The 267165-nt window shown below is 38.3% G+C and overlaps 26 protein-coding genes, 4 long non-coding RNA genes and 1 other non-coding gene across 48 annotated transcripts; 15 read left to right on the top strand and 16 right to left on the bottom strand.

Moving 5' to 3' along the window:
• Positions 1-10031: 10031 nt before the first annotated feature.
• On the bottom strand, positions 10032-11414 carry LOC110757407 (uncharacterized). Its single transcript, XM_021959000.2, has 3 exons — positions 11172-11414; positions 10679-10947; positions 10032-10470 (listed from the first exon to the last, which is right to left on the bottom strand). Exons 2-3 carry the CDS (start codon positions 10895-10897, stop codon positions 10357-10359), a joined length of 333 nt encoding a protein of 110 aa, XP_021814692.1. The 5' UTR covers positions 10898-10947; positions 11172-11414; the 3' UTR covers positions 10032-10356.
• Positions 11415-15576: 4162 nt separating this feature from the next.
• LOC148291069 (U1 spliceosomal RNA) lies at positions 15577-15738 on the top strand. The gene has a single exon (XR_015827181.1). It is a non-coding gene; the product is annotated as a U1 spliceosomal RNA (small nuclear RNA).
• A 2663-nt stretch (positions 15739-18401) lies between these two features.
• On the bottom strand, positions 18402-22581 carry LOC148291068 (uncharacterized). The gene is made up of 3 exons (XR_015826584.1): positions 22350-22581; positions 21385-21448; positions 18402-18596 (listed from the first exon to the last, which is right to left on the bottom strand). It is a non-coding gene; the product is annotated as an uncharacterized LOC148291068 (long non-coding RNA).
• Positions 22582-27372: 4791 nt separating this feature from the next.
• On the bottom strand, positions 27373-29915 carry LOC110754199 (uncharacterized). The gene is made up of 3 exons (XR_015826579.1): positions 29644-29915; positions 28679-28742; positions 27373-27567 (listed from the first exon to the last, which is right to left on the bottom strand). It is a non-coding gene; the product is annotated as an uncharacterized LOC110754199 (long non-coding RNA).
• Positions 29916-47750: 17835 nt separating this feature from the next.
• Positions 47751-60509, top strand: LOC110757373 (SCY1-like protein 2 A). Its single transcript, XM_021958965.2, has 14 exons — positions 47751-48529; positions 49302-49406; positions 49734-49844; positions 50346-50528; positions 50778-50904; positions 51943-52004; positions 52142-52228; positions 52648-52734; positions 54543-54656; positions 55524-55652; positions 56367-56429; positions 58630-58791; positions 58903-59021; positions 59193-60509. Exons 1-14 carry the CDS (start codon positions 48035-48037, stop codon positions 60136-60138), a joined length of 2790 nt encoding a protein of 929 aa, XP_021814657.2. The 5' UTR covers positions 47751-48034; the 3' UTR covers positions 60139-60509.
• A 1733-nt stretch (positions 60510-62242) lies between these two features.
• On the bottom strand, positions 62243-65930 carry LOC110757348 (APO protein 4, mitochondrial-like). Of its 2 annotated transcripts, none has more exons than XM_088245030.1 (4): positions 65766-65930; positions 64995-65116; positions 63906-64206; positions 62243-63412 (listed from the first exon to the last, which is right to left on the bottom strand). In XM_088245030.1, the coding sequence occupies exons 3-4, from the start codon at positions 64160-64162 to the stop codon at positions 62665-62667; spliced, it is 1005 nt and encodes a 334-aa protein (XP_088101156.1). In that variant the 5' UTR covers positions 64163-64206; positions 64995-65116; positions 65766-65930; the 3' UTR covers positions 62243-62664. The 2 variants fall into 2 exon arrangements, with proteins under 2 accessions (XP_088101156.1, XP_088101157.1); XM_088245031.1 differs by having other exon boundaries at positions 64995-65080.
• A 7137-nt stretch (positions 65931-73067) lies between these two features.
• On the top strand, positions 73068-75912 carry LOC110757359 (endoglucanase 9-like). The gene is made up of 5 exons (XM_021958947.2): positions 73068-73365; positions 74131-74634; positions 74745-74894; positions 74990-75265; positions 75383-75912. Exons 1-5 carry the CDS (start codon positions 73144-73146, stop codon positions 75713-75715), a joined length of 1485 nt encoding a protein of 494 aa, XP_021814639.2. The 5' UTR covers positions 73068-73143; the 3' UTR covers positions 75716-75912.
• A 3560-nt stretch (positions 75913-79472) lies between these two features.
• On the bottom strand, positions 79473-81475 carry LOC110757406 (RNA-binding (RRM/RBD/RNP motifs) family protein). Of its 2 annotated transcripts, none has more exons than XM_088245458.1 (4): positions 81287-81475; positions 80572-80657; positions 80083-80257; positions 79473-79953 (listed from the first exon to the last, which is right to left on the bottom strand). In XM_088245458.1, the coding sequence occupies exons 1-4, from the start codon at positions 81318-81320 to the stop codon at positions 79784-79786; spliced, it is 465 nt and encodes a 154-aa protein (XP_088101584.1). In that variant the 5' UTR covers positions 81321-81475; the 3' UTR covers positions 79473-79783. The 2 variants fall into 2 exon arrangements, with proteins under 2 accessions (XP_088101584.1, XP_021814691.1); XM_021958999.2 differs by having other exon boundaries at positions 80572-80783; positions 81287-81474.
• A 363-nt stretch (positions 81476-81838) lies between these two features.
• LOC110757355 (Tetratricopeptide repeat (TPR)-like superfamily protein) lies at positions 81839-86076 on the bottom strand. Its single transcript, XM_021958941.2, has 2 exons — positions 85854-86076; positions 81839-85712 (listed from the first exon to the last, which is right to left on the bottom strand). Exon 2 carries the CDS (start codon positions 84804-84806, stop codon positions 82539-82541), a length of 2268 nt encoding a protein of 755 aa, XP_021814633.2. The 5' UTR covers positions 84807-85712; positions 85854-86076; the 3' UTR covers positions 81839-82538.
• Positions 86077-90356: 4280 nt separating this feature from the next.
• LOC148291067 (uncharacterized) lies at positions 90357-91737 on the top strand. The gene is made up of 2 exons (XM_088245327.1): positions 90357-91155; positions 91446-91737. The coding sequence occupies exons 1-2, from the start codon at positions 90357-90359 to the stop codon at positions 91478-91480; spliced, it is 834 nt and encodes a 277-aa protein (XP_088101453.1). The 3' UTR covers positions 91481-91737.
• Positions 91738-110430: 18693 nt separating this feature from the next.
• On the top strand, positions 110431-116666 carry LOC110746016 (Galactose-binding protein). 4 transcript variants are annotated; one of them, XM_021946213.2, is made up of 5 exons: positions 110431-110573; positions 112160-112367; positions 114298-115628; positions 115765-115850; positions 116408-116666. In XM_021946213.2, exons 2-5 carry the CDS (start codon positions 112214-112216, stop codon positions 116652-116654), a joined length of 1818 nt encoding a protein of 605 aa, XP_021801905.2. In that variant the 5' UTR covers positions 110431-110573; positions 112160-112213; the 3' UTR covers positions 116655-116666. The 4 variants fall into 4 exon arrangements, with proteins under 4 accessions (XP_021801905.2, XP_021801904.2, XP_088101755.1 ...); XM_021946212.2 differs by lacking the exon at positions 110431-110573 and adding an exon at positions 111079-111360; XM_088245629.1 differs by lacking the exon at positions 110431-110573 and adding an exon at positions 111459-111936.
• Positions 116667-118828: 2162 nt separating this feature from the next.
• Positions 118829-121385, top strand: LOC110746019 (putative glycosyltransferase At3g07620). Its single transcript, XM_088245223.1, has 4 exons — positions 118829-119341; positions 119461-119702; positions 119784-120135; positions 120304-121385. The coding sequence occupies exons 1-4, from the start codon at positions 118982-118984 to the stop codon at positions 120973-120975; spliced, it is 1626 nt and encodes a 541-aa protein (XP_088101349.1). The 5' UTR covers positions 118829-118981; the 3' UTR covers positions 120976-121385.
• A 95-nt stretch (positions 121386-121480) lies between these two features.
• Positions 121481-133425, bottom strand: LOC110746015 (dynamin-2A). The gene is made up of 22 exons (XM_088245222.1): positions 132916-133425; positions 132085-132135; positions 131880-132000; positions 131493-131582; positions 131330-131391; positions 131065-131182; positions 130519-130855; positions 129610-129757; positions 128766-128867; positions 128557-128676; positions 127517-127600; positions 127254-127381; positions 126863-126947; positions 126556-126700; positions 125582-125658; positions 124410-124466; positions 123592-123736; positions 123336-123493; positions 122972-123085; positions 122816-122883; positions 122512-122690; positions 121481-122173 (listed from the first exon to the last, which is right to left on the bottom strand). The coding sequence occupies exons 1-22, from the start codon at positions 133057-133059 to the stop codon at positions 121929-121931; spliced, it is 2778 nt and encodes a 925-aa protein (XP_088101348.1). The 5' UTR covers positions 133060-133425; the 3' UTR covers positions 121481-121928.
• A 2638-nt stretch (positions 133426-136063) lies between these two features.
• Positions 136064-148711, bottom strand: LOC110746018 (uncharacterized). Of its 2 annotated transcripts, none has more exons than XM_021946216.2 (17): positions 148507-148711; positions 148228-148407; positions 147235-147333; positions 146993-147084; positions 146216-146316; positions 144925-145015; positions 144785-144843; positions 144487-144607; positions 143425-143493; positions 142003-142055; positions 141762-141870; positions 141468-141638; positions 141209-141367; positions 140607-140702; positions 139503-139685; positions 137782-137996; positions 136064-136992 (listed from the first exon to the last, which is right to left on the bottom strand). In XM_021946216.2, the coding sequence occupies exons 2-17, from the start codon at positions 148358-148360 to the stop codon at positions 136596-136598; spliced, it is 2148 nt and encodes a 715-aa protein (XP_021801908.2). In that variant the 5' UTR covers positions 148361-148407; positions 148507-148711; the 3' UTR covers positions 136064-136595. The 2 variants fall into 2 exon arrangements, with proteins under 2 accessions (XP_021801908.2, XP_021801909.2); XM_021946217.2 differs by having other exon boundaries at positions 148519-148711.
• A 4585-nt stretch (positions 148712-153296) lies between these two features.
• LOC110746020 (eukaryotic translation initiation factor SUI1 family protein) lies at positions 153297-159849 on the top strand. Of its 3 annotated transcripts, none has more exons than XM_088245586.1 (9): positions 153297-153518; positions 154290-154401; positions 155306-155496; positions 155620-155714; positions 155802-156230; positions 156345-156453; positions 157433-158078; positions 158570-158704; positions 159514-159849. In XM_088245586.1, exons 1-8 carry the CDS (start codon positions 153384-153386, stop codon positions 158689-158691), a joined length of 1839 nt encoding a protein of 612 aa, XP_088101712.1. In that variant the 5' UTR covers positions 153297-153383; the 3' UTR covers positions 158692-158704; positions 159514-159849. The 3 variants fall into 3 exon arrangements, with proteins under 3 accessions (XP_088101712.1, XP_088101714.1, XP_088101713.1); XM_088245588.1 differs by having other exon boundaries at positions 159503-159849; XM_088245587.1 differs by having other exon boundaries at positions 159424-159849.
• Positions 159850-160075: 226 nt separating this feature from the next.
• On the bottom strand, positions 160076-161174 carry LOC110755950 (putative carboxylesterase 18). Its single transcript, XM_021957277.2, has one exon. It carries the CDS (start codon positions 161148-161150, stop codon positions 160137-160139), a length of 1014 nt encoding a protein of 337 aa, XP_021812969.2. The 5' UTR covers positions 161151-161174; the 3' UTR covers positions 160076-160136.
• Positions 161175-164071: 2897 nt separating this feature from the next.
• Positions 164072-166075, top strand: LOC110755930 (plant intracellular Ras-group-related LRR protein 1-like). The gene is made up of 3 exons (XM_021957257.2): positions 164072-164866; positions 164950-165116; positions 165268-166075. Exons 1-3 carry the CDS (start codon positions 164072-164074, stop codon positions 165899-165901), a joined length of 1596 nt encoding a protein of 531 aa, XP_021812949.2. The 3' UTR covers positions 165902-166075.
• Positions 165622-167350, bottom strand: LOC148291066 (uncharacterized). The gene is made up of 2 exons (XR_015826330.1): positions 167209-167350; positions 165622-167006 (listed from the first exon to the last, which is right to left on the bottom strand). It is a non-coding gene; the product is annotated as an uncharacterized LOC148291066 (long non-coding RNA).
• A 4134-nt stretch (positions 167351-171484) lies between these two features.
• On the top strand, positions 171485-177378 carry ATSPS4F (Sucrose-phosphate synthase family protein). The gene is made up of 14 exons (XM_021957268.2): positions 171485-172088; positions 172450-172539; positions 172763-172992; positions 173083-173146; positions 173255-173454; positions 173570-174050; positions 174207-174335; positions 174588-174719; positions 174857-175033; positions 175185-175238; positions 175394-175456; positions 175762-176604; positions 176721-176848; positions 176936-177378. The coding sequence occupies exons 1-14, from the start codon at positions 171882-171884 to the stop codon at positions 177207-177209; spliced, it is 3072 nt and encodes a 1023-aa protein (XP_021812960.1). The 5' UTR covers positions 171485-171881; the 3' UTR covers positions 177210-177378.
• On the bottom strand, positions 177094-182636 carry LOC110755916 (tropomyosin). Of its 5 annotated transcripts, XM_021957239.2 has the most exons (12): positions 182478-182636; positions 182311-182397; positions 180952-181085; positions 180784-180842; positions 180646-180700; positions 180509-180559; positions 180129-180156; positions 179504-179544; positions 179318-179422; positions 178620-178667; positions 178303-178422; positions 177094-178001 (listed from the first exon to the last, which is right to left on the bottom strand). In XM_021957239.2, exons 1-12 carry the CDS (start codon positions 182524-182526, stop codon positions 177933-177935), a joined length of 846 nt encoding a protein of 281 aa, XP_021812931.2. In that variant the 5' UTR covers positions 182527-182636; the 3' UTR covers positions 177094-177932. The 5 variants fall into 5 exon arrangements, with proteins under 5 accessions (XP_021812931.2, XP_088101423.1, XP_088101424.1 ...); XM_088245297.1 differs by lacking the exons at positions 182311-182397; positions 182478-182636 and adding an exon at positions 181612-181882; XM_088245298.1 differs by lacking the exons at positions 182311-182397; positions 182478-182636 and adding an exon at positions 181643-181880.
• A 2963-nt stretch (positions 182637-185599) lies between these two features.
• GDPD4 (PLC-like phosphodiesterases superfamily protein) lies at positions 185600-190445 on the top strand. The gene is made up of 9 exons (XM_021957217.2): positions 185600-185808; positions 186427-186513; positions 186739-186836; positions 187400-187460; positions 187620-187700; positions 187834-187926; positions 188175-188264; positions 189786-189913; positions 190007-190445. Exons 1-9 carry the CDS (start codon positions 185623-185625, stop codon positions 190173-190175), a joined length of 993 nt encoding a protein of 330 aa, XP_021812909.2. The 5' UTR covers positions 185600-185622; the 3' UTR covers positions 190176-190445.
• An 805-nt stretch (positions 190446-191250) lies between these two features.
• Positions 191251-193806, top strand: LOC110755945 (E3 ubiquitin-protein ligase). 2 transcript variants are annotated; one of them, XM_021957271.2, is made up of 6 exons: positions 191251-191669; positions 191941-192011; positions 192313-192418; positions 192675-192807; positions 192907-193053; positions 193656-193806. In XM_021957271.2, exons 1-6 carry the CDS (start codon positions 191599-191601, stop codon positions 193677-193679), a joined length of 552 nt encoding a protein of 183 aa, XP_021812963.1. In that variant the 5' UTR covers positions 191251-191598; the 3' UTR covers positions 193680-193806. The 2 variants fall into 2 exon arrangements, with proteins under 2 accessions (XP_021812963.1, XP_021812964.1); XM_021957272.2 differs by lacking the exon at positions 193656-193806 and adding an exon at positions 193318-193647 and having other exon boundaries at positions 191255-191669.
• A 136-nt stretch (positions 193807-193942) lies between these two features.
• Positions 193943-195902, bottom strand: LOC148291065 (uncharacterized). Its single transcript, XR_015826618.1, has 3 exons — positions 195733-195902; positions 195159-195226; positions 193943-194469 (listed from the first exon to the last, which is right to left on the bottom strand). It is a non-coding gene; the product is annotated as an uncharacterized LOC148291065 (long non-coding RNA).
• An 8520-nt stretch (positions 195903-204422) lies between these two features.
• On the bottom strand, positions 204423-213545 carry LOC110755921 (DNA topoisomerase 1 beta). The gene is made up of 17 exons (XM_021957244.2): positions 213381-213545; positions 213167-213245; positions 209780-210674; positions 209470-209664; positions 208633-208713; positions 208399-208458; positions 208138-208232; positions 207834-207990; positions 207591-207716; positions 207222-207302; positions 207031-207121; positions 206805-206938; positions 205960-206028; positions 205776-205865; positions 205330-205433; positions 205087-205255; positions 204423-204881 (listed from the first exon to the last, which is right to left on the bottom strand). The coding sequence occupies exons 3-17, from the start codon at positions 210629-210631 to the stop codon at positions 204813-204815; spliced, it is 2373 nt and encodes a 790-aa protein (XP_021812936.1). The 5' UTR covers positions 210632-210674; positions 213167-213245; positions 213381-213545; the 3' UTR covers positions 204423-204812.
• Positions 213546-219531: 5986 nt separating this feature from the next.
• On the top strand, positions 219532-222839 carry LOC110755932 (alkaline ceramidase). Its single transcript, XM_021957259.2, has 3 exons — positions 219532-219942; positions 220252-220559; positions 222089-222839. The coding sequence occupies exons 2-3, from the start codon at positions 220309-220311 to the stop codon at positions 222600-222602; spliced, it is 765 nt and encodes a 254-aa protein (XP_021812951.1). The 5' UTR covers positions 219532-219942; positions 220252-220308; the 3' UTR covers positions 222603-222839.
• A 1397-nt stretch (positions 222840-224236) lies between these two features.
• Positions 224237-227215, top strand: LOC110755905 (RING-H2 finger protein ATL7). Its single transcript, XM_021957215.2, has 4 exons — positions 224237-224910; positions 225017-225099; positions 225632-226053; positions 226612-227215. The coding sequence occupies exons 1-4, from the start codon at positions 224671-224673 to the stop codon at positions 226614-226616; spliced, it is 750 nt and encodes a 249-aa protein (XP_021812907.1). The 5' UTR covers positions 224237-224670; the 3' UTR covers positions 226617-227215.
• A 2284-nt stretch (positions 227216-229499) lies between these two features.
• Positions 229500-231804, top strand: LOC110755929 (phytolongin Phyl1.1). The gene is made up of 2 exons (XM_021957256.2): positions 229500-229777; positions 230331-231804. Exon 2 carries the CDS (start codon positions 230533-230535, stop codon positions 231367-231369), a length of 837 nt encoding a protein of 278 aa, XP_021812948.2. The 5' UTR covers positions 229500-229777; positions 230331-230532; the 3' UTR covers positions 231370-231804.
• Positions 231805-233690: 1886 nt separating this feature from the next.
• On the bottom strand, positions 233691-239111 carry EMB2820 (Cytidine/deoxycytidylate deaminase family protein). Of its 4 annotated transcripts, none has more exons than XM_088246352.1 (8): positions 238767-239111; positions 238490-238563; positions 238058-238191; positions 237412-237494; positions 236792-236891; positions 235574-236032; positions 235164-235276; positions 233691-234369 (listed from the first exon to the last, which is right to left on the bottom strand). In XM_088246352.1, the coding sequence occupies exons 2-8, from the start codon at positions 238548-238550 to the stop codon at positions 234195-234197; spliced, it is 1125 nt and encodes a 374-aa protein (XP_088102478.1). In that variant the 5' UTR covers positions 238551-238563; positions 238767-239111; the 3' UTR covers positions 233691-234194. The 4 variants fall into 4 exon arrangements, with proteins under 4 accessions (XP_088102478.1, XP_088102477.1, XP_088102479.1 ...); XM_088246351.1 differs by having other exon boundaries at positions 238762-239110; XM_088246353.1 differs by having other exon boundaries at positions 238058-238179; positions 238767-239110.
• A 578-nt stretch (positions 239112-239689) lies between these two features.
• Positions 239690-242475, bottom strand: ATWHY2 (WHIRLY 2). Its single transcript, XM_088245118.1, has 8 exons — positions 242323-242475; positions 241448-241539; positions 241243-241340; positions 241050-241142; positions 240864-240958; positions 240567-240640; positions 240170-240258; positions 239690-240051 (listed from the first exon to the last, which is right to left on the bottom strand). Exons 1-8 carry the CDS (start codon positions 242355-242357, stop codon positions 239932-239934), a joined length of 696 nt encoding a protein of 231 aa, XP_088101244.1. The 5' UTR covers positions 242358-242475; the 3' UTR covers positions 239690-239931.
• Positions 242476-243344: 869 nt separating this feature from the next.
• On the bottom strand, positions 243345-245340 carry NAC070 (NAC domain containing protein 70). The gene is made up of 3 exons (XM_021957270.2): positions 245175-245340; positions 244126-244406; positions 243345-244046 (listed from the first exon to the last, which is right to left on the bottom strand). The coding sequence occupies exons 1-3, from the start codon at positions 245338-245340 to the stop codon at positions 243345-243347; spliced, it is 1149 nt and encodes a 382-aa protein (XP_021812962.1).
• A 15206-nt stretch (positions 245341-260546) lies between these two features.
• On the top strand, positions 260547-262455 carry LOC110755947 (B2 protein-like). 2 transcript variants are annotated; one of them, XM_021957273.2, is made up of 5 exons: positions 260553-261132; positions 261350-261450; positions 261533-261616; positions 261701-261811; positions 261987-262455. In XM_021957273.2, exons 1-5 carry the CDS (start codon positions 260628-260630, stop codon positions 262026-262028), a joined length of 843 nt encoding a protein of 280 aa, XP_021812965.1. In that variant the 5' UTR covers positions 260553-260627; the 3' UTR covers positions 262029-262455. The 2 variants fall into 2 exon arrangements, with proteins under 2 accessions (XP_088101364.1, XP_021812965.1); XM_088245238.1 differs by lacking the exon at positions 261987-262455 and having other exon boundaries at positions 260547-261132; positions 261701-261962.
• Positions 262456-267165: the final 4710 nt, after the last annotated feature.

Here is a 267165-nt window from a genome sequence, read left to right as displayed (position 1 = left end):
TGGCCGTTATGGCTTGTGGTAAGCTCAAACGGGCTTAGTAGTGTCCATTTTCTCTTTTAGCAGGAGAGACTTTGGTCCCACGTTGGTGAGATGGAGGAGTTTGATACTTTTTCCAAGGAAGAGGTCGAAGATGGTTTGTCCATATGTTTCGAGGACAGACTGGATGAGAAGCTTGAAAACAGTATTGCTTTGGTTGGTTTGCTAATTGCAAACCATGAACCACCCCAAGCGACAATCAAAGAGGTTCTTCGTGTTGCTTGGAACAATATGGGGGCTGTAAAGGTTGTTAAAGCAAAGGCAAATGTCTATTCCATAACAGTAGGAGACGAGAAGGTTGCCCGGCATCTGGTGGATGGGAACCCATGGTCTGTGAAGGGCCATACCTTCACCACCATGCTATGGCCACTTTATCATTCCTTGTATGATATTGCAGCGGATAAGGCAGTGTATTGGGTTCAGGCGCATGGTTTACCAAGGAATCTCTGTACTTCAAAGAATGCCAGGGTGCTAGGTGCGAGAGTCGGACCGGTTATGGAAGTTGAAGACATTGATACGGCTGGATTTAGAGGGTTCATGAGAATAAGAGTGGACCTTGATGCATCTAAACCTCTATCTCCTGGATTTACTATGCCGTGCCCAGTTAAAGGGAAGCGTCTCATTAGATATGAGGGTCTAAGGGACTTATGTTACTCATGTGGTAAGCTGGGCCATTCAAGGGGATGCCAAATAGCTCTTGACCCAAGACTTATAGCAGAAAACTTGCAACACGAAGATTGGTTGAGAGCGGCTCCGGTCTCTAGAGCGTCGGCGTCCCTTTTTCCAAGCAAATCAGAGGAAAAAAGAATGGAATCTAGAGCCCAACTCGCCTGGAATGGACAGCAGCAATTCTCCTCCAGCGAGAAAGACGGCATCTCCGGCAACAATTGGGTTGAGCATAGTGGGACAAAGTTGAAAGTCAATGGAACAGCTGTGGTTGCAGGGGGCTCAACGACAATACAAACAGCTGAAATGGATGCAGGGGGTTCAGCAACAATACGGACATTTGCAACGTTTCAGTCTGTGGCTTTGCAACGTTGTACTGACAACACTAATATGCCAAAACACAGAGCCACGCTTGATGACTACCGTGGGATGCGAGACCTTGAGAGTTTTAGCACTCAGGATTATAACGGGACTCTTACTGTGGCTATGAATGGGCTTGCGAAGGATCAAGATTTGTGTGACCCAATGAGGGTTCCACCTTGGGCCCTAACTTCAGCAACTTGGGCCAATATTACTGCAAACATGGAGATTGGTGAGGGGTTCAACTCAGTGATAAAGCATGGCTACTGGGCTAAACCCAATGTGCCATTTCAGCAAAATTCTGGAAATGGGCCTATAATTGAAGAAGTTGAATCTGGTGTGCTTGACCAGGATGTGCAAGAAACTCAAAAACAGAGAAAGGGCAAGAAGATTTGTACTGAAGACGAGGAGGGTTCAATCATACATAATCCTCCTAAGAAAGCTCACCTTTCTGCTAGTCCAGGCCATGGATGCTCTCTTCGATTGTTGTTGCTTCGATTCAGCTGCACCAAAATAGATTCAGCTGCATCCTCAACTTGTGATACTCGCAAGTGCACGAGCCGTTTGGTAGTATAGCATATGTAAGTGCGAGGTCGATCCCACGAGGATTGGTGATTGAATGATCCAATTCATTTCCCCTACACAAAACAGAAATGAAAAAGAAAATAAATAAAACAAGAACAAAGGAAATAACTCAAGCAAATAAGTTCCCAAGTTCAATTAGATTAACGGATTGATTCTAGCTAAAGTATGATTAAGCCATGGTGTTTGGTCATAACCTTGTGTTCCTAATTCCCTAATTTGATCATTTGTTGTCTAACCTAAAACTAAGCATTAGGAACCCATTAAGCATAGAAGAACAATTTAAACAACCAAGCATGTATCTAATCCCTGTTGTCGAATGTCCATACATACTCTTCTTATTCATAGTTCAATTCGAATTAAAGCATGGTGTCTACTCTTAATTCAAACCAAGATAGCTAACATGCAAGCCTAAATGGTGATCAATCATTCAAACTAGCCTATTAACTTATAAGCATAATGAATAAGAACAAAAACCATAATTGAAACTTGGAAACTAATTAAACTTGAATACTTAAGAAAGAATGTACATTACAAATAAAAGTAAAGTAGAACTAAGAAAACTTGAAGGAAAATTTAGTAAACTCATTTTGTTACAACAATTGACAACTTGAAAGGAAACTAAGAGAATTTGAGGGAGAGAAGGGAAGGGAGCTCTAGAGAAGTGTTTGAGAGCTCCCCCCCTTGGGGTGTGTTTTGAAGCTTGAAGGCTTCTCTATTTATAGGGCTAAGAGGGAGGAACAACATGATGAATTCCCACACCATCCTTCATCTTTTAATACAACCCATAACTCACACTTCATCTTGTCTATGTTAGTGTGGTTGGAATCAATCTCATCCCATACTTCTTTTGCTGCACCTCAAGCTTTCTTCACATGGGATCAAAGGTGATCAATTGTGGCTGCCTTTTGCTGCCAACCCATGTGGTCTTCCTTTTGGTTGCTGAAAAACGAGTTTTCTGAACCAGTCTTGGTGTAGGAAGGCCAGAGGTTTCAAAACGTATCCAATGGGGCTCAAATTTGGATATGTTATACTAGACACCCATTGGAACAACTTCTATGAAGAAAGTATTCCCATCGGAGCAGTAGAATTGTGCGTTTTAGGCCTTGTAATTTGGCTGCCGAACAGAGACTGGAATTGACTTCATTTCATTTATGCTTTACATGCATGCACATGCTTTCTCTTTAATAGCTCCATTATGTACCAACTTGCTCCTTTAGAATTTCATTGCTGGAATGCCTCCCCACTTCACTCATTATGTTGGATCCATAGTCAGTTGCAGCATGGGTGAGGCACATGGCTTAAAGGAGGAGACAAGGCTCAAAGCTGGCAGCTGCCAATCCTGCTGAGCAAGGTTGGGTGTTGGACGGGCTGAGCACTCCACAAATGTCCAATTGGGCTGAAATTTGGATATGTTGTAGTAGACACCCATTGGAACAAGTTTCATGAAGATCTTCACCTCATTCGAGCCCCATAGCATGCTGATACAAGGCCAAGAAGTTGACCTACGAAATTGGGCTGGAAAGGGGTTGTAGCCAAAATGTGTTTGTCTTTAAGCTCATATTCCTCATATGCCAATCAGCCCTTAACATGCATGGATTGCATCAAATGTTATCTCTTGCTATCTTAACCTACAAAACACACAAACATAGGTAAGTGACTCAAAATAAAGAGAAACTAAGCAAAATCACTAAGTAAAGAAGGCATGCAAGTGTATGAAATTATGGACTTATCAAAATAGAAAATGAATTAAAAGCACAAGTTTAACTAAAAAACATAACCAAATCATAAGCTAGAAGGGTACAAAATGATATACAATTATGAACCGATCAATTGTCCAACAGAAGGGGAAGAGGGCGTAGAGGTAGGCAAAGAGGTGGTCGAATCAATAGGAGTGCTGCTGTACAAAGAGGGGAATCAGAATTTTGGAGCAAGACAAATAACAACCTTTGTGAAGTGGTTGTCAGTCCTTCTAAAGAGTTGGAAGAGATGGAAAGAAAGCGTAAGGCTAAGGGTGTGGAGGATATTGTCCCCCTCCAGGGTTGTGGTGGCTGGCCCAAATCAGCCACAAGGGAATCATGATACAACTTGCTTGGAACTGTCAAGGGTTGGGGAACCCCTTGACAGTTATGTATTTGAAGGAACTGTTACGTTCCAAAAATCCCACGGTGGTGTTTTTGATGGAAACTAAGCAAAACCATCACCGGAATGTTTAGCTTCGTAGATAGTGTGGTTACCATAACGGAGTGACTGTGGATCCAATTGGTCTTGCTGGAGGTTTGAGTGTTTGGTGGAAGACAGGTGTGGATGTTCAAATTAATGACACTTACCGTTCTTGGATTGATGCTACGGTGAAAATAGAAAATGAGAAAATTCATTGCAGGTGCACGTGGTTTTATGGAACGCCTTGCAGTGAAGAGAAATACCAATTTTGGGATGCTATGCTTCAATGGGACCAAGTGGAGAATATGCCATGGAGTATTGTGGGGGATTTCAATGAAATTTGTTGGCAATGAGAGAAAGAAGGTGGATCGGGTTGGAATCCGAGACGAAAACGTTACCTTGTGGATTTTGTGAACAAGTTGAATTTAGTAGATTTGGGGTTTATTGGTCAGCCCTTTACTTGGGAGAGACATATTGGTGGGGAGATTTCAGTTCGTGAAAGATTGGACAGAGGGCTTTGCAATATTTGTTGGGTAGAGGCTTGGCCTGGTTCGAATGTTTCCCATTGCCCAAGGATAGCCTTTGACCATTGCCCTATTTTGTTTGATAACAATCCCACTATGCCTAAAGGAAGAAAGCTTTTCCGTTTCGAATCTCAATGGGCTGAAGATGCTGATTGCCAGAGGGTAGTTGACGAAGGGTGGAAGGCTATGATGGGAACTTCTAGTACCAGACAATGGCTAATTAATCTTAAGGAGTGCAGGAATGCTTTAGTTAAATGGAGTCGAAATCGACACCCCAATAACAAAGTGAAAATTGCAGAGGTGTTAAATGAGCTTAATTTGAGGCAAGCTAATCAGGATATTGGGACCTTCTTGAATGAGCAAAACCGACTGATGTCGGAGTTGGAGCAATTATGGAAGAATGAAGAGCTTTACTGGAAACAAAGATCAAGGGTGAGTTGGCTCAAAGCTAGAGATGTTAATACTCGTTTTTTCCATTTAACTACTATCCAGAGAAGGCAAAGGAACCGTATTTGGAAGATTAAGAATGAGGCTGGAGTATGGATAGCAGGTGACAAAATGATACAAAATGAGTTTCAAAATTATTTTGTGAACTTGTTAAGTCCAGTGGCCCTCAAAATTGGAATGGTATCATGGACCATATCCCTCAGTTGGTTAATAACGATATGAATGGTGAGCTTATGCGTCCCTTTAGCCTGGAGGAAGTGAAAGATGCAATTTTCCAACTTGGGTCCCTTAAGGCACCTGGCCCAGATGGCTTTCCTGCTATGTTCTACCAGAAGTATTGGCTTTCTGAGCAAGATATTATTTCTAGATTAGCTGAGGAGTTTTATACAGGGCAATCCCATATTCGTGACATGAACAAAACTTTCATTGCGTTGATTCCTAAGGTGCTTGCTCCTGAGTCCACCTCACAGTTTAGACCAATCAGTCTATGCAACACTTCGTACAAGATTTTGTCCAAGCTATTTGCCAACCGGTTAAAGTTTCTCATGCCTCATCTTGTTTCTGATTCCCAAAATGCCTTCTGACCGTCAGATTCATGATAATGTGATTGTAGCTCATGAAGCCTTTCATTATCTTAAGCTCAAGAGAGCGGGTCACAAGTATGAAGTGGGAATTAAAATTGACATGAACAAGGCTTATGATAGGGTGGAGTGGGATTTTCTTGAAGCTTTGTTACAAAAGCTTGGTTTCCAGACAGGATGGATCAGATTGGTTATGTTGTGTATTAGAATCGTCTCTTTCTCTGTCTTAGTGAATGGCCAACCTGGTTCATCCTTCTTGCCATCAAGAAGGTTAAGACAAGGTGATCCCCTGTCGCCCTACCTCTTCCTTTTGGTGTGCGAAGCGCTTTCATGTAATTTGACCAAGTTGGTGCAAGATGGTGTCATTAAAGGTATCCGAGTATCTAGGCAAGCTCCAATTATGTCTCATCTCTTCTTTGCAGATGATTCACTATTTTTTGTTAAAGCTGAGGAAGAAAACTGCTCTAGATTAAAGGGTTTACTGCTAAAATATGAATATGGGTTTTGAATGTATTAGGTTAACTTTATTCTTCTCCATAAGGAGGTATATATATGAGTTTACAGAGTACTTTACAAGGAATAAGATACAGTAAAGAATTAGGAAAGTATCTCCTAATTATACAAAGATTCATCAACTAAAAAGAATGGGAAAGTAAATCCCTTAATTAATCAAGGAAATAAATCTCCTTGATTAATTAGGAGACTCACGTCAACACTCTTTCTCAAGTTGGTGCATATACGTCACAAATGCCCAACTTGGTAAGTGAGTCATGAAATACTCTGCCATAAACAGCTTTGGTTAAGATATTTGTCAGTTGATCTTCTGATTTTATGAATGGTAGGCGGATGATCTTCTTCTCAATTTTTTCTTTGATAAAATGTCTATCCACCTCAACATGTTTGGTTCGATCATGTTGAACTGGATTATGGGCAATATCAATGGCTGACTTGTTATCACAATGTAACTATATTGGCTTTTCTGGCTTGAAACCCAATTCCGTCAAGAGTCTTCTGATTCACAATAATTCACAACCTCTTTGAGTCATTCCTCTATACTCTGCTTCTGCACTAGACCGAGAAACCAAATTTTATTTTTTACTCCGCCAAGTGACTAGGTTACCTCCCACGAATGTAAAGTAACCAGAAGTAGAGCATCTATCTGTAATGGACCCAGCCCAATCAGAATATGTATATCTGAAAACTTCAAGATCTTCATGTTTTGAGAACATTAAAACCTTTCCAAGGGTTGACTTTAAGTATCTTATGATTCGATCAATAGCATTCATATGAGAAACACTGGGTGAATGCATAAACTGACTAACCACACTCACAGCATATGCACTATCTGGTCTTGTGTGTGCCAGGTATATCAACCTTCCAACAAGGCGTTTGATACTGTTCCTTATTGGTTGGTTCTTGGTCCATGTCTTCACACAACTTGTGATTCATCTCAATGGGTGTGTCAGCCGGCACACTAAATGACTTCCTCCGCAGGTGATTGGTGTGGTACTGGAGCTGAAGCGGGCAAAATCTCATAAGACGGTTCAATTTCCTCCTCCTGATTTTGATAGCGTGGAGAAAACTGATTGTTTTCCTCTGGTGACCGGTCTCTGGATTTTGGCGACCGGTTGGTTTGAAACAGCTTCTCTGACTACCAGTCGCTTTCCACTGGCGACTGGTAGTTTTGAAGTAGATCCTCCATGTTCGAAGAACTAAGGGGGGGGGGTCAGTCGCTTTCCACTGGCGACCGACCGTTTGATTTAGGAATTTGATTTGAGGAATTTGATGTAGGAATTGGATTTGAGAGGTTTGTGTATAAGATTTGAGGAATTTGATGTAGGAATTGGATTTGAGAGATATATGTATAAGATTTGAGGGTATGAGAATTTGATTTGAGGGATTTGATGTATGAATTTGATGTAGGAATTGGATTTGAGAGGTCTGTGTATAAGATTTGAGGAATTTGATTTGAATATGAGAAATTTGAGATAAGGCATTTGAGGACTTTAGATTTGAGGGATTTGGATTTGGGGAAAAATATGAGGAATTTGATTTTGGGTTTTGGATTTGAATATGAGAAATTTGAGATAAGGCATTTGAGGACTTTAGATTTGAGAGATTTGGATTTGGGAGAAATATGAGAAATTTGATATGAGGAGTTTGAAGAACACAAAAACCCTGTGAACACGGCTAAGAACACAGAAACCCTGTGAACACGGCTAAGGACACAGAAACTTCTCTTCAATCCTCTTCTCCCCCTGAAGAGAAGGGTATGTCGGAGTCAAGAAAGAGGCAAAATCTCTATGAGAAAGAGAAACATATCATTTTTCACTCCCCCTCCCCCTCTTGAAGAGGAGGGGAGGAGAAACTTTGATATGAGACTTTAGAGACAACCGAGGATCGATTGCTCTGATACCATACTAAAATATGAATATGGGTTTTGAATGTATTAGGTTAACTTTATTCTTCTCCATAAGGAGGTATATATATGAGTTTACAGAGTACTTTACAAGGAATAAGATACAGTAAAGAATTAGGAAAGTATCTCCTAATTATACAAAGATTCGTCAACTAAAAAGAATGGGAAAGTAAATCCCTTAATTAATCAAGGAAATAAATCTCCTTGATTAATTAGGAGACTCACGTCAACATCTACTAGATGATTACTATCTCGCATCTGGTCAGTTAATTAATTATGAGAAATCTAGTCTAATGTTCAGTGCTAACACTCCTGAGGATGTCAAGGCGAATATAAGCTCGATTATGGGTATTAGAGGGATTGATAACTCTGGTATTTATTTGGGCATTCCAATGACTTGGGGACAGTCCAAGAAAGTTGCTTTAGCCCTATATCTGCGAGCGTGCGGCGAAGAAGATAATGGGGTGGAAACAAGGCACATTATCAATGGCGGGAAAGGAAGTTTTGATCAAGGCCATTGCCATTGCTGTCCCAACTTATCCTATGATGTGTTTTAAATTCCCCAAGGTGGTGTGCAATGAGATCAGTAGCGATATTGTGAAATTCTGGTGGGGAAAATCAGAAGGCGGCAACGGCATACATTGGAAATCTTGGAAGGCTTTGTGTTTGGCGAAAGGAGATGGGGGTCTTGGCTTTAGAGACCTTGCGGAATTTAATCTGGCTCTACTTGCCAAACAGAGTGGGAGAATCATCTCTACTCCTAATGCCTTATGGGTTCGAATTCTAAAAGCGAGGTACTATCCTGATTGCGAGTTTAAGGATGCTGGTTTGGGTCACTGACCATCTTGGATCTGGACGAGTATTCTAGAGGGAAGAGATGCTTTAATGGGCAAGGCCAGAGTTCAGATCATGAATGGTGCAGATAGAAATATTTGGGGTGACAATTAGATTCCTGATAATGGCATTATTACACCAATCACTCACGTCCCTCCTAATGCTCCACAAATGGTTTCAGATATTATCAATCTGCAGAATCGAACTTGGAGTTTGGATAGGGTGGGTAGTTATCTGAGTTGGGAAACTCAAGAGCAGATTCTTGCCATCCCCATCGGTCCATCGGGTCAGCGGGATAAGCTTGTTTGGCCCTGGACATCGAACGGTCTATATTTAGTAAAATCTGGATATCACTGTTTGCAGTCGGCTCACCGTTACTTAGCACCTGGGAGTTCGCATTCTTCTCATTTCATCTCAAATCGAATATGGAAAGCTGTTTGGAGTGTTCGCACCCTGCCTAAGATACGCATGTTCTTATGGAGATGTATGTCCAACGCTATTCCAACGCGGCTTAATTTATTCAAGAGGAAAATTACTGCCTCTCCTATGTGCGACCTCTGCGATCAATACGAAGAATCCATTGAACACACTCTATTTCTCTGCCCCTGGGCTCAAGCTGTGTGGTTCGGATCTCCAATGACGTTAAGAATTGATACTCAAAGCTTTAGCACTCTGGATGTTTGGCTGAATAATATTCTGGACTTGAGAACTGAATCAAAAATGGAAAAGCATGATCTGCTCGCTATGTTAAGCTTCTTTCTTTGGGAAATATGGAAGACCAGATGTAAAGCTATTATGGAAGGTCGTAGGATTGATCCATGCAAAGTGGTTGAAACAGCAGGTAAGGCAAAGGTGGAATTTCAGAAAGTGTGGCAAAGTAATGCAAATAGTGTGACGAGCCGTTCCCCTTCAATTGGCGAGGTCTGCTCGTGGGAGCCGCCGCCAATGGGTTTTGTTAAAGTTAATATTGATGGGAGTTGGCAAAGCAATGGTAGAAAAGCTGGGGTTGGAGTGGTAATTCGAAATTCAGTTGGGGAGTTTCTAGGAGGCTTGGCTGCATCACGAGTGGGTCACTCTGCTCTTGAGGTAGAGGCTGAAGCAGCTGTCATGGGGCTGAAGCTTGCGGCCAATCTTGGCTATAGTGATGTCTAAGTGGAATCTGACTCAAAGACCCTTGTGCATATCAATATGTTTGGTAGTTCCGTGCATATCAATATGTTTTATTTTTCAGTTTGTTTCTCAGGAAAAAAGAACAATTGATCAATTCAGCCGCTATAGCAGAACTTGTTTTTTTGTTGGTCAAAATAGATAACCAGTCAGACAAATTATTCTTTGTCATTGTTGGCAGCAAACAAATACAACTGAATATTTATGAATAAAATCCAAAATTCCACAGGCTACATTGTTCCATGGAGGCATATTATCTCTGCCAGAATAGGATGTAGCTTTAAAGAACTAGAACTTTGAAAGCTAAAGAGTGCAAAAGTCTGAGAGAATGTGATTATTCATTGACTCCAAAGACTGGCATAAATAGCCGTACAAGGAACAAGTAATCAGAAAAATAAGCAACAAAATATCCCACGTCTAACAACCCTAGACTATTGGGATTCTCCTAAAGATTAGGTCAAACACTAACCAAGTTTCCTGACAAATAGGGATTATTAGCAGAAGCAAATTAACTAAATAAAACAAATAACAATAATGTATAAATATCCAACAGTAGCAGATTATACCCAACCAAATATCAAGGCTGATAAACCTCAGGAAGTTGAAGACCAACACTTGCAGCAGATTTTCCAAGTACTTTTTTCATCTCATCTGATCTATCCACAGCAATGTTGTAAGAGAACAATAGGTCCTGCACATCCATTATACAAAGTAAGATGCTTGATGGAGATTTTATTTTTAAAACAAAAAAATTTCTGATGGTAAACAGAGCAAGCAAGACATTGAACTGGAAATGACACCTAAGAAAGAAAACCAACATAATGGAACATGACAAGGACTTTACAATTTGCAAAAATAAAAAAACTTTGATCAGTCAGAGCAATGAATTACATCAGTACCTGGTGATGGTGCACACTGTTAAGAAGAAAAGTGTAGTTATGGGCAAGCTTAATCTTCTGCTGAATGGAAGATGGATCTGACAGTTTGCAGTTGTTCCTGAATTCTTCAGTTACGTATTCTTTGAAATGCCTCGCCCTGTCTTCTTTGGCAACGTGTTTCTTTACAGCTCTGAGAAGGTGGCGGTACACCTTAGCAACTTGCAAAGCTTCAGCACTCATTTTCAGCCTTTATCTCAGAGCTTATTCTAAATTTTTTCTATTTCTCCACCCTGCCTCAGGAATTGAATGTTTGATGCATGATCAGAAGCAAATCTCGCAAACTCATGACAAAAACATATATTGAAGAAACTTATTCATAAGGGAAAGACAGTAAAAATTGAACAAAGCTAATAAAAAAGTATAAATTCAACAAGAAAATTTCTTATAGATCTACATAAGGTACAAAAAAGAACAAAATACAAAACTAGTAGAAACATTGAGCTGTTGTCAATACCAGTGTTTTCAAAGGCATGCCTTCGCGAGCGTCGGCGACCGCGTCGGAGCGAGCAGGCATGAAATCGCCCGAGGCTGTCGGCTGTTTCGCGAGTTGCACGTTTAGCGCGGGGAAGGCGTGAGGAGGCGTGGTCAGGCGGAGCGAAGAGGAGCAAGGCGCGCCAGATCTGGACGCTTCTGAACCGGAAGAAATTTTGCGAGTCTGCAAATTGGCTGCGACTCTGCGAGGAAGACGACTCGCGTGTTTTTTTTTTTTTTTTGGGTTTATTGTAATGAAACGACGTCGTTTCAATTGCAGTGTTTTAGAAAAATTTAAATGAAACGACATCGTTTCACCTGGTACAACCTTTTGTTTTGTTATATTTTCTTCTTACACTCTAATCTCTTCATGTAATGCTAATTTGTGTTTAATGCACAAACAATCTTCCTTGGTTCAGAAGAGTTGGCATGAAGAAAATAAAAATATTAACAGTATCTAGTTTGCAGATGGTTACAAAAATGAAAGTTCTTAGTATTATTTACAAAAAGTTATTTAATTCTCATTCTGTCTATTGTGAAAAACAAAACAAAAATCTTTTCTTTCACATAACTGAGTGCTGTTCAATGTTTTGCAGTAATGATCGGTAAGGGACTTATTTCGCTAATATTTTCTATGCTGCTTAAGCAACTAGAATAAATGCAGTAGTGCTGCTGATCAAAGATAGAGTCAAGTTTAATAGTTTTTGAATGTCGCAGGTGCCTTTACTAAAAGAATATAGTTCAAGTGAAATGAAGAGATGGTTCTTTATCCATGCCATTAAATTTGAGGTTGAGTGGGATTCAAGCAAGAATGGAAACTGATGACAAATGGCATGAGAAAGTGGGGCTTGTTTTCCAGAAAGGCTTCTCGTATGGCTTTAATGTGAGGAGAAATTGATTCATGAGGTTAGCAATAATCTGCACAATGTAAGAATCAAATTGAGTTTTCTTTCAGATAAGTTCCATATTTGAAAATGCTAGAGGGACGACTCAGACGAGTAAAGGTGGTGAGGTATCAGCCTACAGTTTAGTACAAAAGAAAGTTTTCCCTGAGAACAGATCGTAATGAATAAGAAGTGCTGTATGTCATATTGTATTCTTCTTAGCCTTTCGGATATGAGATTTAGTTTTATGCATTGTTCTTGACAATTGGGATAGTCTTAAGGTTGGTGGAACAAGGGACATGTAGTCCTGGGTTTAAAGCATGTGTCAAGTAGACTCCCAGCGTCAAAGAGTGATTCTCCTAACTGCCGGACTTCCAACCCCATTCCCCTTCAGAAAGAAGGACAAACCATTGAGAGGCAGAAAGATACATTATTCATCTTATATGCATGTCAGAAATGGCTTAGACAGCACTGGTTTCATTGGTTCAGATGCTTTGCATTAGTGCTGAGCTCCAGAAAAGTGTGACCTCCTCGTTTTCACGACGCTCCCTGCATTTCCTGGTTCGATTGTACTTTTATTGTAAAGTTACATGTCAATTATCAAAGGAAGAGAGCTTACCGATTAAGCAGAAATGGTTGTATGTTCACTTTCTATGTAGCATTTTGTAAATCGATAGAAACTTCATCTTTTCCTAACCTTGATGTACAACACACAGAAAAAATAAATGTTGGAAAGAAAACTATAGCAACTTTGTTCAACTCTAATTTGTATTCCTTGCTAACTCGCTTGTTGAAAGCTTTAATTTTGTATTCTCACATCAACAGGTAAAAAGTAGGGTTGCTTTTAAAAGAGATGGGGGTGTCAATCTGAAATTTTCTTTTACAATTCAAAAGTAAGAAATGGGATGTCAATCGGATTCTAATCTTTAGGCCTTATAGTTGACTCTTGCATGGAAAAGCAAAAGCTCGTTCACCTTTTAGAACGACAAAGCAAAAGCTCATTTACCTTTTAGAACGACAAAGCAAAACCTCAGTTTATTAGTAGCTTTTGAGTTGATCCATCATCATCCTTTGGCGTACATTTCTGTCGATATGAAAGTATTGAATTGCAACAAATAACTGCGGTTAGTTTTTCATGCCACTATATATGCACCAATCTCCAACCATATATTCGAAATATAAAGCCACTTTTGGTGACTGGTAATTTTTGGTCAGAATGGATCTTGACATCACCTTGTCACTTAAGTTATTGTAAAATATATAGGTAATGATTTTTTAGGTGAAAAAGGTCAATCATTGTCAATTCATACAACCCATTATCTCCTTTCTCTCTATCTATAAAGGGTCTTCTGTTGCAAGGGGTTTGTAACTCAAATGGTTAAGAGCATTTACCCATACACCCGAGATCTTAGGTTCAATTCCCTATTCCCTAATATCGCTTGTATCGAAAAATAAATGTTCTGTTTTTTATACTTACAAGAAAAATTGGGGGATCATTTGGGTATTTACAATGCCAATAATTAGTACTGTAGGCAGACCAATCTTTATTCTTTTTCATTTTTTTAGGCTTTTTTTTAATAACCTGTATATATCCTGTTGCAGGTACTATATTGTCCCATTGAGAAATTAAGGGGACCTGCATGAATTATTACTTGGCTCTCGAAGTTTCAGAAGCCACATCTTAAAAGCTAGAACGCAGCCAGAAGAACCCTCTAGTATGAAACCACCATAAGATAAAAAGATTAAGTTATTCCTACTAGCTAAGCTCAAAATATCCACAAGTTTGCTCAGTTGGGGTAGGAGAAGTGGCATCCAACGTTTTCCTCCTGGGATTGACGTGTGATTCTGATCCAGTACCAAAGCATTCACATGGGTTTTTTCTTCTGGTGACTATAGAAACAAATAAAGCTGCTGGTGTTCCACAATTCAACCACATTTTCTGAGCAATGTGCTAGCAGGCACCATGAAAGGATTCAGTGCATGCATGATGCATGACATTGTATATGACTGGGAAATTAATATATATGCAGAAGTGATCTTAATTAGCACAAAATTTTCTAACTAGATTCGACTACATTCATGCACATTACTCTAAATTAAGCAGTATTTGAGTATGAGAGTAGGGTTTGTGTTCTAACAAAGTAGAATGATAGAGACAGTCGCACATCTCCGATGTCGTAGGCAATTATCAATCGTTCATGATTGTGGTGCTAGGTGGGTGTTAAGGGCAGTAGCTAATGCATGTAGGATGAATTCTAGTCATTAATGCATTGCATACAATGGATGTTAGAGACAATCTCACATTCGTGCTAAGAATGCGACTAATCGTTAATGCATGTGAATCTCACAAATAAGAGATTCAATAGGCTATAGACTACAGAAAAAGTAATGAAAATTAATAAAGGATCAGATCATATCATATGTATCCCATCAGTGGTTGCTCACGTGTTACATCCATCTCCTTTCCAAAAGAAAGGTCGATGATGATCTGAATTTGTAATTGCATGATCAGAATTAATAAATTAGGAATTAAGAAAGCGTGTGAGAATATTGGGGAAACCCCACACATCTATAAACAGACGACACAACAAAGTCCAACTAAGCAGAGAAATATGGACGACAGTTTGCAAAGTCCCCCATACATCTAATCGAATCTAGCTGCTTTGCATGAAAAATAAATAAATAATAGGAGCACAGAATATTCTTGTCTCTGGGATGGGGGCCCAAATCACTCAGCTGGCTTTGATTAAGTTGTGCTAATTTTTCGGGAACATAATGATTAATGAAGATTATTGAAGCAAAGCATATCTAACCAAAAAAAAGAAGAATAAAAAATTAATAAAGCATATACGCGTAATTTTTTTTTTTGGGGGTTCTTAAGAGGAAGGCCATGCAACTTATTATTCTAGACATAAATCTAACTATTTTTTTTTTTTATACATTACAATTTATGCCACATACACGGTTTTGTGAATGAATGTTACATTTTTAACTTCGTCATAATAACAATTTCTAAGAGCATCTACAATCAAGGACCTAAGTGTTGTCGGGGGGGTCTCCTCATGGACCATAGAAGATATTGGCAAAACATACACTTTGAAGAGAAGTATGATCCAATTTAAACCAAACTAACCTAAAATATTTTAAAATATTTTTAGTTAGGAGAATACGGAATGGAAAAAGTATAAATAAAAAGATATTGAAAAACACAAATAAAAAATTCGGTCACTATATAATTTGTAATAAATACCCTTCAAGCTGTAGATCTTATATATTTAAAACAAGAAAATACGTTGTTTGAATCAGAAGATAAGCGAATCGACTACTCTGTTAGACAATCAAATGCAGCTTTCAAACGACCATTAGTGAAACCAGGGAACTTGCTTTGCAATACAAACACAATTAGCAAAACCAATATGCGTGTACTTGTCCCGCACCACCCAAGTAAAGACTGGAGGGTTGAGGTGGGCACGTATAAATATAAAAGGATGTGCATCCGGAAACGTATTTACCTGGACAGGGTCTATGGGCGATCAAGAAGGCCCATGGCCTATGTTGGTGACCTCTATTGCACCTACGAGGGGTGCCTCCCTATGGTCTCCTCAAGCAAGAGACCCAATGTCATAATTTGTTGCCGTGGGGGCTTTTGCGTTTGCGCAGCCCGTCCAAATTTTAGTGCAATATTTAAAAAAACAGTAATTCTCGTGCCAAATCTTATAGCCAAATGTAATTTTTATTCTCAAGGGCAACGGTTGTTCCAATCCAATTGTAATTTGTGAAGTTTGTTGCTATAAAGACTTGTAAGACTTTGGCTCTGTTGTTGGGTTCTTCCTAGCCAATACTAATTGTCAAGTTTGTTGCTATAAATATATTTTAGGGAAATTGGCAGCTTTACACCTGGCTCACCTAATTTATTCACTAATATTATTATTTTGAAACCTAATCACAAATGCCCCTTATAAAAACTCTCCATTGACAGCCTATTGCCCATCCTTCACTTCGTTTTTTATTCTTCTGAGTCATTGCTCTTTGAAATACTCTCATCTCTCTAGTCTCTTCCTCTTCCTCTTCCTCCTTCTGCCCCTCTTTCACTTTTGTTTAGTCATTCTGAGCTCTCCCAAATTCTCTTTCACAATTTCTTAGTCTCACTCTCTTAGCCATTCTCTCTTTCACTCGGACCCACATCGGCGACGACGACCTCACCATTTCCACCTCCATCTCTCACTCTCTGTCACCTCTTTCGACCTCCATGAATGGTGTCTCAGGTAGCCAGCTCGGCTTTTCTCCTTCTCATTTGGGTTTTCTTCTCCTTGTTTCAATTTCATATATGGGTTTGGATTTTTGGTGCTTGATGTGAGTTCAAGTACCTCCAAGTCAAGTTTGAGTGAGATTGTATAGAAATTTGTTGAAACAAGAACTTTTTGAGGAATATTATGCTTGAATCTTGTTTATAAAATTTTGGGGATTGTGCAACAAATTTTTCTCAGTTTGTCTTGGGATTGTGCAACAAATTTTGGGTTTTTCGGTGAGGTCTGACTAGCAGCTCCTCTCCTCTTAGTTTTCTTTTCCAACTTGCAGCTAATTCTTTTTGGGTTCTTTGGTGAGGTCTGCAATAAACATGCGATATACACACAATAAACAGGCAATACACATGCAATAAACAAGCAATACACATACAATAAACACGCAATAAACATGTAATATACATTTAATAAACATGCAATATACACGCAATAAACAAGCAATACACATGCAATAAACAATCAATATACATGAAGGGAGAGGGCTTGTATTAGAGTTATCTTGCTGAGCATGTTTATTGCAATAAACAAGCAATATACACGCAATAAATATGAAATTTCTAAGTTTTTTTTTTTATTGTCTTACTATTGTCATCGTATTGGCCTTGTATTGCTATTTTATCATTGTCGTATCAATTGTTTTTTAAAGTCTATCTTGGAAAGTTTTTGTTGGGTTTCAGACAAATAGATGCTTCTGTTTCAAACAAAAATTTAAAGTCAATGCCAATCCACCTATTTCAAGAACGAATATTACAAATTAGGTTTGCAAACTCGTTGGTGGTGCTTGTGGCTAATGATGATGTGGATGAGGAAGATGGGTCTTTGGACCTAGGAAAAGAAGAACATGGATAATTGGGAATTAGGGCTGGGAATCAATGTGTGTGTGTGTGTGTGTGTGTGTGAGAGAGAGAGAGAGAGAGAGAGAGAGAGAGAGAGAGAGAGGATATGCAAAATTGGGATTTCATCTCAGATAGAGCATATTAGAGAAGAGAAGAAGAAGAAGCAAAGAAGAAAGCAATTGGGGGTGTCATCTCAAAGATAGCATATCATATAAGAAGAAGAAGAAGAAGAACCCACAATTATGTTTCAACAAATTTCTGTACAATCTCACTCAAATTTGACTTGAAAGGACTTGAACTCACATCAAGCACCAAAAATCCAAACCCATATATGAAATTGAAACAAGGAGAAGAAAACCCAAATGTGAAGCAGAGGAAGAGACTAGAGAGATGAGAGTATTTCAGAGAGCAACGACTCAGAAGAAAAAAAACTAAGTGAAGGATGGGTAATAGGCTGTCAATAGGGAGTTTTTATAAGGGGCATTTGTGATTAGATTTCAAAATAAGGATATTAGTGAATAAATTAGGTGAGCCAGGGTTAAAGCCGCCAATTTCCCTATATTTTATTTTAATTTAATAATATATTAAAAATACGTGTATAATATATGAATTTTCTATGTATTATTGAAATTTTGTAAATATGTGTATAATATATGAATTTTCTATGTATTATTGAAAATTTCTATGTAAGTGTATAATACGTGTGTTGTACATTTGATTTTTTTTTTTTTTAAATGTATATTTTACCGAGTCTTTTAAACGTGTATGAAACATAGAAGTATTTTTTGGAAAATACGTACATACGGATATACCAACCACTAGCCTATACCTCATCCAACTCTAACTGCAAATACAAACTCTTAGAGCAAGTTCAGCGATTGGAATTGCCAGGACAAAAGGCCCCTCAGGCCTGCAAAACCCACTCCAACAATTGAATCCAACTTGGGCAGATGGTGAGTTCCACCAAGTCTAGGCAAGCCCAAAGTGACAGGACCCGACCCAAATTCCACTTTGGAATCCGAGCCGGACCCTGTTTGTGTCCGACACTTGGCAAGTGCCGAGCACCACAGACCTAATTGCCCTTCTAGTCAACTTTCAACTAAAACTGGGGTTTGACTTTTGCTGAAAAATTCAGCAAGGTCCCCCCTGCAGTTAAACCAATCCCAAGATTACACCTATCAAACATGCATATAAAAATATACACCAACTGCCAGCATACCAAAAATTTACATACTAACAGTTAGACAAGTGTTCTAGGGCAATATCAGAGCTCTACACAGATTAGGTTACAAGTATAAAATAATTAAACAAAATCCTACTTTGTCAAGGAAGGTGGCAGAAGATGGACTCGGCCCGGTGGTGGCTCACTGTGCACGCTTACTGCCTGGGGGCGCAAAACATTAAAAAGGGTGAGTGGACCAAAAACAAAGTTTTAGAAAAAAATAGTATAAGAACATACTAACCCCTCTGTAAAAACAGTTAAGAAACTATAACATTTCTTTATTCGTAATTGTACTGAAATCAATGTACTTGATCAATTATTAAGTCTTTGAAAACATTGAAAACACTTTAAATCTACCACCTAGGTATACCCATTTAGTAATCCGTCAATTCCTTTATTTTCCGTCAATTCCATATAATCCGTCAATTCCATACTTGTGCCACCGAAGTGACACATCCTAGCAGACCTCGGGAAACACAAGTCACCCGAGCCGCAATCCTAGCAGATTCAGGGAACACTTGGTCGGCCTGATCCGCAATCCTAGCAGAATTCAGGGGACACTTGGTCGGCCTGATCCGCAATCCTAGCAGAATTCAGGAGACACTTGGTCGGCCTGATCCGCAATCCTAGCAGAATTCAGGGGACACTTGGTCGGCCTGATCCGCAATCCTAGCAGAATTCAGGGGACACTTGGTCGGCCTGATCCGCAATCCTAGCAGAATTCAGGAGACACTTGGTCGGCCTGATCCGCAATCCTAGCAGAATTCAGGGGACACTTGGTCGGCCTGATCCGCAATCCTAGCACCATGATCGGTTCATAATTGTATATCATTTTGTACCCTTCTAGCTTATGATTTGGTTATGTTTTTGAGTTAAACTTGTGCTTTTAATCCTTTTTGTGTTTATCTTTCAGTTCATTGAGCTTTAGGTAATAATGAGGGCTTTGGATAGTAAATGATGCAATCCATGCATGTTAGGGCCTAATTTGGATGAATGGATGAAGAGCTTAAAGACAAACTCAATTTTGGCTACAGCCCCCTGCCAGTCCAGTTTCGTAGGTCATATTGCAAGCTTTGTTTCAGCAACCTACATAGCTCGGATGATGCAACATTCTTCATGAAAGTTGTTCCAATGGGTGTGTACTATAACATATCCAAACTTCAGCCCCATTGGATAAATATGGAGTCTGTTACCTAGCAAACACAGTGCCATGCTCAGGATGGATTTTATCAGCGCGCAAAATGAGTTAGCAATTTGTTTTGGCCTTAACTTCCTCCTCCGACCTTGGATTGGCCCAAATGATATATGGCTGGAAAGAAGACATTCTGAACTTCAATTTCGAGTGCTTAAAGTCCTAATTTGATTAAGAGAAGCCCAAGTTGTAAGCCCTTGAAGTTGCTGGTCATGCTGACCTCAGCATGTGCTGGTTGGATGCTTGGTCATGGTGAGCTAGGTATGAGCTATCATTTCTGGTTGGAAGCTTGGTCATGGTGACATGAAGATGAGCTAGGGCTGCTGGTGGGATTTATTAGTGAAGTGCATCAACCATTTCAGATTTTATAATGGAAGTGTTGTATGCATTAGTGAAGTGCATCAACCATTTCAGATTTTATAAAACAAGTGTTGTATGCATTAGCCATACTTAATTCAGATTTTCAGCTTCCTTAGGCCTATATATAGTGAGGTTTCCCAAGCTTGTAAACACACCCCAAGGGGGGGAGCTCTCAAACACTTCTCTAGAGCTCCCTTCCCTTCTCTCCCTCAAATTCTCTTAATTTTGCTTTCTAGTTCTCAATTCTAGCTTTCCTTTTGCTTCTTAGTTGTAATTTATTTTTCTTTGTAATGTAAATTCTTTTCTTAAGTTTTCAAGTTGAATTAGTTTCCAAGTTTCAATTATGGTTTTTGTTCTTATTCATTATGCTTATAAGTTAATATGCTAGTTTGAATGATTGATCACCATTTAGGCTTGCATGTTAGCTATCTTGGTTTGAATTAAGAGTATACACCATGCTTTAATTCGAATTGAACTATGAATAGGAAGAGTATGTATGGACATTCGACAACAGGGATTAGATACATACTTGGTTGTTTAAATTGTTCTTCTATGCTTAATGGGTTCCTAATGCTTAATTTTAGGTTAGACAACAAATGATCAAATTAGGGAATTAGGAACACAAGGTTATGACCACACACCATGGCTTAATCATACTTTAGCTAGAATCAATCCATTAATCTAATTGAACTTGGGAACTTATCTACTTGAGTTAGTTATTTTCTTTCTTCCTTGTTTTATTTATTTCCTTTCTTTTTCATTTCTGTTTTGTGTAGGGAAAATGAATTGGATCATTCAATCACCAATCCTCGTGGAATCGACCTCGCACTTACATATGCTATACTACCAAACGGCTCGTGCACTTGCGAGTATCACAAGTTGAGGATGCAACTGAATCCATTTTGGTGCAGCTGTATCTACGCAACACACCACACGGCTCGAGCGTCCCCGAGACTCGTGGGGCTGTGTCAAGCATGCTGACATACCCGAAGGCAACTGGATGTCCGTCGACATCATTATAACCGAAGGCAACATAATATTATTCCGAAGGCAACTTTATTTCCGAGGCAACATTTATTATACTGAAGGCAACCTTGGGTACCTATGGTGGCTTAAAATAAATGTATATATATATATATAATTCTTGAAAAAGATTAAAGTTTATAAAACTACTTATAAAACTATTCCTTAAATCCTGCTGCCATTTAATCTGATAATACCTCAGTTCTAACTTTCCAAATCCCCTTTTTAAATGTTCCACTAGGCAGCACATAAATAAACATAAGTATTTAAATCTATCAAGTCATGCTAGGAAAGCTGTATTCAGTAAAACTTATTCAAGATCAAATAATGAAATTAAAATGCATAAAACGTTTATAAAACAAACAGTCCACTCACAGATACTCTGAGCTAGCTGGACCCTTTGAAGGTCCCTCCTGCGGGTCACCTAGTGCCCGGGTGCCTGTATAACCATCATGAATATTTTATTAATAAATCTGCTCAGGAAAATAATATTAAATTAAAAACCCTGACCCCCGGCTCCTAAAAGTGCGTGCATCACTTTAAAAGTCATTCCTATGCCCACATTAGCTTTTCCTCTCAGTGGACACGATTTAGAAGTATCTCGGGACTCAAAAGCGATAAAGTCCCTAAAGTCAACTCGGGACCCCGTGGGGTCCACGACCTCAGAATTCCAATCCGATCATTCCTAGAGGTTCCAATAGGCCTAGGACACATGTCCCGAAAGTTTGGTCTTGATCGGATGGTCGGATTGCTCACAATTGTACGATCGGACTAATGAATGGTTTTCCGTAAACCTAGTCCTAGGGTTGGCTTTTTCGGAGTATCCGGGACTCTGGTTGACGATCCGTCGAATCCTACACGATCATTAAAATACCTAGAACGACATACTCCAGTTTGACTACGATCCAACGGTCCGAACGTATTGAACCCGGAAAACGCACACTATGCGAGATCCGTTCGGGGTTCAAACGTTATCCGAATTGAGATCCGCGAAATCCTACGCGCTCGTGAGGACACGAGGATCGTTCTGGGACCAAGAGTGGTCCCTGCTACCTGGCCCACGCGCCGCCCACGCGCCGGCCGCGCGTGGGTGTTCCTAACAATTTCCGGCGACCGGAAAATCTCTAAACCGCCGGCCCAAACTCCTAGTCTAGGTAAAACACCAAATTTGGAACCACTTTTGTTCTTGGACTAAGGCCAAAAAGTGGTCGGAAGTGGCTGAAATCGGTGACGCAAACCGGCAGAACTTCAATTCGTAATTTAACCTATCAAACCTCAAAATCTCTCCAATCCTACCCAACCATCAGTTAGTTCGTGAAAAAATAGTTAGAAATACATACCTTACTCGCTTGATTTGGTGGTCGGAGGAGAGAGAACGAGAGGCTTGAAATTCGGGGAAAAACCAGCCAAATCCGAGCTGTTTCCAGTGGCTGGAGCTGTCGACGGAGGCGGCGCAGGTCGGGGGTGCGACGGTGAGGTTGGGCTGGTCCGATCTTGGCCGGTTTCGTGTCAGGCGGTGAGGTGGGGTGGTGGCTATGGAGGTTTGGAGGAGCTGCTGGAAAGTTTTCTAAAGGGGGGGAGGGGTTTGCGCGAGGAAGAAGGGAGTGAGGAGAGAGAGAGAAGCAGATTTTTAAAAATCTGATTTTCAGAAAATACCATTTTGCCCTTTTTCCGTAATTTGCTCGTATTTTCTTCAATACGACTCGGAATTGAGCCCATTACGTGTCTACGGACTCGTTTTGTCGTGCTCTACGCAATGGTACAAGTGGATTTTCCAAATTCTTTCTCGGTCAAAAAGTCAACTTAAAACCTAATAAATTATTCCGAGGGTAGTTTAGTCTTTTCCTTCATTAAATTAATAGTTAAATAATAATTAAGGTTTGGGTTGTTACAATCTACCCCCCTTGTGAAAATTTTGTCCTCGAAATTTTCGTACCTGTCACTCGAAGAGGTAAGTATACTGGGCCAGCACCTGTTCTTCAGGTCCCCAAGTGGCCTCTTCCACATCGTGACTCCTCCACAAGACCTTCACTAGTGGAATCTCTCTGGATCGAAGCAGTTGCATCTCCCGATCCATAATCTGAACAGGCTGCTCCACATAACTTAAATCATCCCTCAACTTTATGGGTTGTTCTTCCAAGACATGGGATGGGTCTGAAATATACTTTCGGAGCATGGATACGTGAAATACATCATGTAGACGGGAAAGATCTGCTGGAAGTCCAGTCTGTAAGCTACTGGGCCCACACGCTAAACAATCTCATATAGCCCAACATAATGATGGCTTAGTTTTCCTCGTTTCCCAAATCTCACTATGCCTTTCCAAGGCGACAATTTCAAAAAAATATCCAGTCACCAACCTCAAACTGAAGATCTTTCCTCCTGTTATTTGCATAACTCTTTTGTCTTTCTTGGGCCACCTTGAGCATTTCTCTAATTGTTTCTACATGTTTCATTGTCCTTTCAACATCCCCAGATACCCGTAACTTGTGCTCGCCCACTTCATCCCAATACAAAGGCGTTCTACAATGTTTCCCGTACAAGGCATCAAATGGTGACATTCCTATACTCTCCTGAAAACTGTTAATATAGACAAACTCCATGAGTGGCAATTTCTCATCCCAGTTACCCCGAAACTGCAATGCACATGCTCTCAACATATTTTCTAAAGTCTGAATCATCCTTTCAGACTGACCATCTGTCTGGGGGTGGAACGTAGTTCCGAACTGCAACTGGGTCTCAAATGCCTCCTGTAACTTCATCCAAAAATGGGACGTGAACCGAGGACCTCTATCGGAAATAATGGATACTGATGCTCCATGGAGTCTCACTATCTCATCAATAAAAATCTTGGCCAACTTATTCAAGGTATAGTTTGCTCTCATCGGCAGAAAGTGAGCTGACTTAGTGAGTCGATCCACAATTACTCATATTCCATCATCCTTGTCCTTTGTCCGAGGAAGTTTGAACACAAAATTCATAGTAATGTGCTCCCATTTCCACTCGGGAATCGAAAGTGGTTGCAACAATCCGAATGGTTTCTGCCACTCTGCCTTGACTGGCCGACAAATTAAACACCTACTGACGTACTCTGCAATCTGTTTCTTCCAGAAAGGCCACCAATAATGCTCTCATAGTACGATACATCTTGGTGTGGCCAAGGTACATGGCAAAGGTCGAGCAATGGGCCTCCTCAAGAATTTCCCTTTTTAAGGTCTCATCCTCAGGAACATACAATCTTGTTCCTACCATCAAAGTCCTATCATTCCTTACTGAGTAATATGTCCTGGTGCCATTCTCAACCTCTAATCTCAGTATACGAACTAGTGGATCTTGAGACTGAGCTTTACTTAATCGCTCCACTAGCACTGGTTTCACATTGAGAGTAGCTAACAGTGCTCCTTGATCATCCATACCTAGCCCAACTCTCAATTTCCTCCTTTCCACCAACTATGGCAGACACCTCCCTCGAAAATGAGGTACCGATCCCGAGAACTTCCTGCTGAGGATATCAGCTACCATATTTACTATCCCTGGGTGATGCTCGATAATTCCCTCATAGTCTTTCATAACTCTAGCCATCTCCTTTGCCTCAAGTTCAGTTCCCTCTGGGTGAACAGATACTTCAACTCTTAAGATCCTTAAATCTCTAGCACGTTTCCCCATAAAGATAGTGTCGTCAAAACTTCAGAGCAAACACTACCGCGGCAAGTTCCAAATCAGGAGTAGGATAGTTCAACTCATGCTTCTTAAATTGCCTAGAAGCATAAGCGATTACCCTACCATGCTGTATCAGCACACAACCTAATCCTTGTCGGGATACGTTACTGTATTTTACGAAGTTTCCTGTCTCGTCCAGAAGTGTTAATACCAGAGCGGTGGTCAACCTGTTCTTGAGTTCGTTAAAACTCTCTTCACACTCATCTGACCATTCCAATTGACGCATTTTCTTGTCAAACGAGTGAGAGTTGTCGCTATAGTAGAGAAACCCTCCACAAAGCGACGATAGTAACCTGTTAACCCCAGGAAACTCCGTATCTCAGTAACATTGGTTGGTCGTGGCCAATACACTACTGCCTCAACTTTCTAGAGATCCACAAAAATACATTCTGCAGAAAACACGTGCCCCAAGAAGCTCACTCTGTCCAACCAAAACTGACACTTGCTGAACTTGGCACACAACTATTTCTGCCTCAAAGTCTTCAGCACACCTTCCAAGTGCTTCATGTGCGCTTTTTGACTTGTGGAGTATACCAAGATATCGTCTATGAACACAATCACAAAGTGATCCAAGCAACGTCGGAACACTCTGTTCATGAGATCCATAAACGCAGCTAGCGCTTTGGTAAATCCAAATAGCATCACCAGGAGCTCATAGTGCCCAAACCTTGTCCGAAAAGCTATCTTAGGCACAACTTCCTCTCTAATCGGTAACTGATGATATTTAGATCTCAGATCAATCTTAGCAATTACCTTGGCACCCTTCAGCTGATCAAACAGATCATCTATTCGTGGTAACGGATACCAATTCTTTACTGTGACCTTATTTAACTGCCTGTAGTCACTACACAATCTCATGGTGCCATCCTTCTACCCAACACTAAAACTGGAGCACCCCATGGAGAAAAATTGGGTTGGATGAAACCCTTATCCACCAGCTCCTGTAACTAAGTCTTTAACTCCCTTTCCTCTGCTGGTGTCATTCTGTACGGCGCCTGAGAAATGGGATTCGTACCCGGAACGAGCTCAATAGTGAACTCAATCTCCCTGTGAGGTGGTAAACCTTGAGATCCTTTGAAAGCACATCTGGCAATTCATGTACCACTGGAATATCCTCCAACCTCAATCCATTATCCCGGGTATCGATAATGTGCACCAAGTATCCTGAACATCCTTTCCTGAGCAACTGTCTTGCCATCATAGCTAAAATGAGGCAAGATGAAAGGACTCAGTGCTCACCAAAACGTCCCTTCAGGTCGTCCGGGACTACGGAACATGATCTCTTTCCGAAACAACCTACGAAGGCACTATGCTTGGCTAACCAATCCATCCCCAAAATGACATCTAAAACCATCATTTCTAAGGAAATTAGATCTGCCTCCAGAAATACGTCTCTCAGCACCTCTAGCTGCACCACCTCCAGAGCGGTTCCAAGAACTACCACTCTGGTTTGATACTCCACTAGAACAAACTCCAGGTCTAAAACCTTCATAACTGCGGCCGCTAGATGATCCAGAACTAAAACTACCCCTCTTGGATGACCCCTGACTGGGACCACCCATCTCAACTATCGCTTACGGGAATCACCTTCGTGCTCGGACCATCATCTGGCTGCTTCCTATCAGTGAGGCAGACAAGACCAAATCTCCAAAATTGGACAGTCACTGGTTAATCTTAATGTCTCAAATGGAAGCCTTCAACCTTCTTGTAAACAGTTGACACTTCCTCATTTCATTCTCCACCAATGGAGTACAATACTTAGATAACTCGTTGAACTTTTGTTCGTACTCCATTACCGTCATCCCACTCTGTTTTAGCTGCAGAAACTTTTCCATCTTCATACTCTAATATGCGAGTGGATAGAACTACACAACAAACTCTGCTCTGAAATCCAACCATTTAATGGTTGTTGGGTTCAGATATCTCCTCCTGATTGATTCCCACCAATTTCTAACATTCCTAGCCAAAAGGAAAATGGCTAAGGCCACTCAATGATCTTGTGGAATGGCCATCACCTCTATAATCCACTCCACCCTCTCTATCCACTCCTCGGCTACAACTGGGTCACCATCGCCATCAAAATCAAAGGCCCTATCCTCTTAGCCTGATCTGCGTAGTTCAGAGAAGGATCTCCGGATTGCCCAGTTCTGGGTAGGGCCTAAGTCCACACTCCAAAGTCTGCTAGAAATTAGGGTCTAGATGTGGGAGAACCCTCGCCGGTATGGCCCCTGTCTGACCTCCCACCTAAGACTGTTCTACCTGCTCTGGTTCAGGATAGGGATCCTATCCCCGAAATCGAGACAACTGTCTAGTCTCTCTCCTAGTGCCACCACGTTATGGGCCCCTGCTTCTGTCAAAAGAAACAGAAATTCCTTGAAACCGAGATGCACACACGGTGCGGAGTCTACAGGAAGTTAACCTAATGCTCTGATACCAAGTTGACAGGACCCGACCCAAATTCCACTTTGGAATCCGAGCCGGACCCTGTTTGTGTCCGACACTTGGCAAGTGCCGAGCACCACAGACCTAATTGCCCTTCTAGTCAACTTTCAACTAAAACTGGGGTTTGACTTTTGCTGAAAAATTCAGCAAGGTCCCCCCTGCAGTTAAACCAATCCCAAGATTACACCTATCAAACATGCATATAAAAATATACACCAACTGCCAGCATACCAAAAATTTACATACTAACAGTTAGACAAGTGTTCTAGGGCAATATCAGAGCTCTACACAGATTAGGTTACAAGTATAAAATAATTAAACAAAATCCTACTTTGTCAAGGAAGGTGGCAGAAGATGGACTCGGCCCGGTGGTGGCTCACTGTGCACGCTTACTGCCTGGGGGCGCAAAACATTAAAAAGGGTGAGTGGACCAAAAACAAAGTTTTAGAAAAAAATAGTATAAGAACATACTAACCCCTCTGTAAAAACAGTTAAGAAACTATAACATTTCTTTATTCGTAATTGTACTGAAATCAATGTACTTGATCAATTATTAAGTCTTTGAAAACATTGAAAACACTTTAAATCTACCACCTAGGTATACCCATTTAGTAATCCGTCAATTCCTTTATTTTCCGTCAATTCCATATAATCCGTCAATTCCATACTTGTGCCACCGAAGTGACACATCCTAGCAGACCTCGGGAAACACAAGTCACCCGAGCCGCAATCCTAGCAGATTCAGGGAACACTTGGTCGGCCTGATCCGCAATCCTAGCAGAATTCAGGGGACACTTGGTCGGCCTGATCCGCAATCCTAGCAGAATTCAGGAGACACTTGGTCGGCCTGATCCGCAATCCTAGCAGAATTCAGGGGACACTTGGTCGGCCTGATCCGCAATCCTAGCAGAATTCAGGGGACACTTGGTCGGCCTGATCCGCAATCCTAGCAGAATTCAGGAGACACTTGGTCGGCCTGATCCGCAATCCTAGCAGAATTCAGGGGACACTTGGTCGGCCTGATCCGCAATCCTAGCACCACACGGCTCGAGCGTCCCCGAGACTCGTGGGGCTGTGTCAAGCATGCTGACATACCCGAAGGCAACTGGATGTCCGTCGACATCATTATAACCGAAGGCAACATAATATTATTCCGAAGGCAACTTTATTTCCGAGGCAACATTTATTATACTGAAGGCAACCTTGGGTACCTATGGTGGCTTAAAATAAATGTATATATATATATATAATTCTTGAAAAAGATTAAAGTTTATAAAACTACTTATAAAACTATTCCTTAAATCCTGCTGCCATTTAATCTGATAATACCTCAGTTCTAACTTTCCAAATCCCCTTTTTAAATGTTCCACTAGGCAGCACATAAATAAACATAAGTATTTAAATCTATCAAGTCATGCTAGGAAAGCTGTATTCAGTAAAACTTATTCAAGATCAAATAATGAAATTAAAATGCATAAAACGTTTATAAAACAAACAGTCCACTCACAGATACTCTGAGCTAGCTGGACCCTTTGAAGGTCCCTCCTGCGGGTCACCTAGTGCCCGGGTGCCTGTATAACCATCATGAATATTTTATTAATAAATCTGCTCAGGAAAATAATATTAAATTAAAAACCCTGACCCCCGGCTCCTAAAAGTGCGTGCATCACTTTAAAAGTCATTCCTATGCCCACATTAGCTTTTCCTCTCAGTGGACACGCTTTAGAAGTATCTCGGGACTCAAAAGCGATAAAGTCCCTAAAGTCAACTCGGGACCCCGTGGGGTCCACGACCTCAGAATTCCAATCCGATCATTCCTAGAGGTTCCAATAGGCCTAGGACACATGTCCCGAAAGTTTGGTCTTGATCGGATGGTCGGATTGCTCACAATTGTACGATCGGACTAATGAATGGTTTTCCGTAAACCTAGTCCTAGGGTTGGCTTTTTCGGAGTATCCGGGACTCTGGTTGACGATCCGTCGAATCCTACACGATCATTAAAATACCTAGAACGACATACTCCAGTTTGACTACGATCCAACGGTCCGAACGTATTGAACCCGGAAAACGCACACTATGCGAGATCCGTTCGGGGTTCAAACGTTATCCGAATTGAGATCCGCGAAATCCTACGCGCTCGTGAGGACACGAGGATCGTTCTGGGACCAAGAGTGGTCCCTGCTACCTGGCCCACGCGCCGCCCACGCGCCGGCCGCGCGTGGGTGTTCCTAACAATTTCCGACGACCGGAAAATCTCTAAACCGCCGGCCCAAACTCCTAGTCTAGGTAAAACACCAAATTTGGAACCACTTTTGTTCTTGGACTAAGGCCAAAAAGTGGTCGGAAGTGGCTGAAATCGGTGACGCAAACCGACAGAACTTCAATTCGTAATTTAACCTATCAAACCTCAAAATCTCTCCAATCCTACCCAACCATCAGTTAGTTCGTGAAAAAATAGTTAGAAATACATACCTTACTCGCTTGATTTGGTGGTCGGAGGAGAGAGAACGAGAGGCTTGAAATTCGGGGAAAAACCAGCCAAATCCGAGCTGTTTCCAGTGGCTGGAGCTGTCGACGGAGGCGGCGCAGGTCGGGGGTGCGACGGTGAGGTTGGGCTGGTCCGATCTTGGCCGGTTTCGTGTCAGGCGGTGAGGTGGGGTGGTGGCTATGGAGGTTTGGAGGAGCTGCTGGAAAGTTTTCTAAAGGGGGGAGGGGTTTGCGCGAGGAAGAAGGGAGTGAGGAGAGAGAGAGAAGCAGATTTTTAAAAATCTGATTTTCAGAAAATACCATTTTGCCCTTTTTCCGTAATTTGCTCGTATTTTCTTCAATACGACTCGGAATTGAGCCCATTACGTGTCTACGGACTCGTTTTGTCGTGCTCTACGCAATGGTACAAGTGGATTTTCCAAATTCTTTCTCGGTCAAAAAGTCAACTTAAAACCTAATAAATTATTCCGAGGGTAGTTTAGTCTTTTCCTTCATTAAATTAATAGTTAAATAATAATTAAGGTTTGGGTTGTTACACAAAGGCAAGAACATTTTGAGGGCGTTGACGTCAGTGACAAATTTTTTATATAAAAAATTCGAAAAACTTCAAAAAAAATTTTATACATGCCTAGCAATTATTATTATTATTAATCTTATACATATAAATAAAATTTATCTCATGCGAATAGTAATTTTCCTTGGTTTGCCATGGCAATGGGTGGAAAAATAACAAAAATATTGCTAGGGCAAATACTATTCACTAGGGGTGGGCATCGAGACTGCAAAACTGGAAAATCGAGCCAAACCAAATGGGAAAAAATTGTCAAAAACCAAGTTGACTAAAAAGTCAACAAATCGCAACCAAACAGAACTAGACCAGTTTAACAACTCATATCACCGGACTAGACCGAACCAGACCAGTTACTGTATTTAATTTCTCTCTCTGTCTTTTCTCTTCGTCTTCCTCTTTGATACGAAACGCAATGCACATATAGAGACAGGATAGCGACGCCGACGACACAGCTCCTCACTCTCTTGCTGCTCCTTTACCGACGACGACGACGACATAGCTCGGATAAGAACTTCTTCCTCTCATTCTTCTCCTTTTTTGGAACTATAATATTTCTCTAATCCCGATTTCTGCTATCAACTGCCGAATCGCGATTTCTCCTTTGAAACTCCTCCGTCTCCTATCTTTGTCTTCACTGGTTTCTCTTTGGTAATCATCGTCTTCGTCTATAATTTCTCCTTCGAAACTCCCTCAAATTTCCAATATGAAGGTTCCTATAGGTCTAATAATGTATACTTATCTAGTTTCGAAGATTTGGTCTCGATCGAGCGGTTGGATTTAAGCCAATCGCACAATGAACGACGATCGTTTCGCCTACTTAGAATCGTTGATTCGGAGTATCCAGGACTCCGATTATTGATCAACCAGTTTCTACACAATCCTAAAAACACGGGGAACAACATGTTTGGAATTGGAGCCGATCCAACGGTCGAAACATATTGAACTCGAATACGCAAATTTTCGGCGACACAAATTTCTCAAAGCACCCAACAATACCTATACCTATGTGATCAGGACAACTAGGGGAGAAACTTATACAACTAGGCCAACATCCAATTTGGCCGAGGCCGGAAAACACTGCCAAAGTCGGACAAAATCTGGGTTTCTGATCGAACATTCACAGCTTCAAATCGATCCAAACCAACTATCAAAACATCAAGAACACACTGAGATAATGAAAAAACATACCTCACTCGACTGTTTTGGTTGCCAAAAACACCGTGGCCGGCGTTGGAAAAATCCCAAAACTTCTCCTCGTTACAGTCACTAAACCATGCAAAAAAAAAAAACCTAGAAATTGGGTGGGTTGTGTAGAGGAGAAGGAGAGGAAAATTTTGGAAGTGATTTCGTCGAATTTGGTGGCCGCCGTCAGAAAATCTGGCTGTGAGAGGTAGAGAGAGAGACCGTTGGGTGGAGGAGAGAGAAAGAAGAAAAATTGCGTGAGGGAGAGAGAACAAATCGGTATTTAAAAATGTCCAACTTCGAAAAATTTACGGTTGTGCCACTACTCTTCCGTTGACCACAATTTCTTCGTTAAAACTTCGATTTGGGCTCACTATGTCTCCAAGAACTCATATCGACGTGCTCTACACAACGGTACTACTCAAATCCCAAAAATCCTTACAGATCGAAAAGTGACTAAAGTACCCCTACTCCCGAGGGCAAAAATATAATTTCACAATTAATTAAGTAATTAACTAATTATTTGGGACTGAGTGTTACAAAAAAACAATCCACAACCCAAGTGTGAGAGACATAAACAAATGTGTGATCTTAAAAAAGACTCGCGCATTATGTACATTGGGGGTAATTTGTACGGGTTTTAAGAGTTTGTGTATGAGTCTGTAAATGTCCAACAAATAGCTAATATTTTAGAGGGTTTTTTTTTTTGGTGGAATTTTGTGTAGTTAACCGTAAAATATTTTTGTCATTACCAAAACGACGACAAATAGGAGACGAAACTAATCCATAAGAGGAATTGAATTGGAGAGGAGTTGGATTGAGGAGAATTAGATTTTGAATTCCTATTGAAGTTGTTTGCTAAACCTTACGGATGTGCCTACATAAGTCATTACCAGAAGAGTCACCCTACTTTTGATATATGCTCAAAAAGCAGTCAAAAAAGAAGAAGTAAAAGACCAAGAATATGAGATCCAAGACTATAAGAATTTCACTGAAGACTCATCCAACTGTGACTATGCTACTGCCTACAAAAGTCATTACCAAATAGTCACCCTACTATTGATATATGCTCAGAAATCAGTCCCAAAAAAAAAAAGCATCAAGCTTGTGATATGTGCTCAAATATCCGTCAAAAAGAAGAAGCAAAAGACCAAGAATATGACATCCAAAACTATAAGAATTTCACTGAAGAGTCATCTAACTGTGACTATGCTACTGCCTACAGAAGTCATTACCAGAAGAGTCACCCTACTTTTGATATATGTTAAAAAATCAATTCCAAAAAAAATACATCAGGCTTGTGATATGTGCCTAGAAATCTGTCAAAAAGAAGAAGCAAAAGACCAAGAATATGAGATCCAGGACTATAAGGATTTCACTAAAGAGTCTTCCAACTGTGACTATGCTACTGCCTACAGAAGTCATTACTAGAAGAGTCACCCTACTTTTGATATATGCTCAGAAATCAGTCCCCAAAAAAAAAAGCATCAGGCTTGTGATATGTGCTCAGAAATCCGTCAAAAAGAAGCAACAAAAGACCAAGGTATGAGTGTACAAGGCCCATTGGTTTGATTGACTTCTGAAATATGAGATCCAAGATTATATGCATCATGTGAGTCCTCATTCTCTTCAATTCCAGCTTGTTGATCCTCAATTCTTCCCTCATCCTCTTCAACTCCAGCTGGTTGATCCTCAATTCCTCCCTCATCCTCTTCAACTCCAGCTGGCTGATCCTCAACTCCAGCTTGCTGATCCTCAACTTCTCCCCCATCTTCTTCGACTCCAACTTGCTGATCCTCAACTTCTCCCCATCCTCTTCGACTCCAACTTACTGATCCTCAACTCCTCCCTCATTCTCTTCAATTCCAGCTTGCTGATTCTCAATTCCTCCCTCATCCTCTTCAACTCCAGCTAGTTGATCCTCAATTCCTCCCTCATCCTCTTCAACTCCAGCTGGCTGATCCTCATATTCAGCTGGTTGATTCTCATCTCCTCCCACATCCTCTTCAACTCCAACTTGCTGATCCTCAACTTCTCCCCCATCCTCTTCGACTCCAACTTACTGATCCTCAACTCCTCCCTCATCCTCTTCAACTCCAACTTCCTAATCCTCAATTCCTCCCTCATCCTCTTCAACTCCAGCTGACTGATTCTCATCTCCTCCCACATCCTCTTCAACTCCAGCTTGTTAATCCTCATCTCCAGCTGGCTGATCCTCATCTCCAGTTAGCTGATCCTTATCTTCAACTAGCTGATCTTCATCTCCAGCTGGATGATCCTCATTTCCCAGAGCTCCTCCATCATCCTCTTCAACTCAAGCTGACTGATCCTCAACTTCAGCTGGCTGATTCTCATCTCATTCCACATCATCTTCAACTCCAGCTTGCTGATCCTCAACTTCTCCCCCATCCTCTTCGACTCCAACTTACTGATCCTCAACTCCTCCCTCATCCTCTTCAACTCCGACTTGCTAATCCTCAATTCCTCCCTCATCCTCTTCAACTCCAGCTGGCTGATTCTCATCTCCTCCCACATCCTCTTCAACTCCAGCTTGCTGATCCTCAACTTCTCCCCCATTCTCTTCAATAGCAGCTTGCTGATCCACAATTCCTCCCCCATCGTCTTCAACTCCAACTTGCTGATCCTCATCTCCAACTAGCTGATCTTCATCTCCAGTTGGCTGATCCTCATTTCCCACTAGCTGATCCTCATTTCCCAGAGCATCTACCCTAGTGATTTTCATCTCCACCACTTGGTTTCAAGGCATTCCACTCGATTCATGACTACTTGGGTAAAGACAACACTCTTAAAATATGTATGAATAGGTGTATGCTTCTGTCGCACCATATCCATGTAATGAGTTCTCTATTAGCAGAAGTAAAGTGACATTTTCTAACTCTTGTAAAATATGATAGGCCAACCCATCCAACTCTCCTATATGGTGTTGACCCATCATTAGTCAGTCTAAATACCTCAAACTCATTCACTTCCTCTTTTTCTTCCTTCAGTGCCTTCCCTTTCCCCTGCTCAGGAGGTGCAGTTGCCTACAGAAGTCATTACTAGAAGAGTCACCCTACTTTTGATATATGCTTAGAAATCAGTCCCAAAAAAAAAAAGCATCAGGCTTGTGATATGTGCTCAGAAATCCGTCAAAAAGAAGCAACAAAAGACCAAGGTATGAGTGTACAAGACCCGTTGGTTTGATTGACTTCTGGAATATGAGATCAAAGACTATATGCATCATGTGAGTCGGTCACTCAACTGTGATGGTGATTTCATCGCTCAACTGATCCTCATCTTCTCCCTCATCCTCTACAACTCCTCCCTCATTCTCTTCAATTCCAGCTTGCTGATCCTCAATTCCCCCCTCATCCTCTTCAACTCCAGCTGGTTGATCCTCAATTCCTCCCTCATTCTCTTCAATTCCAGCTGGCTGATCCTCATATTTAGCTGGTTGATTCTCATTTCCTCCCACATCCTCTTCAACTCCAGCTTGCTGATCCTCAACTTCTCCCCCATCCTCTTCGACTCCAACTTGCTGATCCTCAACCTCTCCCCCATCCTCTTCGACTCCAACTTGCTGATCCTCAACTCCTCCCTCATCCTCTTCAACTCCAACTTCCTAATCCTCAATTCCTTCCTCATCCTCTTCAACTCCAGCTGACTGATTCTCCTCTCCTCCCACATCCTTTTCAACTCCAGCTTGTTAATCCTCATCTCCAGCTGGCTGATCCTCATCTTCAACTAGTTGATCTTCATCTCCAGCTGGATGATCCTCATTTCCCATTAGCTAATCCCCATTTCCCAGAGCATCTACCCTAGTGATTTTCATCTCCACCATTTGGTTTCAAGGCATTCCACTCGATTCATGACTACTTGGGTAAAGACAACACTTTTAAAATATGTATGAATAGGTGTATGCTTCTGCCGCACCATATCCATGTAATGGGTTCTCTATTAGCAGAAGTAAAATGACATTTTCTAAGTCTTGTAAAATATGATAGGCCAACCCATCCAACTCTCTTGTATGGTGTTGACCCATCATTAGTCAGTCTAAATACCTCAAACTCATTCACTTCCTCTTTGTCTTCCTTCAGTGCCTTCCCTTTCCGCTGCTCAGGAGGTGCAGTTGCCTACAGAAGTCATTACTAGAAGAGTCACCCTACTTTTGATATATGCTTAGAAATCAGTCCCAAAAAAAAAAAACATCAGGCTTGTGATATGTGGTCAGAAATCCGTCAAAAAGAAGCAACAAAAGACCAAGGTATGAGTCACAAGGCCTATTGGTTTGATTGACTTCTGGAATATGAGATCAAAGACTATATGCATCATGTTAGTCGATCACTCAACTGTGATGGTGATCTCATCGCTCAACTGATCCTCATCTTCTCCCTCATCCTCTACAACTCCTCCCTCATCCTCAACTCCTCCCTCATTTTCTTCAATTCCAGCTTGCTGATCCTCAATTCTTCACTCATCCTCTTCAACTCCAACTTGCTGATCCTCAACTTCTCCCCCATCCTCTTCGACTCCAACTTGCTGATCCTCAACTCCTCCCTCATCCTTTTCAACTCCAACTTCCTAATCCTCAATTCCTCCCTCATCCTCTTCAACTCCAGCTAACTGATTCTCATCTCCTCCCACATCCTCTTCAACTCCAGCTAACTGATTCTCATCTCCTCCCACATCTTCTTCAACTCCAACTTGTTAATCCTCATCTCCAGCTGGCTGATCCTCATCTCCAGTTAGCTGATCCTCATCTTCAACTAGCTGATCTTCATTTCCAGCTGGATGATCCTCATTTCCCATTAGCTAATCCTTATTTCCCAGAGCTCCTCCCTCATCCTCTTCAACTCCAGCTGACTGAACCTCAACTTCAGCTGACTGAACCTCAACTTCAGCTGGCTGATTCTCATCTCATCCCACATCCTCTTCAACTCCAGCTTTCTGATCCTCAACTTCTCCCCCATCCTCTTCGACTCCAACTTACTGATCCTCAACTCCTCCCTCATTCTCTTCAACTCCGACTTGCTAATCCTCAATTCCTCCCTCATCCTCTTCAACTCCAGCTAGCTGATTCTCATCTCCTCCCACATCCTCTTCAACTCCAGCTTGCTGATCCTCAACTTCTCCCTCATTCTCTTCGACTCCAACTTGCTGATCCTTAACTCTTCCCTCATCCTCTTCAACAGCAGCTTGCTGATCCACAATTCATCCCTCATCATCTTCAACTCCAACTTGCTGATCCTCATCTCCAACTAGCTGATCTTCATCTCCAGCTGGCTGATCCTCATTTCCCACTAGCTGATCCTCATTTCCCAGAGCATCTACCCTAGAGATTTTCATCTCCACCACTTGGTTTCAAGGCATTCCACTCGATTCATGACTACTTGGGTAAAGACAACACTCTGAAAATATGTATGAATAGGTGTATGCTTCTGTCGCACCATATCCATGTAATAAGTTCTCTATTAGCAGAAGTAAAATGACATTTTCTAACTCTTGTAAAATATGATAGGCCAACCCATCCAACTCTCCTATATGGTGTTGACCCATTATTAGTCAGCAAAAATTCAGCCATAATTTTTTATTATTAGGAATAAACTGTCATCTATTAAAAACTCCAAAAACTAACCCTGAGGGTATTCATTCTTGAAAGAGCTTTCTGCCATTCAAAAATAGTTTGTTCCCTATGAATTCATACAACGATACATCGCAATCGCATACTAAATTCTATTTCTGCCCACAACTCCACTAAAGTAAGTCAGTTAGAGATTAGACAAGCTGCTAATTCAGACTTCAGTAAACTGTTTGGGCCTAATTTGGCGCACCCAGTCCAAGAAATCAAAAAGCCCATATCAAATGTGGACAGCCACCAACGTTCCTTAAAAATGGGCCAGGACCACACACTCAACCCAACGTTGGAGGCCCAGAAACTATCAAACAATGAGGATGACTTGGGCTTCGAAGAAATCCAAAACTGGGCTTGGCTTGCTCAAAGTAAAGAAAGATGAGCCCAAAAGGAAACAGACCCACGTGACCTCCTGGCTTGGAAAAGTCAATAATTTCAACTAGATGTTACAGGGAATTAATGAAAATACTCTTACAGGCAGGAAGGTGTCTCCAGTTTTTACAGACAGAGATCAAAATCCTTTTTTCTATATGTATATATATATAGAAAGATGGGGCAGGCATCATTGCCGAGGGATAGCCAGACTACATTTTCTAAAAAAGATAAGTAGGATGCAGAGAGTTGTTCATCTGGAAAATCAAACTAACCATCACAAGCAGTCCTGAACTCTTAAAACGAAGAAAAGCAGGGAAGTGATGGTTTTAGAAAGCTGACTGTTGACGGTTTACTTACTAAAAAAGGATAACTTCCCTTTTTTGACACTTAAAAAAATAAAAAGATCTTGATTTAGAAAATCTGCCGCCCATTTTTAAAAGATTAAAAATCCTACTCTAGCATTTTTTCTATAAATATGAGAGGAGGTAAACAGATCAAGGGACAATCAATTAAACAACCAAAAATCAGTCAAAAAACAAAAGTTCAAAATGATCACTTGATCTCAGAAAACCTTCAACCAAATTGAAGCAACCAAAAGCTAACTAAGTCACAAGAAAGAAGCCAGCTGCAAATCGGAACTTCCAGTTTTCAGACTTAGAAAGAGTCATTCAAAACGAGATTTTTCTCGTTACAAATTTGGTTCAGCAAAAGCCAAAGCAAGCAGAGTCTAGGTTTTTACAAATACGAAAACCTCAACAAATTTATGAAGAGCCCTAACTAAGTGGAACAGGTACGATAGTGTAGTCCCAGCTCAGTAATCCTCAAGTCCAGCCACTTCTGCCCCTTTCAGACTGAAGAGGCCGCAGTTCTGCCCGTTCAAAAAGCCTTCCAGGGCTTGAAATAGATTAAAGCTCTGCCAAACTCAAGCTTTGGTATCGATTCACAGCTGAAGCTTAGTAGTTGAAGTTGTTGACGATCCAGTCCAGCACAAGCATATCCAATCCAGCCCGGATCAGAAGCATCTACCTAGACAGAAATGGAGATCCAGCCTTCTTTTTGTCTTTCTAGAGTCAGTTTTCCCTTTTTAAGCTTTGTAAAGGAGAGCTTTGCCTGAAAACAGATCGCTTTCTTGTCATTTATTCTGGCCAGAACTTTCAGTTTTATACTGTGAAAAATTGTGAAGTCCTCACCAGACTGAGGCAAGAAAAGAACTTACTTGGGAGATATTCCTCACCCAAATTCACAATCACTTGTTTAGAAGTCAGTAACTTGGGGCGCAGGTTACCTATTTTTAGGAAGTCTGCTAGGATTTTTATTGCTAGCAGTGGCACGCTCGCACATTAAAGAAAGTTGACTTGTTGACCAGTCGATGGTTCTCAAGGCAATGAGGAATTTTACCATACCATCACAGGAACAAAAGTAAAACGGGTGAACATAAACAATTCATAAATAATAAAGTTGTATGCAAATCAAAACAAATAAAGAAGAGCATTACATTGAAAATTAATGTTCCATTTTCCAAAGTACATTTAATATTACTTACACAAGTTTTAGTGATTCCTTTTCAAGAAAGACCAACGCAAACTCTTTCTCTGTACCTTGCAGCCATGATACAAGTTTCATTTGATGTTTGCACAGAAATGCGATTCAATGCATTAGATACATATACATACAATGAAGGCAAGGAACATACACAAGTATTTCAAGAAAATAGCATGCTAAACAGGAAAGTGCTTATATATTCAGAATGCATGATTAGATAAGCTGCTATTTCAGACTTCAGTAAACTATTCCCAAATATTAAAGCTGTATGCAAATCAAAACAGAAAAAGAAGATGATGACATTGAAAATTGGTGTTGCATTTTTCAAAATACATTTAATATACTTGCACAAGTTTTAGTGGTTACTTTTCAAGAAAGACTAACTCAAAACACCCTTTCTCTGTATGTTGTTATCATAATACAAGTTTCATTTGACGTTTGCACAGAAATGCGATTTCAGTTCATAAGATACAAGTATGTCAAGAAAATAGCATACCAAACAAGAAAGAGGTCTTCGTGGTTTGGAAATTGAAATTGATTGGTTGAGATATGAGAAAAGAGAGGAAGTTCAAAATCAACAAGCAAAGATAAATTAAATAACAAGTATTTAAAGAAAAAGAAAATAGCATACAATCTTGCAAGTACATATGATACCTAGGGTTTAAAATTTGGGAATTGTGAACGGACCTGGTAGCTGGTACTAGTAGGCTTCTTTTCCTTTTTGAGTTTTGAAATTGGAGCACCCTCTACGTCAATCTCCTTGGATGCGGCCTATTTTATACAAATCTCTGGTCCGCATCGCTTCCCAACGCTGTTTAGTATTAGTATATACTACTTTTGTATTTGTTGTTGAAAGGATAATAAAACGGATGAGTAGTTTTCAGAACGAGGTGAAAAAAAACTGAAAGTCTCTTTTTAGTAGATATTGTGAGCATTCATTTAAACCTTGTTCTTTTTTTCTTTTCTTTTTTATTAAAGGGAAGAATTTCATTGAACTTGCACCAATACTTGCAATAAAATCAATTGGCGAAACGGAAGGCTAAAAGTGGCCTCATTAAAACCTTGCCATATAAAACCCCCAAAGGAGGAAAATCCGATCAAGGAAAAAGAGTACCCCAGCACCTCTAAATAAACAACAGAGAAAGGGGAGCAATATCTTTCCAAAAAGACCGCAGACCTTTCTTCAAACTAAACTGGGCTAGTGCATGTGCAGCCCTATGTCCATCGCGAGGTTGAAACACCACATCAACCACCCCATGATCCGCCATTAATCATCTAATATCCTCCACCACATTACCCAAATTACTTCGCCATTCCAAATCTCCCTTGAGCATCGCCACTGCTTCTTTTGAGTCAGTTGCAAGCACAAACTGAGTATAGCCTTTAAACCCTATCATCAATAATCCTTCCTTCAATGCCACCAATTCAGTGCCTAATACATTCAACCCAGGTGGACCGAAAGTAGCAAACCCACATATGAATCTCCAGCATTATCCCTACAACAGCCCCCTAAACCTCTCATTTCTCCTTCACGGTCCAAAGCACCATCACAATTAAGAATAATGGTATGCAGAGGCAGTTGATCCTGATTGATTGGTCGAGACACCCCAGACAACTGGGGTCGCACCAGACAGGATTTGTAACTTCCATATAGCTTTATAGTTCTCTCCACTAAATCTTCTACACGAGCAACCGATTTCCCATGCAACATATCATTACGTGTCTGCCATAGCTTCCATACACAACAAACAAACCTCTCCAAGTCGACTTGTGAGCAAGCTCTAATAACCGTATCAAATAAATTTGCAAAAGAGCCTCCACTAATTTTTTAAAAAACCCAGCAAAACTAGTACACCTCCAGACCTGCTTGTTGAACTTACAACTCCACAAAGCATCACAGGCATCCTCATAATATTTGCCACATCCGAAGCAAACTTGGGACAGAATCACTTTCCTCTTATACAAATTAATGGGCAAGATGTCTGAACACGCCCTCCACACCAGATTCTTAATCTTACTTGGCACCTCAAGCTTCTAAAGTTGCTTCTAAAAAGATTGTCTTGCCGAGGAATCTGAGCCACCAATATCAAAGTTCTTGTCACATTGGGATAAAGACACCCGATATCCAGTTTTAACTGAGTACTTACCAGTTTTTTCTAAGTACCAGTATTGGTTGTCACCCAATTGTGCGACTAACCCTAGAGCTATGCTAGCTATTGCCTCTTCATCCTCCCCACAGAAGTGGTTTGTTAGCAAAGCCAAATCCCATGCTCCAGAATCAGTGATTAAATCAGCCACCATAGCATTCCAATCCTATCCTACATTCCACAACGGTTTAAAAGTACACGGTTTAGGAATCCACTTGTCATGAAAAATCCTAATTGAATTCTCGTTCCCAACTCGCCAAACCAGCCCTTCCTCAATAACCTCCCGTCCCCACAAAATAGATCGCCATATCAAAGACGGAGAATGACCTAGAGGGGCCCCCATGAAGTCTCCATGTGGAAAATATCGAGCCTTCAGAATCTTTGCCACCAGAAAGTTGGGTTTCTCTGAAATACGTCACGCCTATTTCGCTACCAAAGCTTTATTGAAAGCTTCAAAATTCTTAAAGCCAAGACCCCCCATACATTTAGGTTGACATAGCTTTTGCCACCCCATCCAATGTATGCCTCGTTGATTAGATTTCCCCCACCAAAACCGAGCTATCATAGCCAATAATCTTTGCACAAGGTCTGCAGCAATTGAAAAACTCTCATTGTATATGTAGGAAGAGCCTGCCCAACTGCCTTGATTAATACTTCATTTCCTATCGCCGACAGGAGCTTTATGTTCCAATTATTTAGCTTGCACCACAAGAGCTCCTGAACATAATTAAACATTTGGGATCTATTTCGAGTAGTTAACGTGGGCAAACTGAGGTAGCATTCATGGCAAGCCACAATCCGCACTCCAAGCATCTCTGAAATCAATTGCTTCATTATAGGATCTGTCTTGGGACTGAAACATGCTGCAAACTTGTCAAAATTAATTTTTTGGCCTAAGGCCATTTTGTACAATCTGAGAATATGAAGAAAATTTGCACAATCAGATAAATGGGCATCACGAAAAAGCAAACTATCATTAGCAAAAAAGAGATGGGAAATAGTGGGGGCTCTACTAGCCATTGAAATTCCATTGATTTGTTTCGTTATGAGAACACATGATAACAAGGTAGACAACCCTTCCGCGCATATTAAGAACAGATAAGGCAAGAGGGGGTCGCCTTGCCTAAGCCTTCTTGTAGGCACAATCATGCCTGTCACCACCCCCCGAACCTAGATAGAATAGGTAACAGTGGACACGCAATCCATGATAAGCTCTACCCATCGATCACTAAAGCCCAACCTCCGAAGCATAGCTTCAAGGAAACCCCACTCCACTCTATCATAAGCTTTAGACATGTCCAATTTTAGGATCATCTTCTTCAGACCACTACCTCCCTAACGTTTAATAGCATGAACACTTTCGAAAGCCACAATAATGTTGCCTGTAATGAGTCTTGCTGGAACAATGCACTCTGAAACTCCGAAATAATAAAAGGCATAATTTCCTTCACCCTATTAACCAATGTTTTAGATATGAACTTGTAGAGCCCTATACACAAGCTGATTGGTCTAAACTTGATGACCTTTGTCGGCCCATTAACCTTCGGTATTAAAGTGAGGAGAGTATGGTTTATAGCCTTGACACTAGCCCCTTCATTCAAAATATTCAAGCAAAAATTCACTACATCATCCCCAACTGTCCCCCAATATTTTTGATAAAACAAAGCCAGCATATCGTCCACCCCCAGCGACTTGGTCTGAAGCATATGCCCCAACGCAATTCCAATTTCAGCTCTTGAGAACGCTAAGCTGAGCCTATTGTTATGTTATGCAGTAACCACATGCCTAATCTCCTTCGTAACTGTCTCAGTCTCATTCAAACCATTTGTCTAGAACAAGTCTTGAAAATAGTCACAAAAGATGGTGGAGATTTGCTCGTTGGACGTACACCAAACTCCATGATCATCAAAAATACCTTTAATCAGATTCTTTCGGCCCCGCATCTTGGCATGTTCATGAAAGAATTTAGTATTTTGGTCCCCAAATTTCAGCCAAGAAACCCTTGACCTCTGTCGCCACAAAGTCTCCTCTCTATCCAACACCACATCCATTTCCCGAGTTAGACTTCCTTGTTGATAGGCCACTGCTGCTGTAAATGGTTGCCTTTGCAACACATCTAATTTTCGCTACAAATTTTTAATCTTACTAGGTATTCGACCCACTTTCTCAGTATTCCACCTATGTAAAAATCCTTGACATACTCTCAATCTGTCAACAGTCATCCATGTACCAAACCTCCATGCTTGAGTAATAACATCTTTGCACCCTTCAGCAGTAGTCCACATTTCCTCGAACAAAAACAACTTATCCTTTCCTCCCTCAATGGGGACTACAGGTAGGTAAGGATAGGTAAGTGGTCTGACACCACAGAATTTAGATGATAAGTAATTGCTTCGGGGAAAGCCAACCTCAACTCTCCATTTTCCATTATCCGATCCAGACGAAGCTAAACATTACCTGCTCCATGCCACCTATTAGACCAAGTGAATTTGTAGCCTTGAAAGCCAAGAGATGACAAACCACAGTCGTCAAGTGCTTCCCTAAACTCCCTCATTTGCGAAAATGGTTGGAAACGGCTACCAAAGTACTCATGTGCTACTGTAATCTCATTAAAATCACCTCCTACCAACCATGGCCCAGTTACTATCCCTGTAATCCAACGCAACAGATCCCAAGAGTGACGTCAAAGTCTTGTTTCTGGATTACCATAGAACCTCGTAAACCTGATTGACTCCGTAGCCAAACCATTCACCATTGCATCAATATACCCCGAGGAAAAAAGAAATGATATTTACATCCATCCCCTGCTGCCAAAAGAGAGCTAACCCTCCTAACCTTCCATCTCTACTCACGCTAAAACACCCCACCACTCCTAATTTCCGTTGAATAACTTCCATTTGGCACAATGTCTGTTTAGTTTCCGCTAAAAAAACAATACATGGCTTTTTATCTCTAAGAAGAAAACTTAGAGCATGGAATGTTCGTGGATTGCCCAACCCACGAACATTCCAGCATAGTATCGTCATTTCTCGTGATGGGCCCTATTTCCGGGACCCATCATGGTTTTATCAGCTTTGGTAATTCGACCCTCAGAAGATCTCGTTCCATCAAGGCTTGACTCGACACTTCTCCTTGAGATATTACCCTTTGGGGAGTTAGCTCTAGGTCTTGTACCCCCCACTCGAAAAACATGGCGTTGACCTACTACACCTTGCCCCACCCGTTATGGAGCCTTAGCCACGCTCAAACCTTCATTGGTATCGCCCAGTAGCACCTTGAGTCTCTCCTGCTAAAACACCATCAGATGGCACCGGTTCCACACTGTTATTTTCCATGCCCCCAATTTCCTTCAAAGGAGTTAAATCACTAAGCCACTTTCATGTATTCATTCTTCTCCTTTTAAATAAGCTCACCAAGGGCCTACCTAATCCATTGTCCACATCCATCACCACCCCACCCAAGCCATGCTCACCAAAAGCCTCCTCAAAAGATCTGATTGTCCCTAAAATCTTTGGAGTAGTAGCCCCAACAAGGTCACCATGCTCTGGAGCATCATCCATCAACCCATATCTCTTATCTATTAGACCGTTCTCTGCCTTAATACAGTATACCTCCTTCATAACTTTTTTCCTTCTTCCATACTATTCATACACGATGGCCCCTAATTGTTTTAGACTACAGGAGTATCCCACATGATCAATTTTGCCACAAAAGAGACAGAAAAAAGGAATCCTCTCGTACTCTATCTCATATTGTTTGGCCGGTTCATCCAGCGCAAGTCTGAGTGTAACACACCGCTTTAAGGGCTCAGTAACATTAAGTCCCACTCTGATGCATAGAAAACTCACTAAGATACTTCCTTATCTGTTCCCCCGTCGCCGGTGTTAAGACAATAGGGGGAATGCATCGGACTCACACCCAGAAATTCTGAGTGTCCAAAGGGACCGACACAGGGTCCACGCTTCCATCAGTCTCTGCCAACAATACCAGCGCCCTATCGAAAGTCCATGGTGACCCCTTCATCACTTTCTTCCTGTCAAAGTCAGATTTGAAAAAGAACAATAATCTCGTAGGATCTTCCAACGGCACAACAGAAAACTCATGCCAAGTATGCCATATTTTCTTCATCGTTCCAATCAGTGCCTCTTTATGAAAAACCCTTGTTGTCAACAGCCTCCTCACCATCAAAAACCTCTCCGCCTTCAACTTTGCTAATTCTTCTACCCCAACGACCTCAAAAGCCTCAGATTCCAAGATTGCCAGATTAGAAGTTTGCCCAGTCACGAGATTGTCGACGGACGCCATCAGCCACTCAATAGCCTTTCCCACGAAGCCTAACCCCTAGTAAAGCCAGTAGGGAGAAAAACCCCGTCGAGAAACACACTAGACAGGTACTGAGCGAGTCACCTGCACGAAAACGTACCCCCCAAGCTTCAAAAAGACAAACCCTAGCTGCCAACTCGTAAGACGGAGGTGCTAGAAAAACCCTAACCTAGAAGAGGCGCTAGGAAACCCTAACCTAATAGGAAGGGACTTACTCGCAAAAAAAAAAAAAAAAGAATTACCTTGTTCTCTTTTTTAAGCTTTTTGTCTGTTGGTTTTTTTGTGTGTGTGTGTGCGTGTGTGTGAAACTTTTGTTCTTTTCTCCTTGTCGTTTTTTAACTATTGTTTTTCTTGTTCCATTAAATTTTTTTTTTTTAAGTTTTCAAAATTCATTTTTATCTTTTCCATTTGTTTAATAGATAATATTTATACCTTTTATTTACTAATTGGCTAACTTTTTTTTTTTTATATGTAAAATGTATGTAGTACATAACTTTGAGGAAGATTCAGTTACGTCTAACTTTGTTGTAATGACAATTAAGATAGTGTTTGCAATGCCGTGTGTCCACAAAACTATAATGGTTCTTAGTAGCAACTAAAATGGGGATGACAATGGGCCGGTTAGTAGTCGAGTATGACAATATCATCTATGTTCCCGCTCCTATCCCCAATAAGAATTTTTGGGGATTCTATGTCCCTGTCTAGGGGTTGTCTCCAATATCCGCTTCGAATCCCAGATTTTTTTATTTTAATTTTTTTAATCTTACATTATAACATTTAAATTTCACTTTAGGTTATCATTTAACTTGATTACATTAGAAACAATATTGGACATTGTAGCAAAAACTTAACTACACTGTAACAAACCAACAAAAAAATATATGAAAAAACACGGCAATTTTGCAAACAAATGAAAATACCCACACAAAAAACTTAACAATACTGTAGCACTATAGCATCATCAAATAATTGGGGCGGGAAGAATTATAATGACTAATAAGATATGGAAAATACATAAATGATTACATCAAATACAGGGATTCCCGAATTTTAAAAATCCCAAATTGAGGACGAGGTCGGGGATGATATTGTCATCCCCAACCCCGGCTCAATAAGTGATATATTTATTTTTATTTAATAAATATATAATATAATATAACCCAAAGAACACTGAACCTCCATTTGGTAAGCTGCAACTCCTTTTTGTTTTAGCCATAATAATTTGTCCCCAAATTAGTTGTGATTGTAATAATCTTTCAATGTTATAGATGCCCAGATGTCTACAATCGATGAGGAAAATAAGGATGAAGATGGATTTCTTCACATCACCTTCAGAGTATGTCCAGCAGCTTGTTTTGGACTCGGGCTGGGGGGTTTTGGGAGAAAAACGGACTTCAGCAGTTGAGGCTAGCCCGAGTTGCATGTGGGGGCCACGAAGACGAGCTGGCCCAAGGGCACGTCCAGCCCCATATCCAAAACTCGGGGGGGCTGATGTCAGCAACAAAAAATTTAAAAAAATATCTACAAAAAATACAAAAAAATTCAGAATTTTTTTACATAAATACTTAGTCATATTTTTCACTTCCCACATCAAAAATCTTATCCGAAAATATTGTCCAAATTAATTGTTTAGATAAAAAAATTAGTGAAAAAAACAAAAAAATGAATAGTATTTTCCCTAGCACCCCCCTTGCCATGGCAAAGGTCTCACTGCTGGAAGTGCTCTCAGTGGTGAAGGAAGAGTCTGGATCCAATGAAGAGCAAGAATGCTCTGTATCAGTGATCTGACCTGCTTAGTCATTGTAGTTTAGGCCTTTGCTCAAATGTGACGGGTTGTCAGACTGAGGTCAGACTTTTCATGCTCAGTCTAGTGGGCTACTCCTCCCTCCCTAGATCATGCAATGGCAATGCAAACCACCTGCCTATAAATAGAAGACCAAAAGAAGGGAGAAGGAGACTGACTCTTTCTTTTCACTTAGCATAGCTCTATTCTTGTATAATTGGCAAACCAGTTGTAACAAGGATTCAAATCAATACAAGTACCGTGTTCTTCCACATCTCCATCCCAACTCACGCACTTTGATCCTAGTTATCTTGTATCCCCTCTAGGGTCAAGGAAAGCGAAGCCCGGCCCACCGACCGACTAAGTAACTTGTAAAGGTTGCCGCCACGTGGGACTCAGTCATCTCACCTAAACGAATGAATGAAACCCAAGGGAAAAGCCCAAGAACAATTAATTAAGACAGCACCAAACTGCGCACTGCGCACAGATAACTTGTCCAAAACATAAATAAAATAAATAAAAAGTAAAATAATCGACAAAAAATTTAAAAGAAGAAAGAAAGAAACTACGCACAGAGAGAGAGAGAGAGAGAGAGAGAGAGAGAAAGAAAGACCAAAGCAGAGCGATGATCTGAGTCTGAGGAAAGCTCCAATTCCCTCCACTTTCTCCTCTTTCTCCTCCCTTCGTCTTCAACCCAGAAACCCTACAATTCCCAATTCCATAGATTACATACACCTATACATTCACAAACACGAACCCTGTTTTTTGTTTAATTTCATTCGATTTGTATCAAACACATTGCAATTTCCCCTTCATCCAACATGTCTATCAACATGAAAACCCTAACCCAAGCCCTGGCCAAGACCGCTGCGGTCATCGAGAAGACCGTACAGACCACGGTCCAGGAAGTCGCGGGACCCAAACCTCTCCAGGACTACGAGCTCTTCGATCAGATCGGGTCGGCCGGACCGGGTCTGGTCTGGAAGCTGTACTCGGCCAAGGCGGCTCGTGAGTCCAACCGGGCGCACCAGTACCCCACAGTCTGCGTCTGGGTTTTGGATAAGAAGGCTTTGTCGGAGGCCCGCGTGCGTGCCGGGTTATCCAAGGCGGCGGAAGATGCGTTTTTGGAGATCATTCGGGCCGATGCATCGAGGCTGGTGAGGCTGAGGCACCCCGGGGTTGTGCACGTGGTTCAGGCGTTGGATGAGAACAAGAATGCCATGGCAATGGTCACGGAGCCGTTGTTTGCCTCGGTGGCCAATACGCTTGGGAATGTGGAGAATGTGGCTAAGGTGCCTAAGGAGCTTAAAGGAATGGTAGGTAGCTCTAGTGGGCTTCAATTGTTTTTTGTGAATGACGGATTTGAGTTTGGATAATGTAATGTATAAATGCATGTTTGGTTCATTCCGGGCCTTCTGATTATTGCAAGGTAGTTTAAATCTGTGAAATGCTCGCTAGGATTTAATTTCTTTAATGTGGATCAGTAAATTACCCACTTGAATTGTAATGTAGCTGTGTGGTTTTGAGAATGATACATCTGATTAGTGTTAATAAGATGCCCGTTTCAATTTGAATGGTCCTATACAAAAGAAATTGTAGAACAAGAGTTGTCTGTATGCTGTGAAAACTGCAGCTTCCGTAGAACTGATAACTCACCAATAATAGATAAATTTGTTTAATATACATATTTTAATAGAACTGATTCTCCAACTTGATAAATTTGTTTGCGTAGCTTCACATTGATGTTTAATATGCATATACTCTTTTTTGACTGAGAGATCCAAGACCTTATGAGCAACTTCAATACTATTGGGCTTATTATATTGAAATTAGTAAAAGTAAAATTACAAGATGAGGACATGACAAGTTTTTACCCAGAACAGAATCTTTGTTTGGAAAATATATGTTTGTAAATGGGTTTGTAAATTTTGTGGGGGATGGGTATTTTCCATCTGTCCAAAGGAAGTATGCTGTCGAAAATATTCTTCTATGGAAACTGGACTTTTTTTAGTCAATTTCCTATCTGTCGGGCACTATGGGTTGATCCTGTGGTATCATAGCTTGCTCAAAAGGATTTTTGCTTGCCAGGAAATGGGTTTGTTGGAGGTGAAGCATGGTTTGCTCCAGATAGCAGAATCCTTGGACTTTCTCCATAACAATGCGCATCTTATTCATCGGGCTATATCACCTGAGGTAACAATTGTTTGTTTTCACAATATTTAAAATATGTAGAAGTGAAATTTGTCAACATTTGACCTCACTTAGAGATATTTTCTCTTTTGTTAATCTGGAGGGTAGAATATTTACAAGACTATATGCCCTTGTTGTCCGCGCTAGTTTGAAGATATATTTACTAAGGAAAAGACCATATTTTCATTTTATTGCTTGATATTTATTGATCAATTCCCTTAATGAATACAATAAATTTTTTTCTGGTCAATTACTTATCGTGCTTGTCCTTCAAGTTTGAGTTCCAAGGCATATTGAATGTCAATTTAATGCGAAATCATATTTCTGCAGAATGTCTTTATTACATCAAGTGGAGCTTGGAAGCTTGGTGGATTTGGTTTTGCAATCTCAACAGATCAAGCCTCGGGCAATATGGCTAATGTTCAGGCATTCCATTATGCTGTGAGTGAAGTCGTTGATAGGATTTGTAAATAAGCTTATTATACATAGAATTCTATTCCCCCTCCGCATTTGGTAATCTTGTGAATTCTTGATTTCTGTTCTCCAGCACATTATTAATATACATTTGGCTTGTAGATCTTGGTCTCTTATTCATTGTATCATTTACGTTTTGCATGTACCCACATTTGTGAATCTATGAATGTCTTCATTTTCTTCCTTGTTTCACTTCTATGTAGTTGCTTTTGCAACAACTTTGAATGATCTTTCTTGCACACCAGACTTCTTTCCAAATAGTTAAGAGTTTGGCCTTTTCTTTTATGAGCCATATGCTGTTTCCTTGTGAAAATGTTGACTTTCACTTTTTAGGTTTATTTATTTAAGCTTATTATATCAATGGAGAAGATCAATTTATGTGTTATTCAGCAAAAAAGAAGATGAATACATATTTTTCCCATGAGCCATGTGTACCTATCATTATTTGATTTGGTATGGGTTGCACAGGAGTATGATGGTGAGGACTCAGTACTTCCCCTTCAACCATCATTGAATTACACTGCTCCTGAACTTGCTAGGAGCAAAGAATCTTCAACTGGATGTTCTTCTGATATTTTCAGCTTTGGATGTCTTGCCTACCACTTGATTTCTCACAAGCCTTTGCTTGACTGCCACAACAATGTCAAGATGGTAATTTTGTTTTGAAGTCTTCACTCTTTCATACAAATGTGGGTGTTTTAATTGGTAGCTTTTTTCATATCCGGAAAACACAAAAATAGCTTGTATGATATGCTTATCTCCTTTAACAAGGATCATCACCAACTTCTGGCTGCTACTTCGCCTTCATTTAATGTGCACTAAAAATTGGTCATGCAAGTGATTCTCATGCTCGATCTATGATTCTGTATATGTTGTTAATTCTACATTTGTCTTCTGCAGTATATGAATACCTTAAGTTACTTATCTAGTGAAGCCTTTTCCTCTATTCCTCCGGAGTTAGTTCCTGACTTACAAAGGATGCTCTCTACAAATGAGGCTTTCAGGCCAACAGCAATGGATTTTACAGGTAAATACATGAACCTTATTGTAATGGAGCTTTTCCATATAGGGAAAACATTCCTCTGCTTCCAAACCAATCGATGTAAAATAGAGAGAAAAATAGAATACACAAGAGATGTTTGAAGAGACAGAGAAGGATAAGTTGAGGCAAAGTATGGCAAAATCAAGTCTGTATTACTATTCATCAATATGCCAGAAGTCTCAAAAACTATTACTAGAAATGTTATGTATATAGGCTTTGCAAAATGATTAAGGACTTAATAATAAACCTAGTAACTAAATTCCCAAATTCGACTGATTAAAAGTAAATAATAATTAAATCTCTTTTTTTAGTTTTAACAGATAGAAGCTAAACAATACTAATCTCATTTATTTATTTATGTCTAAATAAATAAAGATCTCCTTGCGTCACGAACCCCTCTCTCTCTCTCTCTCTCTCTCTCTCTCGATAATTTTCAGGGTAGTTTATATGCATTGCAACAAGAAATAATATAACGTAAGAGAAGATAAGAAAGAAGATTACTGGAAGATTGTGGAGTTCCTCCTCATTAGCAGTGTGGAACATCATTTATTGAGTTGTAGGGAGTTCATCAAGGCCTTAACAATTTTATGCTCTTATTAAACACTTCACCTACAAGTGTAAGTTGCAAATTTATTTGAATTGCCTGCAATGTCTCTTTCCTCTTAGCTAAACAGCAGAAAATGATAAATCCTTAGTGTGCAATGGCATGACCGTTTGTAAAAGCCCTAAGGCATTACTGAATCCTCCATCATTATTAAAGGTGAGAGTGCATGAGGAATTCACGTTGTTCTTTTCCTGATACATGACGATCACTCCCAAATCTTCTTGAATGCTCTTCGTGGAAAGCCAAAATTAATGTAGAATCATGTATAGAATTTGTTTGGTCATGCTTGATTATATTTTGTTGCTATAATCTCTGCAGTACATTTGGCTGGAATATTAGTGTTTCGTTACATACTAAGTGAACATGGATTGCCATTTAACTCAGGATCGTGTTTGTTTATAATATTATATTTTTCGCAGGTTCTCCATTTTTCCGGGATGACACTAGGTTGCGTGCTCTTCGCTTTCTCGACCACATGCTTGTATGCATTTGCATTTCAGCGTAACCAGTGCATGCTTCTATGATAAAGTTACCCCTGGAGTAATATATTAAAAGAAAAAAAAAATGTTCACAGCAATAAAAAAATTACTTGCTCCTAAATTTTTTATTTACTTGCAGGAAAGGGATAACATGCAGAAGTCTGAATTCCTGAAGGCATTATATGATATGTGGAAAGATTTTGACTCTCGTGTATTGCGCTATAAGGTTTGAGTTCATTCTTGTCTGATCAAGTGATGTGTCATTTATTTATCTCATCTATTTTTACAGTATATATGTTTTGTGTAATTAAACATGAATGTTTGAAGTATGTTGAATTGTTGATTTTGGAAACGAAAATTCAACAAACAAAGATTAATGAAATAAAGACCACATGATGATTTTTGTGTTTGGTTAAAGAAAGAAAGAACTCTTCAGTTACATGTGTCCTATATTATTTAGCTGTACTGGTGGAAAACTAAATTAATTGAAATCGGGGAATCTGGGTATCTGGTTATACCTGTTAGTAATTTGCTTTTCATGATTATTGCATTCTCTAGTTTGGCTGACCCCAGTGCTGCAGATATTAATTTTTTCAGTGGGACCGCTTGAATGATTGAACATGCTCTGTATTATCTTATTTCTAGGTACTGCCGCCGCTTTGTGCAGAACTCAGGAATTTGGTTATGCAGCCAATGATTCTGCCCATGGTTCTCACGATTGCAGAGTCTCAGGTACTAATTGCTTCACCTTTGTGATTGGAGATCTGCCATCACTGTACCTACAACAAAAGCTTTGTGAATTAAATCTTAAGCTATGTAACTGCTCAGGCTTGTGAGTGACTGTAAACGAATCCTGTAGTGCTTGTTATGGGGTATTAGATTATATCATAGTTCCAATAAAAAAGATTGTAGCAATGATGGGTGTTAGAGTTTTTATGTTTGGGTTAGTTCAGGCAGTCTAGCAAGTTTTATTTTTGTTGCTGTAGTTTGAAAGTGGTCTTCACTATGGGCTTCAATTTCTACAGACTTTGGAGATATATCTTTTAAGATTATTTGTTTAGATTGGAAAGCAGCCATCCGTTAATTTCCCAGGCCAAGTTAGTTTTTTCTTCAGGTTTTTCTGTATGCTAGAGGTTTGGGGATCTGGTTTTCGTCTAGTTTTTATATCTTTGTTTTAGCCTTCTTTTGTGGTCATCTTGACCACTGCTGTATTTTATTGTTATATGCAATAAAATTTGTTTCTTTAAAAAAAGAAAAAAGGAAAAAGTGGACTCCTTGTCCATAGTTGTTCACATGTCGTTTTTCAGAATCCCTGGAATGGGAAGAAAGCCAATGTTTTATGGGGCTGTAGTGTATTGGCTATTCTTTGGGTGGTTTGGTTTGAACGAAAGAGATTAATTTTTGAGGATCAAGCAGGTCGCGAAACAGAGGAATTGTGGGAGAAAGTTAGACTATGTTCTTCACTATGGACCTCGACTTCTTCAGTCTTTAGAGATGTCCTTTAGGGTTATTTGGCTGGATTGGAAAGCAGCCATTTCCTAGCTATAGGTTGTTTGTGCACTACTGGGGTTCTTTTGCTAGTAGCCTAAGGTTTGTTCAGTCTAGTTGCTCTTTCTTTGTTTCTGTTTCTTTGTGGCCAACTTGGCCATCTCTGTATTTTATCTATTGCAATAAAATTTGTTTCCTTAAAAAAAACATTTCGTTTTTCTTAAGAAAATATTAGTTTCTTGTCAAGAGAAAAATGTTGTCAGTTCACTATTTATATCTCCTAAATGGTTTCCCATTATTCATAGCTCATATTCCAATATTCTCTTCTAACTTCAATTTCAAAAAGTACCATAGAGGTAAGATGGGAATTATAACATGTCATTTAATTTGATACATTTTTCCCATATATATCACTATAAGTATAAATCACATGTTGGTCCTGCTTGAGACCCCCTTGGTTGCTAGGCTAACCCCCTCTGTGTTTTTTGTTCATGAACTAACATGAACTAACAATTATACCCAATCATTTTATTCCATATTAATATTTTTATTCAATTGGAGAAACAGCCATGGCTACTGGCCATGGTGGACTGGCATCCATGGGTGTAGAGGTGCTGATCCATTTGCAACAGGGGAAGGGCTGGAATGTATTTTACTTTTTTTTTCGGTTTTTTTTTTCCATATGTAAAATTAAAAAATTACCAACTAAGGGAGGGGCTAACTGAGCAAATGTAGGATTCAAATAATGCCACTCTAAAACATGTGAATTTTTAAATGATCCAGGCAAAGAATTGTGTAATGATTTCATCATTGTTATCACCATCATTTTTGCTGTCATCATTAACTGCCGTGACGTTTATATTTGCAAAAAGTGACACGATAATTAAGATATCAAATGATGAAGTACTGAGCCCAAAGTATTCTAAATACACACTCCTCTAACTATCAAACATACGCACATCTTCAGGGGACTGTGAATGCTTTTTCTTTCATAATCATGGGTTAGTTTTTCAATTGGATTAATGGAGTTGATGCCTTGAAAATTAATGTAGGATAAGAATGACTTTGAGCTATCAACGTTGCCAGCTCTTGTTCCTGTGCTGAGTACCGCTATGGGTGACACATTATTGCTGCTTTTGAAGCATGCAGAACTCATAATCAACAAGGTAAGAGAAGATGCTCTGTTCTTCATGGTTTAAAATATTAGTTGCATTCTGTAGTTTAATCCTTGTGGTCTTGTTTGTGTACTGTTGCTGTTTGGTGCATGAAAAGGGATGCTGATTCCTAGGCATGAAAAAAGATAAGGAATCTGAAGTTATTTAAAATGTTGTCCTAATGGATTTTCTCATACCTTTGTCAGTTCTATTTTTTTTTTTCTTCTCACATAAAGTTTTCATTTTTTTTCATGTTTATCGTGGGGTTTAGAGCCACAGTTCTCTGCGTAGTACTGTAGTTTTAATTTGGTTATAAGAAGCTGCTATCACAAATGTGCATGTCTTAAATATTATTTTTAAAACTTTGTTCAGTTATGTTTTGCAACTCACTCAATTCCTCTCAACTTAACTATGCCTTAATCCCGATAGTTTACTGCTTTGGGGTTGGCTATAAGAGTTCTATCTGATACTAATTGGGTTTCACCAGATGAATCTTCGGCCAGTTAACCCTATCCAGAGCTTTTGTTTTTGATTGTCAGAGACAGTGTCTTTCATTCTTGAACTTTAAGACACTGGAAGCCTGTACCATGCGGTATCAAAATGTTTTGAGTCTTTTTCACCTTTCCAACCATATATTCATTTGCTCTCTTATCAGAAAGAAAATTTGTTCATTAGCTTATTACTCCATGCAGTGGAGGAAGTTCAGAATCAAAGTATATCTCAGATTTATTAATGGATTCATTTCAAGCTTGTTTCTATGGTTAATTGTCGATGAACCTTATAAATATATCTGCTGGGCTCCAATAGACTACTACTTTGTTAGTAGATACTTTTTCCATTATTGAGTTACATTCTTATTTTGTTATGTATGTATTGTAGACTATGCAAGAGCACTTGATATCACATGTCCTGCCCATGATCGTTCGAGCATATGGTGATACTGATGCTCGCATACAGGAGGAGGTTTTGAAAAAGTCCTCTTTCCTTGCTAAGAAACTTGATGCTCAGGTGAGCATGCATGTCATTCTTTTGGAATGTATATATATATATATACGTGTGTGTGTGTGTGTGTGTGTGTATTCTTCCAATTTTTCTTCATCATCAATGGTTAGACATGTTTATGGAGTTGCTTTTGTGATACGATAAATTGTTGGAGAGATAAAGTGTTGTTAACAACTACTTCAAACATAAATCATAACAACACAGGACCAAATAAAAAATTATAGTCTCCTATTTAAAAGGAATATCTGCAGTCTAAATTTAATGTTGAATGCTATTTTTGAAAGAAATGGAACAAATGTTGGTTTATTTGGTTATCCAATGATGAGCTCATGATGTGCTGGCTGAAGTTTGCCATTCTGTTTGAAGTAGATCCTAGCTCTGTGAGCTTAATAATTATGCGTTTGGCATATTATAAGTTACATTTCAGTTGCTTGAGATGTTTTTACAAAAAAAATTTGATTTATTTACCATTAAAGCCTTATACTTCAACAGTGGAGCTCTGTACCAAATTAAGTGAGTTTCTGGATTATACCCCTGGCTATTTTGAAGTTCATCTTATTAGATGTTTTTTCTTTTTCTTATATACAAAAATGTTTGTAGCACATGGACAACGATAAACAAAAACTATATTATCTGCTTAGAGTTTTAGTATCTTTCTTGTGAATGATCATTTTACTAGAGCTACTAGTATGTATTGTCTTATATTTTCATTCTTTCCAGCTAGTGAAACAAGCTATTCTGCCTCGTATTCATGGCTTAGCTCTCAAAACAACTGTTGCAGCGGTATGTACACTTAATTGATACTTTTTATTTGACTTGTCGTTTCTTAGGTTTAATTTAAGCACATTCTTGTTATGCATTCACCTTAGATGATATCAATATGTTCTTTCCATTTGTGCATTGGATCTTATCACTGTTGTAACATTTTTGTATGAGCATTCTAAGTTAAAAGACGTTTTGGTCCGCTCATTGTGAAATTCACAATGAGAGGTACTCATCGTTGTTATCGTCATGCATTCCTTTGTCCAATGGTGTGGAACTGGCTAATGTATTCTGGTTTTATTTTGTTTTCTTTTCTATGCAATATCTCATATTATGTATATTTTTCTCTAATTTTTTTTATTTACTTCTCATGTAAGTTTTTGTCAGCCTCTTGGTCTCTTATCTTCTACTTTAAGTTAACTAATCGTTCCTTTGAGTGTCACTCCCTTTCTTCTCCTATTATATTTCATTTTATTGTGCTTTAATATGTAGCACTCTATCCCATAAAGAGTAGTTGACCTAATCATAGTTATTTGGACCTTTAAAAAAATAATTTATAAACGCACTCTTTTATCACCTAGTGTACCACGAGCTTGTCTGAATTTTGTACATCCTGTGCTAGTTGTGTATCGCGTGCACATATATTTCCTGTCATTTTGCATTACTGATTCTTAATGCAGGAAATGACTTGATTCAATGGGTTATTACCTCCTAACTTGTCAGAAGTATAATTATTTTGTTTGTTGAATTTGCAACCCCCATATACTGCTTCTTTAATCCCACTAATTCTTAAACCTTTTGATTGTAATGGGTTTGTCCATGTTTCTACTTTTGAGGAAGTTGACTCACTGCCATTCATTAATTAGCATACATCATGAAATGACTTCGTGCATATCCTTGTTATTTCATCGAAGGACTTCTAAGCAGGGTTTAGTGCTGAACTCGTGATGATTAGTGTAATCCTACTTTTATCTGATTAATGAGAACTCAGTTTCTTTGTAGGGCCCACCATAGTATATCTTTTGCTACTCCATCATAGGCTTTTGTGATTTATTTACTTATGCCATTCTCCATTGAGTGTTTAGTAAGTAGATGCTGGATTGTCTCCATAGAGGATCTATTTGGCATAAATCCAAATTGGCTATCAGGCAGTGTTTGATTCTTCCATTATATTTTGTTTTTCCACTTTCCCATATTTCATAGCGTGATTCGTCAATTCCTCGAGGAGTTTACAGCTCCGCATCCCTTTTATTTTCATATATTGGTATTGTAGTGCTCTTCCTCCACTCATTTGCAGTGTATCTTCACTTTAAATTTTATTTGATAGTTTTTTTAGCCACTCAGCTCTTACATTTTCATAGTTTTTGGTATTTTTAAAATATGTTTCCCCCATCTTTGTAAGTAACTCCACCAAACTCTTTAGTGTTAATTGGAGTTTCATTCTTATATTTGGTTCATTGTTTCCAATTAATAGTACGACATTTAATAATCCTTGAAAATCCTTTTCTCATATATCGAAATGTATTTCCTATTAATTTTTTTTTATCTAAACTGTCTTTATCTGTGAAGTATGTTTTTTAAGCACTATCTATATCTGGTTCTACGTCCATCCTATTTGGATTTTGTTTTCAGTCTATTTTTATTAATAAAGTCTGTTCCTTACACATTTAACTTGGTCCACTTTCCATGTGAAACCTTTCTTTTTCTTTTGCTAAATTTGTAAATTTCTCTGTGTCATTCCCCCTCTGTTTTGATTGCTGTAAAGACAGATTTCTCATTTTATTTTTAACCAATATAGACGTCTTTATACTCCAAAACTGATCATTAACCTTATTTTCGGGAGTTACCCTGCCATTTCTCGTGATGAATCTTCTGCCCGAGTTTGGTTACTCAAATATCCTTTGGTTTATTTGTGTATTTTGAGACCGTATTATTCCTTTGGACAATGGAATGCTGTTGACACTAAATTCAAAAAATCTAAAGGTGCCTTTAGTTTTTGTGGATCTAAGGTCAATGGAATGACAGTTCAAGACGAATGAAGTAGAGATATGTTACCGCTATTTCTTTAGTACTGGATTCAACTATAGCTCTTAATTCAATGACATGTTACCCTTGCCAAAAAATAAATATGTTACCACTGGTTCTTTTATTCGTTTAATTTTTGTGGCTTAACCTTAATGTAAGAATCGAATATGAACTTCAAATGTGCTTCTTTTGGCAGGTGAGAGTCAATGCTTTGCTTTGTCTAGGAGATTTGGTTCCTACACTTGATAAGCGTGCTATTTTGGATATTTTGCAAACAATTCAGCGTTGTACAGCAGTTGACCGTTCTGCTCCTACCCTTATGTGTACCCTTGGGGTGTCAAACTCAATTCTTAAGAAGGTAATAGTTTCCAATAATGAAACTGGCTTTGGAGTTGCTTTATTTGTCTCCCTTATATTGTTATGTATTATTTCAATTTACAACTCATTGTCCTTACTTCATGATTTTCAGCATGGGGCGGAATTTGTTGCAGAGCATGTCCTCCCACTACTCACACCTCTTCTTACTGCCCCGCAATTAAATGTTCAGCAGTTTGCCAAATATATGCTCTTTGTCAAAGATATTCTGAGGTATTAATTTACATTGTCAAGCTTCACTCTATTGTGTTGGGGGGATTTGCAATGTCTGCGTGTGCTTACATACATGCTAATCGGTTTCAGCATTATGTATTTGGTTTTTTACGTCTTTTAGTTTTCTGATATCAAGTGTTATTCTCTTTTTATGTAATGGTTTTGTGGCAGGAAGATAGAGGAAAAACGGGGAGTTACTGTGACGGATTCTGGAATCCCAGAGGGAAAACCATCTCCATCTGCCAATGGGCTCCAGTCCCAAGTCCCAAGCAAAATAAGCGGAAATGTCGCCACCGCTGCAAACGGCAGTCCAGGATGGGATGAAGATTGGGGCACCATTAGAAAGCAGCCTTCCAATTCCCTCCAAAATTCTACAAATAGCATTACCTCAACTTATCCCATTCAGGGTATTGAACCAATTCAAGTAACTTCTTCACAACCAAATTCCTTGTTGCGAACTGCAGTATCTAGTCAGCAAACACCCGTGTCATGCCCCCCAGTTGATATAGAGTGGCCTCCTCGGGCGTCCTCTGGAGTTACCCCTCTTGGTGATGCTGAGAAGCAATCAAATGCAGGAGCATCATCCAGTTCCAGTTTTGATGACATAGATCCTTTTGCCAACTGGCCCCCACGGCCTAGTGGCTCAGTAAGTGGAACTGGCCCTTCCAACAATGGTGCAATAGAATCGCCCAGGAACAAATATGGTCCCAATTCATTCTCGAGTACATCAAATAGTATGAACCTCTACAGCAACGACAATGACAGTTGGGCCTTTGGCACCCAAAGTTCTGTTGAGCAAATAGGACTGAATCAAGGCAACGCAACTTTGAATACTGGTAGTTTGGGTAGCTCAGGTTTTAACCCCCAGAGTTCTATTGGGTTTTTGAAACAGACTCAGTCCATTTCAGCTTCAAGTGCTTACACAGATAAAAAGTCAGCTGATTTGGGATCCATATTTGCTTCTGGCAACAATGCGCAGACAGCACCTAGACTTGCCCCTCCCCCATCAACTGCTGTAGGTCGAGGAAGAGGTAGAGGGAAGGGTGCTAGTACAGTGTCTCGGTCCAGCCATGCCAAATCAGCATCTGGACAGCCACCCCTTTTAGATCTGCTATAAGCTTATAATACAATGTTTGTATCTTCATTAACGTAGGATAAAAAAAGCAGCACAACAAAAGATTTGTGAGTGGCCCATGTAGAGTATCCCTGCCATGCTGTGTGGAGAGACTGTTTTTGTAAATGATTTTGAGATACTACGTCATATTTCTAGCGTGGCCGACAGGAGCAGCTCTCGGGGATGGCAAGGTTTGTTATGTATTTGATCTATTGTGCTTAGTTTGTATTTTGTTGCGATTTGGCACCAAATTTTGCATTGTAATTTGAAAGCTTCTTTTGTTTAATTCTTCTGGATAGTATATTCTTGGTTGCAGGCCCAGCTTCAGTGACTGGGTTGGAAATCAATAAAAGAGATTAAGGTTGTAAATGCTATTGGAATCTCTACCAGACAATATTTTTTACTTCATTTGATTTATTTTTACATGAGCGATGTTCGGAGAGGAGACTAAATGCTCTAAACCACTTTTAATTACAAGCCCCTTGCGATGCATTGCAACACATGAATAAGTGGATGGTAATAATTGGAAAAACTTAAATAAATAATTCCCCCATTTCTTATGATTGACCTAATATGCTTTCAAAGTTTGCCATTTATTATAAAAATAGTGATTGTGTCCTTTGGTCTCGAAAAACAAAAATGGTTTTAAGAGTATGATCTAGGGCACAATGATCATGTGCAATCAACTTCATGAGAAGATGGTCGAGATGTATTTGAACATGTCCACAGTGGCGATTGGCTTTTCAAGATGAGTTTTTGATGGCTACTAGCCACTTCTTCCTTTCTATTGCAACTACCTCTTCAAAAAGTAATCCCAAAGCATAGCACATGTCATGCATGAACCAATCAATAATATCATCAAATGAACTAATTACCAGAACAAAATGAGTATGAAAGTAATTGGACAGCGGCATCCAAGGGCTGAATGGCTAAAGGGCGTCATTAGCGCCTCCACTTTTCAGTGATGAAATGGACAAAAGAGAAACATGGAAATGGAATATGGGGAATTTGAATAAAGTGGGCGTTATTTGTGCACTCTTTTTTGGTTTTGGTTATGGCTTTCCCTTTCCTGCCTAATTAATTACACATGACCCAAAATCAGGGACTTGCTTTCTCCATTGACGAGGCATTTGTACTCAATGGTCGGGACCATCAACAAGCACTGTGCATGAGCTAGTGACTCCCATTTTTAACTTGCATTTTAGTGAGTTCATGTAGAACAAGAAATTGTTTTGTGTTTTTGATACATTCAGCATCGTCGATGAGGTGCATCAATCTCATTTAAATCATAAAAGGTTTTCTATCGCAAATAGTCTTTGAATTTTATAAAAGTGTTTATTTTTCAAATCAATCAACGTGGTTCTTAATTTTTGATATACACATCATTTTTCGTTACAACTAATATTATTTCTTGACAAGATTCGAAAGGTTAGTTTTCATCAAAATATAGCTTATCTGCCCAATAGACAATAAAAATTGGGTTTTTTCTTCTTCTCAACAATGTCATATGCTTTTTATTTACAATTTCACATTGGGGTTCCATTAAGGAGAACAAATGACCGATTCTAAATAAAAAATAACAAATTACCTTATTGAATAAAAGGTGTAAGATTATTTTGTCTCAGTATGTTGTATATTGAAAAGAAGAAAAAACACTCATGCATTTTGGTAAATATGTGGCATGACCATAATAAAGATTTTATGGGTAAGGAGTGAACTATTGTCCAATCTGGACAATATCTCCACGGCCATTGACCAGGAGAAAGAGGCGCCAATGCATGCCATTCTTGATAATTATTCTTGAGAATTTAATCATAATTAATGTTGCTAAAGTGGTAGTTAGGACAGGAATATACACCAGTAATCCATACTTGTATGCTCAATGCGCCAACGGAGGGAAGGTTTACCATCCCAAAATAAGGAAATTAAAAAGGCTCAGGAACATGCTGAGTGAATTGTGGGTCAAGGTAACCCACTTAAAAGAACCCTAAATATTATTATTTTTTCAACAAAAACAAAGATTATTTTCCCTATTATATCTATTCGACTCCTATTACCGAATTTTGATATTATCATGCAGCATAATGGAGCATTTGATTCCGTTAGGGATTTCAATTATTTATCATGTTGTATTAACCATCTATAACATCAGTCAGTAATAAGTAGAAGAAAATATCAACTTAATTTCCTATGAGTTTAACCCCTGTTCTTGCTTTCACTCTTTCCACTCTGTATCTTGTTTCTGTGTCCATAAAAGCAAAGCTACCCATTTTCTCAGCTCTTTCATGCTCCAAGTGAAGGGGGCAAAACGTGCCATTTCATTGTGGGGCCCATCTTGGGCTCCCTCGTCATTCATCTGATGGTTACAATGTGTCTCAAGAACCAAGATCAGAGGATAAGGGAGCTTCTGTGGGGCTTCAATTTCCTGCTATTGATCATCAAACATCATAGTTAAACAATTCTACCCACATCTGTGGTCCTAGGGAGCTTCTGCTGGGCTTCAATTTCCCACCTCGGAGTTAACTGCATTCACATTTGATCTTTCGGATGGTACAAACTTTGATTTCCAAGTGTAGCTACACCCTGCAGTTTCATCAAACTGTGATACTTCGAAGGTGCAACAGCACCAGCCTGTGTGCATAGTTCTACTACTGCTGGAGCATGCCCATAAAAGCCCCTCCCTTTGTTCAAAAGCACTTGAGGATCCTGAGGTCGCCGCCGCCATACAATCTTTGGAGGCATAAGATCATCTACATTTGCCTTTCTCCAAAAGTGGGTTCCCTGCCAACTCTCATGCTTAAAAATTCCACAAAGCCTAGCCTTATGCCCAGATGGCCCTATATGAACTTCTGAACAATGGTTACATACTTTTGCTGGATAAACCATCAACAACTTCTCCACGCCATTTCTGAGAATTTCCCATGCCCTCAAAGTTCCACTGGCAATCATAAGAAGTTCATCAGATGACAATGACTCAGCTCCATCAACACTACAACAATCACTTTCTGGGCTCCAATTTGAATACCGATTTTCATCATTTGCCCCTGCTTGCCAGCATAGCTCGACAACTGCAGGAACACGTTCAAAGTCAAACCTCTGATGGTGCTTAATAACATCCTGGAACATGTGCTTCAGGTGAAATGCCTCTACTGGAGCAAGCACATCATTTAAACCACCAGTTATCCATTCATGAACACGATTCTTGTCACGATGTTTGAAACCACAACAAGTCTGAATTAAGTGGCCTTTCTCGCCTATGTATATTTCTGGACAGAACCTGTAAAAATAGGATATGGATGAAAAACGTTGGCCTTTCTTTTGAGTCACAGAAACTGTCCAGCAGAGCAGGAGGGAGAATGGAGATCAATTAGATTAACTCTAATTTGGAAAACACAGCTAGTGCAGCTCTCAAAAATAGCAGTTAGGGAGCTCAGGAACACGTAGATATAGTGGTCTAATTTATCCGAGACGAAATACAGAACATAAACTCTGAATTTTCCATGAAAATATTTTCAGAAGACAGATCCAATAAAATTTGTATTAAAAAAGGGCTTAAGTATGTATTCCACTATTGACAGCTACAAAGCGACTAAATTATCCTAGATTTCATGGAATTTTCCTCATAACACAAGCCTAGAATTGAAAAGAAACACGAATATCAAAGTCGATATTATTTCATGAAACATCTAATAGTAAAGTGAGGATTTCAATGCCAAATAGTTCAAGAAAAAGTAACATAAAAAATTAAAAATGGCAGATGAGGGATTTACTTGCAGGCCATAACTGGTAACACTTTGAGGAGGGTAGAGACACCTTGCATAATGAGCCTCCGGGAATTAAGGACCTCCTGGGCCACTGGAATCATGCCCGGTACTGGGTAATCTTTAGCCCGGTCTTGGATTCTCTTCTGAATCATAGGCTTTAGCTTCCTTAAGTCCATCTTATTTGAGCTAAAATACCTTGAAAAGGTGTACAATAGTTTGACATTGAAATTGGAACTCTCGCACAATTTCTTCCTCAGTACCATAATTTCCTTTCGTGTCAAAACTTTTCAATCATATAAAATCACATCTGCTCCACAAAGGGTAGACAAAAGCCAATGAGCCAAATGCAGAAAACACCACAACAAGTCACCCAAATCAAGTATTGACATATTCAGAGATGCTTTGGAACCAAACCCCTATTTCATATTTGGATGGTATAATGTGCAACACGTTACTAGCTTAGCACAGCAGTACAAAAAACAGACACAATAATTACCAAAGTAGAACTCTTTAATCGATTCAAAACCACGGCTTCCATAAAACCACCTTACTTTAGTTCTATACACAAATTCCACCCATTATCATGAAAATGAAAACCACCATGACCCAATTCTATATAGAAAGATTATACAAAATCCCCATAAACTTTAGGGAGCGTTTGTTATGCACGACTGGACTAGACTGGACAGGACTATATTCAAGGACTGGCTTGGATTGGCTTGGACTTAGTCTTGTCCTATGTTTGGTGGAGTGCTAGACTTTTAAAGGGGGACTAATGGGAAAAATAGTGCTATTTAGCACTATTCTATGTTTGGTGCAATTCAGGACAGGATTATATTTCTAAACCATAAAAATAATTATTGTAGACGTTAAATCATTTTTTTTTTCTGTTCTTAAATATGTATTATAAAAATTACAAACTAATATATAAATCCAAAACTAATTTAACTATTATCAACATCTTCAACCAATATAAAGTCAAAAGCCATCAAATACCAATAACATACAACATATTTAAGATAATGAAAGTGCAGATACACATGAAAGGTAGACTAGGAAAAGCAATATGCTTAAACATATATCTAACTGAAGTACCTCACTCAATGTTTCACTTAGGTGCTTGCGCTTCCCACAACCAAGAGCTGCTTCCTCCTCACTTTGCTGCAATTCTCAATCTCAATCTTTAAGGAATATTAACAAATGAGAACTGCTGCAAGCTAAATAAATGCAAGCAAATAAAAAATTAGATTTAAAAATACATAAACACTAGACTCAGTTGACCAAAAAATTCATATTTATCCTTTAATACAACCAACAAAGTTTGACAGAACACATCACCGAAAAATAATTAACAAATTTCGAACAGCAACAAAATAGTAGTTGGCTTTGTCACAAAAATGCAGCGAATTTTTAACACAACAGATTGAAAGAAGGATAGGTCTAACAAGATAACTGTTAATTCTCCCAAATATCTTGTTTGGGATTATTCCTTGCAGCTTCTGCACAAAGCTAAATGAACACACTCCAAAACATTGTCACAAATGAAATGACATACACTTGTTAGATTGCACTTCAACCAATTAACTCAACCCAAACACTGAACCAAACACCAATACAGCAAATCACTCATATTGATGTTTAGGTTCCATAGCTATTGTCTAAGATTATAAATTGTCAATTCAAATACTTCCTGCTCAATCTCCAATAATGTTCTCCCAAACAAACCCACATATAGTAAGCCCCAAAATTTCTATCCCATCATGTTCATGCACACACAAAAAAAGTCGAACCAAGAAAAAACAGAAATTGGTTAGATTTGAAATCTGAAATCTGAAAAACCAACGAAGTTGAAGACGAAGAAACTACTTAGATTTGGCTTCCAGTCAGATAGGTTGAAGCTGAAGAAGACGACGATGACGTTGAAGCTAAACCCTCTTGATCGAAGACGAAGGAGACGACGACGAACGTTGAGCTCGCTCGCGCGTTTTTTTCTCCCGTGTTTTCAAGTTTTTGGGGTTAGCTTAATTAAGCCCTTCACTTGAAGTGGGCTAAAATATGCCCAGTTAATGAGCTACGAATCCTACCAAGTCCAAGTCTTAATTAAGACATTGTTTGGCCCAAGATAGGATTAGGCTTCCTGCCCTTAAATTACAAGGGACAAAAAGGAAAACCCATTTTCTCAAGTTTATCAATTAACAAACTTTATACGTTAATAATTCATATAAATCAAAGAAAATGAAAAGTCACTTTTGGTCTCTGTAGTTTGGCACTTCAACTACTTCTGATCTCGTAGTTTCAATTCCGTCAATTTTGACCATGTAGTTTCATATTTGTAGTAATTCAAGGACAAGTAAATATTCATGTCAATTTCTTTGATGATGCAAGGGGCAATTTCATCAACCCAAAATCCTTGAGCATAAAAGCTCGTCTGGTTTAGGGTTCTTCAAAAATTGAGATTAGTGGTTGAATTTCGAGCCCTAATATGAAATAGGAAGAATTTCAAACAAGTTTTTATGCTAAAGGGTTTTGGGTTGACAAAATTGCCCCTTGCATTGTTAAAAAAATTGACAAAAATACTAACATGTCCTTGAATTGCTACAAATACGAAACTACAATAGCAAAATTGATGAAATTGAAACTACAGGGTCAAAAGTTGTTGAAATGCCAAACTACAGGGACCAAAAGTTACTTTTGGCCTTAGATTTAAGTATGCAATCAATCAAACATAACCAAGAAAATAAACAACATATCCATAAAACAGTAACAAGGATGAAGCGAATAAGTACCTCAATGCAAAGACTGTGAATCCGAGCAAGTGATGAGAAATAGGAAAATCGGGTGAGAAGGTGGGAAATTAGGAAAAGGTTTTGGCTTGTCCAATTCTCAAGTTTTAAACATTTTGCTTGTTTTGTTATGTATTTTACTTGGTTTGCAAGCAACTCGAACTCGCACCATTATGAGATGTGCACATATGGTGGAATTTGTTGGGAGATACCAAAATGAGAGCAGTCTTATGCATATTTGATTCTTTATATTAACCATTAACCCAGATCGAAATCGCATTCCATAGCATAGCATGGCAAAAGTTGCAGCCTTACAGAAACCAGAAAAATAGTAAATTATTAAGCAAACAAAACAAAACAAAACAAAGCAAAGTCCTAGTTTCAGTTTGTTACAACTTTATCAATCTTGTAGGAACAAAATTTGCTCCTAAGCTCTCCACCAATCTTCTATGAACTAAAAAAAATGCAAGAACTAACAAGTGTAACATAGAAGTGCACAGATGGCTGCGGCCGCCTACTAGAAATCTTAAATTTGAAGCATTTGTCTAGTTTTCTTTGAAATTGATTTGATTGTCAATTGTTTTTAGGATGGAAAATATAGTAGTTAACCACAATGCAATGCATGAAAAGACGTAAAACATTCATTTCCCCAAATCTAATAATTTTATACACTCAACTTTTGAACGAAGAAATGTTCAAAAGCTTCAAATTGCAACAAGAATAAAAAATAAAAAAAATCTCCATTTAGGGGATTAGGGGGGAGTATCGTATCTGATGGATCCATTCTCTAGTAATAGTACTGATATTGCTTCTACTATGATCGTTATTAGCTTTTCCTCGAATCAAGAGCCAGCAATCCTGAAAGCCTTTACTCATGCCTCAAGCGTTTGATATTGGAATAATTTGGTTGTGACCCAGTAAATCAATTGGTACATTAATCAGAACTATATATTAAAATAAGATATCCAAAATTTGAAACTTTTAAGGATTCAATTGTACTCTTTACATGCATGACTAATCTAATAAACATTAATCACCCAAGATCATTGGATGCACTGTAACATTTTAATTTGTTTTTATTTTTATTCAACCGAAGTTCGAAGAGGAGACTAAATGTTCTAAATCACTTCAACTACAAGAGCTTTGCAATGCATTGCAACACTGATGAATAAGTGAATGATAATAATTGGAAAAGCTTCAAATAATCCCCTGATCATTTCTTATGATAGACCTAATATGCTTCCATATGTAGGATTTGGAGTTCATGTCTGGGTTCGCGTTTCAATAAATAAGTCTGAAGATTGGGATTTGGGCATGAATTTGCAATTTAAGGCTCATGTTCAGGATTCAAAGTTTAGAGTTTAGGATTTGCGATTTAGAGATTAAGGATTAGATTCCAATTCCAAACCAAAACTAAAACGCAAAAACAATGTCCACAAAAAGGAAAGTCAACTGTCACTAATCTTCCTCCGAGACATGACATAGAGAGCACCACCTAGTTATTTTAGGGCTTCAATGTACCAATGAGCAGTGAATCTACCATGACTAAGACGCAAAAACACTGAAGATCAAACGGGATCCGACGAAAAAAGCACCCCGTTATGAAGCTTTCTCTCTCTTTTTGCTGTGTTTTAAGAGTTGGGCAGTTTAGATTGTACATCACAGTTCTATTCTAAAAAAATTTGCAATTTTTAATATATGAAAAATATTGATCATATTCTATGTTTTTAAAAGAAAAAATTTGTTTTACGAGTATGATCTAAGGCACACTTCTCCTTACCTGAGCCCCCTTCAATTTTATGTTCAATCAACTTCATGAAAAGATGCTGGTGGAGGTTTATTTGAACATGTCCACAGTGGTGTTTGGCTTTTCCAGTTGAGTGAAAGAACGAGTATAGTTTTTGATGGCTATATACTATCCACTTCTTCCTTTCTATTGAAACTACCCCTTCAAAAAGTCCAATAAAAATTAGTAAAATACATTTGAAAAAGAGAAGTGCTTAGTCCTAAAGCAAAGGAATAAACTAATAAATATTCCAAACGAAAGCAACACACATGTCAATGTCATGCATTTACCAATCATCTCATCTCAACTCAAATCAAATATTACAAGAAAAAAAAAAAGATATCAAATAATTGGAGCCGATTTGTTTAGCGGCATCCAAGGGGTGAATGGCTGATGGGCGTCATCAGCGCCTCCACTTTTCAGTGATGAAATGGACAAAAGAGACACATGGACATGGAATATGGGGAATTTCAATAAAGTGGGCGTTATTTTTGCACTCTTTTTTGGTTTCGGTTATGGCTTTCCCACCCTTTCCTGCCTAACTAATTACACATGACCCAAAATCAGGGACTTGCTTTCTCCATTGACGAGGCATTTGTACTCGATGCCCGTGACTCGGGACCATCATCAAGCACTGTGCATGAGCTAGCGACTCAGATTTTTACTTGCATTTCAGTGAGTTTATTGTTTTTTGATTCATTTAAATCGTAGAAGGTTTCTATGGCAAATGGTATTTGAATTTTATAAAATTTTATAAAAATTGGTTCTCAACAATCTCATATACTCTCTATTTACGATTTCACGTTGTGATTTCATTACGGAGAGCAAATGACCTTATTAAATAAAAGACGTGAGGTTATTTGTCTCATTGGTAAGTACATTATATTTTGATGAAATGCGATGACAACATATACCAACATTGATCGATTTAAAAGTTTAAAACTAATCAGAGAAAATTCCTATTAGAAACCACGTTATAAAACATGCACTAGTGTTAAATATCTAACTTGGATAAAAACCAACGTATAAACCAAAGAAAAACCACACCAACGTGATGTGACACTCAACAAATTTTCAGACACGACAGTCAAAACGAATCTATCTATAATTCATGGCCACTGGCCTGAAGAAAGAGGCGCCAATGCATGCCATGCATGATAATTATGCTTAAGAATTTAATCATAACTAATGTTGGTAAAGTGTTTAGTTGGGAGCGTTGATGATGGGATAGGATAGGAATTCCTTTGTTGCAATTACATTCATGCTTCCGAAAATCAGGAATATATACAAATACAGTAATCCATACTTTAATGGGCAAACGGCGGGAATGTTTACCATCCCAAAATAAGGAAAATAAAAAGGCTCAAATCAAAAGGTTTACATGCTGAGTGAATTGTGGGTCAAGGTAGCCCACTTAAAAAACACCTAAATATGCAAATGATTTATTAGTGTAGTGATTTGGAGCAAATGCTCCCTTCATGAAAGGTCTTGGGTTCGAATCCTAATGTCTGTATAGTGTGAGTGAGTTTAGTATGTTATCGCCCCTTTTAATAGAAATGATCTTTTTTTTAAAAAAAAACCCTAAATATTATTTTTTTTTCAATTAAAACAAAGATAAGATATATAGGTATAAATTTTGTTCGTATTTTTTTCAACAAAAACAAAGATAAGATATAGAGGTACTGATTGTCTCCTTCAAGAGTTGAACTCAAGTCCTCAATCTTTCCCCTTATTATATCTATTCAACTCCTATTATCATTTTTTTAAAAGAATATTAGCGATAGTCTAAACTACAAGAAGAGGGAGGTTTCACACACACACACACACACACACAACCAAGATGCCATGGGGGCACTGGTGGACCCAGAATTTTTTTAGCTGAGGTGCAATATTGACTAAGTATGAAAAATGGTTTTTCGGAATAATCATTTTCTCAAGATAATTTTTGGCGGCTTTTATTCCTTACACATCAAATAAGAAAACTTGATTTTATGAGATTTTAGTATGAAGTATATATTGACTTAATGAGCCATCATTTTTAGCCTAAATCGTATTTTGCACTAAAACCGATTTTTCATATTTTGATTTGGTGCGAATTTGATTTTCTAGTATTTTTATTTGAATCCAAATGGGAGGTACTTCCTTTTCATCAAAAAAATGGGAGGTACTTCCTTATTTACATTGTAAACTTAAGTAAATGGAGTAATATAAAAATAAATGAAAGTAAAAGGACAAAGACATTTACTTAAATGTTGAAAATGGAAATAAGGTAATCTGTACACCAATTCAGTAAAGGGGCAATTTGAAGCACCTACAATAATTTTTCCGGTAAGAAGAGGTGCAACTGCACCTCCTTGCGCCTTAATAGGTCCATCTCTGCATGGGGGTTCGAACTGAAACCACTGATCTGCAAATCAATGCATTTTTCCACTAAGCTTGACCTTGTAGGCCCTGTTGGCCCTATTACGAAATTTTGATATTGTCATGAGATGTAACATATGCATGCATATGCCACCTATAATTATGAAATCACCATAATAACTTCATGTTCAAACTTAGAAAGAGAAAAACGCTAGTAGCCTAATCCATCATATTAGCATGGCAGGCAGTCCAATTAAACATCGATAAATTAAGGTGTACAGTGGGGTTTGTTTTCTTGGGTGGAGGAAAAAGAAAGAAAAGGAAAAGAAGCTTGTGATTCCATAAGAGGTTCAAGATTAATCTCAAGTTCAAAAATTATTTTAAAAACTAACAACGGTTTAATGGTATTGTGGTCAAACAATATGGGGTAAAATATTTTCTGATATATTTTCATTCTCCAAAATGAGGTATTTATAAAACAAGTGTGTAAACCCTAATATGGTTATACAAGAAAACAAATAAATTCCTAATTACACAAGATTTGTACAAAAGAAATAAAATCCTAATAGAATAGGAAATAAATCTCCTAATCGAACTAGGATCTTGCCAACACTCCCCCTTAAGTTGGAGCAAAGATGTCATGCATGCCCAAACACATCATGTGGAGTCCGGAAATCAAGAACCCGACTAGGAGTACTATTAATCAAATAGGCAGCAAACAGAACAACATGCCCCCAAAGATGATGGGGAATAGATATATCCAATATGGGTAAGCGGGCAACTTCAAGCAATTGTCAGTTCTTCCTTTTAGACACACCATTTTATTGGGTGAGGGGGAGGGGGGGTTAAAATGGGTTGTCATTTGGTGAACAATACCTTGAGTACGAAAGAAACACGTCAAAGTATTATTGGCCAAAATACATATCTCACACTTAAAACTAGACTCATCACAAGAGCGGAATAAAGATAGAAACATACGCTTAAGGCAGTCAAACGACGGATGTCTCAAGCGACGATGCCATAACCAAATTTGTTGTTTGTCTTTGACACTGCAACTTTAAATAATATTAACGACACGATCACGAACTGATGCAACATGCAATGTTAAATATAACCACCATATTCGTTTATCATGCCTAATCGTCTCGTGAGTCTTGAGATCCTAGCAAGAGGATTGTGCAGGATAAAAAGTAACAGAAGTATTAAGTGTATCAAATAATTGACCAACGATAACAAGTTACAACATATATTAGAAACTAGTAACGTACGTGACAAGGACATAGTGGGAGTGAGATAGATTGTGCTCTCACCAGTAATTAGAGAGGGCAAGTCATTAACACTAGTTATGTATGGGTCACGGGTTTTACTAGACAAGTCATCAAACAATTTAGCATCATAAGTCATATGATCAATAGCATCAGTGTCAATTATCCAAGTATTGGAGCCAGTACCTGGGATAGAGTCAGAAACACACAAGTTTGCACTAGCAACATCACCAACATTTAAATTACCACCCATAATTCCAGCGGAAACACAACAGATCACGACAGAGTACACAACAGAACACAGCAAAGGCACACTACACAACAAGGCAAAGGCACAAACACGGCAGATGCACGAATCTGAGAATGACACGAACACAGTAGAGGCACAAACATGACAACACAACAAAGAAACCCAATAAGACATACATGGCAAAGTTAAAAACGAAATATAGGGCTAGAACATGGGTGGACACAACACACAGGTCATCAGAAAGTAGGCTCTGATACGAAGTCAAACAATATGGGGCAAAATATTTTTTGATATTTCCATTCTCCAAAAGGAAGTATTCATAAAACAAATGTGTAAACCCTAGTAGGGTTATATAAGGAAACAAATAAAATCTTAATTACATATTTATAAAAAAAGAAAGAAATAAAATCTTAATAGAATAGGAAATAAATCTCCTAATCAAACTAGAATCTTGCCAACAATTTTTTTTCTTCACAATGTTGAAACTTTGAATTCCTACCCCCATTTACAAAATAAAGAATGAAAAAAAAAGTAAGCTAGTTCAACTGGATTTAATTCTCCATGAGCTGCCTTTTTATTCTTAAATATCCTAAATTAGAGAGAAAAAAAAAAAACAAAAAGAAAACTAACTAGAAGAATGAAGCAAGAATAAAAGCCAGAATTTGCGGCATGGTGGGTGACTGGCCTTCCCTGCCCCTATTTAAAGGCATCTCACAGGACACAAAGCCATGAACTAATTGAAATTCACACATTGCTTTATTGGTGCTTAATTTTCTAAATTTAGAACAATTAAGTAGCAATGGCAATGAGAAGCAGGGGAGCAGTTTTAAGCCTTTTGATTTTCCTCTGTGTCTTTGTCTTGAACACTGTCCAAGTCCAAGGCAATCCAAACTACAGAGATGCCCTTGCAAAGTCCATACTCTTCTTTCAGGGACAGAGGTCAGGGAGGCTCCCCTCCGGCGCCGCCCAACAAATCACCTGGAGGTCCAATTCCGGGCTTTCTGATGGTCTTCAGGCACATGTAATATATATAACCTACTTGATTCCTGCCTGTCATCATTTTTAATTTATTTTTCTTTATTAAGTTCATTATACATACTTAATTTCTGAGTTATTTATGAATGCATTAGCTCTCATGCAAACCCATTTGCACTGCAAACAATGTGGTCTCTGTAGTCCATTCTTGCTCATTTTCTTAATAAGTTCTGGAGGGAGAGGGTGTGATGCCACCGCCGCCACCGGTAAGAAATCCAATCAGTAGTAATGTGGTGGATGGGGGAAGGGGAAGGGTAAGAAATGGGAAGGTTAAATGGCATAACGGTTTTTTTCTTCTTCTTTTTTGGGTTTTTGTTAAACTTCTTTAATTGAAAATTTACTGTATTGGTAGGTAATGCTTGCTTTTGCTATATTCTCAAAGATGCTACGCATATATAATATGAACGAAGGAAAGAAAAATAGAAGTTCAAATAAAAGCTTTTGACTTGGAATACAATTGTCTTTGGTGATATCTGTCCATGTTCTTCATAGGGATTATTCATATTTATATGAGCTTACTTTCTGCATATCCCAAGAAAGAAGAAAGGTTATAGTTTAAGTTTTTATTTTGCTACAAGCGTGGTCAAAAGTTGGGAGGAGCTCAAAATGATTTCTTAAAGGAAAGGAAATAAATAAATAAAAAGAGTTGGTTTGGGTCCCTCTGCATATGTTTGCATATTTTTTCTAGCATGAATCTTCATCTAATGTTAGTTTTTACCTACATGAAATAACTCTTGTTTCAATTTTGCAGGTGGACTTAACTGGAGGATACTATGATGCTGGAGACAATGTCAAATTTAACTTCCCAATGGCCTTCACCACCACAATGCTATCATGGGGCACGCTTGAATATGGCAAGCGCATGGGCCCCCAATTATCAGATGCTCGGGCTGCAATCCGATGGGCCACGGACTACCTTTTAAAGTGTGCTCGAGTCACTCCCGGTAGGCTCTACGTTGGAGTTGGTGACCCCAATGTAGACCACAAGTGTTGGGAGAGGCCCGAAGACATGGACACGGTCCGAACCGTGTATTCGGTCTCACAAAGCAATCCGGGCTCGGATGTTGCTGGAGAGACGGCCGCTGCATTAGCGGCTGCTTCTATGGTTTTTCGGAGGGTTGACCCAAAATATTCCAAGTTGCTGCTGAGCACGGCCAAGGAAGTAATGCAATTTGCGATGCGGTACCAAGGGGCTTACAGTGATTCCCTTGGATCTGCAGTCTGTCCGTTTTATTGCTCATATTCTGGATATAAGGTATATTGTTGCTAATAATTTCTACATGTATCAATTTTAAGAGGGAAAGTAGAAAATATAAATGTTAACGATTTATTTACTGAGCTCTCCAATTTGGTACAAAATTTCAGGATGAGCTTTTGTGGGGAGCTGCCTGGCTTCTTAGAGCAACAAATGATGTTTATTACTTCAATTTTTTGAAATCCTTGGGAGCTAGTGATTCAACAGACATCTTCAGCTGGGACAACAAATTTGCTGGTGCTTATGTTCTATTATCAAGGGTAAAATTGCATGCCTATTATCAAACTTTTTCCATCCTTTTTCATTTTCTTTAATTATAAATGTATTCAATATTGGAATCTGGTTTACTTTTCAGAGGGCATTGTTGAGCAACGACAGGAACTTTGAGCCATTTAAACAAGAAGCTGAGCAATTTATGTGCCGGATTTTTCCAAACTCACCCTCTTCAAGTACACAATATACACAAGGAGGACTCCTATACAAGCTGCCTGGAAGTAACCTCCAATATGTAACCTCAATAACATTCTTGCTTACTACCTACTCAAAGTACATGGCTGCTAGAAAGCAAACATTTAACTGCGGCAGCTTCGTTGTCACTCCGAGAGCCTTAAAAGCCCTGGCCAAACAACAGGTATATCACTTTATACTGTGCAGCAAAACTAGACCGTGGATCTATACCACTTCACAGTTTGACAACATAAGTATACGTTTATGATTTATAGATGACTGATTTGAATTGAAATTTTAGGTGGACTACATATTAGGGGTAAACCCTCTGAAGATGTCGTACATGGTAGGCTATGGACCCTATTTTCCCAAGAGAATTCACCACAGAGGATCTTCGTTGCCTTCAAAGGCAAGCCACCCACAGAACATAGGCTGTGATGGTGGTTTCCAACCATTCTACTATTCAGCAAACCCAAATCCTAACATCTTGGTTGGAGCCATTGTGGGAGGTCCAAATCAGAATGATGGATTCCCAGATGACCGCAGCGACTATAGTCATTCAGAACCTGCAACCTACATAAATGGTGCTATTGTTGGACCCTTGGCATACTTTGCTGGGAGCTACGAAAGTTGATTGGATTGGAGACACCTCAAAACTCAGATAGGAGTGGGTTATATTGTAGATAATTATCTCTGATTATCCCAACCATAAAATGGACGGGATACTTATTTTCTATGTGTTTTCTTCTTTTTTAGTATGATTTGGTAAGTAGATGACTGTAGGCTCACAAAGAGCAGGTTATGTGTCAAAAATGAAAGCTTTTGGATTTACATGTGCGGTCCAAGAGTTAGAATTACAACGTTGCATAATGCATACGAAAGAAAGGGAAGATCACATCACGCTACCACTTTTAAGAGACTATTTTCAAATTTTAACAAGGAAAATGGTTGTAAAACGAGCCCAATCTTTTGTTCGAGCTCAGTTCATTTCTCTATAATTTGAGCTCAAAACAGCCGAAAATGAGTCAAACTCAAACTCGAACTGTATCGAGCCGTTTTGACAAACCCTACAAATCACAGGGAAATAAATACCTTAGTATGGATTTCAATAGTGAAGGAAAGTATTTCTCTTTTCTAAACAAACAAGTAAATTTGTGTTTTTTTGGCTAAACCCTGAAACAACCATAGCCAACATAGCTAATACAAGCCCCGAAACCCCAAATTATATAAACATATTACCTTCCTCTCGGGGCCAGCCATAAGCTCCTTGGGTCCTTCAAACAAGATACTGGAACCCGAATCTGATGCTGTTATCCTTCTCTAACTCCCGATCAAACTCCGTGCAGCAGTATGCATGCATATGGGTCTACCTCTTAGGGCTTGTATAGTATGCATGCATATGGGTCTACCTCTTAGGGCTAGTTTGATACACCGTATTAGACTTTGGATAGGAGTAGGATTAGGATTGCCATCCTCACCACCATAGGGTACGAGTTTATTAGACTTTGGATAGGAGTAGGATTAGGATTGCCATCCTCACCACCATAGGGTACATTAGGACGATATAGTTTTGATTAGTCAATTAGGGGGATGGATTATGATGGATGCCTGGTCTCCCAGCCCATACATTGTACAATTCATAATTGTCCAGAATTGATTTATAGATGCATGTTCCATTTCTTACCCATGCTAGGTTGTGCATTTCGCTTGCTAGTTGGAACTTGTGGGATTTGAGAAATGGATACCAATCCACAATTAAATCATTGTTTTCCCCTTTCCTCCATATTGACGGGTCATCTTAATGTTTTATCAACTTCTTTATTATACAAGAAAGGAGAAAAAAAATATAGAATTCTGGTCAGAATAACAAAAAGGATGAATTTGATCTCTTGGGAGCATGAAGATCAGTTTTGTTTTTAATTTCTTTGTTTTCCGAGTAACATAAGAAACCATCACGGAGAACCTGCACCACATCAAGTTCAATATAACATACATTTTCAGTACTTACTTTCCCTGCCATGCGCATAACCACAAAGTACTTTTAAGGCATCCACAAAATTTCTGCTTTTAATTTTCAACTTCTTCTGTTCAAGGGTTTGAAGAAACATATGAAAGAGAGAAATAAGAGGTGAATCATCTTTTTCTTTATTGGCTCTGAATACTAGCCCCAAAGCCAATAAACCGAACAAAAATTCCAAAATCCAAAGCTTGCAACAGCAATTTTGAGACCATTACCATACCAATGGAACAAAACTATTTGGGATCACCGAATTGACAAGGAAATTATTGATTTTTTGGTTTAGGGAAATTTAGAGAGAAGCTTCATGTCGTGTTCCTCCCATGCATAGGATGAGCGACATACATTGTCCAGTTAAGAAATACCATGTGTTATACAATCTATAAATTAAAGCTAAAAACTTATAACACATGATATCTTTCAACTCATAGATACCCTGCCACTTCACTTGACATTATCTTTATTTCTACTAACAGATTTCCATAAATACCAAAATAAAAAGAAAACATTGTCACTGCCTCATCATGTGCTGATCACATAACCATTTATATGAGAGGAGCATTGTATGTGAAAATATATTTCTCCTAGTGTGAGATAAGTGTGCACATATTATACACGTGCAGAAGACATGCTCCTTTACCATTCTACTTAATCATATCCTGATAAAGAAGAAATTCATGCGCACAACTAGTACACTGAGAAACTAAATAAACGTTTGATCAATCTTCCAGTACAAATCAGATTTGGTGTGCACATGCAAAACCTTAATACCAAATCATATCTTGATAAAGAAGAAATGCATGTGCACACCAAATCAGATTTTTACCGCATGCAATCGCTTGATCAATCTTCAACGAGCACAAGAGAGCACCACCGTTGCATTTGTATACACCGACAAACCACATATCTTAGATGACATTATGTAACATGTAGGAATTGATTATTATCACATCTGTTAATATACCACTAATACACACATCACCTGTCACATAATGTGGTCCCAAAAGTTGGTCTATTTAGCAGTACTCAAAGGAAAGAGGTCATTTCTATATTTGAATGAGCATGAAATTCATATTCATACAATAAAAAACCCAAGAAAATCTCAATCAAAGCTCCGCCTGACGAAACCAAAAGTTAAAAAAATAAATAGACCAAGAAAAGTAAGATAGTCCACTAAATGAAAATAAAACAGGAAAGGGCACATGTGATGCTCCTTTCATATTCAATGAGCAATGTTGATAAAATGTATGTAGTCTTGATCGAAGAAATATAGAACTATATTACAAGACTAACACAATTAATTAAAAAGTAGATTGCATTAAGTTAAACATTCAATGTAACAAATGAAATGACAGTATATCTTAAAACATAATTAAACCCCAAATAGGGTAATATCAAACACAGTCTAGGCTTGATCACAAATGACCAAATCAAACCACCATGATCTGACCAATGCAATTAACATTGCAATGTTCTACCCCCATTATTTCAACCCCTCTTCTCTCTTTATCCTTTAAACAACGAACCCAAAGTTCGAATGTTTTTAACTTAAAAATCTACCGCTCGACTCTTGGGACTGTCGTCTTTGACATACATACGCAACAACACACATAGAGCATGTATTAGAGCCTGGATTTTCTATTGTACGTTGTTTTAGACTTTATGTAATTATTGTTTCCAAAAATAATGTAGTTTATATATAAGATAAAAAAACGAATCTTATTTAACCAGGAAGCCCCTTCTAGACCTAGAGGCTTGGTAGAAGTTTCACTAATTACACCATTTCAAAAATAGAACTTCTCACAACCAATAACCTCTAGACCCACTACCACAGCATCAAGAAGCTTACAATGCAGCCCACTCAAAATAGTGGAGCAACTTTTAACCAAAATGCTGCCTCCATACTAGTCTCCATATTAGACCATATTAATAGCCAAAATAATGACAATGGAAATTCAACTCCTCTAAGTCATACATATCACTTTATGCTTCTAGAAGCATAAACCATTTCAACTTGGACTTAGGTAGTGGATGGAGAATGCTAAGTTCAAACTGACAACTTGTACCTACTTTGCATATCACAAAACTTATCTCATTGAGTTGTTACACAGCTATGAAGAAAATATAAACTAACAAAAGAACACAATATGGGATCACCGCATACACATATTGGGCATTCATGCATATAGAGAGAGCGTATATAAGCACAACAAATGAAGTGTACCAGTCTCATGATTTCAATGGAACTCCATCAAGCTTTGCTTTAAATGTCCACAATTACATACAAGAAATCAGAACAAAGATGAAAAACATTAAAATTATGACAAAAAAAGATATAATGATTCCAAATAGAGTACATAAATAAACAATCATATGATAAACTTGTTTCTTTGAATTCCAAAGTTCTGCCTCTTGAGAGAAGCATCTTACTGTTAATTAATGAAACTACATTAACTACATGAACAAAACTACAACTAGCCAAATCTAAACACAGGAAGCACAACAAATATACATACCTGGGTACACCTATGAATGGACATACTAGCAATACAAACTAGCTTACTCAAATGGAGAATCTTCCACTACCCACTAAATACTCACACCAGTAATACACTTAAGTTGCTACTTTACCAGAAAGATTAGCCATGGAAAAGGTCTGACACCTAATCACCTTCATATTAAATTCTAGTAAGAGGGATAGGAGATTGGGTTGCTCATATCATGGCGGCGTGACCTAGAGCGACTAATGGTATCCAAAGTTGCCCCAATAACTCTTCGACTATATTCGTAATTGTTGCCATTGTTAGGTAATCCATACCCATTAGATTGTTTATTTACACCAGGGGGAGTGGGCACTGAATAAAAAAAAGAATGTTTCAGCAAGTATGAAAAAAAAAAAGCCAATATGATGGCATGTTGAGTTTTTTAAAATTAAAACAATGAAATCAAGCAAATGAAACAAAAGAAAAGAACAAACATATCACCTGGGGGATAGTTTAGTGGAAAGTCTGAAATTCTGGGAGTTGATAAACCAATGGAATTCGGAGAGATTTCCATACTGTTAATTGGTGAGGGAGCCGACCTCAGTTTGTGAGGAAAACTAGATGCAGATGCGACCGTCGAAGGAGTATTATGTGAAGGCTTGTCTCGCCCAGAAATCTGTGAGCCAAAAAAATGTATCAATGTCAAGAATCTCACTTAGAACAGTAATAGCCTACAGCGAAAAAGTTCCAAATGTTGGTCTGTCACCAATCACAGAAAGGCACCCCACATAACATGAGCTAACATCACTGTCATTGGGTTATAACAGCAAGAATATAAATCATCAGGTGAAATGACAGAATTCTCACTATTCCAGAATATTAATGGAGACAGTCTCTCAGTGTCTATAAATGTTAAAGGGCCCAAACCCAGGCCAAACAAATAGAAGACCATTTGTGGAAAGACAAACAAGTGGAATGCAAAAAAATTACCGCAAACTTCAGTGTCCGATTGTAGAGAGTCACAAGACCAGAGAAAAGCCTAACAGCATACTCAGCAATGTCCTCAGATTCATACTCTGCAAAAGCATAACCTTTAGGTCTATCGGTTTCCTTGTCCCGAGGAATGTGTAGGTCTACTAACCTCCCCGCCTGAATTAGAATATCATACAAAACTCTCTCACTCACTCGCTCGTCCAAATTACCTGTTAAAAATAAATGTCATATAATCATAACAGAATAAATAATAAACTTAGATGTGACAGACATAATTAACAGAAAAAAAATTAATGAAGATAGAAGCAGAGGGGCAAAGTACATGTTACCATTTATTAGATTAGTTTTATTAATCATTACCATTTATTCTGAAAATTAATTCTTCATCATAGATATAACAATTTAATTCCCTGCAATACAAGAGTTATTCAGCAGAAACACTTTTCACACTAAATTTTGAATCTTGAAATTCTCATTGGCACCCAGAAGCACAAACTTATCCACACACACTTTTTTTATATATATATAAAAAAAATGAAAATAATATATGAAAACCAATTCCTAAGAGGAAAAGACAAAAAAAAAAAACCAGCTTCCATCAAACAAGCATGGAAAAGAATAATTTTTTGAAATGATGTTTTCGAGTTACTGACTTTAAGGGGAACTGCTACTAGAGAATTTAAAAAAAAAATTGAAGGAGCAGTGTACTGACCTATGTAAACACTGGATTTTGAGTGCGTGGACATGGTGGGTTGAACTTCCTTAGCAGTTAGATCGGAGGCGGAACCCTAGCTCGAAACGACGTAGTGAAAGGCAGACAAAAACGACCCCTGTGCTTCGTTTGAAGAGAGAAGGTGCAATGTTGACCTTAAAATCTTACAACGAAGGAGGAGCGTCGTTCGATTTATTTATACTGTTTACTAGTATTCCTTTTTAAAGGCTGTAATGAATAATACAACGACACGTCTTCTTTCCCTCTCCTCTCCGGAAAAGGAAAGGACAAAAAATAATTAAATTTAGCAATTTTCGTATTCTGTTATTTTTTTTAATTTCTTTGGATAAATAGGAAGGGGCCCAAGGCCCAAGGCCCAAGAATAGAAAACTAAGCAGGGAAATATAGTACCTAATTTTACTTGTTTTTTCATTCAATCCCATCATGGAATGGAATTTGAGTCTCCATTTCTATGTGGGTTTTTGAAAGAAAAGATTTGGATTTGACAAGAAGTCCAAATTTCCTAGGTTTTCCATATTCTCAACAATGTGCAATAAAAAGCAGAGTTATGGGTGTCCAAAAAGGAAAATAATAATTAAAATCTCACAATACACAAGCCTTGGTAGTTAGCATTGATACATTTTCAGTGGTATTAAACCATAAAATGGGTTTGCGCCATTTTTTTTAGGGCAAAATGGGTTTGCTGGTAATTGCCAACAATCATACTGATACTGTACAGCACAGCCTTTTTGCATCTTACAATAGCAAATCGACAGGTCCTCGGTTTCGAAAACTTTACACTCTGTTCATATGTTCTCAACACAAATGTGTTGTAGCACCCAATGCTGAATCGACTATAAATTTGATGATGATCAATTGCATTGCATTCCTATAAGTAGGCAGTTCATCTCTTTTGCAGTCAAACTCTGATAAATTCCGGTCATGCTCATGCAGGTAATTCTTGCAGAGTGAACTGAGTTGTTCGAAAAGCACTGCCTATCTTTAAATTAAAGATTGTTCGCTTCAATATAATCTAGATAGGCTCGTACAAGCTGTGATGGGCTCAAAATCAACATTGGCTTCAGCAAGAAGGCATGGACCCTATCACGTTGACACTGGCTCAAAATGATCCACAGAAATCATGGGAAAAATTCAAGTATCAACAGCATCTGCATGAACCATTCAGGGACCGATGAAGCATAGTGATAAAACCGGCACAACCAGCTTAATTTGGTTCCGTGTTGCTAGTTTGTTACCAATAGTCATTGCAAGAACATATGCCATCATGAAAGTGGTGGAACCGGTTTGAGTCTCTCACAAAAATCTCCTTGTGAAGTAAATTTGATGCTAACTTCATGAAGTTATGGCAGTCCACACAGATTCTGATGTTCTTCATTATTTTAATAGCAGTCCGACTACAGTTTGAACTGCCTTCATTCATAATAGCAAATACTAAAGCTAGCTTCTCACTATGATGGTACAATTGCTCCTCTTTGTGTTCCTCTTCCACATCATGCACAGACAAGCTTGTGTCTGGAACATAACCCATTTCCTTTAACCGCACAATCAGTTCTTCTAGCTTGCTGCATATAACCTTCCTTTCTGGATGACGTCGGCCTCCAGATGAAAACTCATGGACCCGATTTCCGATCTCAATCCAGCTTAATCCAGGTTCCTTTTTCACTCTACACCCTTTCATTTCCTTCCTAACCAGGCCTGCTTCACCAAAGTTACCATCAGAGCAATACATGTTTGACATTTGTACATAACCTAATGAATCCTCTGGTGCTAGCTCCTTCAATCTATTTGCTGCTAACTTGGCCAATTGTGTTTTTCCATGCTTCCTACATGATCCAAGGAGTGCGCTCAAGACTACAGAATCAGGCTCCATTGGCATTCTACTTACAAGCTCTTCAGCCTCAACAATCATTCCAGCTCGACCAAGAATATCAACCATGCAGGCGTAATGATCAAGTTCAGGTACAAAACCATACCTCTCAAGCATGGAGTCAAAGATTCGGGTTCCTTCTTCTACCAGTCCAGCATGGCTACAAGCACAGAGCAGGGAAACAAAGGTGGCGGAATCAGGTTTCACGTCCATTCGTGAAAAGAGCTGCAATGCCTCTGTAGCTTGTCCATACAAGGCATAAGCCTTAAGCATTGTGTTCCAAGAAACGACATCATAAAATTCAATTCCATCAAACACTTGCTTAGATAAGGCAATGGAGCCACACCTAGCATAGGCATGGATCAAGGCATTTGCAACTACTGTGTCGCCCTCAAACCCAGCTTTGATCACTTGTGAATGAACTGCCAAGGCATGGCGCTCAGTTGCAAGGCTTGCATAAGCTTTTAAAACAATTGAGAAAGTGTACCTGTCAGGAATTAAGTTCTCCTGGCGTAATTGGCGAAAGAGGAAGAGTGCTTCTTCAGGGTCTTGCTCTGAAAAGGTGGTTATGATGCCAGTCCATGCAACAATATCCCGATGACAACTTGTCTCTGAGAAGAGTCTGTAACAGTCAGCAATATCTCCTCCAAGATCTGAATAAGCTTTAACTAATGCAGTTGCCACTTCAATTTTTAATATAAACCCAGTTTTGATGGTGAGACAGTGCAATTGAAAACAAAACTTAGTAATCCCATTATCATCAAGGCTATTGCTTCTGCACATGGAAGAAAGGACGCTAAGAAGCGTGGCACGATCAAACCCATTCCCGTCAAGGTACATTTGTATAAACAGATGAATAGCTTGAGCTCCAAGTCCACGATACTGAAACCCTGCAACCATGGAATTCCAAGATATGAGATTCCGGAACTCCATGCTCTTAAATACATTCCACGCCTCGTCTTTACTAACATCATAAACACCTCCATGATTACAAATCTTGCTATACATAGTAATAAGAGCATTTGCAACGTAAACACAAGCATCCAAAGACATTTTCAAAGCAAGCGCATGTACCTGCCGGCCATATCCAACATCACTCTCCGCACACGAACTGAGAACGCTGGTGAACGCAAACTCATTGGGTTGGTAGTGCACCAACATGCCAGCAAATAAACGAAAACAATTTTCAGTTTCCCCGCGTTGTGCATACCCTGAAATGAGAGCAGTCCAAGAGACAATGTTTCTTCTAGGCATTTCATCAAACAGTTGGTTGGCGTATTCTAGGTAACCAAATTTTGCATACATATTAATAAGGTGGTTCGTGACAAAGAGGTCAGGTGAGTTGATGGGTTTCTGGGCAACCATGTAATGGTGCAAAGAAAGGCCTTCATGGATGCAATGGTGGCGAGCACAAGCATGGAAGAGAGTGGCGTAGGTTTGATTGCAGTGAGGTGGTGGTTGAAGAGTGTAGAAGAGTGAGAGGGCTTCCTTAACTTGACCACGCGTGGAGAGATCCCGCACTTCGCCGAGAAGATTATTCGTTTGCAAATTGAGGCCTGAAGGCGTGGGAAGGTTGATTGTGCTAAAGGCTCTGTGAGAGATGCGACGCGCACAAGCACATGGGCGTAACATCAGGGCTTCCTTTCCCTTGAGCTGAAAGAGTAGAGATGATTTTCAGGTTCAGAAATTACCAATTGGATCAAAGAAGAAGTGCTCTTGCTCTCGCTCTGGCTGCTGCAACAGTTCCAAGTTTCAGTTTTGTCTGGAAATCCACTGCTCTTCTAAAGGGTTCAGAAACAATGCTGAGCATTATGGGATGGAAAGCTGGAACCAACAATCACTTATTTATTATCACCATCAAAATAATGAATATACCCGAAGAAAATATCTTATCCCTTTATATACAACATTATTTTCAAAGTTTCACAAAAATTTACTAAAGAAAAGGAATTTGGAAGGCAACCCCTTCTTCCTTGCCTTTCTGTCAAATGCGTTTAACATGGACGTAACATGATTATCATCTTCATCTTCTGCAGCTTGAGAATCACAACAATTATTAGGTGGCAATTTGCATATAACTGGCAGGGGAGGGGACCAAGGGCACATTCATGCAATCCTAAGCCAAGGCTATATTGGACGCAGCAGAGCAGTTGCCCTGAATTCATTACTTATGCTTCCAGGATTCAGGAATTCAAGCACGTGCTATATAGATGAAGCAAATAGAATTCAAAGCATGCATGCAACCACCTGACTTTCTCCGCATGGTTAGTAGTTCCCGCCCATTCTGTCCTGCCCGCCTTTCGACCCATGAATTCTTGAGATCGGGTGGTACTTAACACGAAATGATCTGATTACCATCAGCGACCCAATTTGGAGGCAGTTGGATTTGTCCAGAGTTACCTATATTCAACCACTTGGAAATTTCAGCTCCAGGAGAAAGAGAGAGAGAGAGAGAGAGAGAGCTGAAGGTATCTCAGAATAACCGACTTAATGTTCCTTCTCAGCAGAATTAGAGCCTTCTTCAGAAGTAGTTCCTCCCTGCAAGGAGATATATATATACACACACAAGGAAAAAATAAGGAGTTAATATTTACTTTTCAAGCAGATGACGGCACATCAATGATGACGAAATTTAAATGAAACACAAAGAACATAGTTCAAGGAAAATTTAAATTCTACCATCTCAAAATGTACTTGTGCACTACATTAAACCATCCAGACTCTCAAATGTAGCTTTATCAACTTCCTGTAGAACAATTTGATGTTGGCCTCCATCAAAACACTGCATAGATGTTTGGATAAACCCTGCAACATCTTGCTCATAAACAAGACGAATCCCACATTTCTGGATCTCCACGCACAGGCTGCTGGTTTCCGATAAACCCCACAATGAACTTGATTCATTTAAATCTGACAAATCTGAAAAATCTGACAAAGAAAACATAGAAAAAACAAAGAAAACAATCAGAATGAACTGGTTTCCGATAAAGCCCGCAGATGAGATACATAGAAAAAACAAAGAAAACAATCAGAATTAAATCTGACAAAGGTGCAACTTTCTTTCCAGTCAAGGAGATATGGTTCCAGTTGAAACTCATGAGTTCGCAATGTGAATCTATATAAGTAATCAGAAGTTTCTGAATCTGATTCACTGTCGGAAACAGCAGGGTGTCCTTTGACTAAGAAAACAGCAGCAACCCCCATCCACTTCTTATTATCTTTCAAATCTGTCCCTCAACTCACTGTTAAACTACTCTCTGTGCATCAACTATGCCACGATAATAATTGTTCTATCCTATTTGATCAATATGGTTTTTGCATACAGGACCAGTTTTCCAAGAGAGTGCTTCTCAAGGGCAGGAGCAGTAATGGATTGTATCCAATTCCCAGTGCATCCCAGCTCTCTTCTCCGTCTTAGGCCATAGCATATCTCGGTCAGCAAATAAAGTCTTCTGTATGGCACAGTAGGTTAGGACATCCTACCAATGACATTGTTCATACTATGCTCAAGTCTGCCAATTTACCTATTCTAGTAGATTCCCCAATGCATGTTTGTCCTCACTATTTGAGTGGCAAAATGCACCAATTACCATTCTCATCTACCCATGTTAAGGCTTCTTTTCCTTTTCAGAGGGTTCACAGTGATGCATGGGGCCCTTCTCCCTGTAAATCCATAGATGGTTATCAATATGTGGTGATTTTCATTGATGAATACACTAGTTTCACCTGGTTGTGTCCCCTGTTTGCTAAATCTGAGGTCTTTACAAAGTTTACTCATCTTTATGCTTATGTTGAGAATCAGTTTTCTACCTCCATTAAGTGTTTGCAGAGTGATGGGGGTGGGGAGTATATGAGTAATCAATTCAAGGATTTTCTCCTTACTCACAGAGTTATTCATCAAGTTTCGTGTCCTTATACTCCTCAACAAAATGGTCTAGCTGAGAGAAAGAATAGACATTTGGTTGAAACTATGATTACTTTGTTAGCTGCAGCTTGTCTTCCTCAACAGTTTTGGTTTCATGCAATTGCACATGCGGTGTTTCTGATCAATCGAATGCCTAGTAAGGTTTTAGCTCATCAATCCCCATATTTTCGGCTTTTCCATACAATCCAGATATCCAGCATCTTCGAATATTTGGAACTGCTATTTATCCTTGTTTGAGAACCAAAAATTCCAATAAACTTCAACCTCGATCTACTTTATGTGTGTTTCTTGGATATATGACAGGATATAAGGGCATTCTTTGTTATAATGTTCTTACTGGAAAGATGGTTATATCTAGAAATGTGGTTCACGATGAAACTGTGTATCCTTTTCAACCTATCATGGCATCAAAGTCTGTTACTTGTTCAACCTCAACGGGTAATTCTTCTTCTGCACCAGTTCTAGTTCCCTCAGTCTTAGCTTCCCCAAGTCTTCCTCTTCCCATAGACCCTGACATCTCATCTCCTTTAACTCCTCCTGATACATCCTCTGCCCAGGTTTCTTTGCATGTTCTGTCTGAGCATCAGTTAGAGGTGTTATTACCACCAAGTTCAAGGCCTGCCTCTCCAAGTATGAATTCAGAATCTTCTTCCTCTATTTCTTTACCTGAAGCAAACTCTCATTCTATGCAGACTAGATCTAAATATGGGATACACACACCAAAACCTTTTTCCGACTATCATTGTTATAGCACTAGTTTGCTGGATGCTTTAGAGGAGCCTACTAGTTATCGAGTCGCTTCTTACTCCTCATAATGGACTAAGGCCATGCAAGATGAAATCGATGCTCTCCATATGCAAGGAACTTGGGAATTGGTGCCTCATCCAGTGAATAAGAATGTGGTAGGTAGTAAGTGGATCTACAAGATAAAGAGGAATTCAAATGGGACTATAGCTAGGTACAAAGCAAGGTTGGTGGCTCAAGGTTTTAGCCAAGAGCCTGGATTTGATTACTCAGAAACTTTTAGTCCAGTAGTGCGCCACTCTACTGTCCGAATTATTTTTAGCTTGGCAGCCATGCATGGGTGGAAGTTAAGGCAATTAGACATTATAAATGCCTTTCTTTAAGGAGATTTGGATGAGGAAGTGTATATGAAACAACCTCAGGGGTTTGAAGATCCTAAGCAGCCTCAATCTATTTGTAGATTAAGGAAATCTCTGTATGGGTTAAAACAAGCACCAAGAGCATGGAATGCTAAGTTCATAGGATACCTTCCAGCCCTTGGTTTCAAAATGTCTCAATCAGATCCGAGTTTGTTTGTTAAACACACTGGATCAAATGTTCTAGCTTTACTTTTATATGTCGATGATATTATCTTAACAGGTTCAAGTGATGCTCTCATTCAAGAGGTTATTGATGATTTGTCCTCAGTGTTTGAATTGAAAGATCTGGGGTTGTTGATTTACTTCTTAGGTCTACAAATTTCTTATCCCAGCTCAGGCGGTATCTTTGTGAATCAGTATAAGTATGCCAAGGAGTTGTTAGCTAAAGCAGGTATGACTCAATGTAAAGCTTGTTCCACTCCCTGTAAACCATATTCTCAGGTTCTTAGCACATAGGGTGAATTTTTAAAAGATCCAACATTGTATTGCCGGTTAGTAGGAGCATTGCAGTACCTTACTTTTACAAGGCCTGATATTGCTTTTGCTGTGAACTCTGTCTGCCAATACATGACCGCACCTACAGATTCTCACTTCTTTCAGGTTAAGCGTATCTTGAGATACCTACAAGGTACTCTGCAATATGGCATCAATTTTTCCCCTGGACCTATGCAACTTAGTGCTTTTAGCAACACAGATTGGGCGGGAGATGTTTCTACACGTAGGTCAACTACTGGCTTTGTAGCATTTCTTGGAAATAATCCAATTTCTTGGCAGTCCAAGAAGCAAGGCTCGGTCTCTCGCAGCTCTACGGAAGCCGAGTATCGAGCATTAGCCAATACAGCAGCTGATGTTGTTTGGATTCGTCAAGTGTTGGCTGATATGTATGAGTTTTTGCTTGAGCCTCCTTTACTACACTGTGACAATCTCTATGCCTTAGCTTTGAGCTCAAATCTAGTGTTTCATTCACGAATCAAACACTTAGATATTGATTTCCACTTCATCCGAGAACGTGTCCAGTGTAGAGATTTTCATGTGCAGTATATACCAACTGATGATCAAGTTGCTAATGTCTTCACAAAGGGATTACATGGTCCTGTATTCTCAAAGCATTGTATCAATCTCAGACTGGGTCGCCCAACTGAGATTGAGGGGGGATGTTTGGCTAAAGGTTAGTCAGCTTGGAAGGTTGTTAGCTGATGTGTCATTATGGTTAGATTGTTAGTATAATCCACGTGATTTCTGCTGTAGTATAAAGTCTGTAATCCCATGTGTATTGGATTGATTCAATGAGAAATACAGAAATCAAAAGTAATATTTTCTCTGAATTCCTTTATATGAATATTCTAGAACTCTCTCTGTCTTCTTCCTTCAACTCTGTTAGCAATCAAAGACATCAATACCAGCTTGAGCTATTGCAAGTATATTAAAAAACACTAGATGCATCTGTTAATGATGTAGTCAATTAACATGTGTTAATTATGTAGTCAATTAATGTTTGGCACCTACTATGTTTGGCACCTACAATATTTGGGGGGCTTGACTAGGTTGGTTGCCTAACTAGGTTGGTTGCCTAACTTGGTGGGCTTAGGAACTTGTATATATATGTGTTGATTGTAAGTAATGAAAGACATAAGAAAGAATTCTAAACCAGAAAATCTTTACACAAATCTCTACACTTTGTTTGGCATGGTATCAGAGCAATCGATTTTGGTTGCCTCTGCATAACCTTGTTCTTACCTTGTTCTTGCCTTGTTCTACCTTGTTCTTACCTTGTTCTTACCTTGTTCTACCTTGTTCTTACCTTATTCTTGCCTTACCTTGCCTCTACTTAATCTTGCCTTTACTTCTTTGCTCCTATATTGTTCCAACACAAAACTTGTGTTGAGTTCCCTTGGTTGTTTTATCCTTCCGCTGCATATACTTATCCCGACTTATCTCATGGGTGACGCCTCCGACTCCTCCAAGGCTAACTCCTCTACTCCACCAGTCCGCTCCTCTCACGACTACCCTTCTCAAATCACTCCAGATAAGTTGGATGGGTCCAACTACTCTGCATGGTCTCGTAGTGTTCGTTTGGCCATAACAAGTCGACGTATGGCTGGTTTCATTAATGGTAAAAAATCTGCCCCTGCCATTGATGACCCCAGCTATGACACTTGGGATGAAGACAATTGTTTGGTGCAGTCATGGCTCCTCAACTCCATGACCAAGAATGTTCGTGCCTTATTTGATCACTGCCCAACAGCTTGTAAGGTGTGGGAAGCAGCTCAGAAAACCTATACTGTTACTCAGAATAGCTCTAAGTTGTACCAGCTCCGCCGTCAGTCAGTCACCACCTCTCAGAATGGTGAGCCTGTGAGTGTTTTCTATGAAAAATTGCATCTAATTTGGCAGGAAATCGACGTCCTTCGTCCTTGTAAGCACACCAATCCTGATGGTGTGGCGCTTCACCAACAAGCACTCGATGCCGATCGAGTGTACGATTTCTTGGGAGGACTCGATCCTCAATATGATTCAGTCCGTAGCCGGATCCTTGCTATGAACCCAATACCACCTGTCCTTGAAGCTTATGCACTTGTGATGGAGGAAGATAGTCGCCAATCCTCCATGCTTGGAAGTAGCAGTGCCATGGCAGTCAAGCCCTATCGGGCACCCCACCGTGCATCCTCTGGGCTGCCCCCTCGTGGCCTTAAACCTGATGATGCAAAAGGAACTCGAAAATGTACCCATTGTGGTGGTGATCACCTTGTCGAAAAATGCTTTAAACTTCATGGTTATCCTGAGTGGTGGGATACACACAAGACCCGCAATATGACACCCAAAGCTGCTTGTGTCATGACTACCGATGCATCCCCGTCTCCTGCCTTGCTCTCTAACTCCAACCCCAACTCAGGTACGCATCCCACTACATGGATAATTGATACTGGTGCCACTGATCATATGACTTTTGACTCTAACCTTTTTTCTAAACTGTCTACTCAGTCCCGCCATCCTTACATTACTAGTGCCAATGGGGTCCCTTCTAATGTTGCTGGAGAAGGGACCATATCACTTTCCCCTTCTCTAGTTTTACCCCATACACTCTTAGTTCCGTCTATTAATTGCAATTTATTATCAGTTGGAAAATTACTTGATTCACATAATTGTTATGCCACCTTTTATCCTTCTCATTGTACATTTCAGGATCTTTTGACTCACGAGACGATTGGGCATGGTAAACGGAGAGGGGGGTTGTATTCTTTGACAGTCTCACCACCGCCACCACCACGTGCCGCTCATACTCATGTTCCAAACTCACATGCTCACCAACAGATTTGGCTCTGGCATCGTCGCTTAGGACATCCATCTTTTGCTTATCTTCGCCGGTTGTTTCCATCTTTATTTCGAGGTCTAGTTGATCAAAAATTTCAGTGTGAAACGTGTGTATTGGCCAAAAGCCATCGTGCCGTATTTCCCACAAGTGATAATAAAACAGAATTTCCTTTTGATCAGTTGGTTCACTCTGATGTTTGGGGTCCTGCTAAAATCTCTTCTAATGGCAAAATATGGTTTGTTACATTTATAGATGACTGCACCCGCATGACATGGGTGTACTTGCTCGCCCATAAAAGTGATGTTACTACCACAATCCGGGAATTCCATGCTATGATCACCACTCAGTTCCAAGCATCCATCAAAGTGTTCCGGTCCGACAATGGTGGGGAGTATGTAAATGGTGCCTTGGCTCAATTCTTCAAGGACCAAGGCATCATCCATCAAACCTCCACACCCTTCACTCCACAACAAAATGGTGTCGCCGAACGGAAGAATCGCCAATTACTTGAAGTTGCCCGTGCCTACATGCTTGATAAATCAGTTCCTCACCACTTATGGGGTCATGCTCTTCTCTCTGCAGTCTATGTGATTAATCGAGTGCCTAGTAGTGTTCTGGATTTCCGAACTCCACTAGATACCTTGGCTCATCACATCTCTCTTCCTACCATCCTTAAGTTGCCTCCTCGTGTGTTCGGTTGTGTTGTTTATGCTCATGTTCCTTCTCATCAACGGAGTAAGCTGGATCCGTGTGCCCTCCGATGTGTGTTTGTTGGATATGGCTTGAATCAAAAAGGATACAAGTGTTACCATCCTCCTACTCAAAAGCTCTTTGTCACTATGGATGCCACTTTTCATGAAGATTTGGCCTACTTTGTGGTTTCCAAGACCCCTTCTCTTCAGGGGGAGAGGGGGAGTGAAGAGAAGGACTCATCATTTGAAGAGACGATCGAAAAATATACTGAAAAAAATGGAGAAGTGCCTGAGGCGACCAGTCACGAAGAATCCAGCGACCAGTCGCGTTTTCACAGAGTTGAAAATCCTGAAGATCTTGATCTTCTCAGTTCTGACCTCAGTGAAGACCTTGAGACTATGGAACCAGAAGGTGATCCAGATGCCCCAGATGATCAACTACAAAATACAACCCCTCTTGCCCTGCCACAGCATCATTCGTCTAGTGATGAAGAAGTACTTGAGGTAATCACTGAGCCACCTAATGTTGCACCATATATACTTCCACCTAGATCCACTAGGGGAAAACCTAAACCTCAATATTGCCCTGACCTTAATGCTAAATCTAAATACCCCATCAATAATCATGTGTCCACTCATAGATTGTCAAAGTCATATGCATCATTTGTCAATCAATTATCTACTGTATGTGTTCCAAGTAAGTGGCAGGATGCTGTGACAGATTCTAGATGGATTGAAGCAATGGCAATTGAAATGGAAGCTTTGAAAAAGAATTCTACATGGGAAATGGTTCCTTTACCACATGGGAAGCAACCAGTTGGATGTCGGTGGATATACACTGTTAAATACAAAGCTGATGGATCCATAGACCGATACAAAGCTCGATTAGTGGCCAAGGGATATACACAAACATATGGAATTGACTACCAGGAGACGTTTGCACCAGTTGCCAAAATCAATACTGTACGTGTTCTCATATCCTTGGCTGCAAATCTTGACTGGCCACTACTGCAATATGATGTAAAGAATGCATTTCTTCATGGGGACTTACAAGAAGAAGTATATATGGATCCACCACCAGGGATTCCTATGACATCCGGTCCTAATACCGTATGCAAGCTAAGAAAATCTCTGTATGGGCTAAAGCAATCACCCCGAGCCTGGTTTGGGAGATTTATTGATTCCATGAAGCGATTTGGGTACACTCCGAGTAGCTCAGATCACACATTATTCTTAAAGCATCGTGGTGGAAAGCTTACGGCCCTGATCATCTATGTAGATGATATGGTGGTTACCGGTAATGACAATGAAGAGATGCATAATCTACAGAAGCTCCTTGGAAGTGAATTTGAGATGAAGGAACTGGGTGAGTTACAATATTTTCTTGGCATTGAGGTTGCTAGATCTAAACATGGCATATTTCTATCCCAAAGAAAGTATGTGTTAGATTTGTTGACAGAAACAGGAATGCTGGATTGCAAGCCAGCTGACACACCTATTGAACAGAATCACAAATTGGGAATGTATCCAGATCAAGCTCCTACTGATAAAGAAAGGTATCAAAGGTTAGTTGGGCGATTGATTTATCTATCCCACACACGCCCTGACATAGCTTATGCTGTGAGTATGGTAAGCCAATTCATGCATCAACCAAGTGAAGCTCACATGAATGGAGTAATACGGATAATGCGATACTTGAAGACTGCCCCTGGAGGAGTAAGAAACAAAGAGTTGTAGCAAGATCCAGTGCTGAAGCTGAGTTTAGAGGAATGGCTCAAGGAGTATGTGAATTGCTTTGGTTGCGGAGATTACTAAAGAATCTTGGCATTAAACAAGTGAATGCCACAAACCTATATTGTGACAATAAAGCTGCCATCGAGATAGCACATAATCCAGTACAACACGACCGTACTAAACATGTGGAAGTCGATCGACACTTCATCAAAGAAAAACTGAAAAAAAAGATGATTAAGTTTCCGTTCGTAAACTCAGAAAATCAACTGGCTGATATTCTGACAAAGGCAGTGTCAAGTAGAGTTTTCAATGAGTCTATTGACAAGTTGGGCATGCGTGACATCTTTGCACCAACTTGAGGGGGAGTGTTAATGATGTAGTCAATTAACATGTGTTAATTATGTAGTCAATTAATGTTTGGCACCTACTATGTTTGGCACCTACAATATTTGGGGGGCTTGACTAGGTTGGTTGCCTAACTAGGTTGGTTGCCTAACTTGGTGGGCTTAGGAACTTGTATATATATGTGTTGATTGTAAGTAATGAAAGACATAAGAAAGAATTCTAAACCAGAAAATCTTTACACAAATCTCTACACTTTGTTTGGCAGCATCCATTGCTCCTCTCGTCTTTGATTTCTGCTGTTGGAGGAACTGGAAGCAAAAACAAAGTACTGAAAAAACTGATAATCTCAAAACGCAATTAAAGTCTGATGGCACGCAGAAAACAGGTTTACATAGAGTCTAATGATCTTTCAAGTCAATTAACTAAATTTGATCACAAAGTAAAATTCATTCTTGATGTGCAACCATTTCCTTGTCTGTTCTATAGATGGTCAAGCCTCATCTTCTGTGGTTTTCTCTTGCAAACTCTCTGAAGGTTGCTTCTCTTTGGCCTTGGAGGCAGCAGCACTACAATTTCACGGGAAAAAAAAATATTAATTCAAAACTTATTACCAAAGGCGCAAAACATTAATCACTTTTATTAGAAAAAGATTACTAAGATTATCAATATTCTGCAATATGCACATTTTGGTGCAAATTTCAAAAATATTTCTCATTTATTTCAAGCATGTGTGCCTACCCGGCCCAAGAAAACATAAACAGATACATGATAGCGTTATATGATGGGCACAATTGATGAAACGCACCGTATTGGGCCTAGCCTACGGCGTCTGCACTCGTAATCCAGCAAAGACATATATCTCATCGTCATCGAGAAACCACAAACACCGTCTTCAATTCAGCGATTGCGAACTGGGTGCAGTTTGCCTGCAGAATACCGTGAATTTGGGCCCGATTTCAAGAAATGCAAGCCCTGGTTGATCCAAAACGCCCCAGACCTTTACCCGGATCTCGTTAAAGGTTCTATTTTGCACCCAAACCCTAATTTCTTGTGTTCAGTTTTAATCATCTCTTACATGTTTTCTTATCTCTTCACCCCCCCCCCCACCACAAAAAAAGAAGAAGAAGAAGAAGAAACTCTGAAAAATCGACCTAGGCGGCGCCTAGGCGGCTCCTAGGCGCTAGGCGGGAGAACACCTCTTATTTTCTTATGATTGCTCTGTTTTGTTTTCTTCACTTGCTATATTTAATAATTTAATTCTTGTTTTTATTTTTGGCAGAGGCTAATGCGAAAGAAGCTGATAAAGTAGCCAACCAGTTGCAGTCTACTGGTATATCTTCTGGTGGAGATGGAGCTGCTTCTTCAGGTAATACTGTAAATATGCGTATAGATGTATGTAGCAGTGTATGTTTGTATTTCATTACCCCCACTATCTCTCTCTCTCTCTCTCTCTCTCTCGGGGTTGGTGATGGCACTTCAGCACCTAAGCAAGAAGAAGTCAAGCGTCTTCCAGTCGAGAAGATTAAGAAAAAGGTGAGACTTTTGAAATTATTTGTTTTTGAGGATCTTTAGACTTGGTATTGGCTTTTCTGTAGGAGAGGCAAGAAGTTACTATTGAAGAGGTTATACGTAATAAGCAGAGTATAGCTGTATTATTTCTTTAAAAAAATTGGAAAACCGAGTATAGCCGCGCGGCTATACTATATCTTTAAAAAATTAAAAACCAGGTATCGCCGGGCGGCTATACTATTTCTTTAAACAAATTGCAAAAACTGAGTATAGATGCGCGTCATGTGTATGCATATGTGAGTATTATTCTTAGATCATTCAATACCCTCATATGTTCACTACTACAAAAAACACTTTGCGCGACGAAATAATTTTGTTGCGCAAAGTACAATTTTGTCGCGCAAAGTTTGCGCGACGAAATTTTGGTCGCGCAAGTTATGTCGCTCAAAGATCGTAAAGAAAGGTTTTGCGCGACGAAAATTATTTTTTGTCGCGCAAAGATACTTTGCGCGACGAACTATAACAACTTTGCGCGACGAATACTAACGTTGCTAAAAGATACTTTGCGCGACAAATTATAACTACTTTGCGCGACGAATAGTATCAACTTTGCGCGACGAATATTAATTACTTTGCGCGACGAATAATATTATTTTGAGCGACGAAAGTTAACGTCGCGCAAATACACTTTGCGCCACGAATCCTAATGTCGCGCAAATCTTTGCGCGACGAAATATTCAAATTTTTTTTATATAAATTTTTTATAAATTTTTAGTTAAAATTAACTAGTTTAATAGTTTGCGCAACGAAATATTTTGTCGCCCAAGGTTTTTGACATTTTGTTTTATTATTTCTTTTATATCAATTTCATTATATTAATTTTTCAAATTTTTACTTTTTAAATTTAATTTAATTGTATGATTTTTTTTAATTACTTTAATTTAAATTGACATATTCAAAATAAAATTACATATGAAAAATAGTGGTCAAATTATCCAATATATATAATATTCAAAATGTACACATAAATTAACAAAGTACAATAATAAAATCTACAAGCCTATTGTGGTGGTAGTGGCGGAGGATATGTTTCGATAGCGTCCAAATCCTCAACTTTAGCCGTCAAAGTCTCGACGATTCCCTACAAAAAAAACAAATATTGTCAAATAACAACAAAATAACAAAAAATTGGCATAAACTCAAAACTAACTCCAAAAACACATATTAATGAAGAAAAAAAAATTAAACTTTGGAGAGAATATACCTTTTGGCAAGATTTTGAGTGAGTGAGAATGAGAGGGAGAAGTGAGTGTGAGAGAATAGAGAAGATAGTGAGAGAGAGATGAAAGAGTGAGTGAGAGTGAGAGATGATGAAAAGAGAGATAAGCGAGTGAGTGAGAGTGAGAGATAGTGAAGAGAGAGATGAGAGACTAAGTGAGAGGAGTGAGTGTGAGAGAAAGGGTAGGGTTTGGGGAGAAGGAAATAGAGAGTAGAGGTAAGAGTAGAAGACATTGAGAAAATGGTGGATGTGTTATTTTGGTTTTAAAAACCGTATCACTTTGCGCGACGAACTACTATATATTGGTCGCGCAAAGTTGGAAAAAAAAATTAAAAAAAATTTAGCATTTTTGGTACCCGCCCAAATTTTTAGAGTATACTTTGCGCGACGAACTAGTATATATTGGTCGCGCAAAATTGGAAAAAAAAATTTAAAAAAATTTCGCATTTTTGGTATCCGCCCAAATTTTTCGGGTATACTTTGCGCGACGAACGACTATATATTGGTCCCGCAAAACTTTGCGCGACGAATTATATATTCGTCCCGCAAAGTCGTAATTTTTTTTTTTTCAATTCCCATTTTTGGTACTCGCCAAATTTTTAGAGTATATTTTGCGCAACGAACTACTATATATTAGTCGCGCAAAGTCGTAAATTTTTTTTTAAAAACATTTCTCATTTTTGGTACCTGCCCAAATTTTTAAACCTACTAATAAATATATATACTATTCAATTTCTTAAGTGTTATACGTACAAAATAAACAAATTTAAAGCTACTCAACGATCCAACCGTCAAACTTATTTGTTTATACTTCGAGATCGTATACGCCAAAATTCGGAAAAAATAAACCTTAAGAGATCAAGTAATGGGACAAAACATTTCGACGGTTATAAAAGAAAAATCAAGATTTAATGGTTATTTCAACTCTGATTTTGATGATTTTTTACAGCTACACTCCTTGACCCTATATGAATACAATGACTGCATTCGATCGTCAATTTAAAATATTGACACTAGTGGATACCACAAAATCTTATGTTATATTTAATGAAAGTATAAATAAACTCTTAATTGTTAGTGAATATATTGTTTTGATGACATACACATTCTATGAAACTAGTTTCAACGATCCAACCATCAAACTTATTTGTTTACACATCGAGATCATATACGCCAAAAATCGGGAAATTTTTTTTTTTCAGAGATCAAGTAACGGGACAAAATATTTTGATGGTTATAAACGAAAAATCAAGATTTAACGGTTATTTCAACTCTGATTTTGATGATTTTTTACAGCTACACTCCTTGACCCTATATGAATACAATGACTGCATTCGATCGTCAATTTAAAATATTTACACTAGTGGATACCACAAAATCTTATGTTATATTTAATGAAAGTATAAATAAACTCTTAATTGTTAGTGAATATATTGTTTTGATGGCATATGTATTCTATGAAACTAGTTTCAACGATCCAACCGTCAAACTTGTTTGTTTATACTTCGAGATCGTATACCCTAAAAATCGGAAAAAATAAACATTCAGAGATCATGTAATGGGACAAAACTTTTCGATGGTTATAAACAAAAATCACGATTTAACGGTTATTTTAACTCCGATTTTGATGATTTTTTACAGCTACACTCCTTGAACCTATATGAATACAATGACTCAATTTGATCTTCAATTTAAAATATTTACACTAGTGGATACCACAAAATCTTATGTTGTACTTAATGAAAGTATAAATAAACTCTTAATTGTTAGTGAATATATTGTTTTGATGGCATACGCATTCTACGAAACTAGTTTCAAAGATCCAACCGTCAAACTTGTTTGTTTATACTTTGAGATCATATACGCCAAAAATCGGAAGAAATAAACATTCAGAGATCAAGTAATAGGACAAAATTTTTCGACGGTTATAAACGAAAAATCACGATTTAATGGTTATTTCAATTTCGATTTTGATGATTTTTTACAGCTACACTCCGTGACCCTATATGAATACAATGAACCAATTTGATAGTCAATTTAAAATATAATATTTTTCTAACAAAATAAATTTTTTATTTTATTTTTTTTTATTTTTGTAAAGACTTTGCGAGACGAAGTTTATAAATTCGTCGTGCAAAGTCATGCAAAGATTTTTATTAAAAAAATTATTTCATTTATTTTTGTAAAGACTTTGCGTGATGAAATGCACTTCGTCGCGCAAGACTTTGTGCACCGAATTTTATTGTTTCGTCGCGCAAAGTCATGCAAAGATTTTTACAAATAATTTTTTTATTTTCTTTATTTTTGTAAAGACTTTACGAGACGAACCACACTTCGTCGCGCAAAAGGTTTGTCACGCAAAGTGACTTTGTGCGACGATTTGTGTTTCGTTGCGCAAAATTTAGTCGCGTAAGACTTTGAGCGACGAAGTTTCATTTTCGTCGCGCAAAGTCACTTTGAGCGACGAATTGTGTTTGGTCGCGCAAAGGGTTTTTTTTACTAGTGATCTAGGAGGACCACTGGGAGGAAGGGGAGGATTGTTGAGGAAAGGGAGGGTTGTGGATGAATTTCCGAATTTACCCTCATTTTTAACGAAAAAAGTCACAAACTTGACGGAAGGATTACTGGTGCAACATAGCACCTAGTTGAGTGACCCCTGCAACTAATAATTGAATTGGTGGACCAAAGTGTAACTACGGGTATAGTTGAGGGACCATTGCTACGAATAACCCTTTTTTTAATAAATAAAACGTATAGCCGAGCGGCTATACTCTTTAAATAACATATTTAAAACGTATAGCCGCGTGGTTATACTCCCTAAATAATATATATTTAAAAAGGATAGCCGCGCGGCTGTACTCCTTCTATACTCTTTTTTTTTTTAATTACTATTTTTCCCTAATTTTCCTTTATCGTAGTTTAGAAAATTATTCATTACTATTAGGCCATTACCTGAGTCTCTATTGTCCCCTTTTGATTTTTTTACTTATTATCCGTATAAAGAATTTAGCATTTTCCAGTTTAGTACTTGTATTATACACGTAAGTATGTATTTTTCAATAATACTTTCATTTTCCGTATATGTTTTAAAGACTCGGTGAAATACACATTTAAATAGGAGACACCAACAAGCTATATTGTTCTACTGGTAGTTCTCTCCACTTTGTTGGAAGAGGTCCCAAATTTTAATCCCTTCCCCCAGATCAGAAATATATATATATATTTATATATATATATATATATATATATATATATATATATATATATATATATATTAAATAGGAAACACTTCTTGCTAATTGCAGATAAAAAGTGTTCAAATTAGCATTTTAATTCCATATTTATCCACATAATACTCGACCAAAGATTTGGTTAATCTTTTCTTTGAGGGATGCAGCCTGCATTGTGGCATAGACAACATTAATTAGAAAACACTGCATTGTGGCACATTGCCGTGAGTAGTCCAACAGTATCCCATCAAACTTCCTATTAAGTGTTATGTTTGTTTTAGGTGAACCTGGAGATGCTACTTCGGAAGGTTGAATCCCATACTCAAACTCATACAGATCCGACTATGGAGATCTAACAAAACATGTTACCATTGAAATTGAATGAAAATATGGAAAAATGGGTACACCTAGTCAACCAATGGATCTCCCCTATCCCCATCCATTTCATGTTTATGCATTCTTTAACTCATGTCCTGAAGATAACACATAAAAAAAAACAAAACAAAAGTGGATACTCACGGAATGTAAACAAGTAACTCGGGATCACCCTCATTGCTCTCTAAGTGTTCCTGTTGCAGAAAGTAGGATCAGATGAGACGTCATATGCCCAGTAATTGAAACATAAATTAAAACCAAAATATATGGTAAACTTGAACTGAATCTCAACCAATGATTCAGCAATTTTTTGGCCGAAGATGATGGTTTTTCCTCTTCTACAGCAGCTGTATTATCTTGCATCTCTCTGGGAGTTTTTGATTTCCTATTTTGTGCCCATCTTATGGATCCAAAAGCTGCATTTCACCCAAATTACATTACCGAGAATTGACAAAAAAAAGAAAAAATTCAAAAGAAGAGATGACTCAACAATTGGAGCCCCAGAACGCAGCATACTCCTTTTGGGTCAGTTAACTAGACCAACTCAGTTTGTAAGAGCATATTTGTTCATCAGCAGCTTCCTAGCAACCAAACATAACATAAACCAAAACAGAAAATGGAAAATACTGATTTTCAGTTTGTATGGAGCTTAGATTCAAGTTTTCCAAAAATCGGCCGCCTAGGCGGGCTAGGCGGGTCCTTTTTATTTTATTTTATAAATAGTATAGCCGAGCGGCTATACGCTTGGAATAATATATTTAAATGGTATAGCCGCTCGGCGATACTCCTTCAATAATATATTTAAACGGCACTACCACACGGCTGTACTTCTTAAAATAATATATTTAAAGAGTATAGCCGGGCGGGTAAACCTTTTTTTATATTATTATATATAAATAACGAGGACATGTTTGAAGATGACCTAAGAAGCTGCCACCAATACCAACAGCAATGACATCCTTCAAGGCTTTTCCTGTGGCACCAACCTGCCAGAATTGCCAATTACTTCACAATTCAGACAATATGGACCCAAAATGGATAATAATAAAAATTGTAGTGATTACCCAAAATCCACTTCGAATACTCTCAAAAATTGTTGTGATTACCCAAACTTCCAAGGTTCATCCAAATTTATGGAAACCAAGGAGTCGCTTAGAGCTGATGAACAATGACCTTCCCAGCACCAACCCTGAAGAGGCTATGTCCTGCTTTAATTTGTCCAGGAGGGATGATCTCCATTTTTGACATGACAACATTTAAGGTAAACCCAACGCAAATAGTATTTTTGAAATTTTCTTTTCCCAACCAAAACTTCCCAAATCTTGTTTGTCAATATGCTTAGCTTCTATTTGCAAATTTTTCATGATCTAACTCGTAAAAATCTGTTGTGTAAAAACGCAAACGATGAAGAAAGTCAAATTTTCGAAAAATTAGCCGCCTAGGCCGGCTAGACGGTTTCTTTTTTTTTTTATATAAATAAATTGTATAGCCGCCCGGCTATACTATTTATTTAAGAAGTAAAAAATAAAAATGGTCCAGCCGTGCGGCTATACTAATTATTGAAAAGAAAAAGGCGTACGGCCGCCCGGCTATACCTGTGGAATACTATATTAAAGAGGTATAGCCGTGCGGCTATGCTATTTATTTAAGAAATAAAAAATAAAAAACAGTGTCGCCGTGCGGCTATACTAATTATTAAAAATAATAATCAATGAAAAACGAGTATCCACGCTGCTATACTGATTATTAAAATATTAAAATTACAAAAAGGAGTACAGTCGCACGGCTATATGAATTAAATATTTTAAATATGTTATTTAATGAGTATAATACTTGAATTTTGGGTGTGTTATGGAAAAGTTTGTAAAAAAATACGTGTGCAATATTTGCTTTTACAATAAAAATATGTATTTTACCGACTCCTTAAGCAATGTACGGAAAACATAAGTATTATTGAAAAATACATAAATTGGGAAAATGCTAATTCTTTATACGTGTAATAACTTGGAAAACGGAAAAAAATCAAATATATTTAAACGGTATAGCCGTTCGGCTATACCATTTATTTAAGAAATAAAAATAAAAAGGCGTATAGCCGGGCGGATGTACTATTTATTTTTATTTCAAAAAATTAAAAATAAAAACAAGTATAGCCGTTCGGTGATACTATTTATTTTAAGAAAAAAGACTATAGCCGTCCGGCTATACTAATTATTGAAAAGAAAAAGGAGTGTATTTATTTAAGAAATAAAAAATTAAAAAATAGTGTGGCTGGTCGGCTATACGAATTATTAAAAATAATAATAAAATGAAAAACGAGTATCGCCGCGCGGCTATACTAATTTTTAGTTTATTTCAAAAAACTAAAAGCAAAAACCCAGCGGCTATACTATTTATTTTAAAAAAATAGTACAGCTGGTCGGCGGTACTATTTATTTTTTAAACATGAGTACATCCGTCCGGCTATACTAATTATTAAAAAGAAAAAGCAGTATAGCCGTCCGGCTATACTGGTGGAATAATATATTTAAATTGTATAGCCGATCGGCTATAGTATTTATTTAAGAAATAAAAACTAAAAAACGATTATAGCCGTGCGGCTATACTAATTATTATAAAAAATAGTAAATGAAAAACGAGTATCGCCGTGCCGCTATACTAATTATTAAAATAAAATAAAATAAGGAGTACAGTCGCACGGCTGTACGATTTAAATTTTTTAAATATGTTATTTAACGAGTATAATACTTGAATTTTGTGTGTGTTATGGAAAGTTATACGTGTATTAAACATGAAAAATACGTATGTGTGTGTACAATGTGTGTATTGTATGTTTGCTTTTTTAAAAAAAAATATGTATTTTACCAAGTCCTTAAGTAATGTATGGAAAACGGAAGTATTATTGAAAAATACTTACTTACGTGTATAATACGAGTATAAATCAGGAAAATGCTAATTCTTTATATTTGTAATAAGTTTGAAAAAGAAAAAAAAAATCAGAAGGGGGTAAATAATATATTTGAACAGTATAGCTGTTCGGCGATACTATTTATTTAAGAAATAAAAAATAAAAAAGCGTATAGCCGCTCGGCTGTACTATTTATTTCAAAAATAAAAACCAGTATAGTCCGTTCGGCGATTCTATTTATTTTAAGAGAAAAGTGTATAGCCGTGCGGCTGTACTATTTATTTTAAAAAATTAAAAATCCAAACGAGTACAGCCGTTCGGCTATTTCCTCTGTACGAATTATTAAAAAGAAAAAACAGTATAGTTTTTATTTAATCTTCAATTTTTTATTTCCTCTGTTTATTTCGGATCTGAACGAACCCGTTTGGTGGTCTGGATAAAAACACTGTATTGAATCCACAATCCTACTCCTTCGTATGGTGCCCCAAATCATCTTGGATTGGATTACTTATAATCCAGTCAGTCTCAATTCTAGCAGGATTACGAATCCCAGCAAAAAGCTGAATATTTTTTTTCACATTCGTTAGAGAGGGGGAGATTATATTGGGTTGTCTCAAGATTGTCTCCTACGTGAATCATACTCGGGTGCACTTTGGAAGGAGGGGAGTGTTTGACCCATTTTTCTACTGTTGTGCTACCCCATATGCATTAACTTGGATAAGCTGGTTTCCTCGCTTGGCGGATCCTCCTTGGTCTGTTGTTTTGGATTGCCCTTTTTGTCTTTCCAGCCACTCTTTTGACTGGTTGTTTTGGAGAAGCATGAATTTATAGTTTTGTAATTTGGATTTTATTAGAAAATATGTTTTTTTCTATTCGACAAAAAAAAAATCATTTTATTGAAATATTATTGCGGTTATTCTTTAGATAAAAAATTATAGTCTAATTCAATTGTTTTCTATTCGACAAAATAGTAAAACATTTTCATGCATCCTGGTCGTGGTAATTAAATACTTCTAAAAGCTTTTTTGTATTTAATTCAACATTTCAAACAAACATAGTAAGTAATAACAAGAAAATTTGCAACAATGGAAAGGAATCTGCAATTCATAAAGCACGAATCCAAGCATCATGTCTAGCATGGAAAGGTTATTAGCTAGTTCATTTTATTTCAAGGAAGGTTGCTATTTCTATTTCAATAGTTATTTTCTTTTTCTTTTTCTTTTTTTACAAACAAAAGCTGGTTGATTTGGATGTATGTTAAAATTCCACAAGACAAATGCCCAATTTCTGTAAGTTTTTTTTTTTCATCTTATATGAATGGTTATTCATGAAGAAAAATATTGGAAGAGCTCTCTCTCTCTCTCTCTCTCTCTCTCTCTCTCTCTCTCTCTCTCTCTCTCTCTCTCTCTCTCTCTGGGCCAAAGTTAGGAGGGGGTGGGGGTTTTCTCACATACACATTGATGCCATGAGGGTTCGAACTTGACACCACTAGTCTACAAGTTAATGTCTTTTTCCACTGAGTTAGGCCCCGTTAACAAGGGTTGTCTCTTTTAACTAATCGGAAAGTCACAATATATTTTTCAAAATATAAAGATTTATAAAGGCATTCAACTCTTGCTATCAAAATCATGGGATTTCAGTTGTATTTGCAACATAGCAGCTTTGAGGGATTTAAAATATAAAATAAGGTCCAATTCTTATATATATTTTTGTTTTAAAAAAAAAGGGGTCCAATAATTCAAATTCTTATTGTGATACACGAAAAAATAGAAGGAAAAAAATATCTACAAATGCTAACTTTTATTAAAACCCTTTGCTGTTATCAGTGCCCTAATTTACCAATTTTTTTTATATATATATAAATGCCTCTTATCCTGCCCAATGTGCCCATTGAAAGTCCGAATTTTTTTTTCTTGCTAGGCAGAATTGCTGCTAGTATGGCTTAATGCACAAGGTAAAAGCTGCATTTACAAAAAGAGGTACCAACAATCCTTTGCACATTTTTTTTAATTGATTCATACACTGTTTGTTCATTTCTATAAGCTTTGATTTTGTGCCATAGTTGTAGTAGAAAATAGGATGTTTCTTTTTTATGATTTAAAATAAAAATAGGATTGAAATCTCCTCATCTCAAGTCCTGAAAATTCCCAAATTCCCACAAACAGTGGAGAAATTATACAATGGTACTGTACTATCACGTCGCATTTGACAGGTGGTAGTACGGACCAATGAAATGACGGCACCTGAACAACTACAACTTTCATGATTTTCCTTTACTAGCACCCAAGTAATTGGGGCAAGGCAAGGGTAATTTCAATTAAATTTAAAGAAAGAAAAAAACAAAGGAGAAATTAAGAGGAATATGAAGATCCGGAGGCATCAACAACAACACTAATCATCAAGTCAGCGAACATATCCGCTAAGTTTCCTCATCTACGTCAATATCCCTCATATAAGAACAAGTTAGCAGATAGTCACTGATGACCCATTTTTGGGTTAATTCTTCATCAGCTTTGTGAAGAAGCAACATGACTGCTTTTCAAAAAATCTTGCAGAAATGGCAATGGTTGTCGTCGATGATGGTGAAAACTGAGAAGGTGGGTACGAGAAGTTTCTCAGACAGTGAGATTAACACCAATTAACGTTACTTCTCTCTATCGTAGTTGTTGCCCATATGTCATTATCTCATTCGTCTGTAATACCATGTATCATTGCCACGTGATACTACAGTACTATTGTATAATTTCTCCAAATAGTGGTCTTTTTAGAAGCCCCAAAATAGTCGCTGTTTGGGGAAAGACTAGAGACGCAACTTCCTCTACTCCAACAATTATAGAGCCAACCGACGTACCAAAAGCCTACCATCCAAACCTGCTTTTCACAAATTAGCCCCAAGATTTTCATTCTTGCCAAAAAGGCAGAGGGTGGAAAAAACAGTTAAATTTTCAAAACAAAACAAAATAAAAAGTGTTTTTGCAAAGCAACTATTGGACGAAATCAAATCGAAGCAAAATCATTACAAGAGAAAGCAGAGGCACACAATGATGGGGATGATGAAAGAATATAAAAAGGGGGACGGCGTTTAACGCTCAAGTCAAAATAGACAATCTCCTTCCAAATGAGATAGCACCATAGTGGAAATGTGGGCCAAACTCTACCCCTTCCCTCCATGTAGAAAGACAAAAAACCGAACAAAGTCCTTAAACTAGTAAAGGCTGTCAATTGCAAAAGCATAGCAAAATTAGATTCCCTGGTTAAACAGTTATAAAAGATCAAATGAGTTAAAGGATATAGTTTTGTTCCCATAAGAAAATGTTTTATGCAACTATTACACTCGACGTTGAAAGGTGATGGGGGAAGATGTTGTCCATTTAAGAATGCGTAAGTTATTGGGAAGATCTTCAAGTCCATTTTAAAGGCTCACATTACTAATTTTGACCTTGAGGTATCTTACTTCGATCACATTACAAAATAGAGAGTTGAAGTAACATTTAAGCGAATAATTTAATTAGAGGATCAAAATGTAATTTCGGGATAAGTTTCAGGACCATTTTGATAATTAAAAAAAATCCGGTAATTTATTTTTTGTGATTTATAAAGCAAATATATTAAATCAACTCATTCGATAATTAATAATGAAAATGCTTATTACGTTAAAAAAATTCTCATTACTGCAATTCCGTATTTGAAATAATCTTCTGTGACTATTTGTTTTTGTATTAGATCGGTCTTTATGTCTAAATTATAAAGACAATGTATTATCTTTTATCTCATAAAAAATATACTCGATGTGGAGAAGGAGAAATTATAGAATAGTACGGATGTACCACGTCAGGATGTGATACTCCCATTCAAATATTGTCATGTGTCTATTTTAAAACAGAAATTAAATATTTATTTACAGCTGGACTTATATTTTGAAAAACATAAAAAGAAAAAACAAATTATTCACAACCAACGCCCCTCCCCTAAAACCCCACTGCGTTCCATGGATGCCATCCCTCTCTCTTCCTCTTCCTCCCCGTCTCTTCTCCTTTTCACCACACCGGCGTCCAAACCCTCATCTTCCTTAATTCCCCTTTCTCTGAAATTGATCATGACAACCTTTGCCATCATCATAGTATTTCCAAACCCAGATCCAATACTGTAACTCCTTGGTAACAATTACTTCAATCAATACAATACAACAATTCTCTCAAAGGGTCTCTCTGTTTTGCATTCACTCTAACATTTCCCAACCATTTACACAAACACCACCGCTTCCACTATTCCATTTCATCATCATCATCATCATCATCATAATCATCAATACTAGTTTTCTCTACTGATCGGTTCATAATTGTATATCATTTTGTACCCTTCTAGCTTATGATTTGGTTATGTTTTTGAGTTAAACTTGTGCTTTTAATCCTTTTTGTGTTTATCTTTCAGCTTTATGTAACAATGATGGCTTTGGATAGGAAATGATGCAATCCATGCATGTTAAAGCCTGATTTGGATAAAGGGAAGAAGTGCTTAAAGACAAACTCATTTTGGCTACAGCCCCCTGCCAGTCCAGTTCCGTAGGTCATATTGCAATCTTTGTTTCAGCAACCTACACAACTCGGGTGAGGCCGCATTCTTCATGAAAGTTGTTCCAATGGGTGTGTACTATAACATATCCAAAATTCAGCCCCATTGGATAAATCTGGAGTCCGTAACCTAGCAAACACTGAACCATGCTCAGGATGGATTTTTGTCAGCGAGCAAAACGAGTTAGCAATTTGTTTCGGCCTTAACTTCCTCCTCCGAGCTTGGATTGGGCCAATACTTGTGTGGTTGGATCATACACATTCTGAACTTCACAATGGACATCTTAAAGTCTTCATTTGATTCAGCCTAGCCCAATTTGTAAGCCCTTGAAGTTGCTGGTCATGCTGACCTCATGATGAGCTATTGTTTCTGGTTGGAAGCTTGGTCATGGTGACATGAAGATGAGCTAGGGCTGCTGGTGGGATTTATTGGTGAAGTGCATCAACCAATTCAGATTTTATAATACAAGTGTTGTATGCATTAGTCATATTGAATTCAGATTTTCACTTTCCCTAGGCCTATAAATAGAGAAGTTCTCTAAGCTTGTAAACACACCCCAAGGGGGGGAGCTCTCAAACACTTCTCTAGAGCTCCCTTCCATTCTCTCCCTCAAATTCTCTTAGTTTTGCTTTCTAGTTCTCAATTCTAGCTTTCTTTAATGTTTTCTTAGTTGTAATTTATTTTTCTTGTAATGTACATTCTTTCTTAAGTATTCAAGTTTAATTAGTTTCCAAGTTTCAATTATGGTTTTTGTTCTTATTCATTATGCTTATAAGTTAATATGCTAGTTTGAATGATTGATCACCATTTAGGCTTGCATGTTAGCTATCTTGGTTTGAATTAAGAGTATACACCATGCTTTAATTCGAATTGAACTATGAATAGGAAGAGTATGTATGGACATTCGACAACAGGGATTAGATACATGCTTGGTTGTTTAAATTGTTCTTCTATGCTTAATGGGTTCCTAATGCTTAATTTTAGGTTAGACAACAAATGATCAAATTAGGAAATTAGGAACACAAGGTTATGACCACACACCATGGCTTAATCATACTTTAGCTAGAATCAATTCATTAATCTAAATTGAACTTGGGAACTTATTTGCTTGAGTTACTTATTTCTTTCTTCCTTGTTTTATGTTCTTTGTTTTTGTTTCTATTTTGTGTAGGGAAACTAAATTGGATCATTCAATCACCAATCCTCGTGGGATCGACCTCGCACTTACATACGCTATACTACCGAACGGCTCGTGTACTTGCGAGTATCACAAGTTGAGGATGCAACTGAATCCATTTTGGTGCAGCTGTATCTACACAACATCTACCTCTCTTTAAACTCCATTACCTACAATTACTATAAGGTTTGAAAAGGAAAAGGAAAAAGGAAGAGGAAGGGAGATGGGTGGCAGTCATGGCAGGTAGTGTGGAGATGGGTGGCGGTCATGGCATGTTTTTTTTTCCTTTTTCTGAAGTTTTTCAATTTTCTAATTTTATTTCATAAGATAAAAATTAAGAAATAAATCCAGCTGTAAAAAAAAGTTTAATTTCTATTTTAAAATGGACACATGGCAATATTTGAATGAGAGTATCACATGCTTACATGGTACATCCGTACTATTCTATAATTTCTCGTGGAGAAGAGCTTTGGCCGCTGGACATGTCGGTAGTTTTAGTCGGCAGTAGCGTAGTGTAGTTTAGTTTTGAGACGTAAGAGGGAAGGCGAATGCAGTAGCGTAGTGTAGTTAAGCTCGTGCTGTGCCCGCTGGACACGTCGGTAGTATTTTAGACTTAAGAGCGAAGGCAGGTACAGCTCATGTCTATTTGTCAATGCATACGTGTAAGAAACATACTGGCACTGCCACGTGCTACAGTGCCACGTACTAACTAGATGTTGGCAATGATATGGATGCGATTCCAGCTCACTCCACTGACAGAAACAAAACATTTCCATTCATCCTCCTGGTCATCCACTCATGACAAAATAATTGCAAAAGCTTTTTAAAATTTAATTTCACATTTTAAAAAAAACATAGTAAGTTTTGCATTAATGGAATGCAATCTGCAATTCATAAGGCACGAATTCAAGCATCTTGTCTAGCTTGGAAGATTTTTATTTTTATTTTTATTTTTTTAAAGGGCTCAATTATTTCGATTTTTTTGGCTTATTGTGATATACAAAAACAGAAAAGAAAAAAAATATCTAGAATTTCTAACTTGTAGTAGGGTTTATAAATACCTAGTATCCTGTCCAATGTGGGCATTGAGAAAGTCTGAAATTCTTTTTCTTACTGGGCAGAAAGAATTGCTCGTATGCCTTAATGCACAAGGTAAAGGCTGCTTTTACAAAAAGAGGTACCAACAATCCTTTCTTCATTCTGTTTTCTTCATTTCTATATATGCTTGCTTGCTTAGGATGTTTCTTTTTTGTTATTTTATTTTTATGAGTTACAATAACAATCTAGATTTTCTCATCTCAAGTTCTGAAAATTCCCATGAATGGTGGTCTCTTTGTACAATCCCCAAAATAGTTGTTGTTTGGGCAAAACGACACAACTTCCTCTACTTCTCCAACAATTCTAGGAGAAAGACTTTTATGGAATGGAAATAACATTATTTTGCTAGGCCGGTTAATAACGCTAAGATATGCGTGATAACACTTCCATGTGAAATAACATTATTGGCCGGAAAGTTTTTCTCCAATTCTAGAGCCATCCAAACATGCTTTTTACATATTAACCCCAAGATTTTCATTCTTGCAATTTAGAAAAAGACAAAGGGTAAAAAAAATTAAAAATGTTTGAATTTCAAAAAAATTAAAATAAATAAATAACTGTTATCGAAAAGCAACTATTCGGCGAAATCAAATCGAAGCAAAACCGTTACAAAAGAAAGCGACACAGGCAGTGACGACGATGATGAAGAAGAATATAAAAAGGGGGAAGACGTTTGACGCTCAAGGCAACACGGACAATCTCCTTAAACTACGCCGTATTGACGCTCTGTTTTCGCTCTTCTACGATGACTTCGCATTTCTGATTTGCTTTCGCTAATCTCGAAAATTTCCCCGCTTTGCCGATTTTGTTTTGTTCTATTTGTTGATCGTTTCAATACGATACCGACTGATTCACCAACCTGCAAGGTCGGCATGTGATTCTTATTCTTTGTTTCTTTTGAACATTTTGCTTTTCTTTGGTTTTTTTTTTTTTTTTTTTTTTTTTGAATTAATTTGAATTGGATCTCATCTTTGGTTACCCAATTGAAGCGGGAATTGTTGTCTATCCACTTAGACTAAGATCTGCATACATTTATATAATTGTAGTTTTTTGCTTTTCTTTTCTAATAAAAAGAAGATCTTTTTTGAATTTTAGAGACAGAACCAGGCTGGCATGAAGGGTTGCTTCATCTTCTATTTTAATTTAGTTCATGGGCTTTGTTTGTTTTACTCATTTCGCCATCAGTTTTGGTGAAAGAGTGTATCTTTTAGAGGTCAAAAAGTTGTTTTGCTTGGCTGCTAAGGTGAATTTGGTTCTTTTGGTGGAGAATTCCCATTTCAATTTACTGAAATGGGTGTCTACTCAATCTTTCTTCTTCTTCGTTTTTTTTCTCATCAATTTGTACAGCTACCAGATAATTCGGTTTGGTATTTCACCCATTAAGTTTTCTCTGAATTGCATAGCTTGCAATCTAAACACTTCATTTTGTTTTTCCATTAAAGGTAACTCATTTCACATCTGCTTGAAACTGTAGTGGCATGTTGCTGAATCTGCAAGCTATACATGTTTGTATATATATTTATTTATATATTGTATTCTGATTGATTCATTGACTTGGATTGGAATCCATTTACAACAATCATAGCTGTGAAACGTATGTAATTTCATTTTCTTATATTTTCTGAGAGTGGAACTCAACTCAAGTCTATGTTTTGTTCGGTACAGGGTACTCTGTTCTCTGTTTTTTCAGCGTTCAGCAGTGGATTGGATTGATGTGCAATGCAAAGGTCACGTAGAGCTCTTCTGCAAAGAAGAGCTTTGGGGTTCGGCGGAAGGAGCCGCTTGTATAAGGTGTCTCTGTCTTTAGTTTTTGTCCTGTGGGGGCTTGTCTTTCTTTTCAGCTTATGGTTCAGTCGTGGAGATGGATACAGAGGTAACCTCTCTACTCAATATAATTTTCTTCTGTTCGCTTCCTTTATGAATTGTTCGTGAATTTCTGAAATAATATCTAAAGCACTAAGCTTCTGCAGTGAATATGATCACCATTTTTTGTTTGGTTGCAAAACTGCTTCTGATGCTGAGTTTGGCTTAGAATCAGTGGTCTCTACTTATTCTTGTTTACCTGAAATATCAGCTCGACCGTTACATTGCATATATTAATATTTTTTCCTTTTTCTTTTGTTTGACTCACCTATTTAGCGTTGTGATTTATATGTTATGGTATTATTTGCTACATTTCTGCTTCAGTGACTCAGTTAGTTAACTATGATCCTGGATGTGGTGCGCTGAGCGATTTAATATGCGAAATAATTTGAAATTCATGCATGGGTATAATTTGGGAGGATCCAAAGATGAAATATTTTTCCATTTGCGTAGACTTGTAATCAAAACCAGATTGGGGAAATTTTTAATAAGCCACTGAAAACATATTATTATTATATGTTGTACAGCAGCTCAGATTGAACTAGATATAATTATAGAAGAGTTATTGAGGCATGTCTTTGTGGTTTTCTGTACCTAAAACCTCTCTGCTCCATAGCTAATCGCCGAAAGGAAAAACAATAATGAAAATTGCAGATCATAACCTGAAAACAAGTTAGAAATATCAACGATCTGAAAACACAGAAATGTAGATATCAGTAAAATTTTAGGGGCAGAAATTAGGAGAAAAATGAGCAAAGCATAAGGCAAGGCATAAGCCTCAAGGTGTTGACATGTAAGCCATTTGGCACTCAAAGTTTACAACTAAAAATGTACAAAATTTTCAATAAGTAAAATCTCTAGAAAGCATACGAATTAATCCCAAAATATATAATACTCTCTGCTGACTACTAAACAAACCAAGTAAGGATTTAGTTTAACCATCTAGTTTCTAGTTTTTATAGCCTCATATACTCAATCAAATATTCATATCACTCTCGTAAAAACAAAAATAAAGATAAAATGGTATTCATACTTCACTACTATTGCATGTGGCTGCAGATATGATACTTCAACTTCATTTAGAGCAAAGCTCTTCCCTTTTGTACATTCGGACATTAGTTGTAGGGAAGCTCTTTGTACATGTGTACATCTCAACATTGATACACTTTTACTCAACAGAAAAAGAATCACGAAGAGATGGTGCATTGGCATGGTACTTGTGTAGAATCACAAACAGGAAAATTGATGATGGACAACTAATGCTGCTGATGATAGGGCTGCCAATATGGAGAAAATGGGGCTGCTGGTGCTGAGGGTTGGGCTTTGGGAAATTTTAAAGACTGGGAAAATTGATTGGGTTCCTAACTGTTGAAGAGCAAAATCATTGCAGGTTATATTATTGAGGACTGTCTAGTTGGCCGGGGAGGCTTGGAAACTGGACATTTCAACCTTTTATTTACCATCTGACATTGGTTGAAAAAAAAAAAAAAGGGAAAGAGCTTAAGGTTTTAAAAATTAGGAAACCCAAGAGGCAGTCAACTCTTGTGTAAGGGCACAATAGGGGTGCTTAGTAGAGAAGCACCTGAAGTATTTTCAGTATTTTCAGTGCAAGGCCAAAATTCGTGCCCAAACAAGGAAATCGTCTGGTAGGTTTCTGCAATTTCATGAAACTTCCCTGAGATTAAGATGGTTTGCAGTGTTAGCATGCTTTGAGATATCCTGAGCGAAATTTCGGCTGAAAATCTCTGGATAAATTGACTGTCTGTATCTCCCCTTGCAAACAAGTGAATTCTTTGATGAAACACTGTTATTAATTTCGTTTTTTGCATTCATCTTATTTCTTCTTTTTCTTTTATCTTTTTTCACTTTTAGTGTGATTTTTATGATTTACTCCGTGCATGCTGCTTGTTATGAGCTATTTTGTCTCTTCTTTCTGTTAGATGGATCCACTGTATCTCCAGTTGGTATATCAACTTGGGACAAAGCTAAGCTGGACCAGGATGAACACTCTGATTCTGTAGATATACAAAAAGAAACTGATTTGGTCCGCTATTCAGGAGGTGTGTGCGCAAATGGTGTTGAAACCAGTGGTTTAAATGGTGAATTCTTTGCTAGTGAAGGAAGTAGACATTGTGCCTCAGCTGAAGGAAGTAGCCACCATGACTTAGCTGAAGGAAATATATTTTTTGACTCAGCTGTTAGTGAGCAACCTGAGGTGGAGAGCTCTGGTTCAGGTGTGAAACTTGAAAATGATGCTCCAAAGAATGGCCGCCTACCTCGTGCTGTGCCACTTGGTCTTGATGAGTTCAAGAGCAAAACATTTAATTCCAAAACTAAATCTGGAAATGGTCAGGCTGGAAGCATAAAACACAGAGTGGAGCCTGGTGGTGCTGAATACAATTATGCTTTAGCTGCAAAGGGAGCCAAGGTCTTGGCTTTTAACAAGGAAGCTAAGGGTGCCTCTAATATCTTAGGCAGGGATAAGGACAAGTACCTTCGCAATCCATGTTCTGCAGAAGGAAAATTTGTCGATATAGAGCTTTCAGAAGAAACGTTAGTAGATACAATTCAAATAGCTAATCATGAGCACTATTCTTCTAATTTAAAGGCTTTTGAGCTGCTTGGCAGTTTGGTCTATCCAACCGATGAATGGGTTCTACTTGGGAATTTCACTGCTGCAAATAATAAGCTTGCACAAAGGTTTGATCTTCAGGAACCCAAGTGGGTGAGATATATAAAGTTGAATCTTTTGAGCCATCATGGTTCAGAATTCTATTGCACACTCAGTGTTATTGAAATTTATGGAGTGGATGCTGTTGAGCGAATGCTTGAGGATTTGATTTCTGTTGAAAGCAGTTCGTTTGTTTCTGAGGGAGCAACTGTTGACCAGAAACCTACGTCTTCCAACCCAGACTCCCCTGAGGTTGATGAATTTTTTCATAATATTGTTAAAGAATTGGAACCTGAAGATGCAGTTGCAAACTCTGACTTGAGCAATGAAATAATGAAAAGTGAAGTGCCTGATCCTATCAAAGAGGTTCGCCATCTACAAGTTAACAGGATGCCTGGGGACACCGTTCTTAAAATACTAATGCAGAAAGTTCGTTCCTTGGATTTTAGTTTATCAGTTCTGGAGCGATACCTGGAGGAATCTAATTCAAAATATGGCAGTATTTTCAGAGAATTCGACAAAGATTTGGGAGAAAAAGATTTAGATGTACAGACGATCAGAGAAGACATAAGGAATCTCCTTGAAAGCCAGGAAATCATTGTATGTAAAACTCTTATCTCATAGAATTTTGACCATTATTAGCTTTGTCATTATTCTTGGAAATATTGGTATTGCCTTTTCTTTATTGTCGGTATTATGCATTATACTTTTCTTAAATGTTTTCTTGTCCTTGTAGGCTAAAGATGTTCACAACCTTATATCTTGGCAGTCCCTAGTCTCCATGCAATTGGGTAATTTGGTCAGGGACAATGCTATCCTCAGGTCAGGGTTCGATCTTTTGTTTTAAGACTTCTCCAGTTTATATGTATTGAAAGTTTCTTTTCTACATTGATGCGATGTTGAGTTGACAAGTTACGTTTTTCTGGGGAGCAACTATTTAGTGCACGCAATCTTATTACCTCCTCTTTCCAAACATCTGTATTGTTTAGTTTATTCAATCATTTTAAAGTTACAGCAAATAAAGAAAGAAAAAGAAACTAAAGAAAACTGAAGTGTTTCAAATTCTGTATATTTCTTAAACTTTGCCCTCAAATTTGTTTTAGTTTCAAATCTAATAAATATTTTATATGAGCTCGTAAAGGGTAGTTATATATACATAGATTAATTTTTAAGCAAGTTAATTTGAATATAAGGCAACCTTATGCATGTTTTCTGTCGTCGTTTTCATCAAATATATCTAATCTGAAGCAACCGGAAAACGTAAACAATGGTTTAATGCTCACCTCCATGTATCTAGCCTGAATTCATCTACTTGTTTCTGCTAGGTGAACAGTTCATATAGATGCGTGTATTCTAATACAATTGTTATTGCTTTGCAGATATGAGGTTGAAAAGGTGAGGGAGAAGCAGCAATCTGTAGATAATAAGGGTATCGTAATATTTCTTTTATGTTTAATTTTTTCATTGTTAGCTCTTGTGAAGCTTTTCATAGATATGGCGGTTAGTGTTTATATGGCATTTAGTGTTCATAGAACAGACCAGTCCAGGAAATTTTGTCGGTTGAGCTCTTCCTGGCTCTTTTTACTTGTGAGCTGTATCCTTGTCCTATTTATATCATCATTATAATCATTGCAATAACTCTGTTTTTTTTTTTCGTTCCCTTAATAATAATTATAAACGGTAAACATATCTTGGAGCTTTATAGCTTTCTTGTGGGGAATGGTTTTACTTTATTTTTTTACTTCATCCAACAAGGTCTGGTCCATTGCAAAAAGCTTTTGACTTACAAACCTGTGATCTTAGGTTCGACTTCATTGCACTTTGACAATGTGTGTGAGAAAACCTTTTTCCCTTGCTAACTTTGGGGACTCAAAAAAAACAATTCCATTTGGATCCAATACTGGGCATTGAAGCACAACTTACATATTGTATGAATTGTCGTCCAAAATCAACAACTGACCTTTTCCATTTAAAATACGAACAACAAATAGAGAGGTAGAAACGTTTTTCTTGTCCTGCACTTTTTTGGTTTGTACTAAAATTCAAAAGAAGGGGTTCTTCTTGACTTTTGAGTAAATTCTGTGTCTCTATATGGAGATGGTACCCTCCAAACGGAAAACACTTGCACAATTAGTTTTACAGAAGATGATAACAAAATGGTCAACATTAATTCATGATTTAAAATCTTTTAAGGTGCGTGTTATAATTACTAATAATAATAATACTACCTCATTCAGAAACGAGACTGTCATGATTGATAAAGAAACAGGGGAGACTTTGGAATGGTAGCTAGCCCTTTCTTTGTTTTTTTGTCTAGGCTAGCAAATATGGGGACAATCATAGGTGGCAAGAATAGAACCATTGGAATTGGACATTAGTAAACTTTTTTTTTTTTTTCTTCTTTGGTAGAGAGGAGGGCTAAAGCTCAACACAAATACTAACAACAAACCTGGGTGTAGAAACCCTACACAAATTATTGAAAATTAACTTGTTGAGAGCAGCTGGGGGAGCATCCCAAATATGGAGGCCCAAAGGCTTAGTAATCCCAAAGTAACTTTATGAACTAATTACCAATTTTCTTTCTATGAATTTCAACTACTTGAAGTGAATCAAATGATATCTGCAATAAATAATGGTAATTTCCCTTCCTAATACAATGCTAATTTTATAGGAAACTATCCTTTCTCTCTAAGTGCTCAAGAAAAAAGTTCAATTTTTTTTTTTGGTCGAAAAAAAAGTTACAAGTTCAAGAATGGATTTTTCAAATACTCAAATTGAACTATAGAAAACCTCAAAATCCCAAATTGTGCAAATCACAAGATATGGTCTAATTTGGTAAAAGAATGAGCATGAGGCGAGAGAGTAAAATCAGACACTCTAAATTCAAATCATCACCTCAAAACCTCTTCCCGACCAGAATGTGTAGTGGAAATTTTCCTCCTTGCCAAACTAACGGCTGTGCCCTTGTAGAAAATATAAATAATTATTAAGATGAAGTGAAAGGAAAAAAATCAACTTTCGTTGGAGAGCCTGGTAGGATATTACATTTTTTGGATTCTCTAAAATGTTTGCAAAATCAAAGTCAGTGTACGTGACGGTGACGGTGACGGTGTCAGACAGAAAGTCGGACTTTGAGGGCATCCCAAGATGACTTGGTGATGAAGTAGGTTCCATTTTTGAATTTAGGTGCATATCAAATATTATTTCGTATCAAAGAAAGGGCTCTTAAGTTTCTATTGTACTTGAGACTGTTCTTTTTTGTACCCTTACACCCTGCCACTATTATAATACAATACACTCATATTCATTATAAAATGCTAACAGCTATCTCATTGGGTTAAACTACCACTGTCTGATACCTGAGTCAGGATTGAGATATTTTATTAGTTGTGCACTGCATTAGTTTAAATAGTTTACCAGATTGATTACTGGGAATTGATACTTGGAAGTTAGAGAGCCTTGTTATCTGCAAGCATAATAAACACGTTCTGTATCATAATATTATAATCCCCCATACTATTTTTTTTTTTCTTTCTGTTTTTGGAAAGAACATTTTTACAAATTTATTAAGCCCTTAAATTCTTTTATTTCTGATTTCTAATTTGTTGGTTAGGTTAGGATCCCTGCATCAGTGATTGCGAGTAGCAGTAATTGGAAAGAAAAAAATGAATGACAGGAAAAATAATGCAAATATATATATGAAAGTTGTGTAGCTTTCGGAAAGAGAGCCAAACTTGGATCAAGTAGCAAGGAAGCATCACATGGCCAGAAACACACACACATATATATAGAGACACCAAAAAGCTTTGCCACACAACCCTCTCTCAAAGAATGACTTTTATGAGCAGCAAGGAATAACCAGCAGTTTAAGTAATGAATCCATCAATAGCACAATAAGCTCATTCAGTACTCTAGTATTGCATGCACATATAGTGTAAAATTGTGATTTGTGGATGACCATAGAGAGAGAGAGAGAGAGAGAGAGAGAGAGAGAGAGAGAGATGAAGCCTCTGAATAAGCCATATTCTTTGTTTTCAGCATTGTGGTCATCTTCCTCATATTATTCAGTTTTAATTTTAGTGTTTGTAGTACCCTTTTTTGTGATATCAGTGCTTGTTTGCACTTCGGGTTCATCTTCATGGACATGGAGATTTGGCAACAACATATTGGAGACTGACTATTCTTCATCCCTAGCTGTCTCTACAAGATCAAGACCTTCGCAAGTGCTTGAAGCTGCAGAAGCTCATCATATTAATTCTTCATCATTTTCGAAACCAAATGAAACAACAACACATCTTCTCCCTCATCAAATTGTAATTAAGATTTTGAATTTTTTTTTTTATGCATGAACATTTTAACAATATGTATCATTAATGTGTTTCTTCAAGTTGACAAAGTAGCTCATTGTTCTATTGGTGTTGCATAACCACAGGGAGAAAAACAAGAGATGGTATGGAATGATCAAGGCCTAGGAGCTGATGAAGTTAATGTGACTTCTGCATCAGCAGTAACTATAAAGAGATATAGCAGGTTAGAGAAAATTGAAGCAAATTTGGCTGGAGTTCGGGCTTCCATAAGAGAAGCTGCTAGAGTTCGAAATCTAACCTCTACCCATGAAGATCCCGACTATGTTCCTAAAGGACCAATATACAGGAATGCAAATGCTTTTCACAGGTATTTTAGTACAAATAGTTTTTACGACTTGGATAATGATTCTTTATAAATCAGAGAAAAATTAAATTGATTGAACTGCAGGAGTTATTTGGAGATGGAGAGGCTTTTCAAGATATATGTATATGAAGAAGGAGACCCGCCAATATTTCACAATGGTCCTTGCAAGAGCATATATTCTACAGAAGGGAGGTTTATTCATGAAATGGAAATGGACAATAACATTTACAAAACCAGAGACCCTGATGAGGCCCTAGTTTATTTTCTCCCATTTAGTGTGGTGATGTTGGTTCAGTACCTCTATGCGGCCGACTCCCATAACACAGACTCCATTGGACGGGCTGTCATCGACTATGTCAATGTCATTTCCGATAAGCATCCCTTCTGGAATAGAAGCCTTGGCGCTGATCACTTTATGCTTTCTTGCCATGATTGGGTAAGAAATCGTATCACCTTCTTCCCCTAAACTTTGCCTCTCCTTTTCATTTTTTGTTTTCTCTGTTTATACAATGTAGTCCATTATATTTACATGGTGACTCGGTTGCATGAGGCTTACAATAGTGGTACCAAATTTATGTTGTGAACTGAATTTGTCTGTCTACAGGGGCCGCGCACATCTTCTTATGTTCCTCATTTGTACCACAAGTCCATAAGAGTGTTATGCAACGCCAACACTTCTGAAGGATTCAATCCTTCTAAAGATGCCTCATTTCCAGAAATCCATCTCCGAACCGGGGAAACCAATGGACTTGTTGGTGGGCTCTCCCCATCTCGCAGGTCGATTCTTGCCTTCTTCGCAGGCCGGCTACATGGCCACATAAGGTACTTGCTTCTAAATGAATGGAAAGAGAAAGACCTAGATGTGCAAGTTTACAACCAACTTCCCCATGGAGTGTCCTACGAATCGATGTTGAAGAAGAGCAGGTTTTGCTTATGCCCTAGCGGTTATGAAGTGGCAAGCCCTAGAGTTGTGGAAGCCATATATGCTGAATGCATTCCTGTGTTGATATCTGATAGCTATGTTCCACCATTCAGTGATGTTCTTGATTGGAAGTCATTTTCTGTCCAAATACAAGTGAAGGATATACCAAACATCAAAACAATTCTAATGGGAATATCTCAGAGTCAGTATTTGAGAATGCACAGGAGAGTGAAACAGGTTCAAAGGCATTTTGTGGTAAACGGACCCAAAAAGAGATTTGATGTTTTCAATATGATTGTACACTCTATCTGGCTCAGGAGGTTGAACATCCGGATTGAGGATCAAGTTGAATAGAAGCTTTTCAGATGGGACTTCTTTTATTTCTCCCAATGGGGCAAAGGCTACCTTAAGAGACATTTCTCAGAAGATATAATTACAGAGCTACCTTAGTTTGTTATCCTTATTTTCTTTCAATTTTTTGTTTTTAATAATCATCATTCTTAGAAGAATACCCATTCCGACCAGGAACAAAAAACACCCAAAAAATAATCAATCAATTCAAATCTAATTGATGACACCAACAACCTAACGCTTTGGTAATTTATTTATTGTTGCATTCGCCTACATAATGCGGATAAAAATCAAGCTTCTAATATCATATTGGCCTTTTTATGCCTTCCACAATTTACTTAGGATTGCAACACAAAAACCGAAATCAAAGACTTAACAGTTCTATCAGCCTCTTCTAATCTTTGAGAAATGAAAAATTCATTACAAGAAATATCATAAATTTGAATATTGCAGATTGTAGCACAAGTAACCATCTGCCGCAACTAAAAACTGAAAAGGGTTGGTTCAATACTGGAAAACAAAATATATGACATTGAGAGAGATATAATATATCCATCCCTCTACGGAGGAGAATCCAGATGTTACAAAGCCATCAAAGCTTGAACGTACATATCAAATCAAAATCATGACAGGCAAATACTGCTATAGTATCCAAAAATGGGTGGAGGAAAATAAAAAAGGAAAGGTAATGAAAAGAAAGGTAAAATTCTACGCGCGGAAAGAAAAATTGAATAGAGGAATATATGATAGTGTTTCAAGTATGCCTTGAATCCATCCTTGTGACACTGGGGCAAGCCGTAAGAACCTGATAGGAATGTAATCTTCTATGTACACACACCCTCTCTCCTCGTCTAAGGATTCTCTACTAGAAAAATCATGTAGTAGGGCGGAGCAGCCTCACCCACCAAGAATGCAAGGAAAATATAAATCATCAATTAATCAATCTAGACGCGCATCTAAAAGTATCTGCTGCCTGAAGAACCTGGTGGTGGAGGTGGCAACCGATTAGGAGTGCGACGGCTACCAGAGTTTGAACCCGAGTTCACATCACCATTTTGTGCTGGATCACTATAATGTCGACTATGGCCATTGGATGAAGACCTAGATATAGATGAATTACGGTCAACTGGACCATTGGCAGCAGCATCAAAGGCAGATCTCCAGTCATCACCTGATGCACCACTTGATCTTGGGCTGCTTTCTGCAAATTTAACATACAATGTCCATAAATTACTAAGCAAATAAAATTCAAAAGCGAAAAGGTAGAGTCTTGATCAGAATTAAGGGTTTCAAAGAATCTAAAAATCTCTTAGAAAAAGAAAGAAGCATTTACATATAAATTCAGGGGACTAAAAACATTTGAGGTCTGTCCAGGTGACAAGTAAAAGAAAATGAATCTACAAATTCCAAAAGAAAGATAGGAAAGCTATGTTATAAATGATAAGCACTTTCTATTATTTATTTATTCATTCACTCCAGGATATCATATAAATTTATAAGCAAAGCAAAATAATTTGAGAACAGCTCTTAACTACATACCTGGTGCACCACCACCACCATTGGACCAGCTGGAGGCAGCAGCCGCTCGGTTGTCATGAATACTAAGTTGGCGTGTTAGTTTGGAAAGTAGTGTGGACTGTTTCTGGTAGCGCTCCCTCCAATGCTTTACATTCTGATCCTCTTGAAGCAGCTCTTCAATCTTCACTGTGTTTTGTGCACTGCACATATATTACTAATTTATCACAACTATCAATCAACAACATATAACATATGAAAGGCGGCCTATTTAGCAAGTCCAAGCTAAAAGGTAGATAAAACGCAGGAAAGAAAATATCAAATTAACCTGACAGAACTATATAGTTGATTTAGCATGTCTTCCTTGGCTTTTTCAACTTGGCAAAGAACAACTGCCTGCTCAACCAATCACAAATGTATTAAGGTACCTTCCAAATGTCCAATCACAAGGAAAAAAAATACAAAGATGATGTTCCAAGCTTACCTTGGGGACATTTGCAGCCAAACTATTCAAAACAGCTTCAACATATCCACGAACTTCTTGAGACATCCACCGAAGTTCTTCTTCAGGGTCAGCAGGTCTTCGAGTCATGGTATCCTAAAAAGAGATCGACATGAGAAGTCAGAACTTTGGATATAAAAAATAAACAAATAAAATTAAGGCTACAGGTTCACAATATTATAGTAGACCATTGACACAGGGAATTACAACTACAAAGAAACAGATAGCGATAGTGAAGGTACCAAAGTAATGAATCACAGAAAAACAGAATTCCACAATGACATTCACATACAGTCATCCATTCATTTTATCATAATTGTAAGAGTGACAGAAGTCGGTAACTCACAAGAGAACCGTCAGAAAGACTTTGTCGCATGGTAGGACCACCTTCAGTTGATGCACCCCTCAGTGGTCCTTTAGAAGGTTGAATAACCTTTCCAATCTTATTTATCCACTCAATCTTGTCTGCCACAGTCTCCGCCTTCAACACAACGGCGCTGTGTGCTGCAAGAAAAATGGAAATCAAGTTGATAATGAACTTACATTTCAGACAGGCCGAATCTGCTGCCAGACAACTTCAACAACCAAACAAAAGGATATACCTTTCAGAACTGTCTTATATGGAACTTTGCTAGTAATTTTAAACACAAGACTGGGTGCTTTTTCTGACGCATTTCCCTTCTTGTCCTTCGAACTCTTTGGTGGAGGTGGTTCTTCCTCATCAGAAGCCTCTTCAATATTACATTCCTGCAGAATAATAATGAGTTTGGTCACTATTACCACTGGCATTCAGCTTCATAATGAAGGTGGAAGCCCTGACCGCTCTTAACAATATACATGTTGAGTTTACATGTTCAATATAAGGCTTTTGTGCATGCACCAAGATGACTAAACAAATAGGTCGTCGCATCATTCTCGATCACAGGATGAGAAGACTAAAGAGAGAACAAAATTTTCATTACTATCTGAAATGCTGGTCATATTTTTGACACCAACATGAATTTAGTTCTGTGTAAACAACTTCACAATTACAAATATCTATTATGCTATCAGGGGATTAACTTGATTCCATAAAGATCAAACAGCATGCATATACCACTGTCAAGCCTAGTTAAACCAGTAGGCACAGTTAGCACCTTCGACCCAAAATTCATAATCAATCAAGCCCACCAAGTCAAGAAATCAAGTGAAATGTTTCTTGGAACCTCAGGGAAAAAACATTCAAAAGAAAAGAACTCAGCATCGAAGCATATCCTACTTCTATTCATTGGGAAACTAAATATTACTTCCAGATAACTCCTAGGCAACCACAACTGATGGCAATACAATGTAAAATGCTACAAAAGGATTACAATTGGTTGATTAAGATAACTAATAATCTTAAATTTGAAGAGGTGAGGCATTGGAGGGGTTCTCATACCTCCAAAGTGATGACACCACGAAAGTGTCTCTCCTCTTGCTTTTTGGTGTAGCCAAGCTGTGAAATAAAGAAAGGGTCAAATTATATCCAGATATCAATTTGCAAGAGTGAGAGGAGTAGCAATAACAACAGTAACACATTTACAATCCAATATTCTGAAGTAAAATAAAGAGAAAGCAAACAAATGACTAAATTCCGACATCTTGGGACATGTATATAATCTGCGAGCTAGCACGTGCTACTCCATCCTTTATAAGACTTCTTGTCTGGCAGTAAGACACTATCTTATAAGGGCTCAAACAAAAGGGATTGGAACATACATAAAACTATACATGAAGGCTTTCCTCTCTGATAATAATCAAAAGACAAATAGTGGAATTTTAGGTAGAAAAACGTAAGCAAAAGAGTAGCCAGATAAAGAAAGTGGTTATTTTAGCCACCAAGCCTTGATGTGTTTTCATTCTTTGTTCCCCAAAGGAGGCAGGTTTCTTGTTAATGGTTGTAGAATGTGAAAGATAATAGGAAATGTATGGCTCAATTTCTTATGCATTTTTGGAGTTTTAACGTTATATGTGTCTCTGCCTGATGGTTGGTTGGGTGCCATCACTTCAATTGGCAACATACTGGATGGCATAGAAAGTTAGTGATAAAGAGATATTTTGGTACTGACGGCTTGAAAGAGACCAGAAGTTTTGCAGGCATAGAACAACTTCTGATTGAGATCAAGACTCTCCAACAAAGGACAACTCTTTTTCTTTTCTGGACTGAGATGAGACATAACTCGTAAGGTGGCTTTTTGTATGGACAAAGAAAGGCCCTTCTATCTCCTTAGTACTTATATGGATTATGTTCTATATTTATTTGAAATGGATGCAGACTGGTTTGGTGATTAACAAACAAAGCTGATTCCTCATTGGCCTTCTATTACGAACTCCATTTACTTGACAATGTACCAAACTCATATAAACCCACACAAAAAAATACTACTTTAAATAAACTCAAATGATCCATGTCTTTAAAAATCATTCATATAAACACCATACAAATTTATCCAACATATGTTGAGTTTTGATGCATCATATAAACACACCCATCTGATATCTAGAGACCATAATCCATTGCAATTATATAAGCTTGGATTTATCATAGACTTGGTGTGTAATTTTACAAACCTTTCCAGTCTTTTCATTCAAAACAAACCATCGCTTGCTCCACCCACTAGTCTTGGCACTTTTTTTATACAAGAAACCTGCAAATATTTGAAACTTTAAAATTAATACGTGCAAATTATAAAACTTTAGAGATCTAAATGGTTAAGTAAATCCCCCTTGCCCATAGAAAACCAACACAAGATGGATTTTGAATTTAAAGTTGGCCATTTACTATTTTAATAGAAAAGTGCAGTCAGCTACAATAAGACTCTAGCTTAGTACAGGTGCTTTCAAGAATTCACATCATAACATATAATGAAGAAACAATAGACCAATATATCCCCAAGATAATACATTTCCACATTTCCCTGATTAATGACACAGTTTTTTTGAAGTACAGGTGCTTTCAATCGCTCAAAGTTCCCACAGTTACTATCATCATTTTCATTAGTTACGAATTGGGGAAGGGAGGTTGAACTAGAGCATACAAGACCCGGCATGTTTGTTTCCACATTTCCTGACCAAAGTGATCAGTTTCTGTGACTGGTATGTATGTTTTGACATTGATGCAAAAATTTACACAGGCATTTTAAAAAATGTGAAGGAATGATCTGCTAACTGCCAAATAATGTTCAAGGATGCTAATTTGAGAACAATGCACTTCCGACATGCATAAAAACAGACAATTGACTCCAGAGAACCTTGTCGCAGGTAATTCTAAGCTTTAAAAAAATGTTTCACGCAACCTCCTATAATAAGTATGTATTTAGCAAAATAAAAATGAGATATATCTTTATAAAATACCACTAAAAGCGCTTTCAGTCAGGAAAATTCAATTTTTTTCTTCAGAAAAACAGTCACCAGCAGGGCTTACTGTTTCTCAAACATATTAATACAAGAAGCATCAGTTTCACAAAACAAGAAGTTCAGTATATCAGATGTATGATCTATCCCTGTTCCTAGCGGTCATAATGTGCAAAAAGTTGCATACAAACCTGCTGTTATTTCTCCTTCCGGACCTGCAGTCTTCAAACCAGAAGCCTCCTGTACTTCTTTGCTGTCCTTACCAGATTTATCCTTATCCTTCAAAGATTTCAAGCTTCCACCAGCTTGCTCACCCCCTGTTTGAGGACTAGTTGCCTAAAAAAAGAAGACAAAGAACAATCATGAACAAGCACCTTAAATAATTAAGAGACGATAAAATCAGCACTTTATATGTAAAACAAATTCATTTGCCCACTTAACAGTATATTCAATTTCATTAATTGCAGTTTACATAACTACAAAGAGTCAGTCCCTTACCCGGTTCATTATTGCTTGCTCTGCCTCTTGTCCTTTCTTTGAGGATCGATTTTTCACTTCCTCCTCTCTTCGCTGCCTCTCCATCCTGTAATAGACCAAGAATCAATAGATCGTATAACAAGCTGCATATATACATCAGAATACCGACTCAAAAACAAAACATTTAATAAAAAAGCCCATGTGGACACGATGTGTGCAAGAACATGTGTGTGCACACACACTTAAGTTATATGACAATAGAGTAGCTAATTAAGCTCCTTCCATCTCAACATGCAAAAGGAATTGATTTCAGCAATACTGCATGATGTCCAATATGTATAGAAGCTTAAACAGTTTGTGCCTGGAACCTTAATGGAGATTATGCATGATCAAACAAAAAAATAGAAACTACCTCCTTTGCACCAAGCGAATGAAGTGTTGGGGAGGCACAAAAGCACGCTCCATATCTACCAGTGCAACCACCATTTTCTTAGCTTCATTTTTAAATGCATCCAACGCAGCACTTGCAATGGCCACAACCTTGAAATAAATTGAAGGAAAAAAAAAAAAGTTAACCCATACAGAATATATTCATTGGATTAAGCATTGTGAAAAATTATAGGAAGCAAAGAGCTAAAAACGAAAAAGAACCGGACAATATTTCAGTTATCATACCTCCCTCTTGAAAGGAGGGTATCTTCCAAGACCAGGTGTAGCATTTGCAGCAGCAGAAACTATATCTACCAGGACACGGTGTACCTATTTAATCAATCAGCCAAGATTTCCTTGTCAATATTTACTCATACGATTGTCCATGCTAGGATTGCACAGCAGTGAAGGGATGAATTTAATTGTAGGTAAAGCCCTCCAAGACCACTCATTCATATCAAATAATAAAATTCAAAAGAGATTAGTCCACATTATCATTAAATTTCAGAGAGAGGTCAATGACCCACTACTAGAAACACCGAAATTGTCCCCAACTTAACCACCTACAAAGCCCAGTAAGTGTGGGGTTTTATCACAAAAGGCCTCAATGATATTAGTAGTGGAACCGTTCATCAAATATTATATTTTATTTAGTCTAGTTTCCGATGTGGGATTTATATTTTTCAACACGCCCCCTCAGGTGAGACTTATCACATAGGATAAGGGGTAGGTGTAAACATTCAAGTCCAACATGTGTACTCTACATATTGGGTAAGGGTAAAGGCCCAATTCAGGCCCAATCAATCAACCTGGCTCTGATACCATGTTAAATTTTAGAGAGATGGGTCAATGACCCACTACTAGAAACACCAAAATTGTCCCCAACTTAACCACCTACAAAACCTAGTAGGTGTGGAGTTTTATCACAAAAGGCCTCAATGATATTAGTAGTGGAACCATTCATTATATATTTTATTTTAATTAGTGTAGTTTCTGATGTGGGACTTATATTATTCAACAATTATTATTTTGATATCAGAAGAAACCCAAGGCAATGTAGACCTACAACACACTAAGACTCATAAATAGATCAAAGTCAGAGATTTCAATTTTTCCAGCCAGAGAAAATCCTATTTATAATTATTATTCTCCACTAAACTCAAACATAATAAAGAGGAGGAAAAAACGAAGGTGAAGACTACACGATAGCTTTCTGCACACTTGAAAACAGCAAGACAATAAATTCAGACTTGTGCAAAAGCAGAACAAGACATGGCTAGGTTTACCTCATCAACGCAAAGACGTGATGGCTCTTTTGCAAGCTCTAAAACACCTTTTATTAGAGATCTCAAACCCTTTTCAGGGGATATGAGATATGGCTGATAGCCATCCGCTTCCAACACAATCTGATAGAAAATGATAGCAAGAAGTCATGTGAAGTTAAAAGAATTTTTAAACCAGAGTGTAAGAGAAACAAAGCAAAGACAAAACATACCCTCTTCACATTATTGATATCAAAATGTCGGTCTAATGGGAGTTGTTTTATTCTATTTGGAAAGTTTCCTTCAAAACTGGCAACAATTTTCCATCCAGAACCCTGCAAAGTAATTTATAAAACCATATGAGCAAAAAATTCAAGGAACTCCATGAAAATTACCTAAACCTGAAACATTCCATCCCATTATAGGAAACAAAAATATACTAACTACCCAAAAAAGATCCAATTATTCTCAAATATCGTGAAGAAGTCTGAGAAACCACATAAAGTAACAACAAAGGGGCCATTTTAATTATTAAGATAAAATTGAAGCTAATGGAAACTATGATCCATAATAATGGAAAAAAAAATAGGATGAGCAGCTGATAGAAACATGGCAGTGGAACAACATCTTAACCTTAATAAGGCTTCTAGTGAGACATTGTATAAATTGAATGATTGCTAAGTTTAATACATTAGATATTTCAGAACGACTCTTCTATTACTACAACATGGACTGCATCTAAAAACCCAAGGCAAGGAGTAAAATAATGAGATTTTAGACCTACCTTCAAGGTCGTCTCATTGTCAAACAATGATCGGACAAACTTCTTGATTAAAAAAATAAAATTAAAAAAGAGGGCTTAGTGCTTTACAGCATTTTTAAATAAACATACATCCAATTTTAAGAGAGATGTGGTTTTGAGAGGGATTGTATCTTTTTGCCACTTTTCTACCTTTCTTATATGAACTATTCAATATATTGTATTTGTATTTACCAATAATTTGAAGGAAATAAAAAGAAATATACAACAAAATATACTTAGAACACAAAAATGGCCATTTAACAAAAAGAACTCACCTCACCAGATGTAATGTGTTGGAGAAACTTATCCTCGAATTCACGGCAAAGTTCCAAAGCTAGAGATCTGGTACCCTCAGCACTCTGCACCATTGACGCACCAAGCTTTACCAACTCATCCTGAACTATTTGAGACTTGCCTTGTAACCTGGAAAATACAAAAGTATAAGTTGAATTGAAACTAGCCAATTAACTTCGGAAAAAAAAAAAATTAATACCATAGTTGAAGCAGGGGGTGTAAATTAAACTACATTGCTGTTCAATCAGAAACTTTCCAAGTCCTAAGCTGATACTTACAATTACAAATATCTTAAGTATTGATTAAGCTCATTTTATTAGGCCAATGCAACTGGAATGGCCAGGTGAGCTGTGAACAGCACTTAGAAATGAAAAATCCTAGTATTAACAATATAAACTAAATATTTTGACGATTTTGTGTCATAATTAGTAAAGGTTCCAGGAAATAGTCCCCCCAAAACCAGAAACCAAAAACGCATCTAGGATGGACTAGATCTGCAGAAAGAGTAGACCCAAAACTCCAGAATAAAGCCAAAAGAATATACAAGCTACCAACAAGAAAATAACCAAACAGCAGCCAAAAAAAACTCCAAGACGTGGCCATGACTAGGCCCACCTCCACAGGGGGCAGACTGTGGGGAGTGGGTGGGGCTAGGTTTTTCTTCTTTTTGATGGAAGCTAGGATTTTTTCTTTGTGGAGGCTAGGATCCAAGCTCTGATACGAAGGCAACCAACTACATTTTACTCATTGTCTGGTTTTGGAAACCAAATAACCATTTTGTAACACAGCACTAAGCATAGCCTAAAGACATGTGCTTCCAACAATATGAATGACTTAAGAAAACACATACAATATAATAAAAAAGATAAATAGAATCCAGGAAACATTACCCAGTAAGGAGGTTTGGAAGCCGGACTTTCATACGACTCCGAATCTGCTGTGCCAGAGCATCCACTAATGCTACTCTGCCTAGCTTACTTTGAGGGGCTCCAGTCAAAATGGACTTCAGACTTTCACTTTCAGCCCTCCACGCAGTTTCTAGTGAATTCTCAGAACCTCCAGACTGTGCAGAAGCTATTGAAACTGACTGACCAATTAAAGCAACCCATGGAATATCTGATGCTCTTGATGGCCCCTGATTTAACAAAAGAGCCTGGACTGCAGCTAGTGCTTTCTGATCTGAAGAAGCTTGGTCTATTTTACTAATTACACCAACAGTTCTGGTACCTGTCATCAATATTTGATTGCCTTTTCAGTTGCTCAAACAACTAAAACAATAACAATGTAGTAAAATATGGGGAAAAAAAAGGAAGGATATTAGAGGGGTGCATTAAGGTGAACATAATTAGAGAGCAAAGAATAAAGTGAGCATTTCAGCAACCCACTCCCTCAAGCAGGGAAAAAAGGTCTTCCAAATTAAATAGCAATGTTTTTACCATCTCCATCGTATTCTTTGACAACTCTGAGGGCTCGAGATGAAGCAACTTCAGGTGCTTGAGATGCAGGTATAATAACGAGCAAAATTGAATCATTGTGCTCAGCATATTCGCTAATCTACAAAAGGAAAAATGAAACTTTCTTGCTAAAGATTACCAGGTTAAAATTTAGTAAAGGGAGTAGCAGCGCCACTGAGACATCAAATAAATCCTACCACATATCCCTTGGAAGACTAACAGTCTAGAACTGCAAACAGTCACTTACCATAGACTCATCCATGATTCGTTGATCAAGCCCAGGTAAATCAATCAACTTTAGGGGTGGGGCTGCAATAAAAATCATTTTAGTAGAAATCAAATTTCAATCAACCACTTACCATTAATTAATGAGTGAAGAGACTGGAAGCTAGGTAACAATATGAACTAACCTGTACTTGTCCGTAGTTTCAAATTAATTTCATCTCGACTTTTGCCTGTGGCATTACTCAGCCTACCTTGCAGAGAATGCCGTAAAGCACCTGCAGAACAACATCAATCATATTAGAGTTTCAAAATTGACACAATAAGAATGAGCTTAGCAAGGTTACAATAAATCAAGTATTCAAAACATCGTAGTATTTCTCTACACTATCTTGTGAGGGGTTGTAAGTCACATTGGCTTCAACTGGGTATACATCCAGCATTTGTTAAAGGCCATTCAAAAACTATAAAGCTCTCAAAGGGGATTCCTAATGTTGACCAAAGACATCTGAACAAAAGCAACAGTGAACCAAGAACTTGAACTAATGAGAGAAAGCAAAAATGCAATTACTAACTTGCAGAAACTTGCTGAGATTTATTGTCGATCTGCAATATAATAGATTTGCTGCTCAAAGAAGCATCTCTCTGCAGATCAATGCTAATGGGAGCTCGAGTAGCACCATTTTCACCAGTTGGCTGGAAGGATAAGAGGAAATTAACCTTAGAATAAAAATAGAGCTTTTATTTGGTCACAAACAACACAAACCTTGTACTACTTACCAAAACGGGGTGTCCAATTAAACTGTTCAAAACAGCTGATTTACCAGCACCCTGACAATAACAACCATCAGGAAAAAAAAGAAGGCACATATCAGGGTCTCCAGACAGTGAGGCCAGTATGGATAAGTACAAGAGTAATCCCAAACATAAGAAATGATTCCATATATATTTAATGTTTTGCAAATATAAATTCATCTTCAAGCTGTTCATCATAGATTATGAGAATAGATAGCTACAGAACTCTAGAAATCCTGAAGCTACAAGGTAAGAGTGATTCCATGGATAAAAACATATATAGACAGACACACACGCAGAATGCACCAACAAATGCACATATCCAGACACGCACAAAAAAGCACACTATATGCACAGCAAGAGAACAAGTCAAAAAATAGATCCTTTATTTCCTATTTACAAGGAAACTATAGCGATAGCAGCAGTGAAAACTGTTGAATGTAACTTTCTTCAGTTAATTCAGGCCGGTACAGTAAGGTGGACCATTGCAGATCGCCAAGAACTGCCCAAGGCGTTTAAACCATTATTGTGTCTGGTGATCATTTTCCTCATTTCTAGCCCAAATCAAATCAAACTCATTAAGAGTTTGGATTTCAGATTCAATATCTTGTCTTTTGTGAGCTATGTTTGCCTTAGTCCTCAGTTCTCGACACAAACAAACAGGGTATTCACAAAATCCCAAATCAAATAAGAAACATCGATTAAGGTCCAAACCCAAAGCGTAGATTTAAAGATCGCTGATTGGAAACAGAGCAAGTGGAATCGAAGAGATCAAATTCCAACGAATCGAATCCAAAAGGAGATTGGTTGACTTACAACATTGCCGAGAGCGACGACGTTAAGGAAACTGGAAGCCCTGCGGGAGGAGCTTGAGTTTTCGTCAACATCTTCGTCGGCAAGTATAGCCGCGCCTTGGCGCATCGAGTCTGATAGTTGCAACAACTCCTCGATCGCCTCCATCGCAGAAGAGGATTGAGGATCAAAGATCTGAGGGAGAGAGCGATGGATCTGATTGAAACCCTAGAAATTGAAAATTTGGAAATGAAAACGATCTCCCTTTGTTTCTCTCTCTCTGGCTGTCTTCTAGCTAGAAGGAATTAGAATTCGAGATTCAGAGATTCAGAGATATCGAGCGAAACTGCGAAGGAAGACAGGAAACGGAAGAAGTTTAAGGAAAGAGGAAATGTGGGAGAAGCTCTGTCTGTCTCTCTCTCTCTCTAGAGTCTCTATCTATTTCTTCCCACTTTCTCTCTCTTGCGTTTTGAAATCTCATACTCTTCTCGCCATTCTCTCTCTCTCTTTCTTTTATTTTGAATCTTAAATGTTTTAAGTTTTTAGCTGGGTTCCGTTCCGGTTCCCTTTCAATTTCAATTTTAAACTCTCTCTCTCTCTCTCTCTCTCTCTCTCTCTCTCTAATGATTTTGCTCCACTATTTTCTCTATGTTGTTTTTTTTCCCTCAAAAACTTTTTGGGTCAAGTTTTTTACCTCAAATTTTAAGCCTTCTCTTTTGATAGTAGGACTAGTAGCTGTATCATATTTTGTGATCAGATTATAAGGTGATTTGTATTTATGTTGTAGCACATCATGCATATTGTGTTTGATTAGATTAAAAAAATGCTCAATTACTAATCACCGTGTGGATCTTCACTTTTTTATAAGAGAGACAATATATGTTGAATAAATATAAGGGTGTGATCTTCCAATAATAATTCAGTTTAGTATCAACAAGAAAAAGGATAATTTGAATTTTGAATGTCTTTCAATGTGTGATGTGCCACTAATAATTTTAGTTTACTGTCATTATTTTCACTTGGTACTTACTTTGAACTGGGTGTGAAACTTAGAAATAGGGGAATAAAAAAATTGGAATTGGATTAACAACTCCCTAGTAGATTCAATTCATGATTTTGAGGGTACTATTGGATTACATATTAAAGTGTGTAACCCTCATTTTTTTTTATTATCAATAAACATGAGGGAACTTAGGAATTTTTTTTTTCTTGTACCCATTCCTAGTAAGTAAACAAGTTATTTCATAATTTTATATTTTTTTTATCGACGAGGGAGATAAAATTTAAATTTTGAATTTCTTTCAGCATCAGGAAGAGAATTACTATTAAACTAAAAGCTAGTTGGTCATGAATTCATATCTCAATGTTCAACAGTTGGTGAATACGAAAAATGTGCATTAGTTATTATTCTTCTTTTATTTTCTTTATCCTTAAAATTTTATCTTCATGCTGACATTTTAAAGAAGGAGCGGTATTTAAGTTTAAAATGTTTTCATTTTCTACCAGAAGTTTACTACTCCCTGCAATAAATTTAATAAGAAAACATATATATATATATTGATTTTTTTTTGTTAGAACATATATATTGGTTAAAAACATAATTGACGCTTGTATGGATGCTAAAATATTCTATTTTTTATTATTATTTATACATGTACTAAAATACTCAAAACTAACACATCCAATTGTACCCAAAAAAAAAAAAAAATGAACACATCCAAGAGAGAGCAAAAACAAACTCTAGCCACACACCCCAATCCTTTAACATCTTTTTCTACTCCACAACCATCTTTCTTCTCTTTCAATCCAATCTCTCTCTCAAAACTCTCCCTCCAAAATTCTAACTTTCTCTCAATTTAGTACTACCCTGTTTTTTAGTGGATTTTGCTGCTATCTACTCAAGTGATTTTGGTCATTTTCATCAAATAAGGACATCAATTCACTATCATGCGAAACTAAATCGTTGGATATCATAATTTCCTCATATCCGTCCAATGTTTCACAATAATTGGTGGCATTGCTTCGAGTGGTGGTGGTAGTTTTCATTATTTAGGCTTGTGATTTATTATTTTAGAATTTTGGTTGTTTTGAGATATGTGTCCTTTGCTTGAGATAAACCTTCGAACTTTGTAATTGTCATCTAATGCTATTCAATAAGTCAGGACAAGTATACGCAAATCAGGAATGGTTGCAATTCAAATGAGTGGAGCTAACAAGTACCAAACCAAACCCCTTGGCACATCTAAAGGCAAAGTGAGGCTCGACTCTTGAGGCCCTCCTCCTTAGTAAAGCATAGTCTAGAGTCCAAGAATTAAATATCTCACAGAATTACTTAATTTCCTAATTAGCACTCACTATCTCCGTACACATTAGAATGAAGACATTTTAATAAAATACCAATTGGTAATGGACGGAGATTATCAATATCTTTCAACAAAAAAGTACTACAAAGGAAAGTATTGACATTGCGGTTCAAAAAAGGAGAATGTGACGGTTCCTTGTGATTTTCAATAAGGTCGGTTAGGGTTTTGCATGAACTTTACAGCACTACTACAGGCAACCAATTAGAAAGTGACTCGTTCAATCAAAACAATGGGCCTGACCTGAGGCTGAGCTGCAACAAGTTTAGATGGTTATGTAGCACCAACCCAACCTCTCAAACCAACCACAGCCTCCTCTGATCAAATCCCTTGGCCTAAGCCGACTCCAAACCCTTTGAATTTGATTCAATTCAACCGTGAAAATATTTGGACAAATTCAACGGTGTATTTGAATAATAATAAATACAATCTATTTGGGAAATTCATACGAAAGGTATTCATTGGTCAAACCCAGGGGTCAAAAAAGGACCAATCGAAGCTTCTAGTTGCTAATTCTAATTGCGTTTGCGGCTCAATAGGATTTTTGAAAGCTGAAAAGGAATTGAAAACTGTGGAGGTCTTTTTTGGATCAATATTCAATAGCAGTGAGTTGCTAATACATCTATACGTGTTGTCAACATTTCTACATGGCAGCCTATGCGATTTCCCAAGGTCTTGTGACATTTTCCAGTTCAAAGGGCATATTGGATTTTACATATATATAATAATATGAGTATTTTCTATTCCCTTTTTTTTTTTTTTCTACATAGGAAAATCCTAAACTAGCATTAATAGCACACCGACACACACAATACAACAAAATAATAAATAACATGTACAGTACATATTGCACACATGCTACGACAGACATAATAAATAAAGATCCACAAATTCACATGCGCTTTCGGGTGGGGAGGGTTTGGAATTTGAAAATATACAAGTTGATTTTAAGCTCATCCTCCTGATCACTTCCTCCACCTGGAGAATGCGGCCGCTTGCTAAACAAACAAGTATAGCCGCGCCTTGGCGCATCGAGTCTGATAGTCATAGTTGCATAACTCCCAAGTATTGTAGAAATGATACATAGAAAAGAACTACAACCCAATTCCAAGTTCTGGCTAACTTCTACCAGTTTATACTATTTTGAATACGTTAAGTTGATAATATAAGTACAACAATTCCAATATACAGCTTCATTTCCTCTGTTGTACCTCATTGGAGATTTCCCTACCCTTGATTTACTATATCAGCAGCAAAATGATACCGTCACTCTGTATAAAGGCTGGTTAAAGAATGACAACATGGCACATGCGTACACAAATTGATAAACAAATTGGAAATAATTTACCACCCACCACTTCTACCTCGCCCGCGATGCCCTCCTCTCCCTCTGCCGCCTCTCCCTCCTCCTCTGCCTCCTCTACCTCCCCTGCCTCCTCTCCCTCGACTTCCAAATCCGTTACTATTTGGTTTTAGTCCCAATGATTGAACTCCCCTCCTCTTTCCACGCTGTGCTTCTCCATTCTCCTCGTCCTCTTTGTACTTGGCTGAGCTTCTAGCTCTAAAGGAAATCTCACGTGAACCTCCGGGTCCCAGCTTAACATCACTTGGGATAGCAGAAACCCGCCGATCATCTCTGAGAGCTGCTACCCTCTCACCCAATGGAAGTAATTCCTCCTTTGCAAATGACTCATGATTTAAGAATGCTTCTGCATGCCGCTCATCCTTCACTTCATACAATCTAACAGAATTTCAGGAAACAGATATTTAGTAACTCAGATTTAGAGTTTTAACTTTTAACCTCCAACAGACATTTCAAGATTCGAATCAAAACTCCATACATAATAAATACACAGAATTACATAGCAAAAGTTCACGGGAAAGAAAATAGACAAATCAGGTTTGGTTAAAATCACCAAATCTAGCAAAAGTTGCTCATGTCTGACAGATCCAATTATTGATCAGAGTGAATTATGCTAACCTTCCTCGAGGGACCCAAATCCATTAAACTGGACCAATGATGGTTCGCTCTTGTTAAAAAAAAAAAAAAAAAAATTATGCTAACCTTCTAAGATTTTATTCAAAATGCCCAGACATCACTTATGTTTTCAATAATCTATTTTCGGGAATTATACTGACCTCTCATAGAGAATACAATTTTCTTTGATACAGTTCTGTATCGTCTTATGTTAACATGTTTTGTCTTTTAGATGACTCCATTCGTAACTGAACTCAAAATGTTTATCAGGCAAACCAATAATTTCAATCTTGTTGTCATAGACACGTGGAAAACTTCTACAAATCAACTGATATTTCTACCCCAAAAGCATGATTGAAACCCACTCTTGAAATGAAATCTCCCCCAATGCTAACATGTATTGTGAAATATCCTTAGACGGGACAGGATAGTATAACTTCTAAACATAAGTGGGAGATCCCTAAACTTCCACGAACCTCAGGGACATGGATGCAATGTAACAAATAAATAAACAGGAGAACGAGTGTCTATGAAGGAACAAGAAATCTTCACCTTGGAGTTCGTCCTTTCTTTCTCATTTTACTCTTTTCATGGCCAGGTTCATCCTCTGATGACAAAGGTGATGCGGAGGCATCAGAATCACTTAAGTTCTGATCTTCATCCTCCATGGCAGGTTTGAAATGTTCCTCCACCAACGATGGTTTCTTCTTAGAAGGCATAGGGTGTAAAGCCACATACTCTTGCGAGAGCTCATCAATTTGATAATCCTGAACACAAATTACAAAAACGAACGCATTATAAATAAATAAATAAATAAACATGTAGTACACGATTTGGCCCTGACTTCTCAATATTTGTATATTTATTTTCATTTTGTAGGAAATTGATAAGATGTAATAAACAGAAATGGAGCTAATACAGAAAATGATCCTGCAGTCCACTAAACTAAAACAGTGCAAGCAGCAGAAGCCTGAAAAACAATGAGCTAACCAGCAAAACAACCAGCCAGCAGAGCAAGCCATAATGTAAGACAACCAAACACAAAGTCGTAAGAGAGCTGCTTCCTAATCCAAATTCAGAAGGAAGAAATATAGTCTCTCACTTCAAAAGACGCGGAAGCATAAAGTCAGTCCCACAATCAGGCCACAGTCCCATAAAAGTAGTCCACTGCATCCCCTTCTTTACTATTGAAAATTTAACTGTTCCTTCCCAACCACAAAACCCAACACAATTTGTTTTAAACACTACAAAACCTTTGTGTTCTTCCCTCCACCAAAAGGGCAAAAACCTCTCCATGAATGGTCACAAGAAGAGGAACTACCCAGCTTAATCTAACCACCTAAAGAGCTTATATAACAGTCTCAGCGCATAGAACTTGGATGGAAAAATTGTGATCAATACTTTGCTTGCGCCTTTGCACATGTTGCACCAATAGCGAACAAGAGACATATGCAAGCCCTTTTACCATTGTTGGGCTCACAAGTATTTTAACTCTCCCATGGACAACAATCCAAGCAAGAAATTTTACCCAAAGCACTTTAGCCATCCATATCAGCTATGAAGGGAACTAGACAAAATGCATTATGAGACAAAAAAGTCCGACCAAAACTGGGGGAAATAGCATAATGAGGAATCTCCGATTCAAATATCCTCACAAAAAATGTGGTTGGTTGCCAATTGACCAGCAAGTCAGCCAATGCATTTTTGCACAGTCCGCACTTGAGCAGTAGTATGCTTATATTATATTTGTTAAATATATTCCACAATAATTCAAGTGCAAACGGGTTACGCATCAATGACTTGAGGTTTACTCGGCTTGTGAGGTAACAAAATGGCACACATCCACCATTGCCATTGAAAACATTGGAAGGGATGGGAAGAACACATGGCAAGGTAAGAACAGAAATGAATCAGTCCACTGATGGGTGACCCATTCAACAACCAGAAAGGATGAAAGGTTCCATCAATGTCACTTAACAGTTTCAAGACCCTTGGAATCTTCTGAAAAAACACAAGAACATGAAAGTCCTGGGAACAAGGATAGGTGTGGAATGGAGATGACTGGCCATTACCAGGAGAAGGAGACAGAGGGTAGGAAAGGGAGGCAAAGGAGGTGGAAGGGGTAGGGGAGGAGAGGGATGAATAATTATTATGTTTATTTTTATTTTTTTGGATTAAAAATTTATAGAAAAGTATGGTGAACTACGTGAACATATTTTTGGGTTAAATTGTCACCCTTCTCTTACAGGAGCCAAAGGTTCAGATTTTCATACCTTATTTTCAAACATATTTCCGAATCGCTCATCTTTGAGAATTTCACTACCAAGTGCCTTCTTTTTCTTTGATGGCTTCTTAGTCTCATTGCTATCAGCATCTTTAATTTCATTCTCTGCATCTTCATTATCAAGAATACTCTTTGCAAGAGTTCGATTGACCTTGGGCAATTTCCTCTTAATCTGCAGCAAACAAAAGTACAACATACAAGGTATACGGGTATCATTGTTAAGTAGATAATCTGACATATACCACAAACTAAAGTCCATAGCGATAAATCACTCTACAACCCTACAATCTACTAAAGGAGATTTGAAAACCCCAAAATTTAACAGCTGAATCCCACTTATATTGCATTGAAATACAAAAGGGTCAGTTCTCTGAAAAATTTAGAGCACCTCAGAGCAAAGGAGTATGCCCTATGTGTATCTTTAAAATATTGTACATGAAAAAACTTAGGGATTAATTTGGATTAAAAAGTATTCAGAGACATCTTAGATGCTCTGGGGATAACTAGAGTTAACAATTAAAAGAGTTGTAAATTCAAATTTTCTGGAAACTGAACCAAAAATAAAACTGAAAAGGAGAGAGGATAAGGGTCAAAGGTTGCTCTGGTTGAACAGTAAAGAGATAATAACTACACACACACACACACACACACACACATATATTTATATATATATATATATATCAATATATATGGTGCATCGAGTATTTTTTATAAAGTGTGTTATAGAGTTGTGGATGTTAAGATCGAGTAAAAAAGAGAGAAGGTATATTTACAATGTTTAGGGTGAAAGTGGCAGAACTCAACTCATGCCTAGTCAAACAACTTTGAAGAGAATACCAAGTTTTCCAAAAATTATTCGAAAACCACCTCATCTCAAAATAAAGAAATATATACATAGCATATGCAAATAATATGGAGAATTGAGGAAACTTGAACATCCAGGCTCCCAATCCTCATGCACTTTATTGCAATTGCCCCGGTCATAAGAGAAAAATTTCTTATGAGCTGTACATAGTGATCAATGCAGAGTAATTGAACAAATAAATAAAAACTCTACATAAATACTAAAAAATTGTAGATGAAAATAACTAACCGTAATTCGCTCTCCTGCAAGTTCTTTCTCTAGCATCTCTCGTTTCCGTTGTTCTCTGTATTCAGCATAATCAAAAGGCTCTGCCAAAGCTTTTGCCTGCCAGAATGTATATATACAATGAAATAAAGCAGTAAACTTACTTTGTATAATAACCAGAAGCAAAAAAACAAATACCCTACTCGAGCATGGAAAACATTAGCTTTGACTATGACAATATGCATTTTTCAAGACAGACAACTTAAAAAACACACCCAATAACTCACTAAATCCTAAAACGGCCAAAAACATGCATTTCAAAAGAATAATTATTACCAACAAAAAATCCACAAAAGAATACAAACAGATAAGAGTCATGAAAGGGTGAGAGAAAAGTAATTACAAAATAAAGGTAAAAGCCTAATACAGATTATTATTCTCAGTTTCCTGAAACAAATCCAACTATTCGGATCTGTCTCATGTTTTCCATATATGTCCCAAGATTTGCTTCACTCTAATGAAAGACAAAAAGGGGGGACAACATACAAAGTGGATGATACAGATTATTTTGCTTCCCGTCCACCCTTCATAAAAATAATCATACAGGCATAGGAAGGCAGCCTAACCTTTTTATACAACCGATAATCAATAAAAAACCCATGCATGTAAGCTCTGAGGAGATTGGTTCCGATGAGACCAGTCAACTTCAACCTCTCAAGGTCTTCTTTTGTCAAAAATTTGAAATCATCATAGATGGTCATCTGTCCACCCTCCTCTAGCTCTTCCTGTAGAACGAACTCAAACATTAGCACTATAACTCAAGACCCCACATGAGATGAAACTAAATCCATATACGAAAGAAGTAAATAATATCTGAAAACCCACAGTAAGGTTTTGCAGGTAAGAACACCAACTGGGTGCAGGTCCAAGTTCAGGAATAAAATAAGATGGAATCTGACTGCAGTCTAGAGCCAGCAACATCAATCCACTCCTAGGAAATGCACATATATCATTAATTGTTCCAGCCGTTGGCTCAATGCTGGTCATGCCTTCACCCTGCAAAAAATGGAAAAATTATTTACTTATAAATACAGAATTCTAATATCCAATCATCAAAGAAAACAATTGTCTTCCCAACAAAAAGGGGAAAAAAAGGTCTTCTCAAATATAATGTCTTACTGTGTCAGGGTCCCATATTCTAACAATGTGATTATCAGTGGTCATTAATTTTGGCGCCTCAGAATTAAGAGTTTGATGCCACTTAATGTCTAATATCGGGCTGCCATACCTATAAACCAATGACAGTATTCTCAACAACCAGTAAGTTATAAGAGGAAAAACAGACTCCCTCATTGTGCTGAACAAGAAAAATCCACATAATAAGTAAACTCACATGTAAGTTATAAGGAAGTAAACTCACATGTGATCTTTAACCTGTATAGGATGCGACGAACGCAAGTCATAGACGAGTACCTGCAAGGTCAATGACACGATGTAAATTGACAGAGCTACAGTCTTTTTGAAATATTGGGCACTGCTCTGACATATTCTTGATAGAGGCTCTCTATGACAAGACTACAACTGAAGGTGAAAGAAGTGATGGTGCCTGCCAGCCTATATTGCACAGATACGAGTACAGGATTCACAATACAATATGATATGGTGATACAGCAGCTCTCAAAGAACTAGAATACGGATACAATTACAATTATACATGTAACATGTTAAATAACAATAAATGACCATTATAACTCAGGAACACAAAACGAGACTCACTCCCAACAAAGATATCTAAAAAAAAGATTTGCAAGAGAAATTCCCTGTCGGTTCAATCTCCAAGCCCTTGAATCTGCTCTGTTTAGCCTCCACTCACAACATAATATTATTGCCCAAAGAGATCCATATATCCTAGTCCTCATCCCTCTATCTTTTCTTCAGTTATAAGTTAGTGACACTATACCCCCAAATGGTTTTTTTATCACCACATCCTCCTACAAGGCACTCAGTAATCTCCACAAAAAGACCATAAAACTGTAATCCACTGCATAACCAAATTTACCATGTAAATCACCACCTACCAGATGTTTGATCCCAGTTATCTCTTATCTTGATTACATTATTTTAATATCAGATATCTTACAAAACCTCGTTTCCACCTTCATTAATAACATTGTAGCCAAGGGAAAATCATCCCCCCACCACATTAAGACCATCTCTATTTGGATAAGAGACTATGCACTTTCTGAAAAATAGAACAATTTCCTGTAATGCACTAAGGTGCAAGTAACCGTGAGGCCTAAATACGACAATTGAAATTCCCCCCTCGTAGACATAAAGAAGACAATTCACATGACTTCTTAATAAGAGAAAAGTCTATGCAAAATTGTTGATAATTTGACAAACAGTTTTGATTAGCTCCCAAGTTGGCTGGCACTTTGGTTTTTCACTTCAAAGAGTACTTGTCACTCTTCCAGGAGCCACTAGATTAATTGGGCCCGTCAAGTATATCAAATGTTAACCCTCTCTGTATTCATCATGGAAAACAAGTGGCTGTCTCAAACATTTTTATGCTTGTTAAGTGTATAATCTATGCATGCAGTATGCATTTACAGATACACGGTACCTATCAAGTGTATAATTTACGAGAATTCTCTAAAATCGAATATCAAAATTGACGAAAACTACAACAGATATTGCATGGTTGGCAACGACAAATATGGTGCCTAGTTCTGATAACACACATAACTAAAATGAGATCACAGCTATATCAGCAACAAAATATATATATATATATACAAATTACAGGATACCTTTACTAGCGAAAAGAAAAATGATGTCATACCTTCCCTGCACTGCTTCCAACAGCCATTAAAAAACCTGTTTTTTCATCAAACTCCAATGCAGTGACCTCCTGCAAATCCAGGAGGCAGCCAGATTAAGCAAAATCGTGTCTGATTAATAGTTGAAGAGAAAAGATCATCATTCACAGGAATCCCGCATACAACTTTATTCCCCTGCCATTCATCTGTGGCTGAACTGATGAACCAGCCAGATCATTCAATCCACTTCCTTCTTTTATTTCCATTGTCAAAAAAGATAAGGAACAATTGAGACAATATCAAAATAGAAACAGGAAAACTGATGCTAAGTAGGTCAACAGGCCCTCATTTCACTGTGCTCTTGTCAAACTACCACAACAACACTTTGTGGTGAAACATTGATTATGTAGTCTAAAGCATCTGCCATAATTTCTCTTGGATTTGAACTAATTTTGAATTAAATTTAAAATGGAGCAATGAATTTGATGACACTGTCTTTTTGAAATTGTGATGAATAAAAAAACGTCTGCTGTTTCCTGGGTGAAATAGAACAAAATTGAAAGAGATACAAAACCAGTTCAAACTGATGGTCATTGGTTGGGATTGGCAAGTTCCTTTTTTTTCAGTATAACTCTACAGTTTCAAAGTAAGTCAAAATCAACAAGGTTGATCGGGGTGAATTTCTGCCCGAACTTGTCAAACCATACTACCGACCATACCCATAGTTACATCTTCCAAAAGCGTAGGAAAAAATTTGGCATTTGTATCATGACCAAATTATCCAGACAACCACAATAGACACATGCATATCCTACAGGTGACCAACATAATATTTGAAAATAATTTCAACTTCAAAGGGTGATCGATTTGCAAATTAACTACATTGTGGCAACCAATTAGACTTCACCTGCAACCACAATAGACATATACATATCCTACAGGTGACCAACGTAGTATTTGAAAATAATTTGAACTTCAAATGGTGATCGATTTGTAAATTAACTACATTGTGGCAACCAATTAGACTTCACCTGGTCTTCATTAACGAATATTTACTCAAAACAAATAGATCAAAGGACTGTTACCTGGTCAATGTCACCAGCAGGTGCGACAGCATTAATCCTACCAACCGAAGATTTTATCCTCAAGTCAAAACACTCCACAGCACCATCCTCACCACCACAAGCAACTAGACCATGAAGCTTGCTGAAATTTTAAGAGAAAAGCTCCATACACTAAGATAATTAACCAAAATAACCATGCATAAGAAAGTCCTACATATATCTAATAACTAAATAAGCCAAAGAACCTAAAATAGTTATAAAATAAACAAATTTAAAAATTATAAATAAATATAAAAAAAAAAAAGAGATCACAAGCAACCTCCGAGAAACTACATTTAGTGCCGTTGATTGTGTGCTCAGGGAAGAGAGAAACCGCCCCTGCAAACAAGTCAAAATTATTATCAACATACCTATGAATTAAAGCAGATTAAAAATAAAAGTCCAGTTAAGCAATAAAACCTGTTCCAGATTAATCCTGTACAATTCTGGGGAAGAGGCAGCACAAAGCAAGTCACAAGACCAGCAATCATACACAATGTCCCTTCCCATTCTGCATACACAAGTTCAATAAATTCATTGCAGAAAGCATATCAAACTTATTCAAGCTACAACCCATGCGGTATACAAGTATTAAACTAAATTACATATATTATACTATCTTTGATTATTTTTAAAATGATAAACATAATTTTAATTGTGAATAAATTATGAAGTTATATTATCAAGTAATAGAAATAAAGTTCCAAAATGTAGGGATAAAAAGTTTAATTCACGTACATTGAAAAAGAGGGCTCAAACAAAAGCAAGCAACTCTGGTAAATGCTAGATGTGCTAAACTTTAGTTCTAAAGTAATGTAGTTGCTCAAGTATTCATTACTGTATTGGTGCCATGTAGGTTTTGAAAACAAGTTAATGAAACTCAACATGGGTAACATTAAAGGGAAAAAATAAGTATGATTTGATTAGAGAGAGGGTCACTAAATACTCAAGAAAACAAAAGAAAAAAAAATTCAGAAAAGAGACATAGAGCCCTCCATTTTATGTATTTATGTACGTACCTTTCCCCATTTCTAAGAAGTTGGCAGTTCTTTAATGGGTTGGTGATTCTATCAACTCATTCAATGATAGAGATGGTGCTAACATGACACCCAAAAGGGAGAAGATTCTGAATTATTGCGGGCCCATTTTTAAATAATAAATGTGTGAAAACAACATCATTTCATATTTTTACTGATCCAATAAAGGCCAATGTCATTTTGTGGTGTATATGTTGAAGGATTCAAAAATACAATTGCACACACAGGCAAGCGCACACAAACTCCCCTTTAATATACATCCACACACACATGCATAAAGCTACTCATTCTGTATCTGTTTTTCCCTCTTGTTTTGTCTTTGTTTTTATAGGATTATGAATTCAAGACAACAGAGGGCATTAAGAAACAAAGTGTTCCAACCTGGGAAAAACAAACGGAAAATAAGCTCTCCCAAAACTCTGATGACATGAATACCCAAAGAGATGGCCAAAAACAAATCCTCTTCAACAAATAAACCCCTCATCGCCCCTCACATCCTCAAATATCCTATCCAAACAGCCCAATAATACATAACAGCCAAAAGAAACAGAAATAGAAAAGAATACCCACAATGCACAATGAAACATAGAGTTCAAAGTTTATAAAGCAAACACATGGTTTAAACACTATTTCCATTCATGAGCCATTGACATAAACAAAGTATAAAGAGTAACCTTGGAATTCGCACACTGTAATGTTTTCCATATTTTGCATGTAGATAAACAGAGCGATCAGCACATAAAAACGCAAGCTTTGAATAATCATCAGCCAAAACCTGAATGAGTAATGAAAAGTTGAGTCAGTAATATTTTAAGTTCCATGAGAACATATTGAGAATACAGCATGACATTCGCACCATTAAGTAGCGAACATGAAACAATGATATCCAAATCATAATATTGGCATTTAACTTATAAACAACCTAGAAAACTTGAATGAGTATTCAAGTTTTGGATTTCGGAAGGAGAAAAAAGTACCATTCAGAAGGAAACTATACTTGACCAAGGGAGAAAAAAGGGTGCATTTGTAAGATCAAATAGTCGGGTTTCAGCCCAAGCGATGCTCTTCAGTTGCTTAATAAATAAAAAATCCAATTGCATTTTTCTTTGCTATTTAATAAATAAAACTCTTGTAAGTTCTATTAACTATTAAACATTTTTTTGACTTAATTATATTCCTTAGAAATGCTCTCATCCTTACTCTACAAGAATAACTAACTGAAATTGCAAGAGCTAAGGTAAGTGAAAAAGAAAAAAGAAGCAATTGCGAGCAAGAGTGTACATAAATAATTGTAACTGAAAATCCAAAAAAATGAAAAACATTTAGAGAGGAGCCACTGCACCGATAAAATAACTGGAAAAATCAGCAGATGCTGGACACAAATCAGCCATGGACCATGAATAAATATTTCAAATATCATGTTACATCAGAAACGAATGAAACTAAACTACCTCAAAATCAATTATCTCTGAATCCAAATGCCTTTCAAACTTGAGTGAAAGTTCCCTCAGCTCATATACTTTGACTTGTGGTGGGTAAATACCTGAATTTCAATAGTAAAAATCACAATAGGTACAAGTTCAAATGTTTTACTCCAAACGCGTACACCCGCAACACACAAATAGACATTTTATGTAGAATTCCCTTTTTATTGTGAATATAAAACATAACATAGAGTAAAGCTTAAAGGCACCTGCTGCAATTAGGAACTCCCCATCAGGAGTTGCCTTGATTTTAGTAGTTGCAGTTTCAAATCTCAAGTCCTGGATCAAGTCCACCCTTTGCATATAATCTGACAAACACACAATGAAGAAAGATCTCCCATTAGATGAAATTAATGCCAAAAAGTTTTGTGTCAGCTTGAGATGATTTTGAAAACATATTTCCATCTCAGACTAATTCTCAAATGATCCTAGTCCATAGAAATTAATCATATGTTATGATGCCTTCCCTTTAATAAGTTTGATTGGAAAAGTAGACTTCAGAACTCAAGCACATTTGTGTTAAACTTAAATATTTGTTTTTTTTTTGTGGAGTCCAAAACTCTGACATCATTGAGTGAATGAAATAAGAAACAAATGCCCAACGAAGGATTGTATTCCTCCCTCTACTACAGGTGAACACGGTTTGCATCAGCAGATTTTCACTTTAAACCTACACTTCCAGAATTTTACACGAACACCATCCGGGGTTTTAAAGTGGTTGCAAATTAAACCTTATTGAGAAATTGACGTGGAGTATGCAAACATAATTCCAGCCGCGCATAACCAATAAGAATAGTTTTTTTAACACATGATCTTTCTATAAGAATATTTAGCGGAGAGTCAATTCTCAATATAAAATTAGAATGTTAATGATTAAAACTGATGATTTTTTATTGTTCAACTTCAATCTATAAAGCACGTATAATATTACAAAGAAAAAATTAAAACAAACATTATACTGCTCTATAGCATGCAATTTATCCTAACATATTCCAACATAATGATTAGCAAGAAAAATCAAGGTACTGATATTCGTCTAGGTTTTCAGTGAAAGTCCTCAAAATCAGCAATAAATTTATATGAAGTTCTCTAAACTCTAAAGTCGACAAAATCATAAACAGAATAACAAAAGGTATCTCCATTAAAACAAAATTAACTAACTGGAAGAAAATCAAATCAGAAGAAGAAGAAGAGGGGTATACTTTGGTCTTTGCGAAGAGCTCGACGCTTCTTAGGGTCAAGCCAGGTGGCGAGAGAACGTTGTTGGGAAGCAACGCTGTACATCTTGACACCATTGATGGAGGTCGACTTGAGTTTGCCTCCATCGTATGCCATGGAGCCACTAACTCAAAGGTTAGAGAGAAAGAGAAAGAGAGCTGCGCCTGTTTGTCAGAGTTGGAAAGCTTAGGCATAAACATAAATAATAATAAGAATTAGATGCAAATAAAAACCATTTAAACAAATTTGCTTCTAATATATACATCGGGACTAACAGAGAAGAGAGAAGTTGTTTGGCAGTGGCGTTGGAATAGAAAGTTTTGAGAGCTCAGAGAGGAGGTTAGTGATTCCGGCGACGACTTGTTCTCTGGCTTCGTGGTGGTGGCGGAGGGGAAAGAGAGAGAGATGCAGAGGGAGGAGGGGGCCCGTGCGACGGGGAAATGGGTTTAACTTAAACCTCGTCCAGTGATTAGATGTTGGAAGGTACATGCTATTTCTTCCAGAAACTACTGGTATGGTGACGCGTGTTACTTTTATTACAAATGGTACTTAGGTTTTGGTTCAGAATAATATCATACACAAAAATAAACATATAAGGTTAATTACTCAAATGGTCCTCAAACTTATACCCGATTTACATTTTGGTCTCTCAATTAAATTATTCGTTCAAATTGTCTATCAACTCTATATTATTTGGTCCATTGGTCCTATCGTTACACTCTGTCAATGTTGCCGTTAAATGTAAGGGTAAAACTGCCCATAATCGTCATAAGTTCATCAAATAGGTGATAAAGTGGTGATACAGTTGTGATAAATGGGTGATATAAATTGTTGTTTGTGTTCTCTTTCTCTCTCTCTCTCATGATCACCACCCTCAAGTTCCAACCCCTAAACCCATCCCACAACCACCCTCCACCCCAAGTCCCATGAAACTAGAACCCCAACTCCTCTCCACCCTCCACCCAGGCCAACAAATACAGAAAAAAAAAAAAAAAAAAATTTCCACAGACCCCCCCTCCCAACGAACCTAGAACCCCAAATCAACAACCACCATTTCCCCCTTTCCCCCACCCCGATTTCCCTTCGTTGTTGAGAGACAACCACCCACCACCCTCCTCCCTCCTCCCTCCTCCCTACCCAACAACCACCGCTCATCCACCAAAAAATATTCTCAAGATACCCAAAAATATAGCCATACCCAACCCACCCTCCCAGATTCCACCATAATAGAATCCCCACCTCACAAACCCCTTCCCTCTTCTTCCCCCATTATGTTTTTCACCCACAAACCTTAAACTCATCATTGCAACCAATCCACAGATGCAAACAATGTTTGAATTTTTTATTTTTTAGTTTTCCAATTTGTTGGTTTTTGAATTTGGAGAGAGAGAGAGGGGTAGAAGCGAAGATGAGAGGGGGAAAACAAAAGGGGGAAGGGATCTGTGGGGGAATGGGGAATAAGAAATTTGAGGGAGGGGGGATGTTGCATCGATTCAGCTGCACCAAAATGGATTCAGCTGCATCCTCAACTTGTGATACTCGCAAGTGCACAAGCCGTTCGGTAGTATAACATATATAAGTGCGAGGTCGATTCCACAGGGATTGGTGATTGAATAAGCCAATTCAGTTTTCCTACACAAAACAGAAGAACGAGAAAGAAAATAAATAAAACAAGAAAGAAAGAAAAGAAAATAACTAAAGTAGATAAGTTCCCAAGTTCAATTAGATTAACGGATTGATTCTAGCTAAAGTCTGATTAAGCCATGGTGTTTGGTCCTAACCTTGTGTTCCTAATTCCCTAATTTGATCATTTGTTGTCTAACCTAAAATTAAGCATTAGGAACCCATTAAGCATAGAAGAACATTTTAAACAACCAAGTATGTATCTAATCCCTGTTGTCGAATGTCCATACATACTCTTCCTATCCATAGTTTAATTCGAATTAAAGCATGGTGTCTACTCTTAATTCAAACCAAGATAGCTAACATGCAAGCCTAAATGGTGATCAATTATTCAAACTAGCATATTAACTTATAAGCATAATGAATAAGAACAAAAACCATAATTGAAACTTGGAAACTAATTAAACTTGAATACTTAAGAAAGAATGTACATTACAAATAAAATTAAAGGAGAATTTCAGCACAAAGATTTCATTACAACAATTGAAAACTAGAAAGAGAAACTAAGAGAATTTGAGGGAGAGAAGGGAGGGGAGCTCTAGAGAAGTGTTTGAGAGCTCCCCCCATTGTGGTGTGTTTTGAAGCTTGAAGACTTCTCTATTTATAGGGCCAAGAGGGAGGAACATCATGATGAATTCTCACACCATCCTTCATCTTTTGCTGCTGCACCTCAAGATTTCTTCACATGGGTTCAAAGGTGATCAGTTGTGGCTACCTTTTGCTGCCAACCCATGTGGTCTTCTTCCAACCCATGTGGTGTTCTTTTGGGTGCTGAACAAAAATGAGTTTTTTGAACCAGGCTTGGTGTAGGAAGGTCAGACGTTTCAAAACGTATCCAATGGTGCTCAAATTTGGATATGTTATACTAGACACCCATTGGAACAACTTCTATGAAGAAAGAATTCCCATCGGAGCAGTAGAAGTGTGCGTTTTGGGCCTTGCAAGTTGGCTGCCGAACAGAGACTGGAACTGACTTCATTTCATTTCATTTCATTCTTTTTGCTTCACATGCATGCACATGCTTCTCTTTAATAGCTCCAGCATGTACCAACTTGCTCCTTTAGACTTTCATAGCTGGAATGCCTCCCTACTTCACTCATTATGTTGGGTACAAAGTCAGTTATAGCTGGGGTGAGGCACATGGCTAAAAACTGGTAGCTGCAAATCCTCCTGAGCAGGGTTCAATGTTGGACGGACTAAGGACTCCAAATTTGTTCAATTGGGCTGAAATTTGGATATGTTATAGTAAACACCCATTGGAACAACTTTCATGAAGATCTTCACCTCATCCGAGCCCCAGAGCATGCTGATCCAAGGCCAAGAAGTTGACCTACGAAACTGGGCTGGCAAGGGTTTGTAGCCAAAATTAGTTTGTCTTTAAGCTCTTCTTCCATTCACCCAAATCAGGCCTTAACATGCATGGATTGCATCATTTCCTATCCAAAGCCATCATTGTTACCTAAAGCTCAATGAACTGAAAGATAAACACAAAAATGATTAAAAGCACAAGTTTAACTCAAAAACATAACCAAATCATAAGCTATAAGGGTACAAAAAGATATACAATTATGAACCGATCAGGGGACTGGGTTTGGGTCTCATGAATTTTATTTTTTTCTCTTTTTCTTCAATTTTTTCTAATTTTGTATTCATTTTAACCCTGTTTTTATTTGTTAATTATGAAAAGTCATATTTACCCTAAAATTTGGTTAAATCTAATAAAAAATTAGACTGTGGGACTAATGGACCGAATAATATAGAGTTGATGGACCATTTGAACGAATAATTTAGTTTAGGGATCAAAATGTAAATCGGGTACAAATTTGAGGACCATTTGAGTAATTAACCCTAAACATATATAATCCCGGTTCAGTTTTCGGCCCCATTTTGACTTTTTTAGTCAACGAAGTTCTTATTTTATTTTTTTCGAACTTGGTTTGACTTGGTTTTCTCATCTTTCGGTTCTAATGTCCACCCATATTTGGTTATAGTAAAAACAATTAAAGAAAATAAAATTTAATCAAATCTCTAAAATAAAAAATAAACCTAGCACACACATACACACACTCCATATCTCCCTTCCCTACAAGCACACTTCATGTTAGCCATGACTGCTGATAGGGGTGGGCGATTCGGTCAAGTTTGATTTTTACCTCACATAAAAAACGATACTATTCAACCAGTGTGGTTTGGTCCAATCTCTAAATCTTTAGATTGTGTTGTCGAGGAATCTTGAATTCTTGATCTTCTTTGCTGCACTTGCCCTCACCTGATCTTGACTTGTAGTAATGTAATTATGTAACAGTAAACACACACCATAATGATGCATTCTAACTCATGCTTACCCATTTGTTTTCTTTTTTGGTCAAAGCTCACTCAATTCTTTTCTTTTTTGGTCAAAGCTTAACCCAATTCTCAGTTGCATAATGTGATGGGAAGAGTTTGACTTAAAAGAAAAGTTGTGGGCAACATGGTCTAGTCCAGTGGAAAAATGTATTGACTTGCACAATAGTGATCTCAAGTTTGAACAATCATGACATTTTTGATAGTGTGTGTGACAAACTCTCATCCCCGTGTAGACTATCGCTTGCATTACAAAAAAAAAAAGAGGTGTGATGGGAGGAGTTACATTAAGAAAACCAAGAAGATACAACTTTGACCAACAAAAATACAAGAGAGGGCATAATACAATAATTGGATGAAAGTGAGATTGTTTATGATCACACATGGCTATTTATCTCACATTTACAACAATAGTTTAATTCCCCATTGCCCTTTACAAAGATTGGTTTTGTTTTTGGCTTAAAAGAAATGCTAATTTAGGGATTAGGTTAAGAAAGCTCAAGGTTTTCATTTCCTCTCAATCCACCTAACGAAATAAGCAATTTTAGGGATTAGTTTCAAATAAAATCACAAACCTAAGAATCACAGTATCACATTATACTGCTTGCACGACACAAATTTTGATAAGCAAGTTTGATGTTGAGTTAGCCCAACTACAATTGTGTGGCTAGCACAACCTTAGATGAGATTTTAACTCTTAATTGTTGAATCAAATTAGTTAGCCATTGAATCAAATTAGTTAGTTTGATCAAACAAAAGAGATAGGACCTCATTTAATGACCTTAAATAAAGCCCTCACTATGAAATGACTCGTACTTATTAGATAAGGCCTGTCCACGTTTTATACACAAACCCACATTTGGTTTTGAGTTTAACTCATATTAGGTGTTTGCCCAAATAGAGTTTGGGTATATTTTTGGGCCGGTGCAGTGATCGAATTATTGGGTGCATATAACAGCCCCTTACTATATGTTTTTAAGCCCAAGGGCTAACAGCACCGCCCTAGTAGTTCTTGCCCAGAACCTTCTACTCTGTCTAAACAGCGCAAACACAAAAAACATGCCTGAAATGTGAAGACGCACTCTCAGAAAGAAAGAAGAACTGAGAAACAAAGATGTTCAAGAAGGCAGTGGAAGCAAGGTCACACCAGAGACTGTCAGGGGCTGATAGGAAGAAGCTTAAGAGAAGCCTCAAAAACAAATTTCCCAGAGCTTCTGAGTCCGATATCGATTCTTTACTCCCTCCCAAGGTCGTCTTTCAATTCATGATTTTGTATGTTGTTTCTCCATTAATTGGGTAATGGGATTGCTTGGCATTTCTCATTTCGAAATGGGTTCAGTAGGTGTCTGGGTTTTTGTGCTTCCTCGAGTTTTAGTGCTGCCTTGATGTATATATCTTGTTACTTTCGAAAAATTTGAATACTTCCAATGATTGGTAAATGAATTTGGGGTTTGTTTTTTAAGCGTAGTTGAAAGCGGGGTTAAGGTTTTTGTTTAATCTTAAACACTTATGATGAGTTTGGATAATCTATTATTCCTGTTCGGATTAGTAGGATTTATTTATTTATCCCATGTAGTAGTGTAGCATTTTAAATAGGAGCCATTTTCCGTGTTTACCAGAATTTTAGTATTGGCCTAATCCTATTCTAGTTTTGGATTTTAAAATTTTCACTAAATGCACTTTGGTATGCATTTCGATTTTCAAAATTAGCCTAACCCTATTGTAGTTGTGGGTTTACTAGACTTCTTTTTCCATTGTTTTGGTTGTCATTTGTACTGGTGCCCTGAGTTCAAATTACTGCATTCTTACTAAAATTTTGCACCTAGTTATTGCGAATTGCAGTGAGTGATGGTACTAATAACCAGAATGCAATTATTCTTAAGTTAGTGAGTTGATAATGAAACATCCAGTACGAATTACAAAAGAAATAAGTGGGGGGAAGTTTTGATATTAGATTTATTTTGGATAAAATATTATTCAATATTGACAACTGCACATTTTTATGAAATTAATCTTCTAGGTGGAGATAGCAGTTGCAAAGTTTCAAAATCGAGTCCATGTATATGGTGTAGAGGGAGGCTTTCCTATCTTCTTTGATATTGATGGCCGTGGCACAGACATTTTTCCCACAGGTATCACGCCATCTTTTTCAAATATTCTTTCCTTAATGTGTAGTTTGGTTTCTAGCCTTAATATATTTTTCTAGTATGTGCCACACTTGACTAGGTAGTTCTTTTGAATGAGGTTGATGCTAGCATGACACCAAGAAGTATGAAGACGATAATTTTAACTTTCTGTTTGAGAGGAGTATGTGTATCAAAGACACTACTTTGATTGCTATGATAATTCTCGAAAGAGAGCCTAATCAAACAAATAATGTCTACTAATATATATATACAGTCCCCTTCTATTGAGGGACACCCTTTAGGTCCCCTACGAATTTTTTTTCAAAGATCCAAACCATCTATTTTTGAAGTCTACATTCATAGATCCTTCTTGCAACAAATTAGACAAATCGGAAACCGTTTTGACATCCAATTGTGTCTTACAAAATCAACGGTGCTTCAAGAAAGTACTAAAATTTCAATAACTCAAGTGAATGTTCAAATGATATCAGATTCAAGTGATTTTTTGTAGAGATGATCTTTTCTCGCTATAGTGTTGAGGCATGATCCTAAATTAATGTTAAGTGGATTTGTATCTTAAAAATCTTTATAACACACTGCACCTGCACACTACGGATAATTCAGAAAGGAAATAAATGAAAATTGCCAAGAAGTTTGGCCCCTAATTTGGTTTGGAATAAGAGTGACGCCAAACTATAAGTAAAGCAATTTAAATTATTTAATGATTTCTATAAAAGAATATACAAAGCTGAAGAGACATAGGACTTGGTTGTTCACTTCCTAATTTGGGTCAATAAAAAGTTGAAGAAGTCTCTCTGGTAGAATGTGGTCAATCATGCAAAATATGCTAGTCAGAGCATATGTGCAACATATTCACATTTTTCGTTTGCTTGATGGTTTTCCATTTCAGTTTATGCGCTCTGGAAGGTCCCTGATCTCTTGCCTTCTTTCATGCTGAAAGGGGGTGAGGTTTCTCGATATATCATTGGAGGGGCAGATTTGATGTTCCCGGGTATCAGCATACCTGCTGAAGGTCTACCTTCATTTATAGCAGGGGAAGTGTGGGCAGTAAAAGTTCCAGGAAATCCAGCTCCAATTGCTGTAAGGCTCTTTTTAATAAGTATATGCTAATGCATTTAGGATTACCAGGACAAACCTTCAGTTCATTTATTTATTTAAATTAAAATTAGGGCATATTCTTCTTATTTGTCAATTTCACTACAGGTGGGGACTACCACTATGAGCAGTACTGAAGCAGTAAAAGCTGGCTTACGAGGAAAGGCCTTAAAGATTATGCACTATTACCATGACTTACTTTGGTAAGTATCTGTGGAGAAACGGACTTAGAGATTGATCAATAATTGGAAATTTTGTATAATAACATTTTTTGTGGGATCTTTTTCCAGGGAATCAGTAGAGTGTCCTTATGTGCCAAATGCAGGCTTTTTTGAAGATGTTGTGTTTGAGGATCCTACCTTGTCATCATTGCAAGTTTCTGATTCATACTCTGGTGCAAATGATAGTTCAAATGATCAACAGAATGGCATCAGTGATAAGGAAAATGGGCAATCTGTTGATATTGCTGATGTGCTCTCTGAACCTAGTTCTGCTTCGGTGGCACAGACCAATTCTGGGAATGAGATTGCTGAAGAAATAGCTGCACATGTAGACGATCTGAAGGTAACAGATGATGGCTCTGCTGATCAGTCGATTGGGGAGGATCAGCATCCTCTTTCCACTGAGGATGTAGACACGCTTTTAGAAAAATGCCTTTTGCAAGCATTGCATACAACTGTTAAGGATAAAGACCTTCCCATGCCTGGAAGCACACTTTGGTATGATAAATATATTATATTTGTTCCACATGATCTCTCTCTCTCTCTCTCTCTCTCTTTGGTGTAAACATTTGATTTATAAAATTTCCTTCACTTGTTTTTTGTTTTCTGCAGGTCAAACCATGTTTTGCCTTGTAGGCCTTCTGGGATCACACTAGACATCAAGAAATCATCATACAAAAAATTATCGAAGTGGTTACAAGCTAAATCTTCTACGGGATTGGTGCGTACAGCTTTTCATTTTCTTCTCCTTGAAAGAGAACCCTTTTAGTGCTTTAACCTTGTCATTTTGGGAGCTCGTATCTTATTGGATATCCTCTAGTTTTCTTGATTTTGCAAGTCACTGAGTTCTAAACTTCTAAGTGGTCTTGTAGTAAGTGCACCAAGTGATAGTAATGAATAGGCTGCTGAATTGAGCTGTGAGTCTTACTCTTTAGCAAGCATGGACAAAGTTGTAACAGTACTTATTTACAGTTATAAATCTGTATTCTAGTAAATTTAAGGTTATGCTTTATTATATTCAGGGCATACATGAAGATTAAGTTTAAATGTTTTCAGAGGTATTCTTATGTGTCAAGTTAAATTGATTTTTGAGAGTTATGAGTGGCATTATTGGTCTCAGCTATGTTAATAGGATTGCTTTGGAACTTGGAAGAGAGACTAAAAAGATTTTATCCTAAGTTTCTACGAGCATTATGAAAAAGAAGTATCAGTGAGCAAAAAAAATAAAATTGAAACAAACTCTAATTCCAAGATCAGTCATAAAGTCTTCCTTTATTGGTTTCAGCAGTGTATTTCTTCGTTTGATGACTTGTCTTTCAATTTTTTTGTCTTTAGTTTTCAATTCTGCTGATAAAAAAAGAAGGCATGATTTTCTTCATTTTAGTTTAGTGATCTATAACTGGAGAATAGTGGTTCATGGGCACCTTTTCTGTGAATTTATGCGTAGATGGCAAGTTGTGTTTTGGTAGCAGTACTGAGTTGTGACTTTTGAGTCTTGTTGATATTTATGCTTAGCTTGTTAAGAAATCTCTGGTATGTTCTGAAAGGGGGTGATAACCTTGATTAAGTAGAGAAGTTTAACATAGACAGGTGATTGAATTTTGATGTTCTTGTAACCATTATGCCTTTTTACAGTTAAGTTTTTTAGATGAATCTTTATTCTTGTTGCTCATGCTATGTTGGCTTCAAAACATGCGCAGATTACAGTGAAAGAAGATAAATATAAAAAGGAGTCCATATTATTATCCGTTAACCGCAAGCATCCAGATTACTCATCTTTCAAGCCAGAGAAACGGCAAGTGGAGAAAACTGTTCAAACTGGTGTTCCTGCTGTCAGTGAAAGTCGGTCACTCAAAATGCTTGAAGTGGTCGAGGTCTATAAACCAAGTGTACACGTAAATCCCATATTAGCTTCTGTAGGGACTGACACAGGAAAACTTTACAGTGCTTCAGAGGCCACTGATATTGTCTTTACATATGTTGAAAAAGAAAACTTGGTTAAGCAGACAGATAAATCCATTGTGGTTTTGGATCCAATATTATGTGATGCACTGTTCAAAGGAGCCATAAAAAAAGGTACAATGTACCCAACGGAAATTCATAAGAGGGATTTAGGAGCAGCATTTGTAAACCGGATGCAAGCCCATCACGTTGTGACGAGGGGAAGTGAGTCGGTTGTTCGTAAAGGTGGTTTGAAAACAATACAAATAATGACAGAAAGGCGGCAAGGTAATAAGAAAGTAACCAAATTGTCAGGACTGGAAACTTTTTTGGTGGACCCTGAAGCTTTGGCATCAGAGCTACAGAAGAAGTTTGCTTGCAGCACAACAGTGGCTGAACTACCAGGTGCAGTGCTTTGTTTTCCCTGAATGAATGTCTGTTGGGTCGTAACTTTTTCTCTTCATGACTCAGAATGTTTATGTAGCCATTTATTAGAAAAATTTATGTCTGTGTGGAAAGTTTTCAGTCGATGATATTACATTTCTGCCTTTCTAATTGTCTTTTGTTGATGATAAGCAGAGGTGATTATTTTTTGTTTTTCTATATTTGAAAACATGATGGTCCTGTGTTCCCCATACCAAGTAATAGTATGTGGTTCTCTCTCTTTTTTTTCTTTTTTTCTTTTGTTTTTTGGGTGGTGGGGGGTTCGAATATTATTGCTCCTATTAGTCATGTAAATGTTGTTTCTTCTTGTTTATTGTATGATGATACAATTTCTCCGATGGTACGAAATGCATCTTGCAAGTTTGGTTGTCTGGGAATAGTACTTATTGTGGCTTCTTGAGGATCCCTTCCTAGGTTTTCTTATGAACATGCATTTATATTTCTCTTTTCAGGTAAGAAAGGGCATGAAGTTGTGGTTCAAGGTGGTGTGATTGATGATCTGGCAAAGCATATGATTGAACAATATGGGATCCCAAAGAGATTCATTGAGGTTCTTGATAAAACCAGGAGATGAGTGGTTGAGAAAGGTTGGTATGCTTGATTCTTCTTGATGGTAGTAAGAGCAACATAGGGTAAATTATTCTTATTAATTTGACTAGGACAAGTAGCCATATCATACTGTCTTATGACAGACATATTGGTGCTGGCCAGCTATCTATTATTCTAGGATTTCAATAAACTGATAGGTGCTTTGTCTCTCATTTATATTATTCTTACGGTAACTTTCTTTTAGGAATAGCTAATACGGAGATAACTACTATTACTTTAGGTGGGAAAAAAAAACTTCCCAGCACTACTACGTTCATGATGAACAATGTTAGTCCTGTTGTTAGATTGACATAAAAGGGAAAAACTTATGTTATGGTCCCAGATGTTTCCTTAGAAACTTTCGCTTTTTCAGCATTTATATCAACAATCATGTAATGACTTGTGTCCGAACAGTATTGAAGACCTATAATATCCTCGATACTATTTTTCCGGTAGTGTTAATACATTTGATTCAAAATTTCTGTCTAAGGTTTTCTCGAGATTGATATTTTGTCAATATGTCTATTGATAGATCCTGTTACTGTTGATATTTAACTTCCAACAAATAATACAGTTGATCTAATTTTTTTTATTTTGCATAAAATTTAGATAAGTTTGAAACCGGGGCTGGCCACTGCATTTTTGTGATTCATGGATGTGATTTATTATCCAATTTTCATTGAGTTGTAAATAGTTAATTCCTTTATGAAAATTGTAGGTGTTTTTTACCCCCGGAAAAGAACCCAAGAAACGTAAGATACATGTACTCAAGTATTGTTGGATGTGAAATATTACAGTTTTCTCTCAGGTCATATTGTGAAAAGAAGGTGATTTCAGATTGGAAGTGGTGGCGTTGTTGATTGTTGTGGAGGAAGCGAAGTGCACAACAGTAGTGCTTTGATACAACGAACCCATAGAATGAGAACCAGAGGGCTTAATTTATTTATTGAACTTGGATTTGGAAAGTGCGGAGCTGAATTTTCAATGCAATATCTGAGTTTTTTTTTTCTTTTGGGGGAAATTATGCAATATTTGTAGTTGAGGGTACATATTTTGAGCTTAATAATTATAGCGTTTCAACAGACCTATGGAGTTGTATATAATGTTTTGCACTAAAAAAGCTATAATATTTGCTAATTTCATATATCTCTCGTGTGTGTCGACATCCAGCATGCCTATCTTTTTCATCTATCAGACGATCTTTAGTTATAGCTATGTGTCTATCTTTTTCATCACGTGACGTGAGTGATTGAAAGGCTTTTACAAAACGCCCGTGAGATGAAAGGTTTTCTATGAGACAGCTCCTGTAATGGTAATCGGAATCTTTTCTTTAAATTATTTTTGACTAAAATTGCAAGAAAATCATTAACTAGCCGCCTAAACAGAACCACACTATTATTCATATATGATATCATCCTCCTGAATCATATACTATTTTATATTCTGTCTGCTTGCAATTTGCAATTGCACGAAATCTCTGACTTTGTTAAAAAAAACAGCACACTCTTCTAACTCCGGAAAAGCATAGAAAGTATGAATGGCGTTCGGATAATACACCAGCTCAGCTTCTTTCCCGCTTTTCTTCAACCCCTCGTAGTATCTCTTCTGCCACTCTTGCAGTGGATCAAATCCTCCCACGAACACAATCGTCGCTGGATAATCCGACCCCGATATATCCTCCGATTTGGGTCCGAACGCGTTCGCCGCCGGGTGATCCCGATCCGACCCCTCCGGCAAAAACGCCCTCCACATCCAGTCCGTCCGCTCCAAATTCACTACCGGCACTCCCACCAGCCTCCTTTCGGGTTCCGTCCGTTCCTCTCCTCCGAAAAACGGCTGGATCGACAAGATCCCAACAACCTTCAGATTCTGGAACACGTGTCCGCTACATCTGAGCGCCACGTGGTGCGCTATGTTTCCACCCGCGCTGTCTCCCGCGAGGAAGCATTGTTTGAGATTCGCGCCCTCAGAGTAGTGGCCGTCGTTCTCCATGAATTTCAAGACGTCGAATGCGTCGTCGTATTGGCACGGATACCGATGGTCCGGAGTGAGGCGGTAGTTGACGGAGACCACGACGGCGGGGAGTTCGCGAGCGAGCTTCTGGCAGAAGTCGTCGTAGGGTTTTGAGTTGGAGGCCATGAACGCAAACCCTCCGCCATGGAAGAAGACGATGACGGGAAGGGTGGTGGCGGATGCGGAGGCGGTGGGAGTGTAGAGGCGGAACCAGAGGTTGCGGGAAGAGTCGACGACGACATCAGAGCTTTTGAGGTTTTTGTGAGGTTTGGTTAGAGGAGGGGATTTGAAGTCTAGGAGGTTGATGAAACGACGGTTGAGAGTGCCGTTTGAGTGGCGAGAGGCGTCTACGGCGAAGGAAAAGGCGGACAGGAAGAGGCGGAGCCTCCATGAAAGATGTGGGGAGGCTAGCTGCTTTTGGTTTTGGTCCATTTCTTCTATATGTGTAGGCGTCTCCAGCTCTATTACTGAAGCAAAGCAATGAATGAATTATATATATATATATATATAGTAATTCCCCGGTGGCTAGGCCCGCCATCATTATGTTTTTAGATCAACTCAACTCTACGTGTGACAAATGCATTAACTAGTCGGTTGCAACTTGCAACTTTGTGTGTGACAATTTTTCTTTCTTTTCTTAACCCAAAAAAGAAAAAAAAAAAAAAGGCTTTTCTTTGCTCAAATAATAATGAAAGTAACAATTACCTAACACTAGAGAGAGGTCAACTTAAGCCCCATCAACATCAAGTGCGTTCGTCATCTTGCATTGAAAAGTATTTTAACAAGTCCTTATAAAAATTGTATTATACTAATAGTTTTTTTTTTTCAATATTAAAAGAGATCCCAAATTCCATAAGAAGTCAAAAATTTGAAGAGGAACTATATCTTTCATGACACACACTCGTATATCTAATTTTAAAATTATAAAATATCTCAAACACCATATCACATTTATATATTTACCCCAAATTGATGTCAACTTTAAATAACATGAACTTCAAAAAAGTGACAGAAATTTTTTATAGTAATGTTTAGAAACATTTTGTTATTTAGCAGTTTGAAGTCATTTTATACCTCTTGATAATTTTTTTTTTAAAGCCAAGCCAAGCTAGAGACTCACCCTTCGTTAACAAATTTGTTAAGGCAAAGTTGTGCACCTAAAACATATATAGAAAGAAAAGGGTTAATCATTTTATTAGTCTCTGAGCTTAGACTCGATTTGCATTTGAGTCCCTCAATTTCCAAAATTATTCCCGTTGTCCTTTAACTGCACTTTTGTTAGGACAAATGGTCCTTCAATCAATTTTGTTAACTTTTTCTGTTAAATGTAGGGGCAAAATGGTATTTTTGTATTAAATTGATTCAAATATGAATAAAAAATTTAAATTAAACTCTCTATCTCCTCCTCTATCCCGATTTCTACTCTCCCCAAACTTTATTATTATTATTATTTGGTTGGTTTTTTATTTGATTTTTTTAATTGTTATTTTAAAGATATGATTTTTTTTATTCATTTCTTTAGTTTTAATATAAAAATACCATTTTGCCCATGCATTTAACAAAAAAAGTGAACAAAATTGACGGCATGACTATTTGTCCTAACAAAAGTGAAGTTAAAGGACCAAGGGAATGATTTTGAAAATGAAGGGACTCAAATGCAAATCGGGTCTAAGTTTAGGGATTAATAAAACGATTAATCCGAAAGAAAAATACACCATTAATGTACTTGTGTATTTGGTTTGACATCCATACTTTTTATACTTTGGTTGGCTCAACGGACGCTATAATGTGATTGAGCTTGGTTGGTTGGTGGGTTCCTCTGCCATGCCATTGCCAACCCACCCATGTGCGCGCACATCCTTCATTATTTTCAATTCAACCAAAATAATTAACACAATTAAAAACCTACCCCAAATCCTTGTATCATTCCTGGTGATCTATCCTTCCTTCGTTTTCCCCCATCGCCTCAGCCATGATTTTGTCCTCAACACAAGCAGCTGCAACCACGACGTTCTTGCTGTCTTTCTCGGCATCTCTGTGGCTCCTCCTGTCCTACAACTACAACGACCACATCACAGCCCTCTTACTCCCAGTTCTGGGAGCGTTGATGGTACTAGCATTGCTTGTGATTGCGGCACGGGCGACCATGATGGCGTGGATCACAGTGCTTGTGCTGCTCACATTTGCCGGGAATCGTCGTCGGGTTTTGGTTCGACGCGGAAAGCTCATCACAGCTGATGTAGCAATCTACTTGTTCCGGGTGGTCATGAAAGAGAGAGGCCTCCTTGCCGTTGCTTTTGCAACGATTCTCAGTCTCGTGGCCATGCTTGGCTTCACAATTTGAAGACTACAACGCATGAATTTTTATTTTTTTATGAATTATTTTTAAATTGTATTTTTTCTCTATGCCGTTTACTGTGTTAAGTTTCAAGATAGCCTAAAAAAGATAATGCTTCCCTCATTCCCTCCTTGCCTACTAACGTGACTCAACCACATTATTTTTCACTTTAATTAATCTTAACAAGAGAGACACGTTTCCTCCTAATTATGAGTAAGAAGAAAAGCATTATCCGCCTCAAAATAAAATAATAAGAATGTCAAATCATGTAAGAGAAACTCGTCGGGATAGGTCTATCAAGACAAGGAATTCGTCGGGATAGGTCCATCTTGACAGAAGCTTCGTTCAGATAGGTCTAAAGTAGTGGTTGAGGCTGTATGAATTTTTAACAAGGATGCTCACGTGGTGCTGTCTCATGTCTAGATGGTTTCTTTACATAGGGGTGATTTGCCTGGATTGAGTTTATACAAGCTAAGCCTCAACTGGGCTGGAGTCCACTGTAGCCTTAACGTGGATCAGCCCTTGGACATGAGTCGATATGAGCAAAAGCCACGTGCAGTGCTACATTTGAAAGAAAACTGTCATAAACTGAAATTGTCTAAGTTGTGAATGAACTGAAATTGACTTTGATTAGATACGTGCAGCAGGTCAGTATCATCACACTAGACTACCCCACGATGAGATTTTCATTTTGGACACGTGTAATCTAATTTTATATTCATACTCTCTCCTCCCCACCCCACGATGAGGTTCTCAAATTCAAACCTGACCTCGTCAAGTCCGTCATTCATTCCGTTATCCACGCCCTCTAAAAACCAAATCCAAAACCGGACACACCTTCACAAACGAAACGACGTTAATCATCCCGTTTTCATTCTTCACAACTCTCAACTCTCTCATCCTCCTCACCACTCTCTCTTTCTCTCTGTTTCACAAACTCAATCAATCAATCTCTCTCTCTGTTTCTCAAACTCAATCAATCCACTCAACTTTCTCCTCCTCCGACACGACCCAAATGGATCCCAACCCGTCCAACTTCCCCATCCTCTCCTACGTCATGAACCGCCTCCCCTCATTGGGGACCAAGCACACCGCACCCACCACCCCCATCGCCTCTGAATTCCATTCCATCCACATCGACGCCCACCCACAACCACCATCCAAATTCTCCACCGATCCATCCTCCTCCTCCTTTCAAACCACGATCGTTGACCACATGCCTCACTTGACCGACCCCAAGGTCCTCGCCGCCATGACCCGGGCCATCTCCGACGTCTCCCAGACCCGCTCCGTTCTCAAAACCCTCGGCGACCGCCCCGACCACGAGGCCGTCGACGTTTCCAAGGCCAGGCTCGCCGCCGTTGATTCCGATTTGGCAAAGAAGCTAGAGGAGCTCGTTCTCTCGCCCCGCCCTGCTGACGTCGACCGACTCCAGTGGCGGGCCCACCTTGCGGAGAGAGAGCAGGAGTGCCGCGAGTCGGCGGAGAAGGAGAAGCAAGGTTACAAGGCGATTGTGCAGCTGGATGAGTTGCACTCCGCCTACGAGAAGCTTCTCAAGGACGCCGAGCAGAGGCTCGTCAAGATTTACGAGTCGGCCGAGGCCGGCGTCGTCGTCGAAGATGACAAGGTGGAGGAGGAGGGTTTGACCAGCGACCAAGTCCATGAGGAGGTGGTGGGGATTCTACAGGAGGCCTCCGGAACCGAGCTGGACAGGGTCAACCTCTCCGGTCGGCGGTTGCGGTTCTTGCCCGAGGCCTTTGGCCGGATTCGCGGTTTGCTTATGCTCGATCTTTCCAATAATGAACTCCAGGTTAGATTTCATTTCTTTTGGTTTGATTTGATTTAATTGACTTGTTAATATTGAATTAAGAAAAAAAAATCCATTTTGAACAGGTAATTCCTGATTCAATAGCTGGATTAGAGAAGCTTGAAGAGCTAAATTTGTCTTCGAATCTTCTGGAGACACTGCCAGACTCAATCGGGATGTTGCAGAATTTGAAGTTCCTGAGTGCCTGCGGGAACAAGCTAAGTGCCCTTCCTGACTCTATCTGTCAATGCAGGTAAATTCTAAAAAATTGTAAAGCTTGTATCTAGTTTTTCGTTAATTATTAGAATATAACAATAAGTAAGACTGAGTTGTGTGTGTGTGTGTGTGTAATTGCGAGTGAGAAATGGAATGATTAGTAGTTTGGTTTTGCGAAATGTGGTTAGGTCATTGGTGGAGTTGGATGTGAGCTTCAACGGCATCACATACTTGCCAACCAACATTGGTTTTGAGTTGGTCAATCTACAGAAGCTTTCTATCCAATTAAACAAAATACGTTCCCTTCCCACCTCTGTCTGTGAGTTGAGGTCCTTGCGCTACTTGGATGCTCACTTCAATGAGCTCCGCGGCCTTCCTCTAGCCTTTGGCCGGTTGACCGATCTTCAAATCCTCAATCTCGGCAGTAATTTTACCGATCTCACAGAGCTGCCCGACACTTTCGGTGATTTAACCAACCTCAAGGAACTTGACCTCAGCAACAATCAGATTCATGCTCTTCCAGATACTTTTGGCCGCCTGGACAATTTGACCAAACTTAATGTGGACGGGAACCCTCTTGTGCTTCCACCCCCGGACGTAGTTCAACAAGGTGTGGAAGCTGTCAAGGTTTTTATGGCCAAGAGATGGTTAGAGATACTGGTGGAAGAAGAAAGGAAGAGCATGCTTCAAGTACAAGAACGAGAAGAAACAGGATGGTTGACACGCAGCACTTCCTGGTTGAAGGATTATGTTTCTGGTGTGTCTGAATATATTGGATCTCCAAGAACTGCTAGAGACCCTATTCTTGACCAGCAGCTATGATTTCGTGCAACGGCTCTTTGCTGCACAAAATTTGTCTTGCTATTCCTTTCTGTTTCTTTTGTTCAGTTTCTTTTTACTTCTATTTCCTGTATCCATTCTACCTTGGGAGAGGTGGAAACCTTATAAAGTTTTGTTCTTTCAGTGAAATAGTTGTGAGATTTGAGGTTTGCTTCATGGTAATATGTAGAAAAGCTTGTGTCCTTTATAATTATGTAGTTTTAGTTGAACTTTCTATAGTGAGTGACATTCATTAAATTTGAATGCCACCAGTTGTAATGCATTTTCCCTTGCCATTGTAAGAAATACAACAATGTCGAATGCTTGTTATGCAAGATGCTTATGATGTCATCTAATAACCAAGTCATATTTTAAGTTTCTTGACTTCCTAGGTTGCTAATTTTATTGCATCTAATAACCCTATGTGGGATTCACCAGCAATGTTGAAACAACAGCAAACTCTGTCAAGCTTCAAACTAGTGAACCCGAATGAAATGGAGAGGGCTTTTTCTTGTTTTATCAATTTCTGTTTACCAATAACTTCACTTACAGCTCTTGAAAAAATGGGGCAGAGATACCTGCGTTTGATGCTATGGAAGAACTTCCATTGCCAGATGTGGAACTTTTTGATTTGGATGGCCCCTTTCACCGAACTATGCCACTACGCCGCCTGAGATCAATTTTCTGAACTCCAAGAGGCGGGTCTCCCCTGAGAGAGCAAGCTTGCTCCTTCCTTGTCGGCCAATCGTGGACTAGTTGATGATGATGGAAACAAGGTGAGGAAACTGTTTGGGTTGCCGGCAGAAGTTTTTCTTATATATCACTGACTTTACATGACCTGAAGAGGAAAATTCCTGTACAGGTTCCAGGTTTGGTTCCTCCTGTGATCCATGCTATTCCACTACCTGTAAAAATAAAATGAAATTACAATCACAATTTATAGTTCTTGAGCCTCTGACAGTTGACGTACGACACTGAAAGTGAAATGAATGAATGTTTCAGATATGGTAGCTAGCAGTCTCATTAAATCTGATGTGTTCTGTCGGAGCCGAATCATATGAAGAAGTTGCAATGAAGAAAGTCTTCTCCTCTTCCAATAGCCCCGACCCTGCAACCATTAACAAGAAAACAAGAAAACAAGAAATTAAATTAAATAGCTTGATATATTATTTGGATCATATCTTGCACAGTTGCACTTGCAGACTGATATTAGTAAACAATCTACCACAGAAAGAAGCCGGCACACCAAAAACAATCTACATCGATATACAAACATGTCAACTGTTGTTATTTTCAAGTTCCACGTGTACCAGTAATTCTGGTGCAAATGGCTTCTTCAATCAAAGTTGATGTAGTTGTACTTGTAGCCAAACAACAAAAGAAAGCATGCATATGCAACACAACATCCATTGTTGTCGACAGCAACAACAAAATAATAACAACACAAACTATGGATGCTGCTAGGTAGTAAATACAATATTATCTTATTTTTAACTAAATAAATATGCCGTTTTGTCAAACATGGGTTTGGACTAAAACTGTCCAATCCGTCTCCCTCGGTTCTTCTCCTGTGCGAATATTTGGATATTATTATCGTGCGGACTCTATTTTTGTACAATAATAACGTTCGGATGTACGCATAAAAGAATTTATATTTGTATATGCGGACTTCATGTATTTTCTACTATCCCTCCCTATTTTCTTTCTTGTTTACAATGGCAATGCGTCATTGAAATTCAAACCTAATACCACTGATTTATAAGCCAATACAATATTCCATTGAGTTAAACCTGTCGGCAAACCGGCACAACACTGTTATTAACTTCTTTTTAAGAAATTAGAAGCTAATTAAATGAACTTTGTTGTAAATCTTCTTCAAAGCTGAGATTGTGCGCTATGTCCCACCCATCCATTTCATCCTACATAATATGTACTTGGGGAATTGGGACATGTATACGTGTATGTAGAGGGGACACGTTAAATTAGGCCTTTATAGAGGGCTACATCCTTCGCCCAAATAACAACTTTTTGGTATTAATGATATTCTTGTGATTAAATTAGTCATTATTTTCTTTGAATTTTTTTTTATTAAAAAAAATTAGTCACTGTATTCTTGTTTCTTTAATGGTAAACTTTAAATTCCCAGTGATATATGCTCATGAATATTGGAACTTTTCAGTGCTGGGAAACAACAATAATCCTGTGATTGGTCTTGAGTAAAGTCTGATGCTTTATGTCATAGACTCATAGTCACTATAAATAAATAAATAAATAAATAAATAAATAAATAAATTGTATATATGGATGGACGATGATTTATACAAGAATTGAAAAATATTTAGAATGAATGGCCTAGATGTGCATTCTATCATTGTCTGGGAGTCGAACACAGAACTTCAAGTATAAGGATAAATGATCTTAATCACTTGAGCTACAAGTTTCTTGCAAAGAAACCGACAATTATAAGAAGAAAGAATCAGTACTGTACACCAATCGCATCGAAGCCAATTATTTTGTATCAAGTGGCTGTAATGTCAATAAGTGCAAGTGGCGTGGATGTCATGGGATGGGTGAGAGAGGAAGATAAAAAGGAGGAAAAGAATTGAATGGCCAGAAACGTGATAGAGTCCTAAACACGTAGGATATTCCTTGAAATATCCTATGGTATTTTGCCCTTTCGGTTTTGAGCCCCATATCCATATAATGGCTTATATGCTCACTTCCTCATCGATGCCCACTTCATCATCTCTTTATCATTTTGATGTAACTTTCCCAACTCCCATGTTCATACACTACCATCTCTTTCCATAGCCTCTGGTTTTCTTTTGTTTTTTTCCTTCACTTCGCCCTATTTTATTTTCATATATATATATATATATATATATATATATATATATATTTCCTTTTATTTTCTCTTTTTCTCTATTTTCATGGTCATTTATATGGACTGTTTGTTACTTGTTTTGTCTACAATTAGTTCAATCTTTAGGCAAAGTGATCACAAGATGAGCCTCTGCTGCCAACTGTCTTTGCTTTAAGGTATCTGATGCCCAACAAGATACCTAGATAGTTCACTCAACTATACCATGCATGCCAACTAAATTAGTGGAATATTTTGGAAAGGTTAAAAAGTTGTGAAAAAAGCACTTATGTGAGTTATTATTCTCTTATGTCGAAGTTAATGTTAAGTTTAACTTTGATGCTAACGGGATCTAGTCCAACGAAAAAGGACTTTGACTTGTAAATCAAAAGTCTCAAGTTCGAATCCCCATGGTATTTTGATTGTGTGTGTGAGAAACCTCCCCTCTAATTTAGACCATCGCTTGTACTAAAAAAAAAATTATTTGATTTCATCCGGACATAGTTTAGGATGGACGTAAAAGTACAGAATTTAGGTTTAAACACACACCCGTCCACCATTTCCTAAGCTCATTCAACTGTAATATTATTTTTGTTTTAGAACATTTGAGGATTAATGAAAAATTTTAGACTTAAACATTCTCTTAGAAAAGAAATGATAGATGTATGACTACCAACTGGAATATATCCGAAACCATGATAAAAGTAAAGCAACTTCATTCAAAAATTATTCTTAATATATGATTCTTAATTCAATCAATGCATATGATTCTAACTATATCTTTATATCTAAACTCAAAAATTAATGGAATTTTTTTATTATAGAAAACCTGAAATTTATTAAGGGGTAGTTAGTTTTTCATCATTGGATAAGAATTTCTTTTTCCATTATATCTGAGTGTTAAATTAAGTAAGATTAAAGCCTAACCTAACACTCTGATTTAATTATTAAAAAAAAACATTTTATCTGTATATAATATGAAGATTAAAAAAGGGAGTTCATTTTCCCACTCCCCTTTTGCTTTTTAATACTTTTTAATCAATTTTGTTCTTTTTTATTCTTTCTCTTTCATATTCTACTCTTACCCTACATTGATGTTTTGATAACTAAAATTAAGAAAAATTAACATAAAATAAAACATAAAACAAAAAAAGAAGAAGAAAGAAGTGAGAGCGCCTTCTACTCCTTCAATGAACAGTGAACACGTATCATAAGAGCTCCTTTTTTTTTTTTGCCTAAATATTTTGAGAAAAATATAAATTTGTATGTGGACAACATTTGATTGTCTCGGTTGAGTTTGGGAATTAATTCCTAAAGTTTTCCTTCATTCTGTCAAAAGTGGTTTTGTGGATTGCATGTTTTGTTGCAAAGACTTTGCTCTTTTTTTTTTTCAATGAGGAGGCATGATTAATGGTTACCGTATCAGTTCATGTTAGAACCCCCTGTTTAACCTTTAATTTTTTAAAACAAACACATCGAAAATTGAATAAGAAGCCTTCAATTTTAAATTATTGTGTATTTTCTTGTGGGTATTCCCTGAAAACAACTCAAGTTCATCGGAGATGGTGGCTGAGTTTCGTTGTCAGAGGTGATGGAGGAGCAGGAAAGACAAGATGAAGGAGTAGAAGACGCTCTGACTTCTTTTTTTGTTATTTATTTATTTATTTTATGTTAACTTTTCTTAATTTTAGTTATCAAAAAACATTAATGTAGGGTAAGGGTAAAAAAGAAAGATAAAGAACAAAATTAATTAAAAAATATTAAAAAATAAAATAAAGTGTAAGTGAAGAACAGAGAAGTGTGAAAATCAGTTCCCTTAAAAAATGGGGTACCGTGGAAAATACATTTGATTTGTGCAAAAAGAATTTTAGAGAAGAAGGGATTGGAGGGGAAGCGGACAATAACTAGAGAATGGAAAGACTTGTCTGTTCGTGCCAATGAGGACAAAAATACTTAACGAGAGTGTCTCTTTGCTCTCATGCCAATGCAAAATTATATATGTAAAACAAGAAATCTAGTGTAAAAGTCCCAAAAGGTCCCCTTTCACGCCCCCTTTATTTACAGAAAATGATTCTCTTCTCTTTTACATGATCTCAAATGCCTTTTTGCCTATTGGTGGTACACTATTATCAATCTTTCACAATCCTAGCCCCAATTGAAACTTTGAAAAAAGGAAAAAGAAAACAAAGGAAAAGGAAAGAAAAGGAACGGTGAGGGAGTGGAAGGTTATATTGGTAGGTATTCTACGGTTCATGTTAATGCATATATATAGGTATCCATACTCGAGTGCCATTGCCCCATCGATCGTCTTGTGTACATTTTATTTAATGTTTTTATTTTATTTTTATACAAGTGATATTAGAAAGTGATATTACAAGTGATCGTCTTGTGTAAATTTGTTTCTCCTTTTTTCTTTCGGTTTTCCTCTTTCAATTTTATAAGCCCTATCTTAAATTCAGATCGGTTGGAGACTATATATGATTGTATTTTTGGAAATGGATTCTCTTTGTAAATTCAAAATAACATTTTTCAGTGTTGAGGAGATATATAAAAGAACGAAGATGTTTGTGTGATCTACCTCTACAAGAAAATGAGAGAACCAAAACCACCCAATCCATATTGACAAATTTGTAGATATATGAATATTAAAATTAGTGCCAATTTAAAAGGCGAAGCCTTTATAAGGAGCTTTGCTTCTTCACCCATGATGGTTTCAAAGTTCAAGTTTCTTTGAAACCTTCTCTCTCTCTCTCTCTCTCTCTAGACTGTAGAGCATAAAATTTTTAGTCAGCATCAAACCATATATGTATGTTCTAGAAATTGTATTATACATATATGAGATATACTTTGCAATCTAATACTTGCAGTATTCTATTTTATTTTATTGCATAATTACAAGATTCCAGGAATTAAACTTTTGAACTATTATTCTCATTATTTCTCAATGCTTTTAGTTACATGAACTGATATTTGTATATATAAGCCATTGAAACATCTCTTGTTTCACATACCCAAAGCTTGAAGCAATAGTGTTCAGCCTTGCCTGTCTTTGAAACAACAAGGAGGGTGAAACAGGGCAGGAAAACAGAGTAGAGAGAGAGAGAGAGAGAGAGAGATACAGAGATGGCGGGAAACGACTGGTTAAACAGTTATTTGGAAGCAATTTTGGATGCAGGAAGTAACACAAGGAAGATGAATGATGGGAAGGCGAAAATTGCAAAGTTTGAAGAGCAAGTAAAGGAGGAAAAGATGTTTAGCCCCACTAGGTACTTTGTGGAAGAAGTTGTCAATAGCTTTGATGAGTCTGACCTCCACAGGACATGGGTTAAGGTCTCTCTCTCTCTCTCTCTCTCTCTCTCTCTCAAGTTTTAATTAGTTCACATTAAGTCAATAGTTAAGCCTTAGCCAGCTAGCAAGACATTGAATTAATCTAACCAAAATTTTCGAAAACAAATCTGTTTTGAAAAACAATGATAATGCATTTCCATAAAGCACTTGATGGATGTTATATATATATTTAATTAGTTAATTGGAATGAGATAATACAAGGGAAGCACTTGTGGAACTCAATGAAACAGAATCTGATTCACAACATAAACACAATACTGATTTTCTCCTAGTAGACCTCATGATAACAAATGCTTTAAAAAAATATGAATTGATATATGTGGTGGTGGTGGTGTTGGTGCAGGTAATAGCTACAAGGAATACCCGTGAACGCAGCAATAGGCTTGAGAATATGTGCTGGCGCATTTGGCATCTCGCTCGTAAAAAGAAACAGGTGATGAGAAATCTCATCTCTCACAAAGACATAGACAAAGTGCATATGTAATATTAATAGGGATATATGAAACAATTTCCACTCAACATGAAAGTAAAAAAGAAAGAAAAGGAATCTCATTCCATTTAAACTATATATAATGTGCATAAAATTAATTAGGAAATGTAAGTTGAAATTAATTGGAGACACAGAAATGAAAGTTGTTTAATTTGGACTGCTGCAGATAGCATGGGATGATGCACGAAGACTTGCAAAACGACGTCTGGAGCGAGAACAAGGGCGTCACGATGCAGATGATGACCTTTCAGAGCTGTCCGAAGGGGAGAAGGAAAAAGAAGGGGAAAAGGAAAAAGGGGAACCACTTGTCAAGGATATTTTAAGAACAAAATCCGACATTCGCATATGGTCCGATGATATTGATAAGTCTAGGCATCTTTACATTGTCCTAATCAGGTATTTCATTCATTAAATACAGCAAGTTTAAGTAAAAGCATTGCATAATTTTCTTACTGTTTTATGTTTCTTTTTCTTACCTTGTTGTAGCATTCATGGGTTGATTCGTGGAGAAAACATGGAACTCGGAAGAGATTCTGATACAGGTGGTCAGGTGATAATAACAATAATATACTGATTAAGAATTAGACTAAATGATAATTAAGATCATCAAAAAAAGTATGTTGGATTACGGACTTACATATGGTAGCTATTAATTTAGGTGAAATATGTGGTGGAACTTGCTCGTGCTCTGGCCAATACAAAAGGAGTCTACCGAGTTGATCTGCTAACTAGACAAATTACTTCACCGGAGGTAGACTCTAGCTACGGTGAACCCAATGAGATGCTCATTTGTCCACCTGATGGCAGCGGCAGCTGTGGAGCCTATATTGTCCGAATCCCCTGTGGGCCCCGTGACAAGTAATAACTCACTCTTCTCTTGTCTTCAACCCTAATGCTATGACCCTAGTGTCTACTGATTATGGTGAACATGAAGAATGCATACTTGAATTTGATTGAGGCATGCTGCCTGCAGGTACATACCTAAAGAGTCACTTTGGCCTCACATACCTGAATTCGTTGATGGGGCTCTCGGCCACATTGTGAACATGGCAAGAGCTCTTGGTGAAGAAGTCAACGGAGGGAGACCGACATGGCCTTATGTGATCCATGGCCACTATGCTGATGGTGGGGAGGTGGCTGCTCACTTGTCTGGGGCCTTGAACGTGCCAATGGTGCTAACTGGGCATTCATTAGGCCGAAACAAGTTTGAACAATTGCTCAAACAAGGGAGGTTATCAAAGGGAGACATCAATGCAACCTACAAAATCATGAAGAGGATCGAGGCTGAGGAGCTGGGATTGGATTCTGCTGAAATGATGGTCACCAGCACAAGGCAAGAGATTGAGGAGCAATGGGGACTCTATGACGGCTTCGATCTCAAGTTGGAGAGGAAGCTCAGGGTTAGGAGGCGTCGTGGAGTTAGCTGCCTTGGACGATACATGCCAAGAATGGTGGTATGCATACTGCACAGTCGCTCTCCTCATTATCACTGATTGTGGCTTGGCTTTTTCAATTGAAAGATAGATGACTAAACACTGCCATGTCTCAAACTTCATTCTTTTCTTTCCAAATTCTTGTACATACTAATCACTACGTGATGGTGGCGTTAGGTTATACCGCCAGGCATGGACTTCAGCTATGTTATAGCCCAAGATACGGAAGGAGATGGAGATCTGAAATCATTGATTGGCTCTGACAGAGGTCAAAACAAAAGGCATCTGCCTCCAATATGGTCCGAGGTTGCATATTCTTCCACCTATTTTTTTCCTTTCACATGTTCCCACCCCATTCATTTAGTTATACAAAAGAAAACAAACAAAACAGTCTAAAATCTCCTACATGGCTTTTCCTATAAACAAAATAGGCTTAGACTTATAATATGCACGTTCTTACCCATTGATAACAAAAAGGATTGAGTTTCACTTCACACGTGGGGAATCAGAGAACCTAATTAGAAATGTCTGCCATTTATTTTGTTTGTTGCAATGCAGGTCATGCGATTTTTCACCAACCCCCACAAGCCCACCATACTTGCATTGTCTCGTCCTGACCCCAAGAAAAATGTCACTACATTGCTCAAGGCATTTGGGGAATGCCAAGCTCTACGGGAGCTAGCCAACTTGGTAAAGTTCACACTTTAATTTCCCATAATTCAAATCTGCTTCAATACAGTAAATAATATTGCTGAGTACCAAGTACGGAGCATCACCTATTGTTTAAAGCAGAAACTAATACTTGGTAACACCTATTGTTTATGCAGACACTAATACTTGGTAACAGAGATGACATTGAAGAAATGTCAAATAGCAGCTCAGTTGTTCTCACAACCGTGCTCAAGCTCATTGACAAGTATGATTTGTATGGGCACGTGGCCTATCCTAAGCATCACAAGCAATCAGATGTGCCTGACATATATCGTCTAGCTGCCAAAACAAAGGTACATACTGTGTGATACAGGGCCTCAACTACTTCTTAATAGATGGACCCTGGATTATTTGTTTTTCTAATATGCACAAGTTACCTGCTAGTCTTTTCTTTTCAACACCTAAATTACTAACAGTAACAATATATGGGGAATTCTATTGAAGGGTGTTTTCATCAACCCAGCTCTCGTGGAACCCTTCGGTCTCACAATTATAGAGGTTAGCCTATGCTGCTTTTATGCTTCACCTCTAGCCTCTAGGCTCTAGTAGGGATAATCTTATGAAACTGTAATTACTAACCCAAACACCCCCCTCCCCCACGTTTTTCTCTCAAAACGATTTACATGTTTATATTCGTGTGATTATGTTTTCAGGCAGCTGCTTATGGTTTACCAGTGGTCGCCACGAAAAATGGAGGACCTGTGGATATTCTAAAGGTAACTAGTGCATGTACTATATCCAAAACCTCTAGGAGTCTGCTATAATATAACCTACTAATAATGTATTTGGAAGTTTAAGAAAAACCTTCAAGATTCCATGTGACTAAAATGTGCAGGTGTGGATGTATGTCTAAGAATACTATTTCTACCACATTATTTCCATAATAGAGGTGGAGCGCAATTGTATGTGTGGGTCTCACTTCTATTAGAGATGTGATGAGTCCAATCTCTATGACAATGTGGTACAATTAGTATCACTTTATGTCTAAAGAACTAATGGGTAGCTGACTCTGTACTATCAGGCACTAAACAACGGCCTCCTAGTTGACCCACATGACCAGAAAGCCATAGAAGATGCACTTCTAAAGCTTGTTGGAGACAAAAACCTCTGGCTCGAATGCAGAAAGAATGGCCTAAAGAACATCCACCGCTTTTCGTGGACAGAACACTGCCGAAACTACCTCTCCCATGTTGAACATTCCCGACACCGCCACCCCACCACCCGCTTTCAGATCATGCCAATTCCTGAAGAACCATTGAGTGACTCTCTAAAGGATGTGGAAGACCTTTCTTTGAGATTCTCTGTAGAGGGAGACTTCAAGCATAATGGAGAGCTTGATGCGGCAACGAGACAGAGGGAACTCATTGAAGCCATAACTAGAATGGCTTCATCCAACAGCAATACTGGTGTTAATTATGGTCCTGGTAGAAGGCAGAGGCTATTTGTAATAGCCATTGACTGTTATGACCAGAATGGAGATGATGCCCAGATATTTCGGGAAACTCTGATGAGTGTAAAGAAAGCAGCAAGCGTAGGCAATGGCGAGGGTCGAGTAGGTTTTGTGTTGTTAACTGGTTCAAGTTTACAAGAGACCATCAAATCATTTAAAGGCTGCCAAGTAAACGTAGAAGATTTTGATGCGTTGGTCTGCAAAAGTGGGAGTGAAATGTATTACCCATGGAGGGATTTGGCAGCTGATGCAGATTATGAAATCCATATTGAGTATAGATGGCCTGGAGAGAATGTGAGGTCCATGGTGCCAAGGCTAGCCACGTTAGAAGTTGGGGCTGAGGATGACATCATGGAGTATGCAGGATCAAGTAGCTCTAGGTGCTACTCTTATAATGTGAAACCAGGAGCCAAGGTGAGAAACTTACTATGCTGTAGAAAAATTACTAACCTCAACGGAAAGTGGTGCCTTAAGACATACATTTGTAGTTTCATAATTTTTTTTATAATGATCTGGTGTATCAATTTCAGACTCGAAGGGTCGATGACCTGCGCCAAAGGCTGCGGATGAGGGGCTTCCGGTGCAACCTTGTCTACACTCGTATAGCATCAAGATTAAATGTTGTACCACTAGTTGCATCAAGAATACAAGCACTAAGGTTGGGTTTCATCTACTTACTATATTATGCAAGACATCAACAAAATGCTTAGTTATGATTAAATTACTGTTCTGTTGTGCTATGTAGATATCTTTCTGTCCGGTGGGGAATTGATCTATCCAAAGTGGTTATGTTTGTTGGGGAAAAAGGAGATACAGATTATGAAGACCTGCTGGCTGGCCTCCATAAGACCCTAGTTCTAAGAAGCTCGGTTGAGTATGGCAGTGAGAAGCTTTTTCATGGTGAAGATAGTTTCAAAAGAGAAGATGTAGTCCCACAAGATAGCCCTAACATCGTCCTTGTGGAGAGCTATCAAGCCCATGATATCTCAGCAGCAATTGAAGCAATGGGGATCAAGTGATTTTAGTTTTTCCATTATTTCTCCTTTACTTCTCCATATAGGGAATATATTTCGACAACTCAAGCACAAGTCTGAGTACCACACATAAGAGAATATACATCTCAACTTCTTGTAAGTAATTTCGGTTTCTGCAAGTATATACATATAAAATAACTGAAATTTCCATTTTTCTGTGCATCTTTAAATTTCATTACTAACTACTACAAAAAGGGCTCCCATCTATGAAATACTGTCTACTAGACATTCAAACACACCCTAAAGTGCTTTGTTTAAGCATTTGTTAGGCCAATCGTATTTCATTTTAATAATTATGAAACACAAAACTCACCTATATACATGTGGTGAATAATGGCAGATATATTTCTATCAAAAGCCATGTTTCATCATTTTCTCTAAGAGAACCAATTTATCAAAAATTTGAATGATAGATTTAGCACAACTAATGAAATTCACCACTCACTTAAGATACAAACATATTTTCATGTACAATATAGTGTTTGCAACGGAAATAACGTCTATTCACTAAAGACAAACTACTTTCAACTTGCACTGTACCAACAACTAAAGTAATATCATTACGTCCTTGTTGCAACAAAGGCATCAGAAATTGTTTTTGACTTTTGTTTGGACACTTACCTGAACAGCAAACCAAGTAGTCCAGCCATGATGATTCCATTTCTCAGCCTTCTATCTTGCCCAAATTCATGCCCTAGTTTCAAGTTTTTATACACAAAAGTCCACTACCACTTTGTATTCCTCTCCACAAGCACATTTAACCACATGAGATATTTCCTGTAAACAGCACAGGTTCAACGAACGAAAGAATACAATTTATTATAAAAAATCGTCTTCTTTTCCAGAATACATGCACTGACCCTAGACTTCAATAATCATAAATAACCAAACCATGAAATTTTCATGGAAACTATGCACCATATGCCAGATAATTCCCCTTCATGTCTATTTCAGTAATAACCCTTCCTTCCACAGACCCAGCTTTGGCCACTTTGATTGGCCATATCATCAAATGATCACATGGTTATTACTTTCTGTAATCTTCAAACACCATGGAAAAACCTGATAAACAGCTTACCTTCAGTTTCTCAATTTGGTCCTGCAGAGACTTCAGGTATTCAGTTACTCCGGCTTTATCTGATAGAAGGGCATCGTATTCCTCTTCAAGGGTGTTTACATCCATTGCCCTTAGCTCTGGCTAGAATCACCCATTGTGAGAAAAGAAATAAAAAATTAGTGTGATGCCATCGTGCCAACCTCACAGAGTATATCTTAGCAACAAATTTCAACATCCTATAAGTATCTGAAATGTGGTCTACATCTGATTACAGTAAGCTCACAGGCATGCATTCATGCACAAAGACTGCACCTATTTGTATTGAGAAAACAACTGACCTTAAAATCATTTTCCCTGCAATTTGCTTGCTCAATAGCCTGTTTCATCTGAATTGGCACAAGAAAGCAGCATAAGAATGAGGGTGCTTTAGAAAATATTACCTTCCTTACGTTTCTTGTCTATTATTTTTCTTCTTTGCTAGACAGACATCATTTTTTATTTTTCACAAGGAAAAGTAGAAAACAAGAACAACTAAGCTCGGTAAAATACTCTTTCAGGAGAATAAAATCGAGAGAATAAATAAGTAAATAAAACTTCACAATGAATAAACAATCACACCTTGAGTTGTAAAGCAGAAATCTCTGAGAGATGTCAAATAGTTGCGACTTTAATTTAATGATGTGGGAAGCAGAGTAAACTTCATATGATTCACTTCAACTCAAATTGAATCTCATAACGATGGGTGTCCATTTATTTACATTATAAATATATACATAAATAGAAGGAAGAGAGACAGACAGACAGACAGAGAAAAAGACAGAAATTCTCTTGTTGGAGAATCCAACATGTATGTGGCCAAACTGCAAATCAAGACTGTTGATTAGGGGGAATCATGTCTAAATATTGCCCTAATTGACAATCTAAGAACGTAGCATGTCAGACTCTCTGGCAGGATATCCTTTATGCGTACCCCATCTAAAAGAAAGAATCAATACATCTTAATTTTAGTGGAACTGCATCTCAGTTTAGAGGCAACCTTGTGGTTTTCTATAACAAGTTCAGATTTCATCTTTAAAATCTCATCAAGCTTGGCTTTAGCAGAGTCCAACGTGGCCATTAGGTTCTTCCTTGCATCATTGCCCTGTTATTTAAAAATAAGTCACAAGATTGCTACTACATATAGCTCCATACATCTCAAGGATCAATGAAAGTAGTTTCATACCTGATTGCCCATGCCGAGGTGGTCATCAAAGCAAGCATTCCCTGCAAAAAAGTACAGTTTAAGAAGAAGTTGAAAAAATTATATTCCTGAGTAAAACTACTATCCTCAAGAGACTTCATCTTTAATTACAAGGCACGGTGATAGCATAACATGGAGCAAAAGATATATCCCTATCACTGACGTATAATTGAGGCAAGTTGCTCATAGCCTCTAACAATATCTAATTTGGTCCAGCTGGTTCACAACCCATGATAAATACCTCAATTTATATGCTACCTTGAAAAGGAAAAAAAAAGGATAAAATTATAAATACCAAAGCGTCTTTGCCAGGAAGGCCATGCTTCTTTTTTAAACTGAATGATTATTACATATTTTCATTTAGAAGGTAGGGTGCAAAGGCAAGTAAACAGCGACTTCAGAAGAATCAACAGTTAAAGTGCAACAGGTTATGGATTACCAGCTTTCGTTCAGAAGAACTTAACCTTAGACAGCATAAATAACTTTAAGTTAACAGATCACATTTCATTTGCTGGCGTCACCATTCAATTATATTATATACTACAGATTCTTGATGATAGAAGAAGGGGGTATAGTAAGAGTATAAAAGCCATAACTTGAAACTCACCTCTTTGCTCATCAGATCTCTCTTTAACCTGCATAAATTCTAATCAGTCCTGCAACACAATTAACTTCTAGCTGCACGATTTTAAACTTTAAAGCAGAAGCAACAGCAAGAAAGATAAAAACGACTCAGCAGCAGTTACAAGAGCTTCATATTATGTCAAAGTATGGTAAATATATTCATGAATGACACTCAAAGATAGGATGAAAAATAACTTCCATAATAGAAGCATTACCCTTTCTTCAATCAAGACATCAAGTCAAAGAAGTGAGGCAATTGTACACCTAGCTACTAGAGAAAACTAGAAAGACATCGAACCCCACCAAAGGAGCTATATTACATATGTAAACAAAGAAAGACGAAAAGAAAACATGAGGGTGTACCATTCCATGCTCTCCCAGTTCCGTATGAGTGTGATGAGAATAGACCCAATCCTGATCAAAATTGAAAAGCGGAACTCTAAATGCAATGAGCATAGAACACAACAAAAATACACATAAAGGTGACTCCAAAACCAAACCTGGTGTTGCTGCAATTTGGCATTGATATCCTCTCTAACCTTCATGTAGTAAGTGCTGTTATGACGAACATGGAAAGTTGATAAGTTGATATGTGATGTCAGCTGCATTCAATCAATTTAACTTGCATGTTGAATTACCTTTTTTCTATAAGCTTGGAAGATAAGTTGGTCCTCTCTTGTTCGATAAGCTCCAAAGTCTACATAGGTATCAAAATATTTCTTGAGCATTACAACTTTCAATTTGATTGATTATTACATTAACTTTCAATATGAATATGGCAAGCCACACGCGCACAAAGAGGCTACCTGGATAAGGGTGGATGAATCAGACTCCAAAGAAGCTATCTTTCTCTGTTTTTCCAAAATCAGTGAGCATATTTCACCCTTCGCATTCTTCATGTGCTCAATGTCTGCCATGAATCGTTTTGTTTCAGATATTGCTGCAACAATAATGAGTAAACAGTTCAGAAGTGTTAAGACAACTAACTGGAAAATAAATGTCAAATTAGATTCAGATTTCACTTCTCAAACTCAATACATTTAAATTATTCGAAATGCAATAAATGACGAATGCTGGATTGCAAAATACACAACTAACTGAAATAAAAAGAAAACTTAAATGACTGTAACATCCGGACTACTGTAAGGAAAAATAAAATTGAATTAAAAACCCAGAAAGGAATACAGCTTAGATACAGCCTGTTATGGAACCACATATGATCCATAATTGATTCCAAAATCCTGTGCGATACAGGACTTATAAAAAACAGAAACCCTTGCATAATTACGATACTCAAAAAGTTGAACATAGATCCAATTCAATTGAATGCATCTCAGGCTTAAATCTCACTGTCCAAGCAACAACTTCTCACTACGCATGTGACCAAGAATCAAGTATAGCCAGTTTTAGCATGGAATCAAGATAGACCCGATTCAACAGTATCAAGGATGTCCTTTAAAAATTACAGGCATTTTGTTCACATGTTAGATGAGGTACTGTAGTAGGAAGCTGGGATGCAAAGTCCATGTTCCAGCATTTGAGAAATAATAATACACAAATAAAAAGGTTAGATGATGTAGCAAGTCATGCTAGCTGATAAAGTTGAATAGTGGCCCTCATGTTGGTACTAGAAGCAGGAAATATCTTCCAACTTGAATTGATCTTCTGATGTGAAACCAAACTATTATATATGCACCGCAGTATTCACTACTGAAGTATGTGTAGTTTTTCCCTTTCCGAAATACAAGCAATTTAGAACATTATGCTACTTAACAAATAAATCTATTTTGGACATAAAAAAAATTAAATAAAAAATAAATAAAAAAAGCTTTATAAAATAGATTCTTAAAAATTCATCGATGATCAATTAAACAAAAATACTCACGAATTGCAAATTCCGAATTTTTTTAAAATTAAAAAAAACTGTATAGATATACGTGTAAGAAGTTGAGGGTGGAAGTTTAAAACAAATAGAAACTAGAAGAGATATTAACAAATAAAGTTTTGCTGAATTACTCTTCACAGATTATTCATAAATTTTAAGAAATAATAATATAAAAAAAACGCAAATACAAGTGATATAATCCGAATTAAGGATTTCATTCAGAAAAATTGAGTAAAAATAAGCAGAAATTATAAATGCGAACAGGAAGAAGAAGAAGAACCAGAATTGAGATCGTTCTCCAGGGTCTGAATGGTGGTCAGTTGCATTTGCTCTTCCACTGAGACCTTCGCAGCTTGATCCTCCACATCTATAATTTTCATATCAAAAAGAAAAAAAGCAATCGAATCATATTTGTGTAAGGTAATCTTAACAGAGATCGAAACGTACCGTTCATCTGAGAACGCAATGTCTTCATGTACTGTAAGTATTCCTCCATTTTCTTCTTCTTTACTCTCTTACAGAGAGCGAGCGAGCGAGCGAGAGTATGTGACGATTGGGGATTTTTGGAGGGAAAGTTGAGAAGTAGAAGATGGAGGCTCTGATCGCGTGATATAACCCCTTACTAACCCAGCCCAAACAAATAGTGCTAATCCCTGAGTTGTTGTGGGCTGATTTTTATTGGGCCGTAAGACAGAAAATTTAGAGCTAAGAAAAATTACTTTTTGTTTCAGAGTTCCCCTTTCTCGAACCTATGCTATATACATAAGTTTTTGCCTTTTATGCATGAGATAGTCTTTTTTTTTTGTTCAAAAATATATATGTGATATTCTAATAACCAATTGGCCAACTGTCTAGAAATATATATTTGAGGGAGAAGCAGATTTACTGTCTAAACCAATTGGCCTAACTCACCTCTTCCAAAATAAATTTATTGTCTTAACCAACTGAGTTAACTCGTATCTACCAAATTAGTTTTCTACCTTCCCTAAAACAAAATAACTATTTTATCCTTATTTTTAATGTAGTTAATTTAGTTGAAAATAATTTCAACACATGTTAGAAATGGTTAAAAAATAAGGCCATATCGGTCATTAAAATAAAATGGTTTTTTTTATCACAAATGGTCCTTTACTTTTACGAAATGATCACGAATGGTCCTTGGGGTTCTTTTGTGACATTAATAGTGTGGGGGTCTTTTTGTTCCAGCAGCCTTTGTGACATTAATAGTGTGGGGGTTTTTTTGTTCCAGCAGCCTGACGAATGGGCTTGGGCTGCTGTAAGAGGAAAGCGAACAAAAGAACCTCTTGAAACCTGAGTTCGAGCAGCAGACTCCCAAAAGAATTTTTAAAAGACTTCCTGAAGCCTTAGAAAAATACGTTTGGGTTCTTTTCATTAATGACCAGAAGAACGTATTAAATTCGTTGATGACTTAGCGTGAGGAGCTTGTGGCATGGGAGCTAAGCTTTCACGAGTTTAGCAATTTGAGAGAGAGAGAGCAAGGCATGAGCTTCCTACAGAGGACAGAAATTAAGACTAGGGCAGAGGAAAATTAGAAGGATTTTATCTTAGGGAAAGAGGAAAACAATGGAGGAAGAAGATTGGGTAGCTTGAGTAAGTTTCAGATTGCTTGACAAAGCTTGGTCGAGCTCTGAAAACTGGGTTGGTTTTCTGGGTAGCTAAGGTCCTCTTTTATAGCCACGAAGAACCCTAATTTTGGCTTAGTTTTTCCCCATCTTTCATTGTTTCGTCCCACTATAACTTCTTTGGTGAATTTCTCCCTTTCAAAGCGCATGGGTAAGGAACCCTTCATGGTTCCAAGGGTTTGACGCAGCTGGACCTCCCCCATGAGGGTGAGGCACCACCTGCTTTTCTTATCAGTTTTCAAGATGGAACTCACAGAGGAAAAGAGAGATGGAGGGAGTTGTTTGTCCACTGGGTATTTCTCCTACATACATGGGTTTCCTTTGGTTCTTGCGATGGTTCCTTGTTGCTCACATGGGAGTTCTGATATGGGTGGAGCTCGATGTTGAATTTCTTATGAAACATTGGGCTGGGCTTCGTGTATAGCATTGGGGTTATTGATGTTCTTCTTTCCAGCGGCCCGCATGCTTTCGTCCAGCTGCTGGAAGTAGCTTATTTGTTTTTGGGCATTCTAACTACCGTGGATTTTCCTAAGTACTACAGCAGCCTATGGGATATTCTCCTAAGGCATTGGACCCCATTCTTCTCTCTGATACTAACCCATGTATTTGGGCCCGGGGAATGGGCCTGAGTTTTAGTGCCCCAAAGTGGCCTAAAACTTCCATTCCTCGGTCCCTCAATGGGCCCCGTGAGCGCTCGTACCCGTCCATACCACAACCTTCTCAGCAAGCCCAGGATAATTACGTGGCTTGGGCCCACTTGAGCTTGTAGCATGGCATGATGGCATCGCGTGTTGATGTGTCGCGCTTGTGCCCGAGTTTTATTGCACCATATTAAACCAATATCGAATTAAATGGCACCGGATAGGTTTATGGGTGCGAATTTATGAAGCCGTTGCGTTTTTGGCATGCTTGCTTGGCGTGATGCGTGGCCCATGGCTCTGTGTAGGCGTATCCTACAATTTCCATTATGCCCCAATCGGGTTTCTTTTGCAATTAATCATTTGCGCTGGCCCGAGAATAAGCTTGGACCTAGACCCCTGGATTTTTGGGCCTAAAAAAATAGTCCTTAACGTTTGGACTTTTTATCACAAATGGCCCCTGCCGTAAAAAATTATGTTAAATGTATGATATGGAAGATAAGTGGATCCCACATGTCCAATCACATCATGACATGTAGATTAAATAAATAAATAAATATTTTTTTGATGAATTTCCATTAAAAAACCATTTAGCCTCTCTCTCTCTCTCTCTCTCTCTCTCTCTCTCTACGTGGGTCGCCGAGAGAATAAGAAACTGTTCTCGAAGCTTGTCATGTGCTTCTTCTAGATGTCCGAACTGCTCCTTCTTCCATTTTAGCTGATCTTGAACCTTCTGATTGTCCTCCTCTAGTTTGAGTATCACATCATCTCTCTCTCTTAGTTCTTTGGGTGCATTAGCTTTCTTCTCTGCTTCAGAAAATTTCTTCTGTGAAACTGATAGACAGCCTTTAAGGCCTTCAATCTCTTCTCTATATGCACGGATTATTTTCTCTTGATCCATTTTCTTCTCATTTGCTTCAATTTCTCTACAATTCATCCAAGGCTTTTCTTGGTCTTTGTCTATTTGAAGAAGATGATGAACTTAAGCTTGAACTTGGTTTTCGGAATTGAAAAACTTGAAGAGTAGAGAGAGAGAGATAGGCTAAATGGTTTTTTAATGGATTTTCATCAAAAAAATATTTATTTATTTATTTAATCCAAATATCATGATGTGATTAGATATGTGGGCTCCACTTATTTTCCACATCATAAATTTAACAGAATTTTTTACGGCAGGGACCATTTGTGATAAAAAGTCCAAACGTTAAGGATTATTAGTGTCACAAAAAACCCTTGAGGTGATAATTTCGTAAACATCAGTAACCATTTGTGATAAAAAGCCTCGCTCTTTCACTTGAGTGGTCATTCCAAATGGCGATCTCAACGAGACTGGGAAGGCGACTATCCCTCCAGCAGAGGCAGCAGCGGTTTGGGTTTGGAGCCTTTATCTTCAGATTTTCGTCAAAGAGAGTATTTCGTGCGATTCTCATAAGTCTCGCCTTCATCGCTTTTGTCCCTCCCATTTTCTTCTTCTTCAAGCTCAAACGCTTTCACCAGGTAAGCTCTTTTTCTTTTACACTCTATACGTTTTCTTTGTACTAATATGAAAAGACCCATAAGCTAATTTTGACATTTTCATTCATAGATGTTTGTGTTTATGCTCAAGCGCATATGTATACTGTATGTATCTATGAGTTTATTGTTTTCTTAAAGCTGAGAATGTTGGATTTGATGGGGGCTGAATGGCTGAAAACAATTTATGTGGGCGGTCGCAATTTGTTGAAATAATGGCTTTGGCTTAATTGATTTGAGCAAAGTGGCAGTATCTTTCATTTGGGTTACTCAACGTCTTAGAAAAGACAAGGAGTTCTTAAATTTATATTTGTCTTTTGATTTAATAGATGTTCTCTTTTTTTGCATTTCTTGGATTAATTTTTGGGTGTTCGATTCTAGTTAAGTAGATTGTGACGGCATCAAACTGATTGATGCATTCTTTCATGGCTGGGCATATCAAGTTGTGTAATGTAGTAATGGTGCATGCTTATAAATGGAAACAAAAATTCTCTTATATTCATCGAGAAAAATGCGGCATTTTACTTAGATAATTCGTAGAACTTATAATATTTTTCATTGTAGACTCAAATATTTACTTTGTAAGTTTCAATTTTTCTACAGACGCAGTTAAGAAAGTGTGGCTGGCTAAATGAGCCTCCTCTTGTGTGTGCGCATGGGGGTGACTCAAGTAAGGCCTTCCCTAACACGGTAGGCTCACAATCTTAATTAATTAATTTAGTTGGTTGGGTAATTTAGTATTCAGTATTGTCCAACAAAACTTTAGTGACTAAAAGTTTTGGCCTGACTTGGGGCATAGCTTGGGTTCACCCTCCCCAAGTTAAAGTTCTGACTGTTGAGTTCCCTGCCCCTTCTCGCTCTCTCTCTCTCTCTCTCTCTCTCTCATGATGTTATTATTTGTTCACAACTAAACAGATGGCTGCATATCATTTTGCTCTTCATTCTCAAGTAGACTGCATTGAGATTGATGTTTCTCGTTCTTTGGATGGAGTTCTGCTTGCGCTCCATGACAGGTACATTGGTTCACATAATGTTCATAATTTTACTCCTTATCTAGTGATTGTCATCTTACACTATTCGACTACCTTATTGTTAACAATTGCTTTCAAATAACTTTTCTTTTGTGAACAACAAGAAATCTACGATGAACTTTCTGTTATCATTTTATTATGTAATAACACACTAGATGACTGTCCTAGAGTCCACACCACACAGATCATTAATCCATGTGATTTCATGAACATAAGAAAAAATGAAATTGAGAAGTTTATGCACCTTAGTCATGAAGTTTCAATGTTAAAATGCACACAGTTTTTGCACCTTAATAATCAAATGCTTGTCATTGATCATCCTGATGTTTAAAGTGTAGTTGTAACTAAGCAAACCAACAAAATGAAGCTTGTGTTTGAATGTTCACAGCCAACTCGAATTCTGAGGATTTAGGTATTATTGGATCTCTGAAATGACATCAAAATACTATGTCAACTAAAAGTTTGATCATATTATTTTAGGTTCTGTTGGAGTATCATTCGTTAGAATTGTATTTGTAGATTTGATTCTCAAATTACACAGGCAGGGATTTGCAGCGGTTAACTGGAAACAATGCTTCTAAGGTTGGGTACTTAAGTATGAAAGAGGTGAATTTTCTTTGCTATCTGGCTTTCTTGTAAAATATGATATACAATCTTTCTATACTGGCTTTCTTTAGAACATTATATTGTCTGTATTTTTAAATTATATTGTTAGGTATTTGTGATAATGTTGATTGAGAATATATATTTAGTTTGTGGTTGTAGATAAAAGATCTTGGTTCTGTGCATCAATCTGCAAGGAAGTTCCCAGATGAAAATGTTCCTACAATTGAAGAGGCTTTGGAGGTATCTTTCATGAACTCCTTTTATGCTCTCTCAATGATAGTTTTGAATCTTTGCAAATGATCCTTTTGGTGTGCCCTAGCAGCTGCCTCTGTCCCAAATTGCTCTTTGACTATGATTCTGAATATTGTTGCAGGTAATTTCAAGTTCAGTCCGGCAGGTGATTCTAGATATAAAGGTCGGGCCTCCATCATGGGAAAAAGGGCTTGCAAGTGATATTCTTTCTGTTGTAAGTTTTCTTTTTTGCTTCGTTTTCCCACCCTTGTTTATTCTATATCTTTAAATCATTAAAATCACAATTTACTCGTAAAAAGGTCCAAAACATAGTCAACATCTACATGTTCACGGAAGTCATAGGAAATTTTATCTTTATTATTTATTATTGCTACCTTATTGTTATTGTTATTCACACACATGTAATATCAATTGACATGGCTTTCCAAGTTGCCTCAAGCTTCTCAATGAAACTTTTTCCAGGTTAAGAGGATGCAGTGTAAGAATTGCCTAGTATGGGCTAAAAGTGACAATTTAGCAAGGGATGTAATCAAACTATCATCAGATGTCACGGTAACTAGCAACATACAATTTCATTTTTTTTCGGGTCTCTTGCATGATTTCTCAGAGACATGTTTGAATATAAGGTATGATTCGGTTTGTGTTCATTGCTGAATTTGATTAGTTGAGGGACTTTGATCTCAAGAGGGTGGTTTCCGTACATGCATAATTTTGATCAAGCTGTCGGTTCCTTTTAGCTGCAAGCATCGTATCTCTTGAGTAGCAGGAGTCTACATGTAAAATTAGTTTTCTTTTAAAAATGTTTGTTTTCCTTAAAAGATATAGAATTCTTTAATTGTTCTTTTCTTTTTCTTTTTCTTTTTAAAGCGCCTGAAGGTTTATTTCTCTTTTATTTTTATTTTTGTGCATTACTTCCAAACTTGTGAGCCATACACTTAAGGTTCGCCACTTGGTCCATGTGGCCTTGTGAGTGTAGAGTCGTAGACATACCTCTGATTGGAGCACCTTCAACAAAGAAAGTAAATATGTTTGTGTGTGTGTATAGTTTTATTTTTTAGTTGAATAATCCAAACTGAAGTAACCATGATAGGAAATATCACTATGTGTGGTTCACCGCAAAAAAGCACATATCATGTTTACTTTGTGAACCAGATATATTTACATATCTAGCAATTGTGAAGACCCTCTTCATATCAAAATAGTAAAATAATAGCAAGAGTTTGAGATTGCTCGTCATTACCCTCCGCTAGTCATGACTTCTGTTGACAAATGTAAACACTTGTGGCCAGATTTTGAGAAGATGAAGCTGACAGGAGGAAGTGATTATTAATATTATTTTTCTGTTTTCTGAAGTTTTCTTCTCCCTTCTGGGTCATTATGTTTGATTGGGTCTCTAAACTTCTGGATCTAGCAATTTCTCTGGAACCATCTGCATAAGCCCTTTTCTTACTAACCAGTCAGTTCTATTTTGTTTTTTAAGGAATACAATGACTTTTGTCTCATATAGTAGATTGAATTTAATGACTGTCTATTGGGTCTCTAAACTTATGAACCTATCATTACCATGAACCATTTGCATAAGCCCCCCCTTTTTTTTACTAACCAGGTCAGTTCAATTTTTATTTTTTAAGCAATATGATGACCTTTTTCTTATGTAAATTGATTTAATCACTGTGTTAGTTAGCTTGTAGGGTGTCATTTTTAACCCCTTTCTTTCTCATCGACCTGTTTTTGTTATTGTATATGAAATTCTTGGTATAAAAGACCAAAATTCAAACAAGCTGCACCTTTTCTGTATGAGTGGCAGAAGAACTTGCCTCCTGTTTTTAGATCTTCAAAGATAAACCTGATGTACAGCACTATCGTCAGCCCAAAACCGCTTGGTCCAGTGCAAATACTTTAGTCTTTAAACACATTACTAGTTTTGAGTTTGCAGGATCTTTTGTTTCAGTTTGTTGTTGCATGTCCCTGCACCTGTGGAGCTGAATCAATGAAATTGTTTGCAGTCTCGCACTATGATATAAACTGTCAGTGAACAAAATTTGAGTTAGTGTTTGCCTTATGATGATGCAGGTCGGGTACATTGTTATGATTGATCCGTCTACCAGGGCGAGAACCAACTTACTGAGGATGAAAGGTGCTGGCGTCGTTGGTGTATACCACCCATTGATTGATGAGACACTTGTGAGAATTCTACATGGGTATGACTTTGACTTGAGGAATAAGCATTATGGTACCTAGAGTATATGCATCTTATGAGATTTCATGCTTTTATTATGTCTGGGTTTTAACAGGAGAAAGAAGAAAGTATATGCGTGGACTGTTGATGATATGGATTCCATGCAAGAAATGTTGTATGAGCGTGTTGATGCCATTGTTACAAGCAACCCCACAATGCTTCAAGGTCTAATGCAAGATATCAGAACAGAGTGTCTGGAGCACGGTTTCTCATTATCAGAATGATATCCATTTATTTCCAAGTAGACTTGTACTTTTCTGGAAATCGGTATTCCACATTTTTTAAAATCTGAAGATATCAGGTCACTAACAAAAAATAAGGAAAGAAATCTGAAGATATTACTGTACACAGAGATTGTTAAGTAGTTGGTTCCTGTACTCAAAGGTCCTGAGATAGATTTGATGCTGAAAAAGAAGCATATGATAGAATGAATACTGTACGATCGTTTTGGTAAAAGATTATTATGGCCGATAAGGATAAGGCATTGATTTAAATCGTGGTTGCCCATTTTGACTGAAACTAGGATTTTGTTACTTTTGACTTTGAGTTGTTATGATCCTTTAATTGACTATTGCACTAGTTGAAGTGCACACCCACAATGCTTTGCCGACACCACACCCTCAACAACACGTCTCACCATTGAGAAAAACTTGTATATCAGGGGAATAATACTGTTTTGTTATCCCTAACTAATTAGGTTCTGCTAGGATTGATAAGGATTCTGTATAGGATTGCCAAACAATACTATTCCTGTTACATGCAAGTTCTTCTACTCACGATGGGATGCCGTTGTCCACCCCACAATTAACCCCACACCACCTTCCTCAAACCCATGTACCGTTCATTTGAGCTATCTATATGTTGTTGCTAGCCCCATTCTGGTGGTATAACTCTGTTGCATTCTATATATTGTTAGAAATATCTTACCGTTTATATAAAAATGAAATCGAACAAATGAGTAAACTAGTACAAGTACAAAATTGCCATTGAAACGACATTATATAACTAAACTATACAATGTCTGTGTTTAAATAATGAATTATAGAATCCCACATCCAACCTCCACGTTGCTTTTCGGGACAGAGCATTCCAAGGAGGTACTTGTCATCAGCTGAGGGAAAATATCCTCTGCATTTCGTACACTTTCACTCACAAAAACACCGATTTGTCAAGAGTCCACGCAGACATTTCGTGACGTTGCTCAACGCCATACGCTGCAGGAGGCGTAAGTACCTTAAGCGTATACCGCAGCGGATAGAAACTCAATACTTCCCATGCGAGATCTCCTCTCAACACAAACTTTACTTTTTCTTTCTATTATTTGGTCTGTCTGTGTCTGATAGAGGAGCGTCTGTCTATCTGAATTCTCAACACAACGAAAACCCAACCACAAAAAATCTCTCTGGTTTCAGAAATTCAGATCCAAATTTTCAATTTCAATTAAATAAATCAAAACGTGGGAAACCAAAAGAGGACAGTCAGACTCAAGATCCAAGACATCGCCATTCATTTCTTTTTGTTTTTCCATTTCTCTGCATTCCCAAGTTCATATCCAAAGCTTTCCTTTCTTGACAAAACCCCTAAATCAATTCCCAGCATTCTAGTTTCACGGTAAGAGTACAATAAGAATCAGTCGAAATTTCTCCGATGGCTAATAACGGGTTGTCCATTTGGTTCAAAAAGAAGGTCGTTGATCCTCTCCACGAAATCCTCCGCAGGTACTCTCTTTCAGATTCAGTTTTTGCTATCTTTTTTTGCTCAAGAATTTCTTTTATTTCTCTAAATAATTATTGCCTACCAATCTTCCAATGGATATTGTGCATTTTGATTCTTATGTTAATGATTTGATTGGAAAAATGGTAATGCAATAAGGTAGTTTCTTATTGCTTTGCTGTGAACGTTCGAAACGAAATTGCGTATTTTTCTTCTTTGTCATTATTGTTAATCTTATTACAAAACACTAAATTTTTATTTCATTATGATATGAAGGGGTGCCGAACCTAAGCTGTTGGCGTTCTCTGCAGCTCTTGGCATTACCTTGGGAGTATTCCCAATATGTGGTATGGCTCTTGCTTCTGAATTTAGTTTCAATACAGTCTAGTCATTGTTCAAAGTGTTTTCAGAGTTTTATCATGCAGCACAAAGAACAGAAAGGAATTACAATCTGAGATTTAAACATGCGGGAAGGTTCATTTAGGAAAATGTAGGCTGGATATAATGTGGAGGATGTTGTTATTATTCCCCCTTTGTAGTTATAATGAATTGTTTAATTGTGGAGATTTATCAGTAGTTGAGTTTATGTTGGATTCTCAAAATGTTAATAAATACACGACCTCATATTAGCTAATGTTTCATTAACAGGGACAACTGTGATTCTGTGTGGGATGGCTATTGCATCGCTGGGGTCGCATTGCCATGCTCCAACTGTGATGCTGACTAATGTCCTTGCTACACCGATAGAACTGAGGTACTTTTGCGTTTATCTAAGGGTCTTGTAGTATGAATACATTTATGTTCTGCCAGTACATGCGCCCATTGATCTCGTACTTGGTACATTGTTTCTTCTGTAGTCTGTTGATATAGGCCATAGAGAATAGAAACAACATGTTATAGTGCCTAAAAGAACTTCTCTTACAGCTTTCAGTTTCTCTTGTATCATTCATTTTACGTTTAATGCTACATATATGATTGTATTTCTGATTGCTTTTTTGTTTGCTGTCAAGTTTAATTGTACCTTTCTTGCGCTTTGGTGAAATTATTTCCGGTGGAGATCATTTTCCTTTAACTTCTGATGCTTTCAAGAAAGTTTTAACTGGCCAAGCTTCGCGTGAGGTCTTATTAAGTATTGCGCATGCGGTAGGTTGCCAACTTAACATCTTGTAATCATAACTCTCTCTCTGTCTTGCTATTTATGTTTATGAACCCTTCATGTCTAACTTGTATCAATTTTTGCAGTTGTTGGGATGGCTCGTTGCTGCTCCTTTAATTTTTGCCGCACTGTACATACTCTTTCTACCGTGTTTTAAGGTGTTGGTTCCCAAGTTCAGCACTGTTCCTTTAAGCCCAAAGAAAGCACTTTCACCCACAGAAGTCAGGCCTAAGGTAAGAGATGCCTGATTAACATTGTAATAACCGCGCAGTTACTTGTTGTGCCATAAACAGGGTACTTTGTTTCACATGTTTCTGACATTAATAATGACACCTGTACATAGAATATCACTGAAACTTTTCTCACTGTGCCCTCTGTGTGTATAAGTATGATGCTTTATGATGTTGTATTCATATTTTAACCAAGGTAGCTTCTGGACAGAAGAAGTCCATGAAAGTCTGATGATGATCGATTAATATATATTATATATATGACAGGAAAACTGATGCATGTCATGTCTCTCTATTGAACTGCATCATCGGATGTATTGCTGTTCAAGACACCTCATTCATCGAATGGGTTATTGAAATATGTGTATTTTCGGTGGGGACACAAGCTGCAATTTCAATTTGTTTCAGGATTGAGCGATATTGCAATATAAATAAATAAAGTCTTTTTTTCAAATAAAAGTTTAGATGATCAAGGAACTGTTACTTCCAAAGGATTAGGATACTGCCTGTTTTCTACTCACATCCCTTTTGTTTTTTTGGTGCCTTTGACAAGTTATTTGTTGGGATCATTTAAGTAAATACCAGAATTTTTGGCTATCTTACAGTGTTGCTTGCAAGGAGGAGGCTGAGTTGACAATGGATTAGTTGGAAGAGCAACTTTTTTGTGTTGGGAAGAAAACAGCTTAGATTTTGTAGAATAGGCTTGCTCTTAGGAGATGAACATATCGTAATTCTTACTAATGAACTTAAAAGCAAGCCATTTTGTCGACTCGCTCACGATGTTCTGTGGTAAAGCTTGTAGCACTGCTTGGACGATGGTTGCCAGTTGTTCAGGATCCATATTCTTGGTGTGGTCGTGCACAAACTTTTAAACAATGGCTTATCAACAGGAGAAAGAACTGTGACAAACGACAATTTGAGAAAAGGAGGGTTGGGTGTTTTTGAAAAATAACTTTATTTTTTTCATAAAACATTTTGTAAAAATTTTGTTCAGAATCTTTTGAAAACAAAGTTTTGCTCTTATATCATTTTTCTGTCAAGCCCTAAAATCGGGATATGTGACAACGACACGTACCTTGAGGATCTCGAAAATATAATATCCAAATTTCTGGAGTTGTACTCACAAGATTCTCAAAATACGTTAAGTCCTTTATTTAATTAAAATGGAACAAAAATTTATTATAGAGAAACCAACTCCAGTGGTTGTGAATAGTGCCAGAAATGTCGAAAGTTATTTTACGAACTAAAAATTAAAATACACGCCAACCCATTCTTTATTTATAAACATAGGAGGGACATGAACAAGCACACTTGACTCCAAGGAGAGGAAATCACGACATGTCGAAGATGGACAAGGAACAAGAACAAGTTGTTGACAGGTCCCGAAAAAACAATAAGGTGACGCTCAAGGATTTTGATCTACAAGGAAAAGTAGGGGTGAGCATCACATACGTTCATCTGCCCAATAGGGAGGCTCCCAGCCAAGTTTGAAAATAGAATAGCGAAAAATAATACAATATTGTTTAAGAAAAACAAATTTAAAGAGTGCACAACACAAACTATTTTCATATAAATATAGGATCCAAAAACAGTTGGCATGCTCACACAACTTTCACAAACGTTTTTTGGTACCCACAATATGCTTGTTTGACGACTAATCCCTATAGGCCAACTACCCCTACCAAAAAAAATATATATTAACAACTTACTTGGTACAATAGCGAGAGTATCTATTTATCGGCTATACCCCTACCAAAAAAAAAATATATTAACAACTTACTTGGTACAATAGCGAGAGTATCTATTTATCGGCTACACTACTTCAACTAGACCTCACGCGTAGGGTATTGGAAAAGTTGGTCTGTGTAGCCCCTCCGAAGGTTTAGGGGATCGAAACCCAGGGAAGTCGCTATACCCCATTAACCCTCAAGTCATCGAGGATAATGCCCGTATAAGTATACCCTTCAAAACTTTGGAAAAATCCAAACCCAAGTATCCATAAAGCCATGCACATATGGCATCCAAAATCAATGCAGCTTTTGCATACAACAATATTTACTATGTCATACATACACTAAAAATACAAGCCCGAGAGTGAGTACCCTTACCTGGAATCCAAAGCTCAAACTTAACTTGCCCTCTACGCCTTCGAACTCAACCTACCTTTCCTGGGAAACTGAGTCCTAGTCCAACATTTAAAAATGTTACTAAAAATTCATGATTTGGACTTAAGTCCTTATACTTGTGTTTATTTCACTTTGGTCCTTATATCTATTTTAATTGCACTTTGGTCCTTTAATTTTGTCCCAATTGTTATTAGGTCCTCATATTGCCCAATAATTGCATAGGTCCTTCAAGTCTCAAGTAATTGTAATACGATCCAAAATGTCCAAATATTCTAATATTGTTCATACATCTAGACTAGAGGAAATACGTATAATTCGGTCCAGTAATAATAGTCCAAGGAAAATGGAAAATAGGTCCATAAGAATGTTTTGATTAGAATTCAAACAGGCAGAGTAACGGCATAAGGGTCCAATTTTAGGAATAACTTAGAAAATTACACAATTTAAAAAAATATAATTAATTGAATTTAACAATTTTAAATTGGGCAGAATACACTTTAGAAAGGAAATATGAAATTTGAAATGACTAAAAGACAAAGTAGGGGAGAGAAATTACCTCAGTAAAATACTATGACTGAATAGTAACCCGAGTGAAGATGACACGAAACAATGAATAGTAGACACGACGAGCGATTTCAGGTACGAATAGTGGTTTCATATGAACAGTAACTTTGAAGAATATCAAAATAGTGACTTTAATGGTGGAGGAGGAGAGGAAGGGAGGGAGGAAGGTTTTGGAGAGTTTTTGGTGTGAAAAAAATGGGAGGAAATGGGTATTTATAGAATACCCAAATAGTTCAGATCAATTTAAATATTTAATTCGAAGGTCTAGATTGAAAGTTGAGTTTCGGTAACATATGGGAAGGAGCATAGTAGTTCATAGATGGATGGTCCAGATGCATTCCCAACTACCTATCTAATGGGCCAAATCAAATCAGAACTCTTTGATTTGATCCTACGATTCTGATCTAATCCTAGAATAAATCAACGGTCTATATTAAACGAGTTCACGAAATAGTATCGTAAAACCTATTTGTATCTCAAAAAAATATATGAACTCAATCATCGATGGACCAACCAATCACAAGCTGCCATGTGGCGGTTACTATTCTGATTTTCTTATTTTCCAACTTTGAAAATTCACCAAAAATACCTCCGAGTTTAGAAAAATTCTCCAAAAAATACCACAGGCTCATATTGATGTCTACTAATTTTCTATGATTGTGCAATTATCTCAAATTGGATCGTGCAATTAATATTGTGAGCGTAATAATATTCTAGAATTTTTCAAGGGCTCACATTTATGACATTTTATCTAAGGTTAATGCGAACTTATCATTGCTTGATGTGATTAGGAACATGCGAGCGTTTCCAAAGTTCTTTAAGGAGTTAAATACTTACAAGCGTAAGTATGAACCTTATGAAAGGTGACGGTTGCAGAAGCAGTAAGCGCAGTGCTATAAAGGAAGCTTCCACCCAAGCACAAGGATCCATGGAATTTTACTATTAATATTACTGTTGGTGATACAAAAGTGGGAAAGGCCATGCTTGATTTAGGAGCTAGTATTAATTTAATGCCTTATTCTATTTTTCTTTAGTTAGGTTTGGGTGATTTAAAACCGACTACGATGTCTCTACAATTTGCATATCGTTCAATTAAATATCCAATAAGCATTGTTGAAGACGTATTAATCCAAGTTGATAAATTATTAATTCCTACTAATTTTGTGATTTTAGATATGGAAAATGCACCTTTGCATGACCGAGACTTGCCTATTTTGCTGGGACGCCCATTCATGGCTACAACCAATACAATAATTGATGTGAAGGATGGCAAGCTCACCATCACAGTCCTAAACGAAACTGTAGAATATAAAGTGTTTGATTCATGTCATATCCTTCAAATTCTTTTGAATGTTTTACAATTGATGCTTTAGATGGGAAGATGCAAGTGAGTGACTTGGATGAGCTCCAGAATGAAGCCTATGAGCATGAGAACATCTGTAAGGAAAGAACCAGGCTCTATCATGATACAGTTATTCCTGTCCACCTCAATTCTCTGGTGGACCAGAAAACCAAGGAAATTCTCGGCCGTAACGCCAAATGCCCATTTCTTAGAATTCATCTTTAGTCCGTACGTTCACATCCCCTTGAATGTGCGTAGAAGATCTTCCGTATGACTAGCACTAGATGTTGATTTGACCACGACATCATCAATATATACCTCGACAGTATGGCTGATTAGGTCGTGGAAAATGAGATTCATGGCTTGTTGGTATGTTGCTCCAGCATTTTTGAGCAAGAATGGCATGACAACCCATTCATAAGTCCTAATAACAGCTGGGCATCTAAACGCCATTTTGTGAACATCCTCCTCAACGATAATTATGTGATTGTATCTGGCATGGCCGTCCATGAAGGAAAGAAGCTCATGCTTCGAAGCTCTATCCACAAAAGGCATCGAATACTCGTCATTTGGGGTAGCTAAGTTCATATTGCAATAATTCATAATCCTGACATCTCGTGGTAACGCCAAACAAATTAGTCCTTGTATTCATGAAGTAAACTTACAACTTGCTCGCTCAACTTAGAACTCAAAGTGTGCTAGCAAAAAAGAGGTTGTGTGTAGGCCTGGGTTCCTACATTGATCTCAATTAATGGATCTTAAACCCTGGGGCAACTATCCTTCATCTCAGCTGGGGCTGGATCGAGGTCTTCAATGTTCAAAACTTCGCGATCTCCAGCTTCTTGTAAAAACTTGATTAGATTCACGGCCGAGTTCGGTTGTAGTGATTCTTAGGCCCAATACTCAAGCAGTCGCTGCATCAAGTCGACGATTGCGGCTGCTCCTTCTTCCCTTGTTGTGGTGTCACTCTATAAAAACTTGTTAAGTCTATCAACACCTCGCGCGCCGAGTCCTAATAAACATTTTTGGTTCCTAATTCAAGAACCTTCTAGACTGAGATTCTTAAGGGTCGACCACTTGCATTGTGTCCAATCAAAGTGATCCAGCCAACGTCATTGTCATATATCTCAGCCTGTCATGAAAGAATATCAAATGGCTTGTTGTCAGCCAGGTGAATTGACACCTTCTTGTCGTCCCAAAAGAAGAACAGTTGAAAAAGCGAGGAAGGCATGCAATTCACTTGATGGATCCAATCTCGGCCTAGTAGCATGTTGTAATTGACATGCGAGTCTACAACATAGAAGGCCGATATTCGTGTATGATTGGCCACGGTTATCTTTAACGACAACACTCATTTGGTATTGGATTTGTCGCCGATGAAGCTACTCATAGTGACCCCACTTGGGATAAGGTCTTTCTCTATTTTGATCAGTTTCCTCATCATCGAACATGGGAGAATATTGACCATGGCTCCATAATCAACAAAATTTTTGTACAATTGTGTCTCCTCGACCTGGGCCGTGATATACAATGGCTTGAGATGATGATGTCTGTTCGGCTCATCCATGGGGATTATCTCCTTTAAAGCCACTGCAAGGAGATCCTTCGGTGATCTTGGTATGGAACTTGTCCTGCCTTCATATACATCACCATTAAGATAGCTGACTTGACCTTCGAGTGCTAGGAATTCATAAGGCAAAATCATCACTATGCTGATGTCCACTTTGTCTAAAATTGAGGGGTTGTCAACTTCGGCCACGTCTCACTCTACAAGAAAAGAATGCAGCTCGTCTGGTTCGGCCGCTTGGAGATCCTTGGTCGAGTCCCTTTCGACTGAATCTATTTCTTCCATTTCAAGTTGATATTTCGTCTCCTCGAGCAAAGGATCTTTGACCTTATCGGGTTTTGCAACCGAACATGATTGGCCGAACTCTCCGTTAGTGGTGATTCATCTTCCCTTATTGATTCGTCAGCCGAGTTCGGCCGTTCATCTACTTTCTTCATAGTTTATTTAGCTTCTCGCTCTAAAACCTTTAAAGCTTCGAACCAAGAATCTTTAGCTTCTAAGTACTCATCTATCCTTTTGACCCAAATCTTTTCTTCAAAGGTTAAGCCGAGAAGGGCGTCGGCCAAGGCCATTGAAAAATATTGTTGTAGGAAAGCCAAATCCCTTGCAGTGATTAGGGCCTTGGTTTTCAGCCTTTTCATATCAGGTTGATATGACGAAAAACCTTTGGCCTTGGCCTCGAGGTTTGCTTAATAGAGGGCCTAATTTGATAGGTCTATGCTCTTGATGATCAGAAGTTGTTCGGCCTGTGGATTTTTAAGGGCCATCTCAACAATCTTTTAGCATTCTTGGATCATGCTGTAGAGATTGGTAGCCAAATATCTTTTGTGAAATTCCTTTAGAAATCCAAGCCGGTTTGAGAGAAAGGGAAAACGTGGATTGCATAATTTACGTCCGAGTTTGGATGGGCCTCTGGTTCTTATCGGTCAAGCAACGATTTTTTGGCTGAGTTCTCAGCCAATTTTTCCACTTCTTTGGCAGGACTTGTGTGCTGCTTCTCACATTTGTTTCTTTGGCTAGGGCCTGGTCAGCCTTGGCCAATTGCACCTGCCTCGGTAGTCTTCTAAGCTGTGTTTTAGTCAGAACCTCACATCTTCCTTCCATCGCAGTATTCTGATTCCAACAGTTGTCATGAACCATTTACGGCTTGAAAGTTTTTACCACCCATGATTCAATTCGGGTATTCTGGATGTGCTTGGCCTCCCTTGCTAGCAAGTGTTTTCTGAGCCGTTCGAACACATTAGTGTCCAAGGAGGCTTGGTTGGGACATGCTCCAATGCGTTTTGAAACTAACTTAGAAGATTCAACTATTTTTCTCTTCTGCTTCCTTGCTTTCGATCGTTCCTCCCAGATCTCCTCCATACATCCCACAAAGTGCAGGTTCGATCGATGACACTTTTTTCTTCCCTTTCCCTGGTACATCAACCATCATCGGATCGACCTTCGGCCTAGGAGAATTGTTTGTGCCTGATAAATCACGGCCATAAGCTGGCCGAAGGAGCCCCTTCTCTCGGCCCTGGCACTTGTTCGTAAAGCCGAAACGCGGCGTTTCGCCAGGGTATTTCGCATTCCTAAAGACAGAAGAAGAAATGCTAAGGCATGATCATCTCGGCCTTAAGTGCAGGCCGAGGCCGAGGCCGGGCAATTTCACGGCCGGAGGCATTAAAGGCAAATCATCACGTGACAACAGGGTCCCAGGCTTCATTTAATGAAGTAGTGCCTGTTTAATGCAGCAAACCCACTGGCCACAAAGGAGCATTCAATGCACGAGGGAAGGTGGGAAGTGACTGAAGTCAGGATTTGGTGGTGAGGATCAAAGTGATTAGACGTGGACATTCTCACAAGAATTCTGACAGCTTGAGATATTGGTTCACCAGCTATCCAGGCCATAAATGCGTCTCCACGGCCAGAAGCTCAGAACCCACGATCAAGAGCGGCGGCCGAGATTCACCAGGATTTCTGGGGTCACACCACCATACTTCACGATCCCAAATGTCGATTGGACTGCCCACTTGCTCTAATCAAGCTCCACCATGCAGATTTTCAGCCTCGATTACTCCTCTAGGAACTCTCCCTATAAATACAAGGCTCGAGCTACATTCAAAGGGTTCAACACCAAAACAAAGCCTCCCACGGAGCAACTTATTTTTTTCCTGTAATGCACTTTCAATATCTTTACTTGCTTTCCTAGGAGTAGTGTTAGATTGTAAGGAAAATCCATTCATCAATATATCATACGACCCTTGATTTTCAAGGCGCCGGAGCACCATCCTTGTTGTTCGATCACTCACCCCATATATCACACGACCGCCGCTCCCTGAGCAGCGCGCCGGAGCACCGCCCAAAACCCATCACCAACACCATCACTCAACGGCCTTGTAGTTCAGGCCGTGAACCTAACAGCCGAGACCAGTTCCTCTCTCGGTTACAATCGTTTGATTAAGAAGACGAGTTCAAACAGACGCACCACTTATCCATCCAACACTCATCAACACATCGACGCACGGTAGACCGTGCTGGCACGCCCGCGCACAACCGCACTGCACCACACCCAAAAGCAGGAAACCGCGTGTCAACGCACATCCCCTCGGCCCGGAACTCCAGGCCGTGAGATTTGCGCGGCAGACAAGAATTGCTTTTCTAAGGCATTTGAGTGGGGAAGTGAGTATCAATCATTTGGGTTTCGACCGATGATGATTTCTTCTTTATATTTCATGATACGTCGGCCATGGTCATATCAACCTTCTGCCTACAAGAATTGCTTCGAGGGTATGGCACACGATCTACCTCCAGTGAATAAGGCCAACCATATCTCCGCCTCTCTGGTCGCCTACGAGTCAAGCTGTCGTCAATCATACGTCGTTCATCTTCCAATTGGAGCCTTTGTGGCAGTGGTGGCTCCTTTGTTTGAAAATGCTCCAAGTTTGTATCACACTTGCTAGACTTTTTTAGGTGCGACCCATTTTGCCGCTTTTTCACTAGTTTATCGGTCTTCCAATGTTGTTGAGCTTTATCGGCTCCTAGAAACTGATTGAATTGAACCAACAATTGGAGATGAGATTGCCCTCCCAATTGTAAAGATGGGCGACAAAGGTCGGCCAAACTGCTAGTTTGGCAAGGCCGAAGATTTACCGAGGTCTTCCCCGGCGGTATTTCATGGCTCTTTCCCGAATCTCGCTCCTACAGCTTGGTCGGTGAAATCACCATTTGGGCAAAAGGGTTACCTTTCTTGGAGCATCCTGCATATGCTAGCAGTCATGTTTTCCAGACCGGCCAAATCGAGGATTCCAATCGTATACCATGAATTACCATGGCCTCATCTAAGAAAGGCAGGATCTCAGGTTGAAACACTTGTGGCAGAGTAAACGCTTAAAAGGTCGACATGTCAGAGTTAGGCAAGTTGAAAAGGAAGTCAATTGTTGCGGTCTATATCTATGAGATTGGGACCGTGCAACTTTGTGCTTCAATAGGCACAACAGTTGCGGTTGTTGTATCCTGAGGCTGAATTAGGATCTCAGCACTCATATTGACTATCTTCTGTTGCCTCACCTGAGAGTGGGTCTCGGGAGGTGGCATAGAACACAATTACTTTAGTTTGATAGAATCCCACTAGTTGGTAGTTGAAGTGATTCCACATAATCCCACCAGGCGTGCCAGAATTGTTGGCGTCCAAATCTTTTCGGCCTGGCGTCTCTTGGGTTGAGCGGATGAAGGTCATCACAGACGTCCTGATTGGTGTGGTGCGATGTGCTGGCGTGCCAGCACGTGGGCCGAGTCGGCCTAGAGTGCGATTTGTGATGAGTGGATGTGGTGAGTGGTTGAGTGTGCCTAGATCTTACTTTGCATAAAACAATTGTGGCCGAGTGAAGAACAGTTCTCGACCCTCATGTTCACGACCTAAGCTACAAGCCTGTTTATGGAGATGGTGGGGTGACTGATGGAGTCATCGAACTTGGTAGCTCGGCGATGCGCTGGGCTCGATAGCACAGCAGGTCGAAGGTGGCACTATGCACGGTAGCACAGTGGGTTCGAACTCGACCGACCGACGGGGTTCTCTTGGAAAAGTGCGGATTGACCTAAGGGATCGTCGAACTCGGTAGCTCGATGATGATAGGCTTCACTGGGCTTGGTAGCACTATGGTTTCAGACTCCTCAAGAAATGCAGGTATCCGAGGGAGCTTGGATGGATCGACAGTATGATGTTCAAGAAAAGACTTAAAGAAATGCGGGTATCTCCAAGAAATCTTCTCATTTGTATAAAGATGGATGGAAATGATGACTACCCACTCACCTAGAACAAGCTCTGGGATTTGGAGAGTTGCATATAGTTATTCCTACTCTTAGAAAGCATTTAAATCATTGACATGGTAGACAAAGGGGTTTTTTGGTCGTTGTGGCTTTTTGATTTGGTGTTTGTACCCTTGGTCCGTTGATGGGGGTCTTCTATTTATAGGGGTACTGGCTCTTTCGAGGCATGTGCTAGCATCTTGGCCAATGTGGGATAAAGTGCGACCGAAATAGGGAAGGTTGCTGCCTCGGTTACGAGTTTCCGAGCTTTGATATTCTTCTAACATTCTCGAATCTTTGCCTGTAATGAGTTTCCAAGCATGCTGGTCAAATATTGGGAACAGAAATGCGACGGTTTGGCATTGAGCAGTGTGAATTTGGCACGTAGAGTCTCTTTATTAGTGGAGGACCTTAGTCCTGAGTGCAGGTCGCAGTTCCATTTCGGCCTAGGCCGAACCGAAAACTGGGAGACAGGGCGAACGTGGTGCAGAGTTTAGTGAAATGGGCGATGCGTCACGATCACGGATCCTAGGCCACTCACACGGTTTGAGTTGCAGAAGGTCGGTTTGCACGTGCTTGCTTGATATTTTGTTAAGTGACGTGGTCATTCCGTGTGGCAATGGTGGTGACTGATCAAGAGTTCCATTTTCCGGGCCCTGGGTCTTTACTGTTTGGAATTGGTCGTGGGCCGTGTTTCTAGACTTTGGGCCAAAATGGTTTCAGCCTGTCCCTTTACTAGGCTTCGTGGCTTTCGTCATTTCGGCTAAAAACCTCAGCTTAGGCCGAGTCTGTTGTCACGGTCATGGGTCCTTAAAGCTGGGTCTTTATCTTGGGTTTGGAATCTAGTCAGTTGGGCCTAGCTTGTGACCAAATGGGCCCATGCCACGTCAACACTTCTCATGGGGCCTATGTGGAAAATTTTGGTGTAAATAGATTCCCTCCGGATCAATTCAATATGTTGTGTTTGGTCACTTGAGAAGATTTACCCATATTCAGCATATAGTTACTTTGTACTTTTGTTTGCTGTTCATGAATAATATACTATCGCTTATTTTCCAAAATGAATGAATTTTTTAAATAATTTGTTGACCAAATTACCCCTCCACAACTAAGAGAAGTTAAAACTTTGGCAAAAATTGAGGATTATCTTGAAACCTTTTGGGTCGAAGAGATTGGTGTACTCTCGAACTTCTCTGCCTGCTACTGCGCTCACTTCAAAATAAACGATATATGATTATGAATTCAGGCTGGCACTGATCCAGAGATTTGAAAATTGGGGGGCTGAAATTTTAAGACAATTTCTTAGAGCAGAAACTCTCTTGATTCAGAAGAGTAAAGCAAAAGGCTGCACCAAAAATATCGAAGATTTGGTTCCATCCGCCTTCACATTCTCAACCACATCATCATACTTTTCAAAGTGATCACATCATCGAAGATTTGGTACAAATATACAAGTCGAAGTAATATTAGAGAAATCAACGTGGACTTGAGAGTCTTGAACAGCCTTGCAGGACCAGGATTGGGTCCTAGAAAACTAAGATAAACAAGTAAACAGTACAACTCTGATGATCTCAGATTCCCAATATACATGCATCTCAAACATCTTTAGAATCAGTATGGAGGTTCTCAAAGTGTAAAATAAACTATTCCTGCGATCCAGGAAAGAGAAGAGACAACAAATGAAATGTCAAGGGGGAAGGCAACTCAGCCAATCACTAAATTAATTAACATACAAGAAGAATTTTCCGCCGAAAGAAAAAACAAGGGGAAAATGTGATGTTCTATAAAGGATCAAAAGTGAGGTTGGCTTGTTTTTCTTTCTTTCAATTTGAAATGGAGGGGACGGCGTCCATGTGAGCAACGTCATCTCCAAATATCAGAATCTGAAGTCAGGATCCACATCCATTGCCCAAGCAAACTTTGCTAGGAGAGACTTGTTGAATATCTGTGTCAATAGCAAATGGTCAAGCATGTAGCAGGGCATACAAACAATTAGCCAATCTAAACCAAATGAAAAGTACATATCACTATAATTGGAGATATATGCACCCCACCCACAAATCCACCTCCACTTTGTTCAAAGAAGCAGAAATGGAAGCCTAAGTATTGCTAATATTATTTATTTCAAAAACAAAATCACAAGAGCCTACCTTCTCAATTGGAACTTCATGTCGCTTGCACCATGCAACGGTGATCCTAGGGTCAAGATAGTTAATTTTGGACGTTCCCAATGCCACTGTTTTCAGATCCTCTTTGGTTCTCATATCCTGTTCCATTTTTTCAATCTTTACAGTCGTTTGAGCTATCTTCCTCTCTAATCTGTGTCAATCCAAAAATTAATATAAAAGGCCATATCCAGACATTGGTTCAAATAAGCAAACAAGTAAACTTACGCTTCTGGGGTCAAATTTCTTTTTTGTTTCCCATCAGCATCTTTCAGTGGGGGCCTTCCTTTTTTAGCCCTGTCCAAATCTGTTTTCAGCTCCTTCAGGGTGCTCTACAATCCCATAAGAGACTTAGTTCTCGAGCAAGACAGAGGCGTGCATTTTAAGAATCGTAAGTTTATAAACCCAGTCAGACAAAGAGGTTTCTGTTTTAAAATCTTCCTCTTTTGGTTCCCAAGCAAGAAATAGACATGCATTTAAAGATTCGTAAGTTTATAAACCCAGTCAGACAAAGAGGTTTCTGTTTTTAAATTTTCTTCTTTCCTTCTTAGAAAAGTGAGAACGAAAGAGCAGTTGGTCTAACACACTAAATTTTTCCCACGGCAGAAAGTTACACCATTCAGTTTTCAAGCATGACCATAACATTTTGGTGAAGCCCCAGATAAGGTCGTTACCTGAAGGTTACCAATCTTCTCAAGTAACCTAGACATTTGTGCACTATGAGACTTTGAGATAGTACGCTGATGATTACAAATTATGGCAACCTGCAAAGAAATGCCAAAAATTGTAGATGCCACTGAGTCAAAAGGAACAGTACTATTAGCTCAGTACAAATTCTCAAGGGATTGACTGCTATACCTCTTTGTTTGCATGCTGATAAACAACAACTTTCTCTGAAAGATCTCCCTCTTTCGTTTCCTTGTTCAACTGTCATCAGGCCATGGAAAAAAGGAAAACGAGAACAATTATCATAACAGGAAACTGAAACAGGGAGATGGGCAGGATAACGAGAAAGCGACCCACACAAGTAATAAAACTTGAAAAGGTGTTAAAAGTCAAGAACAAGATAAGACTATTATCATTGTTAATGCTGTGAAACATACAGATGAGACCCAATACCTAAGTAACTAGGATTGGGGAATATGATGAATGTACATCTTATCTTGACTGACTGAATATTTTGCAATCACAACAGTCATCAGATGGATAAACAGTTTCTAGTCAACAATCATCGGAATACCTTGTTTTTTATATGCCTTATGGAAATATGTAAAAAAAATTAATTTTTTTTGATAATGTACCATTGACAAAGCCACCTAAAACTTTAAAAAATATCTATATAAATCACACATCTAAATGATCTAGGGAGGTTGCCTCAACTTCTACTCATTGGTGTATTCTCCTATTCATGAAAATTTGGTGTATAAAATAATGCAAACATGTAGATCAACCTCAATTTACTTTGACAACTAATAAAACACACATGAAGTAAATTTTTTTAAAGTTTCCCTCAACTGTAAGCCAGCAATGTATAACTGCACCACTGCAGTACAGGTTTGTATATGTAAAACATAGTTCTCTAATCTTTACGAAAGCTCCTTGCGATTAGAATTTTCTTCTGAAACACAAAAATCATAACTCTCGTATAAAACATATAAGAGCAATACAAGGTTCAAAGTCAGTTAAGGCCCACATTAACTTACTATGTTATCCAATGTAATAGAAGCATTGTAGGTACGGAAAACTTTTGCTGTAAGGCCAGGCATCAGTTCCTTTAGATGAGCATTCAATTTACTGGTATCCAACCTGTCAAAGAGATCATCACTGCCACGTTTCCCTGAAGCAAATAGGAAAAGAAAGTCAAACATATTTTATGAGCTTCTATTACCAAAAGAAGGAAATATGAAATTTAGAAAGCCACCTACTCACCAGTCTGGAACTGTATAATTGCCTTGTAAACAGGAATCTCAACTTCAACAGTATTTTCATATCTGATTGAATCTTTACCAAGGAAGTTAAACTGAAATTATAAAAAACAGAGTTGACTGGTCATTTCCTGGTGATAATATACTGGCAAACTACCAACAATGATTTTAAATTTCTACAAAAGCAAGGATTACCTCCAACGAGTTAGGGGCAATTGCTTTTACATTCTCTACTTTTAAAGTGCAGCAACCAACGGTATCAGCTTCATCATCGTCCTGCAGTAGAATGACCATTAAAATTCAAGCACAAACAATTTTGTCCACTTCTTTGTGGACAAATGGTTTAACTTTGATTGTCATGCTTGCTCTAGCTACAGAGATCCTATTGCTGTATTAAACCACTCTGTTGATACCGGAGAGTATATTTCCATGGTCTGGCTAATGTTTACATCACTTGTTAGCCTACATAACCTTGTTAAAAAACAAAGACATACAAAAAAACAAAACCAAAAAAAAAAGGCCAATTGCTTCTATGCACAGCTGAAAGAAGTCCACACACTACACCTTCTCATTTCCAGCCCTGAGAGCAAGTTTATCAATCAGATATGTAGCAACTGCTATCTGCCGCTTAGTACCATCTTTACTAGTAAAATCCCTAGTGTATGCAGCCCTGATGTTTCCTATGTAGTCCTGCACTCAAAAATAACAGGGTTTCATCAATATGTTGACAAGCATCTTCTATGTTATCCAAAAGTATAATAAACTACTATCAAAAAAAAGCTTATGGGCATATCTCCATCTAAACACCTTCAGCATCCTTGCTTTCTCATATTTTTCCTTGTCGCTTTGCCCCTTCAAGGAACTACTAGGTGCCAGAAACACATATTTGAACTCCCTTTGATTAATTGGATCGTTCCAGAAAGCTAACCATGTAACCGTATTGTCATGCCTTACTTCTTTCCAGCTGTATGGAACACATGTATCAATTTAAACTCAAAATTGGTGAATGAAAATAACACAGTGATAAAATCTAATAGGAAAAGCATCATCCTTTGAATCTTTGACAGTAAATGAGTTCTTTTTCTTTCACTTAGATCATGAAGAATAAAACCTTTCACCAGGGATTGGACATTCTGGAATTGGGGCATCTTTTCCTATATTAATTGTAACATCACTTGGACGAATCCGCCTTTTCAGCTTCCCCGACTGATACCATATATAGCAAGAAAGAACAGCGACATATGCAAAGAGAATTCAGAATCATTGTAAACAATTCAATACTCAGCCACCACATATCAAACTATCTCATCATGGACAACACAGAAATCTGCATCATAAATAAAAATAAGATGAAATAAAATAAAATAAAAACCTTTGGATGCTCTCCACGACCTCGGAATAATCCAGGTGGTTCAACTCTGAAGTTTCCGACCTGTATAAACATTGCAGTCACAAATCACTCGGCAAACTTTTCATGTGATGACATAGCACTACCTTATTCACACCCACCAGAAAAGCACCATATAGTTTGTACATGTATTGCAGAGTGGATTAACCAGATTGCAACCTAGATTACAGGGTAAAATCAATCAAAGCTAGAGATAACCTTCTCTTTTACACCATCGACGACAGCCCACATATACTTCTCCTCTTCTTTGAGTTTATCTTCCTTCAAGGCCTTCTTCTCCTGCATAAACAGAAACGCCTTATAAATTTTGCAACAAGGAGGCATAAGGAAAATCTTCTGCAGAGCAGGTAACATGAAATGATGTATCAATTTTGACCTAAATATATGAACCACTTCCATTACATAGGAAACTGTGGACAACAATTGATGTATTATACAGGGCGGTCAGGTGATACTTAGAACATATTTCATCATGACCTATCAAAATATTGTCTCTTTATTGACAACAGATGTGAAGCCCGTCACAAGCATGCTTGGAAGAGATGCAATTGGATAAAGACTGACAATACTATATTGTGATATAGATTACCAAAGCATCTTTCAATAAACATTTAACCAGTTAAATATATGTAGAACTGATAATCCCTACTCCTAAAGACCCTTAAAATGCCATTACAGCATCCTTATTGGGAACTCTTCAGGAAGAGACTGAAAGTTTTAACTCCATGCTAAATGCACAGTCTGGAACATAGTTCTCATTTATAGTCCCTAACACACTAGAAATATATTGTAGTTCTCATTTATAGTCCCTAACACACTAGAAATATATTGTTGAATAATAAAACTGAGCTGAATACAGTTGTGAAGTCTATCATTGTTTCTTATTACAAAAAAAATGGGGAAGAAATGCAGAAAAATGAATTAAAGAAGTAAAACCACTTAACGAATACAAAATGATATTTTGGTTTGTAATTTAACTCAAAATGTTAGCTTTATTCATTAGACAATGGGTATACATTAGAGCCACCGACTTACTTCCGTACTCATCTGTTTCTTTTTTTCCTTTTCATTCTGATACCAGTCATATATTGGGGTAAAATCACAAGCATCCAATTTCTGAATTATGTGGTTCTTCCCAAGCAACTTATGCCAATCATTCCAGAAATTGTTTCTGAATGTTTGTTTCTGTACATAATCTGTATCTTTCATCACTGCATACATTGTTGCAACCTGCACTTCAAAACTTTCAGAAACTATGAAAAAAGTAATCCAGATTAAAGGAAACTTAATTCATTAAGATAATGGAATATACGAAGCAGGAAATATAAATCAGTGAGAGAGAGACCTCCTCTTGTTCAGGACTCAGGGTGACTGGCTTCCCACTATAAAGCATCTTAATCCCATGAGGCTTGTATGGAGGTGGGAAAATGACACCATTGTGAACTAAACTAGTCCATTTTTTCTGCCCATCATTAGAGCTCGGTGGAACTGTTGTAGACTTAGAATACTTGGAAAATTGCGAAGCTTTTTGGCCCTTCTTGATCTTTTTCTTGATCAAGGATGGGCCAACTTTTGTTACCTTTTGCTTTGTCACAGGTGATTTATTATCTGATGTAGCTTTCTTAATCCTCTGGGAAATTGGAATGAAGTCGTCATCATCTTCTTCCTTTGGTTCTTTTTTGGCTGATACCTGCATATTCTTTATAGATGTAGAAGAATCTGAAACTTTTGGCCTTTTAGCTGAGGACTTCTCAGAAATATTGGCCTTATCTAGAGGCCTCTTAGTAGAGATCACATAAGAAGTTTTGCCCTTATCTGTTGTGCTGGAACAATTCTTCTGAACTTTTGAAGCCACAGGCTTCCTTTCTTTAGAATCATAAGGCTGACTGCCTGAAGTTCCCACCTTCTTTGGTGTAATCCTTGATGATAAAGGTTTATCATCATCCGAATCTTCACAAGGTTTCCCCAGTCGGGCTTTTATCGGCTTTGCATCTTCAGAATCACTATTTTCTTTGGCAGGATGTTCAATAGAATTACTTTCCTCCTTAATTGTGGAAGACTTATTCTGTTCTGGTAACTGTTTTAACTGGCCATCTAACTGATTTTGTTTAGATTTTGTGTTGGACCGTTTAAAAACTAAAGGTTTGTCGTCCTCATCATCACATAGATTCAATTTAGTAGAAGTCTGAACAGCCATTATCCGACAATGTGTATTCTGCTTGAGCTTGCACGTATATCACCTAAATTTATGCAAAACATAAACTTACTTTCAAGATGGATACAAAACCGCAACAATTACATTGAAACCCGAAAATCTGAGGCTAAACCATTATCTAGACAAGAAAAGGAATATTCTTGCTGTGATAATTAAAATATCCAACTATATGATAACACTAGGAGATAAACTCTTGCACATATAGTCAAAAATCTGAGGCATGATGCTAATTTTCGACTCTGTGCTTCTTTAATTCGTTTCACACTTCCTCTTACATTTTTAAATTCTTAAACACCTTGGCCCCATTTGTTTGGATGGAATGCTAGAGTAGGAATAGGAATTGTATCCCCTTTCCTAACTATCCTAGAATGGAACGATTTTAAATTTCCATCTTTTGAAAAGAAATGATAATTTATTGCCAAAGACAAAAACACAAAAGAATTGTGGCTAAGGGAGCCACAGGGCCTAAAGGCCTACAACACAATCAAAAAACTACAGAAAGCTAACCTATAGGAGGCTGCAGGAAGCTAAACAACAAAAGGCTAAGCTAACCACATACTACACAATTGCAGCATTCCAATCTAATAGAATGAAACTCAAGTTCGTGTCCTTAAATTCAGAGGATGTAGATGCCCATAGCGATGTCCAAAACCTGATTCGATCTCATCCCCCTCCAAATTCTCGAAATTTCTTTTATTCCTCTCTCCCCACACCACACAGAACAGCGCCATCACCGCACAATAGCCCAGAATTACACCCCTCCTTCCTCCAAAGAAATTCATCCTTGACCCCAAAAAGTCATAGCAAGAATTATAATTATCCCAGTCTCCTAACATAATCTTGCCCACAAAGAGGAGACAATTGGGCAAGACATAAATAAGCGATCCAGTGTTTCATTAGCACATTTACACAAAATACACCAGCTAGGAGAGAAATATAAACAAGGATTTTTTCTTTGAATCAAATAACAGTTTTACCTTAAGAGGTACTTTAGCCTTCCCAATTACACGAGAAGGAGGGAAGATAGGTGAGGAAGGATTAGCAATCAAGTGGGCAGAAAATGATTTGACCGAGAACACTCCAGAAGATTCCAACCTCCATAATCTGCGATTTCAAATTTCCATTCCAGCGTTTGGAACAAAATTGAAATCAACAAACGGAAAGGAATTGAAAAATACTATTTATCAAATTTTGACCGATGATTGGCTCCACCGCTCTAGATACTGAGAGAATGACGACGTTGGTATGACAGCCGAGCGGCAAAGAGAAAGAGATTGAGCATTGGAGACAGAGAGAGTGAGTGAGAGATTGACAGTCTTGCACCACCGCCATCACTCTCTATCGACTGTTAGTCTCTCACTCACTCTCTCTGTCTCTAATGTTCGATCTCCTTCTCTCCACCGCTCGGCTATCGTACCAACGTCGTTATTCTCTCTCGAATTTTATTCTCTCAGTCTATGGAGCGGTGGAGCCAACCATCTGTGGGCTTACATCTAATTCAGAGGTTAGATCTGAAATCCCTGATCCAAAAATTAGGGTTTTGAAAAATTAATTACTTTTTTATTTCAGTAATTTTGTGCTTTCTAACTTTTTGAAGCGTGTCTGAAACCCTAATCCAAAAATTAGAGTTTTTATCTTATTTGCTTTTTTTTTCCAGTAATTTCCAGTAATCCATGTTGGGGCCTCTAGTTTTGGGGATTTTGAAGCCTAAATTAAAAGATTTCATCTTAGTATTGAATTTGAAAATGTCTATTCTTGAAAAACAACGGATAATATTTGACAAATAGTATTTTTCAATTTCTTTCCGTTTGTTGATTCCAATTTTCTATGGATGATTATCTAGTCCCAGAAGGAGGTAATTGTGGAAGACCACTCAGTTGAGGCAGTGTTTGGGCTTGAGGTTGGGACTGAGTTGGTGTTTGCATTTGAGGTTGGGGAATTGGTATAATAGGTGATGGTGATAATGTGGATGCGGAAGAAGAACATGCTTCATTACTACTAGGCAAGTGTTCAAATTGGCCCATCTCTCCTTTAATAAAAACAGAAACTAACCAATAAAAACAGACCTAGCATGCAGCATAACCTATTTAATAAAAAGAAACATAAAGCATAATTAATACAGCAGCATAACAACAGAATAGCAGCAGCTGAAACAGAACCTAGTAGTTTCACATAACCTAATTTCATAAAACAAAAATTAATTTAGAAAAACAGAACCACCAAGGACAACCAAATAATCACAACAGTTAATTTAACAGAAGAACCTAATTGGTAGCAGCCCTAATTAGTTTAATGAAACTAACATTTCATAATTTCTTTGTCAATTTCAGATAATCATCACAGCACAACATAAACTAATTCGTTGCAGCCCTAATTCGACAACCCTAAACCCTTAATAGAACAAATATTTCATCACATCAACCTCAACCACCAAATCGACAAGCCTAATTTTTAAATAAAAAAACATAAATTTAATTTAGAATAAACCCTAGATTCAAAGGAAGATGATGTTCTCACCTTTAACTGATATGAGAGAGAAACCCACGGAAGAAATCGCAGGAGAGGAATAAATTTTGTCGGCGATCATTAACTGAGACTGAGAAACATAGAAAAATCGAGATAAGAAGAGAGAGCAAAGAGAGAGTTAGCGGAGCAAAGAACCGACGAGGAAAAAAAAAGAACAAATAAGAGAGAGAGAGAGAGAGAGAGAGAGAGAGAGAGAGAAGCTGACCTGCGTGCAGAGCTGGAGGCGGCGCGGTGGCTGATCGACTGATAGTGAGGATCGAAGTAGAGAAAAGAGAGAGAGAGGGGGGGAGGGGTTTTGCCGGAGAAGAGAGAACCTGAGAGTGAGAGAGAGAATGAAAACCTAACCTAACTCGCGCATTCAGACCAGGAAAAAAAAAAAAAAAAAAAAAACCTAACTCGCGCATAGGGCTTATTTGGGTGTAATCTTGTGCTTCCCGGCCTATTGTAATCTATACAAAACATCGAATTAAAAACTGCCACATGCATTAAATATAACTAGCCTCTCCACACGTACTTCCACGCCTGCAAGAGGCTTTTTTTTTTTTTTCAAAAAAAAAACTATTTTAGAATTAAAAAAGATAATAGGTAGTTGTGTTCTATAAAAATAGGATCCATTATCCGATTTTTCTTTTAATCTTTTTTTTTAATATGAAAAAGTGTGAATTTACCATATTATCCTCATTTAATTAATAATTTCAATTCTTAATGTTTGAATTAACCAAGGGCATTTTCTGGTATTTTGAATATTTTATCATTTTCTACCTTTTGATTTATATATAGATAGATATCAAATTACATTTTGGATCTGGATCCTCTGCTTGCATTTTCTACGTCATGATCTGCTTTATGTTTGTTCTCCATACGCCACCTCATTTAAATTTAATCTAAGAGATTTAAAAGTTGACACATCATCCTAAAAACAGAAGCCCAATTTACTCCTAATTAAAAAAGAAAAAAACTCTTAACACCCAACTAACGGGATAGTTAACCTTTGAAGTAATTTTTTTTTCTCCTTCCTACTTCAAGTTATGTCCTCTTCTCTTTTTTGCCTTAATCCTTATAATCTTGCTTTTTTGGTGTGGATGAAATGGGGGATAAACCCCAGAGAACAACTAAGCTTTATCCAAGGGGATCTGACGATGTGCCTATTAACATCTTTTTCCAAAGTCATTTTAAGACCAAAAAATAGACCCATAACCCAGCTTCAAGAATTTGGCCCTTCCCCAAATTCACAGCAAATCCCTTAAGCCAATCCCCAAAGCAGTCGTGAAGAACACCCCCAGTACCAATATTCCCAAGAGATATTTAGTCATATACTCATTTTTAGCACTAAAACTATAAATAAACTCTACACTATTTAATTTATATAAACAAACCCAAAAAAACACCCAAAAAATGACTATTGGCCCTATTGAATTTAATTTTGATTATTAAATTACTTTGATGCCCTATTGAGTGTTTTGAGCTTTTTTATGAGGTTTTGGGGTTGGGTTTGTTTTAAGAAATCAATTGTAGTTTTGTAATTTAAAAGAAGTTTAAAGCCTTTTTGTTATGTTGTAAATGGGCTTTGGGTGTGTTTCTAAAGTCCATTTAATATATGGTTTTTTTTTATAATTTGGGCTCTTATATTGGGTATAATAGTGAATCTCCCTATTCCCAAATGCAGATTTACAAGATCCATCCACATTCAGTTTAAATCCTCCAATACCAGGAAAATCCCACGCCAAGAGAATATGCACTTTCTCTCCAGCTATATTACCACCACCAGAAGCCTTACTCCATTTAGATAGAGCAGATAAGATAATTTGCCTTGGATTAAAGGGTGCAGCCTCCTCAACATTAAAAATAGATTGGTTTCTCCATTTCCATAAATACCAACAGCTAAACACAAACACAGAGCACCAAGAGTTGCTTCCAGACCATCTAGCCTTGGAAAGGATATTATTCTTTAACAAAGGCTGAAAGTCAGTATAAAGGAATATTTTCTCTGCAATCACACTCATCAAACAATGGATATAGGAAGAGAAGTTGTTTTTTTTTTTTTTTTTTCTTTCGATAGGGAAAAGAGAAGGGATTATGATTACAGAGGTTTGGGGTAAAGAAAGGTAAGATTGTGGGGCAAAGGCAATAAGATAAAAAAAAGCCAAAACATGAGGAAGAAGGCAAAAAAGAGAAGAGGCCATAACGTGAAGTAGGAAGGAGAGGAAAAAAGATGACTTTGGACGTTAACTATCCCGTTAGTTGGGTGTTAGGGTTATTTTCTTTTTGAATTTAGGATGATGTGTCAACTTTTAAATTCCTTAGATTAAATTTTAATTAGGTGGCGTATGAAAAACAAAAGTCAAGCAGATCATGACAAAGAAAATCATAACAGAGGATCTGAATCCTTTATTTAATCAATGTATTTTGGGAAAGATAATGTCATTATGTTGATATCATGTCGACATTTAGTTTGTTTGTTGTGCTATAAAGTCGCATCATTTATGCAAACTGATTCAATCCATTGGTGGTCTCAGTCATGGCTCAACTCCACGAATGCTACACACTTGAAAAGTATAGCCGCTCAGCTATACTATTTATTATATATATATATATATATATATATATATATATATATATATATATATATATATATATATATATATATATAAACCAAGTATAGCTTTTAAAAATAAAAAATAAAAACCCCAGTATAGCAATAAATTTTATTTAAAAGTATTGTCGTGCGACTATACTATTTATTAAAAAAAAAATTAAAATAGCCAGGCGGCTATACATTTTAAATATAATGTAGAGAGCATAGCCACGACTATAATATTTATTTTTAAAAAAAGGGTTAATTTCGATTTAGTACTCTGAACTCTTACCCTTAAGACACGTTAGCCCTTGCACTCTCAATTTTAACGATTACATGCCCTAAGCTTTTCAATTTTTTGCAATTTGGTTTGGCGATAACTTCGACATCAAAATTTCAATTAATTGTTTGCATGGCAAGCTTGGGTCTCACCTATTCACTTATTTCGATGTCAATTGAAGAGTATTTTCAGGTAATTGGTGTCTTCTAGCCCATGAAGAACACGTTACATGCATTAATACCAAACCATTTTTTAACATAATACCCTTCGACTGACATTAAAAGAAGTGAAGAAGTTGGACTCAGGCTTGTCACACAAGCAATTAACAGAAATTTGATGATGAAGTTAACATTGAAACCAAATTGCACCAAATTGAAAAGTTTAGGGTATGTAATCGTTAAAATTGAGAGAGCATGGGCAAACGTGCCTTAAAAATAAGAGTTCAGGGTACTACATTGAAATTAACCCTATAAAAAAATTATTAAAAAAACTAGTATATCCGTGCGGCAATACTTGAAATATATTATATTTAAAAGTATAGCAGCACAACTAAAATATTTTTTAATTTTTTTTTAAAAAATTTAAAAAAAGGCCCCCTGATTTCTGAGTAGGCCAAAGTTACATGGGAGCTCGAAGCTTCTCTTTTCCCTAGTGTAATTCCAAGGCCTCTTTGCATCTATAAAGCTTTATGAGATAATTGTTGATGTGTTATATATATCGTTTCATCCCTGTTTCAGGTTCTTTTAGGTCTGCTGAGCGTATGAAATGTTTCATTTCTTGGATACCTTGCAAGAGTGAGTATTACTTTATCCTTCATGGTCTTCATTGGTGCTTACATTGCATGCTTCTTTTCACTGAATAAAGGGAGTTTCTTCATTTCTCTTTATTCAAATTTTCTATTAATTGCTTTGACGTGTTCCTGAGTTCACCATGGTAGGAACAAAGAGCACAAACATTAAGCATGTACGTACCTGAAAAGTCCTCAAGAGCAGACACGACTGATTCTAATGTGATGCATATGGTGGAAGAGCTATCACCCCTGGGAGCTGGGACTCCAAACATGATATGTCGTCATCTTGCCAGTCCAGTATGTTGATTATTGGCTCAAAAGCAAGGTTGCTTTCGGCTACTTTTGCACCCATGTGAAATGTTGCTTTCGGTCAAAAGTAGAATATTGTAGCCAGCTGAATGGCATTGGCAGACAAAATGAAATGGGATGCCTTTGCAGAGGAATATTTTGCCTTTGGACAGCAGCATATGGGAGACATAATGATAGATAGCATTGATGGCTTACCCTACTTGTTTGGAGGCCTTTGGCCCTGGGTTCCTTGAAGAGCCAACTTCATTGGCTATAAATGGAAGCATGTAGCAGCTGAAGTAGAGGAGGTGTAGAAGAGCTGCAGAGAGAGAAGTCGGCAGAGAGAGAAAAATAAAGAGTTGATTTTTCCTTTCTCTAAAATTGTACTCAATTTGTGTTCTCCTTATATATTCTTGAGTGTGTGAGCTTGGGTATATTTGGGGCTTGGGTTTCTGAGTGTTAAACACTATTGTATTCTCTCATTTGATTATAGTGGAATACTCCGTCGTCTCCAAACTGGATGTAGGCATTGCCGAACCAGTATAAATCTTGGTGTTCTTGTTGGTGTTGTTTGTGTTCATTATTTTATCTCATGCTAGTTGTGTTTATTTTCACTCGCACTTGGTTGACGCTTCCGCACAACACAGTAGACTATCCAAAAGGACATCCAGCCGGGGACTTTGAATCATCAAGTTTCAAATTCGGCAGATAGATTGGAAAACCAAACCAGATTGGTGGACCGACTGCTTGGACAGATTGGCACCATGCAGGGATTCATATTTGGATCCCCAAATGACGAAAGAAGATCGCATGAGGAATCAATCCGCAAATGATGGTGAAACCAACAATCATCCGAGACAAAGAGAATCCTCGTATGTGCTTGGAGCTCAATCGGAATCAAGTGATGGAACAAGTGCACGAAGAGGAAACGTTTCCTCAAGAAGCATTCATTCCAGATTGGGCCCACAAGCACCCTATTGATGTGAGGAAATGTGTAACTTTGGCTTCTCTTATATTAATAAGATAAGGCTAAATTATTGAAATGCCCCCTGTAACTCAATTTCAGTCTCAGTTTCCCCCCTGAAACTCTAAGTGTCTCACTTTCCCCCCTGAAACTCCATATATTGTCTCACTTTGCCTATATTCCATCCAGCCTTAACAGAAGTCAAAAATTGGGGAAACAGTGATGGGGAAATAGTGATGGGGACGTTGTTGAGTGAGACTCTGGGGTCGTAGGCCAAAGTGGTGACAGAGAGAGAGCGATCATAGAGTAAAGTTGAGATCTTGGCGCCGAAAGGCAGGGACTTGAGGGATCGGAGAGAGAAATAAAGGGGGATGATGTGGAATTGCAGGAGGTTCAGCGGTGGTTGACCGGAGTGAGAGAAGGCGGCGTCTGTGGAGTCGAAGATGGTGAGAGAAGGAGACTGGGAGAGGAGGAGGGTTTGAGAGGCGAGGTCGAGGGTTAGAGCCATGGAGGTGTAGCAGAAATCTGAGAGGATTTCGGCTGTGTTGACGAGGGTTTGGGTGGGGAGGGCGGAGGAAAGAGAGAGAGAGAGAGAAGGAGTTGGGCTGCCGCCATTGTTGGAGGTTGTTCTTCATCTCTTGGAGTTTGGAGGGGTTTGGTTTTGCAAATGAGTCTGGGTGTAGTTGCAGATTCAGAGAGTATCTGAATTTGTAAGGGAAGGTTGTTTTTGGCGGGTTAAGATTTGACGACTTCTGTTAGGGCTGGATGGAATATAGGCAAAGTGAGACAATATATGGAGTTTTAGGGGGGAAAGTGAGACACTTAGAGTTTCACGGGGGAAATTGAGACTGAAATTGAGTTACAGGGGGCATTTCAATAATTTAGCCATAAGATAATATTAATGTCGATTTTCCTATTCCTATTTAATATTGATTTTTATGTTGCCTAATATAAGAGACCTCCAACATATAACTTTGTATGCAATTTTTTTTTACAGCAGCATGTATCTAAATTTTTTTTTTTCAAGGTTCGGCCTTCAACCACTTAACTTTCTCTCTCTCTCAAATTCTCAGATTTTGTGTTTTTTTATTTGTTATTGATAATTAGTAATTTGATGATCACAAGACTTTGATTATATAGTTTGATTCTTTTTTATAATTTTTTGTTGAAGACTTTTAGGAGGCCCTTTTGTTGTTTTGGTACAGGGCCCCTGAAAGCTCAGAATCGCCACTGCATGATACATAATTGGGAGACCTTTGTAATTATTTTTGGAGTTAAGGGATGAAAATATAACTATATGTATAATTTATTAGAGGGAGAGGTATTCGAACTCGAGTGTAGAGTAGAGAACACATCCATTCTAACCAACTTGACTAAACCCATGTCGGCAAGACTGCACCATTAAAATTTAAAACAAAGTTATGCTCTCCATCAACAAATCAATTGAGTTGAGTTGTTATTGTGTGAAACCGGAAAAAGGATTTCCGTGTGCGCCTCTTTCCTTTTGGCAGTTAGTGTTTGCCATCTGAGCCTACGATCCACGCGAAGAACCCAACGCGCTCTAAAAGCAAAGCAGATCCCATCCCATCCCTCCAATTTTCAACACAAATACAACGTCACAAGTTCACAACCAAGCTAAGCCAAGCCAAGCCGCTTCAAAATCCCCCAGCCAATTCCAATCCCTAATTTTACATCCGAGTGTTGCAGTTGCAGTTGCAGTTGCCTCTCTCTCTGGCGGCACCACCACCGTGAGGAGCAGCATAAAGAAGAGGAAGTGGTGATTTTATTATTATTCTTCTTATTATGTGGATGTTGAATGTGTGGCGGCATCTACAAGTTAGTCTCACTCTCACTGCCTAATTCCTTCCAGGTATCCACTCACTCCTTCCTTCCTTCCTTCTTTCTCCTCTTCTCCCCTTGTTAAAACGCTATCGTATTGTAATATTAGAGACATCACTGCCTAGTTTCAACTTTCGGTTGCAATTTTTTTTTCTCAGAGTATTTGACAAGAGAAGATGTAACTCTTACTAAATTTAAGCGTAGATAATTATGCCTTTTTCCTGAGTTGACTGTTAGTTATTTTATAACTAGTAAAGCATGCACTTGTTCTTTGACTTTTTCCAAGTTTTTTGTTTTGTTTTTTCTGTTCGATTACCTTTTAAAAATGGCATGATCGCAGGTTTTATGAACTCCACAAGATCATCCTGGTGAACGTTGAGTCAATACTTATCGAATTATGGCAGATGGCTTATCCAGCTTTTGGGGTCCTGTCACATCCAAAGATTGGTGTGAGCAAAATTATGTCTACTCTTCTTATATTGCCGAGTTCTTCAACACTATATCGAATATTCCAGGCATCTTGTTGGCACTCATTGGCCTTATCAATGCTTTGAGGCAACGCTTTGAGAAGAGATTTAGCGTTCTTCACATCTCCAATATGATACTTGCTATTGGGAGCATGCTTTACCATGCCACTTTGCAGCGTTTGTAAGTATTCCTTTTCTACTGTGTCTTTTTTATTCTTTTTATTTCTATTTTTCCATTAGCAACAGCTGCTTCAGTGTTCTTGCTCAACGTCCTCTCTCTGATCTCAATGCTGGCAGACCTTTTATTGATGGATTCACTGGGAAATAGATGAATCACAACCTTTTATCTTGTTTTGTACTGTAATGTGTGTGCACATGTGACATGCTTATGATGGTTATTTTAGTTCTCTTCATAAAAAAATGAATGGGTCCTTATGTTATTCCTCAACTTCAAATTCCTTTACGAAAGGTACACTTGCAGTTCTTTTACTGTCTGAATTGAAAAGAAGTAAAGTAATATGAAGAAGTGGATATTCCAATTTGGCTTGCCAAGTAGTGTTGTCATATATCTAGTGGGATATACTACTATCTGAGCTTGATTAGTAACTGGATCATGGTTGATCTCTTGATGGGCCAAGGCAGTGTAGGTGTAGCTGAGTTATGGCAGCAATGTGGTTAGGATAGGGTGGTAATGTGGTGGTTGAGGTTGCAAAGGTTGTGCCTTGATATTAATTTGGGCTGCTTCTTGTGTGCAGTGATGCATTTCTGGCATTGTTTCGATATGGTATGAAGATGTCTACACTAGTTCCTTTAAAGCTTGCATAGGTGTAGGTATTTTGTGGATCACTGATGGCAGGGGTCACTTATGAGCGGTCCCCTTATGTGCCAGTCAACACAGTGCTTATGTGCTATCTTTTCCAGTTGCAATTGAGCAGCTGCAGTAGATGAAAGATTATGTAATTTTGAGTTCTTAAGATGCATCAGGTGTATTTGAGGGAATGAAAATATGAGATGGTCTAGGATCTTCTTGAGAGCATCAGAGGGGCATGGTAGCTGTGTATGTGAGTGTTGTGAAAAGAAAAATTCAGAAGCTTCGAACTGATAATTTGGCCTTGATATATAGAAATTCAGTAGTGTTCTGCAAACCTTTGATGAGATACTTATGAATTGCGATAAAGTTCTTGATGATAATATTTGATATTGTTCTGCAAAGTTTTTGTCTTATTGCCTATAGAGATTGTTTTCTCTTACTAGCACAACCACTTCTTTCTTTCTTTCTTACTAGCATTTTTTTTTCCTTTTCTCTTTTTCTATTGTATTCAGAGGAATTGTTATATGGGAGGGGCAAATATATGCATAAACCACTTACGTAATGTAATGTTGGAGTATGAAAAAGATCTTTGAAGCAAAAGATGATGTTTGATTCCACACTACCAAAAGATTTCATAAAGCCTGAAAACTTATGTTAATTCTTATTAATCTGTGGTTGTCTATGTCAATATGAATATAATTCTGTTACCTCATAGTTCTATCTGTTTGTTGATAAACCCCTACAACTAAACACCTGATATAAGTGGGCTGTTAGCCCCATCAGCCATGTTGCACTGGTCGGTCAAAATTAGCTTGTGTTTGTGTATATGACTTAAATTGTTTTGATTAGTTTATCTACTATTCGATCTGAAATTTTGAGATATTTCTATATGTTTCCAGGCAGCAGCAAGGTGATGAAACACCAATGGTATGGGAAATGCTTTTATATATCTACATCCTTTACTCACCAGATTGGCACTATCGTAGCACAATGCCCACCTTCTTGTTTCTATATGGTGCTGTATTTGCTGTATTCCATTCGCTTGTACGACTTAGAATTGGCTTTAAGGTACACTATGTGATACTCTGTCTTCTCTGCATTCCTCGAATGTACAAGTACTACATCTACACAAAAGATGTAAATGCCAAGTGGCTTGCAAAGTTGTATCTGGGCACCATATCCCTAGGGATTCTTTGTTGGCTTTTGGATCGCGTCTTGTGCAGGGAAGTCTGTGGCTGGTACTTTAACCCACAAGGTCATGCTTTGTGGCACGTCTTTATGGGGTTTAATTCTTATTTTGCAAACACATTTTTAATGTTCTGTCGTGCTGAGCAATTGGGATGGAATCCAGCAGTAGTCCACTTCATGGGGTTCTTCCCTTATGTGAAGATTCAAAAACCAAAGACTCAGTGAATGAAGAAGTTGGTGCCTCTCACTCATGTTGTGTTTAGGTGTATGGTTTTGGCAGGTCAGCAATAGTAGTCACAATTCTTTTGTCCACTTTGTGGTTAATGGATGTAAATGATTTTATTTTGGCATGTTGGATATGTCTAAACCAGTGTTTTTGTCAAGCATGAGAATGTGAAAGAACATATGCTTTGGTCACAACACAATGTATAATATAGTATTTTCCACTGTGGATTCTGTTTTCAGGTAGGTATAAGTTCTGAAAGGTGGATGTTTATTCTCTCCTAACTTTTTATATAAGTTAGAGCTTGGCTTGTGATTGATTACAATAATGACGATTGATTTTATTCCTGGTTTTTTGGTTCATGATGAAATGTAATGGAGCTGTTAGGAGATGAAATCACGATCACGTAGTGTCTGGTTCTTATTCTTCCTTTTGTCTTTTGTCTGTGTTTTTTTATTGGTTGTTTAATTAGAGGGAAGAAAGTTGCTTGAGTTTATTATTTTTACAGTGTAATTGACTTGACGTTCTGGCAAATGCTCTACCTATATTATCGAAACCTCAAAAACCTTAGGATGTTATAATGATATATTTTCGTTGTGTTTTTTAGGCTATTCCAGAAAAGGAAGTGAAAGATTGATTGAGGTTTTCCATTTTGTGCTCAAATTTATTTAACGCTGTCTGTCAATGTGTCTCCTTTCTTTTTCTTTTATTTTTGTGAAAAAAAAAATTTAAACATAATTTTTTTTTTTAATACAAGCCATAAAGCGGAGGGTTTCTTACAGATACATTATTAAAATGTCATGAGGTTTAAACATAAGAACATTAATCTGCAAATAAAGGTCCTTTTTCATTGGAGTTGGCAACAGTAAACGTTATATTCGAATGAAGATGACAGTTGTGAAATCAGCTAAATGCAAAATAATTGAAAAAAATTATTTAATCACTATTTGACATCACGTAATGGCTATTTAATTAATGAATCCAACGGCTAAAATTGATGAGATGAGCATTTGTAAGTGTGAGTGAAGTTGTTTGACAGGGTAGGAGCACTAGCCTTGGACACGTGCAGTTCTGGGGCAAGTTGGCATGGCACCTGTGATCTACTTTGATGGCATGTTTACTAATCCGGAATTGAATTAGGGGGAATTGAATTGAGGATGAATTGAATTGAGGAGTAGTTGGATTGAGGAGAATTAGATTCCGGATTCCTAATGAAGTTGTTTACTAAACCATATGAATTGAGGGGAGTTAGATTCCGAATTCCTATTGAAGTTGTTTACTAAACCATAAGGAATTGGGGTATAAGTGGTACTAATTACTAAAATGTCCTCATTTTTTGGTTAAAGTAGATGGTGTATTTGGAATTTTGAAAATTGTGTGAGGATATAATGGGTAAAAAAGATGAATTCCTAATGGGTGAATTCTCCAGGAATTAGAATACCACCTCCCATTCAGTAATTGAATTTCTCCAAAATCAGGAATTCAATTCCTAATTTTGTGTGGGCCCCGTTTACTTTTTCAATTCCTTATGTGAAGTAAACACATGAATTCTCTATAGGCGGAATTCAATTCCTGATGAGAATTCCAATTCCTGATTAGTAAACATATAATTAATCTCAATCGTCTCATCTCATGATCCTCATTCCCGCACCCAACTCTTCTTTTTTACTTCACTTTATTATAATTATAATTTATATACCACTTCTTCCCACTACAATCTTCTCTGCTTCCTCTCTCTCTCTCTCTCTCTCTGTGCTTGCTTCTAATCCTAAATACACATAGAATCTTTTCATCTTGGTGGTATATGCTACTGCTTTTCATCAAACAAATCTGTCTCAAATTCTCTCATCTGGGTCTTCCTCAAAACTTTTACATTTTTCTCAATCATTTGTCAATAATATGGAATCTCCTTTAGATTTGAGCCGTTGAAAAAGTGCATCTTCAAACTACACTTCCCCTCTCTCAGTTCATTGCTCACTGGATTCCGTTCATTGAGATCTTATTTTCAAGACAATACTTAAATTTATCTAAATAATTTCATTTTTTGTAGCCTGTAGGGGATTTGAGGTGATGTCTTATAATCATGTATATCCGAGATGTTGCTTAAACTCTTCAGACTCTTCTAGTAAGTCAAAAGAAAGTCCTTCTGGTCAATTCAAGATTTACCAGTTCTTCGTGTTCTGTGTACCAATCTTCTTCACTTTCATCCTCCTCTTCGTCTTCTACTTGTTCTATCTTCGCCCTCGACGGGTCAATTGGTCATCTCTTAGAATGACAACTTCTCCACAGATTAACAATGACATTGCCACTGTACGAATTATTTATTTTCTCTGTCCATCTGTTTCACTGTTTGTTTATCTGTTTGCATTTTGAGCTCATATCATTTTTTTTTAATGTTAAAATGGTTTACCTGCAGGTTGAAATGGGCTTGAAAAAAGAACTGAGAGAGATGCTACCCATTATTGTATATAAGGAGAGCTTCTCCGTGAGAGATACACAGTGAGTGGGGCTTTCCTTCTTTTCTGTCATTTTGCCTCTGTGTTTGATATTTTTAAGTTAATCATGATGCTTTTGTTTTGTGTAATTGGAATGCAATGACTGCTTAAGTGTATTAGCTTTGTTTTTGTTTCAAACTTTCTATGTCAGTGATCAATCTGGGTTTCTTTCTATTTATTGGCCACAAAAAAAAAAAAAAATAATACTTCCATGTATACTAAGGATTGGGTTTCTTTCTATTTAGTGGGATCACCAATCCTTTGTATGTTGTGGCCAGAAGATGTTATCATTTTTCTTGTTTCAGACATGGCGTTATTGTTTCAAACAAATATGGTTGAATTTCTCAAAATCATATTAAATTAAAACTAACACGTCTTAATGTCCATAAATTTTTATTTGGCACAAAGTACAGCTAATAGTTTACTATATAATTTCAAAATTATTTCCACGATGGTGTGTTCTTTTTAGATGAAAATAAATCCTTAGAACTTTTAGCATTCTCTCAACCAAAGAGGCATGTTTTGTTTTTCTGCAGATGCTCAGTATGCCTGGGTGACTATCAAGCAGAGGATAGGCTTCAACAAATACCAGCCTGTGCCCATACATTTCATATTGATTGCATTGATAGCTGGCTTTCCACCCACAGCACCTGTCCACTCTGCCGCTTATCCCTCCTTTCGTCTCATAAATCTCAAAATGAATCGCCTGATGTACCGGTGGAGTCGAGTCATGAATCTTCTATTGTAGAGAATAATTTTGTAACACCCCTTCCACAGATGCCTCAAGCGTGTGAAGAAACAGAAGCTACAGAGTCCGGGTTGAGGAATAAGGAACCTAGAACTGTCCTACACAGTTCCAAAGAAGATCCAAGAAGTTCTCAATGGGTTGATTGTAAGCGAGAATTGAGGGATGTAGGAAATGCAACTGAGTTGCATGAGCATACTCGTGGATCTTCTGGTAATTTGTTATTTTTTTATCATTCGCTTAGCTGATTCTTTTTTTCCCTCATATTTTTGCCCCCGTTTTCAAAAGAATTTGTTAAAGAAGTTTTTCTTTTGCTATTATATAAATGCAATTCTCATAATTTGATTATCACATTTCCACTGGATATCATTATTGCGATGGATTGTGCCTTTTCCTATGTTTTATTTATTACCTTTAAGGTTATGAGACACAACATCTTGTCTTAATTCTCATTTGTGAATTTGTTTAACAAATGCCTATCATTTGCACTTTCAAGTAGTACAGAAAGTACTAGAGTAATTAATCTGTTGTATCTCCAAATTTGACTTTATTCAATGAGGTCGCTTCCACCACAGCTTTAGGAAGAGCACCAGATAAAAAGAATCTGGGTTTTTAGCCATTAAACTCCTAAACGACTTTTCAGGATCATCTAAATAGTCTCCTTGAACAGCTGACCTCACAGATCTCTAAATGCCTGTACTAATTTTATTCAATATGATAAATTTTCAGCTAATGACATCTCTTTGGTTCTCTGTCTGTCTATCCACACAGCTTGAGTTAAATTGAGGCATCAAAGCTGACAGTACCATCAAGAATTCTGCATACTTGTATAGTATCCAAGTGAGACACAGCGTTTAGTGTAAAAGCTTCTAAACTGCCATATTTTGAGAGAGTATTTGGTCGAATTCTTCTATATAAAGGCAAGAAGCAGCTAAACTGAAACATTCAAGAAATTTTGATATTAACATCCAAGAAGATGAAGGCTTGCTCATCAGCAAGGAGTTGCTAAGAACAATCGATGGAGTTCCTGTATAATTTACAAACAAGTACATTGGTGTTTCAGATGGGAAAAGAAAAGCTTTGATGAATGGTTTTCCTATTGATCTGGTGTCGGTCTTGCCTTGATGAGAACGTTTGGTTGCTTGTAGGTGAGTTTATCACTTGCCTGAATCTGACAGGCATCCAGTTCTCATTTTCCCAATGAATATTATGAACAATATCCACTTTTATGTGGTGATTAGTGGAGTTTGAGAATTAAGATGTGATTGTAATGAAGGGTTACTATTTACTTGGCATGAGCCATGAGAGTGATGTATGAGTCATGCAACTAGTATCTTGCAAGGCCTTTTCTTCTGATAATCATCTTTCTGGTGCATTACAGGTGTTAGCAATAATTTTGTGGTTGTTAAATTATTTTATTTTAATGTATGTTTATGTTATGTTATTTGTTTTAATGAACATTTCTACTTAAAAAAATCGAAATTTGGACACGATTAGAAAAACAAACTTTGAAAAAACAAACGGGAAAAAAAGATGAAGGAAACAGCGAACATAAGTTTTATAAAAAAAAAAGGAACTGTTGGAACATAAATACTAGCGGGTGCATATTTGCTCACCACTTTAACCATAGGTGTACCCTCACCACCATCCTTAATGCTTGACATGTGTCCATAGACATAACCATAGTTAACTTTTGCTTTGTATTTATGAAATCTTGATTACATCTATGGACGCGTGTCAAGCATTGAGGATGGTGGTGAGGGTACACCTATGGTTAAAGTGGTGAGCAAAAATGCTCCCAAATACTAATAGGGATGCCAGAAAACAGTGGGGCCCGCTTGGGCTCTAAGGCTCTATACGACTCCATATATTTAGAACTAGCTCCGGCAAGTTTTATGATATAGGGGCCCCAAAAACTCTTCTATTGGGGATCCCTTTTACACTTGGCTTCTATATTTTTGAGCTCCAAGGTGGTGGAGACACTCTAATGCAACAGGTATAACACTTTTTGCTATTCTTAACATATAACGTAGCAACGGGTATAGCACTTTTTGTTATTCTTAACCTAAAACGTAATGACACGTGGAATAATCTTTTCAAGTGTCATTGTGTTATTAGCTCGGGATAAAAAAGTTTCTTTTGCCAATTAAGGCTCCCCATTGGGGATGACCTAACAAGAGTCTTCTTCTAGGTCCAATTGAACAACATCCACACTTTTACAACAAACACCATTTTACTACTTTTTTTCTTTGAATCTCCTTTTTTTTCGGTCTTTAGCTTAAAAATCAGCTTTTTAAAAAGAAATGTGACTAGTAACATATCTTTAGTATAGTGTAATAAAGTGTGAATTGTATAAAAGGAGATATGTAGCTCTCATGAAAGAAAAAAAATGACGACACGAAGTGAAATAGTATTTACGTTTAGTTTGAAGTTACACTGTTACTTCGTCAGCTAACACATTAATTGACAAATTTTTAAATAGGAATTTTGGTGATCATTTGCTTTGACTATCATACTCTGTGAATAAACACATGTATTATAACCATCGATGACAATTCTTCTATCTAATGACTTGAGAGGATGTTCTATCTTACAACTATTGAAAAAGTAAAATTGTTCATTTCATTAACTATTTATTAGCTAGTAGGAGCTTCTTATTTCCCAAACATGGGAAATGGAAGAAAATGAATTTCCTAGTCTTCATTTCTCATCGTTCCACATCCTCCATTCCCATCTCGTGGGAGCTTTTTATCATTTTCTCTAAACCTAACCCCTAATTTTCAAACCAAAAATGAAACCAAACTCTAGAATTTCGAACGTGAGATCTACACGATTGGAGAATGATTTGGTGTAGTGTAGTGTAGGGGGAGATTGGCCCGTGGGGTTGAATTTGGGGGCAATCCAATGTTAGAGGTCTTGTACTCCTGGCTGCTTGTGTAAATGAGGTCGTTGTGGCTGCTCGAAGAGGTTCAAGAAAGCGTGAGAAAATTAGAAGGTTCACAATGATACATTAATGGCGGTTAGGGTTTTCTACTAATCTTGGGAATTCTTATCACCTACCTAATTCAAACCACTGGAGAAAAAAAAAACCCAAATTCAGACAAAAAATGAAACCAAACCCTAGAATTTTGAACGTAAGAACCACTTACAATCTTTAACAATACAAGGGCCCACATTATTATTTTTGTTTGGAAAAACAAACATCCAATTAATCCAATACTTTATTCAAGGAAATGTTTAGTTATAATGCAACAATGGTTGAGTTTTAGCACATTGGGTTGGAGATGGCCTTAAGTAATACAAATATTTAAGGGATGACACAATATCGGGTAAACCCGATCGAACTGTCTAACCCGATCATTAGAGGGTTGAGTTGGCCTAATAATGAGTGAGTCTTGGGTTCAAAAATCATAAACCGTTTTATATGTGTTGGGTTATTAGTTGGAATCAAAATTTTAAAATGGCTTTATTTTGAATTAACTCGATCGAACCGCCCAATCCAATCACAAAAAAGTTGGATTGAGTTGGCCTAATAATGAGCAAGTTTTGGATTCAAGAAATCATAAACTACTATATATCGAGTTCAGTTACGGATTATGACCAAAACCGACCCAACCCAACTAATCCATGGCCGGCCCTACTAATATTTGCCGATCGATCGCTCCGCATCTTCATCTTTTGTTTGTGTTTAGTAGCTCCTCCATTTTGTCCGTATGTTGAAGTAGAAGACCCAAACGAGAACAAAGAAAAGTCAAAATGTCAACTAGAATACGTAGAGCATAGAGAAGTACTGCTCGCATCGCATCGCATGTGAAGCAAACAATCGCTTTGTTTGGAGGCTTTGCCATTTTAACACCACCTCTCTCTCCTCAGTGAGCCAGTCCTCACATGTATAATCTGGCTCCTGCTCAAGGCTTCTATTGGGGAGTTTCTTCAGGTAAATCTGTGGCATAAACCTTTTTTCGATCTGTTTGGTTGATGAGAAAATTGTTCAAAGAGAGAGCATTTTTCTCTTACAAGTCCTTCCAAAGTCAGACCAGTTGTTGGAGGGGAGTTGAGTTTTTCTTCCCTTCTTACTATTTATCGATACCAAACAGAACTAGACTGGTCGTTGACCTTCAATTTTCAATATATTTCCCGTAGATCTTTGTGTTTTTCTGAAGCTGTGTAGTTGTGTCAATCTAAAATTTTGATTTTCTTTCTCTAGTATTGGGTATAACTTGTGGTCCCTTTCTTCTCATTGATTACACTGAACGTTTGATTTCGTGGGTCTCATAGCATGTATTTTTTGGTTTTGCGATGTCGTTATTTAATTAGAAACTTTCAATTTCCTGACTTTTAACTTAAGCTGAAGCCTGAAGGTAATGACTGATGAATTTTTGTGGGTGGGTTTGTTAGGAATCTTCTTGTATTTTCATTGATTGTCTATTTCTCTTTGTTCTGATTACAGATTAGGGTCCTGAGAGTAGTTTCTTTTCTTGCTCTTGTAGGTGCCCCTGAAAAGCGAAAAACAATGCATGGTGGACTTACATTCTTGACTTTGAGTGCTTAGCTGAAGAACTGCTCTTGTATTTCTTGGACGCTTTTGATTTTGTATCTGAGTTGTTGTTTACATAATTACGGTTCGTTTGGTATTGATGATGCTTGGCAGTTCACCAGTAGAATTGGTTGTAGACTACAATTGAGTATAATATGGGTTCCATTCAAAATACCGTTTACTACTGTTGTGTATCAAGGGGTAATCGGATCCTTTATGTATACAGTGGTGGAGATGGTGAAATTGAGAACTTGGCTAATTTGTGCTTGGAAAAGACTCCTCCTTTTCATAGGTGGTATTTTGAGACAGTGAGCAAAAGGACTTATGGGTTCCTAATTGAAGATGGGTATATTTATTTCACAATTGTTGATGAGAGTCTGGGAAACCCTGGTGTTCTTCAGTTTCTAGAGCATTTGAGAGACGAATTCAAGAAGGTAGCCAGGAAGGGTTCCAGGGGAAGTTTGTCGAGTATGAGCTCTGTTGGCATACAAGAACAGTTAGTTCCTGTTATCCACCGCTTGATCACCTCCTTGGAGAATGTTTCTCAGAGTGGTAGTAATTGGACAGCTGAAACTTCCCTGTCACTTCATGCTGGTCTTTCTCCATCACCAAGTGGTGCAAACGGACAAACTGAAGTTGCCACTTCTACAAAAGCCCCTTTATTGGGGAAGCCTAACAAGCAAGATAAGAAGAAGGCGAAAGATCATGTTATTGCTATGAGAGACATTGAGTTGGAGGAACATAGGAAATCTACGGATAGAGGTGTCAATATTGACTCAGCAAATTCAGATTCTAATAGCCATGCTGGAGCAGGTTCTTCAATTGCATTACAAAAAGATTTGGGCTCAATGAGGATTAGGTCAGGCTCTCAAAGCATTCGAAAGAAGTGGTGCCGCCAAGTGCGAATCGTCCTTGCCATTGATGCGGCTGTTTGTGTAATACTGTTTGTGATATGGTTATTGATTTGTCATGGTATTGGGTGCATCCGTTGAATATCTTGTAATATAAATATGATTCCAAACTTGATCAGTTTCTAAAGTGGAGCTTGAAATGATGACTAGAGATGCTGAAAATCATAAGTCATCAAGAAACAGGTCTCTGGAGAGAGATAGAGAAGAAAAGGGGTGGAGAGGGAGAGGGAAGAGGGAGAGATTGAAAGAAGTATATGGAAGCAAAGTATTAACCTTCTCAATGATGTTTTTACATCTATTTGAAGGTATGTGCTCAAAATATAGATGGTTGAGGAATTTGGTGTATAGTTTTACAGTTCCAATGCTATGTATATTCAGATTTAAAATTATCAACTTCTCAGTTCGAGTGTTTCGATAACCTTTTGCAATTACATAATATTTGTAGTTGCTGGGATTTTTGGATGTGTTCTATCATTTCAGTATTATTCTTGGTCTTTTGGGATAGTGTATCATGCATTGAAGCATCCTATTAGGTATTGTTGTATGCGTAACCTCTCTCTCGCTTTGTTTATATTTGTGCATCATTCTCAGCATCTTTGGTGGCTGGCTGGTTGGGGGTGGAAACAGCCAGCTATATAAAATTCTTTTTACAATTTAGGGAATTGCTAGGATGTTTTTTATTTTTCAAATGGAGGGTTTTGTCACTGGTTGTTTTTGTATTTTTCCCTAATTATTTTCCTCTCACAAAAAAAGATATCGTGTAGCATGCATGATATTGTGTTGCGAGGTAATTAAAACATTCTGAAGTGATTAGTTGCAATTGTAGTTCAATTGCTATTATAAAGGTGTGATACTGTCCCAAGTAACTCTTGGTCTGATTATATTTGTCTTTTCAATTTTGGGAGACATTTGAATCCCCAACCCCTAATTGATAACAGAAAAGGTTTATATACTCAGACTTTAATAAAAGTAATGTTAAAGAAAGCCAATTCACCTTAAAAGAAAAAAGAAAGCTTAATAACGTGTTGGTGTTACACAATTGTTACAAACAGATAAATTGCTTAGAGCATCTCCAACTGATACGTCAAATTGTCACATGAATATGAAATGACAAAAATTGAAGGTTAAAATTGTTTTAACCGAGTAGTCAAATCCTACATAAATTTGAAGGCTAGAAGAGACATGTCCAAAATAACATATCAAAAAGCATGATATTTTTTTGGTCATAGACCCCACTATCATTTAGTCACTTTTAAAACTTTATGCATCATATAGACCCCATTTACTTTTTAAAATATAATAAAATAGTATGATATTTGGGATTTCAAGTGGAGTTAAATTTTGGTTTATTTATGTACATGCCCTTTGTGCTTTCAAACTTGTCTCAGATTACCACCTGGGCTTTGAAATGTCTCAAAATACCCCACACTTTTAAAAATCGTCTCACGTTATCCATTCCGTTAGTATTATAGACGTTCCGTTATGTGTTTTGGGCCCCATTTCGTTTTAATCCTTAACATTGGAGAATAAGGGTTTTTTCAGCTTCAGAAAAGGGGAAAGGGGGTATTTGGGTGAGAAGGGGAAATTTGGATGGGAAACCAAAAGAAGATGAGAGCAAAGAGAAAGAGGATGACTCTATAGAAGTTGAATATAAGATGTGGGAGAGCTGCAAGATTGAAAAGAAGGAATTCTCACCGGAGAGGGAACAAGAGCAGGAATCCTTTGAAGAGGAAGTGGACTCAAAGGTTGGGGGTGGTGAGGAGGGGTTGGATCAGATTAATGGAGTTACTTCAACCGAAAGCATTGATGATGGCAGAATCTCTCCATCAAAGCAGCAACAGCAATAGAAGAAGAAGAAGCCTTTATGAAAGGGAGTGGTGACATGAGCTTGTATCTTGATGTGCTTTCATCTATTTCAAATGGGATATATAAATATATCATTGTTCTTTGTAGTTAGTTTGTATCTTCAAGGCGAAGGATTAGGAACTGGGTATAGATTACAAGCTGCAGTAGCAGCAACCCAGCCCAAACAATGATTTCTTCTCCAAATTCTCCCAAAATTTGAACCCCACCTCAGATTTTGATAAGCCCTAGCCGCCTTCTCCAAATTTCCCATTCTCACCCAAATACCCCCTTTCCCCTTTTCTAAAGTTGAAAAAACCCTTATTCTCCAATGTTAAGGATTAAAATGAAGTGGAGCCCAAAGCACGTAACGGAACGTCTATAATACTGACGGAATGGGTAACGTGAGACGGTTTTTAAAAGTGTAGGAGGTATTTTGAGACGTTTCAAAGCCCATGTGGTAATTTGAGACAAGTTTGAAAGCAAAGGGGGCATGTACATAAATAAGCCTTAAACTTTTTCCAAAGTGTCAAATTGCCACATAAGCCATCAAATTCGAATTTAACATTTTGCAAGATGCTCTTAGATTGCAATCAACCAGTTCTTGAAAAGGACTTTGTGGATCCTACATGCTTTATCAAAATAACAGTGTTGGGCATCACACTGTTTTTCACTTCAACTCTTTCAACAACTTGGATATTACTTTCAAACCATAGCTACTTTGGAGATTGAATGGTGAACAAAATTATTAATGTGCCCATGTAGTTTGCAGCACTTATGATCCTCTTAATTGATAAAACATTGCATGACAAATAGAGTCACAAAGGTCGAGGGGGATAGGCAAATGAAATCTTCTTGAGCTTGAAGCATGGAAGCCTTGGATTGCTTGCGTTCTTGGCTAAATGGGTAATGGCTAACCAGTCAGTCAGTCAGTAACCTAGTTGAGTTGAGTTGAGTTGTCTTCCTGGTAAAACAATGTCTTAGTCTAGTCCACAAATGAAGCTGATGGAGAACAATCACACCAATATTCTCATTTCATTTGTACTCATTTGGTAATTGAAGTTTCATCCCTCCCTACTAAGGATTTGTTGAGGCACTAACACTCTGAATACAGCATAGTGATGATTTAAGCTTCTTTCCCCTTGTAGTCTGTGAACACTACCCAATGCCCCTGCATTTGGGTTTGGGAAAGCAAAGAATATACGCCTAATTCTCTGATGGACAAGTGCCATTGCACACCTTTAATAAGAATATAATATCAGAATATTGAACATAATAAAACTAGTTTAAAACAAACAACACAAACTCAGGTTTCCAGTTTCCACAGAGAGAGAGAGAGAGAGAGAGAGAGAGAGAGAGAGAGAGAGAGAGAGAGAGAGAGAGAGAGAGTTTCATAGTGGACATTTCAATTGCATACAGTGTGTATCAGCCAATGCAAGATTTCTATAAAACAATCCTTTTCACACATTATCTAGTGTGTACAGAGGATGCAAGACAGATTTATAATGCGAATTACATATAAATTTGCATTTATTTGACAGACAACAAAAGATAGATTTTACCAATGGAAGAGGTCAGGATGACAGAACCGAAATGATCATGCCTACATATGGAAAAGATGAAATAACCTATGGATACGACGTCAAATCATGCCTACATTTCCAGACCTTTGAAAGATCTTAGTGAGGAGAGAAATGAAAGGATGAACGGTCCAAATTTCAGTCTCACAAGATTTTGGAATAACTACAAGATTAAGAAAGAAGTATAATTAACAAAATTTAAGATGTCAACTAGGTTCAAGTTCCTATCAGCAAGCATGTAAAGGCAGTGGAAGAGTTAAAGAACAAATAATAATAAGGAGAAACAGTTTCATTGTGATGCAGGCCATACAAAGTTTCAGTATGGAACCATAATTATCATTTGGACCATACACACCACAAGCATAAAAAGTTCAAAGAAAGGCTACTATCAGGAAAACTAACAAATTCATGGACACAGTAGAAATCTAGTGAGTATACTATTCATGAACTTACATTATGCATGGCTCCCAAACAAGGTACATGTCAAAACCTGTACATAGATAAGGCCTGGCTGATAAAGAACTGGAACCTTCACCATTAGCGTCCAGATTGTCGTCACTATGAACCTGAATAGATAATAAGATTCTTAAATATTAATTTGAATACAAGTCACCCAACCCAAGAACTTCGATTGTTCAAAGACAATGTTATTGTGAAATTACAGTTATACTGTTTTAATGATTGTGTGACAATGATATACTTCACATTTCACAAGTTTCATATTCAAAGCAATAGGTCCCCTACCGAGAAAAAAAGAACTGCTAAATTACTGGAAATGAGTGGACGCTAGACAATCCCTCCCTCACCCTCATTTAGTGCTCTCCCCAAAATGGCTCAATTTGAAGCACAAAGAAACAACTCACATTTGTAGAATTTGTCTTTTGTCTTTTTGCTAGAGAGCCTGCAGAAGAAGACTGCATGCGGTCCATTTCAAAAGACTTGTCTTGGATTTTTCCCAAACTGGGGAAAAGATATCTGTCTCTGGCAGCAGAAGATTCAATAGCAACAATGGCAGCATGACGTAAAGGGTGCCAATAACACGAACTCATGTCTGATTGTTGATCAGCCCATTGCCAAGGATATAAACATGATACACCGGTACATAATTGTTTTGATTTGTCTGGAAAACTATTTGAATGCACAGTTTCATGGTTCAATACGCCATCTGAATCACTATGGGAAATAAAAGCTTCTAGCTTTTCACAGCAGCTGGTTTCAAGGGTGATCTTGTTTGTGGGACTATACGAAGAGCAAGTTTGATCACATGCAGTAGTGATTACCTGTTTAACTGAAGGATCCACTATAACCGCAGCATTGACTACCTGCAGATAGAGTGAAGGTTTCAATTAAGGGTCAATCCTACATTGAGAATTTAAGCCTTGCATTACACAGAAAAAACTCTTTGGCTGGGTTGGATGCCATAACTTTAACGTGATAGCGTAGCAGGCAATCCATCCATGTGTTAGACCCAGTTTTGCCACACGTGCACTACATCACCCAATATAATTGACCCATGTGTTTGGCTCAGGCGAACCACACGTGAGGAGACGTGTTGAAAACATAAATCCTACATCGAGAATTCTAAGCCTTGCATTAGCTTTAAGAAGTTGCTGTCTGCAACCCAATCCCTACCAGAAAGAAGTTTCCATAAAAAACTTAGCCTGCACCTCTGAACAAATTTCAAGAATGAAGATTATGACCAACTCCTTTACAATCATTTATCATCTTTCTTAAAGGAAAAGTCAATATTTCCTCATTTGTTGACAATTTTATACTCAAACTGATGCTGATCCATGTGTGTTGAGCAGCACTAACAAGGATACAACAGGGTGCTGGCCGAAAAATAAATAAATAATAAGGCTAGAAGAGATAAACATACATAGCACCACCCTGACCCTCCCAATTCATTTCGGATTCTTAACAATACTTTCAAAATATTAGCATCATTTTGAATATTTGAAAGCCTATGAGCAAAGGTTGACATGTACTTCTGAAAGTCACAATGCTGATATGAGATTAGATAATCATAGAGAGAGAGAGAGAGAGAGAGAGAGGCAACACAAAGAAAATAAAATAGTTACCAAATTATCGCTAGACTTTGCCAACTGAATAGCATACTTCATGAATTTGAACACTGATTGTGAGTCCTCTTCACTGAATCCAGTAATGCCATCAATATTACTGTATTTAAAAGGTAAAGGACAAACAAACAAGAGTTAAGATAATATTAAACAAATAATTATTTGACATGTGTTGGAGAATTGCAGAACCAGTAGCTACAGGGAAAAAGAAGAAGTAACAAAACCCACACTGCAAAGGTGCAAATAGAAAAGAATTTTTACAACCATCCAATATGACACCTTACACTTGTAAATGCAACTCATTGTCAGGTTCCATTTTCGTCATATATTATTAATATAATTAATGTTAGGCAACATGAATTATATTACTGTAAATAGCACTTTGGCAAGGTATCACATCACCTTGTTCCATCATATATGTTCAGGAACAAATTCTAGGACTATTGTTCATCCTTACTGAGATATTTTTTACCTCCTCATCACCCTAAACTTAGAAAGGAAAAACTAAATACTCCTGAACATCAATGATAGAGCTCACTAATCCACAAAGAAAGACATTACTAAGAAGTAAATTAGTGTTAAAAAGGAAAAACACTTGGATAAACAAAACAAGAGCTTACTAGGTTGGTGGATGATAAGATGTTGGCCATAGCTTGCATTGTTCTTCCCACTCTTCTTTTGATAATGCAGCATACTTGCAGACCTAAAATTGAGTTGATTGACATGTATAAAACATGACAGTCTTGTCTAGAGCCAAAGTAAACAAACACAAGAGCATGTTTGGAGACTACCAGAAAAAGAGTAGGTTTTCAGAAAATAATAACAAAACTCATGCAAATCAAATGCAATATTCAAAATGGGATAGTAAGTTCATGTGGAAGGGATCATAAAACTTTTTAATAAAGGGCAGCATTGTATTACAAGGCAAGGTCTAAGTGCAATTGCGTGAAAGTGAAGTATTAAGTAAAACAAAGTCCAAGAAAAATCTCGGAATTCAATAGAATGCAATTAAAATGATTCCACTCAATAGTAAGATTATAGAGAACAATCAGTGTAATGCAAGATTATTGATAGTGCAATATTTTAATACCATATAACAAGAGAAACATTAGGATTTAAATACTGATATAATTAAAATAATCCCCTTATGCAACTAAGACATCAAATATTACAGTAGCACGACAGTAGTCTTTAAAATGTATCATATAGTTATATATATAAGAAGCACTAATTAAACAAGATTAAAATGGCAAAAGAAAGACCCACTTTTGTGATAAAAGGACTCAACTTGTAGGAATTCATTAGCTCCTGTACATCATTCTGCATGCTCTCCAACTGATTACCATTTTCAGAAGCTAGACATAGGATCACAGATAATTGAGTTTTTCCTGTAAGGTAAACTGATAGTCAACACCGTAAAGATAAGATAGTAAGATCAACGTGGAGTCACCATGTCAGGTAAATATCGTCTTGGCATAAAAGTATCATTTATTTGTAATCACCAATCTTCTTTCTTTTTTCTTTTTTTGATCAATTGGGGATGAGAGGATTCGAACTTGGACCTCTTCCAACACTTGGAAGAAGTACCACTAGACCAAGAGCTAGTTGGTAATCAACAATCTTCAACATATTAAAGTTAGGTAGGGTTTAGGGTTTAACAATACAAAATAAAGTAAGGTAGGACAGACAGATACAGACCTCCTTCAACAAATTTCTTCTTCACCCGCTTCACGTGGCGGAGATTTTCCAGTGGTGACATTTGATTCAAACGCCTACACAAATTTAATTACTTTTTCGCATCAATTTCTTCAAAAAGAGAAAGAATTGGAAGGCAGAAACACAATTACGACATACCCAGTAAAACAAAACAAACCAATATGATCATGTTAATCGAAAATATAAAGAAAAACAAAAACAAAAACAGAGTAATGGTAGCAAAAGAAGAAGAAGAAGAAGAAGGCAAGCAGCACCTTACAAGAGTGTTAGCAAATTCTGGGTCGATGAGTGAAGCAATTACATCCACTGTGGGTTGTTGGTCGGGAGCGATTGGGGGGTTGTCTGGGATGTGAAGGATCTGCCACGTGTCCATATTCTAGCTGGTTATCGTGTTCTTGTGAGTGGGCTAAGGGCTACAAGTAAGAAGTAAGAAGGGGTTTTCAGTTTTCGGATGCTGTCTGCCTGTCTGTCTGTCGGCGATGATATTCTCAGGGTTTTTAGCGCAACGTTCAAGTTCAAGGCGGGAGAGGAACAATAAGCAAACACTCACTCGAGGCGTTCTTTTCTTTATAAGGAAGACTTCTTTTTTACAAATTCAACTGCCCCACGTCGCAAGGCTGAAGATATAAAATACTATCGCTCTTTATAAAAATTAAAAAAAAATAATTAGAATTTCCCTGGAAGATGTAAATTCATTTTAAGGAATTCAAATGGTATATTTTTCATAAACACATTATTTGTTTATTTACATGCAAGTTTTTGTCTCTCTTTCTTTATCAGCTGCTGGCTCTGCCGATAGAGATGTTAAATTAAGATGCACACTTGCTCTTGGTACATCCCAAAATATCTTTTCCACGGGAGCAGAATCCGCCCAACGGAGGTGTAAATGTGGCGTTACAACTCCATAGGCTTGGCACTCATTTTGGTCATATTTTTCATTCATAAAAAGACATTTATGATTCACTTTTTAAGACTGCACGCACCAAACCAATTCTTGTATAACAATTGGTTTGGTGCTACTAAAACGAACATCCCCAAAGTAACAGTCTAATCAGCTAGGTATACGAATTTCATATCAAAAAATAATTAATCTTGGCCCAATTTATATAATTAGTCACTAATCAAATCTATTCATTAATCAGAACCTTTCATTTCTAAGGCTGCAAGCAAAACATCCCCATAAATCAGCTCAAACCCACCAGTTTTATCTTGAATATAGAACATGCTGAAAATAGTCACTTGAGCATCTTAAGCCAAAAATGTCTACACCAGGTCAAATAAGCTTTTGGCAACAGATCAAAATACACTATACACGATAAGTCCATGCTAAAGCACACAATCTTGCAAGTCCACGGTACTAGGAACAAAAGTTTGCAAGTCCAAGTTTCTTAAGCTTGACATAGATGAGAGACTACAGGTGGACTTCATCTATCCCACTCATCCAAAAGTTGTGGAACCACTTTTGATTGTTGCCGTCCTACACCTACACCTGTCGGCATATTGCTCATCAACCTATCCCAACCCATGATGTGGGGCAGCGCAAACTGCACAAGAAATATTTGTTTTTATTACAAGCACAAGAATTAAATCAATACATCAAAATGCATATCCCTAATTATTATCCCAGTTATAGGAAACTTTATATTCATAGTCATGTCATACACTGCAAGCAGTCTTCATAACAGCAAATTCAGCAGCTGTGACAGGAACTATGAAATTCTCTTTGGTTTTGAGGAGGTTGTTTACAACAGCTGTCACCAAAAATTGGGGGCACAATGTCAAATGTAGATAGCATCAATCCCATATATCTCTATAGCCGCATGACTAAATGAAGCAAAAGTACAACTTTAGACCAAGGTTTAGTAACTAAAAGCACACGGAATCTTTACTCAACGCATCGAAACTTCAAATCACTTGCTCAAATTTAAAACAACACTTGATAAATCGCAAACTCAATTTTTTTTCAAGAAAATGTAAATACAAGCAGATAATTCACTTAGTAAGAACTTCACATTCATTTAAGTACACAAGGGAATACAAGAAGATATAGTGCACTTACTCAAAGAAACCATGTAGCCACTGCCATCTGCATGAGACTTAATTGATAAGCTCTTCCTCACTTGACCAGCATTACTGTAACATGAATTGCTCATTAAAGCCAATTACTATCTATTTCCCGAAAATAATAAACAATTTTAAAGAAAACAAAAACAAGCGATGCTTTCACAATGAAACAAAAAATGATGCCCTCTGAAAATTGTTTTATCAAAATGCAGTTCTTTCCATGAGGTAAGAAAAAACAGAAAACACCCTTGTTACACATGTTTCCACAAAAGTAGCATGTCAGAAAATCAACCTTGATTGCATTGAGGGATCATGAAAAAATTCACAAGAATCGTTGGGACCCAAGCTTATCAGAGAGCCAACCTCCGTTGCTGATAAAGCAAACACCTAACGAATGTCATTGAGATTACTTAGTTATTTGTAAAGTAAACAAAATGAAAATCAAGACAATGTAAATAAGAACCGCTATGGAAACTACCTGTCTCTTTTCCCAGTCATACTTGCGCTCGCCAATGGCAGGAGTGAACTTCAACATGACAACACCACGCCGACCAACTACGAGACCTCCAGACTACGCAATATATAAAGAGATGAATGAGGAGATACATCCTTGAATCCCTTCATAAGAAGGAGCTCAATGAAATTATGAATGAAAAAGTAAAGATGCACACTTCCAATTTGGTGAATGTTGGGAGAACAGGACTGAAAGAGAGTGCAGCTCTTCCTTTGTAGATATGAAAAGGAGCATGTACATAATCAGCACTAGTTCCTGCAGGTTCAGAAACAAAAGAACACAGATAAGCAGAGTAAACTTTATCTAACAGGAAAGAAAGATGTAAGAGATAAAAATTAAAATTGATTGTTTAAACAAGTTACCTTTAACAGAAAAACTCTTACTGGCAGTTGAAAAGCTGGTGCTATGTGTATGAGCATGCATTGATAAAGCACCTCTAGTGGAGAACTGGTTCCTTTTTCAACAAAGAAAATCAGAAAAATACTAAGAGACGACACGAGGTTACGAAGATAAATCCTAGGAACGGGGAGCGTTTGAAGTGTTGTTAGAGTTAGCCAATTCGATGAAAAACCATTCAAAAATTGATAAAATTTACCTTCTTAAGAAACAAGTATAACATCATTTTCACCTAAAATTAGGACCATAAGAAAAAGGTTGGACCCATTACAAGAACCGGGTTTCAGCAATTTTAGGATAATGCTCCAAAATTGGAAGCTGATAGTGCCTATAGAGCTAAACATGGAAGAATTTCGGCCTTTCAGGTCATCTTCTTTCTTGTTAATTCTTCCAAGAGTAACAAATGAACAGTCAAGTAGGAAATAAGACGAAATCAATCAAATGGCCAATTCATGCGAGTGTGGGTGTCTATCAGGTGTGTTAGAACAGAGTAAAAGTTCAATGTTTATGGGTACCATATAATGAAAATCAGAATTTCAACATAACATATTATTATAATACAAATAATATATATATAGACAAAAGATTGACAAAACAAAAGATTGCAAGTTTGCAACTCAAAGTTTCAACCTTTATTTCCAACACACCTATATTATACAGGAAACTTACATCGACTGACTGATAAAAAGGAAATCTTTCATTTCTTAGCAGCCAGATTCATACGATTCAAGCTCAGTTACTCGACAAGGTAGATTTTTCAGGGTTTAAGGAAAATAAACAATGGGTTTTTTCTTTTCAAAGTAAAATGAAAAAGAGAAAAGAAAGAAAAGAGAGTTGGTACCTGTAGGAGGACAAGAGGCGCAAAACCTTCATCATCTCTGCTGAACCTAAAGACCTCCGAACCCGAAGTCCGAACTTGTCTCTCAAAATCTGAAATCAGAGAATGCAGCGCTTTGTTGCTTTTGGTTTAATTTCGAGAGGGGGCAAATGAGTTTTATATTGGCGCACAACACGACCCGCCGTTTCCTGGCTTTCAATCTTACAAACAAACCCAACGCTACATGTCGTTGGTTTTAAGGGTGAATATTATTTTATTGGGCTAATGTCAAAAAACACTCTATATATTTGGGGTGGTTCTTAATATCGACCTCAGGTTATTAATTTTATCAATTTACACCCTTACGTTTACAATATCGTCCAATTTCATCATTCCGTTAAGTTGACCGTGTGGTTAATTTAGTTTATAAAGAGTTGGTGGACCATTTAAACGAATAATTTAGTTTATAAACCAAAATGTAAATCATGTATAAGTTTGAGAACCATTTGAGTAAATAACTTTTGTAATTAACGTCATATATATGCATACACTTTTGTATTGTAATTGTTTAAGAACATATGTACGTACGTACACTGTTATAATTGTCTAACATAATTATAATACATACAGTTTTGGAGGACTGCAATTGTCTTATCGTATAAACTTGATTCCTTTGATTTTGTACCTTGTGGAAAGGACAGTGTACCGTTGCAAGCTAATAAGAGCTGCGATGGATTGGGTGTGCTGATCATTTTCATGTAGGAAAAACGTGTCATTTCAATCAAGTACAATTGAGTATTATATTAAATAATTAATTCAAAATTTACACTTAATTAAGAATCAGAAAAACGTCTAGCTAAAAGGAACAACTATATATTCATAATATATTCCTTCAATCGCTATCGAGTAATTTGGTATATTTTCGCTTGATATACTCACAATATTAATATATAGATAGGGTTAGAGCCATTCTTAGTTGCCATGGGTAACTCTCTAACCCATCTTTCTAATAATAAGATTCCCAACAACACTTGCGGCCGTTATTACTATTTTCCATAGCCCCAAAAATCCATCTCTCCACGCAAAGACAGGTGGTTATTAATTTGGGTGACGGAGGATGCAGCAGCATTTGCATCCTGATCATACCTTGCTCCTTTCGACGACGAGTCTTGATCATTTCCGAGATGAGACGTAACAAGGCGGTCGAGCATCGCCCATTCATTCATGCCGCCCTGATCATGATGATCTCTTCCACCATCACTTCCACCTCCACCTGCAACCATTGGTGCTTGATTTGGTTCGCACGTCCCAACTTCCAACCCCGGCTCACACCCTTGGTACCGGAGGTTCTCACTGCCACTCTCACAGTCTCTAGGGTTTGTCATGAGCTGCTTCACCATGCCGTGGCCCGGGGAGTCGTCGGAAGGGAGCTGAGTGTAGTCGTAGCCGGCGAGGGGCTTGTGGGTTGCGATTAGGGCTTGGGGTTGGAAAAGAGAGTACTGAGGGGGTGGTTGGAGGTGGGCGTAGTGAAGGTTTGGGTTGTTTAGTTCGAAGGCTTGGCTGTGTTGTTGGCGTAGCAAGTATTGGTTGTCTCTGTGGGTATGCATGAAGGAGCGAGCTTGGTTGGTGCTTGATGTGTTGTTGAGCTGTTGATGATCCGATGAGTTCATGCTCGAGCTTCCTCCTTCATTCCCAACCTTGAATAAGTTCTTCTTCTTGAATACCCTGCAGATCACCCACCCATCTTCCTGCATTTTTATAAGGTTATATATATTTGTGCTTGCAAATTAAAATCTCTCTCATTTAGTTAATGTTTTAAAGACTTACACTAGATAAGTTTCCTTGAGGATCATCACCATCTTCAAGGCGATACTCATGCATAATCCAGTCGGTCTTTTGGCCATGGGGAGCTCTCCCTCTGTAGAAAACAAGGGTTTTTCTCATGCCAATCTTCTTGAAGGTGTTTCGGATGCACTTGTCCCGCCCTGTTGCCTTCCAAAACCCAGCATTTGTCGCCCTATTTGTCCGAGACCCTGTTGGGTACTTCCTGTCCTTGTGGCTGAAAAAGTACCACTCATTTTGTGGTGTCGATCCGATCCTACATCTCTCTATACGTACATACATACATACATAAACACACCAAAATTAATGAAATAATTAGAGAGGTATATCAGATTGTATTAGGAGAAACTAAACAAATAGTTAAAGTATAACATAGGAGCATATTGCAGATTAATGTGTTGAAGTCGCTTCATTAGTATATAAACAAGGGCCTCAAAGAAATGCCCCGCCATTAATTGTTCTTAGCTAATTTTATCACAAACTTTTTATGTGGCACAGAGAGAGAATGTGCATACCCTGGTCAATTGGTTGACTCGACTCACTACACGAGAAAGCTATAGCCGTATCTTGAAGAAAGAGCAGCTAAATAAGGACAGGGAAAGATTTACATAGAAAAATCTTGAATCTTACGTAGATAGTTCGACCAATTCATTTTGATATGGCAAATTGAGCAACTTTATTTTTATGGAATTGAGAAACTTGTACAAATCATTATATTTTATCAATTTTACTCGATCTATTCTAGAATAATGTGAAGAAAAAAAATAACAAATTTGCTGATATATTTGATCAATTATATGTTAAATTCTTGGTATGTGTGTGTCTATATATTACATATATATTCGACATATTAAAAAAAAATTCTAACCAAAACCAATTAAGATCGAGTAAAGACAATCCTTGAAGGAAAGATCAATCATTCCAATCCCGTTCCTAGCACACTACATATGAAGCTCTTGGCAAAACTAGATTATAATTAAGCTCAAGATATAACGGTACTGCAAACAAGAAAATTAATTGACAAGTTTACATACCTTGCAACTCCCAAGGTTCCATCTTATTCAAGTCCACCTCTCTAATGACCTCCATGTCAAACTTCTGAAACGACACCTTCTTCTTCAAATAGTAGTGAAGCAGCTCTTCGTCTGTCGGATGGAATCGAAACCCCGGAGGCACACCCCCAGTCGATGAATTAGCCATATCCCTAGTTAATCACCAATCTCTTTCGAATATATATGTTGCACTCTCAATATGTATATATCTACAGCAATATTGCACTAACAATTAAGTTAGCTAGCTTTGCTCTTCTCTCTCTCTCTCTCTCTCTCTCTCTCTCTCTCTCTCTCTCTCTCTCTCTCTCTCTGTATGTGTGTGTGTTGAGTTTGAGCAATGAATCAAATTTTACGTGGAGATGGTGTCATGGGGCTTAAATATCATGATGATTGTCAACGGGGGGGCTTTGATTTAGGGGAAAAGGTTGACGGCCGGTGACTACGCCGACGGGGATGGTTAAAGCTTTCGTAAAAAGCAAGTCTATGGAATGAGACTATATGGCTTTTGTCCTATAATTTACCCTCCCTGCCTTCTTCATCACCTGCTTCTATGGAGAGTGGTTCCACTCTCCAATCAGTTAGTCAATAACACTAAAGGATTGTCTTCCTTCCTCCATCTCCTATTATTTTTCTTACACATTAATTCTCATTACCCTTGGGACCTTGTCATATGTGACCATGTCTCACTACCATATATTTGGGATCACTCTACTTACTAGTTAGTTATCAATTGAATCATATTTCAACAACTACTACATGGTGATTTGTTGTCAGATTGAAGTATTGAGGAAAAGGAGAGAGAAAGAAGAAGAGCAAAGGAAAATCAAATCCAACAGTTGATTTTAGAGTTGAAAATAGTCAAATACATAGAGATAATTCGTTCTAAAAATGACCAAAGAGCCACAATAATAAAGATTTAGTTCGTCGGTTCAAAATAAACTCTCTCTTACTAAATTAAGCAATTCTAATAAATTTCCCTACAAGGTATTCGAAAATCAAAGCGTGTAGGAACCTACTTATAAATGATTGAAAATGTCATAATTTGAATTAAGGTTACCACATTGCTAGAAATTGTAGATATAATAGTTGGTTGAAAATGTGAGACCTAAGCCAATGGCCCTCATCAAAATCTGAACCCTTGAATTTGATCATATATATATTATATAATACATTCCATCACGCGCTCCACAGTGACTTTGGAGCAGCTCTTGTTATTTGGTTTGTAATTAGTATAGAGGAAGTATTTAAAGCAAGAAACGATCCCGAGAAAATAAAAAGTAATATAATTATGAGATACTTGATTGTCTCCAAAGCAAGGCTTGGAAAAACAGCTACTAAACCTTCTTGGGATTTTCGCGTTTGATTGGACGGCCGCAATTTTATATGCATTATTATTAGCTTTCATAATTTTGGGTTTTGATCTTAAATCTTAATAATATCAAACAGTTGGAGATGCAGTCGCCATAGCTGGGGCTCGATGGCACATGTGAATCGTGATGTGGGGGGGATCACCTTCAAAGCCTTCAGATTAAGTCGCTTGATTCAATTGCACTCTTCCTTTCTGTTTTTTGTTTTTGTTTTTGTGGTTTATTATCCTTTCGATACGGGTCTACCCTCTGCTTATCATTATATATTGAAGGATCTCTGAGGCTCTATTTGGAGTGATTTTCTTTGACGTACAATCTAATCAAGCCATGAGAGATGAGATGAACAACCACGAGTGTAGGCTTAGGCTTCGGCTTAGCTAGCTATAGTAAGTATGCCACATGCATGATAGCTCAGTATATGACTCCGTGTATCATAGATATTTCATGGAAACTCCATTTTTCGTATGGTTCATGCATTTTCATATTCAATCCATCGATATCATGATCATGTCATGTTCTTTGCTTGAATGCAATAAGGCTATATTCTCTGTCTTCAGCACCATGAACAAAGAATTAGGGGTGGCGGAGTCAGAAATTTTATCAATGAGGGTCAACCTTAAATAGCGAGAGTGAGAATTTTGCCTAATTGATTGACTCATTCGATTAAAGAAATCATGAGAAGTTTTAGGAATTAAGAGGTGTTTATGTGGTAGAAAAAAGATACTACTAAAGCCAAGAGGGATTTTGTAGTGTACTTTAATTGTCATAGGATTTAAATAGTAAACAAAGAAAATGAGAAAGTTAGTAAACTCAAAAGATGAGAAACGTTAGTCATGTAATATAGAAAGTAATTCAATCAAATGCAACACATTCAAAAACAAATTATCAAAGGGTTAGAAGGGTCAAGTGACCCTTGTAGGCCTTAATTGGCTCCGCCTATGAGGGTGATCATGGTCGGTTTGGTTCAATTTAAACTGCAAACCATACACTTACCCTCAATAAGACATGACAATCTAAATTGGTTGGTTCGGTTTAGGTCATAAACTAATAGCACAACTGAACCAAACGATGCGGCCGGTTTGGTTTGGTCATTTCCTCCATTACATATATCAAAGAAAGTATTATACCGTAAATTGAATAATAATTGAGAAAAACGTTTTAATATTTAAAATGGTGGAGATAATCTCAGAGAGATGTCCTCAAATTCAAAAGGGTTCGTATGAATTTCACTTTTTGATGTCTAAATGTTTCCTGTCATTATGACATGAAGCATGTGGAATATGGTAACCGATTTCGACACACCCGAATCAAATTCAAAATTCAAAAATCCGAAAATTTCGAAAAAAATTCTGTAAGTTAATATGGTAAGGGAAAAATAGTAATTATAAATCATATAAAACCAAAAAAATAAATAAAATCTTCTCTAATACTCTATCGTCTTATTTATTCTCACTTCTCCAATAATATAAGAGGTCAAGGCCAATTAGTTTATCTTTCGATCCTCCATCATTATATTATATAGTTAGTTAATGTCTCCAGAAATGACAAAGCTGTTGTGGCTTCTAGATGGTGTGATTGGGCGATTTTAAATATTAAGGAGTATTAATGCAAATTAAAGTACTTAACTCAAGTTTAAACTTCGATTAAGAAAAAGACTCAAAGTTAACATAAAATAAAATTGATCATATATATAATATTCAACATGGAAGATATCCAACTCATTGCAGGCATTCATATATATATTGTCACATATCCACGTGTATAATTAACATGTAACAACAATAACTACAACTCCACACGACGAGATATAGAATCTTGTGTGAGCTAAAGGCAAAGTGGCTTAACTCTTACGTAGTTTTGATTGAACATTAAAATTTGATGACAGCTATAGTACTTGACTAAACAGATGTTGTATATTATCTAATGCCTGGGTGCAACCAGTTACTGTTGCTTTTGATATATGGATGTTTGGTCAATTTCTTAATTAATTATTTGTTTAAGTATGTAGTTTCTGGAAATCTAGCTAAGCTAGCAATTGTCTAACTTTCTCAAACTGTTTTGCATAGCACAGCCAACACAAGCATAAAAACTTTTTTGTAACGGGAATAACACTGTTTGTACCATATCTGACCCTCCGCTCGTACAACGACACGTGGATCTCATAAACTCGCCCAAGCACCCAAGGCCTCGGACAATCGGCATAGGCTACTGATGATATTGTCTCAAAGCAGCAAAAGATCATTACAAGCCGGACACAGCCTACAATCGGTATCCCCTACCGATTCTGCAGAATCAACCTCGAAGCACCCGCCTGAAATATCTAAGGACTCGTGTCAACCTCATAGGGCCCTCCCACGAGTCCCACATCGAAAATGAGCACTAAGAGCATACTAAATGCCCTCTATAAATATGCCCCTCCCACTACAATACAGGGGTAAGACTTTTCAGCTTGACTTTTATACTTCTATATGGTCAACAGCAAGAGCTCTTAAAACAACAAACTTACTTCAGCATCGGAGGGTCTTAGGCTGGTTCCACACCGGTTCCATAGACCTTACGAATCTCGACCTCTTTCTATTCAGGATCAGCATCCAAGGACAGGAAGAATCGGCATCCAATACTCAATCGATCTCTCGATCGTCCATCCCATTTGTAAGTTGCACTCATCTCCATCTGTTCAGTTTTTAGTGCCAACAGATTGGCGCCGAACACGTATGAACGTAGTGTTTTTAGGAGGTAGAATAGGATTTGGATTTTAGCACAGCCCTTAGTGTACGTTCGTGTGTTGTTTGTAGATGTCAGATACCGAATCCGAGCGTAGGCGTAGTCCGAGGGCATACGAGGATGAGTCGTCCTCGGGGAGTTCTGCCGAAGAGAGTGGGAGTTCTGAATCTGCGAGCTCTTCGAGCTGTGAGATAGTGGAGAGGGCAGGAGAGCGTGCCGAGGCTGGGGGTACTTCAACGAGGGTGCCTGGGGGTGATGAGCCTTCGACTTCGGGTCGTGAGGCCGATGGGGGTGGTGTCTCTGTTGCCGTTCCAGGGGAAGGGGTGCTAAGGGTCGTCAGGGGTAGGCAACGGATCCCGATGGCGAAGCTGACGGAACCTGTGTTCGGAGTAGATGACTTAGAGCCGAACACACTGACCGAATCCGAGTTGGCGAAGATTCGGTCGGAGTACAACATTCCGGAATCGGTAGGGATGCGAATTCCGGAGCCCTTAGAGTCGCTTAGTGATAATGACAAGGGGGTGGTCTTCTTCACGGATGTGTTTAAGCATGGCCTTCGGCTACCGTTAAAGCATTCGGTGCAGAAGATCCTGGCGGCGATCGGTTATGCGCTAGGGCAGTATAACCCAAATTTTTGGATTACGCTGCTCGGGACGATCACAGCGTTCAGCTTGGCCGGTGAGGGGGAGCCAAGCTACGAACAGTTCGCCCAGCTGTACAGTGTGACGAGGGCGAAGAGTGCCGATCATGGAGGGTGGGTTCAGTCCAACTGTCTCTCGGCAGGGCAGCGTGGGCACTTTGTGGTGGGGGTGCCGAGCTCTCAAAAGACGTGGCGCAAGCGTCGAGTGATTGTCTCCGGTGATTGGGAATCGGCACCCGGAGCTATCGTTGAGAGGAGGATTCCTACGTCCTTCCAGACAGTCGGTAGGGTAGAACCTGCCGTTCGGCAGGGTTAATAGTGGTTTTTTTTTTTTTTTAATTTAATTTAATTTTATTTTTATTTTTTACTGACCGTTGGTATTTTGGTTTCAGTGTCCTTGAAACGGCCGGCCGCACCGATCAGAGAGATTGAAGCAATCGAGAGGGTGAGAGCGAAGATTGCCGAAGAAGATCGGTTTTGTAAGGAGCTGCTCTACTTCCGGAATCTGTTCAAGGCAGGCCTGATCGGTAGGGCCGAACACGATCGGAGGGTGAAGGAGGAAGAGGAAGAAGAAAAAAGGGAAAGTAAGAGATGCCGTTCGGCAGGGTCGGTGTTTTCGAGTTCCCCATGCTGCCGTTTCCTTTCTGACTTCGTGCTTTTTCTGTTTTGCAGTGGCAGGAGGGAGGCCTATGAGCGAGGCGACGAGGAGGCGTCTGGAGGGGCAAGGGGCGCCAAAGTCGAAGAAGGTTCAGTCCCCCGGGCCGAAGAAGAGAAGGACGGCAGGGCCAGCGGGAGGGGCGTCGGCTGATGAGCAGACGGTGGCTGACCGCCGCAGGGAGAAGAGGGCGGCGGAGGCAGAGGTCATTCGGGAGGCCCACCTCCAAATGACGGGCAAACGGCAGATCGAGGGTCCCATCGATGTGACGCCGTTGCCGAAGCGGCCAAGGGGCCCGAACGAGGGGACATCGGTGCTGATCCCTAATGATGAGGTGGAGGGGGAGGAGGGACCGGTTAACATCGCGTGTCCTCGGAATGCTGTGCCGTTCATCAACTGTATGATTGACGGTGCCCAGATGGAGCTGGCTGAACTGGAGCAAATGTCAACGAAGACGCTGCGTGAACAAACCGGTCGGGCCTTCCGTCTCCAAGCAGCGGTAAGTGTAGGATTTGTAGCTTCTTAAGGATACTTTGATTCGGCATGTATTAATGTGTCCGTTGATGTGGCAGGCTAATATGGACATGTGGCTCTGCGCGAAGCGAGCTGTGAATGCTGCCGAACGGTACCAAAAGAGGTTTGAAGAGGGCCGTTCGAAGATCGCTGATGCCGGAAAGATGCTGCAGGAGGCGGACCAGCGTGCCGAGGAGAATGCGGCCAAAATTGCTGAGCTGACGTCGAAGCTGGCGGCGACCGAGCTGGACGTGGTGGCTGCCCATGAGGCGAAGGCAGCGGTAGAGGTGGCAATGGATGCGGCCGAGCGGTCGCATGCCAGGGAGCTGGTAGAGGAGAAGGCGAAGGCCGTTGCGGACTACCGATCGTCGGAGGAGTTTACGCGTTTGGTGGATAGAGAGGTCATGGAGCAATGTGACGACTTTCTCTATCGAGTCAAACGGTACAATGCTGACAAGAAGCTGAACCTGAACTTCCTCCGGGATCCACCACCGCTGCCGGAAGGGGTGACCGAAGAGATGGTGGAGGCCTACAAGGGCGAGGATGCCGAGGCCGAGGAGACCGATGACACCGAATCCAGTAGTGAGGAGGAAGAGAACCTCCCTGTGCCCAATGCAAGTGGTGCGCCGGATGCCGAAGCTTCGACCAATGCCGAGGATGCAAATGCCGGTCCTGGATGTGAAGGTGCAGCCGATGATGCCGAACGCCAAGCCCCTTAGAAGTTGCTTGTAATTATTTTGAACATGCCGAAAGGCGGCGTGTAAAGACAAATGGCCCTTCTGTGGTATTTTATTTATCAATGTGAAGTTTGTTTCGGGTTAATGTGTTATGTCCCTTAATTCTGTATGTGTGCATGTCGTATGTAGAATATGTTTGATATAATATTGCTGAATGGTAGTGCCGTATGTATAGAATAGGGAGTTCCAAATTAAACCGATTACAAAAGTGGATGACCGAAGGTGACGACCGAAGGTATGACCTTTGTGTACAGAGGTGATGACCGAAGGGGCGTTCACTTGTAGTAATATTTGAGATGTTCTACATTCCAAGGGTGGCCGAGGGTTTGACCATCGGTACCACGCAAACGGTAAGTGCCTGGGCGGCAGATGGTGACAACTTCGTAGGGACCTTCCCAAGATGGACCAAGGGTGCCGTCGTTGGAGTCCTTGGTGGCGAGGGAGATTTTGCGTAGTACCCAGTCCCCTACTTTAAACGATCGGCGTCTGACGCGCGAGTCGTAGTAGCGGGAAGTCCGTTGTTTGTAGGCGGCATTCCGAAGCTGAGCCTGGGAACGGTGTTCCTCAATGAGGTCCAGGTTGAGAGTGAGCTGGGCTTCGTTTTGCTCTGGCTCGTAAGATGCCGTTCGGCACGAGGGTGCGTTGATCTCGACTGGAACAACGGCTTCGGAACCGAAGGCAAGGGAAAATGGCGTCTCGCCAGTCGACCGTCGGTAGGAGGTATTGATGGCCCATAGCGCTTCCGGAAGGAGATCGGGCCATGCTCCTTTAGCTGTCCCAAGCTTTTTCTTCAGCGTCTTCTTGATGATCTTGTTGATGGCTTCGACTTGGCCGTTCGACTGTGGATGTGCTGGGGAGGCGAAGAACAGGTTGATGCCAAATCGGTGGCATAGGTGCCGGAACTGAGAGGAGTCGAATTGTTTTCCGTTGTCGGTGATTATTGCGTTCGGGAGGCCGAATCGACAAATGATATTCTTCCATACGAAATGTTCAACCCTGGCTGCAGTGATTGTTGCCAAAGCTTCGGCCTCGGTCCACTTGGTAAAGTAGTCGACGGCGACGATGGCGAATTTGACCTGTCCCTTGCCCTGGGGCATAGGGCCGATGAGGTCTAAACCCCATTGGGCAAAGGGCCATGGGCTAACAATCGGAGAGAGTGGTTCGGCAGGCAGCTTTGGAACGGAGCCGAAACGCTGGCATTGATCGCACTTCTGGACCAGGGTGGTGGCATCGGCATGGAGAGTCGGCCAGTAGTACCCTTGCCGAATGGTCTTGAAAGCCAATGATCTAGCCCCAGAATGGTTCCCACAGGCCCCCTCGTGAATCTCTCGTAGGACGTAGTTTCCCTGCTGCGGGGTCATGCACCGAAGCAATGGTAAGGAGTGACCACGCCGATAGAGAATCTGATTCAGAAGGAGGTATCGTGCCGATCGGCGGCGGATAGTCGTTGCTTCAGATTTGTTGTCAGGCAACGTGCCGTTGGCGAGGTAGGCGTGGATAGGATCCATCCAACTGGGATCCTGCCGAACGGCATGTACTTCGAGGTCGGTGGTACTGCGTCGAGTGAGGACCTCGATCGGCACATGGCGCCCTATGTTGTCGTCGATCGCCGATGCAAGACGTGAGAGAGCATCGGCGTGGCTGTTCTCGGATCTGGGGATCTGTTGAACTTGGTACGCAGTGAAGTGGTGCAGCAATCGGCGAGCGTGTGTCAAGTAGGCAACCATCGAAGTGTCCTTGGCTTCAAATTCAGTCAGTATCTGGTTCACGACAAGTTGTGAGTCGCTACAGATCCTGAGTTGCTGAGCGCCCATTTCTTTAGCGAGCCGAAGGCCTGCCAACAGAGCTTCATATTCGGCTTCGTTGTTGGAAGTCCGGAATTGGAATCGGATGGCATATTCGATGGTTGTCTGGTCAGGGGTCTTGAGTACCAAGCCGGCTCCGCTGCCCTGTCGGTTGGACGAGCCGTCCACGTAGAGAGTCCAAAGTGGAATCGACGGATTAAAGATTCCCTCGGTCGGGTGGGCGACTGGTACCGTCGTAGATGAATCGGAGGCGGCGTCCTTCGGAACTGGCCCTTCGGATGTGGTCAACTCGGAGATGAAGTCGGCTACAGCCTGTCCTTTCTCGGCGGGACGAGGGTGGTAGTGGATGTCGAATTCGCCGAGCTCGATGGCCCATTTGACTAGCCGACCAGATGTCTCCGGTCTCTGGAGTATCTGGCGCAGAGGCTGATTGGTGAGGATGGTAACGCTGTGAGCCTGAAAATATGGCCGAAGCTTGCGTGCTGAAAGGACGAGAGCGTAGGCGAGTTTTTCCAGCTCGGGGTACCGAATCTCAGCGTCTTGCAAGGCATGGCTAGTGTAGAAAATGGGGAGTTCGATGCCGTTCGGCTTGCGAATGAGCACAGAACTAAGTGCCGTTGCCGAAACCGAAAGGTAGAGGATGAGTTTTTCGCCGGGAAGAGGAGTGGATAATAAGGGTGCTCTGCTCATGTAGGCCTTGAGATCCTGGAAGGCGCGATCGCATTCGGCAGTCCAGACAATCTGTCGTTTGCTTCCTTTGAGGGCCTTGAAGAATGGAGCGCACCGATCGGTAGCCTTGGAGATGAACCGGGCCAGAGCGGCGACGCGCCCAGTCAGACTCTGAATTTCCTTCTGTGTCTTTGGAACCTGCATGTCGAGTAATGCCTTGATTTTTTCAGGGTTGGCCTCGATTCCTCGTTGGCTGATCATGAAGCCGAGAAATTTGCCCGAGGAAACGCCGAAGGCACACTTGCTCGGGTTGAGGCGCATATTGTACTTTTTCAAGACGCCGAACATGAGCGAGAGGTTGTGGAGATGAGAATCGGCCGTTCGACTTTTGACCAGCATGTCGTCCACGTAGACTTCCATCGAGGTGCCAATGAGGTCGGAAAAAATTTTGTTGACCAATCGCTGGTATGTCGCCCCAGCGTTCTTCAGGCCGAACGGCATGACTTTGTAGCAGTAAAGTCCCTTGTCGGTGATGAATGCCGTGTGTTCCCGATCGGTAGGGCTCATGAATATCTGGTTGTAGCCTGAGTATGCATCCATGAAGCTGAGAAGTTCATGGCCTGCCGTGGCATCCACCATCTGATCGATTCGTGGCAGAGGAAAGCTGTCCTTTGGGCAAGCCTTGTTTAAATCGGTATAGTCCTGACACATTCTCCAGGCGCCGTTTGATTTTTTGACTAAAACCGAATTTGCCAGCCAAATTGGGTAAGTTATTTCCTGGATGAAGCCAATGGTCCTTAGTTTGTCCACTTCGAGCCTCATTGCTTCATACCGTTCGGCATCGTAGGCCCGCCGTTTCTGCCGGATGGGTTTGAAAGTGGGGCAGATGCTGAGCTTGTGACTGATGACGCTCGGGGCGATACCGGGCATATCGTCGTATGACCAGGCAAAGACTTCTGCATTGGTGCGCAGGAAGGTGATAAAATCGGCCCTCAGTGCCGGACTCAAGGTTGTACCGATTCGAACTTGTCTGTCCGGTTGTGCTTCGGAGAGGGTGACTGATTCTAAATCTTCGGCGGGTTGCGCTTGCGGGGTTACAGCCTCATCTCGGGGGTCATCTGGTTTGTCCGCCCCCATGCCGTTCGGTACGCCCAAGCTGGTGGCGACCGAGTATGTTTCGCGAAGCGCAGCCCTTGCCGATTCCTTGGTTGCCGAAACGTAACACGTCCGTGCACTCAATTGGTCCCCTCGCACTTGGCCGACGCCAGCGTGTGTGGGAAACTTGAGGAGGAGCATGTGTGGTGACAGCATGGCCTTCATTTTTGTGAGCGCCGTCCTGCCGATGATAGCGTTGTATGCCGTTGGGCAGTCGACCACTAAAAAATGAGTGTAGAGGACCGTTCGTCTGGGGATGGTACTGATCGGTGCATATTTACATATCATTTTGTACCCTTCTAATTTATGATTTGGTTATGTTTTTGAGTTAAACTTATGCTTTTAATAAGTTTTGTGTTTGTTTCAATGTAATAAACTTAAGGACTCACTAATTGCATTTTGGAGACAAGTTAGCTCAAAACGGTGTCTGCAGATCAGTCAACTTCACGGATTGGACTGTACTTGCTCAAGAAGAACCAGATGATGAGCCATATATCATTGGAAAGATACAGAAGTCTAGTTTCTGTATAATTTTACGGTTCATGATTCCGAGTCTTCTAGAGAAAGTTATACATGTTTTGGCAACTTAAGGTCAAATTCGGCAGCATCTGCGTTACTGGGCCAAATATCACATTTGAAGGCCTTCCCGATTTTTCCTTGAGTTGGGCTGCATATGCTTGGAAAGATAATTCAAAGAGCTTCAAGATCCATATTTGTCCAGATTTTTCAGATTGGAGCCACAAGCCCAAAATGAGCCTACAAGCTGGCTGCAATGCATTGTCATGCATGACATATGCATGATGATGTGTTGTTGATTGTGGGAAAGTTTGGTGAAGCATATTCAATACCTATTTTTGAGTGGAATTTTGCAGCAGCCAAATGAATTAATTGAAGTTGAAGTGGATGATGCAACACTAAGCTTAATGACAAGAAGAATTGTTTTCAAATGCAATTGTGTGTTAGGTTAAGTTGGTGAATTAAGTGTTGTGTGTTAGGTAAAGTTAGTGTGTTTAGAAAATTCAATTGTATAATTCAGATTTTCACTTCCCCTAGGCCTATAAATAGGGAAGTTCTCTAAGCTTGTAATCACACCCCAAGGGGGGGAGCTCTCAAACACTTCTCTAGAGCTCCCTTCCCTTCTCTCCCTCAAATTCTCTTAGTTTCTCTTTCTAGTTTTCAATTGTTATAATGAGATCTTTGTGCTGAAATTCTCCTTAAGTTTTTCCAAGTTCTACTTAATTTTCATTGTTATGTAAATTCTTTTCTTTAGTTTCAAGTTTGATTAGTTTCCAAGTTTCAATTATGATTTTTGTTCTTATTCATTATGCTTATAAGTTAATATGCTAGTTTGAATGATTGATCACCATTTAGGCTTGCATGTTAGCTATCTTGGTTTGAATTAAGACTAGACACCATGCTTTAATTCGAATTGAACTATGAATAGGAAGAGTATGTATGGACATTCGACAACAGGGATTAGATACATGCTTGGTTGTTTAAATTGTTCTTCTATGCTTAATGGGTTCCTAATGCTTAATTTTAGGTTAGACAACAAATGATCAAATTAGGGAATTAGGAACACAAGGTTATGACCAAACACCATGGCTTAATCATACTTTAGCTAGAATCAATCCGTTAATCTAATTGAACTTGGGAACTTATCTGCTTGAGTTAGTTATTTCTTTCTTCCTTGTTTTATTTATTTCCTTTCTTTTTCATTTCTGTTTTGTGTAGGGAAACTAAATTGGATCATTCAATCACCAATCCCTGTGGAATCGACCTTGCACTTACATACACTAAACTACCAATGGTTCGTGCACTTGCGAGTATCACAAGTTGAGGATGCAGCTTAATCCATTTTGGTGCAGCTGTATCTACGCAACAGGTACCGACGGCGAATGGGAGCTGGACACTGCCGATTGGTTCAACCACGTCGCCAGAGAAGCTCAGGAGAGGGGTGATATCCTTGTTCAGATGCCGAGGGTCCACGCCGAGGGCGTTGAAGGCGTCGGCGAATAGCACGTTGACCGAACTGCCGGTGTCGATGAGGATTCGGCCTACGTCGAAGTCCGATATATCAGCCCGTATGATCATGGGATCGGAGTGGGGGAAGATGATGCCTCGCTCTTCTTCTTCAGAAAAGGTGATAGGTTCCCAACCGTTTCGTTGAATTTTGTCATTGCGTCCTCCCGCCACGCTGAGGATCTGTGGATGCCGTACGACACGAACGTAGTTTTTTACGGATCGGTTGCTGGTTTCGGCAATAGGCGCTCCTCCACTGATCATATTGATCTGCCGATTCAATGAGTTATCCATTGCTGGCTTGGTGTTTAAATACTGATCCAGCTTTCCGTCATTGATGAGGCGTTCAACAATTTTGCGCAGCGCGATGCATGACTCCGTATCATGGCCGTTGTATTGGTGGTACCGACAGAAGACACCGGTGTCTTTTTCGCTCTGGCGAGGGAGTTTCCGATTGTTCGGCTTCGGTATCATATCCCCTTCGGTCAGGAGAACATGCTCATAGGTGGTGTTGAGCAAAGTGAAGATTTCGTCTGGCCGATTCCCCTTGTGGTTGCCCTTCTTGTTGTTGTCCTGCCGATCCCGGAAATTGTCCTTCCGCTTATTTCGCTGAGTGGAAAAAGCAGGGACAGGGGGTGCCGTTCGGTAGGGGGCCTGGTTTGCCGATCGATCGACCGGGAATCGGTCATAGTTCTGCGTTGGAGGCTGATCGGTCAACGCCGTTTTGTTTATTGGGGTCGAAGCCGATCCCTTGGAGTTGAAATGCTCAGCCTTGGCGTGGATAGCCGCTTGTTTCATTAATTCGGAGTAGGTGGTCCAGTTGCTGCTGTGGACCAAATAACGAAACTGAGACGACCGAAGGCCGCTTTTGAAGGCGCCGAAGACTGCCCTGTCGTCAGTTTCCGGACATCTGGAGTACTCATGGCTGAACCTAGCCGCATACTCTCGCAATGGCTCATCGTCCTGCTGCCGAACGGTGTAAAGGTCATCGGCAGAATATAGGCGATCGGTCTAAATCATAAAATGGTTGAGGAAGGTTTGCTTCAACTGATTAAAGGTGTCAACCGTATCTGGCTCCATCCGATAGAACCAATTCAGAGCGGCTCCGGTCAGGGTGGAGGGGAATAGCAAACATTGGCCTTCGTCCGTCAGTCCTTTGCAACCCAGAGCTGATTGGAAGGTATGAATGTGGGTAACGGGATTTTCCACCCCCGAATAGAACGATATGCGGAGTGCTTGGACCTCCTTCTCGTGTCTGAATGTCCGGATTCGATTGGTGAACGGCCCTGGCTGTACCGTTCCCCATGTTGGTGTCCGAGCCTGGTCTTGCTCCTTCTCAATGCGAGTCATCTTCTGTAGGAGGAGACGAATAGTCGGATCGGTAGATGGGAGATCGTCACCAAAGGGCTCGACCGCTCGGTTGCCTGTGCGTTGGTCAGTATCGTGACCTCGCCTTCCTTGATCTGCCGTTCGGCTGGGGCTTCTCTCGTAATTTCCTTTTCGCCGAGCGTTGTCCTGGTTTGATCGGTGGCTGTGGCGTTGCGCAGAGGGCCCCGCTGATGAGATTGTGGTTCCCGGAGATGTTGGAACATAATCTGATTCGTCCGTCTCTTCCAGGCCGATCGCGCCATACCTCTGGCGTAAGGGGGATTTTGGTCCAAGTACCTCCAGGCGTGGATCGTCTAGCTTCGCCCGGACCTGGATGGGCGATGACTGCCGTTCCCTGCGCCGATCGTTGATCCTCTCGCGGCAATCAGAATAAACGCGATATTCGGGATGGCGCTCCTTCGGGGTGGGCACGAACAGTCTTCGGGAGACAGTTGGTCCGTTCGCGGCCTGCTGCTTCCCTCTATCCTGGAAAGTGGGCTTTCGTACGCTTTTAAACGATTTCTCCTGCCGAAGCTGTGTGGTTGGTTCCCGATCGTTCTGCAACTGGGCGGAGAGTGTTTGTTGTTGATGCAGTTGCCTCTGGGTGTCATCCAGTTTGGAGGCGAGAACATTGTTGTGCTCCTGCATTCTTGCCATATCCTGCTGTAGAGTCTCCATGCGAGCCTCCAGGGTGGTCGGTCGAGCAGGTGTCTGAAGCAAGGGAGTTGGATTTGGCTCGCCACCGAGGCCGAGGATGGGGCCATCGGTAGGGAGGGCCGAAGACGGATTCATTTTTTGGTCTCAGAGTTCTTTGTTTTGAGATATGGGTTGATCGATAAGCGATTCCCACAAACACTATTTTGTTATATCTGATCAATAATGCAATGACATGTGAAAAAGTTATCCTGTATGTCATTACACTATTGGCCGGGAATAACAAAAAGTATCATCCCCGTTGCATGAAAATCTCTCTCTATAAAATTGCATCTTGCATGCATGTATGTGTCATGTGTGTACTCCTCTCTCTTTGAATGACATATATATTATTGGCTCGTTTCCTTACAACTTGAGTCTTTCGATAAAGTGGATAATTTTCTAAAAGTTGTATATATAATTTCGGCATAGAAGTTCAAGGCCCAATTAATTTATTTACTGAGGGTAGGTTCTGGTGGCATTAAAGATAAAGAGCAAGTAGAACACAAATAAGACAAACATTTTTACTCATTACAAAAGCATACAAATTTTGTACTCTTTGCACTAAATTAACAACAAAACAAGACAAGGGTATAGCTATTAGCTGGTTGGTGCATCCGATGTGACATTTCTTAGATAGAATAACAATTTAAATTAAATGTACATGGGGAGGAACAACACAAGACTTGCCCTTGTCTCTTGTCTCATGCTTCACACGAAAGGAGAATAACGCCGACCCCAATGCTTTGCCATATGTTTTAGCAATCACACGAAAGGAGGGATGGAGGGAGCAACATTTGAAAATCAAATTCAGCAATCATCATTCATCAACCTTTTCAGTATACTCCAGTGTTTTAGTGATGGCGGACTATTTTGATTCAAATTCTCGCCAAAAGACTGTAAAGCAACAACAACAACAACAAAAAAGTAAAATAAAAGGACCCCACGAGTGCCGAAAGTCCATTGTCCACCAAATTAAAAATAACTCATTCATTTCATTGGTATTTAAAAGTAGCTAAGATTGCAAATTTGTATAATCCCTTTCTTGCTTGCCTCTTCCTCATCTCTTGCTCTTACTCACACAATAATGTCATCAATGAGTACTGGAAGCTCTGTGTGGCAGTGGTCAGCTGGTAAAGATCAATTCAATTTCCATCATCATCATCAAGTGATGGCCTCTGGCTCTGGCTCTGGCTCTGGCTCTGCAGCTGATGATCAGTACCAAACATGGAGGGCAGTGGCATCAAGGCTTGCACTTGACAATCAATTCAGAAATATGACAGAAAGACATGAGTATTACTCAAATGCAGATATTGATCAAGAAGATGAGGAGGAGGAAGACTTTAATTATAATAATAATTATTGTTATTATAGGAAGATTAATTTCAACAATAATCTTAATATGCCTTTGCAATTGAGATCGTTAGAGGAGTTGAAACGTGGTCAGCAGCAGCAGAGTAACACTAGTCATGATAAGTGGCATAAGAGTTTGCCTCAGGCTGAAATGCTGCCTAGGAACGAGGTCTTGGGTGGTTACATTTTTGTGTGTAACAATGAGACTATGCAAGAGGATCTCCATCGCCAACTCTTCGGTAATTTCTCTCCGCTCTACGGTCTACCTGATTAATTACTAACAGTGTCTGCATCCATCCAGATTCCATATTCATCTTTGTTCTACAGTGCTTCTACTTTCTCTAGATATATAGGTGATCATGGACATAACATTCCTTGAGTTTTCTTTATCTTCTTCAAGTGAATAAGGAATGCAGTTATGCAAAATGTTACAAATTTGATTTATTATTTTTGCAGGGCTCCCACAGAAATATAAGGACTCTGTTAGGGCAATAACCCCAGGCTTACCCCTTTTTCTTTATAACTACACAGCCCACCAGCTGCATGGAGTATTTCAGGTTTGCCTACTTTCTCTATGGTGTCTGGATATTTTTAGAAATTATAGATTGACTCATTTGTCTTCTTTTTTAATTTTAAAAGGCTGTAAGTTTTGGAGGGTCAAACATTGACCCAACAGCGTGGGAAGACAAGAAGTGCAAAGGTGAATCGAGATTTCCAGCTCAGGTTTGAATAAGTTATATATATGTAACAACAGCTAGTAGAATTGAGACTAAATAGGTTTGACTTGAGAAGTTGAATTGGTTTCAGGTTAGAATTCGAGTGAAGGAAAGGTGCAAACCATTAGAAGAGGATGCTTTCAGGCCAATACTCTACCACTATGATGGCCCTAAGTTTCGTTTACAGCTCTCTGTGCCTGAGGTCATTTTATTTCTTTACAACTTGTTTTCTTTTTACAATGCTATATATTTCAGACAATTTCTATAATATCCCTAGTGATGTAGAATTAGTCTTTTATGCCCATAAACAGTGGCGTTTTGAATAGTACTTAATATTTGGCTTGGCTTTTTAATATTTGGAATTGGATTCACTGCAGGCACTTGCATTGTTAGACTTATTTAAAGAAAAGAACCTCTAAGGAGCTAGCAGCAGACGTATCCACCGACATTAAAGGGAGTAGGAAAATCAATCCCCAAACAAATATAGTGGTAAACTGTAAAAAGCGTCGTGGCAGCATAGAATGGTTATGGTCGTTTTCACAATGTCGCCGAATGATGATGATGAGAAATGAAGATTAGAGTTGAAAACGTATTTAGCAATGGGACAAGTATGTAACATAACATGCAAGGTCCTTCCACTAATCAACAATATATAATAGAAAACAATTGCAATCCATGGCTGCGTGTGTATATATTTTTACAAATTGGTATTTTTTTTAGGCCAAAAGTCACTTTTGGTCCCTGTAATTTGGTACTTCAACCACTTTTAACCATGTAGTTTCAATTTCGTCACTTTTGACCCTGTAGTTTCATATTTGGAGCAATTCAAGGACAACATTAAATTTCTGTTAATTTCTTTAACGGAACAACCACGTGCCTCTCACATGGAGGGGCAATATTGTCAGACCAAAACCCCACACTAAAAGCTGGTCTCTACCTCTTCCTCCGGGCACGAAAATGGGCAACCAAAATCTTAAAATCCTCCCTCCTTCACTATCCAAATTCCCAGCACCTACCTAATTAACCAATCTCTATCTCCTCCATCCCTTTCTCGCTCCCTACAGATTCAATCTTCCAAAAAACCAATTTCTCTTCCTCCTTTCTCAACTCCCTCTACCATTCTCCACCTCACACCCACCACCACTCAGCATGCTTTTGTGAACTTTCTTCTTTTGCTATGACTGTAACGGGCCTTGAATTATTCTTTTGTTATCAGACATGCTTTTTTTGCTACAAGTGTAAGACCCCTGTTTTGGGTATAATGCAATCAGATTTGACTAAAAAAAACACTCAAACGTTCATTGTGAAATAGCAATCAGATTTAACAATCATAATAGAAAGATGCTTAATTCTTGATTTTTTATTATTTTATTTTATAGAAAGATACTTCATTAGAAAAGCCCCAGAAAGACCAAAGGAGGAAGCAAGACAGGAATAACGATCCTGCATAAATACAAAACAGAAGCACTAGGCCATAGCAACTAAAGCCAAATCCAAAGAAAACCATAAGTAAAAATACATGACACACCAGCAAAGCCCTCCAACCACCGAAACAAGAACTAGTTGGTTTTACACTTTTGTACTTTATTTTCAAAGCAGCCACTTTCTCCTTCAATTGTTATAGTTTTGCTGGGTGGTGATGGGTGTGAGATGGAGAATGGTGGAGGGAGATGAGAAAGGAGGAAGAGAAATTGGTTATTTGGAGGATTGAATTTGTAGGGAGAGAGAAAAGGATGGAGGAAATAGAGATTGGTTAGGTGCTGGGAATTTGGGATAGTGAAGGAGGGAGGATTTTGAGATTTGGGTTGCCCATTTTTGTGCCCTGGGGAAGAGGTAGAGACCAGCTTTTAGTGTGGGGTTTTTGTCTGACAATATTGCCCCTCCGCGTGAGGGGCACATGGTTGATCCGTTAAAGAAATTGACAGAAATTTGATATTGTCCTTGAATTGCTCCAAATATGAAACTGCAGGGTCAAAAGTGACAAAATTGAAACTACATGGTCAAAAGTGGTTGAAGTGCCAAACTACAGGGACCAAAATTGACTTTTGGCCATTTTTTTAAATTTGAACTTGTGCGTGCTTCATAATGAAACTTATGGCTAGTATCAAGAGTAGGAGTGGGCACGGTCCGGTTTGGTCCGGTTTCATCCTCAAACCACAGCTGAACCAATTAAAGTTTTACGGTTCGGTGTGGTTCGGTTTGAGCTAAAATCAAAATGAAAACCAAACCAAACCAAACCATTCATATCCGGTTTGGTGCGGTTTGGTTCGGCCGGTTTAGGCATAAAAGAAAACATCATTTTCTCCATGTAACCGAACATGTTCATTCTCAAGTTTCCTAATATCAAACACATAAAACATTCACTAATCATACAACCTAAAGAGGTAAAGAAAAAACAGAAGAAAGAAAACAAGCTGCAAGCAATAATAATTATTACAGAACATGATTCTCAAAGAAATACAATCCTATTGTGCTTAATTATATAGTTATTACAAATCATGATTTAAAAAACAGTGAATCCTTCCAAACAGCAGCCCCATCAGATTCAACACAACATTCTGCACATCAAAACAGTAAAATAGAACTTCTCTCCCTCTGCTGACATTCTCATTCTGCAAATAAAAACAACAATAATGAGTTTCATAAGAGTATTGTATGACACAAGCTCTGTTTCTTAAGAATACTAGTCCAGCAACATAAACACATAGCATATTACTCATTTTATCTCCTTATGGAACGTAGAGATGAATCTGAGCCCTACAATAACAAACCAACCCAAACTGAAGGCGAGTTACTGGACTAAAGAGGACCACTCTGATGCATTAAGAGAAATAATAAATGCATTTCCTCTGGCATCAAATGAAAGCTGCATAGACTCTGTTGAAACCCCAAAAACATTTGCACTGCAGTAGAATACAAGGATCAATAAAAAAAAACATAGGTGTATCCATTCCCAATTTTCACTACATTAAGGATCATGCCAAATCAACTCAAAAAGTCACATAAACAGGAACAAACAGGTAAAAATTGTTGAGTCCAAAGATTATTCTCTGCATAACATTTAGATATAGATTGCAGGGATTCTGCGCCTCTTTAACTTAGGTGACTGGGAATGGAAAGAGCGCTCTCCATTTTCCATGGGCAATTGTCCCAATCTTACATCAGAATGACTACCATTAAGTGAAGCAATTGTTCTCAACAACTCCAAATGTTGCATTGCCTCTACGACCCCCATTCCAACTCTGAAACCAATGTAGTGAAATGCTCAAAAACCTAAAACCATAGTAATCATTAGGAACACTACGTTAACTATGCAAACAACTCAATATTGATGCATAAGATAATCTAGTTCATTTTCCCACTACTTTCTCAGTACCCAAACAGAAACCAAAATCCAAGGAACCCAATCTAATTTACAGATTGAAATAATCAGATGAAAAAATAAAAAATACCTGAATATCTTCTTCGAGTATGAATAGTTTCAAAGCGTCCAGCTGAAATAGAAAATTCATATATCAACGAGATGACGATGAACACACATAATTGATGGCTCCTTGTTTCAATTTACTGGCAGGACCATTTCCTTCTGCTGCAAAGAATAGCAAAATCACAATAATTAAAAGCTCTGATGACAAATAAATTACAACTAGAAATTGAAGATGGAAACTACTCCACAATTGACTCAGAATTCAACTCCCCTAGCTTTTGTTGTATTATCTCAGCAGCCAAACACAAGCTCAAGCTCTCACAGAACATAAACCAGAAGACATTGATCGAAAATCAACATTCAAAATCAAAAACTCACAAAGTGAAAGCACGCGGGAAGGCTTGTGAGCAGGCATATCTTCTTCCCCGAGAAGTTCTTTACCGCCCAAAGCAGCGTCGTTTCGCTCTCCTTCACGTCCTTCCCCACCGCAACGACGAGATGACATAAATTGCTTTTAGCTGCCAGAAGCAACAACCTACTGCCCTCTCGAACGACGATTGACGGCTAGGGGCGGGAGAGGTAGAGGTGGAGTGTAGAGCAGAGAGACGAGAGAGAGTGATGATGAGAGGGAGTTGCGGCTAGGGTTGAAACGAAGGAAGAAGAGAGAGAGGCTCAAGAGAGAGAATGGAGTCTGTGAGTATTAGTTTTGGAGTCCAATCAGGTGTGCTAAGGTACATGGTACACTTTCAACTAACCACTTAAGCCTTGCCACATGTAAATTAAATTAAACAAATAATAAATTGATTTATAATCGGTCCGGTTTGGTTTAGGACAGTTTTCAAAACTCCCAAACCGCAGCCGAACCAAACCAAACCGGTTCGGATCGGTTTTTGAAACTGTTGACTTTTTCTTTGGTCAAAACCAAACCAAACCAAACCAATATAATCGATTCGGCCGGTGTAACCGGATCGGCCGGATTGATGCCCACCCCTAATCAAGAGGTAATAATATTCTCTCAAGTTCATTGTAGATATGCTACTTTCTTTTCTTTTGGAAGGAAGTAATGCATGTTTTATTTTAACCAATAAAATAAGGTATAAAAAGGAGGAGAGAAGCACAACACAAACCATGACAAGAGCAGGGGACAAATTACGCCCAAAGGGAGAGCACAAGAAAGAAAAAGCACCAAAGCAACACAAGACCCTAAACAAAAGGGTCTTAGACTTTCGAGAAATACCATCACAAGATTGAAGAGGCCACAAGTAAAACCACGGAAACCTTTACCCACAAGCCAATTTGATGATATTTGCCACTCTACTTCCGAGTCATTAAACATTGCAAGGGCTTTAGTTTAACTGCTTTTGGGGTTTAATTAATTGATAAGCATAATAACTCATTAAGATGATTATACAATACTACGGTAATACGGTCCATGGTACATCTTGTACAGCCCTCCATAAAAAAAAAATATTGCAATTGCAAGCTCATAAATAAATAAATAAATATATATATATACACACACGTGTGAAATTTGCATAAATATCACCTGAATTTTTGGGCATGTGTGCTAATACCACTTGGATTTTGAATTTTTATTTTTAACAACCTGAACTTTGTAAAGTGTTGCAATCCACCACCTATGTCTAACACCGTTAAATTTTCCGTTAAGTTTAATGACATTTCCATCAACTTGCTATAACTAAAAATAATTATAAAAAGCAGAATTTTTTTATTTAAAAAAAAAAAAAGTTAACCTAATTGCACCACACCTTCCCTACCATTTTTCAACACCAATTCTCCCCCTCGCTATCATGGGGAGCTTTATTTTTTTATACAAAACTTCAGAAAAAAAAATTCATAAACTCATCCATCATTTGGACCACCTGTGATATATATTATATTAGATTTAATTTAGGCTTTAATTTTAATTTAGGCGCATAGGCATAGCTATAGCATTCTCATTCATGGATGGGTTGGTGAGTGTAATTAAGTTAACTTTTTTTGTGTGGAAGTTATGGTGTAATCAGGTTAACTTTTATATTTTTTAAATTCTGTTTTTTTTTTTGGTTATAATTATTTTTAGTTACAATTAATTGACAAAAATGCCCTTAATTTTAACGGAATTAGAC

Source organism: Prunus avium, chromosome 8 (genome assembly GCF_965620075.1).
Source record: "Prunus avium chromosome 8, drPruAviu1.hap1.1, whole genome shotgun sequence".
In the NCBI taxonomy this organism is placed as follows: Eukaryota; Viridiplantae; Streptophyta; class Magnoliopsida; order Rosales; family Rosaceae; genus Prunus; species Prunus avium.
This window is presented reverse-complemented; position numbering and strand designations above follow the sequence as displayed.

Excerpts from the sequence above, each read along its gene's own strand:
- LOC110757407 (XM_021959000.2), bottom strand. The coding sequence starts at position 10,897 with ATGAGTGCTGAAGCTTTGCAAGTTGCTAAGGTGTACCGCCACCTTCTC. Across the intron at positions 10,471-10,678 it reads ACAGTGTGCACCATCACCAG|GACCTATTGTTCTCTTACAA; the intron begins GTACTGATGTAA and ends ATGGATGTGCAG.
- LOC110757373 (XM_021958965.2), top strand. The coding sequence starts at position 48,035 with ATGTCTATCAACATGAAAACCCTAACCCAAGCCCTGGCCAAGACCGCT. Across the intron at positions 49,845-50,345 it reads TTCAGGCATTCCATTATGCT|GAGTATGATGGTGAGGACTC; the intron begins GTGAGTGAAGTC and ends TGGGTTGCACAG. Across the intron at positions 52,735-54,542 it reads TCACGATTGCAGAGTCTCAG|GATAAGAATGACTTTGAGCT; the intron begins GTACTAATTGCT and ends AAATTAATGTAG.
- LOC110757348 (XM_088245030.1), bottom strand. The coding sequence starts at position 64,162 with ATGGTACTGAGGAAGAAATTGTGCGAGAGTTCCAATTTCAATGTCAAA. Across the intron at positions 63,413-63,905 it reads TTACCAGTTATGGCCTGCAA|GTTCTGTCCAGAAATATACA; the intron begins GTAAATCCCTCA and ends CTATTTTTACAG.
- LOC110757359 (XM_021958947.2), top strand. The coding sequence starts at position 73,144 with ATGGCAATGAGAAGCAGGGGAGCAGTTTTAAGCCTTTTGATTTTCCTC. Across the intron at positions 74,635-74,744 it reads GCTCATATTCTGGATATAAG|GATGAGCTTTTGTGGGGAGC; the intron begins GTATATTGTTGC and ends ACAAAATTTCAG. Across the intron at positions 74,895-74,989 it reads CTTATGTTCTATTATCAAGG|AGGGCATTGTTGAGCAACGA; the intron begins GTAAAATTGCAT and ends TTTACTTTTCAG.
- LOC110757406 (XM_021958999.2), bottom strand. The coding sequence starts at position 81,320 with ATGTCCACGCACTCAAAATCCAGTGTTTACATAG. Across the intron at positions 80,784-81,286 it reads AAAATCCAGTGTTTACATAG|GTAATTTGGACGAGCGAGTG; the intron begins GTCAGTACACTG and ends TATTTTTAACAG. Across the intron at positions 80,258-80,571 it reads ATCGGACACTGAAGTTTGCG|ATTTCTGGGCGAGACAAGCC; the intron begins GTAATTTTTTTG and ends TTTGGCTCACAG.
- LOC110757355 (XM_021958941.2), bottom strand. The coding sequence starts at position 84,806 with ATGTTACGCCCATGTGCTTGTGCGCGTCGCATCTCTCACAGAGCCTTT.
- LOC148291067 (XM_088245327.1), top strand. The coding sequence starts at position 90,357 with ATGGCTGGTTTCATTAATGGTAAAAAATCTGCCCCTGCCATTGATGAC. Across the intron at positions 91,156-91,445 it reads TAACTCCAACCCCAACTCAG|GATCTTTTGACTCACGAGAC; the intron begins GTACGCATCCCA and ends TGTACATTTCAG.
- LOC110746016 (XM_021946213.2), top strand. The coding sequence starts at position 112,214 with ATGCAAAGGTCACGTAGAGCTCTTCTGCAAAGAAGAGCTTTGGGGTTC. Across the intron at positions 115,629-115,764 it reads TTGAAAGCCAGGAAATCATT|GCTAAAGATGTTCACAACCT; the intron begins GTATGTAAAACT and ends TTGTCCTTGTAG. Across the intron at positions 115,851-116,407 it reads AGGGACAATGCTATCCTCAG|ATATGAGGTTGAAAAGGTGA; the intron begins GTCAGGGTTCGA and ends ATTGCTTTGCAG.
- LOC110746019 (XM_088245223.1), top strand. The coding sequence starts at position 118,982 with ATGACCATAGAGAGAGAGAGAGAGAGAGAGAGAGAGAGAGAGAGAGAG. Across the intron at positions 119,703-119,783 it reads AATGCAAATGCTTTTCACAG|GAGTTATTTGGAGATGGAGA; the intron begins GTATTTTAGTAC and ends ATTGAACTGCAG. Across the intron at positions 120,136-120,303 it reads TGCTTTCTTGCCATGATTGG|GGGCCGCGCACATCTTCTTA; the intron begins GTAAGAAATCGT and ends GTCTGTCTACAG.
- LOC110746015 (XM_088245222.1), bottom strand. The coding sequence starts at position 133,059 with ATGGAGGCGATCGAGGAGTTGTTGCAACTATCAGACTCGATGCGCCAA. Across the intron at positions 129,758-130,518 it reads CTTCCAAACCTCCTTACTGG|GTTACAAGGCAAGTCTCAAA; the intron begins GTAATGTTTCCT and ends TGTATTTTCCAG. Across the intron at positions 122,691-122,815 it reads CAACTATATAGTTCTGTCAG|TGCACAAAACACAGTGAAGA; the intron begins GTTAATTTGATA and ends ATATATGTGCAG.
- LOC110746018 (XM_021946216.2), bottom strand. The coding sequence starts at position 148,360 with ATGGCATACGATGGAGGCAAACTCAAGTCGACCTCCATCAATGGTGTC. Across the intron at positions 145,016-146,215 it reads TACAGTGTGCGAATTCCAAG|AATGGGAAGGGACATTGTGT; the intron begins GTTACTCTTTAT and ends TTGTGTATGCAG. Across the intron at positions 143,494-144,486 it reads CTGCTGGTGACATTGACCAG|GAGGTCACTGCATTGGAGTT; the intron begins GTAACAGTCCTT and ends CTGGATTTGCAG.
- LOC110746020 (XM_088245586.1), top strand. The coding sequence starts at position 153,384 with ATGTTCAAGAAGGCAGTGGAAGCAAGGTCACACCAGAGACTGTCAGGG. Across the intron at positions 153,519-154,289 it reads ATTCTTTACTCCCTCCCAAG|GTGGAGATAGCAGTTGCAAA; the intron begins GTCGTCTTTCAA and ends TTAATCTTCTAG. Across the intron at positions 156,231-156,344 it reads ATGCCTGGAAGCACACTTTG|GTCAAACCATGTTTTGCCTT; the intron begins GTATGATAAATA and ends TGTTTTCTGCAG.
- LOC110755950 (XM_021957277.2), bottom strand. The coding sequence starts at position 161,150 with ATGGACCAAAACCAAAAGCAGCTAGCCTCCCCACATCTTTCATGGAGG.
- LOC110755930 (XM_021957257.2), top strand. The coding sequence starts at position 164,072 with ATGGATCCCAACCCGTCCAACTTCCCCATCCTCTCCTACGTCATGAAC. Across the intron at positions 164,867-164,949 it reads TTTCCAATAATGAACTCCAG|GTAATTCCTGATTCAATAGC; the intron begins GTTAGATTTCAT and ends CATTTTGAACAG. Across the intron at positions 165,117-165,267 it reads GACTCTATCTGTCAATGCAG|GTCATTGGTGGAGTTGGATG; the intron begins GTAAATTCTAAA and ends AAATGTGGTTAG.
- ATSPS4F (XM_021957268.2), top strand. The coding sequence starts at position 171,882 with ATGGCGGGAAACGACTGGTTAAACAGTTATTTGGAAGCAATTTTGGAT. Across the intron at positions 172,993-173,082 it reads CTTTACATTGTCCTAATCAG|CATTCATGGGTTGATTCGTG; the intron begins GTATTTCATTCA and ends ACCTTGTTGTAG. Across the intron at positions 174,051-174,206 it reads GATACATGCCAAGAATGGTG|GTTATACCGCCAGGCATGGA; the intron begins GTATGCATACTG and ends TGGTGGCGTTAG.
- LOC110755916 (XM_021957239.2), bottom strand. The coding sequence starts at position 182,526 with ATGGAGGAATACTTACAGTACATGAAGACATTGCGTTCTCAGATGAAC. Across the intron at positions 178,423-178,619 it reads GCAGGGAAAATGATTTTAAG|CCAGAGCTAAGGGCAATGGA; the intron begins GTCAGTTGTTTT and ends GGGTGATTCTAG. Across the intron at positions 178,002-178,302 it reads ACCAAATTGAGAAACTGAAG|GAAATATCTCATGTGGTTAA; the intron begins GTAAGCTGTTTA and ends TGCTGTTTACAG.
- GDPD4 (XM_021957217.2), top strand. The coding sequence starts at position 185,623 with ATGGCGATCTCAACGAGACTGGGAAGGCGACTATCCCTCCAGCAGAGG. Across the intron at positions 187,701-187,833 it reads CAATTGAAGAGGCTTTGGAG|GTAATTTCAAGTTCAGTCCG; the intron begins GTATCTTTCATG and ends ATATTGTTGCAG. Across the intron at positions 189,914-190,006 it reads CTTGTGAGAATTCTACATGG|GAGAAAGAAGAAAGTATATG; the intron begins GTATGACTTTGA and ends GGGTTTTAACAG.
- LOC110755945 (XM_021957271.2), top strand. The coding sequence starts at position 191,599 with ATGGCTAATAACGGGTTGTCCATTTGGTTCAAAAAGAAGGTCGTTGAT. Across the intron at positions 191,670-191,940 it reads CTCCACGAAATCCTCCGCAG|GGGTGCCGAACCTAAGCTGT; the intron begins GTACTCTCTTTC and ends TATGATATGAAG. Across the intron at positions 192,012-192,312 it reads GGGAGTATTCCCAATATGTG|GGACAACTGTGATTCTGTGT; the intron begins GTATGGCTCTTG and ends TTTCATTAACAG.
- LOC110755921 (XM_021957244.2), bottom strand. The coding sequence starts at position 210,631 with ATGGCTGTTCAGACTTCTACTAAATTGAATCTATGTGATGATGAGGAC. Across the intron at positions 208,459-208,632 it reads TCGATGGTGTAAAAGAGAAG|GTCGGAAACTTCAGAGTTGA; the intron begins GTTATCTCTAGC and ends ATGTTTATACAG. Across the intron at positions 204,882-205,086 it reads ATGAAGTTCCAATTGAGAAG|ATATTCAACAAGTCTCTCCT; the intron begins GTAGGCTCTTGT and ends CTATTGACACAG.
- LOC110755932 (XM_021957259.2), top strand. The coding sequence starts at position 220,309 with ATGGCAGATGGCTTATCCAGCTTTTGGGGTCCTGTCACATCCAAAGAT. Across the intron at positions 220,560-222,088 it reads CATGCCACTTTGCAGCGTTT|GCAGCAGCAAGGTGATGAAA; the intron begins GTAAGTATTCCT and ends ATATGTTTCCAG.
- LOC110755905 (XM_021957215.2), top strand. The coding sequence starts at position 224,671 with ATGTCTTATAATCATGTATATCCGAGATGTTGCTTAAACTCTTCAGAC. Across the intron at positions 224,911-225,016 it reads TTAACAATGACATTGCCACT|GTTGAAATGGGCTTGAAAAA; the intron begins GTACGAATTATT and ends GTTTACCTGCAG. Across the intron at positions 225,100-225,631 it reads TTCTCCGTGAGAGATACACA|ATGCTCAGTATGCCTGGGTG; the intron begins GTGAGTGGGGCT and ends GTTTTTCTGCAG.
- LOC110755929 (XM_021957256.2), top strand. The coding sequence starts at position 230,533 with ATGGGTTCCATTCAAAATACCGTTTACTACTGTTGTGTATCAAGGGGT.
- EMB2820 (XM_088246351.1), bottom strand. The coding sequence starts at position 238,880 with ATGGACACGTGGCAGATCCTTCACATCCCAGACAACCCCCCAATCGCT. Across the intron at positions 238,192-238,489 it reads GAAGAAATTTGTTGAAGGAG|TTTACCTTACAGGAAAAACT; the intron begins GTCTGTATCTGT and ends GTTGACTATCAG. Across the intron at positions 237,495-238,057 it reads TGAGTCCTTTTATCACAAAA|GTCTGCAAGTATGCTGCATT; the intron begins GTGGGTCTTTCT and ends ACTCAATTTTAG.
- ATWHY2 (XM_088245118.1), bottom strand. The coding sequence starts at position 242,357 with ATGATGAAGGTTTTGCGCCTCTTGTCCTCCTACAG. Across the intron at positions 240,959-241,049 it reads ATGACTGGGAAAAGAGACAG|GTGTTTGCTTTATCAGCAAC; the intron begins GTAGTTTCCATA and ends GACATTCGTTAG. Across the intron at positions 240,259-240,566 it reads TGGCTACATGGTTTCTTTGA|CTGTTGTAAACAACCTCCTC; the intron begins GTAAGTGCACTA and ends TTTTGGTGACAG.
- NAC070 (XM_021957270.2), bottom strand. The coding sequence starts at position 245,340 with ATGGCTAATTCATCGACTGGGGGTGTGCCTCCGGGGTTTCGATTCCAT. Across the intron at positions 244,407-245,174 it reads GGAACCTTGGGAGTTGCAAG|AGAGATGTAGGATCGGATCG; the intron begins GTATGTAAACTT and ends ATGTACGTATAG. Across the intron at positions 244,047-244,125 it reads CTCAAGGAAACTTATCTAGT|GAAGATGGGTGGGTGATCTG; the intron begins GTAAGTCTTTAA and ends ATAAAAATGCAG.
- LOC110755947 (XM_088245238.1), top strand. The coding sequence starts at position 260,628 with ATGTCATCAATGAGTACTGGAAGCTCTGTGTGGCAGTGGTCAGCTGGT. Across the intron at positions 261,133-261,349 it reads TCTCCATCGCCAACTCTTCG|GGCTCCCACAGAAATATAAG; the intron begins GTAATTTCTCTC and ends TTATTTTTGCAG. Across the intron at positions 261,617-261,700 it reads AATCGAGATTTCCAGCTCAG|GTTAGAATTCGAGTGAAGGA; the intron begins GTTTGAATAAGT and ends AATTGGTTTCAG.